Genomic DNA, 205,803 nt, shown 5'->3' with positions numbered 1-205,803 from the left:
GACAGGGAACTGCCAGAAATTCAGGCTGATTTCAGAAGAGGACGTGGAACCAGGGATGTCATTGCTGATGTCAGATGGATCCTGGCTGAAAGCAGAGACTATCAGAAGGATGTTTACCTGTGTTTTACTGACTATGCAAAGGAACCACAACAAACTGTGGATAACATTGCGAAGTATGGGAATTCCAGAACACTTAATTGTGCTCGTGAGGAACCTGTACACAGATCAAGAGGCAGTTGTTCAGACAGAACAAGGGGATACTGATTGGTTTAAAGTCAGGAAAGGTGTGTGTCAGGGTTGTATTCTTTCACCATACCTATTCAATCTGTATGCTGAGCAAATAATACGAGAAGCTGGACTATATGAAGAAGAAAGGGGCATCAGGATTGGAGGAAGATTCATTAACAACCTGCATTATGCAGATGACACAACCTTGCTTGCTGAAAGTGAAGAGGACTTGAAACACTTACTAATGAAGATCAAAGACCACAGCCTTCAGTATGGATTACACCTCAACATAAAGAAAACAAAAATCGTCACAACTGGACCAATGAGCAACATCATGATAGATGGAGAAAAGATTGAAGTTGTCAAGGATTTCATTTGACTTGGATCCACAATCAACAGCCATAGAAGCAGCAATCAAGAAATCAAAAGACGCGTTGCATTGGGTAAATCTGCTGCAAAGGACCTCTTCAAAGTGTTGAAGAACAAATATGTCACCTTGAAGACTAAGGTGCGCCTGACCCAAGCCATGGTATCTTCAATCGCATCATATGCATGTGAAAGCTGGACAATGAATAAGGAAGACTGAAGAAGAATTGATGCCTTTGAATTATGGTGTTGGTGAAGAATATCGAATATACCATGGACTGCTGGCGTAGTGGTTAAGTGCTACGGCTGCAAACCAAAGGGTCGGCAGTTCAAATCTGCCAAGTGCTCCTTGGAAACTCTGTGGGGCAGTTCTACTCTGTCCTATAGGGTCGCTATGAGTCAGAATCGACTCGATGGCACTGAGTTTTTTGGGGAGCCAAAAGAACGAACAGATCTGTCTTGGAAGAAGTACAACCAGAATGCTCCTTAGAAGCAAGGATGGTGAGACTGCGTCTTATATACTTTGGACATGTTGTCAGGAGGGATCAGTCCCTGGAGAAGGACATCATGCTTAGCAGAGTACAGGGTCAGCAGGAAAGAGGAAGGACGTCAAACAAGGTGGACTGACAGTGGCTGCAACAATGATCTCAAGCATAACAACGATTGTAAGGATAGCTCAGGACCAGGCAGTGTTTAGTTCTGTTGTGCATAAGGTCGCTATTAATCAGAACTGACTTGACAGCACCTAACAACAACAACAACAATAAAGATGTATGTAGACATCTCTTACAATCTAGCAATTTCAATTTCAGCTACACACAAAATTTCCCACACATATACACAAGAGAGTGTGTACAAAAATGTTTACTGCAACATTGTTTATAATAACTAAAAACTATCAATAAGTTCACTGTCCCTCAAGAGGGAAATTTTTTGATAGATGGTAGATAGATAAATACAAATAGATTGGAATGTCCCACAAAAGAATAAAGATGGCCAATAGGACATATGCATCTATTTATGCATTCATTCAGGAGACAACAGTAGCTCCAGAAGTCAGAAAACTCAAGTAGTAGCTCTGGGGACCAGACAGCACCTCTGGTTAGTTTACCAAACCGCTGACCTCTCTGTCTCTTTTCTCTCCACCTCTTTTTATTTCTATTTTGTTTTTGTCTGTTTCTGCTTCCTCGTGATTTCTGCCTACTGGCTTCTCTCAGTGTGCCTGTCATTCAGATCTTATTCAAAAGTTATTTCCCCAGTGAAGTCTTCCCATTCCATTCCTTATCATGACAACCTGTTTTATTTTTTAGACATCACTTGTCACTGAAATCAATTTTTTTTTTTTTTTAGGACCCATCTTTTTTTTTGTACTAGAATATTAGCCCCAGGAGAGCAAGGTTACAGTTTATCTTATCTATTGGCACATTTCCACTGTCCTGAATAAGTGCTTAGAACATAAAACGTACTCAATAAATAAATGCTTGACCCCATTCAGTTATCTTTTGAATCTCTGCCAATCTCATATGAGTAAAGCCCTTAGTCAGGGATTATATTTCCTAACCACCACACAGTGTTGAACTTTCCTGCCTGGCCAGTTCCTAGGCCACCAGCCAGTCCATTAATTGCATTTGGGTTTAGAACAAATCCTTAGCCACAGGAGGCCAGTAAAACTGCCCAGCACCTTGTACCATCTGTCTACCGGGTATAAGATAGTTATGATATATTATCATCATGAAGTATCCAACACATTTTAGGCCCCTTCCTGTATTTAGCATGACATTGAGGCCCTCCAGCACCTGGTATGACCTACCTTCCTATTTCTGCTTCTTGAAATCCCACTTATTCTTCAGAGTGTAGCACTCCAGCAATTCCCTTAATGGGGCCTTTCTGATTTTCCTAGTCCAAATTTAACTCTCCCTTTTATACATTTGTTGGAAAACCTAACAAATTCTGCCTAATGACACTTGTGGGTTTAAGTCATAAAGATTGTGTTGGAAAAATTATATTTAAGGTAAGGCTGATTTCAAACAATGCACCTATAATGTGTCACATATAAAAGGCTAATAAAACTGGTTATAACCTGTTACATAATGAGTATTTTGTATAAGGGAATGAAAGGGCCCTGGTCATAAATGTTTTAATTACAATGGAGTTAGCTTTAGTTACCAGATTAGCAACCTAAAGAATTCCCACAAGGAAACATTCTGTGAAACAAGACCTCATGGGCCTGTCTAGCAGCTAGATCATCCACCAAATTTAAACCATGTTTAAAATGAAATGACATTTGCATGTCTAAGAATCAGAGTTAATGTCATTGTAGAATGAGCTAAAAAATTCAAGAATCCAAAATATCTGGGACACCTGACACTCAAGGACAGGCATTCACCCTCTCCCCCGTCTCTACCCCCCCACCAAAAAAACAAAGAAAAGACCTCTATGTGCTTAGATTTTCAGAGATGCTACATTAAAATGAGCCTGCACCTGTTCTGCACTTCATAACTTTAAGATAGCCTAAGGGAGTTTGTCATACCCTAGTCTATAAAACTACTGCAATGACCACATCAAATATCAAATAAAGACTGTGCTAGTTATATGTGCGCTCAATTATAAGAGGTAATAAATACTTAATTCTATAAAACGTGTTTATTGGTGCTTGTTCTAGCATGCTCTTTTTCACCTTCCTGGATCAGATTATAATCCTATTTTATATATAAGGTTACTTCTCTGAGGGCAGGAATTCTATCCTTTTTTGCTTTTATACCCTCAACAGTTTCAGGGCAGTGTCTTGCATATAGTAAATTACAATTATCGATTTAATGAGGTGAAGAAAGGTATCAAATGGTCTCTAATTTTAATCATCTAAATTTTTTAAAAATCCTGTTATGAGTAATGAAAGAGAATGTACCTTACCAAATGTTAAATCATAATATAAAGCCAGGAAGGTCTATGTATATGAGTATAATTAGTGTGTAATAAGGTAATCATATAAATCAATGGGAAAGTAGGTTATTCAAAAACAATGTTGAAATAATATTTTCAATATAACTTGATAAAGTTGCTTTAACAATCATTAGTATTTAAGTAATATAAGTAAAAAAACTCACAGTTACCAACCAGTATTTCCCCTTAGTTCTATACAAATAGTGGCAGCAAATATAACACTTTAAAGACAAAAAAACAGATTCTTAGCCTACTTAAATCCTGTTTTAGTTGATTTTTCCCAAGCCTTAACCAATGGTTAACATTTAGTAGGTACTTAAGAATTATTTGCTCAATGATAAAAAGGATGACAGTCTCAATATGTTCCACATTATAGTTTTTTTCACACTCCTAGAGTATACTGAATTGAGTAATCATTTTATATTGTTTTGCTGCTTTTCCAACTTTTTTCTTAATGCTCCTAATTATTGTAACAGTAATTTTTGTTAATTCCTAAGTTAAACTTAAATATCTCTATTTTTATACCTATTTGGTGATTCATAAGGAGTATTTGTAATAATATTTTGATATTTCCAAGGAAGGATTTCAGAGCCGTTATATGCATACCCAAACTACAAAAGACTAAAGCCTGATACCTGTGTGCTTCCAAAAAACCAGACCCGTTGCCGTTAAGTTGATTCCAACTCATAGCGACCCTATAAGAGAGAGTAGAACTGCCCCATACGGTTTCCAAGGAGCACCTGGTGGATTCAAACTGCTGCTGACCTTTTGGTTAGCAGACATAGCTATTTACAACTACACCACCAGGGTTTCCCTTGTGTGCTTACCAAACCAAAAAACCAAACCCAATGCCGACGAGTCAATTCTGACTCATAGCGAACCTATAGGACAGAGTAGAACTGCCCCCATAGAGTTTCCAAGGAGCGCCTGGTGGATTTGAACTGCCGACCCTTTGGTTAGCAGCCATAGCGCTTAACCATTAGGCAACCAGGGTTTCCCTACAACAGCACATGAAAAACAAACATCAAGCAAGGGCCACTTTCTCCAGGTTCAGATTCTGTTCTACCTTGCTCCAAAGGATCCAGTGTCGCTTCCTTGCTCTTAATAGCATACTATTCAGAGCCCAGAGAGGTAACAAAGGGGATTAAAAGAATTTGAGCTTTGTAGTTAGAGTCCTGTTACAAAATTTGAGCAATTTATTTAACCTCTCTAAACCTCAGTTTCCTCATCTGTAAGACAATGATAACGGAGATGTCGAGAAGGTTTAAATAGATGATTCTCAAGTGTTTATGATAATGCCTAGTCCTGGTACTTGCTCAGATATTAAAAAAAAGTAGATATTAGGTATTATTAAATTGTTATCTGGATCAAATGAGATGATACATCATAACTAGCTTTTATTAAAAGAGATGGCACTATTATTACTTGGGGCAGTTGTAGTCTGTCATATAGGGTTGCTGTGAGTCAGAATCTACAGCACACAACAAAAACAACAGGAGAAGGTAAAAAGTCTTTCTTAACAACTGTTCCAATGTTTAAACCTTAGCTCAGTAAAGTGACTTCATAATCCAAAATTGGGTTGTTGTTTTGGCTTTTGCCTAACCTAAGAATGCTTCTCTCTTCTTTCCTTGGGGAAATTTAGCAGAGGACAAAGGGGGAATATCCTTGGGAGAAGGGAGAGGAAAGTAGTAAGGACCTACTTTCTGCCCTCCTTTGTAATCCACTAGGTCTGCTCATGTTACCCAACTTTTCTTCCCTTTGTATATTTTAAAGCTGCTCTGAGTAACATGATCTGTAAGCAAGCACAATAGCAGAAGATAAAATGACTGGTGGCTCAGTGATAATGTCTGCAAGTTATGTAAAACCAGAGGAGATACAGGGGAGTTGACCATTATTTTGGAAAACTTTTGGGTATGAAAACTCTGAAGATTGCTAAAAAGTTAAATAAAATGTTAGTTTTTTAATAACAATGAACAGAAAGTAGTCCTATTAATTCTAGACAGCCAGACAAACCAGGACACCTAGGTAACCGCTAGGTAACAGACTGTGAAGCAATCCAGTAATAACCATGCAGAAGAGCTGGAAGTACAGTAAAGGAAAATTCTCATGGCATTAAGAGAGCAAAGCGTACTGTACTAAAAAACTTTTATGATGGTGTCAGGTTATTACTGATAATGAGCAAGCATGAGATTTCATCTATTTGGACTTTGGTAAAACGTGATTCTCTCTTCTCATCAGCACATTAGGACCACCTGGTCTAGAATCCGGTATTATAACTTAGAAAACTGGCTAGATATCTCATCCAGATGGTTAAAAGTATCAGTACTGCTGAAATATACCAAATGTGCATATTTAAGTTTCAGTTCAAGAGATTTTTAATGTAAGTATGTATGACAAGGATGAAACGTTTTACAAAAACCAGCTGAAGTTTCTACCCACTCCCACACCTCTGAGTCAGCACTGAGAAATAGTAATAGGCAAACTGAAGTGTACCTTCTTGACCTAAAACCATATGTCTGAAACAAATACCATAAGAGCTAGCCAAATACACATACTTCCAAAAGGAGCAAATAAAAAGTGCAGTTGGAGAGCAAAGGGGAAGAGGCAGACTGGTAGAAAAATCCAAACAATATAAAGTATCCTGATTAACGATAGGAGCGCTGATGGCACAGTGGTTAAGAGCTCAGCTGCTAACCAAAAGGCTGGCAGTTTGAATCCACCAGCCGCTCCCTGGAAGCCCTATGGGGCAGTTCTACTCTGTCCTATAGGGTCACTATGAGTCAGACTCAACAACAATGGGTTTGGTTTTTGGTTTTAATCAACCGTAAAAGGGGAGCCCTGGTGGTGCAGTGGTTAAGGACTCGACTACTAACTCAAAGTTCAGCAGTTCAAATCCACCAGCCACTCTGCGGGAGAAAGATGTGGCTGTCTGCTTCCATAAAGATTATGGCCTTGGAAATCCAACGGGCAATTCTACCCTGTCTTATAGGATCATTATGATTTAGAATTGACTCGATGGCAACAGAATCAACCATAAAAGGAATAGAAAACTTGTATGTGTAGGTAGATACAAATCGATTCTTTTAAAGCTTGTTATGTCTTCAGTTGACCACAAAATAATAAATTTCAAAAACAAGACTTATGCTAAGTCATGCAAAACGAGAATTATTAATACGAGGTCAAAAAAAAGAAGGAATCAACATTAAGAAACAAACGAATGTTCTCCTAAACAAAAGCTGAGTCAAAATGAAATTAAACACACATTTACTATATCTAGGAAATAATTGGTATGAAAACACTATACACAAGATGGGCTGCTCCTAAACCAGTACTTACGCTTGTAGGTAAATTCACAACTTCAGGTCCAGGGCAGGAAGGTAGGGGGCCTCATGCCTCATAAAATCAGCATTTTTTTACACCAAAGACAAAAGGTAATCATGAGCCCAAGAGACAGAAAGGGCCACATAAACCAGAGACTACAACAGCCTGAGACCAGAAGGACTAGATGGTGCCTGGCTACAGCCAATGACTGCCCTGACAGGGAACACAACAGAGAACCTCTGAGGGAGCAGGAAAGTAGTGGGATGCAGACCTCTAATTCTCATAAAAAGACCAGACTTAATAGTCTGACTGAGACTAGAAGGACCCCAGAGGTCATGGTCCCCAGGCCTTCTGTTAGCCCAAGACAGGAACCATTCCCAAAGCCAACTCTTCAGACAGGGATTGGACTGGACTATGGAATAGAAAATGATACTGGTGAAGAGTGAGCTTCTTGGATCAAGCAGTCACATGAGATTATGTGGGCAGCTCCTGTCTGGAGGGGAGATGAGAGGGCAGAGGGCATCAGAAGCTGGCCGAATGGACATGAAAATAGAGAGAGGAAGGAAGCAGTGTGCTGTATCATTAGGGGGAAAGCAACTAGGAATATATAGCAAGGCGTATATAAATTTTCTTATGAGAGACTAACTTGATTTGTAAACTTTCACTTAAAGCACAATAAAAATTAAAAAAAAAATCAGTGTCTTTTTTAGCTCAGCTAAGGCTATGATGTTATTATAAAATAGGTAGAATTGCCATCAATTCTTCTTAAACCCTTCCAATAAATAGAAGAGGAGGGAAAACTACTTAAGTCATTCTACAAGGCCAGCATTACCCTGACAACAAAGACAAGAAAACTACAGACCAATATGTGTTACGAATAGAGATGCAAATATCCTTAAATATCAGTGAAAGGAATCAAATAGCATATTAAAAGGACTATACACCATGCTCAATTGAAATTTATCCCAGGAATGCAAGGTTTTAAGGTAAGAAAATCAATGTAATACATCTCATTAACAGAATGAAGGAAAAGAAACACACGATGATCTCAATGCAGAAAAAGCATTTGACAAAATTCAACAAGAAAAAAACACTGAACAGACTAGGAGTAGAAAGGAAAATCCTCAACATGATAAAGAGCATTTATAAAAAACCCACAGCTAACATCATGCTCAATGGTGAAAAACTGAACACTTTCTCCTGTCGATCAGAAACAAGGGTTCCTGTTTTTACACTTTTTTTTTTGTTGTTATTATTCAACATTGTACTGGAAGTTCTAGTCAGAGCAATTGTTGTTGTTGTTAGGTGCCCGTTGAGTCAGTTCAGACTCACAGCAACTGTGCACAACAGAACGAAACACTGCCCCGTCCTGGGCCATCCTTACAATCGTTATGCTTGAGCCCACTGTTGCAGCCACTGCATCGATCCATCCTGTTGAGGGTCTTCCTCTTTTCTGCTGACCCTGGACTCCGATGAGCATGATGTCCTTCTCCAGGGACTGATCCCTCCTGACAACAGGTCCAAAGTATGTAAGACACAGTTTCGCCATCCTCGCTTCTAAGGAGCATTCTGGTTATACTTTTTTCAAGACAGATTCCTTCATTCTTTTGGCAGTCCATGGTATATTCAATATTCTCCACCAACATCACAGTTCAAAGGTGTCAATTCTTCTTTGATCTTCCTTATTGATGGTCCAGTTTTCACATGCATATGATGCAATCGAAAATACCATGGTTTGGGTCAGGCACACCTTAGTCTTCAAAGTGACATTTTTGCTTTTTAACACTTTGAAGAGGTCCTTTGCAGCAGATTTGCCCAATGCAGTGCATCTTTTGATCTCCTGACTGCTGCTTCCATGGGTGTTGATTGTGGATCCAAGTAAAATGAAATCCTTGACAGCTTCCATCTTTTCTCCGTTTATCATAATGTTGCTGATTGGTCCAGTTGTGAGGATTTTTGTTTTCTTTATGTTGAGATGCAATGCATACTGAAGCCTGTGGTCTTTGATCTTCATTAGTAAGTCCTTCAAGTCCTCTTCACTTTCAGCAAGCAAGGTAGTGTCATCTGCATAATGCAGGTGTTAATGAATCTTCTTCCAATTCTGAGGCCCCGTTCTTCTTCATATAGTCCAGCTTCTCGTATTATTTGCTCAGCATGCAGATTGAACCGGTATAGTGAAAGGAAACAACCCTGACGCACACCTTTCCTGACTTTAAACCACTCAGTATCCCCTTCTCCTATCTGAACAACTGCCTCTTGATCTATGTACAGGTTCCTCATGAGCATGATTAAGTGTTCTGAAATTCCCATCGTTCGCAATGTTATCCATATTTTGTTATGATCCACACAGTCGAATGCCTTTGCATAGTCAATAAAACACAGGTAAACATCCTTCTGGTGTAGCGGTTAAGAGCTATGGCTGCTAACCAAAAAGTCAGCAGTTCAAATCCAACAGGGGCTCTTTGGAAACCCCCTGGGGCAGTTCTACTCTGTCCTCTAGGGTCACTAGGAATCAGAATTGACTCAACAGCAATGGAGTTTTTAGCCAGAGCAATTAAGCAAGAAAAAGAAATAAAAGTATCCAAATTATAAAGGAAGAAGTAAAACTACCTCTATTCACAGATGATGTAATCCCATTTATAAAAAATCTCAAGAAAACTACTAAACCTAATACATGAGTTTGGCAAAGTCTCAAGGTACAAGATTAATATGCAAAAATTAGTTGTGTTTCTAAGCACCAACAATGAACAACCTGAAGAGGAAATTAAGAAAACAATTCCATTCACAATAGCATCTAAAAGGATAAAATACCTAGGGATAAATTTAACCTGAAAGGTAAAAGCCTTGTTCACTGAAAACTATAGAACATTATTGAGAAAAAATGCTTGCTGACATTAGCAATTCAAACCAAAATCCATTGCTTTTGGGTAGATAGACAGATAGACAGACAGACAGATATGTCACCCCCTGGCAGATACAGGTTCGGTGGTAGAAATTTCCAAGTACACGACTAGAGGTGCTCCTCATATGTTAATACAGACAAGAGAGCACACAAGTGGCACAGTCAGGGAAAGTTCTTAGATGTAATTAAACACCTCACGGGATGAAGTTCCTAGGCTAAAAGGCAAAGGACCATAGACCCGAAGACATCTATGTCAACTGGCGCAACATAATTCTTAGAGACAATGTTTGTCATGGATTGAATTACATCCCCCCAAAAATGTGCGTATCAATTTGGCTGGGCCATGATTCCTGGTATTGTTGTAAATCCTGCCTCTATGATGTTAATAAGGGAGGATGGGCAGCAGCTGTGTTAGTGAAGCAGGACTCTATCTACAAGACTGGATTGTGTTTTGAGGCAGTCTCTTGAGATATAAAAGAAAGAAGCAAGCAGAGGTACAGGGGGACATCATGCCACCAAGAAAGCAGCACCGGGCAGAGCGTGTCTTTTGGACCTGGGGTCCCTGAACCTGAGAAGTTCCTCGACCAGCGGAACTTTGAGGACAAGAAATCTTCCTCCAGAGCGAACAGAGAGAGAAAGCCATCCCCTGGAGCTGATACCCTGAATTTGGACTTTTAGCCTAATTTACTGTGAGGAAATAAATTTCTCATTGTTAAAGCCATTCACTTGTGGTATTTCTGTTGTAGCAGCCCTAGATAGCTAAGACAATGTTCTACATCCTACATTGGTGAGCAGCATCAGGGGTCTTAAAAGCTTGCAAGCAGCCACCTAAGATACAACTATTGGCCTCTTCTAGTCCGGAGCAAAGGAGAGTGAAAAAAAAATAAGACACAAGGGAGAAATTAGTCCAAAGGACTGATGGATCGCATGAACCACAGCCTACATGACCCCCAAACCAGAAGAACTAGATGGCGCCCAACTACCACTACCAACCACTCTGACTGGGATTACAACAGAGGGTTAGGACAGAGCTGGAGAAAAATGTAGAACAAAAGATCAAATTCACAAAAAGCCCCATTTACTGGTCTGAAAGAGACTGGAGAAACCCCAAAAGTATGGCCACTGGACACCCTTATAGCTCAGTAATGAAGCCACTCCTGAGGTTAACCCTTCAGCCAAAAATTAGACAGGCCCATAAAACACAATGAGACTAAATGGACACACCAGCCCAGGGGCAAGGATAAGAAGGCAGGAGGGGACAGGAAAGCTGATAATAGGGAATCAAAGGTCAAGAAGGGGAGAGTATTGACATGTCATAGGGTTGGCAACCACTGTCCCAAAACAATTTATGTTTAATAGTTTAGTGAGAAGCTAGTTTGCCCTGTAAAACCTTCATCTAAAGTAGAATACTAATTTTTTTTAAAAAAGCATAGTATAAAGCTACAGTAATCAAACCAATCTGGTACTGATACATATATATATGGACATATAGACCAGTGGAATAGAAGTGAGAGTCCAGAAATAAACGATATATATATATGGTCAACTGATTTTCAACAAGGGTGTCAAGTCCATTAAATAGGGAAAAAAATAGTCTCCCCAATAAATGGTGCTGGGACAACTAGGTTTCCACATGGCAAAGAATAAAGCTAGACCCGTCCCTCACACCATATGTGAAAATTTACTCAAAATGAATCAGTGATCTAATTACAACAATTAGCAGAAAACATAGGGGTATAACTTCGAGACCTAGTTTTTGACAATGGGTTCTTAGATATGACACCAAAAACTCAAGCAACAAAAGAAAAAATAGATAAACTGGTCTTAATCGTAATGAAAATTTTTTTGTGCATCAAAAGACTTTATCAACAAAGAGAAACCCCACAGAATGGGAGAAAATATTTAGCAGCCATATACCTGATAAGGGTTTAATAATCCAGATTATATGAAGAACTACAACTGAACAACAAAAAGACAAAGAACCCAATTTAAAAATGGGCAAAGGACTGAGCAGACATTTCTCCAAAGAAGATATACAAATGGCCAATAAGTACATGAAAAGATGGTCAGTGTCATTAATCATTGGGGAAATGCAAATCAAGAGCACAATACCACTTCACCCCCTCTCGGATGACTATCATAAGAAAAACGGAAAACAGCGTGTTGACAAGGATGTGGAGAAATTGGAACCCTCATGCATTGCTGTTGGGAATGTAAAATAGTGCAGCTGTTCTAGGAAAAAGTTTGGCAGTCCCTCAAAAAGTTACACATAGAATTACCATAACCCGTAAAAAAAAAAAAAAACCTATTGCTGTCAAGTCGATTCCAACTCATAGTCATAAAAAAAAAACAGCAATTCTTTCCTTGGTATGGATCAAAAAAAAGAAAACAAACCCATTGCTGTTGAGTTGATTCCAACTCACGGAGACCCTACAGGACAAAGTAGAACAGTGCCACAGGGTTTCCAAGGACCGCCTGGTGGATTAGAACTGCCAACCCTTTGGTTAGCAGCCGTAGCTCTTAACCACTATACCACCAGTGTCTGTATTTATCCAAAGGATTCGAAAATAAGGACTCAAACAGATACGTGTACACCCACGTTAACTGCAGCTTTATTCACAGGAGCCCAGAGATGAAAACAAATCAAGTGTCCATCAACAGATGGATGGATAAACAAAATGTGATATTAATACAATGGAATATTATTCAGCCATGAAAAGAAATGAAGTTCTGTTACATGCTACGACATGAATGAACCTCGAAAACATTATGTTGACATAAAAGAACAAATATTATATGATCTCACTAGGTATATGAAATATCTAGATTAGGCAAATGCATGGAGACCAAAAGTTTTTTAGTGTGTACCAGGCGCTGGAGGGAGGGAAAATGGGTGTTACTACTTAAGGGATACCGAGTTTCTGTTTGTTCTCGTTAGGTGGCATCGAATGGGTTCCAACTCATAGTGACTTCATGTACAACAGAACGAAACACTGCCCGCTCCTGTGCCATCCTCACAATCACTGCTATGTTTGAGCCCGTTGTTGCACCCACTGTGTCAATCCATCTCACTGAAGGGCTTCTTCTTTTTCACTCACCCTCTACTTTACCAAGCATGATGTCCTCTTCCACGGTTTGGTTCCTCCTGATAACATGTCCAAAGTGCATGAGACAAAGTCTCAGAATCCTAACTTCCAAGGAGCACTCTGGCTGTACTTCTTCTGAGACAGACTTGCTCGTTCTTCTGGCAGTCCATGATTCTTCGCCGACACTGTAATTCAAAGACATCAATTTTTCTTTGGTGTTCCTAATTTATTGTCCAGCTTTTGCATGCATCTGAGGCAACTGAAAATATCACAGCTTGGGACAGGCACATCTTAGTCCTCAAAGTGACATCTTTGCTTTTCATCACTTTAAAGAGGTCTTTTGCAGCAGATTTGCCCAGTGCACCATGTCCTTTGATTTCTTGACTGCTGCCTTGACAGGTGCTGATTGTGAATCCGAGTCAAATGAAATCCTTGATGAGGTCAATCTTTTCTCCATTTATGATGATGTTGCTTATTGGCCCAGGTGTGAGGATTTTTGTTTTCTTTAACTTGAGGTGTAATCCATGCTGAAGGCTGTAGTCTCTGATCGTCATCAGTAACTGCTTCAAGCTCTTGTCACTTTCAGCAAGCAGAGTTGTGTCATTTGCATATCACAGGTTGATAATGAGTCTTCCACCAATCCTGGTGCCACATTCTTCTTCATATAGTCCGGCTTCTCGTATTATTTGCTCAGCATACAGACTAAATAAATCTGGTGAAAGGATACAATCCTGACGCACACCTTTCCTGACTTTAAACTATGCAGTACCCCCCTATTCAGAAGGACTTGGTCTGTGTACAGGTTCCACATGAGCATAATCAAGTGTTTGGAATTCCCATTCTTCATAATGTTATCCATAATTTGTGTTGGTCCACACAGTCGAACGCCTTTGCATAGTCAATAAAACACAAGTAAACTTCTTTCTAGCATTCTCTTCTTTTAGCCAAGATCCATCTGACATTAGCAATGCTTGTCTTCATTCCACAGCCTCTTCTGAATCCGGCTTGAATTTCTGGCAGTTCCCTGTCAATGCATGACTGCAAAAATTTACTCGATTATGATATTAATGATCTTGTTCGACAATTTCTGTATTGAAATTATCGAACAAGATCATTTGAAATGCACACAAACATGGGTCTCTTCCAGTCAATTGGCCAGGTAGCTGTCTTCCAAATTTCTTGGCATAGACAAGTGAGCACCTTCAGTGCTGTTTAGTTTCTGTTTAGAGTGATGAAAAACGCTTGAAAATGAATAGTGGTGATGGTGGTACAACATAGTGAATGTAATTAATGTCACTGTCACTGAATTGTACACTTATACATAATGAAAATGGCAAAATTTTTGTTACATATATTTTACCACAATAAAAAAAAAAAATCTTTCCTAAAATTTTCAGGTTCCAAAAGTTTATTTTGTAATTTGCCACAAACTGATTTGTAATAGATCCAAACCCGAACTGAAAGCAACCTACTTATAGTATTTATTTTGTTTCATTTTCTATGCTCTACTTTGTGTGATTATTCTTATGTTTCAATAAGATATATCACTATCTTAGCTTATGGGAAGCTCCCCAGGCCTTGCTGGGAATGTTACATAAAATTTGGTATATGGTCTAATTTACCTTTCTAAAATCAGAGAAATTCTGAATTTCAAAACACATCTGACTTTGTGGCTTTCTGATAAGGGATTATAGACATGTAGTATTTAAGGCTTTGTTGTTGTTGAGTGCCTTCAAGTTGACTCTGACTCATAGTGACCCCATGTGACAGAGCAGAACTGCCCTGTAGGGTTTTCTTGGCTGTAATCTTTATGGAAGCAGATCACCAGATCTATCTCCCACAGAGCCACTGGGTGGATTCCTACTGCCATCTTTTTGGTTTGCCAAGGGCTTAACCATCGCACCACTAGTTATGACTTTAAATAGGGTCTCCATAAGCCGTAATCATCTGGACAGCAACGGGTTTGGTTTTTGGTTTTATCCTGTGCCAGGCTCTTCTAAGCATTTTACTTACTGAATTCACCTCACAAAACCTATGAAGTAGATATAATGGTTACGCCCATTTTACAGACAAGGAAACTGATGCACAGAAAAGTGAAATAACTTGCCTGAGTTCACACAACTAAAGGGTGGAACCTAGATTCACACTGTGTCGCCAATCAGCCAACTCTGCTGGCTCAGCTGGCTTTTGAGTCAAAGCTCCAATGCTTAGTTAAAAAACCAGTGCTGTCGAGTCTTAGCAGATAGGTAAAGTCAAGCTAGTTTAACGGCCTCTGACACTCAGTTTTCTCATTGTAAAATAGGCATAATATTACTAACTACCTTTGTGTATTAGCACAAAGACACATAGTAAGCACAATACATGTTTGCTGTTATTATTAGCATTGGTTAGTTTAACTCAGGCTGAATTATCAATCACAGTGGTAACCTTGAAACACTTAGAAGCGACTTAGATTTTGTATCAATAAAAATAACCTGTTTGGATTACTATTGTTGTTATGTGTCATCCATCCAGTCAATTCCGACTCACAGCAACCCTATAGGACAGAGGAGAACTGCCCCATAATATTTCCAAGGCTGTAATCCTTACAGAAGCTGACTGCCACATCTCCCACAGAGTAGCTGGTAGGTTCACACTGGCTGACCTTTTGGTCAGCAGCCGAGCACTTAACCACTGTGCCACCAGGGCTCCTGTTTGGACTACTAGACTGATGTATTTATCTAGAAAGAAAAGTGTTCTACCCAACTGAAATGCGTTTTTTTCTTATGCTAAGGTTTAATCTATATAACACAGTCTGATCCAGAGCCAGAGGAGGTAAATCATTAAATATTTCTTAAATTAGCAGTGTTGTAAGGTTATAAAGAGGTCACCACCTGCTCCAAGCTATAAATGTTGATTGTGAGTCCACACAAAATAGTTGTCACAGGAAGCCTTGGTTGGTAATGGTAGATAATAAAAATGTTAATGTGTTCATTGATGTCCTGGAAACCTACAGCAGAGTCCACAGTCTATATTTCATTGTAGTTGTACTGAAGAAGATCCTACCATACCTACCTGGCAGGATGTCTAACAAGGAGGGAAGAACAAAGTTTTCTCTTTCATTTCAGATCCGTCAGGCTACGAACTGACTAACATGGTGTGTATGGGGCGGGGGGCAGGGTAAGAAGGTAAAGGGGTAGTTGGGTGGGCAGAAGAGGGTCAAACTAAACTGAATTTTAAATAGCTGAATATGACTAGAAAGCTATGTAATCTGCCTGAGATGTCATTAAGAAATGAGTTGGGGTTGGGGGGTTGATAGAACGTAAAGTCATTTAGAAAAGAAAAGCAAGCTTTAGGTTTACATCCTACGGAGAAGAGGCTTCTTAGTAAACTAGTTATGTATTCTTTTCTGGCAGAAGAACTTTGAAAAGCTTTTCGGGACCTTAAAGATTTTATAAACCTTAGAATCAAGGAGGAATTAATGTTATTTATTTTTTTATGATGTAAGAAATTTCAGAAGGAAATAATTTACAATATATATGAATCACCTGATACAAACCTTAATACCAAATAGTGTAGCAACATTATTGTATTACTTGTTTCACCTAATTTAATGTCATGCTGGAAATAGCACTTGTGAATTGTGCTTAGTGATTCATGATAGCGACAACAGAGTAACTGAAGTGTGCCCCTCCTTTGATTTGGTTCCTGGAAAAACTCCTACTCATATTTCAAGGCCAGTACAAACGTCACCTCTAGGAAAGGTATAAATAATATACCTCCATGTCATATTATATTATAATTATTTGTTTAGGTTTCTATTTCCCTGGCTAGATCTATGTTCTTCAAGGATAGGAACTGTATCTCCTTTTTGTATCCCCTACCTAGCATACTGCCTGACACATAATAAGCATTTAATAAGTGCGTAAGCTAATTAAATAAGTAAATATAATTAAATAAGTAAATTCCTCACCATTGAAAAGTTGAAATCAGTTTTGCTAATTGTAGAAATTAGCACATTTGGGGGAAAGTCACTGATGGCCGTGAATATAAAGTGCTGAATGTTCTAGGTTACCAAGACCTTTTTTCATAAAATTACAGGAGGTTTACCTAAGATAGGTGATAATTGGCTTTATTGCTCACCGAAGTGCTGACACTAATATAGCTGTTAAAAAGTATGAGAAACATCTAGATTGTGCTGGCTTTTTAAAGACCTGTCTACTTACTTCAGGCTGTGACCAATTTATTACGGTGAAGTCAAGGGAACAGTTCTAAGAGATCTTTATTTTTCAGTAAGGTGATAGTGCATTGAATGGTGGAATATGACCCAAGGCTTGTAATTCTACACAAGTGTTTGACTTCTTCAAGTAACTCATTAACTGTTTGTATTACTAATGTAAAGTGTAGGATGATTGGGAAATAGCTAAATAGGTTAATAAATGCTTTGGAAACAGGAAGTCCTTCACGCTTTTATGCTGTTATAAATCTCTACCACTTATGGGTTGTCTTATATCTATTAAGAAGCTACCTCAAATGTTTGCTTGCTGTGTATAATTTCCCAACTTCAAATCTCATAATAATGGACCTTTCAACTTTGTACATACTCAATTATGTATATGGAAATAGTCTTTAAAGAAGTAAACATAGATGTAGAGATGAATTTTAAAAAATGAAAAAATTTTAATAAAAAGTAAATTTAAAATTGTCCACCCAGATTCTTATTTCTGATGGTATGCCTCTTAGGTTCTAAAATAGAGTAGCATTGGTATTAATATGGCTGCTATCTCCACTTTATACATCTGGCTACAGGTACCTTCATTTCTGATGACTTGGGTAAAGTGTCTAATGTAAGATCAAATTTCCACAAATAAGGATGAAATATTTTCAAAACTAGTACTGAGTGAAAAACCGGTTTAGTCACAATCTAGACATTTATATCTGTCTCATTTATCTTTCGTTTTTTAACTCCTAGAGGAATCTGGCAAAAAGTGGCATGTTGAATTAATTATCTTTCAATTTATGAACACTTAAGCTGAACTGCAATTAAAGAATTTTTTTGATACATAATGATGTTCCCCATACAGAGGATAAAATAATGAGAATAAAGAGAAATGTTATGTAAATCATAATTTAAAACAAATTCTATCTTAGGTTGCACCATAAAGGAGTATCCTGAGCAAGGAAAGTAATAGTTTCACCAAACTCAGTTCAAATTAGACATTATTTCTAGAATTGTTATTCATTTATAACGTCATTAAACTAAAGCCAAAAAAAGTAAGACTCTTTTAATGAGGGAGTGGATAAATATAGCCAGAAAACCTAGGCTCATTACATCTGCGCCTTCTGGGAGCTAAAGTAATATGTTAATTACTATCATATAACTTATGCTTGGAAACCCTGGTAGCGTAGTGGTTAAGTGCTACGGCTCCTAACCAAAGGGTCAGCACTTTGAATCCACCAGGCTCTCCTTGGAAACTCTAGGGGCAGTTCCAGTCTGTCCTATAGGGTCGCTTTGAGTCGGAATCGACTCGACGGCACTGGGTCTGGTAACTTATGCTTATTTCACTTTATTCCAGGCAGTGTTCTACACACTTTGTGGATATAATTAAACTTCATAACCACTTTATGAAAGAGAACCATGATGACGTACATCTCTCTTCAAGCAGAAAAAAAAAAAAAAAAAAAAAAAAAAACCCTTGGCTTAAGCTTAACAATATTAGGTAATTGTTGTGTGAATCCCTTCTAAAGGGTATTTCCAACATAATGCATGATTATTTTCCATTGCAGTTTTACAAATGATACATACGCTGTCTCTGAAATTCTGCTGTCAGCTCTGAGCGAAAGAAGAAGAGCATGTCCAAAGAGGGTTGGACACAAGGTAGTGAAGCCTTCCAAAACACTGCTGCTTGTGGAATGTCACTGTGGCTCTTTAGCATAGAGAAAAGAATACTTAGATAACTATCTTCAGATATTTTAAGGGTATTTTGAACAGAATAATTTTATTTTTGTCTTGCTAAAAAACAAAATAGGATAAATTGTAAGCCAATGAGTTTCCTCAGCATTTGTGAGAGTGGTCAAGATTACCATCACCATGATTGTTTGTTTTTGTTCTTTTTTAATGTATTCCAAAATTTTAATGTATTCCAAAATAAATATTAAAAACCTTTACCAAAAAAATGGAAAAGAAAGAAGAGAGGAAGGAAGGGAAAGGGAGAAAGAAAGACACAAGGAAAGAAGGAAGGTGTCATGGGTTGAATTGTGTCCCTCCAAAATAAGAGTTGTAAACCCTACTATACCTGTGGTTATAATCCCATTTGGGAATAGGGTTTTCTTTCTTATGTTAATGAGGCAGTATTAGTGTAGGGTATGAGATACAAAAGAGCTTAATCTGCTCTTCTAAAATATAAAAGAGCAGATTAAGCAAGCAGCAAAAAAGCACAGAGGGGGAAGATAAATGCCACAACACATGAGATCTCCAAGGAACCAAGAAACACCCAGACAAAAAAGAGACAAGGACCTTCTTCACCCAGAGCAGACAGAGAGAAAGCCTTCCCCTAGAGCCAGGGCCCTGAATTCAGACTTCTAGTCTCCTAAACTGTGAGAAAATAAATTTCTGTTTGTTAAAGCCACAAACTTTGTGGTATTCCTGTTATTGCAGCACTAGGTAAGACAGAAAAAAAAAGGGAGGTAGTAAAAGGAGCATGGGAGAAAACACAAAGGATTATCCATCAGAGTTTACCTCTAAGAGGTAAGTGTAAAGTAATCTAAGGTGACATTCACCAGTTTCTCACGACAATAGGAAATTTTGCCCAACCTATAATTTAGCAAGCATTTCAAAAACTAGAAAAACAATGACATGAAAAAAGAAACTAAGAAATAAATACTCAGCACTGATGAATGATGATGGTATCCTCATATATTGCTGGTGGGAGTATATATAAATTGATACATCTAAACAAGAAACTAATTTGGTAATTTAAAATTTATAACTTTTCCCTTATAATTCTACTTTTGCGTATCTGCCTTAGTGAAATAATCTTGAATAAGAAAGAAGCTACGAGCACAAATATATTTATCACAGTGGTTTTAAATAGTAGAAATAATATAAATCCAATGGTACATTAACTACCATACATTCACTGGTTACAACCTTACACTATCATCAAAAAGATATTTTCAAGGAATGTGTAAAAAAAAAAAAAAAAAATTTTTTTTATACAGCATAGGAAACTGTGAGTAAACGGAAACACTTTCAAAGTACAGTTCAACTAGCCAAAATTGTATTTTTAAAGAAATTATAATCACTTATTTAGCTGTCTTCTAAAACAGTTAATAAATTCCAATCCATTAATTGGACTAGCAACACTTCCCGTATCTTTTTTCTCTCCTTCTCAACTCTCTGTAAAGCCAAGTATTTACAAACCACACCCCAATAGTCTCGCTTCCTTTTTTCAACTACTTTCTCTTTCTCTCCACCCTCTCTCTGCCAGTTATTTTGCAAATTACTCTAGATCAATTTAGGTTTTCTCTTTCTCTTCCTTCCCAATCTTAAATTCTGCATCTCAGAAGTCCATTGAAACCATCTGGCAGAGATGACCCTCCTCAGGGGAAAAGGGCGGGAGGCCAGAATGGAAAAAGTGAGGGCAACATTCTGCTTTTGGCAGAGAGAAAGGAATAGTCTTAGTTATTTCCACACTAATAGTTTTTGCTCCTTTCCAACTATGAACAGGCTAACAAAATTTAAGATACCAAACATTGAAACTTCTAAAACCTAGAAAAAGTATTTAAAATACTGATAAGAACACAGTTACAATAATATTAACATAAGTAGCCCACAGCTGTGGAGTTGATTCTGACTCATAGTGGCCCAAGGCTATAAATCACTACGGAAGCAGACTGCCACATCTTTCTCCCTCAGAGCCGCTAGTGGTTTCCAGTTGCTGACCTTATGGTTAGCAGTTGAGGCCTTGAACACTGTGCCACCACCTATTAACTTAAGTAGTAGTGCTAAAGTACTTTTTACAAAGGTCTCCCAGACAGAAAATCCAGGAGTTTGCTGTAAAAACGAAAACTTCTTTTGGAACTATAAACTATAAAAACGAAAACTTCTTTTGGAATTTTTTTTAGGACATAGTTCCAAAAGAAGTTTTCGTTTTTATATGTCCTAGTGCCTTGCTAATCGCTTGCTCAGTTAAACAAGTATGATTTACATATATCCTGGTTGCACAGGGAGTCAAGAAAACCAAGAAGTAGCCAGTCATTAATGGGGAATATGTCAAGAGGAAGGAAAACTGAAGGGTTTAAAAATATTTAAAATTGCTTTTTTGGTTTTGATTTTTTTTTTTTTAATTTCCGTTTCTAAACATAATTGATAGGACTAGAGCCCTGCTGCTGTCTTTGATTAAATGAGAAAAGAATAATTGCTGCACTTTGCACCTCGCTAGATACTTCCTGTAAGATCGTGTTTCCTGTTAACTGCTAACTCAATAATTCCATTAAAAATTAGTAGAATTATAAGTATGTAGGATGAAGTGTCGTGAGGTCTTGAATTTGCTTTAAAACACTTTAGCAACAAAAAGAAAAACAAGGAGGGTAGATGAAGTAAGTATGGCAAAATGCTAATAATTTTTTAATCTGAGCAGTATATGTTTAAGGTTTCATTATACTATTCTCTACATTTGTGAATGTTTGAAAATTTTCATAAGGTTAAAATCAGTAGTTATGTTGAAGGCAATTTCAACCTTTTAGGGTCAAAGTATTAAGTTTTGTTTTCTACTGACAAGGCTTTTTTTTTTTTTTTTTAATTACTTTGGTTTATCCAGAATAGTATTGAAAAAATAGAGGTAAACTCCTGATATCTGAAAATGTTCTATTTAGCCAAAGATGAGAAAAACATATGCTTATGATAAATACCACATTCATAATGTTTTAACAATCGGCATACTTAAAAGTAACACCAACATAATGCTTCTTTTCAATAGCAAAGAATCCAACTGCTCCTTGACTCTTTCCAAGATTCTTCACTAGTTCCCACCTCACTCTCCTTCTTGCTCTTGTACCTCAACCTCGGATTTAGCTTAAATACCCTTTTTGTGTACCCCAGATTCCTTTTCAGGAAACCTTGGTGGTGCAGTGGTTAAATGCTTGGCTGCTAACCTAAGGGTTAGCAGTTCTAATCCACCAGCAGTTCCATGGGAGAAAAGACCTAATGATCTACCTGCTCCCATAAAGATTAAAATAAAATTACAGCTTAGAAAACCCTATGCAGGCAATTCTACTCTGTCACATGGAGTCACTATGAGTAGAAATCAACCTGACAGCCCCCAACAGCAACAGATCCATTTTATTGACTCACCTGAATGAAACATAAGCTATGCAGGATTCAGAGAAAAAGACTCTTGGATCAAAAAGTATCTTAGACAAGTAGCAGGAGGGGGGGTAACTAGGGAAAGAAGAAGAGAGAAGAACTGACATGTTTTGAGCCCCTACTGTGGGCCAGGCAGTATTATGGATATTTTACATGTATCAAGTTAAGACACTTTTTAAATACATTTACAAGTTAGAAGAGATGCTTGTTATTTATTCCTCTTTTGGTCACTTAAAAAAAAAAAAACCATAACAGTTGCTGTCTAGTTGATTCCGACTCATAGCAATCCTACAGGACAGAGCAGAACTGTCCCATAGGATTTCCAAGGAGCGGCTGGTGGATACGAACTGCTGACCTCTTGGTCAGCAGCCAAGCTCTTAATCATTGTGCCACCAGGGCTCTGTTGGGTCACTAGAATGGCCCTATTCTCCATCCAAATGCAAGACAGATAAAGGTCCAAGCTCTGTAATAGGGTGTAGCAAATATCTTTCATCACTCCCTCAAGTATTCACTCACTATGATCCCTAGAATGAAAAAAATGGTTACTGGAGCAGAGATAAATCAATTTGCATAAGGACCCCAGGGCCTTCTGGGAGAGAACAAACCTAATCCCTCCTCTCTGAGATACAAAATAGAAGAATATTGGTGGCACGGACAATGTAGGCTTCATTCTTCCAAGGGCCAGTGGTTGGAATAGGCAGCATATCTCCTAAAATAAAATTAATTTGGAGAAAGAGGCTATCTGCGCTAGTAACTCTACCTCATGACATTTATATTGGTTTCCTGGGAATACCATAGTGAATACCACTAACTGGGTAGATTAACCAGTAACCACGGTATGCACGGGCTTACAGTAAGCACGGTACATACAGGTTCACTTGTGTTTACTTACTAATCTGTAATGAACGATTTCACATGAGTTTCACCACATCAAAGATGTGAAAAACAGGTGAAATTGTGTACTACAGATTAATAACTAAGCACAATTAAGCCCGCGCATACCTTGCTTATTGGGTAATCTGTTCCTGCTTATAAAAACAAACATTTATTGTCTCACAGTTCTGGTGGCTGGGAGTCTGAGATCATGGTGTTGACTGTGTTCATTCCTTCTGTGGCTTTGAGGAAGGATATGTTCCATGCTGCTCTCCCAACGTCTGATAGCTCCAGGCATTCCTTAACTTGTAGCTGCGGCATCCCAGGGTATCCTTCCTCTGTCTCTCCGCCTCTGTGCATCTTCTCTTTTATAAGGACACCAGACATATAGCCCACTCTACTGATGTATGACCTCATGTTAACCTAACTGATAACATTTTCAAAGACCCTACTTCCCGACAGAGTCACATTCACAGGCAGAGGGGTTAGAACTTCAAAGTATCTAATGGGAGAACACAATTCAATTCATAACAACATTTAAATAACAGAGAAGGAAGCAGAAAAATAAACATATGTATATTCTTTTTCAACATAAAGAATGAATTGATATTTATATTCTTCCTTTGTACAAGAGAAGTCTTTTTCTTCAAGTTGGATTTTCCTCTTTTTTTCTCCTTCTGTGCTGCACTGAAATTATCCGGAAATTGAGCTCTAAATTATACTTTCTACACATACATCTACTTTCTTAAGAAAATTAAATACGCACAAATTAGTGTTGCCTATATTTTTATACTTTATAATTGAATGGGTTATACTTTATAATTAAAGGAAAATAATTTGGATTCAGTTGTAGAGGACAAAGTAAGAGATAATCAAATTCCAGTACCATCTGCTTCACAACCCCAGGCTTCCTCATCCTAAATCCTGCCTTTGCTCCCACCTTACTTCCTTATCTAAATAGCTCTCAACCTTAATAGCCCATCTCAAGTTCCTTGATTTCCCCCTGAAATTTCATCAACCACCCCACTCCACAGAGATGTTTTTCTGACTCCGAATTTGTATCATATTTACCACTCATATCACACTCTTCTCTATTCTTATGTTTTAAGTATGCAAACTAAAATGGAACTTATTCAAGAGGAGAGACTATGTCTTGTATCTGTTTGGGCTTTTCAAGGGGCTTACTGATGTGTTTTTTACGAAGGCAGAAAATTAGACTAAAACTCTCTAATTTGGTCATAACACATGAGTTCTTCCCCTACTTTTCTTTCTTTCTTTTTTTTAGCTTAGTAACAGCCCTGGACAACTCAGTGTGAATCTTAGGGCTGTTTTTGGTCTACCTAGCAACCAGGAAGGTTTCCAAGGATACAAACCCTGAAGACATACCCTTTTGATATGGTAATGAATGGAGCTAAAGAGGTAATCCTGAAACAGATTGTTTCCATATAAATTGAAATCATGTGTCAATATTAGAACTACTTATTGTACTTATATAATTAACTGTGGTTTTATTGTCTCTGGAGGAGCATTAATTACCCTCTCTATAATCAAATATTTCACTTAAGTCACATCAAGCAAATTTTGCCTACTTCCTACCCCACTTCTCTTCTGGCTCTTGTACCTTAGTCTTGGATTTAATCTCAAACACCCTTTTCCCTCACCCTACCATCTTCTTTACGTCACTATGAGTCAGAATTGGCTCGATGGCAGTGGGTTTGCTTTTTGGTTTACCATCCTCTTATTGAATCACTTGAATAAAAATAAGCTATGCTGGTTTCAAGAGAAAAAGACTCTTAGATCTAAAAGAATCTTAGAAGAACTGGGAATGTAAGCAAATATTCTAACTCCTTAAAAAATGAAATAATGAAGATATAACAACCAACCATACACATATATGGCAGATTTAACAAATATTAATATTTGGCTTAGATCTTTTTTTTCCTGAACATTATAGAGTTGAAACTTTCCCACCCCATTCTCCTTTCTTCTTTCCCAGAAGTAACCACTATCCTAAAGTTGAAGTGTGTATTTTCCACCCATGTTTTTATATTTTCTACCCTATATTCCTATATATGTATGTATATATATATCCATAAATGTAATAATCCTGGGGTAATAGGGATAGGTTTTCTGACTGGTTCTGCTCTGTACAGTTATTTAATGGCCCAAGTTCATTCTATCCTGTGGCCCCACAATAAAAAATTCTTAACCATTTATGTACCATGGACTTGCTTTGCACTCTGTTCAAGCATATGGACCCACTTTCAGAATAATGTTTTTAAATGCATAAAATGAAATGCATTGGGTTCAAAGGAAACCAATTATGTTACCAAAATAATTTTTAAATTGTCATACAATAATAAATTTACACTTATTTCATTAAAAAACACAATCTAGCAATGGGTCTAATAACTACCATAATTTCTAAGTAGGACTGAGCATAAATGATATTTAAAGAGATCTGAAAAAGAATTATAAGGTAATGTGAAACTATTGAGTAGCAAATTCATACATACTATAACCAAACGAGGGTTCTTGTCCTGTCTTATTAACTGATCAAAATAAGAGGGGCGCCACACCACCAGTTGTTGCAAGGGAACAGGTAGAAATTTATTGTCTGCACAGACAAGGAGCAACACGGGGTCTAGCGACTAAAAGGCCAAGTGCTCCCTGTCGGACGGGGTTGGGGAGCTTTTTATTTCCAGTGGCATCTGGGGGTTGGGTTTGGTGCCCAGAACTCTCCACCCTTAGCCCTCCCATGTCCACATTTGAAGGTCTGGATGTTGAATCATGTCGGTGATGTTCAGGTCCAAGGACAGACTGAAGACACAGTTCTTCAGGTCCTGTGCATGCACCAAAATCTTGGTTTGCACATGCGCAGGATTCTGGTACCAAATTCAAACTGTGGTTAGGGCTGCAGCATGGTCAGGCCAAGCCGCAGTTAGAAGCTGTGGCTTGGTGGGCTGCAAGGGGGCAGGGAACCATGGCAGAGCAGAGGGAAGTGTTGGGCAGAGGCTTCAATCCCCCCTCTAACAGGTTCCTATTAATCTGAAAAGGGGTTTAGGGCCGAAGGTCTCATCTTCTGTAGCTTCTTCTTGCTGGCTAGGGGGGCTAGCATAGAAAAGGACTCTAGCTGGAACCAGCTCGGGGCAGATGGGGTGATATCTCCATCGCAGCATCATATGCAGGTGGAACTTCTGAAGCCTGGAAGACACAAACTTTACTAAAAGTTTAAACAAACAAGGCCCGAATACAAGCAGCAAGACCACCATGGCCAAGGATCTTAGAAGGTGAAGATACCACGTTAAATTCAGGATTGTTGCCTTTACTGTATTCCAGATATCTTGTGAAGTTGGGCCTTGGTTGAATCTGTGTAGCCATTTATTGTGGAGGGACTCGAGTCCTCAACAAGGGGCCAGGAGCCCTATTACTGCACCTGCCCCAGTTAGGATTAAACCCAGTGCCCTCTTTAGTCTACAACCTGAGGCTTGACTGGAGGCCCAGTACATGCAGACACTGGTGCCTGACAGAAACAAAAATTCTAGGGAACATTGACCAGTGGTTGTGACAGGGCCAATGTAAGAAGCTGTCCATCCACAGCCAGGACAACAAGCTGTGCTGCGGTCACCCAGGCAGGAGCCAGACCCACACATTCAGACACATCCACTGGGGACACACAAAGATTCAGAGATGGCATAGCCACTGAGGGTGGCGCCAGCTCGTTCAAGCCAAGTGCTGCTCCACAAGTTCGGGGCCAGGGGCCACAAAGCCCAGGCTGGTGCACTCGACACTCGGGGCTTTGGTTTTTTGTGTGTGTGTGTGTGGCATTGTAAATGTGTTTTGGAGGTACATGAGTGTGCCTAGGGGTGTAGGCTCCATGTTGTTGGGCAAGCAATAGTCAAGGAGCAAATAAAAAGTTCTTGGGAAATTCTTGGGTTTCTTCTCTCAGCAGGTATCCCCATGTAACAGACTTGCTTGCTCAGGTTAGTCTGGAGATAAGTTGTCCCATTCCAATTGTCTGGGGTTTTAGCAGTGGAGTCAGTGAGACCCTGGATAGTCTCTTAGACAAAGTCCCTATTGTAATTAATGAAAGATGGGCCCAGGGGGAGACCCATCACATGGGGAATGTAGTGGTGTTTTTAGTAGGTGGGGGCACCTGGACCGGGACTGCCTCTACTTGTCTTTAGTTCTGGTGGGGGGGCTAGGTGAAGCAGACCCAGTGATCTTTTAAGTGGAGAGCGTTTAAGGTGTTTATGAGATAATTATCCTGCCACTCTGGGGGCCCTGTTTTTCTTCTAGAGAGACATAGGAAATAAACAAGTAGGACAGAAGGCCACATATAGGTGGTAACCATGAACGGAATCACAAATAATAACCTGCACAATTGCCAGGGGATGACAATCAACTGGCACAATTGTTTATCACATTAAAACTTCTGAAGCTTGACTTTTTCAGTTATTACTGTCTTGCCAATTCTTACTGTTCTGTAGGGCTTTTGGTCGGTATTGTGAGTAGGAGCCAGCTCAATGCAAGAATTGCGGATCCACGCTCCCTTTCTGCAGATCTTGATTGCAGGGCCCGGGTTTGTTTTCTTGCCGGGTCCATAGTGCTCCAAGTCTTGACATGGAGAGAGAGACTTCAGGTTGTGGAAGAGTCTGTCACGTCGTTTACCTGTAAAGAGAGTCAAGCACCCCTGTCACAGAATACAAATACTGTTTAATAGCAAGCTAGCTTTGTGCATGTCTCTAGCCTCCAAGGTATGCCCAGGACCCAGAGTAATGAAGCCCTCCCACAAGTTACAGAGGAGGGGATGCCCATACATAAGCTCAAAAATGCTTACCTTAAGTTTGGTTTGAAGTGCAACCCTAGTCCCGAACAGAGCCAAGGGAAGAGTCTTAACCCACGTTAATTAGGTCTTCTTGTAAGGCTTGGCCTAGTGGGCTTCAATAGTCCAGTTTACCTTTCTCTTGTAATCTTTTTCTGGAACATATTCGTGGTGCTTAGTCTCCTCTTACACTGCCAAGAAGAATTTATTGCCTTTTTTTGGTAAATAGTGGTCTTTAATATTGAGAGGGACAATACAGAGCCAGCTGCTGACAAGACTCTAAAACTTGATCCAGTAGCAGAATAAATCAATATATTTACATTTAGGTTTTTCCTGTAAACCCAGGACAGTCCTGTCTGGGGTCATCCCTCCCTTTCTTCTCTACCTTTATACTTCTTTTTCACATTTTTGTTTTCTCTTTATTCTTCTTGCTCTCTACCCTTTTACTCCTCCAAGCCTCATTAGTTGTTTTTTCCCTGTCCTGCCCCTATTTTTGCAACTATAAGGTCTTCTCTAGCCTATGGCAAGCTAGAATCAAACACCGCTGTTGGGGTCACTGTTCTTGCTGCTTGCTTGGCCTGTAAGTTGGCCCTTTGGTGGCCTTGGGCCACTACAGTATCTTCCTGTTGATATCCTTTGCAGTGTACCACACAGCCAGAGTGGCAGGGAATGATACCGCCTCAAGTAGTTGTGAAATCTGTTGGCCATGTTTGATTTCTTTACTGACCCAATTTAAAAGCTCTATTTTTCCACAAAGTCTCATATATATGTAAAACTGACAACACGTACTCTGAATCTATATAAATGGTCACTGTCTTGGACTTGGCCAGCCACAACGCCTGGATCACCACAACCAGCTCAGTTTTCGGGCTGAGGTTCCATTTGGGAGAGCGTTTGCCTCGAGGACTTCGGTGTGGCTGACAACTGCGTAGCCCATTCTCCTTTGGCCACCCTCGACGAAGCTACTCCCACCTCTGAAGATCTCTAACCTGGCATCTCTTAGAGGTTGATTTTGTGGGTCTGAACAGCTGGCATGGGCCAGGCCCACTGTCCGGACACAGTCATGGTGGATGGGGTTTCCTAGGGACAGAGTGGGAAGGGGGGTAGCTGAATCTGGAGTGGCAACAGATTGGACCGATATGCTGGGATTACCGACTAGAGAGGCCTGGTATTGAGTTACTCAGTACTTACTCTCTCTCGGGACACTCTTTTTCAGCGGCCCTCTTGTTCACATTATGCACACTGGTTATCTCCCAGCACGGGTCAGGTCTTTTCCTCCTAGGGGGCCTATACCGTTTCTGTAGTCTTGCTGCTGTTGCCAGTAGGGCAGCCCTATACTTCTTGCCTTTGTCTTCTTCCCGGTTGTTATAGGCTTCGAATGTCAACTCGACTAGGTGTTTGATACTCATAGTTACTCCTCCCTCTATTTTGTGAAGTTGGTTCCCAATATCTGGGGCACACTGTCTTATAAAAACATCATTGACCATGTGAGCATTTGTTGGGTCCTTTGGATCTTGATCAGTATATTGTCTAAAGGCTCTATAACTCTTTCAAGGAAATTTGCAGGGTCCTTTTTTTTGTTTATCTTTATACTGGTTAATTTCATACACTTTGTTCAATCTAAGAGTTTAGGCACTCCACATCTAAGGCCCACTAAAAGACAGTCCCGACACTGGGTGAGCCTACAGTATTCCACTGTGTGATTGTGGTCCCAGTGGGGTCTTGAAGGTGGAGGATGTCATCGACTGCATCTTTGGTCCATCGAGCATCATATCGCCTCTGGGCTTCTTCTCCGGCCTTATCTAGGACCATCTTCTCTTCTGGGGGGAGGAAGGTGCTTAAGAGAGACCGACAGCCTGCCCAGGTGGAATCATAAGAGTTAAAAATTGCAGTAAACAGTTCATACAATTTCTTTGGTTTCTCTCGACATCCTATTAATCAGACCCACTGTACTAAAGGGAACTTGGCCCCTGTGTGCCACTGGAGTTGTTTGGGGAGGGGATACTGGCCAGGGGCTAGCCCTCCCTGTTGGCTCTGTTCTGACTTTGCAGTACCCAGGGTGACATTTATGCCTCGATAGGGTGTCCCCCCTGCCCCTTGTGGGGCGATGGCAAGGGAAACTTCCCAGGACATTTGAACTGCATTCCCTGGTTAATTCTCCACCCTTTCTCCCTACCCAGCACAGGTCCAGGAGGAGAGCTGTGCACGCTGCTGGACTTGTAAGGGCTGTTCATCACTAACCCTGGCAGTGGCACGGTGGACCTTTTCTTTTTCCCACAATTACAACCAAATTTATCTCAGTTCTCTGAAGTACACCTTAAGGGTGAACACTTTGGAATGTTTTTAGGATTATCCCTGTTTCTATACTTGCACATTCACACGCAGACAGACAAAGAACAACAGTTTTAAACACAGACCGAAGGACGCCCCTCCAACCTAGAGGAGCACCCACCAGACAGACAAAAAATAACGATGCAAAAAGGACGTTCTCTAAACCAAAAACCAAAACCAGGACTTAACCAAAATCAATGACCATAAATTAAATTACCCGTTTCCTGCTGTTGGAAAGCAGAGTTAGAGAGAAAGAAACTGAAGGAGGAAAAGAGTGTTCCAAAAGAAGGATTGTTGGGATGGCAGGGCAACCTCTGAGGGACTGACTTACCCTCTATCAACTACCGATTAACCTTGGGTGATCACAGATGGCCAAAGATCTTTGCCGATGGCAGAGTGACCTGATACTCTTGGTTTCAGATGGGGTGAGGGACCCCAGCTAGGCTGAGGATGGGTCCCAGGGGCCATGACCCCCACATCCCTCCTTTTACAATCCTTGGGGTCTGGTCTTAGGACTGTGCTGTCGCTACCCTCTTCTTTGCCTAGCTCCCAGAGAGGACTGTAAATCCCTCAGGGGGAATTTTAACCCCCCTCAGATGACCAGTGGAACAACCTGGTCCCGAGCACTTACCTTAGTTCAGAGGCCTTTCCCATCCAGTTTCCAGTTTCTGTTTCCAAGCTGAGGTGAGGACCCGGCGGACCTCTCCTGGGGTGGGGATCATGGTGGCCACCCTAAACTCCTTACCAACCAAACGGAGTCTGGGTACGCTTAAGGGGTTGCGGGGGTCCAGATGCTCACCATCCAGGTTTCAGAGTCTGCAAGTCCTGGCCAGAGTTGCCAAAATCTGTAACCGAACGAGGGTTCTTATCCTGTCCTATTAGCCAATCATAAGAGTGACACCACACCACCAGCTGCAAGGGAAACAGAAAGTGGGATTTTTTTTTGTCTGTGCAGACGATGAGCAATGCAGGGTCTAGCGACCAAAAGGCCACGTGCTCGCTGTCTGATGGGTTTGGGGAGCTTTTTATTTCCAGTGGCATCTAGGGGTTGGGTTTGGTGCCTGGAACTCTCTGCCTTTAGCCCTCCCATGTCCACATTTGGAGGTCCAGATGTTTAATTCTGCCAGTGATGTTCAGGTCCAAGGACAGATTGAAGACACAGTTTTTCAAGTTCTGCGCATGCACCAAAATCTTGGTTTGCACATGCGCAGGATTCTGGCTCCAAATGCAAACTGTGATTAGGACTGCAGCATGGTCAGGCCAAGCCGCACTTAGAAGCTGTGGCTTGGCGGGCTGCGAGGGGGCAGGGAACCGTGGCAGAGCGGAGGGAAGTCTCGCGGAGGCTTCAATACTACTACTACTGTCATTTGTTATCTACATTCCCAATTGAAGAAAATGTTAATTTCAGCTACAGGCTAGTGAAAATAAAAGGATGTTGTATTTTCCCATCCAAGTTCACGCACCTAAGGTTAAGCACTTCTACCCTATAGTGTCTTCTTGGCTTAAACCTGAGTCACAAGCAGCTCGATGTTCCCACTTACAGAAAGGAGAAGAGCATGAAAAAGTGTAAACTCAGTGTTTTAAGAACCTGCTGTAGAAGTGGCGTATATAAAAAAAAAAAAAAATTACTTTTGATCATACTTAGTCAAAGGCCACATAAGCTACAACATAAGCTGGGAAATGTAGTCTTTGGGCAGCCATGTGCTCAAATGCATTTGTACTACATGAATTTTCGTGAATAACTAACAATCTCCTCCACAAGCTTGTGATAAAGGATAATTTTCACAAATATTAATTTATACAACAAATAAATGAGAGGGTTAGTTTACCTGAGTATTTCATTGATGTGCAAAGTAAGTATTTTAAATATTTTGGTATAATTTCGTAACATGAGATATATTTCTAAATCGCAAGCCTAAAGCAAATTACCTAAACTAGGGTGGAATCAAGAGAATTAGACCAAAAGCAAAATTGTGAATTTGGTGAAATTTATTTTAGTCTTTAGAGCATTCTCATTACTATCCTTTTTTTCCCCCCAGTGTAACTGCCTACTCGTTTTCTTTATTTATGTTTTTGTAAAATAAAATTTAAACTCAAGAAGGCAGCACTGTTTGATCAAGGAATTATCTGGACCGTGTTTTGGCTGGGTGGTGGTAAAAGGGATATAATTCAGAACAAAGTGGGCATTGGATGGCACTTGCGGGGTAGGATAGGCAGGAAGATAGGGCACATTGCTGGCAGGCTGTTTGGTGCAGTGGGATTCACTACGCTTTTTCTGCCTTTGCTCACCTGTTGAGGACCACATTTTAAGGGTTATAGGGGAAATGGGGAAACCCTGGTGGCGAAGTGGTTAAGTGCTACAGCTGCTAACCAAAGGGTCAGCAGTTCAAATCCGCCAGGCACTCCTTGGAAACTCTATGGGGCAGTTCTACCCTGTCCTATACGGTAGCTATGAGTCGGAATCGACTCGACGGCACTGGGTTTGGTTTTTTTGGGTTAGGGGAAATGGCGAAGCCTGCTGGAGTCTTTCAGATGCAGTCCTGGCTGGGCTCTGAATGTCTGGGGATTAGGTGTGGCGTCACTGCCTTCAGAGGGCAGGAGACGGTGTGTCTGTGATTGTCTGTCCAGTGGTAGGATTTGCAGAGCAGGTTTTTTTGTTTAATATTTCACTGTGGTTTAGGTGAAAGTTTACAGAGCAAATTAGTGTCCCATTCAACAATTTACATACAGCTTGTTTTGCGACATGGTTGCAATTCCCTCAATGTGGCGATACTCTACCCACTCCTTCCCTAGTTTCCCTGTTTCCATTCACCAAGTTTTCCTGCCCCTTCCCACTATCTGAACTTTGCTTTGGGGGAAATACTGCCTTTTTGGTCTTGTATGGTTGATTGTTTTGAGGGGCATCTTCCTCACTACTGGTATTGTTCCCTTTATAGGCCTGTCTATTGTTTGGCTGAGAGGTGATCTCAAGTTTGAAGAATGTCTAAGGGTCATAGTCTTGGGGCTCCCACCAGTCTTTTTCAGATCAGTAAATCTGGTCTTTTTTTATGAATTTGAGTTTTGTTCTACATTTTCCTCCCACTCTGTCCGGGACCTTCTATTGTGATCCTGGTCAGGGTGATTCGTAGTAGTGGTTGGGTTCCATCTAATTCTTTTGGTCTCGTGCTAGTGGAGGCTGTGGTTCATGTGGTCCATTAGTTCTTTGGACTAACTGTTTCCTTGCATCTTTGGTTTTCTTTATTGCTCTTTGGTCCAAATGGGAAGAGACCATTAGTTGTACCTTAGACAGCCACTCGCAAGCTTTTAAGACCCCAGTTGCTACTCGCCAAGGTAGGATGTAGAACATTGTCTTTAGGGACTAGATTATACCAATTGGCCTAGATGTCCTCCAAGACTATGGTCCTAAGCCCTCAAGTCCAGTGCTTCAGTCCTGCAAGGTGTTTGGTTACGGCTAAGAAGTTTTCATGACTATGCCCTTTGTGTGCTCTATTATATACATGGATATATTTGCAGAATATAAAAATATATCTGTTGAAATGTCCTTTGCCAAACCTATATATGCTTGTGCTCCTATGTCCTATCCCACACCTATTCAGCTTACATTATCTGCCAATGTATCTACTAGTAAATTATTGTCTGTTATTACCGTTGTCACAGGATTGTATATGTAATAGCGTTTACTGTTGTTGCCTATTACTCTTGCATACCTCTCAGCGTCTTCCTTTGCCTTGGTCATGTTGTGCTGACTTTCCCCATATTATGTATTGTCTTTCCCTTCACCAAAGTTAATACATGTCTACTTTTTAGTGGGTTTTTTTACTATCTACTTAGTGATCTTCCCTCCCTCCCCCTTCCATCTCTGATAACCATCAAGGAATGTTTCTTTCCATATGTAAACCTTGTCTTGACTTTTTATAATAGTGGTCTCATGCAATATTTGTCCTTTTGTGATTGACTTATTTCATTCAGCATAATGTCCTCTAGGTTCATCCATGTCGTGAGATGGTCTGTGGATTCATCATTATTCTTTAACGTTGCATAGTATCCCATTGTGTGTATGTACCACAGTTTGTTTATCCATTTAGCCACCAATGGGCAATGAGGTTGTTTCCACTTTTTGCTATTGTGAGTAATGCTGCCATGAACATGGGTGTGTATATGTATATTCATGTCACAGCTTATATTTCTCTAGGATATATACCTAGGAATGGAATTGCTGAATCATGTAACACCTTTTAGTTTGGTAATAGATACTCTAAAGTTTGAATGATACTCTTTTACATTTAAGCAATAATTTTTTTTCCTAAACTTTCCATCTCTACTTGTATAAAAGGCTTTGTATCTAATTAACACAAGGAAATAAGGAGAGATGACTTTTTTTTTTTAATTAAGTGGGACTTTTGCTTGGACCTAATACTAAATTAGACTGAATATTGATACTAAAAAGAAGTAGGTCTTAGTCAATTCAGGCAGAAAGAACTGAATTACAGGGTATTCTGGGAATACCTGGGCCACACGTGGCCCTTTGCTTTCTTGGTAATCTTTCAAGAAAGAGGAAAGATTCCATCAGTGTTTAATGATTAGGTAATATGTTCCTAATACTGTGCCAGGGACATATAATCAAGAGAGACATAGTCTCTGTCCTCGCGAGAAATAGATCATTTATTTAGTTAGCAGTTTTAGTAAAAAGAAAATAATCATATTTATTGAGAGCTTACCATGTAGCAGGCTCAGGATTGGCATTTCCGTAACCCCTTATCTTTGCATTCATCAGCCGTGAGATTCCTACATGTCAGAGATCCAGGTGACTATATTAGTGTACCATCTTCCCTTTCCAGTGCCTTAGCCAGTTCTCCAATTCTCCTGCATCATTGCCATTATGTAGCCACTGCTGAAAAAGAGCCCTGGTGGTGCAGTGGTTAAGAGATCAGCTGCTAACAGAAATGTCAGCTACTTCAGGGAAGATGTGGCAGTCTCCTTGCACAAAAGATCTATAGCCTTGGAAACCCTATGGGGGCAGTTCTACTCTGCTCTATAGGGTTGCTATGAGTTGGAATTTGACTCCACTGCAAAAGGTTTTCTGGGGGGTTTATTCACTGATGAAGCAGCAATATACAATCTGTAGGCAAAAAGCTTTTGGTGCTTCAAGCCCCTTAGTCCCAAGATCCCTAGGTTGCAGAATAACCCTAGCCAATACCACATTGGTAGAAGAACCATTCTGTTGAACTCATTCAACTCACAGAAATCATGTTTCAAGTCAGTACATTTTGGGATAGATTGATAACTCAGCAATAGAAAGCTCAGACAGAAATTGGTACTGAGGGTGAAGTTCAGTCATAACAAAAACCTTAAATCATGTAGCATTGGCTTTGGGGCTGGGTGGTAGATAGAGGATTGAAGGACAGCAAGGAAACTATGTCCAGCTGCCAGGTGTCAAGGTGGTCAGTTAGGACAATGAGCCAAACTGAAAGTAACAATCAAGCCTTTATTCACTGACTGCAACAGTACAGGCAAGAGACAAATAAGGAAGGTGCTAAGTCCCCAATGTTCCATTTTTCCCCACAGAAAGGCACCAGGCTATGGGCAGATGACATGTAGAGTAAATGTGGAGGGAATCATCTCACTGCCAAGAAGCCCCTAACAAAAGACTCCTGCCTTTTTATGGACCTGAAGAGCCAGAGAGAAGGATAGGGGGAAGGACTAGGAGTGGAAAAGTACTAAGTCAGAGTGTAGAAAACTCTCTCAGCCAAGCCCCACCCCCTCTATAAAGAGGTCTCAGCAGAGGTGCCTTGAAAGTACCTCTAAACGGAGGTGCCTGGGCTAGAAATGCAGATATGCAGATGGCTGTATGTAGAAAACCAACAATGTACTGGCTGTGCACCAAGTCTGGTGTAGGAATGGCAGCTTTCTCCCATGAGCCACCCAGACAAAGCTTTTTAATTGCCTATGGTTGGGCCTGAAAAATTACACATAGATTTTTGGGCTGGAGTCGGACTCCTCAGACTGTTGGGGGAGACTGGAAAAGCAGTGAGGAGGCTGTTGACAAGGACTAGAAAAATAGCAAAAATAATATTTGTTGATGACTGGAAAGACAATGAGAAAATTATTACTGGAGACTAGAAAAGGGGGACCTAATTTTTTTTTTTTTTTTTTTAAAGTATGTCATGGCAGAACTGCCATCTGTAACAAACTGGAAAAGAAAATGTACCCGGTGACCTTATGGGTCTGTTTATGAAGATTTCCAGGCAGAATACTGGAAGTACCAATTTGTTTCTTTTAGCAACATGTAATGTTACAAGGGAAAGGCAGGGAGGGAAAACTTCCATTTTTTAAGTAGAATTTAGAGGATGCACAGTGGAACAGGACAGCCTCTCCAGCTGGAAAAAAACTAGTCTCAAAGCAAGAGATATCCTTGGGGCAAAGTTCAAATCCAATGTTCTGTCAGTAAAATATGGTCAAGATCAAGTCAAGAGTGCAGATATAAGACCCTTTGTTAAAACCTCAGAAAGATTTAAGGAGGTGCCTTATAGATCCTTATAGTACATGAAGAGGCTTTTAAGAATTCTAAGGGCATTGCCCATGGCAGACTAATATACAGTAATTAGAGAGAGAGTTGTCTTTGAAAAAAATAGCTATATGGCTTTTGAGGCATGGTGTGAATCCAAAAAAAATTATATAAAATGCCCCCAAATTTCTAAGAGAATCGTCCTAACAAAAACACCAGTATTTTACACGGAGAGACAGAGATAATTCAGCATATAAATATATATAGAGAGAGAGGTTTATACCAAGGAAATGGCTCAGGTGGTTGTAGAGGCTGGGAAGTCCCAAGTCCGTGGGTCAGACTGGAGGCTTCTCCTGACTCATGTAGCTGCAGGGGCTGGTGAACCCAAGATTGATAGGTCGGACAGCAGGCCTCTTGCTTACACGCTGCAGAAGCTGATGATTCCGTAGATCAGCGGGTAAGCTGCTAGCTCAAGTCCCAAGAACTGGAGATCAGAAGAATAGGAAGGAGCCAACTGCAGGATCCAGAGCAAGCAAGACCCAATGAGTTTTGCCAGAAAGTCCATCTATATTGGATCCAGGCCACACTCCCAAGGAAAATCCCTTTCAACTGGTTGGGTGCTCATAACAGATCTCATCATGGAGGTGATCACATCATTATATGACTGCCAAACTACATCATAACTGCCAAACCACTGAGAATCATGGCCCAGCCAAGTTGACACAGAACCTTAACCATCACAATTCACCCTTTGTAACTTGGCGCCTGTACACATCTCTGAATAAAGGCAATTATAAAGTGAAAAAAAAAAAAAAGAAGTCATCTTTGGACTCCCAACTTATAATGGAAGAAAGCAGGCTATGAGAATTATTTACGGAAAAGGAATGATAACTTAGGTAGAGCCAAAATACCACAGAGAACAAAGCCAAGAATCCTGAGAAGAACGGATGTGGAAAATTCTCAGAACAGAACTGGGACCTGCCTCTGGTGTTTGGGAAATGGGTGACATGCACTGGCCAGATTTTAGAATTTCTGTGGACCTGAATCTATTATGTGTGTTTCATTTTCTTCCTTTATAACAACAAGAAAAGCTATCTTTTCTCTTTCTCACAATTATATGTTGGGCATAGTGACGGTGCAGAGGCATGGCATATTCTTTTAGTTCACAAGTCTCCAGATCAATATGAACTGAACCTGAAGAGCCTCATCCATATCTGGACCTGATACAGAGGACTTTGAGCCACAAAGGTGATACAATAAGATTTTCAGGGGAGGACCATGAGTGTATTTTGCACATGGGAATAAGGCAAATTATTGTTGCCAGACTGTAAACTGTGGCAGATTATGTCTAAAGATAACCAAACACAAAAGCAGACCTGTTGCCGTCAAGTCAATTCCAACTCATAGCAACCCTACAGTGCGGAGTAGAACTACTCCATAGAGTTTCCAAGGAAACTGGTGGATTCAAACAGCCGACATTTTGGTTAGCAGCCAAGCTCCTAACTACTGTACCACCAGGGCTTCACGTCTAAAGATAGATGCTAACAATCCCTCCTATTCTTATATGTGTGCATTTCGGCCTACCTGTCAGAAGACAGAATCTAATAACTCTTCCCCAGAATTCAGGCTGAGTTGTAACTTGCTTTGATCTATAAAATGTGTTAAGAATTAGGGATTCTAACATACTGAATCTGAAATCACAGTGAAATGTTCCATTGTCAAACTTAAAACACCTTCACGAAGAGCAAAACAGGATTGTACGTATAATACTTTAAGCACTGGTTTAGCCAACATATTTATTGAGAATATATTTTATGTGCTAAGCAGTATGCTAGGGGCTGAAAGACGATGTAATTGTTGTAAGATGCCATAAGTTAGTTTTTCCGTTTAGCAATTTTCAGAGTATTTTTGTAAATATTGGTACCTTTTAGCAATTAAAAGTAGGTGGTGGTGAGATCCCCTCTCATTTCTGACAACCTTGAAACTAGTGGTAATAAAAGTAATCCACAGGCCAAAGTAACCATAGGCCAAATTTTGAAAAAAAGTATTAACATTTATTAGAATGTCATTTTAATATATACAGAAATTATGACCCTCCCCAAAATACAGAAATTCATTAAGAAATACGTTTTAAGATGATGAATTAAACCCAAACCATAGTATTAATATTTTGTGGTAAGTCTGGGTGTAAGCTGTTTGTCATTGGTATTTTATGTTACTTTAATGTTTAAGGGAGTTTGGTGTATTTAATACATAACGGATTAGTCTTATGATTCCAATATAAAATGTTTTATTTATTTAGATTTGCAATTTTAAGTTGAAAGGCATAAGACAATGTTACTAGGTTTATAGTGTTTTAAAATAACTTGAGATTCAATACATACAGAAACTGAAATATTTGACTGAAATTGTAAATGGAATCAAATATTAATCAAAGGATGCTTAAAGTAATTGTTAAAATTTGTCAATTTATAAATTAATAATATGATTTATAAGTGATATTAAGAGCTTAAGAGAAAATAAATTTCAATTTTTTGACTTTGATAAACTCAAACATTAATTTTAATAACCTCAATTTTTTCCAAGTCATTTTCAAACACACCAAAATATCCTCATCGACATAAATGGGAGGAGAGTTCATTAATGTTAGGTACTATCTTTCCTTGAATAGACTAGTATGAAATAAATTAATTACAATGATAAATGCTACCGTGTGTATGTGCGTGCTCTTTTGCTTTATTTTCCTATTTGTTTAATTTAATGGCTAGATTGTACGTTTCTAAAGTTCAATTTGAATTCTAAAATATTTTAAGTAATCAAATGCTAAGAAAGATTTTTTTTTCCTTTTTTATATACTGTGCTATAATGAGCAGACTTGTCTGAAGTGGCCCAGGGAACTCACTCTTGGTTTGTTTCCTAGACAAAACGCAATGAAAGGCTGAAGAAAAGAGGAGCAAGAACTGACTAGGAAAATTAGAAAGATTTCCAAGTAATGTTGAGTTTTCAGTTGGGGTTAGAGATCGTGAATGTATTGTGGCAATCTATATGATTGATGGATTTTCTTTCTTTAACAAATATTTAACAACTCAGGTGTTGGTACACATAAGGCAGAAAGACAACAGACCTGCTAGAGCAGCTGTAGACGAATTTTTCTGTAAAAAGCCAGATAGTAAATATTTTAGGATTCGCAGGCCATAAAGTCTCTGTCACAGCTGTTCAATAACAGGCATCAGGTAGATTTGGCCTGTGGGACCCATAGTTTGTGAAGCTCAGCAGTAGACTATGTAGCAGATTAGAAAAATGTGCACCCTTGGGGAAGCACTACCCCAGTACTCTGAGTAGAGCCTGGGATGAGTTCCATTTGCCCCCTTTGAGGGTGCCCTGTGCAATGTACAACATGCATCTATGTATGTGGTGGCCCTGGCAGAGTTGGGGGTTCTGTCAGATAATAGGACATCAGGAAATAAAGCATGGGAATTGAAGATATTGGCACAAGAATGGTTAAGTGATGCCCCACCACAGTGTAAGCTGGATAGGAATGGAAGTGAAGGTAAAAAGGAGCTGATAAACACAGTGGAGTCACTAGGAGGGTTTGGAGGTTCTGTCTGCACCAGGTGACACCATCAGAGGGGGTGATCACTGGGAGCACTGGGCCAGCCTCAGGGCTCATGGCGCTTCCACTATCTTCTAAGCAGCTCCGAGTTTTCAGACCGGAGGGGACCCGAAGTCACTAGGAGGAGGGGAAGGTGGGTTGGCAGGGAGCTGGGAGGCCTCGGAGTGTCGCTGGGCATGTGCTTAGGGATGGGGCGCGGGGAGTGGTGGGTGGCTCCGGCCTGCTTCCCCCTTCCTCTTGGGGTGACACTATGAGTTACCATACTGAGTGACACCAACCCTAGGGACGCCACTGGATAGACGCCCAGTCAAGGGGGCTGAGGGCCATTATGTCTTGATGAACTCAAGGAATTGATATTATAGGAGTGCTTGAGGGAAGAGTTGAAAGGAAGATTAAAGTCCTAGAGTGGCGTGTTTGAATTTAAGTTTCAGAGTAAAAGACTTCCACGTAATAAACTCTGTGGGGCAGTTCTACTCTGTCCTATAGGGTCGCTGTGAGTTGGAATTGACTCGACAGCACTGGGCACTGGGTTAGGTAATAAAAAGATGTAGCCTGTGGTTCATCCAGGGATCAAAGTCTTTGATGAGAAAGGGAGAATGGCCAGATTGTCAGTAAGTGACAGTATAGACAAAGGTTAGAGGTTGATACAGCTGATGAAATGAGCCCTAAAGAAACAGAAAGGGTGAAAGTGTATACCAGTTATACCTGTTGCCATCTAGCAGATTCCAACTCATAGCGACCCTATAGAACAGAGAAGAACTGCACCATAGGTTTCCAAAGAGAGGTTGGCGGATTTGAACTGCTGAACTTTTGGTTAGCAGCTGAGCTCTTAACCACACTGATCAGAAAATGGCTCAGAGAAAAACGGACAATCCATCAGTTCCTCTCCCATACACCTGACACACCATGATCATCTTCATTCCAAAAATTAGCCTCCAACTTTTGTTCCTACATCACAGAGGACTTAGGTCCTTTAAGATGTTTTTCCTTTCTTCCCAAAGAACTGGTCTGGTAGGGAAACAATAATAGTGAAGGAGCAGAAAAGCTGGGGCTGATCCTAAGCTAACAATTTTTGTTTCACTATATTCAGGTATTTCAACTGCCTACTGAAATCTCCAGTTGAATGTATCACCAGGGCTCTACTCCTTTCATAAGTTTTCCTTAATTCATCCAACTGTCTTTATATCAGAGCCCTGGTGGCGCAGTGGTTAAGAGCTTGGCTGCTAACCAAAAGGTCAGCAGTTCAAATCTACCAGCGCTCCTTGGAAACCCTACAGGGCAGTTACACTCCGTGCTACAAGGTCACCGTGAGTAGGAATTGACTGGATGGCAGTGGGTTTATCTTTATATCTGGTATTACTCCTCCAGTTCAGGCTCTCACCTAGATTATTATAACATCCTTTCCCTTAACCCCCTAGTTATTCCCTCTTTATTTTAAAATGTCATAAGTTGTTCATCATGGACTTTTTTGTAATAAATTAAAAAAAATCTTAATATGTATGTATTTTTTATGTCTATATACTATATGGAAACCCTGGTTTTTAAGTGGCATTAATTACATTCACCATGTTGTACTATCATCACCACTATCCATTTCCAAAAGTTTTACATTACCCCAAACAGAAAATTCGTACCACTTCAGCAATAATTCCCAATTCTTCCTCCCCCTGCCCATTGGTAATCACTAATAAACTGTTGTCTCTACTTATTTGCCTATTCTAAATATCTCATATGAGTGAGATCATGTAATATTTGTCCTTTTGCATCTTATTTCACTTAGCATAATGTTTGAAACCCTGCTTTCAATCTTGGGTATACACACAGTAGTAGGGTTGCTAAGCCACATGGTAATTCTAGGCTTAGCTCTTTGAGGAGCCGCTACATTATTTTCCACAGTGGCTGCGCCATTTTACATTCCCACCAGCAATGCTCTAGGGTTCCAATTTTTCCATATTCTTACTAGCACTTGTTAGTTTTCATTTTTTTGATAATAGCCACTTTACCGGGCATGAGGGGTTATCTCACCGGGTTTTGGTTTACATTTCCCCAGTTGAGAATTGTTTCATGAGTTTATTAGTCATTTGTGTATCTTCTTTGAAAAAATGTCTATTCCAGTCCTTTGCCAATTTTTGGATTGGGTTGTTAGTTTTTTTTGTTGTAGAATTATAGGAGTTCTTTATATATTCTGGGTATTAAACCCTTATCTGATATATGTTTACCAAATATTTTCCCCCATTCTGTGGGCTGCCTCTTTATTTTGTTGATAAAGTCCTTTGATGAACAAAACATTTTCATTTTCATGAAGTCCAGTTTATCTATTTTTTTGTTGTTGTTGTTGTTTCTTTTGTGTTGTATCTAAGAATCAGTTGTCAAAATCAAGCTCTTGGAAGTTTTATCCCTATGTTTTCTTTTAAGAGTTTTATGGTTTTAGTTCTTACATTTAGGTTCTTGATGCATTTTAAGTTAATTTTCATATATGGTGTGAGGTACTGGTCCAATTCCATACTTTTGGACATGGACGTCTAGCTGACCAAACATTATTTATTGAAGAAACTGTTGTTTCCCCATTGAGTGGACTTGGCATCCTTATTTAAAATCAATTAGCCATAGTTTCTTTGCATTAATTTTGATTTGTTAAAATTATTGCATTAAAATATTTATCTTGATTCCCAGGACTTTTTTTTTTTTTTTTGTAGCTTTACTATTTATTTATGACAAATACTTCACATTCATGAGTCTCTCCAGTCAGAAGTTCTTTGAGGTGATGCCATCAGCCCTGGCCAGTCAAGAATGAAATTATCTGACTCTCCTATCCTGTGGATGGCCCTGAAGCTAGAGTAAGTCTTAAACTGGCCATTGATTCTGCCAGCGTTAATTTCTGCCACATTTATCTGGATGGACACATGGTTCTTGGCACCGATGATGTGGTTGTTAGAGAACAGGTCCATGAACTCACTGGCGTAGTTCTGCATGTCGTGGCCATGCCTCGGGTTACCACACCTCAGCAGCAGCAGAGAAAGGAAAGCAATTCCTAAGTCTTTTGGTGACTCCATAAATATTGCATCCAAAGCACATACCTTACTCACCTCACCCTTGTTTAATCCTTGTTCCCTACCTCCAGTCTTGTTTCTCCAATCTGTTTTCCATTCAGCAAGGACAGACTGTCAACTAAGATACATATGTAATCATTTCACATCCCTGCTGAAATTCTTCAGTGGTTCCCCTCAGGTTAATTCAACATGACCTCAAAAAGACCAGATATTTTCTGATCCCTGCTTACTACTTCAGCATCATTTCTAGATTTTCTCTTCTTCCTGTACTCGTCATCACCACGGCTAACACTATGTACTATCCTACAATGAAAACACTATGTAAGAACATTGTACATATTATTTTATCCTGTCTGATGAGATAGAGTTGGCCAAGAATATTGAACATACTTTGGACTATCAACAGGATGAACAAATCAATCTTAGAAGAAATACAATGAGAATGTGCTTTAGTAGCTTGGATAGCTAGTCTTTGACTTGCTTACTTTGGACATATTATTGGGAAAAACCAATTACTGGAAAAGGACATCCCATTTGGTCAAGCAGAGGGTCAGTAAAAACGAAGAAAACTCCCAATGAGATAGATTGATACAATAACCACAATAGACTTAAACATACCAACATATGATCATGAAGGTTCTGTGCCAACTTGGCTGGGCCATGATTCTCAGTGGTTTGGCAATTATGATGTAGTTTGGCAGTCATATGATGATGTGATCAGCTCCATGATGAGATCTGATATTATATGATCACCTCTGTGGTGGGATCTACCATAAGTAGCCAATCAGTTGAAAAGGAGTTTCCTTAGGGAGCATGGCTTGCATCCAATATAGGTGGACTCTGTGCCAAGGCTCACAGGCTTTTACACATTCTGGATCCTGCAGCTGGCTCCTGTTTGTAAGATCTCCAGTTCTTGGGACTTGAGATAGCAGTTTACCCACCGTCTTGCCCACCAATCATGGGTTCACCAGGCCCTTTAGCTACATGAATCAGAAGCCTCCAGGCTGATCCACAGACTTGGGATGGTCCAGCCTCTACAACCACATGAGCCGTTTCCTTGATATAAATCTGTCTCTCTCTCTATATATATTTTTGCTTTACTGGTTCCATTTCTCCAGAGAACCTAGCCTAAGACATTACAGGACTGGGCAACATTTTATTCTGCATGCATAGGTTGCCATGAGTTGAAGCCAATTCTACGGCAACTAACAACAATATCTGAATAACTGAAGACGCTGACCTATCAAGTTCTACAACTTCCCTCCTCTAGGTCTCTTTGAGGCTTTTCCACATGTTTCCACTGCCTGCACGACTCTTCAATCTCTCTGTATGGTTACTTCCTGTGGTAGGCTGAACAATGGTCCTCCAATGATATCAAAATCTTAATCCCTGGAACCTGTTACCTTACACAGGTAAATTACATTGGAGATATGATTAGGTTAGGAATCTTGAGATGGGGAGATTATCTTGAATTACCTGGTAGGCCCAATGTAATAGCAAAGGTCCTTAGAAGACGAAGTCAAGAGAGTCAGAGAGTAGATGTGATGATGGAAGCAGAGGTTAGAGTGATGCCATTGCTGGAAAGGGCCATGATCCAAGGAATGCAGTCAGCCTCTAGCAGTTGAAAATGGAAAAAAAAAAAAAAATTCTTGCTTTACATCCAAAAGCAAGGCAGCCCTGCTGATACCTTGATTTTAGCCAGCGAGACTGATTTTGGACTTACTTCCTTCGGAACTGTTAGATAATAAATGTGTGTTGTTTTATGCCAGTAAATTCATGGTAATTTGTCACAGCAGCAACAGGAAACGAACATGCTTCCTCTGGGAAGCCTACTCTTATGCCCCCATGTTGGGTTAGATGCTCTCCCTAAATATTTCCACAACCTGCTGACCTTGTGCCTCTCACAGCACTTCCCTCACTGCATTGCATTTCCTGGATATGGGCCCATCTCTACCCCTAGACTGCAAGTCCCTCAGACAGGGATCATGTCCTTCCTTTGTATCTACCTCCAGAGCCTAACAGAAAGATACACAGCTGGAGCTCAGTAGATATTTGTTGAGTGAATGAATGAAGGTGACTTCTTAATCAAAGAGAGTTGAAAAAAAAACAAAAACCCAATGCCGTCGAGTCAATTCCGAAGATCATGTTTATACTAAAATCATGTGTAAAATGTTGTTCTTGTTAGGTGCAGTTCCGACTCATAGACACCCTATGTAAAACACAACGGGGTACCGCCCAGTCCTGTGCCATTCTCACAATTGTTGCTATGTTTAAACCCATTGTTGCAGCCACTGTGTCAATCCATGTCACTGAAGGTCCTCCTCTCTTTTGCTGACCCCCTACTTTACCAAGCACAATGTCCTTCTCCAGGTACATGTCCCTCCTGATAACATATACAAGGTACTTGAGATGAAGTCTTGCCCTTCTTGCTCCTAAGGAACATTCTGGCTGTACTTCTTCCAAGACAGATTTGTTCATCCTTTGGCAGTCCATGGTATATTCAATATTCTTCGCCAACACCATAATTCAAAGGTGTCAATTCTTCTGTCTTCCTTATTCATTGTCCAGCTTTCGCATGTACATGAGGTGATTGAAAACACCATGGCTTGGGTCAGGCACACTAAGTCCTGACCCAAGTATTGAATTCGGATACTTTAAAGAGGTTTTTTGCAGCAGATTTGCCCAGTGCAATACATTGTTTGATTTCTCGACTGCTGCTTTTTTGGGCGTTGATTGTGGATCCAAGGAGAATGAAATCCTGGACAACTTCAATATTTTCTTTGTTTATCATGATGTTGCTTATTTGTCCAGTTATGAGGATTTTTGTTTTCTTTATGCTGAGGTGTAATCCATACTGAAAAATGTGTCTTTGCTCTTCATCAGTAAGTGCTTCAAGTCCTCTTGGCTTTCAGCAAGCAAGGTTGTGTCATCTGCATATCGCAGGTTGTTAATGAGTCTTTCTCCAATCCTGGTGCCAGGTTCTTCTTCACATAGTCTAGCTTCTCGGATTATTTGCTCAGCATACAGATGGAATAAGTATGATGAAAGGATACAACCCTGGCCACACCTTTCTTGGTTTTAAACAACACAGTGTCCCCTTGTTTTGTTCATGTGACTGCCTCTTGGTCTATGTACAGGTTCCACATGAGCACAATTAAGTGTTCTGGAATTTTGCTGAGTGAAATAAATCAATCACAAAAGGACAAATACTGTATAAGATCGCTATTATAAAAACCTATGAAAATGTTTCCATACAGAAAGAACCAAGCTTTGATGGTTAGGAGGGAGGGGTGAAGAAGAAAAAACACTAACTAGATAGTAGATAAGTGGTAGCCCTGAAGGATAAGACACAATACTGGGAAGTCAGCACAACTTGACAGGGCAAAGTCATAGAAGCTTTACAGACACATCCAAATGCCTTGAAAGACCAAGATACTAGGCTGAGGGTTGGGGATCATGGTCTTGGGGGACATTCAGCTCAACTGGCATAACATTGTCTATAAAGAACATGCTCTATATTTGACTGCAGTGAGTAGCGACTGTGGTCTTATAAAGAACATGTTCTATATTTGACTGCAGTGAGTAGCGACTGTGGTCTTATAAAGAACATGTTCTATATTTGACTGCAGTGAGTAGCAACTGTGGTCTTAAAAGCCTGTAAGCAGCCATCTAAGAAACATCTACTGGTTCCATCCTGGCTGCAGCAAAGGAGAATGAAGAACACCAAAGACACAAGAGAAAGATTAGTCCAAAGGACTAATTGCATCACAACTACCACAACCTCGACCAGACTGAGCCCAGAACAACTAGATGGTACCTGGTTACCACTACCGACTGCTCTGGCAGGGGTCACAATAGAGGGTCCGGTGCAGAAGAGAAAAATATAGAACAAAATTCAAATTAAAAAAAAAAAAAAAGACAAGGATTGCTGGTCTGACAGAGACTGGAGAAATCCTAAGAGTATGGCCCCCGAACACCGTTTTAACTCAGTACTAAAGTCACTCCTGAGGTTTGCCCTTAAGCCAAAGATTTTTTATAGGGCCAATAATAGCATACACGAGGGACATGCTTCATAGTTCAATCTTGTATACAAGACTAATGGGCACACTAGCCAAATGCAAAGACAAGAAGTCAGAGAGGGACAGAAAAATTGGATGAACGGAAAGAGGGAACCTGGGATGTGAAGGGGAGAGTGTTGACAGACTGCAGGCTGGCAACTAATGTCACAAAACCATTTGTGCATTAACTGTTTAATGAGAAACTAATTCGCTCTGTAAACTTTCACCTAAATCACAATTAAAAAAAAAAAAGAAAAGTAAAAATAAAAAGGTATGGATTTGTTTTTTTTCTAAATACTCATGAACATAGTTGGTGGGGGTGGTTACCTTGACAATAACAAGGAATCTATTTTTCTCAAAATACCAATGAAGCAACAAAGCAAAAGAGGTGAAGTAATGATGAAAATTCGAGCTTTAACGGGGGTTTCTAATTTGTTTATATGCTAGGACACATGCTTAGAAATCACATGTGTGCCAGCCATAAGAAGTTTTTACTCATGAAAATGGTGAACTGAGCATGACTGTTATGGGCCTGCTACTATTGAATATGTCTCAAACATGACTCAGAGTCACATGATACTTTATTTCTTAATCCTGTTGTCGTAATTATTTATAATGTCCTAATTTCACAATGTAAATTTAGTACACTGACTCAAAGGGAAAGGTCATCAAAGAATTGCGAGGTGTCATTATAGAATCAGCTGAGTTTCTTGCCCTCACCCCACTCCACTCAATATCCTCTCCACAAGCCCCACTGTACTCATTTTCTATTGCTACATCACAAACTACTACAATTTAGCAGCTTAAAACAACATCCATTTATTAATTTACAGTTCTGTAGATTAGAAGTCCAACATGGTGCTATCAGGTTCTCTGCTTAGGGTATGACCAGGTTGAAATCAAGGTGTTGGCTGGGATGAGCTCTTGTCTAGAGGCTCTGGGGAAAATCCACTTTTAAGTTCATTTGTTTTATTGGCAGAATTCAGTTCCTTGTGGTTATATGACTGAGGTTCCTATTTTCTTGCTGGGTGTCAGCCAGAAGCTGCTCTCAGCTCCTAGAGATTTCTTTCAGGTCCTTTCCCCATGGTCCTCATAGGTAGTTCACAGCACGGATGCTTGCCTTCTTCCAGGCCAGCCATAGCTCTTCTCTCTGACTTCCCTTATATGTTCCACCAGAGAAAATACTCTGGCATATGAAAAGAGCTCATATGGTAAGGTCAGGCTCATCTAGACAACTCCCTATTTTAAGGTCATCTCTTTCATATACCATAACATACTCACAAGATTAAAACTCACCATATTCACAGTCCCAGTGCATGAACAACGTGGGGACGGGAAACCTTGGGAGCCATCTTAGAATTCTGACCAAGATACCACTACCCGTCAAAGTTTATCAGAGTGGGAAAGGGCAGCGTATTTTAAAAAAAAAAAGAAACCCTAAGATTTTTCTTAGCACTTTTCTCCACACCCCTGTAGAGAACTACTCCTTTAATAGAATTAAACTTGAGCTCACCATTATATAATTGATTTCATTCGGTGTGGCTATTATTAACTTCAACATGTTACACAATAATAGTGACAGGTAATTAACCTGTGCAGGCTACCTCTGCTGACCAATGAGTTCAACTGAGCAACTAATTAGCAAAACAACAACGTATTTTTTTGAGGGCTAAAAATATGAAATGGTAGTTCTGTTATTGTACTCTAATTTTCCCACTTGAGGAAAGTGAGTAAAGCATTCACAAGAGCTCTCTGTATTATCTCTTATATGTAGATCTACAATTATCTCAAAGTAAAAAGTTTAATTTAAAAAAAATACTCATTTTCTTGTGGAACATTAGATCCAGGTACCACATGTCAAATATCTGGAACGTAGGCATTAGTTTTGCTCTTTCCAGAAAAGAAGAAGAGTGAATACAGGCGGAATGGAATGGGAAGTGTGAGGAATGGGAAGGGGGTTTGAAATACCTTAAGTTGGAAATCTGATGAGGGCTCAATTAAAAGCAAGAAAAGTCTAGACAGGCTCTTCCTCAACTGGTTTCACAGTTTCTAGATTTACAGGGTAGGTAAATTGGCAATTCATAGTTTAGATTTTGTGCATTGTTTAGAAGATTAGGAATCCAATGTTGTTGGGTTTTTTTTCTAAGTTTCCATCATAACAGAGAACCAGATATTTTAAGCAAAAATATTGTGACTTTTGTAGCCACTTAAAAGACAATGATTGAAAAAAAAAGCCCCCAAGAAGCAAGATATTTATTTACTTCTAGAAACCAGTTCGGAAACCCTGGTGGAGTAGTGGCTAAGTGCTATGGCTGCTAATGAAAGGTCTGCAGTTCAGATCCACCAGGCTCTCCTTGGAAACTTTATGGGGCAGTTCTACTCTGTTCTATAGGGTCACTAGGGTTGGAATTGACACGATGGCAATGGGTTTAGTTTTTGGTTTTGGTGGAAACCAGTTCTGTAATTCTACTCACCATTATTGTGTGCCTAGAAAGGCCCATCAATGTGTTCTTCGCTGCAGATAGGCAAAGGAAGAAGAGAACTGAAATGAGCCTTTGGTTCAGTCAATTTTTATTTCTGCTTTAAAAATTATTTAAAATATTAGGGGGAGAGCAAGTGGGAGTACGGAGTAAGATGTATGTAAACTTACATGTGACAGACTGATTGGATTTGTAAATGTTCACTTGAAGCTCAATAAAAGTTAATAAAAAAAATTAAAAGCAGCAAAAAAAAATTATTTAAAATAACTTAAAGTTTAGTTCGTTATGTAATGGAACATCTAAAGAAAAGTATCATATTCTATGATTTACTTTAATTCCTAATTTTTTATCCTATTTGACCCCCCCAAAAAAACTTTCTGGCAAGTTGCAGATGCTATCATCAGCTATTTTTTTCTTATATCTTAGTTATTAAACACTCATATGTTGTTACTCCAAGCCTGTAGTAGTTAACGTTATTGACTGAAGTGTCTTCACCCTGCTAATCTCTGCTTATTTTTCACAAAATTACTTATCTTCAGGGAACCATCTCAAACCATTCTTTCTGTTCCTGAGTCAGACAAACAAAAGGTGGAAAAGTTGTGGATGATAGGGACCCTGGGAACATTAGACTTCAATATTTGTCACATGATAATCTCTCCTTCATCTAAAAGAGATAGATATGATACACTGTTTTTAAAAGTGTAAGACACTCCAAAGCAAATTTCATTCCCCAAAATGGATGAAAATTATAAAAAGATCTTGGAAAAAAAAAGTATGAGGAACGTTTTTGTCTTTTAATTAAATTTTTGTATTTTTGTCATGAGAATTTTTGAATCAATGTAACACTTCCATTAGGGATCATAGGAAGGCCACCTGTAGGGGTTACATTAACCTTATCTAAAGAATTTGATGTAAGGATGGTGCAGGACTGGGCAGTGTTTCACTCTGTTGTGCGTAGGGTCACTATGAGTTGGAACCAACTTGATGGCACCTAAGAACAACAGCAAAGAATTTGGTCTTTGTTCTGGGTTTCTGAGAGATAATCTCTAACAAAAATGATGGAAGGACTTGAGACCATAACTAAGTAACAGGTTAGATGAGGTGATGAGGTGACACTGGAGTGGGGGCTGGCCAGGACAGAAAGACCTACCCTGTAATATCTTATTATCTCTTGATGGTATCAACTGACCTCAGGGAAAAGGGGTTGTCAGACAAGAAAGACCAAGTCATGACATCAACTGACCTGGGAAGGGGCATGACTCAATCAATAATCCCTAAATAATGACGCCCCCAATAAAGGCTGTGGACTCAAAAGTTCCATGGGCTTCCTAGTTGGTAAAAGATATCCACACATAGGGGAGAGTAGTGTGTCCTTGGGACATGGAAACTTTGTAATAGGAACCCTCTCAGGCCTTACTATGTACATCTCTCCATTTATATCCTTTTCCCCTACACTAAAGCAGTAATCGTTAGTGCTTTCCACGAGTTTTGTGAGTCGTTCCAGTGAATTACTGAACCTGAGAGAGTAGTGAGAGCCAGCAAGTCAGAAGTTAGGGGGCTGAAAACCCCTGAGCTTATGGTTGATATCCTGAGGAGGTAGAGGAAACCCCCAAATTTGTAGCCAGCAGGACCCAAGGGTACGTGTTATGGGGATTCCCAAGCTTGTGGCTGGCACCTTAAGTTTTAGGCCTGCTTGACAGTTTGGAGGACTTTGTCCTTTATTTTGTGAGATCTGACCTAATTTGGGGTGGTTAAGCTCAGAGGAGGAAGTGCTGCATGGGCAGCTGGTATCAGAACTGAACAGAGAAGTAGAAAGTGGGGATTTGTTATATCCTCAAAGAGGCAGAAAAAGGTTCATTTTGATATTTGATTATATTTAATATTTGCCACATACCATCTGTCAATGACCTAACTACAAAAGAAAAAAGTTTTAATTGGATGTCATCTTGGGAACCAAGGGAAGAACCTTGGTGGACTAAGTACTTTGTGGTCAGCTGCAAACCTAAAGGTCGGTTGTTCAAACCCAGCCAGCAGCTCCACAGAAGAAAGTACTGGCAAACTGCTTCTGTAAAGGCAACAGCCAAGAAAACTCTATGGAGCAGCTCTCTTCTGCAAAACACAGGGTTGCCATGAGTCTGGAGTTGACCCAATGGTAGCTAACAACAACAACATCTTACGGAACAAGAAAGAAGGAGGTCACTTTACAAGGAAAGAAGTGACTAGGCCATGATCATGGATGAAATCCTTAAACTTTGGAAATAATTAAGGCAAAAGACTTCAGCAGCAAACAGCTTTCACCCTACTGGAAAACTACATGAGACCATCAAGTAACAGCCGATCTATCCTGCCACAGGAAGACAGGCCATGTGGAGGAATACTGAGACCCCCAGCTGACAGCCAATGCCAAATGGCCAGACTTGTGAGTAAAGCCATATTCCAGCCCAGTCAATCCTTTACTGATATGCAGCTGCATGTGTGGGCCCACAAAAACTGATAGAGGAACCACTCAACCAACCCATAGAACTGTAAGAAATAATAAATTGTTGTTATTTTACGTCATTATGTTTTGGGGGGGGATTTGTTATGAAGCAATGGATAAATAACACACTGAGCTCCTGCTTCTATCTTGGCCTTCTACAGTCTATTTTCAACTTAGAACCCACAGTGATAACTTTAAAAGATAGCTCAGATTGTGTTATTCTTCTGCTCAAAATTCTCCAGTGGCTTTGGATCCTGCTCAACATGAAATAAGATGTCACTATCATGTAAGTACATTCAATGATGTTGTTGTTAGGTGCTGTATTGGCTGGGTTCTCTAGGGAAGCAAAACCAGAAAGTATATAAATATATACATAGAGAGGTTTATATCATGGAAATGGCTCATGTGATTGTAGTGGCTGGAATGTCTAAGTCCATGGATCAGGATAAAGTCTTCTCTTGATTCATGTAGCCGCAGGGGCTGGTAAGCCCAAGATTGGTGGGTCAGAGACCAGGGGTCTTGCTCACAGGCTGTGAAGATCAACGAATCCCAAGACTGGCAGATAAACTGATAGCTCAAGTCCCAAGAACTGAGGTCAGATGAACAGGAGACACCCACAGGATCCAGAATGAGCAAAAAAGCCAGAATGTCCGCTTACATTCATTTGCAGGCCACATCCCCATGGAAACTCCGTTTCACCTAACTGGCTACTCACAGCAGATTTGATCATGGGATTGATCACATATAAACACTGAGAATCATGGCCCAGCCAAGTTGACACACAACCTTAACCATCATAGGTGCCAGTTCTGACTCATAGTGACCCTATTTACAACAGAACAAAACACTGCCTGGTTCTGCACCATCCTCACAATCCTTGCTATGTTTGAGGCCACTGGTGCAGTCACTGTGTCAGTTCATCTCATCAAGGATCTCTCTTGTTTCACTGACCCTCTACCTTATTAAGCATGATGTCCTTCTCCAGGGACTAGTCCGTCCTGATAACATGTCCAAAGGACATGGGACAAAGTCTCAGCAGCCTTGCTTTCAAGGAACACTCTGGCTGTACTTCTTCCAAGATAGAATTGTTCGTTCTTCTGGGAGCCCATGGTATATTCAATATTCTTCACCAACACCATAATTCAAAGGCATCAATTCTTTTTTGGTCTTCCTTATTCATTGCCCAGCTTTCACATGCATATGAAGTGATTGAAAATACCATGGCTTGGGTCAGGTGCGCTTTAGTCCTCAAGGTCACATCTTTGCTTTTCAACACTTTAAAGAGGTCTTTTGCAGCAGATTTGCCCAATACTATATGTTGTTTGATTTCTTGACTGCTGCTTCCGTAGGTGTTGATTGTGGATCCAAGTAAAATGAATTCCTTGATGACTTCAACCTTTTCTCCATTTATCATGACATTGCTTATTGGTCCAGTTGTGAGGATTTTTGTTTTGTTTATGTTGAGGTGTAATCTCTACTGAAGGCTATATAGTCTTTGATTTTCATCAGGAAGTGTTTCAAGTCCTCTTTGCTTTCACCAAACAAGGTTGTGTCATCTGCATATCGCAGGTTGTTAATGAGTCTTCCTCCAATCCTGATGCCACGTTCTTCTTCGTATAGCCCAGCTTTGTATGCTCAACATACAAATTGAATAAGTACGGTGAAAGGATACAACCCTGATGCATACCTTTCCTGATTTTAATCTAGGCAGTATCCCCTTGTTCTGTTTGAACAACTGCCTGTTGGTCTATAGTAAATATATAATGGAAAAAACACCCTACACCTTGACCCAGCGATCAAAATCAACATCACCAATAAGAGGCAGTGTATATTTTGTGCCTTTAGATGTGATGGTCTAAGAAAAACACAACCTCTCTTTTGTGGTACTCTAGCCAGAAATGCATAAACTGGATCTTATCATAAGGAAATATCAAACAAGCCCAAAATGAAAATCTATTTAAAGAAGGGGAGAATGAGGTGGAGCCAACATGGTGCCCTAGACAGACGCACCATGCTGTCCACATGCAGCAAAGACCTGAAAAAACAAAGTAAAACAGATACAATCATCAATCCTGGAAACCTGAGCACGAAATGAAGGGATAAAGAACTAGATCAAACACCGAATGGAAGAAGAAACTGACAGAAAACAGAGCAAGGAGCGATATGGAGTGGAGGTCCCCTGCCAACTAAAATGGCACAGCATCTTTATCTGGAACCACAGCTAGCAATGACTCTAGACAGGAAGTATGGGAAGGCAACATTTCGGAACTCCCACAGGAGACAGAGCACCTGGTAAGCAGAGAAACATGCTTTCTTACACCTCATCCTTCTGGTGAGTAGAAGCAAGAACCCACGCATTGCAGCAGCCCCCACAGCTGGGGTCCACGATACGAGTCCCCTCTTGGGCCCATCCTGTCCCCTCCCACCATGCAGTTTTTTTTTTTTCCTTTCTCTCTCTTTTCTTTCTCCCTCCCACCTAGCCCTGTATGCCACCTCCCCTGCTTCCCACTGGCTTCCGCAGACCCACTGCAGCTAGAGTGCCCCCAGAGCTCAGGCCTCTCGCCACCCTGCACTCGCACTGCCCCTCACCACCTGCCACTGGACCAGCTCCTGAATGGTGGGAAGCAAAACCATACCACTCCCTGTTCAACACCCCTGCCCATCTGGTGAGGGACTGTGAATTCTCCCGCAAAGCTGAACAAACATTAGGAGTCAGAGAGCACCCGCCCAGTCTGCCTTCAGCCACGTTGCCAAACCAGTATACAGTGAAGCAGGCTTGCCCTGCCTGCTGTGGCCTTGCCCTCCCTGATAAGGTGCTTAGAGCTATCGTGCCCAAAGACAAGTAAGCAGCAAACCACAACCAGCCCTCCCACCCTGACATATTAAAACAAAACAAAAAAGCAGGATGAAACAAATGAACATACAATCAATAAACAAAGAAAATAATACTTTAATGTCTCAGAGACAGCAGACAATATCAAAACATATAAAAAAGCAGGACAAGATGTATTCAGCAAGTTACCAAAATAAAGAATCAGATAACCTTCCAGTAGAAGAAAAGACATTAGAACTACCTGATACGAAGATCAAAAGACTAATATTTAGGGCTCTCCAAGAGATTAGGAAAGACATGAAGGAAAACAGACAAAACCAAGGAAAAAATAGACAAATTCAAGGAAAACACTAGCAAAGCAATAGAAGAATTCATGAAAATAATTCAAGAACAAAACACCAAAATAAATAAACAATTGGAAAACATACAAAAACAGCAACTAGAAATCCAAAAGATAAACAGCAAAATTTCAGAAATGGACAACTCAACAGAAGGTGTTAGGAGCAAATATGAAGCAACAGAAGACAGAATCAGCAAGACTGAACACAAATCCATGGATGCCAATTTATTTGAGGAAAAATTAGAGAAAAGAATGAAGGAAACCTAAGAATTACGTGGGACACAATCAACAGCAAAAATGTGCACATGATCAGAGTTCTAGAAAAGAGGGAGAAAATGGAAAACACAGAGAATACTGCTGAAGATTTACTGCATCATGGATTAAATGGTGTCTCCCAAAAATATCTGTCAACTTGCTGAAGCTGTGATTCCCAGAATTGTGTGGTTGTTCTCCATTTTGTGATTGTAATTTTATGTTAAAGAGGATTAGGGCAGGATTGTTAACATCCTCACCCAGGTCGCACCCCTGATCCAATGTAAACGGAGTTTCCATGGGGTGTGGCCTGCACCACCTTTTACATCTCAAGAGATAAAAAGGAAAGGGAAGTGAGCAGAGATGGGGGAGGGGTGGACTCATACCACCACCAAGAAAGCAATGCCGGGAGCAGAGTGCGTCCTTCGGGCACAAGGTTCCTATGCAGAGGAGCTCCTAGTCCGGGGGAAGATTGATGAGAAGGCTGACAGAAAGAGAAAGACTTCCCCTGGAGCTGAGGCCCTGAATTTTGAATTTTAGCCTACTTTACTGTCAAGAAATAAATTTCTGTTTGTAAAAGCCATCCACGTGTGGTATTTCTGTTATAGTAGCACTAGATAAAAGTGGGAGCACTAGATAACTAAGACATACTAGCAGAAAACTTCCCCAAATCATGAAAGATGAAAAGCTGATACTCCAAGAAGCTCAATAAACCCTGTATAGCATAGTCTCCAAAAAGAAAGTCACCAGGATATATCATAATCACACTTGCCAAAACCAAAGACAAAGTAAGGATCTTGAGAGCAGCTCAAGAAAAACAAAAAGTCACTTTCAAAGGGGAAAAAATTAGACTAAACTCTGATTACTCAGCAGAAACTATGCAGGTTAAAGCATTTGATTTCAAAAAGACACCTAAGGGCAAATGGGCTGTGTGGGTCACCCCAACTTCATGGACTTAGAAATATGGATTCCAGGAGAATTAAAACAGTTTCTTGGTAGATAGAGAGAAAATGGTAAAGTAAATTATTCACAAAATATTAACAAGAAGTGAGCTAGGTAAAAAGTATTTAGATGTACCATGTGTTAGTTTTATTCCCACAATTTTTCTGTAAGTTTGACATTATTTCCAAATAAAGGCATTTCTTACTATTCCTACAAGGGTCAATGTGATCCAGAACTTGCTAAATCTCTGATCTCATGTTATCCACTGATTTATGAGATAATATTGGAACCATTATTCTATGTCTTAGAATGTGACCTAGCTGGAGTTGGACTCACAAGGAATCACAAGGACACATCAACTGGGCCCTGAAGTATAAAGACAATAGCTAGTATAATCTTGGAAAACATCTTTTAGGGAAACTTCCACATAAACAAGTCGTAAACACAGCACAAAAGCCCCACCTACTTTCCACTCCTATCTTTTTTTATTAGCATTTAGTAAATAGTAAGATTTGTTGGGCCAATGAAGATCCTCCTGACCGTTGTTACTTAAACCTGTACAAATGATTGTTAAGAAAGACATTTCAAAACGTATGATCACAGTTTCTAGCCAATCTGTGAAAAGATGTAGCTTTCAATGGTTTTGCCCATTTGTAATGTTAATGTATACTGATGAATCTGCAACATTCTTTGGACTCAGACAGACATCGCTCTAGCATCATGCTTGTCAGTTTTTCCACTTTTGCTTATTCTGTAATATTCCTCGGGGTTGAGCAGACTTGCTCTGGCGGCATGCTTGTTCTTTTCCTGCTTTGCCTCTTAGAATGTATGCCAAACAAAACTTTCTTTTTGCTTTACTAAACTTCGTGATGTTTTTACCCTAAATCAGTTAATGGCATAGTCAGCAGGATTTCTGAAGCTATGAATCCCATTGAATTTGAGGAGAACTGGACTGCAGAGCAGAAGTTAATAAAGAAATGTCCTATCTTCGGGACCTAAGAATTCACACTCCACATCCCTTTGACACCAATGTGCTAAGTGCTCTTGGAAAAGGAGCCTTTGCTTACTCTTTTTTGTTCTTTTTTTCAGATTTTCCTAAGTTTTGGTTGGCATATTTGTTTTGAAAATCAGTTGTTTGATTTAGGAGAATCTTGCTTAGATATTTGCTTGATCATTTGGCTAAGAATGATACTTGGTAACTTTTTTGGTGAACTTCAGTTTAGGTCCAGATTTGGGTGTTTGAAACATTAAAGAGGTAATTCTATTTTCAAAGAGCTCTGAGTCACTATAAGCCACAAAATTTGGACATGGGTCAACAAGTAAAAGTCATTAGGGTGGTCACCAGAGCTCATCATGAGCGTTAAAGACTCCTGTGACAGGATAAGGCGATCGTGCAACAGACTAGGCTGCCTGCCACCCACAAGCCAAATCTCATGTGGCACACATACACACTGGTCTAAGCGATACACTGGCCAAACTCCACGGTGTTCTTTGTTAGGTTTCTTTTTGTGACTCAGAGAAATATCTGGAAAATAGCGCTGTGTTTTTCCAAATTGGCAGGAGGAGGTGGCAGTTCCTGGCCTGTTCTGCCAGATTTGCAGGGAGAGATGATAGCTCCGTTCCTATTTTATGATATAGTTTCTCAATAAAGAATCATAAAATTAAAATTAAAATCATCAGTAGCTACCTTAAGTACTTTCCAATTGGAGGAACTAGTAGAATTAAAGTCTGAAATAAGAGACTAGGTCTCTAGCCAGCAGAATGAATTAAATTCAAAAAGAAGGAAAGAAAAAACTTGAGCCTTAGAGCTTAACATATTTGATAAATGAGCCTGGATTTTCCCCCCTGCTAGCGAGACACTGATTTGGGTTCACATTTTAAAATACTGTAAACTGAATATACAAAAAGTAATTTGGAATTTCAGTGACCACTTTGGGAAAATGAGCTTCCTTTTGTGTTGTCCTTCCTTCCCTTTTTTCAGGAACTTTTGCATAATGCTCAGGTTCTGTCAAAAGTTCTAATATTCCCTCCTCTGAGGCTCTGGCAAGTTAATAAGTTTTACCTAGAGCCTGTTTTTTTCTGTTGAGTTGATCTTATGAAAAATTGCTGTATATACTTTATTAAACCAGGCTCCCCGTAACCTTGTTTTGTGTGGTATTGTTCTGTGAGTTTATGTGGTCTTTCCGTCTCCTTTTATTTTGAGAATTTGCTTCTGGTCTAGAGCATCGTGTCTTAGTCTTTGTCTTGTATCAAGTTGGAGGCTATGGTTGACAGTTGTCAGTTTTGTAAGGCTATCTTAGAACCTTAATTTTTCCCTCACCCAGGAAAAACTGTGTCTTGTGATTTAGAATTTTTAGTAGCTACTTGGAGAAACTTTGATATAAATTGGTCTATTGAGAAAGTACACTAAGATTCTTAAAAGCAAAACCTTTCTAATTAACTTAAGCTAGATATTATGGAATGTGTTTAAGGAAAAAGGATAATTTTGTCTTAAAGTAACTGCTAACTTGGTCACAACTTTATTATTTTTTAAATCTACAACCAGCAAAGCCAAAGCTTTGTCTGGGGAATTTGCATCATTTACTTATGAAGCTTCTTTATCACTATTCAGATATTTGATAATCTTGGTATATACTTGGTCTATCCTGACTATATGTCGTCTCAGGATTATTATGTATTATATCTGAGAAAAAAAATTATATCTGAAGCTCTCTGAAAATAAGGTTAATCATTATATTTAGAAATATTTTTTGTCTAAAGTATTTTTTTAACTGATTTTATTTGACCTTTACATTATGCTTGTAATTAATTTCTATCAGGTCCTTCACTATTAAGAGTATTATTTTTATAAATTAATCATGGCCTTATTAGGTTTTGTTGTCTGCAGATAAGTTTTTACTTTGCTGATTTGCTGAAAACGTTTGACCAAAATATCTCAACAAAAAGATGGACTATATCAGACTTACGAAAACGACTGTGACTAGAGTGAGTCAAGATTTCCAGAGCTTTTATGTAAAAGCTGATGGGGTCACAGACTGCAGCTGATCCAGAATTATGTGGAATAGCAATTAACTACGTAAGACTGAGTAAAGGATTATTATGAGTTTTATGTGGGAATATTGCTGATGTTTTAAGGTCCTACTTTCTGGACATCATTTTCCTTTCTCCTAAATTATCTAACTAATTGGTTTAGATATTTTAACTTACAAATTAAAGTTCCTGTTGGTAAACTTAGCAAAGTTGTAACTATCATAACCAGTTAAGTGTCTGAAGTTTGTGGTATGATTTTACAAAATAGAATAGCATTAGATTTCCTGTTAGTCTCTCATGGAACAGTTTATGCCTTAATAAATTTTGCTGTATTTATATTAATATGCAATCTGAGGTTTTGCAGAATGTAGTTGCTGTTGAGACATGTAAAAAGCAGTTATGGATGTTGCTTATGTATAACAAGCACCTCATGAGATTTGTTTCCTTGGTTCAAAGACCTTAGGGTCACGGTTTCATTGGTTATTTCAGACAATTGGTCTAATAGAACTGTCGGTGTTTCTATTGTCTCCTAGTTCGCTGTATAGTGCCTGGGATCTTAAAAACCAGATGGTGCCCAGCTACCAATATTGAATGTTTTTGATCAAAGATTCTGTAGCAAGATCATGATCCAAAGGAGGGAATGATAAAATAGTTGTACTTCTCCTGGAATCCAGATTTCTGGCTTTCATGGAGGTTAGGGTAACCCACACAGGCCATTGCCTTTGGGTGTCCTTTTGAGCCTCAAGCTTTAAAAAAAAAAAAAAAAAAAACTGGTTCCTGAAGCCACTTTTGAGTCAAAGGTCCAGCTAAGCTAGTAAGATCGTTTTGCTGTGGGCTTTGTGCTTTTTTTTGGAGAGTTCAGTCTGTTTTGTGAAACTGACTCCAAAGATCAGACTGGGAGCTATGTTTAAGGTAGATCAGTAATTAGTTTAATCAGTCTTTGCCATGGACTGAATTGTGTCCCCGAAAATATGTGTATCAGTTTGGCTAGGCCATGATTCCAAGTATTGTGTGATTGTCCACCACCATTTTGTCATGGTGTGATTTTACTATGTGTTGTAAATCCTACGTCTATGATGTTAATGAGGGGGGATAGGTGGAAGTTATATTAATGAAGCAGGACTCAAACTACAAGACTGGATTGTGTCTTGATCCAATTTCTTTTGGGATAGAAAAGAGAGAAGCAAGCAGAGAGACAGGGGAAATCTCATACCACCAAGAAAGCAGCACTGGGAGGGGAGCACGTCCTTTGGACCTGGGCTTCCTGCGTGGAGAAGCTTCTAGTCCAGGGGAAGATTGATGAAAAGGTTGTTACTCCAGAGCTGACAGACAGAGAAAGCCTTCCCCTGGAGCTGATGCCCTGAATTTGGACTTCCAGCCTGCCAGACTGTGAGAAAGTAAGTTTCTCTTTGTTAAAGCCACCCAGTTGTGGCATTTCTGTTATAGCAGCACTAGATAACGAAGACAGTCTTCAAGACAATATTGTATGAAATAAAAATGCCTGTCTAATATTTGTAATCAAGCTGTTACCTCCTTGCTATGCAGAAAATGCTATCTTAAAGAAACCAGGTTCTCAGAGATCAGCCTCATAGCTCAGATTCCATTTTGTCTTAGACTCTATTTCTGCCTCTGAGAATGTGACCCATGACTCTTAACATGTAACAAGAATGGCAGCTTGTACTCGGGAAGAACACTTATTATGTTTTAAACAAATTAACTGAATAACTTCAACAGAAGAAGTCCATCCTGTATTATCTTGCTAATCATGGATTCTTTAATGGAAACTTGGTTGTCACATGTAATGTTTTCTATACCTTCTCTCTTCTCTAGGCAAACTTTGTGTGCTCCTTATGTTTCTGTGCGGTGGAAACAACTATAGTAGTTCAGATGATCCCTTTCTAACTGGTAGTGAATTTATGTGGGCAATCTCTTGTTTAGATTCCTGGTGAGTGCATGGGTGAGGCACTTTGGGAACTTTAGGATTACCTTTCAGATATTCATAGTTATAATGCTAGTAAATATTGGAAAAGGTAATGTTAAGTTGTCATGCATTATAAAATGAGAGTCAGAAGAAAACCCATTGGTCCAACACTCAGGGTAGGATGGGTAGCTTTAATTCCTACTTACGGTATAGCTAAATTGGAGAAATCCCTAAGAATTTGTTAGTCACTATGCGACAAACAGCAGATGAAGTTGCTAGTCAGGCGGAAGCACAACAGTGATCTCTGGCCTCATTTAGCCAAGGCGACGTGAGATAACAGAATACCCTTAGATTTTTTATTAGCCCAAGAAGGTGTAGTCTTTGCTGTAGATAAGATACACATAGAATTGGACAGCAAGCTACTTGGTGCTAACTGCTGCATGCTGACTGCATACAAACACCAGATTTATTTGGTTGGTTACAATCAAGAATAAGTACATGGGTTAGATCATTACTGCAAGGAATAGTAATATTCTTAGTCTGCAACCTCACAGTATTAGATATAATAAAATTTATCTTCTATTGTCTTACACACCTAAAACGCAAACGAAGGCCTTGGGCTAAAATGTTGGTGTACATTGAGTCTGCTCACTTCGGCAATGTGACCAATGAGAACAGCACTCTTCCTTAAGATTCTGGTGAAGAACCAGATGGTAACCGGTAGAAACCCAGTACCATGAGCTTAAAAAAGCCTGGCATGATCCCCATCTAGGAGCTCGACTAAGTCTAGATATTGATCATTGATGTAGTATCTCCAATCTCTCATCAAAAGGAAGGAATGATGTAGCAGATAATATTGGAATCATTATTTCCGGTCCTGGAATGTGACCCAGTTGGAGTTGGACTCAGAAGGATACATCAACTGGGCCCTGAGGTATAAAGACAATAGCTAGTATAATCTTGGAAAACATCTTTTAGGGAAACTTTCACATAAACAAGTCATAAACACAACACAAAAGCCCCACCTACTTTCCACTCAACTTTTTTTATTAGCATTTAGTAAATAGTAAGATTTCTTGGACCGATGAAGACCCTCTTGACCAATGTTACTGAAACCTGTATCAATGATTATTAAGAAAGACAATTCAAAATGTAGGATCACAGTTTCTAGTCAATCTGTGAAAAGGTGAAGCTTTCAATGGTTTTGCCCATTTGTAATGTTGATACATGCTGATGATTCTGTAACATTCCTTTGATTAAGGCAGACAGGGCTCTAGCAGCATGCTTGTCTGTTTTCCCACTCTCAACTATTCTGTACTATTCTTTGGATTCAGGCAGACATGGCTGTGGCGGCATGCTGGTCTGTTTTTCCACTTTTGCTTATTCTGTAATATTTCTTGGACTTAGGCGGACTGGGTCTGGCAGCAGGCTTGTTCTTTTCCTGCTTTGCCTTTTTGAATATATGATGAATAAAACTTTCTTTTTGCTTGACTAAACTTTGTGATGTTTTTACCCTAGAACAGCACTCTGCCCCATGCTCAAGTCACCATATACATGCTGGTCTCAGCTTTCCTGCCTTGGGGCCGTTGTATTCGCTCTTCCTTTTGCCTGCAACACTCTTGCAGATACCTGCATGGCTCACTTCCCTACATAAAATAGACAAGGCACTCCACTGCCCTCCTCTCACCCCATACTTGATTCCCCTAACCCTGCATAATATTTTTCCATAACACTTATCTGACATACTACGTTTTATTTTCAGACTCCCCTCATTAGACTTTAAGCTCCATGGGGGCTGGGACTTTGCTTTATCTAGTGCTGTACTGGCAGCACTTAAAAGAGCACGAAGAATTTGGTAGGTGCTTAATATATTGTCAAAGAGCAAACTGGAGCTTCAGTTAAAATTAAAGCAAAGAGCTTTATTGAAGGAACAGAGTGATCCAGACAGGGCAGCACTTCGTGAGTATTCACAAAAGGACTCCTGCAAAAGAAATTTTCCACAGAGCTTAAGTACAGAAAATACAGGAACTTACAAGAAAAAAATTCTGATTGGTTGCTATTTATAAAATCATGCTTTAACAGGCACCAGATAATTCCAAGATCCCATAAGCATTGCTTTGTTAATTATAAACTCTGAGTCAGTTAAGATTTTGTTAATCTAGGGATATTTCTGGGGCCAGCCTGAATGAATACGCTTCCTGGGAGCATGCTATGAGATGAAGGGAGAGGAGGGAATCCTGCAGGCTTCCTGAGGTATTCTGGCTAGCTGACCTTTGAGAGTCAACTCAGAATGAGCAGTAAACAACAACGAAAAAAAATGGAGTCCAGCCTACATGTCCGGCAGAAGCCTCTCCTTACGCCAAGTACCTAGTTCTTTTGAGATCTTTCACAATGTATTGAATGACTGAATAAATGAATGTGGAAGCTGAGACCAAGAAAAGTTAACTAAATTGAATATCTAGTTTGGTTATGTACTGCGAAATGCACAATACCTGCCTTAAAGAATATTTAATCTAACTGGGGTGACAAGACTAACACACTTGTGAGACAACTATCAAATAATTCATATTAGTATGTTAGCTATTACTGTAAGCATAGTAATTTAGGAAGGAAAATATCAAAATACTTGGGAATAGTTGGCGAAGAGTTCATAGAACTCAATATGTACAAAACTGGACTCATTTTTCCTGACTCTCAGACTTTATTTTTTCTAGTGATAGTGTCACAATTTCTCCTTTATTGTTTTGAAAGAGAAGCATGTTTTCTTCACTTCTCTTCCCTATATCCAATGTTCATCAGTTCTTATCAATTCTTCCATCATGATTTCCTTTTCAGCTCTCTCTTAACACTGTTACCATACGCATGTTAATACAACTCATAACTGAAGTATGGCAATGATTTTTTTTTAATAATTTTTATTGTGCTTTAAGTGAAAGTTTACAAATCAAGTCAGTCTGTCGCATATAAGCTTATATACACCTTACTCCATACTCCCACTTACTCTCCCCCTAATGAATCAGCCTGCTCCCTCCTTCCAGTCTCTCCTTTCATGACAATTTTGCCAGTTTCTAACCCCCTCTACCCTCCTATCAATCCCCTCCAGACAGGAGATGCCAACACAGTCTCAAGTGTCCACCTCATACAAGTAGCTCACTCTTCGTCAGCATCTCTCTCCAACCCATTGCCCAGTCCCTTCCATGTCTGATGAGTTGTCTTTGGGAATGGTTCCTGTCCTGGGCCAACAGAAGGTTTGGGGACCATGACCGCCGGGATTCCTCTAGTCTCAGTCAGACCATTAAGTATGGTCTTTTTATGAGAATTTGGGGTCTGCATCCCACTGATCTCCTGCTCCCTCAGAGGTTCTCTGTTGTGCTCCCTGTCAGGGCAGTCACTGGTTGTGACTGGGCACCATCTAGTTCTTCTGGTCTCAGGATGATGTAAGGCTCTGGTTTATGTGGCCCTTTCTGTCTCTTGGGCTCATAGTTATCGTGTGACCTTGGTGTTCTTCATTCTCCTTTGATCCAGGTGGGCTGAGACTCATTAATGCATCTTAGATGGCTGCTTGTTAGCATTTAAGACCCCAGACACCACATTTCAAAGTGGGATGCAGAATGTTTTCATAGTAGAATTATTTTGCCAATTGAGTTAGAAGTCCTCTTAAGCCATAGTCCCCAAACCCCTGCCCTTGCTCCACTGACCTTTGAAGCATTCAGTTTATCCCGGAAACTTCTTTGCTTTTGGTCCAGTCCAGTTGAGCTGACCTTCCATGTATTGAGTATTGTCCTTCCCTTCACCTAAAGTAGTTCTTATCTACTATCTAATCAGTAGATAACCCTCTGCCACCCTCCCTCCCCCCCCCAACCACAAAAGTATGTGTTCTTCTCAGTTTATACTATTTCTCAAGATCTTATAATAGTGGTCTTATACAATATTTGTCCTTTTGCAAGTGACTAATTTCACTCAGCATAATGCCTTCCAGGTTCCTCCATGTTATGAAAGTTTCACAGATTCATCACTGTTCTTTATCTATGCATAGTATACCATTGTGTGAATATACCACAATTTATTTACCCATTCATCCATTGATGGACACCTTGGTTGCTTCCAGCTTTTTGCTATTGTAAACAGTGCTGCAGTAAACATGGGTGTGCATATATCTGTTCGTGTGAAGGCTCTTATTTCTCTAGGGTATATTCCGAGGAGTGGGATTTCTGGGTTGTATGGTAGTTCTATTTCTAACTGTTTAAGAAAACGCCAGATAGATTTCCAAAGTGGTTGTACCATTTTACATTCCCACCAGCAGTGTATAAGAGTTCCAATCTCTCTGCAGCCGCTCCAACTTTTATTATTTTGTGTTTTTTGGATTAATGCCAGCCTTGCTGGTGTGAGATGGAATCTCATCGTAGTTTTAATTTGCATTTCTCTAATGGCTAATGATCGAGAGCATTTTCTCACTTATCTATTAGCTGCCCGAATATCTTCTTTAGTGAAGTGCATGTTCATATCCTTTGGCAATGATTTTTTGGTTTTGGTTTTTAGCAGATTAATTTATCCTAAATCCTCATAAAACAGTTATTGTAGTAAAATATTACTCTAATTATGTTTCTTTCTGCTGTAAAATCCTTAAATGGCTGCCTTTGCCATACAATAATGTTTGTACTCCTTAGCCTTATCTACTGCATTCTTCCCTCTCACATTACTGCTGTCATAAATACTTCAGGCATGTCATAAACACTTCAGGCATAACCTTCCTTTCAAATTACCATTTTCCTCCACAAACCTGAACTCCAGCCAAGTTAGCCTGGTCCTTGTTTCTAGACTATGCCATGAGCATTCTTTGTTTAACATTTTTGCTCTTGGTTTTTTTCTCAAATGAATTCCCACTATCTATATCTTGCTAACCCAAATACGTGTAACGCAAATTCTACCATCTATGTGAGGCTCCTTCCCAGATTATTTTTAAACTCCTTTAGTACTTATTGTTCAAACCATTCAGTGAACATCTACTATACGGTCATTTACTATAGTTATATTTTCATGTGTATATGTTTTATCCATCCACCAAAATTGCAACATTCTGGAGGTCAACGTCCACATCCTACACCTTGTATAATGTACAAAGAATTGTCAGTAAATACTGATGTTGAAGGAGGCACTAAGATTTGGGTAGAATTTGGGTAGGTTGGGAGAGAAGGGACACTTTATCCTAGCGGAACAAGGGCAACAAGTGAGACGTTGCATGGTTTGTTCTGGGAATAAGATAACAGCAAATAAAGCCTGGATAATTTCCTAGCAACAAGAACAAGGACAACAAAAGCAGCATTGTGCTATCTATCACACTTTCCTTTTCTTACTTTTCTCCAGACACAATCGAGTTTTTTTTTTTTTTTTTGTCTCATGACTTTTGCACTTGTTATGGAAAATATGATCACTGAAACAGAATTGTAAAATGAGATTTTGTTGTTTACAACAGGAAGGAAAGAAGGGAAGTGTTCACCAACTGTAGGCCAATTACTACCATATCCCAGTTTCCTAATATATAAAAATTACAGGGTCTATTCTATACCTAAGACCCCTGTAAGAGTTGCATTGTGGTTAGCAGCGAGGAAATGCCTCATAACATTTCTTAACATGGGGGAAGGTGGAGCCTGGAGCCAAAAGTTAGCAAGAACTCTTCCAAAGGCGTGCTGACTGCATACATTTGAAAGGGGTTACAAAGTTTGTTGAGTAAGACATTAAGGAACCACCAGTTAAATTAGATTTTAACGTTCTCTAACAACTAACACATAATGCTGTCATCATGCAAAAAATCCATTTATTCAACAAATATTTTCTGAGTGTCCACTATGAGATAGGCACTGTTCTAGGGGAAACATGAGTGACCAAAACCAGCAAAACTCCCAGCCTTCATGGGGGTGTGGAGGTAGATATAAACAAAATTTATATAAATAAAAGTTGAGAAAAAGGATAGAAAAAAATATAGACCAAGAGAATGCTGACCTAGTTATATTAATGTAAATGAAACATTGTTTAAGGCAAAAAATATTACTAGCAGGTCATTTCATAATGCTAAAATGGTCAATTTATCAGGAAGGTATCACATATTTATTTCTGTATGCTTATAATAACAGCTTCAATATCTACAAAGCAAAAAAGTGAAAGAACTACTATGAAAAATAGACCAATTCACAATCAGAGTGGGTTACTTTGGGGAAGCCGATTTCTTTACATCCATCTTCTCCCAGCCTCTCTGCATTGCTCACTACTCCCCCTTTTCAAATAGCACCTCCTCAGAGAGTTATTTTCAGTTTACCCTATTTAAAATAACATCCCTATTCTGTCACATAGGGTCATTATGAGTCAGAAGCGACTTTACGACACTCAGCAATAATCACTCTCTATACATGTTTTTTTTATACATGTACTTGTCTGCAGTTATAGTATTCATTTACTCATTTAGTGAAATTTCTCTTCTACTAAAATATATTCCCTGAAGGCAGGTTTATCATCTGTCTAATTCACCACGAAATCCCTGGTTCTTTGAACAATTACTGCCACATAAAAATGTTTGTTGAATAAATGAATAAATAATAGCTAACAGTTGATGTTTCTATGTGCTAGAAACCTTAAATGCATTACCTCAATTCTTCCAACAATCCTTTATTTTACAGTTGAGGAAGAAACTGAGGTGAAGAAGAGATAAGTAACTTTCTCAATCTCACACAGATAGTAAATGACAGAGGCAAGATTTGAATCAAGGAATATTGTCTTCTCGCCAGTCTTGGCATTCCCTTGGGCATGGGAATGTACTATAGACTCTCGTACAGGGATATGGCACTTTATTCATTCAATAAAAATATACTGAGATGTCTGTTTGCATGATGTGCTGTGTTAGGGGCCACACAGGGATACAATGGTAAGGCAGAAATAGATAGTGCCCGCTTATGTATTACCAGAATAGATAGACATTAAACAACTAATTATGCAGTTAATTATTTAGTTACAATTATTTTAGCATTATAAGGGATAACTTTAGGGTACTTATAAGAATATACAACAGAAGAACCTGAACTAACTTAGGGATTCAGGGAAGATTTACCTAGAGGAGTCCCTCCCTGGGTAGTACAAAGGTTTACAAACTCTGCCCCTAACCTAAAGGATGGAGTTTCAAGTCCACCCAGAGGTACCTTGGAAGAAAGGCCTGGTAATCTACTTCTGAAAAATCAGTTATTGAAAACTCTACAGAGCACAGCTCTACTCTGATATGCATGGGGTTGCTATAAGTTGGAATCAACTCAATGGTAACCGGATTTTTTCTTTTTTTTTACTTGAGGAAATGATATCTGACTTGAAATGTGAAAGACGAGTGAAAATAAATTAGGTGAATATACAAGGACTGGGAAGACACAGGGCAAATAAAATGCCTGTCAGAAGAAAGTTCCTAAAAAAATTTAATATTGTATGTATCTCTGGAAGACATGTGATTAAAACATCTGTAATAGCATTATTAAGCCTAAGAAACTTAACAGTAAATTTTATTGTGATCATCAATATTATGTGTCAATTTGGCTAGGCTAAGAACGCAAAAAAAAAAAAAAAAATTTTTTTTTTCTTTTTAAGAAGGCCTGGTGGTGCAAATGGTTATATGCTTGGCTGCTAACCGAGAGGTTTGTTTGAACCAACCCAGCAGCTCTGTGGGATAAAGATCTGGCAATCTCTTCTGGTAAAGATTACAGCCAAGAAAATAGTTCTACTCTCACACATAGGAGGATCTCTATGAGTCAGAATCAACTCAATGGCACCTAACAACAACAACAACAACAACATGGGCCTAGTAGTTTGGTCAAACATTAGTCTGTATGCTGCTATGAAGGTATTTACATGTGATTAACACTTAAATCAGTTGACCTTAAGCAAAGCAGATTACCCTCCATAATTTAGGAGGGCTTTACCCAATGAGTTGAAGGCTTTAAGAATAAAAATTGAGGTTTTCTGAGGGAGAGTTTATCTCAAGACAGTAAGTAGACATCCTTCTGGAATTGCCTGGCTTACTGATTTTGGACACAAGACTGCTGGAGTTTCTAGCCTGTTGCCAGACCTACAGATTTTGGACTGGCCAGCTCCCACAATCATGTGAGCCAATTCCTTAAAATAAATCTCTCTCTCTATATATACATACATTTATATATATAACTTCAGCATATCTTTTTGAAGGATACAATTCAATCCATAACACTAATTAATAGAGAATTAAGCTCCCAAGCTCATTAAAAACCCTGCTCATTAAAAATTTGGTAAGTAATCTAGCTTTGCATTCCAAGGTATGTACGATACATTATTAGAACACTCTTCTAACAACAGGAAAAGACTGGAAATTAATAATTCAGTTGGGAGCTTATGTGTGAATTTAATGAATCCAACTAATCTTAACATTAATGCCTCTGTGAAGATAATAGTTTATAAGACTCTAAAAATTCTAATTATTAGTGCCACCTAGTTGGCACTGGTGAAGGTCAAATAATACGGCCTTCAGTATGGATAACACCTGAACGTGAAGAAAACAAAAATTCTCACAACTGGACCAATAAACAACATCATAATAAACGGAAAAGAAATTTAAGTTGTGAACTCCTTCATTCTATTTGGATCAATAATCAATATCAACGGAAGCAGCAGTCAAGAAATCAAACGATGTATTTCATTGTGCAAATCTGCCACAGAAGACCTCTTTAAAGTTTTAAAAAGCAAAGATGTCACTTTGATGACTAAGGTGCATCTGACCCAAGCCATGGCCAACTGCCTCATATGCAATTGAAAGTTGGATAATGAAAAAGGAAGACAGAAGAACTGATGCGTTTGAACTGTGGTATTGGTGAAGAAAACTGAATATACTGTGGATTGTCAAAGAAACAAATCATTCTTGGAGAAAATACAACCGGAATATTTCTTAAAAGCAAGGATGGCAAGGCTCTAACTCGCTTCATTTGGACATGTCATCAGAAAAGACCAATCACTAGAAAAGGACATCATGTGTGATAAAGAAGACAGCTATCGAAAACAAGGGAAACCCTTAATGAGGCGGATTGACATAACAGCTGCAACAATGGACTCAAACATATCGACAATCACAAACATGGCACAGGTCAGGGCAATGTTTTGTTTGTTCAGAGCCAACTCGACAGCAACTAAAACAACAAAAAAAGTGGCCAAGGAAAAAAGGTGTGCTTAAGAAGAAATAGCGTGTTGGGTTAAAACTTTTAAGGGTCAAGCGTATAACTTGGATCCCATGAACTGAGGTGAATTGGGCCCTAGTATTTCAGTTTACAGATCACCTTACAATAAAGTGGAACAATCTGGGACTAGGTGCTAAGTTAACACAAGGCAGAGAAGTCATATAGTTTGATTTTAAACAAACCCTACAAGGCAAAAATAAAATAAGATGAAAACCAAAATTTTGGTTGATGTCTGTCTCCTGTATTTTTAACATTCTTCCAAAAAAAACCCAAACCCACTGCCATTGAGTCGATTCCGACTCATTGCAACCCTATAGGACAGAGCAGAACTGCCCCGTACAGTTTCCAAGGAGTGCCTGGCGGATTTGAACTGCTGACCTGTTGGTTAGCAGCTGTAGCACTTAACCACTTTGCCAACAGGGCATTCTTACACTTCCTTATAAAGAGAAATAATAGAGAGTGTCCTCAGATCTTTGGTTAAAAATTCCCATAAAAGAGTGATACAAACAAATTTGCTATTTAAAAAGACCACTTGGACTGCTTTATGCTGAATAGGCTAGAGGGGAGCAAGAGTAAAAGAGTTAATACCAGTCTTCCAGGCAATAAATAATGGTGACACATCCTTGCAGTGATGGAAAGTAGGTGGATTTGAGAGGCCTTCAGTAGTTATGGAACCCTGTGACCCAGTGGCTAAGCATTTGGTTACTAACCAAAAGGCGGGCAGTTCAAATCTACCAGCCATTCCTTGGAAGCCCTATGGGGAAGTTCTACTCTGTCCTACAGGATCACTGTGAGTTGGAATTGACTCAGCAGCAAGAGGTTTGGGTTTTTTTTGGTTAGTAGTTATAAACAATAGGACCTGGTGATTAATTGGATGTGGGGTGGGGTGTAACGAGGAAGAGGGAAGAGTCAAGGATAATTAACTGTGCCTAGAATTTTTCACAAATGCCCTAAGTAGACACAAACGGAAAACCTGTAAGCTTTGTAGTACAGGCTCAAATAGAATAATGGGAGACTGTCCTTGTGCTGGTACAATAAGAAACTCAATGCCTATAATCTGTACATTGTTGTTGATATTAGGTGGTATTGAGCTGGTTCTGACCCATAGCGACCCTGTGTACAACAGAACAAAACACTGCCCGGTCCTGTGCCATCCTCACGATCATTGCTATGCTTGAGCACATCATTGCAGCCACTATGTCAATCCATCTCATTTAGGGTCTTCCTCTTTTTTGCTCACTCTCCACTTTACCAAGCATGATGTCCTTCTCCAGGCACTGGTCCCTCCTGATAACATGTCCAAAGTACATTAGACGAAGTCTCTGCATTCTTACTTCTAAGGAACATTCTGGCTGTAGTTCTTCAAAGACAGATTTGTTTGTTCTCCTAACAGTCCACAGTATATTCAATATTTTTTACCAACACCATAATTCGAAGGCATCAATTCTTCTTTAGTCTTCCTTATTCACCTTGCAGCTTTTGAATGCCTGCAAGGTGATTGAAAATGCCATGGCTTGGACAGTGGTCGAAACAGCCTGGTGCTGGTACAACAACATATACATGGACCAACAGAACAGAATTGAGAATCCAGACATAAATCCATCCACATATGAGCAGTTGATATTTGACAAAGGCCCCAAAACAGTTAAATGGGGGAAAAGGCAGTCTTTTTAACAAACGGTGCTCGCATAACTGGATATCCATCTGCAAAAAAATGAAACAAGACCCATACCTCACTCCATGCACAAAAACTAACTCGAAATGGATCAAAGACCTAAACAAAAAATCTAAAACAATAAAGATCATGGAAGAAAACATAGGGACAATGTTAGGAGCCCTAATACATGACATAAATAGTATACGAAACATTATAAAGACTGTAGAAGAAAAACTAGATAACTGGGAGCTCCTAAAAATCAAACACTTATGCTCATTCAAAGACTTCACCAAAAGAGTAAAAAGACTATCTACAGACTGGGAAAAAGTTTTTAGCTATAACATTTCTGATCTGCGCCTGATCTCTAAAATCTACATGATACTGTAAAAACTCAACTGCAAAAAGACAAATAACCCAATTAAAAAAATGGGCAAAAGATATGAATAGACACTTCACTAAAGACATTCAGGTAGCTAACAGATATAAGAGGAAATGTTCACGATCATTAGCCATTAGAGAAATGCAGATCAAAACTACAATGAGATTTCATCTCACTCCAACAAGGCTGGCATTAAGCCAAAAAATACAACATAATAAATGTTGGAGAGGCTGTGGAGAGATTGGAACATTTATACATTGCCAGTGGGAATGTCAAATGGTACAACCACTTTGGAAATCGATTTGGTACTTCCTTAAAAAGCTAGAAATAAAACTACCATATGATCCAGCAATCCCACTCCTTGAGATATATGCACACCCATGTCTATTGCAGCACGGTTTACAATAGCAAAAAGATGGAAGCAACCAAGGTGCCCATCAACGGATGAATGGATAAATTATGGTATATTCACACAATGGGATACTACGCATCGGTAAAGAACAGTGAGGAATCTGTGAAACATTTTATAACATAGAGGAACCTGGAAGGCATTATGCTGAGTGAAATTAGTCACTTGCAAAAGGAAAAAATATTGTATAAGATCACTATTATAAGAACTTGAGAAATAGTTTAAACTGAGAAGAAAACATTATTTCGTGCTTACGAGAGAGGGGAGGGAAGGAGGGAGGGTGGGAGAAGGGCATTCACTAATTAGATGAATTAGCGAAGGGAAAGACAGCATACGATACAGGGGAGGGCAGCACAACTGGACTAAACCAAAAGCAAAGAAGTTTCCTGAATAAACTGAAATGCTTTGAAGACCAGTGTAGCAGGGGCAGTGCTCTGGCGACCATGGTTTCAGGGATATCTAGGTCAACTGGCATAATAAAATCTATTAAGAAAACATTCTCCATCCCACTTTGAAGAGTGGCATCTGGGGACTTAAATGCTATCAAGCAGCCATCTAAGATGCATCAATTGGTCTCAACCTACCTGGATCAAAGGAGAATGAAGAACACCAAGGACACAAGGCAATTATGAGCCCAAGAGACAGAAAGGGCCACATGAACCAGAGACTACATCATCCTGAGACCAGAAGAACTAGATGGTGCCTGGCTACAACCAATGACTGCCCTGACAGGGAACACAACAGAGAACCTCTGAGGGAGCAGGAGAGCAGTGGGATGCAGACCCAAATTCTCATAAGGCCAGACCTGGTGGTCTGATGGAGACTGGAAGGACCCCGGTGGTCATGGCCCCCAGACCTTTTCTTGGTCCTGGACAGGAACCATTCCTGAAGCCAACTCTTCAGACATGAATTGGACTGGACAATGGGTTGGAGAGGGATGCTGGTGAGGAGTGAGCTTCTTGGATCAGGTGGACGCTTGAGACTATGTTGGCATCTCCTGCCTGGAGGGGAGATGAGAGGGTGGAGGGGGTTAGAAGCTGGTGAAATGGACACGAAAGGAGAGTGGAGGGAGACAGCGGGTTGTCTCATTAGGGGGAGAGTAATTGGGAGTGTGTAGCAAGGTGTATATGGGTTTTTGTGTGAGAGACTGACTTGATTTGTAAACTTTCACTTAAAGCACAATAAAAATTATTAAAAAGAAAAAATACCGTGGCTTGGATCAGGTGCAGCTAAGTCCTCAAATTGACATCCTTGCTTTTTAACGCTTAAAAGAGGTCTTTTGCACCAGACTTGCTCATTGCAAAACATCTTTTGATTTCTTGACTGCTGCTTCCATGGGCATTGATTGTGGATCCAGGTAAAACAAAATCCTTGACAACTTCAATCTTTTTTCCATTTATCATGATGTTGTTTACTAGTTGCTTACTTGTTTTCTTTATGTTGAAGCGTAATCCATTCTGAAGGCTATAGTCTTTGATCTTTATCAGCAAGTGCTTCAAGAACTCTTCACCTTCAGCGAGCAAGGTTATCTGCATATCATAGGCTGTTAATGAGTCTTCCTCCAATCCTGATGCTGCATTCTTCATGCAGCCCAGCTTCTCAGATAATCTCCTCAGTATACAGATTGAATAAGTATGGTGAAAGGATACAACCCTGATGCACACCCTTCCTGATTTTAAGATTTTAAGCCACAGAGTATCCCCTCATTTTGTTTGAACGACTGTCTCTTGGTCTATGCACAGGTTCCTCCTGAGCACAACTAAGTGTTCTAGAATTCTGATTTTTTGCAATGTTATTCATAATTTGTTTTGATCCACGCTGTCAAATGCCTGATAGTCAATAAAACACAGGTAAACCTCTTTCTGGTATTCTCTGCTTTCAGCCAAGGTCTATCTGACATTAGCAATGATATCCCTCATTCTACATCCTCTTCTGAATCCATTTTGAATTTCTGGCAGTTCCCTGTTGATGCTACCCCCCTAGGTAATGTGGTTCACTGAGTTCACTGAAGAGTGCTGATAAAAAGCAATGTGTTCCACTTCAATAATCTTCCAGTCTAGAGAACATCCTACTCAATGTAGCCATTAAACTCACTGAACTTTAGGCATGCCTTCATGAAATACAAGAAAACCAAAGGGGAGATGAATCTGCCTAACTGCCTAATTATCTCATTTTTATGCTTTACACAGCTGATTTGCTGCTTTAGGAGTAAATCAAAGTAAAAGTAACCGAACTAAATACAGGTTGTCATTTGTATCCACCCTTAAACCTTAAATGTAAACCAGACTCTGAGGTCTAAACTACTGCACGGATTTTCTGGATTGAGCAATTGATTAAGTAGCCGGCGCTGTTCTTGTTTGAAATGGGAAGAAAGCGAAAGAAGACCAAGATTTTTTTCTCTTTTTTTGTTCCTATTGCTGTGGTTGTACTTGTGGAGAGGTAAAGAAAATAAATTCAGTATTGGATACGTTGACTTTGAGGCCTCTTATTATTGTAGGATCTAAAATGCAGTCACAAGATATGAAGCTAAAGAAGGTAATTATGAGCCAGACCATAATTGTCAGGAAATTCAGCATTGTTCCCTGCATTAATTAAAACTAGTAAAAAAGTGTAACTGAAGTCGGGCTTAATTCTCCCAAAAAAAGTCTTCAGGAAGTATCTTAATTACAATATCCTGTTGATGAAGCCTAAGGTAACAGGTATGTATGCACAAGTTCCTACTACTAATTAAGAGGCTGAGATTGCTAACTTCTAATTAAGCAATTTGCAACTATTTTTTGCATTATAACATCTTGTAATACAATGCATATTTTCCATTAAAATTGTTGCTAAACTTCAGATTTCTAAATATTTTTGTTTCTGTATTTTTTTTAAATGAAGTGATAATACTTTGATTTCAGTAAAAAGAAGAAGAAAAAAAGCTATTTCAACCCTACAGCCAAAACAAAACAACACATAACATACCAGAATTAACAGATCACATAGTTTTTTTTATTGTTACAGAGCTTCAACTACGGCAAGGACATTTTTAGGGCAGAGCCAGACTCCACAAAAAGCTGCAGGTGGATCTAAGAAAATGTGCATGGCAACTGTGGTCACTAACCTTGGTTACAGTTTAAACGGACAAAGGTTTCTTAAGTCCAAAAAGTCAACAATTTATTTTTTAGATTTTTATTTTGAGGAAGTTGTTTCATTTTTTCTATGAAGAGTTCAGCTTTTCACTTATGAGAACAATATTCCTTCTGCAGAAGGAATTTTTGCCTTAAAAAGATAATTCTACATCACCAATGCCTGTAGTGTTTAATCTACCCTGTTGAGTATTTTTGAAGTTAAAAAGATCATCTCGATATTTTCACTTAGGAATTTTCCATTCCTGATGAATCCAGTGATATAAACTCTCCGCGGAATTGTGAACGCTGACTCTGGTATTTGATATGGAGTGCACTGTTAAAGCTGTTTTCGATGTTTGGTATGGATTGGGTAGTTAGGTCCTGTTTGTGGCTACAGGGTCGCTATGAGTCAGAATCACTGCAAGAGTTTTTTTTGGTGTGTGCCTCAGTTTCCCTAATCCTTTTCTGATGGGCCAAGCCTATAGGTTACATCCCATTCTAGTGCTGTTATGTACCTAAGATGTTAATTAGTCCTCACAGGGTTCATTTCTTGCAGTTGACTATAATTTCTACGGTAGGAAGCCCTAAACTCCTGCCAGCACTGTTGGTTTTTTTATACTTGTAGATGCTTAATAAGCACACTGAGAAGATCTAAGAGTACGAGGCAAATTCCTTCGAAGCTCTGCAGTTGGATTTCTAAGTCTGCTTTTTTTTTTCCTCTAGGACCCACAGTTACAACATCTGTGATCAGGACACATGAATATAAGTGAATCAAAAGTTTCATGAAACAATACTTATTCCACTTCTCGAGATGCCCGATATTTCTTAACCTATTTCATATAAAACAAAACTACCACACGCATCCACACTCGCACCCCTTCCAGAGAGAAACCAGCTGAACTGATTTCACGAACCACTAAGTAGTCGTTAGAGGAAGACTGAAGAACGATTCGCTGGCATATCGCAGCTGCTTCCGTCAGAGCTCTCCCGAAGTGCGGCGCATTCAGCTAGGAAGGTAGCGAGAGCTGCAGATATCTCACTGAGCGGCACCACTACTTCGCCCCTGCAGGGAGAAGGGGGCCGGTTTCCCTCCCTGGAAGCAGCTCCAACTCGGTGAATGATTCAGTACTCGACCCGTTTCCCTACCCTCCAGTTTCCTTGATACGTCCCACCCCCTTTATCTTTTCTCGGCTAATTTAACTTCTCCTCTGCGAAGTGGCCAGAGCGCCGAATTATCGATGCTCCCTCCACGCCCCGGGAGCCGCCATTTTTGGGGGATGAAAAACACATGTAGGGGCTGTAGAGGTTCCATGAGATGTTGACTGGACTTTCCTTCGCTTTCCAGCACCGCGGGGCAGGGTCCGGAGAATCCACCAGGGGCGTTCCTCCCGCTGCCTCCCCGGAATGAGGCCTCAGCGCCCACGCGGGACGCCTCTTCTTCTCTTCTGAGAGTGAGTGGCGTTTAACGGCGCGGCGGCCCGGCGCTCTCGCGCGCCCTCCGCTGTCGTTACCCCGCGCGCTTCCGTTTTCGCGTGCCGCTCCCCGCGCGCTCCCGCCTCTCCCCCGCCCGGACCGGCGCTCGGCGCAGACTCGCTTGTTTGTTTCTGCAGGAGCGTAAGAAGAGGCTGAAGCCGAGACGATGCCCGGGAAGCTGAAGGTGAAAATCGTGGCCGGGCGCCATTTGCCGGTGATGGACCGAGCTAGTGACCTGACTGATGCTTTCGTGGAGGTTGGTGCAAGGTCCTGCCCCTCAAAATATAGGGAGCGCCAAGCCCTGTGAAGGATCCTACCCATCTCGCCCCCAGCCCCTCAGTTGAGTCCTCTTTCTTGGGACCTGCTTGTCATGCTGTCTAGCCCTTCTTCCAGAGGTTGCTGCGGAGACTGCAGCCCATCTGATGGGTGCACGGCTCGCAGGTGACCGCGGCGCACTCCGCCGCTCCTGGCGGCTGTTCCTACTCTGCATGCTGGGGTGACCCTGGTGTCAGGACTCAGCAGGCCACCTGCCAGTCAGGAAATCCCAAGGCGTGGCCCGTGGCCACCGAAACACACACTCTGTCTCTCTCTATGGGAGGGTTTGCTCCTCAACTAGAGTGATGGAGATCATATCTTTAAGGTGTAGGTACAGTCCACAGTCCTTTATTGGCACTTGGAGACTTACAAGGCGAGGAAGCCCAGTCTCTAGCGTGACATTTTCTGAATCATCAACGCAAGTTTTAAAGCACAACTGTAACACTCTCCGCTCTTGTATAGACTGGTTGTTGGTCTGAAGAACTGTTGCTGGATAATTTAGTGCCTTGAGGTAGGAAGTCAATTAAGTGCCATGGATTTAAATTGTAAATTGGTTTTTAAATCTAGTGGTTAGTTTAGAAGTCATACGAACTAACACAGGCCTAGGGCCTGGACAGTAAAAACCTAGAGTATGAAAGAAAGGTAGTAAAAATTGATGTGATGAACCAGAGCATTAGAGCAATATTCATTTGGGCTATTAATGCTGAGTGTTGATAGATACATGATAGTATACAGCCTAATTTCATCTCAATGTTAAATATTCTTAATGTTCCCTAAAGGTTCTCTAATAACTGCAGTGTCTTCCCGAACATTGATTTATGTGGTGGTTGTGTTTATATGGTGGTTGTATTTGTATTTGGAAACCCTGGTGGTGTACTGCCTAAGTGCTACGGCTGCTAACCAAGAAGTTGGCAGCTCAAATCCGCCAGGTGCTTCTTGGAAACTCTATGGGGCAGTTCTACTCTGTCCTGTAGGGTCGCTATGAGTCGGAATCGACTCGACGGCAGTGGTAGTGGGTTTTGTATTTCTTAAAATTACATGATTAAAAACCCTTAAAAATACTTTATAAAACAAAGTTAGGTTCTAAGTAGGGTTTTTTTTTTTTTTTTTTTTTTTTACCTGTAAGACTGTCTGGTGGGGCATTTGAAAGTCATAACATGGGACAAGTTTTCATTCTTTGAGGTCATCTCTTGCATTGCAGGCTATCTAGCATCTCTGGCCCTTCTTCACTAAATGTTACTAGTGTTTGTCTCAAAAACATCCCTAGAAATTTCTAAAGCTCCCTTAGGAGTTGGTTCTGTTCCTTTTGCAAACATTCACTTAGAGGAGGGATGGATTTGTTAGGAAACTTGGCGTTAAGAGGTCTGTTAGAGGAAGAGGACTTGGAGAAGGATACTAAAATTGATAGCCCAGTGGGTGGGAGAAAGATTGAGAAAGTAATATCTCAGAAGGCGAGAGAGGAGGGTTTCTATAAAGAGGAAGCCCTCAACTATCAAATGGGACTGAGAAGTAAAGGAACAGAAGAATCATTGGATTGGATAACATGGAGGTTGTTACTGATCTTGGCAGGAATAATGAGGGTGGAAGCCTTATACTGTAGTGTAGAGATTTAAAGTACGTGGAAGTGAGGAAGTAGAAATAACATGAATAGGGAACTGTCTCAAGAAATATGGTTATGAAAGAAGAGAAATAATGTAGTATTTACCTTTTAGTATTTTAATTGTTACTGTTTTTGTATGAAAGATATGAGAACATGTTTGTGTGCTAATAGGAATAATCCAGCAGAAAGGGCCAAATTAATATAGGCAAAAGGGGATAATAAGGGATTACAGTATAATGAAGGGCTAAATTGTGTGGTATGGACTGTAATTACTGTATAAGCTCATAGGAGAGGGAGAAAATCAAGCATGGGATAGATACTAGAAATCTTTGTGCTGAGCTCAAAGGATGGTAAAATTTAGATAGGTGGAGAGGAAAAAGCCATTTTCAGAAGAATAGGACAAATTTGATAAAAGCTAAAGGAGGCATAGAGCATATGTAAACTGAAGGGAGGGTTCTTGTTAAATAGAATTGGGAAATAAATTTGGCTGCATAAGCTGGTCCGTGGGGGAATTGACGGTTCAGTGGTAGAATTTTTGATTTTCATGTGGAAAACCGGGGTTCGATTCCCAGCCAGTGCACCTCAGGTGCAACCACTTCCTGTATGTCAGTGGAAGCTTGAGTGGTGCTGAAACAGGTTTTGGTGCAGCTTCTAGACTAAGACGGACTAGGAGGAAAGGCCTTGTGCTTTACTTATGAAAATCAGGTAGTGAAAACCCTATGAATCACAACGGTTCAATCCACAACTGCTTGTAGGTATGGTGCAGGTCCGGGCAGCATTTTGTCCTGTTGTGCATGGGATCGCCATGAGCTGGAGGCCAACTCTATGGCAGCTCACAACAACAAAGGGGGATCCAAATTATTCAGTGACCTGAAGACTATGGGGAAAAGTCTATACAGTCGAAGCTCTCTTAACCAAGTTCCATTAAGTGATTAGCTGCAGTTACCAGTGCTCTGCATTCTTTCCATCAAGCATATTCTGATGCCCCCTTATCGTTAGACTATTCTCCAGTATGCTTGTGTGCTGCTTCTCCCATCAGTTGGCTGATATGCTTTACCAAGAGTCATATCCTACAGATACCCTGCTGATATTTGAAATATCGGTGGCATATCTTCCAGCATCACAGCAACATACAAGCCACCACAGTAGGACAAACTAACAGGTAAGTGGTGGTACCAAGGGGTAGTTGTGTTTATTCCAACTGTTTTTGCTATGAAATTTATTTAAACATTACATGAATCAGTGAAATGAGTGTGAAAATAATGCTATGTGAATACTTAATACGAAGAGTCTTTGAAAATTTCTCTTGAATTAGAGAAGGATTACAAAAAATGTAATATCTATGTTTACATTTCTTTAGGAGCAATTTTAGGTTCTACCACCACACTGAATAAACCCGAGCTAGAAATTATAGATGATACGTTATAGATGTGTTTTATGCAAAAAGATGATGTTGTTAGTTACTACAGTGTTTCAACTTGGTAACTGTTATGGATTGAATTGTGTCTCCCCAAAATGTGTGTCAACTTGGCTAGGCTACGATTTTCAGTATTGTGTGGTTGTCCACCATTTTGTGATCTGTTGTGATTATCCTATGTGCTATAAATCCTAACCTCTATGATGTTAATGAGGCAGGATTAGAGGCAGTTACGTTGATGAGGTAGTACTCAGTCTACTTAATTAGGTTGTATCTTGAGTCAGTCTCTTTTGAGATATAAAAGAGAGACTCCAGCAGAGAGGAGGGGGACATCATACCACCAAGAAAGAAGTACTGGGAGTGGATCACTTCCTTTGGATCTGGAGCACCTGTGCTGAGAAACTCCTAGAACAGGGAAAGATTGATGACAAGGACCTTCCCCCAGAGCCAACAGAGAGAGAAAGCCTTTCCCTGGAGCTGACACCCTTTTTTTTTTTTTTAGCGTCCAAAACCGTGAGAGAATAAATTTCTCTTTGTTAAAGCCGTCCACTTGTATTTTATATTATAATAGTACTAGGTAACTAAGACAGCGATCTTACGTATAATAGAACTAAACAGTTGCCTTTATATCTAACAGTTGAAAGATGATGGGGAATGCTAAACAGTGGACCCTTACTCAAATAAAGAGGTCTTAACCTTATATTAAAAGACTGAGGAATGAATGTTTGTTTATATATTTTATCTTAAAATGCTTGTGGATTTTATCATTTTTAATGATTCTCTAACTGAGTTGTTTTATCAACTGACCAAGTACTGATCCAGATTGCATTGGTTTAGAGAATTTCTGTGATATATGATATGAGGAGTTTAGGGAGCCAGTGAAGGATTTAAAGTATTTAAAGAGGATTATTTTTTTTGTAGGAATCTCCAGGATGAATGAGATGGGTTCCTAATCAAAGAGAAGCATCACTGGAAATATATCTTATTTTATAAACTGTTTGGCTAAACTGTATTGTCATTTTGTGTATATTCAATAAGTATCTTTGAGGGAACAAGGACAGACAGGGAAATTTAATATTTAATGAATATTTTCTGTATACCAAGCATTAAGCTAAGTATCTACATTATCTCGTAATGCCAATAGCAATCTGCTTTTTCACAGAAAGTTTAAGTAACAGGTTAAGTAGCTTTCTCAAGGTAATTCAACTAGTAAGTGGGTAAAGGTAATCCTTTTACTTTACTAAAGAATATCATCAGTGTTCATTTTGTTCAGACATTTGTTTAGTTGCTGAGTAATAAAATCCCCTTTGAATTAAGTAAGACTTGATGAACGGTGATTCTTTCTTAAACCAAAGCCAAAACCAAACCTGTTGCCATCGAGTCGATTCCGACTCATAACGACCCTATAGGATAGAGTAGAACTGCCCCATATGGTTTCCAAGAAGCACCTGGTAGATTTGAACCGCTGACCTTCTGGTTAGCAGCTATAGCTCTTAACCACTATGCTACCAGGGTTTTCGATTCATTCTTAGTAGAAGTGAAATCAGCACAATTTTGGCAAAATACACACTCTAGCTTTTTTCCTTCTAAAAATTTTGTTTTATGTTTGTTTAACGCAGTTTGGGGACTGTCAGACCCTAATGTATTTAGAATGGGCAGTTGACCTCTTCCCTGCTGAAACCCTCTTCCTCCCTCCCCAGAAAAAGGCATAGTATAGCATACTTGCTATAGTGGGACAAAACTGAGGAAGATCCTGAACTAGTACCTTAAAATATGATATGCTGTTTTTAGTAGTTAAGCCACAGCCCTTAACTATATTTGGCTTTTGAATGACTTTATAAATCCTAGCAATACTTTACTTCAAATAAAGCAATTTTTAGATAAACAACATCTTTGATGCTTTGCATACAGAAATGCAACGTAATCAACCTGTTCTGCTCTTTTTAGTGGCCACTGTTTTAAGTTTCTTGCATATCCTTCTAGAAATAACCTGTGCGTATATAGGCATATAGAAACACTGGTGGCATAGTGGTTAAGTGCTAAGGCTGCTAAGCAAACGGTTGGCAGTTTGAATCCGCCAGGCGCTCCTTGGAAACTCTGTGGGGCAGTTCTACTCGGTCCTATAGGGTCGCTATGAGTTGGAATCAACTCCACGGCACTGGGTTTGGTTTCTTTAATAAATATAAAAATATAGGCATATATTATATGCCTTGTAACATTTTTGTCATTTTTCCCCAAAGAATGCCATACACACTATCCTGTACTACATGACACATCTTGTAGGTTGTTCTGTATCAGTGCTAGAGAGCTGCTGCCTTCTTTAATTTAGCACTGTGTGTTGTGTGGCTTTAAGCAGCCCTGGTGGTGCAGTGGTTAAGAACTTGGCTGCTAACCGATAGGTTGGTGGTCGAAACCCACCAGCTGCTCTACAGGAGAAAGATGGGCAGTCTGCTTCCAGAAAGATTGCAGACTTAGAAACCCTACAGGGCAGTTCTACTCTGTCCTATAGGATTGCTTTGAAATGGAATTGACTCGACAGCACACAACGACAACGTATGGCTTTATCATACTTTATTTAAAACCAGTTTTAAATTGTTGGATATTTATTGTTTCCCATATTTTTCTACTATATATGTCTTTTGCTGCTTATATATACCATTGCACACTTCTGAATGATACATTCCAAGAAACGTTGGCCTAAAGGTAGACATGATGCCACTGAGTTGATTCCGACTGATGGCCATTCCTTGTGCATTAGAGTGGAACTGTGCTCCATAGAGTTTTCAGTGGCTGATTTTTTGGAATTAGATTGCCAGGCCTTTCTTCTGAGGCACATCAGGGTAGACTCAAACCTCCAGCCTTTTGGTGAGTAGCTGAGTACCTTAACTCTTTGCATCCCTCAGGGACTATTTAAAGGTATAGTAATTTAAAAATTTGGTATATATTATCAAACTACTCTCTGTAGAGATTGTTGTAGTTTACACTCTCACCAACAAAGTGTGAGTGCCTTGTCAACAGTGTGTTTTTAAACCTTTTGACCCTTGCCAACATGAGCAAAAATGTAGTTTTAGCTTTCATTTCTTAGTATGAATGGAGTTGACATCTTTTCATATGTTTAAAAGACATCGGTATTTCCATTTCAGTGAATTGTCTGTTCGTGCCCTTTGCCTGTTTTGCTTTTTTAAATTGTGCTTTAGGTGGAAGTTTACAGGGTAAATTAGTTTCTCATTCAAAAACTTATACACAAATTGTTTTGTGGCATTGGTTGCACTCCCCAAAATGTGACAGCACTTTCTCCCTTTCCACCCCAGGTTCTCCGTGTCAATTCCTACAGTTTTTTTCTCCCTTCCTGCCTCTCATCTTGCTTTTGGGCAGGAGTTACCCATTTGACCTCATGTATTTGATTGAACTAAGAAGCATGGTCTTTTTTTCTTTTCTATGGAATCATTTTAATTTTGTCTCTTTGACTAGAATAACTTTTTTAAAAAAAATTTTATTGTACTTTAAGTGAAAGTTTACAAATCAAGTCAGTCTATCATATGGAACCGTATATACAGCTTGCTATATACTCTTAGTTGCTCTCCCCCTAATGAGACAGCACACTCCTTTTCTCCACCCTGTATTCCCGTGTCCATTCAACCAGCTTCTGTACCCCCCCGGCCTTCACATCTCCACTCCAGACAGGAGCTGCACACATAGTCTCATGTGTCTACTTGATCCAAGAAGCTCTCTCCTCATCAGTATCATTTTCTGTCTTACAGTCCAGTCTAATCCCTGTCTGAAGAGTTGGCCTTGGGAATAGTTCCTGTCTTGGGCTAACAGCAGGTCTGGGGACCATGACCTCCGGCATCCTTGTCGTCTCAGTCAGACCATTAAATCTGGTCTTGTTATGAGAATTTGAGGTCTGCATCCCACTGCTTTCCGAGAAGCACGTTCTTCATGTATGTTATTGTTTGTCCTATAGGCCTGTCTAAACTAATCTTTGAATTGTAGGTTTCGGGAGTGGCTTTGGTTCTGAGGTAGCAGGTTGTCCAGGGTCCATGATTTCAGGGGTCCTCCAATCTCTGTCACACCAGTAAGCCTGGGCTTTTTTTGTGAATTTGAATTTTGTTCTACATTTTTTTCCCGCTCTGCCCAGGACTTTCTATTATGATCCCTCTCATATGGTTGTTGGTGGTAGCCGGGTACCAAATAGTTCCTCTGGGCTCAGGCATGTGGTCCTTTACCCCTTTGGGCTAATATTTTCCTTGTGTCTTTGTTCCGGACAGGATGGTACCAATGAATGTATCTTAGATGGCCACTCACAGGCTTTTAAGATGCCAGATGTTACTTATCAAAGTAGGATGCAGAACATTTTCTTTGTGACCCTTTGCCTATTTTTCTGTTGTGTTATTGGAAACTCTAGTGGTGTAGTGGTTAAAAGCCATGGCCGCTAACCAAAAGGTCTGCAGTTCGAACCCACCAGGTGCTCCTTGGAAACCCTATGGGGCAGTTCTACTCCATCCTTTAGGGTCACTGTGAGTCGGAATCGACTCTATGGCAATGGGCTTTTTTTTTTTTCCTTAATAATTTTTATTGTGCTTTGAGTGAAAGTTTACAAATCAAGTCAGTCTTTCACATAAAAACTCACATACAGCTTACTACATATTCCCAGTTACTCTCCCCTCAATGAGGCAGCCCGCTCCCTCCTTCCAGTCTCTCTTTTCGTGACCATTTTGCCAGCTTTCAACCCCCTCTACCCTTTCATCTCCCTTCCAGACAGGAGATGCCAACATAGTCTCAAGGGTCCACCTGATACAAGTAGCTCACTCCTCATCAGCATCTCTCTCCAACCCATTGTCCAGTCCAATCCACGTCTGACAAGTTGGCTTCTGGAATGGTTCCTGTCCTGGGTCTACAGGTTTGGGGACCATGACCACCGGGGTCCTTCTAATCTCAGCCAGACCATTAAGTCTGGTCTTTGTATGAGAATTTGGGGTCTGTGTCCCACTGTTCTTCTGGCTCCTCAGGGGTTCTCTGTTGTGTTCCCTGTCAGGGCAGTCATAGGTTGTAGCCAGGTACCATCTATTTCTTCTGGTCTCAGAATGATGTAGTCACTGGTTCATGTAGTCCTTTCTGTCTCTTGGGCTCATAATTACCTTGTGTCCTTGGTGTTCTTCATTCTCCTTTGATCCAGGTGGGTTGAGACTCACTGATGCATCTTAGATGGCCACTTGCTAGCGGTTAAGACCAGTGGGGTTTTTTTTTGGTTGTTGATTTTTTCTTATTGCTTTGTAAGGCTACCTTTAGAAATTGGGGAAATTAGCTCTTTGTGAAATATTTCGTAAATAGTTTTTATCAGTTTATTTATCTTTTGACTTTATCATTTTTTTTACCATGTAAGAAGTTATTATTTTTATGTAATTTTTAAGCTTTTCTTACCCTCCACTTATATTGCCTACGCAGCAAATGATTAGTACCATGCTTCATAAATCCAAAATTGAATGACAATATAACTAGAAAAAGAGAAAAAATAATTATAGTTTTGGATACTCTACTTTTAGAAAATTTCATGGATCACCTAAGCAACAATATTGTCAAATATTATAATACCAAAAGTAAGATTGTAGGCCAAAAAGGAAACGAGATTCCGTAGGTCACCTAATTCAACCATAGCAAAAGACTGTACTGGGTGTTGTAATAAAGGACAGGTAAGGGAAGCTAGGAAGTAGTTGCCTCACTGTTTTGGTCTTAAGCTTCCTGACCACTTGTCAGTCCAGTCTGAGGTTTCACACTTTCCATTCTGTGTCTAAAGCAAGTCCCAGGAATTTAGCCCTCTTTCTTCTTCATTTCCTTCTTATTTATTTATTTTCAAATCTTTATGGTTTAGTACCTACAAGATTGCCTATGAAATAAGATAGTGTCCCCATCCAGGCCCTTTCATTGTCCCAGAGTTGGAAACATAAAACTCTAAAGGATGATGGTTTATTGCTGATCACCATCTGTGTCCAGGTAAGGAAGAAGACTAATACGGGGAAGTTAGAAAATACAACGAAATATCACTAAGTTGTTATATTAATGGGCTGTATTTCTGGCTTCCCTTGTGGAGATGGTAAGAAGGTAAGCTAGGTTTTTTACCTTCTGATTTTATTTTTGCTCTTCTTCCTCTCTCCTGCCCATGAATTTCCTTTTTCTTATGAACCCATGTTTACTGAAGATAATACTGACTCCTTCCTCCATGCTAACATAACTTTAACTTCTTTGTAGATCTAGTCAAAGCAGAACAGCAAGTGTACCTTGTTCCAGGTGTGTTCTGTGAGCTTACCTGGACCCATCCCTATCTCTTTCCCTTTTGACTCAGGGAATAGATAGCTGTCTTTTTTTCCCTGCATAGTTAATCTTTCTCCCTGTTTTTTTTTTTTTTTTTTTTGCTGATATCAAAATTTAGTTCATGTTTTTGATATTTATGTTTCATTTCTTGTGTTTTAGGTAAAATTCGGTAATACCACCTTTAAAACAGATGTGTATCATAAGTCGCTTAACCCTCAGTGGAACTCGGAATGGTTTAAATTTGAGGTAAGTTTTTAAATGTCTGCATTAAAAAAAAAAATTGTTATTTTGGTGAAAATATACACAACAAACATACATCTATTCAGCAGTTTCCACGTGTACAATTCAGTGCCATTGATGACCTTCTTCAGGTTGTGCATCCGTTCTTGTTATTGTTTTGCAAATTTTTCTACCACCATTAATATAAACTTAAAGCTCTGTAAGATTCTCCTCTAACCTTTCATGTTGAAATTATCAATATGATCACATACAGATAATTTAAAAGAGCTCAGTACTCCAGGCAGACATTCTTTATTAATTAAGCTATTGTTTGGTTTAAAGATGACTTCAGGGGATAGTTTCAATTCAAAGTTTAAAGATTATCTCAGAGAAATAGTTTTAGGGGTCATCCAGCCTCAGTATCTCCAGAAAGTCTAGATTCCCTGAGAATTTCAAAATCTGGTTTACATTTTCACCCCTTTTGATCAGGTTCTTCTATAAATGTCAGCCTTTTTTTTTTAGTGTATATGGATTGACCCTTTTTTCCCCTGGAATGATGTGACTACCTTTTATTTCAAGAACAGTAAACATTTTAAAGTTCTGAGAAGGTCTTAATAATTTATAATATTTTATGATTTGAAATTCGTGATTTAATCTATTAAATATGTTTAATTACTTCATTGCAGTTAATTCCTAAATTTATCCATGCTGATTATTCACATTATTTGCTATCCATATATATCGTGAACTATTTTCAGTCACTTAGTTGGCATAGAGCTCTATAATATTAAAGATACGTAGGCATACCATGAGATAGGTGATAGTACTCATAGATGAAAGTATTTGTAGTTGATATACATGGTATTATTAATGCAGCTAGAAATTGGAGAGAGGTCTTTGGAGGATGATTCATGACTTGGTTTAGAACTCCTCTTATTAAATGTGTAAATAACATACAGTAAAACCTGTGAAAGTCAGAACCTGTGTAAAGCAGGAACTTGTCGGAGAAGAAAAACTCAAATATTTTCCATTAAAACAAGCGATAGAAAAGTGGTGAGATTGCATCTTGTCAAAGGCAGAAAACTTTTGAGACCTAGAAAAACAAGGTAGTCCTGTTGAGTTCCAGCTTTCACAGGTTTCACTGTAGTAGTAGTAGAGAGACGAGCCGTTGGATGTTACATGGATCAAATGGATAGAGATTCAAAGTGATCATTTTAGTTTAATGCTTCATTGTGGAAAATTTCAAGGATGCACAAAGGTAGAGAGATTATATAGTGAATTTCTACCTATCACCTACGTTTAACAGTTGGCTAAATTCTGCTATTCTCTTTGCATCTGTAACACATCTCCCTGATTTTTTTCAGAAATATTTTAATGCAAATTCAAGAAGTTATGTAATTGTAACCATAAATTTTTAATTATATGTTTTTCATAATTAATTTTAATTCGTGTCCCTTTTTTACCAAAACTACAAATCACATTATCACACTGATGATATCAACAATAATTCCTTTATGTACTTTAATACTCAATCTTCATAGGCTGGATAGTTAGATAGAAATTAACAAGAAATTATACAGGGACCAGGGAAAGGCATAATGTTTTATATTTCAGTTTAGAAAATTAGAGTATAAGGATTACAGAGATAACTTTTGACCAAAGCATGTGTCAGGAGGATATGGAGATTTCAGTTAGTCACAGACTCAGTCTGAATTAGTACTGGGGCATGTTTGCTGTGAAATCAATCACAGACTGCATTTAAAAAGCATAATATTTTAATCACAGAAAATAACATATGTATTTACATATTTTTTCTTTTTTTGTATTCTGCTCTAATCTTATTATTATCTAGACTATTGTATTATATTCTATCCACTATATTTTATCATGGGTTCAGGCAAACTAGAGAATGATATGGTATCTAGGGCATGGCAGCCAAAGTAGGGAAAAATCTTTTTCTGCATTATTCTTCATTGTAGTTCCTGTGTTTAACACATTGCCTGCACATGTTAGGTACTTGATAACAAGTGACTAAAGTAGGAAGAGGCTAGACATTTATTTTAATGTAAATTTTTTTTTTCTTACAGGTAATGTTAGTTTTACTTGCAGTTTTATTCTCTGAAATTGCCCTTAGAAATTCTGGCATCATTGGGAGTCATTAACATTCTTATAATCTCTTTAGATAATGTGTGGGCTCTTTTATGACATTCCTTAAACATTTTTCATTGATACCATATATATAAAAAAACAAAAAAACCCACTGCTGTTGAGTTGATTCCGACTCATAGAGACCCTATAGGACAGAGTAGAACTGCCCCACAGGGTTTTCAAGGAGCGCCTCATGGATTCGAACTGGCGACCTTTTGTGTAGCAGCTGAACTCTTAACTACTATGCCACCAGGGTTTCTAATATATATAAAAAAATAGAGAGAGAGAGTAGTAAAATACAGGGTAATGCGTAGAAATAGGAGTTAAAACCTTTTTATGTCTGTTAATCACCCTACCTTTTTGCCTAGAGGTAAACTACTTTTTTTTTTCTTCAGAAATATGGAATCTCTGTAGAAAGAGAAATTACAACCTTTTTGTGTTTTAATCCCTCTACCTATGTGCTTGGAGATCAGCTTATAAGGTTATTTTTCAGAAATAAGTAATTTTCATTTGGTGTACATACACATTAATGGATATGAGAAATTTTAAGTTATAAGATTTAATTTTAAGGTATACTTTTAGGTGGATGATGAAGATTTACAGGATGAACCTCTGCAGATCACAGTCCTTGACCATGACACTTACAGTGCAAATGATGCCATTGGTAAAGTGTACATTGATATTGATCCTTTACTGTATAGCGAAGCAGCCACAGTCATCTCAGGATGGTTTCCAATTTATGACACTATACATGGTAAGGAATGATATTACAAAAAAATAAATCATAATTTTTATAATTTCTCCTTAAAAATTTTTGTGCTACATGTTGGTGGTCTCAATAATTTTTAAGATTGTAAAGGGGTCTTGCAACCAAAAAGTTTGAAAACTGCTAGCCTAAAAGTATAAGGTCTCATGAGATTAGCAGATGGGCTCATTCTTAACTGGTAGATGCTTTTTTCTTCAGTTTTGCACTTTGCTCCTGTTTTACATTTTTGACCTGGCAGTTCCCTGGTTAATAGTTTATAAGAAAGTAAGATATTTGCGGAGGTTTACCTAGAAGTATACTTATTGTTATGTTATTTACATTCTAGTTATTATTTAGTATTTGTAATGGCAGAATAAATTGAAAAACAGATGTACTTAAGTAAATTAGGGACTGTATAGATCATAGTGTTGGGGGAAAAGGCATGTTTTCAGAAAAGTCTGAATGGCATATGGACCTGTGCATAGTATCTTATGAATTGTAAAATTTAAGTAATGAAACATGGTAGGATGATGCTACATTTGTTTAAAAACAAAAAAATTGCATATGTGTGCTGTCATTGGAGAAATTGGCAGGATATCTGATAAAATGTTTATCCTTGGATAGTTTCATTTTTGGACTGTAATTATTTTTCTTGTTTTTTTTTTCATGTTTTCTATAACGTACATGTATAATCTTTATAATCAGGAAGTAAAATACAGTCAAATGTTATATTATCAATAAAAGAAGTCCCTGAAGAATTAATTTGGGTTTGGATTAAAGGCAGTAGCTGCATGAATGAATGAATTTTCCAAACATTTTATATTAAGTATGATGGGGCAATGATTAAGTACTTGACTGCTAACCAAAGAATCGGCTGTTTGAACCCACCATTGGCGCCACAGGAGAAAAGACCTGGTGATCTGCTCCCGTAAAGATTACAGCGTAGGAAACCCCATGGTGCAGTTCCCCTCTGTCCTATAAGGTTACTATGAGTTGGAATCGACTCAAAGGCACACAACAACAACACAGTTCAATGTGTTTATGGGCCCTTTGTTAAGAACATTATTATTAGTTCAGTGAATGAATTAACAGGTCAGCTTTCTTAGAAGGTCTTCCCTTATAAGTGTGAATTTGATGTGAAGTCAGGATAGTCAGGTGAAAATATGTAGTAAATGTTTAGAGATGGGTCAGGGTCATTCTTATGTATGAGTGCACGCTTTGAATATGCATATTCTGGGAATTTTGTAGCTTCATTTATGTTCATTGAAATGAATAAAACTTCTTTTTTTTTAGATCACATTTTTGCATTAGTTGTTAGGAGAGTAGACTCTGGAATCCTAACAATCTGACTTTAAACCCAGACTGTGCCATTTACTGTTTATCATAATAAACAAAGCTACACAATACATGAACTGCACACACTACTTAACTTTTACTTAAACAGATATGATAACTCTACAGAAATCACCTAACTGGGTTGATGTGAGCATTATGAGATACTACACGTAAAGCATTCACAACCTTATCTCTATCTCAACCTATCACTTAAAATGCCCAACAAATATCATCACCATCGATTTAAATGGGACTTCTTTCCCATTAGTCCAGAATCAGATTAAGTTGAGACTTGTGGTAAAATGAAAATTATTCAATCTCTAATATACAGAGGTCTGCTTCATAAAATGTAATGAAGTAACAGACTACTTAGAATGAAACTAGGAAACAAAGTTAGCATTACTAGTGTGCTTGATAGATTATTTTTAAAATCAGTAATTGGTATTTATTTGCTTGATTATTTCGTTGTCTGTTATTTTCCTAAGGTAGAAACTTGTTTTTTCCTTTTGAATCTATAGGTATTCGTGGGGAAATCAATGTAGTTGTCAAAGTAGACCTCTTTAATGATTTAAACCGATTTAGGCAGTCATCATGTGGAGTCAAATTCTTTTGTAGTAAGTAAATATGTTTTATTACTCCATTTAACAGGAAATTAAATAATTGCTAAATGTGGGAATCAAAGACTGATAGAATAGCTGTAATACTTTGGTTTAAATGTCAAAGAGAAAATTGTTAATTTTGCAGAAGCTATTTAGCTATGGGGAATGTTTATCTGATATGAAAATAAATTGTATCTAATTTTTACAAGGTCATAGAAATTTTAATTAGAAAAATCTAGTGATATTTTGCTCTTAATATGGGACACTGAAAGAAGCAGAGCACTATAGCTAAGCACCATGCTGCTTTCCAAAAACCACATAGGCGTCTATAGTTATGGAGCCCTGAGAATGAAATGTGGATGTGAATTGGGCAAATCTATGCAACTCATAGCCAGCGAGATTAGTAGGGTGGAAAACCCCCAAATTGTTGAGTTAGCTTCAAGGCCTCAAGATTGTTTTAAAAAAAAAACAAAAACCTGAGGTTGAACAGGAGTTACTGGAATAGGTGAATAGGTGACTATTCCCTTAATAGCCCAGCAGTATCCTGAGTATCTTTTTTAAGAGGCTAGGTTGGTAAAGGTATTTTCAGATTCTTCACTTTTTGGATCTGATCAGATTTATTTAAATCCAGTGACATTTGCTGCTCTATGTATTAAATGAATCTATTAAGTATTACAGTAAGTACTGAACCAGTTAGCCTAATGAGCAAGAATCATTAGAAACTGCAGAGCTGTATGACAGGACTCCTCAGGTTATGTTGAATGTGAAGGGTGTGATTTGGGCTGCAGTATGTAGTATACAGAAGAACTTCTGCAAAGGGCTTTGAATAATTAAAGATTTTTGTATTTGTTATCTGCCTTCTACGTCTTTATATAATAATCATCTAGCTGACTTTAGTCTTGATTTTTAAAATTTCATATTGAATGCTATCTAATGTAGTCTATAATTTTTTCCTAAATTATAAAAATATAGTTTATATTTACTATGCTTACATGAGAAAGATGAAAGACCTCATGAAAGAAAATGATTATTTCTAAGAATAGAGTGGATCTTAGAAGATTGTTTGAGTGGCAGTATTATGATTATCATTACACTGAGATTATCACAGTAATGGATGTTCTTGTATTACACAGCCAAAAGTAAGACCTTAGATGTACATTTAAATAAAAAATTGAATTTGAACTTGTGATACACAGAAGCATGATAGTTAATTTATTTTAACAGCAACATCTATTCCAAAGTGCTATAAAGCTGTGATAATTCATGGATTTGTAGAAGAACTTGTGGTCAATGAGGACCCGGAATATCAATGGATTGATCGAATTCGCACACCAAGGGCATCAAATGAGGCCAGGCAGAGACTCATTTCTTTAATGTCAGGTATTTTTAAAAAATAACTTCATTACGATTATTTAATACTTTTAAAACATTTGTAAGTATTTACATTGATACAATTTTAATATCTTTTTGTTTAGAGTAATATTTCCCTGTGTTTTGTGGAACTCTTTTCCAATTTGTGTTAATAAGTACACCATGAAATAGGACTTTAATGTATCTGGGAAGTGAATGTCTCTTTTTCTTGGTGATTTTAATGATAAAAGCTCTTGAGTGGTTCTGCAGTTAATCACTTTTTAACTTTGTTTAACTCAGTGCTTCTTAAACTTAACAGAACACAGCACACCTTTTATTTGTGCATATAGAAAGTACCTGGTAAGTATTTTGGAGCCCTGGTGGCACAGTGGTTAAGAGCTACTGCTGCTAACCAAAAGGCTGGCAGTTCAAATTCACCAGCTGCTCTTTGGAAACCCTATGGGGCAGTTCTACTCTGTCCTATAGGGTTGCAATGAGTCGGAATCGACTCGACAGTAACGGGTGTTTTTTTTTCTTTTCTTCATAAGTATTTGCTAAGTGAATGCAGCATCTCCCAGATTACCTTTCTGCCAAATACCAGTTTTGGAAACGTTGATTTTGAAATTACGTGGAGAGATGAGTTTTAGTGCATAATATATATTGTCACAAGAAAATGGCTTGATAGATGCTATGAATGATATTAAGTGGCATTTAAGAACCAAGATTCTCTTTTGTAGTCATTTTTTTTTTAATGGTATTTTTAATTAATATTATATGTTAGTTTCAGAATATTATTACTATTTATTTCACATTAAAGTTGTAGTGATTCCTTTATAAATGGGATTTGTTTACTTTCTATTTTTTTCTTATCCATATTTTTAAAAAATATATTTTGTGATCTTTAGTTATATTGGTCTCTTTATTTTATTTGGTGTCCCTGGATGGGTGCAAATGGTTGAAGTGCTCGACTGCTAACCACAAGGTTGGAGGTTTGAGTCTGCCAGAGGACCTCAGAAGAAAGGCCTGGCAATCCACTTCTGAGAAATCAGGCATTGGAAATCCTTTGGAGCACAGTTCTACTTTGACACACCTGGGGTTGCCATGAGCCAGAATTGACTCAATGAAAACTGGTCGGTTATTTTATTAAAGCTGTGCAAGTTGGTATGAAACTGTGAAAACTCCTTGTAAAGTATATAAAATTCTTGTAGAAATATAATTTTTATGTTTATATATGTTAATGAAATATAAAACCTTCAAAATCCACATTAAATGGACTAGTCATTAATTTTTATGAAATACACTTAACATGAACATAATAAATGATAGCAGGATAAACATTGCTTTCTATATTCTTCAGAATGGAAGGGGTTTAAAAGCTCTTACACCCATTCCTCACTTATCAACATGGTTAGGTTCCAAAGACTAGGTTGTTATACAAAAATCGGCGTTATGAGAAAATGGAGGATGACCATATCAGATCAAAAAATGGAAGGTGACTGCCTCATTACCTAACTGCCAAATTATATCATCATGTAACTGCTAAACTACTGAGAATCATGCTGTAGCCCAGGTGACACATAACCTTAACCATCACAGACAGTTTTATCCTTGCCTTGCACCTCAGCCTTTGTTACTGCCAGTCATATGTCATTAATGCATGAAGTAGTTGGATAGTATATTTTTTACTATTGTTATAAATGCAAAGTGTCAAGTAATGAGATAGTTGATAAGTGAGGAGTAAGTGTAGTTTTTTGTTTCATGTAAAAGAAAAATTAATGAGATAATTTATAATATCGTTTATTTTTTTACCAATTTGTATGTGTTTTGTGTGTGCGTATTTAATATAATAGCTGCTGGTAGGGTTTGCTACTAACTGGAAGCTACTAAAGAACTGTACAAGTTAGAGTTACTTAAAAGACCTTTAAAAATTTAGAGTAAGGAGCTAGGAGATATAGTTTGGATATAGGATTTTTAAATGTATCCAGTATTTCCTTTTTCAGATGTTGTCAGATTACTTCTTTTAGCTTTTAGTAAGGAGAAGCTAGTACTTGTCTGGAAGGAAGAAGGGAGAGTATATTCAGTTTAAGTTTTAGGAATGAAACCCTTGAAATGTGAAAAATGCCGTATTGGCTCAATGCAATAGATTATACATCTTAGACATCTGACTTACACAGGTAACTAAAGAATTTTTTTTGTGTGTGTGTGACAGTGTATGGTTGCCTTCCCTGATATCATGTATATTTTTTTAGGGACACGGTAAATGGGCATAGGATATAAGCAGACATATTACACGATTGGAAATTAAATACTAAGCAAATTTGAGAAAATATTCTTTGCTGAGATTGAAAAAGTATAGATGAAGGAAACATCTGATACTGTTTTATATCTTCTACATTAGTAAAAATCCACCTGATGCTAATAACCTTATGTTGAGATCTGTCATAGATTTGTTGGTGACTTTGTAAAATGATCTAAGCCTCTTGAGAAATGACCTGTCAGAGTATCAAGAGCTATAAAAATGTTATGCCATTTGAACTAATTTTCCCACTTCTAGAATTCATCCTAATGAGATAAATCAGTAACAGAAAAAAAAAGCACAAAGATATTCATTATAGTGTTATCTTACTTATAATAGCAAAAACATAGAAACAATTTAAATGTTTTTCACAGCAGGGAGAGGAATAAAACCCCAAAAAACCAAACCTACTGCCGGCGAGTCGATTCCCACTCAGAGTGACCCTATAGGACAGAGTAGAACTGCCCCATAGAGTTTCCAAGGAGCTCCTGGTGGATTTGAACTGCCAACCTCTTGGTTAGCAGCTGTAGCACTTAACCCCTACGCCACCAAGGTTTCCAAGAATACCTTAGGGTCATTAAAAAGACCCAAGAAAACCTTAGGGTCATTAAAAAGCAGTGAGTGATAAGGAATAAAGCAAAACTTCCTTCAATTCAAGCCATCATACCTCTTAATTCTTCTCACCTGAGACCCTTTGCTTCATTCTAGATGATCTTGTGCAAACATCATGTGCATTGATGCCATTGTATTTACCTCCCTTAATAAGTTATTTGGATAGAATGAAGTGAAAACCAAATAACAAATATGATGTTTAATAGACGTATTAATATCTTAAAAAAATGAATATATGTAAAAAAAAAATTTTTTTTTTTTTTTATGTAAAGGTACTGTTATTGAGTCGGCTCCCGACTCGTGGTGACCCTGTGCACAGTGAAATGAAACGTGGCCTAGTCCTATGCCATCCCCGTGATTGGTTGCGTGTTGGCCTGTTGTGATCCACAAGGTTTTCATTGGCTTGTTGTTGAAAGTAGATCACCGGGGCTTTCTTCCTAGTCTGTCTTAGTCTAGAAGATCCACCGAAACCTGTTAAGCATTATAGGGGGCTGTACGTGAGATACACAGACTGGTATTCAAGCCCAGGTCTCCCGTATGGAAGGGAAGAATTTTACTGAACCACTAATGTCTCATTATAAAGATGTTATATATAAATTAATTCGTATACTATGTAAAGAAGGAAAGAAGAGCAGCTACCCGTCCCCTCCCCACCAGCTACCTTACAAAGAGCAGAATAAATGACTGCCTTTCATTAGTTTAAGTGACTACTGTCACCAGCTCAGTTCCAGAATTTGGCAGTAATATAGAAGTTGTGGACTTGAGAAGTCTACAGGTCTGGTGTGTTGCTGGTGACTTTGCACAGATTCTTTTTATTGTGCAGTGGAGGAAGCAGAAGTGGCATCAATATGTTTAAGCAGTTGCGGGAGTGTTCTGTCTTAGATTCTCCCTTTTGACGTGCTCTCTGAACTTTCACAAATAAGGTTGTGAATTCTGACTCATTCCCCGCCTGTCCTCTTAAACACACATGCATTACTATCTTGTAACAAGAGGAAATCTGTATCAGAAACTTATAGTTCCTTCCTAACCAAATAGTAAAAGGAAATTGTGCTCATGAAGTAGCATAGAGGAAAGAGTTCTGAACCAGCAGGTAGGAAATCTGGGTTGTAGTTTTTCTCCTAACATTTATTTATAGTCAGATCTTAGGCATATCACCTACCTCTCTCTCATGCTTTCTGCACAGATGTTTCCTTTTCTCAGTTCTTCTCTGACAACTTCTTGTACCTCCCTTTAACTTGCTTTTACCTGCCACTCTTCCCCTCATTACTTTATTTTTTATTGAAGAATTTTTTTACCACTTAAATTTTATACTTGTGCACATACACACACACAATCAAGTAAATGAATAGAAATATATTTATACTTAATAAGTATGTTTGTATTATATTCTATATTTGATTATATTTGTTTATTTATAAGTATATATATAAAAGAGCCCTGATGGCACAATGGTTAAGTGCTTGGTTACTAACCAAAAAGTTGGCAGTTTGAACCCACCCAGAGGCTATGTGGGAGGAAGACTTGGCGATCTCCTGTAAAGATTACAGCCTAGAAAACTATGGGACAGTTCTGTTCTGTCACATGGTGTCTCTCTGAGTTGAAAATTGACTCAACAGTACCTGACAACAAATAAATATATGTAATATTTATATGTAATAAGATATACATTGTGTTTCTTTGTTATATACTATATATGTATATTTTTATGTTTGTTTACTTGTTTATTGTCTGTTTCTCTTACCAACATATCAACTCCATTAGGTTTGGGACTTCATCTTTTTATTCACTTCATTTAAAAAAAAAAATAGGCCTTATTTTTAGAGCAATTTTAATTTTACAGAGAAATTGTACAGAAAGTACAGAGTTCCCTCTCCCCCCCAGCACACTGTTTCTGCTATTATTAACATCTTGTGTTTGTATGGTATATTTGTTACAACTAACGAGCCAATATTGATACATTGTTTTAACTGAAGTCCATAGTTTACATTAGGATTCACTGTTTTGTTGTACAGGACTTTATGTTTTTTGTTCATCCTTGTAGCACTTTGTAAACACCAAAAATTATTTGATAAATGAATGTATGAGTAAGTTAACCTTAATTGCCACATGTATAAAATGTAGCTAATAATGTCTTACCTGTCTGAAAGTAGGAGGCCGGACCAGATAATCTTTTAGGGTCCCTTGAAGTTCTATAAAAATCCGTAGTTTTTTTTGTTTTTTGCTATTTTCTATGAGCATCATATCTAACTTTGTAGTATGTAATGTGGAGATACGAAGCGGAATGAGTTTTCTTCCTTTCATTGTAGGTGAACTGCAGAGGAAGATCGGCCTGAAAGTACTTGAAATGAGAGGAAATGCAGTTGTTGGGTACTTACAGTGTTTTGATCTGGAGGGCGAGTCTGGGTTAGTGGTACGAGCCATAGGAACAGCGTGTACTCTGGATAAACTAAGTAGCCCAGCAGCATTCCTTCCTGCATGTAATTCCCCATCCAAAGAAATGAAGGAGTAAGTATGAATCAATGGATTGTCCTTATGGAGGGAGCACTTTATCTTTGACCTAGACATGTTCATTTGATTTGAAACATTTTAGGAGGGTTGTCCAACATACTGCATTGCCCCCCCCCGACATGGTGATTTTTCTTATAGATGATTGCCAAAATGTGAAGCTTAAAAATATTTAGAAATTTCTAATACATTTGCAGTGTCTTAATGTGAAAATCCAAGTTAAGTAATGTAAAATTAAACTTATTTCAGATCTTGAAAGACTGTATATCTAAAGCATAAGGTGAATATTTATGCATTGTGTGGAATTTTAAAATTTCCTGAGGGATGCTTAAAACCCTCCATCTGATAATTTGTAAAGCTTATTATTGGCAACATAGTATAGAAAGTAGGAAAGGTTGACTTGTGTAGAGGTCTTAAAGTCAAATGTCTACAGAGCCCAGACAGTTTATATAAAGACAAAAATTGGGTGTCATTAAGTAGGGACTATTACGAGCTATCTAAAGCGGGAGTTGGCAGATTTTCTGTGAAGGGCCAGACAGTAAATATTTTTGGTATGTGGGCCATATGGTCTCTGTCTCATCTACTAACTCTGGTCCTATAGTGTGAATGCAGCCGTATACAATTTATAAATGAATAGGTGTGGCTGTGTTTGAGCAAAACTTTATTTCTAAAAAGAGGTAATTGCTGGCCCTGGTCCAAAGGAATTTAGACTCATATATTTTAAAAAATTGTATGTGATCCAACAAAACACATCTGTTGACTGGATGTGGCCTATGTGCTAGGGGCAAGATTCTTAATGGTGACAGTACTGTTCACGGGACATAGTTGAAACAGGATTTTTGCTGTCTTATCGATGGGCAGACAGATCCTGTTGGCTTTTAATTTGGGAGGGGGTATAGAGATGCTGACTGTCCTACACAGAAGGGGATAATTCTGTGTAATGAAGATGTGTTCCACACTAAATACAGTGTTCTTCCATTGAGGACCACTGATCTAGAGATTCTTCTAGATAAGGGATTCCCACACTTTTTCTGTAAAGGTAAATAATTTAGCCTTCGGTGAATCAACTCAACTCTGCCGTTGTAGTGTGAAAGCAGCCAGAGACATTATGTAAATGAATGAGTGTGGCTGTGTTCCCATAAAACTTTATAAAAACAGGTGACAGGCTGGATTTAGCCTATGGTCTTTAGTTTGCTGACCCCTTTTATAGATAAACAGGTAGTCATAATTCTATAGTCAGAATATCTAAAATGGGAGCAGGAGAGCAGTGGGATGCAGACCTCAGGTTCTTGTAAAAAGACTAGACAATGGTCTGACTGAGACTAGAAGGACTCTGGAGGTCATGGTCCCCAGACCTTCTCTTAGTCCAAGACAAGAACCATTCCCAAAGCCAACTCTACAGACAGGGGTTGGACTGGACGATGGGATAGAAAATGATACTGGTGAAGACTGAGCTTCTTGGATCAAGAAGACACATGAGACCATCTGGGTAGCTCCTGTCTAGCGAGGAGATGAGAGGGAAGAGGGGGTCAGAAGTTGGCCAAATGGACGTGAAAATAGTGGAGAGAAGGAGTGTGCTGTCTCATTAGAGGGACAGCAACTAGGAGTATATGGCAAGGTGTATATAAATTTTTGTATGAGAGACTGACTTGATTTGTAAACTTTCACTTAAAGCACAATAAAAATTAACAACAAAAAAGAATATCTGAAATGTTTCTAAGTTCAGCAGTAGTTGTAAGAGATTGAGTAGAAAGCAGTCACAATTTTATGAGATTTTCCTCTTTATTTTAAGCTTATTCTGTTTGTCATTTCCTTCCTGCTGGCCTTTAATTATGTGGCTTAAATTTTAGTCACAAGAGGGACCACAGTATTACATATATTGTCTAATTTTATTTGGAAATACATTGACAAGTAAAAAAATTGTTTTAAATCGATTGAAGAGGCAATTTGCTTTATATTCTATTTAACATATGTACTGGAGAGAGATGAACTGCCTGCTGCTACTGGTGAAGTCAGATTGCAGCTGTAACTTTCTGAGGGATTCAAAAATTTTTTTTTTTTTTTTGGCTTAGTGACTTTAGATAAAGACCTGGGTCCATCTCCTTCTACCCTCTAGCTTTATCTGCACTGCCTTAAGAAAAGGCCTGGCTGTTTTGGCAGTGATATCTGAAGGCCTCCTCTTTTTACTTAATTATTTGGTGGAAAGAGAAAGCTAGATTACCTGTTGTTATTTTAGAATGAGATATGGAATAATAGGGGAATATATTTGCATGCTTTCAGAGTTACGTTAATTAAATCTTCTGGGATTATGTAAGTTTTCTAATTTTGTTGTAGCTAGTTAACTTAAATTGTCAAACATTCGCACCATGGAGAATTTAAGTTGCTTTGTTAAGTCATTTTACTACTAAGTCATGTTATGTTAAGAAAAATCTCAGTACTTAGGCTGCTTTATTTCAACTGACTTCTTTGTATTTTTGATAATGAATCAATATGAGCACTGTTTTAAAACTTATTTTATGATTCAGCTGATTATAACTATTCTGGTATTTAAATCATCATGTAACACTGTTGATTCTAGATAGAAATTGGATAAAAGGTAGTTTGGATTATGTTCCTGTCTGAATGGATTTAGTATTAGAAATACTATAGGGGTGTTAGTGTAAGGCGACCTTTCATACGAGGGGAATTGATAGAATCCTAAGATGACATTTTGGTGATGCTCCAGTGTATTTAGATTTTAATTTGATGTCATAATTTGGACATTTTATAATGTTCAGTTTCTTTTGCTCATTTTATTTTACCTTTATTAATGGTGTGTTCTACTTTGTAAGTTTGAATTTTACTTTTAGATGTTTAGTGAAATGTACAATATAAATTCCTTAGTATTATCCAAGCTGAACAATCTTGATGGTATAAAGTACTTTTAAATATGATTTATTGCTTCTCTACTTAAAATAAAAAAGTACTTTCTAAGGGACATCAGTTATAATTTCTCTTCTTTACAGCAATGATTCTTAGATTTTTATAGGCCATTGGCCACTTCAATATGAAACAGTGAAACCTTCCTTAGTTGTTTGCATAAAAATAAGTCACCGATAGGATGTTTGATTTTTATCAGTTATATTGAACACATTTTAAGTTTATGTTAGTAACAAAAGTGGAAACATTTGTCTTCTTGTAAAATCAGTAATATTTTCGGACAGTAGTCTGTAGACCCCAGGAAAGACCATTATAGCCAATTAGTTAGTGATAGCTCGTGTTTGAACCTTGACAAATCGTGATTGGTGGGAATGTTCCTTGGGCAGTTAATAGAATAAGGAAAAAAAAAAAGGGCCGGAAAAAGTGGGGCTTTTGGCTTGCTTTTAATTAGAATTCTGAAAAAATGCAGATAAAGTGTTTTTCAGAGTATATTCACATATGATTCTTTTCCCTTCATTTTGCATATGCAAAGAAGGCATTACTCAGTGATAATAATTGCTGCTATAAAGCCAAGGATTTTTATGTGTGTAATATACTGGTGCTTTTTTTTTTCCCATCCGTTGTAACTATGCCCTTTTAGCCAAATTTCTTCTAGAAAATTTTAAATGTTAGGTAGGACTATATGTCTGTATATCTGGTCTAGATATATCTGTACACAGACAGATGTACTCTGTTGCAGGATATGAGTTGATACCTTACAAAATTTTAATTCAGAATGTAGTTTAATTCTGTATGAGAGATAGACAAAATCCTTTACTTTGCTTATTAATGTGTTTTTAAAAGCAGTGTCCGCTTGCTTTGTTTTGTTCCCAGTGTAACCTGGTTTTAAGCTATATACTTGGAGTGCTGAAATACTGAAATGAATAATATCTGCTTATTTTCACTGAATTTCTCTTTATGCTTTATGCATTTTTCATATTCTTAAATACTCCTATCTTGAGATTACAGACAGAAACAGTTCTGTTAGTTAAAATTTCTTCATAGAAAAGTTTAATTATATTAGGAATTATGTCTCAATTTCAAAGGTAATATGAGAACTTTATATTTGACTTGCCACTTTTATGGGTGTTTTCCCCCCATAAATATTACATAGTAAGCTCTGTGGTGATCAAAATAACAAGATAAAGCAACTTAAAATCCAAATCTTAGGTTTTTTCTTGCCTAATTTCACTGACTGTTCTGCTTGCTATTTTCTTACCCACAGTCGTAATTTATTAATCTGATCCTTTAAAAGTATAATTATCTTTAACAGATTAACATTTAGCTCTTTTTTTAAAAAAAATTTCAACCTGTTTTTTGCATGCTAGGCATTTAAAAATAAGTTCTTTCCCCTAACTAAAGCTCCTTAAAACTATTTTAACATAACTTTGCTATCTGTTGTATGTATTGTTTTCTTTTCTTCCACTTTGACCACAAATTCCCTCAGGTCTCCGCTGGTTCATCCTCCAAGCCACGGATGCCGCTCGACTCACAACAGCCCAATTCACACTGCTACTGGCTCACGACTTACTCAGAACTTCTCTGTGTCTGTTCCCACTCTCATCTATACTGGTACGAGACTGCTCAGACTCCAGAGCTGGGGAGAGGCAGGCCACGGGCAGAGTGGCTGCAGAGGGCAGGCAGGCAGGTAGCGTAGGCAGGTACCACAAGTCTTTGCTTCCTCCTTTTCACACTCGAACTCCAGCTGCAGTGAAGAACTCCTGTACTTAGCCACTACAGAGGCTCTAACTGTATGGCAGTGAAAGTATTCTTCCGACTTCCAAAGTCTCTTCCATAGATCCTCAAAGAACCCTGTCTTATATTGTGTACTGTTATATGTATACTGGAGTTTTTAGGAGAATCCTCCAGTATGTATTTTTGCAATTACTTCTGCATTTGCTTAGAAATAAATTTGGTGATTAGATACTAAATAGCCAAAGCTGTCAATTTGCTTGTTTTCTTTATGTGCAAAACCTGTTACAATAGGGTCTGTTTTATTCTGTGGAAGAGAACTGTTGGAAAACAGGTAAGCAATTATTCTGCATAAAATGCAATGTTTCTGTGTAGCGACATTCATTTTCCTCTCTGCTGTGTTTTTAGCTGTGGCACTCTTGATGCTATAGGATAAGGAAACATTTTGTTTTCTTTCTTTTGGAGATATCCGTGTGTGTGTAAATATGAAAACAGTTGTGAATATTTGCACATACCATTTGGAGTCATCATTTTTTCTTTTGTAACTTAAAAAATTATTTGAAAGTTTTCAGTCATATTCTTTTTATTTCTCTTTTGAATATTTTTTACTCCTTTAGTCTGTCATTTCATGCTTTTTTGGTTTTTACATGGCTTATTAACTGTTTCAATGCAGAAAATATTTATCTGGAGAATGATGAATGGTTAAACAGCAATTGGTTGTCTTTGGCCTCATTCCCAGCTCCACACTTAAGAAATGACTGCTGGCCCTGTCCCAATATTTTCCTGGTGTTTGGATCATGCTGCCATCTGTCAAGCCCTTTGGCACATGATTACTTAATATTTCTCCACCTTCTTCTGGCAGGATTCCCTTCAATGAAGATCCCAATCCCAACACTCACTCATCAGGACCCTCAACCCCTCTGAAAAACCAAACTTATTCCTTTTCACCTTCCAAGTCCTACAGTCGACAGTCCTCTTCTTCTGACACAGATTTGAGTTTGACACCCAAAACTGGTAAGGCGCTTCCACCCACCTTATTTTTGTTTTCTCTGTTTTCAAATTTGTTTCTATTTCTTACTAGCTTTTCATCCTAACCTTTCCTCCTGTTTTTTGGCGTTTGAGTTAAAAGATAATGTAAATACTGATCATTTTCATTTAGTACAACTAAAAAATGAACATTTTGTATAGTTACGAAATTATCTTGTTCAAAGATCTGCATATCAAGACCAAAATTTGTTTTTGTCTGTAGACATTTTTCATTTCATTTCAAATTAAGAGGAATAATGTTATTTTACGGAATTTTAATACAAAGTAACACCAGTAGCTTGCAATCAAATTCTTCGTGTGGTATAAACATTTTCAAATCATTAATTCTGAATTTAAGTCTGAGATTTTATTGTGAAAAAAACTTAAGAACAACTGAAATGGTTATATTGGGAGTACATACAGCTAATACTAACTTTTTGTTATTTAAAATATTTGCTTTTGCTAATCTTATTCTGTAGGTTAGAAAATAGCATTTTTACTTTACTTATTCTTAAATATTTCTCCATTTATAAGGTTTATTGTTTTTCTCTCCTTTTTGTATTTTGACAATTATCACTGGGTTTTTATGAATGTTTTACGATTAAAAAATTGATAAAAAACGAAATTAGTTCCTTCTTAAAACTTAGAATTGACTTACTTAAATTACTAAATTATTATTTTTTAAAAAAATTTTAGAAATTAAAAATTTAAAAGTTAATAGTTTGTAATTTTTGTAAACAGTATTTTTATTTGAACAATTTTGCCACCAGATTGTCATTTTACATAGTTGTTTGTGTTATTTTTAATCATCTTTAACAACCTTATTTTTGTGTTTAGAAATGTGTAAAATGATCCCAGAATTTTTTAAAACAATAAAGAGAAATCTAATTCTGAAACCAATGATGCTTCTAAACTAAAAAAGATCATTTTAAAAAGCCTATAGATTTTTTTTATTCTGCTTTTATTAATATAACCTTAAATATAAAGGAAATAATTTGTGAATACCTATTTCTTTGAAAATAATTGTGTTATTTTTTCATATTACATATAAATAACATCTAAAATAATTTGATATTTATTTGATGATAATAGATGCTTTGGAATATGGCATCTTAAGTATATACCATAAAACTGAGCCATTCAAATTACAGTGAAGCTTTTCCCCCCCTCCGTGTAAAGAATGAAACCCTAGCCTTAAAATTTATGACAGTCAACAAAAAAGACTTAGAATAGCATTTGAAGAATAGATTTTTAAAAAAATATTTTTGAGGCTTTGATCTACTGACTGTGTTCCTGGTTACTTTTCAATATATAATCTATTATTTTGTCATACTGCAGATATATTTAGAATATCTTTTTTCTTTGTTTTAATTCACTCAGAAGTCCAAGCCTAAAGAAGATTGCCAAAGTAATTAAGTGAACTAAATTTCTCTTTCCTTAACTTTCTAGTAGGTAATCAATTGTATTATCAGTGAAAACTTTTTTTCATCTTCTAGTTTCTGAATTTTTAGTTTTTAAAAATTCATTTACAGATAAGATATTATTCTCATATATTTCTACATTTATAAAAAATGTGTTAATTTATTTTGCCTATAGTTATTCACTGCCCGAATAGCATATTTATCGGATATTTGCAATTTGGCCCCTCGGCTGTGTCATCCACCAAACCCACTGCCGTCGAGTCAATTCCAACTCATAGCGACCCTATAGGACAGAGTAGAACTGCCCCATAGAGTTTCCAGGGAGCGCCTGGCGGACTTGAACTGCCAACCTTTTGGTTAGCAGCCGTAGCACTTAACCACTATGCCACCAGGGTGTGTCAAAAGTCTCTAAAATATCTTGGAATAGTTATGAGGAGCACTCCTATTTTTTGTAGAGATTAAAATGTCCAGATTATGATTGTCCTAGATTTCTGAAGTTGTAATTCAGTATGTATTATTCTCTGCCTTCTGATTTACCTGTACGCAAAATCAGTCTCTTGAGAAGTAGTGGGAATAGATAAGCTGATTTTGATTGATTTATTATAAGTAAACTGGCAGCCAAAAATAGAGTAAAGGCAATAAAGCTTAGACTGAGAAAGTTGTTCTTTCTTTTTGTAGTTAAAGTTATCTCCTGTTTTTCTGGTAGGTCTCATTTTTAATTTCATTTATTGATTTACTTCTGTAGATTTTAATTTTTTGATATTCCGTGAGGCTTTATTTTAATATTTTTTTCCAAGTACTCACTCAACTAGTAGGAATGGAATATTAGAATGCTAGTGTTAGGACATCGAAGTGACACCTGACTCAAGACAATTTTTTCTTTTTTAATTAGACATTTAACAATATGTAGTGTTTAAAATCCAGGTGGTATTTGACCCTCCGTATGCTCAAATCTTTGTAAATGCAAACAGTGCTATGATCAGTTCTGATAGTTAAATTTTTTAGAGTAAAGGAAAAGTATTAAAATACATCTCTAAAGCTGGACAGAAAGAAGTTAATTTCATTTATTTAAGATTAATAAAGGCAACTGTCTACCTAGGTGGTAGTGTATGTTTTTATTCAATTAAAATACTCATAAATGAGATCTTTTAATTAACAGGATTTGAAGTACTATACATTACCATTTTAGATAAACGTTTATATTTGAGGCATCCATGTTAAGTTTCTGGCTTTAGAAATTTGTGACTGTGGTACATTTTTACCTCATAAAATGTTAGGCAGCAAAAGTCAGGTAATTTAAATATTTTGAAGAGATCAGCCAAAAGTGATTAGAATGACATAAATTCCTAAGCTAATGATTTAAAGATGTTTAAAGCTTGTAAAGGTTTTGTTAAATTTTAGCCTGTGTCTTTTTTTTACATTACCTTGGCTAGTATGGTTTTACCTAGTGACTTTTCATATGCTAGTGTAATTTGTATATACATGTGCAAATTTATTTTTATTATGTTTTGCTTCATCATTGCTTTCCTTTTTCTGCATTTTCTGATCATCTTCTGAATCTGTATCTTTTCTCTGCTACTTTTGCTTCACAGCACCTTACCCACAGGGGCCTAGGAGTTACCTGTGTCCCACCTCCCCCCCCCTCTCTTGTGGTTCCCTTCATCTTAAAAAGTCCTGTCTTCTCCTCTCGGAATCTAGCCTTACCCCTCATCATTCTAGCCTTGTCAGCCCAGTTCTGAGGAAAAGTGTTTCTTTCAGTGAAGAGCTGTTCCTGGCTGCTTCTGGTAGGACCAAATTATATCAACTTTTTAATTCCTGTATCTTAAATCATCTTTGAAAATCAGTAAATTATTTTGTATTTCAAGGAATTTTTGAGTATTTTACATAGGATGTACTTCTGTGATTTTTCTTACTGGCAGACAGAGTTAACCAATTAGAATTATCAAGAGGACATATTGAGGATTATTTAAGGGATAACTTGTTTAACTATGAATATTCTGCTAAAATTATTTTGTATATTTAAAAAATTATATGTCTAAGGACATAGATCTAGATATTCCCAATAACTCTTGGGTTCTCATTACTAGGGTTTCTGTTTTAGATGCTTTACTTTCTTTCCCTTCACACCAACTCCATTCACATTGGACCTGTACCATCATGTTGCTAAACCATATGGTTACATTAGTAAATTATTCTGTTTGAATCAGTTTAAGTCTCATTTTGATGATATTCTTTCATTATTCATTTTTTTCTGTCCATGGCCTATATTATCAAATTATTCTGCTAAATGTTCTGATATTTAATTTATCTCTACAAATTTACATTTTTTTTTTGTGGCTTTTAAATGCTTCCTATAAAGACCTTAGTTTCATTTCTGTGTTTAGTATTGTATAGTCTCTTAAATACCATGTTTAGGTTACTCTAAGAATAAAATTCTTTCCTTTTTTTTTTCTTTTTAAAGAATAGAACGGGACTATACACATGCTAACCTTTGTTTCCTTATCCGAGAACAGCTAAAAATGTAAAATTAAATTAGTTCCTTTTTAAATTATTGTAGTGAATCTGACACTGTGTATCCTTAGTTTTGAAAAGAGTGAGATTGAACCATTAACTTTAGTCTGTAAAGTCCTGCCTTTCACCTGTCTCCTGCTTTCTATAATCCTTTGACTGTAGTTGGTCTAACAGTACTACCAAAAAAATAAAATAAGGTAGGAAAAGAAACGAAACATTAAGCTCAAAAATTACATCTAAGAGCTTGGGAAATACAATTCTTTCATCTGTAACTGTGTACATTTGTGATGTGTCTATTGCATGTCCTTGATTTTTAGTTTTTGAAAATTTTAGTAGTATTTTTACATTGAAAAGTATGAATATTAATACTGTTTTGTCATGATGTGTTTAGAAATGAGAAGTTATCAGAAAATAGGTGACTGTTTTAATGTTCCACAAAAAGTCATACTCTTTAACGAATTTTGGAATATTTTAAATCAGTACAGTTAATGGTTTTCTGCTCTGTATTTACTTTTAGATAAACATTTAATATTTCTCTTATTTCTTTTAATATTTAAAACAATATTAGTGTATTAAATGTAATTGACTTGATTTTTTTATATTAGTAGACTAACTTTTAAAAATTGAATATATGTAGAGATAATCACCTTAATATAATTTTTCTAAAACTAGCTTTGGTCATAGGACACCCTTTGATATCTTGCTTCTTAAGAAAACTTTTTGAATTAGAGTAAAGTGTGCTTTAGCTGCCAACCCAAATACTTCAGATTTTGGATCATTTTAACATATTTTGAATCATTACATTTATAAAGATGGATACAACTAAACTTTGTTTCTATAGTTGTTGCTTCGTTGGTTGTTATTTATCTCCTAATGTTCTGTAGGAATGGGAAGTGGTAGTGCTGGAAAAGAAGGGGGGCCATTTAAAGCTCTTTTAAGACAACAGACTCAGTCAGCATTGGAACAGAGGGTAAGCTTTACTTGACGTTCTTTATTCATACACTATTAATATGACTTTACTATCTCATGCTTTAGTGTACTTATATAACTTATTTTCATAAACTTTTTGTCATATATTTGTAACGTTGCAGTTTTGAAGTCTATAGTGTATTTATGATGTCAAAATAATTTATGAATAATTACTTTTGATTTGGAATAATTCTGTAACTATTTTTTTGTTTTGTCCTCCAACAATTTCTTACTAGAAATATTTTTCTTGGAAATATACTTGGAATGTTGAAGCCATTTCTGATTTTACATTAAACTTATAATGTAGAAAAAGAATAGACATTTTTATAGGAAAAGTTATTTCAGTTGTATTTTATTATACTAAAAATAACTCCTTAGTATATTAATATATTTACTGAGATTATTTTCATCACTGGCCAATATTTTAGGAGTAAGAAATGCTCAGATTTCATATTTTTGCAGATTAACATGAATAATGTTATTCAGTATGCTAATATATGTATTTTAATTCTAAATTTAATGTGTAGCTAAATTTGTTGAGTAGGAAAATGAATAGTTAAAGTTTTTGGATGATTTTTCTCTTTTCATTTTTTTTTGTATAAACTTCATTGCTAAGGGAGGATCGCCTCATAGGTTCTGTAGAAGGCGGGTATGTTGCTGAACATGTGTGAGAGCCTGTTTCTTGTATTGAAAGCTTTTCTAGTTTTAATCTTCATCATTTAAGTTTAAGCTTTTAACAAATGTTGCCAACTTTTTTTTTCATAATGCAAAGTTTGTTTTTTGTTTTTTTTAATAGCACTTGTGAGGCTCATGTTCTTTTTCCTACTTAACTAATACAGTGCATGATTTTATATGTCATGTCAGTCATTTCAAGATGTAGTTCCATAGCTTTCATCATGTCTGATTTGGAAGCTATAAGCATTTATAGAATTTTATCTTACATGTTCCATTTTACAGTAGCATTTTGAGGAAAAAAAAAATGAAAACCCCATTATAGCAGATACCTATAAAAGGATATATTTTATATAACAAAGGTATTTTTTGTCTAGAGATTAGCTCTTAAGATAGTGTTTTGCAGATCCTATTACTACAGGCAACGCAACAGTTTTTTTTCTAGACTTTCTTTCATTGTGCTGAAAGTATCTGTGCTTGCGTTTGCCCTTTAGACAAGGCTGGAGAGAGCTGAGCTGAAGTAAGCAGAGTGAAGAGACTTTAGCTGTACCTAGATCTTTACCTTACCCTATAAAGCAGCAGTTTAGGATTTAGTTTGGATAAAGTTTGTTTTCAAATTTGCCTTTAAACATTCTTTAAATTTGGGCACATTAACACATTGGAAATAGATTGTTAGATAACCTTCATGGAATTAGCACCAGAGATGTAGAGAACTATAGTTCACATTTACAACTTTGCAAAAACTGAACTGCCAGTGTATCTGTGTCTACTTCATATTAACAGTTACTTGAGATTATGGGACTACTTTTCTTGTGTACATAGAATGTAGAAAATATATTATCTTTTACATGCTTTCTCATTCACATTTGGCTGCCATTAGTATGACTCTTGGGGAAAACTTGAAACACAGAATAATGAAGAATTCTCCCCATATGTATTTAGATACATGCCTTAAGTCTGTCAACCCAAATATTAGATCATGCCATTGCTACAGATCCATGTATACAACTTTTTGTGTATATACATATATATATATTTTTAATTTTTATCCCATTGCTGAACTACTCTGAATAAATTGTAGGGCTTACTTTTTCTTGAGAAGAGAGAAACTTTAGTTTTCTAACATCTTTTATTTAATGAGTTATTCAAGTAGCAGTTATCAGAAATAAAAGTTATTTTCTTTCACAACAGCATTAAAAAATAAGTTGACTAGATCTTGGTAATAGATGAGAAATACAAATAAAGGTTTTATTTGGATTAAGGGTCACCTATGGAAACCTTGGTTGCATAGTGGTTAAGAGCTATGCTGCTAACCAAAGGGTCAGCAGTTCAGATCCACCAGACACTCCTTGGAAACCCTATGGGGCAGTTCTACTCTGTCCTGTAGCATCACTGTGAGTTGGAATCGACTTAACGGCAGTGGGTTTGGTATGAAGTATTTGATGTAAAGCAGACAGGTTTATTTTTCGATAAGACTCTTTTACCCTTAAGAAAAAAGGTTTTTCTTTTTTATACTTCTTTTAAAAATTTTATTTTTTGTGAAAATAAACAACAAAACTCACTCCCATTCCACAGTTTAAGAAGTTATTTTTTTTAGAATTTGGGATGTGTATTTCTTCTCCAGCAAAGAAACCAGATTAACTTAGTTTAAGCCAGTATTTCCCAAATATACTTTACCATGGAACCCTCCTTTAGAATACTTATTAATGAGGAACACACTTTGGAAAACATTGATATAAAGCAAGTCCTTTTGGTAAATTATGATTTTCTTAGAAGTAGAGATTATAGGATTGTAACATGGAGTTTTGTATCTAGAAAATTCACTCTCGTTTAGTCTCTTGGGATAATAAAAAGATTTGATTTCTTAAATAAACTATTTAAATATCTTCTAAGAAAGATTCTGTTTAAATCTTTTTAAAAAGTATACTTCCATTGTATTCCTGTGATTTTTCCCGCAGCCTGTCTTTGAACACATGCTACTAAATACTTGTGTCCTGTATGCACTTGGCTTATGTCAAAGAAGCAACATGTAAAGTCCACCTGGGTAGCACAGGAAAAGATACTTAAATTACGGCTTTCCAGAGATAATGTCTTCTGTAATTACTGAAATTAACATGTAGATATTGAAAGTAGTTTGTGCTTGAGCCAATCTTTAGGAAACAATTTTTCAGTGGAAAAAAAATCTATAAATTTATCAGGTATAATAAATCGGCAGTAGATTAAAATCAACCTTTTAATTCATTGTTTTAACCAGAAATGACAAAACAGATAGTCAGGTTTGTTGCTTAGAAAGAGTCAAAAAATAAAAGTTCCTCCTGACCTCAGTTTTCTTACCTGAAATTTGGAGATAATAGGACCTCCATTTTAGGACTATGGGAAAGATTATAAAACATAGTTTTAAAATACCTAGCACACGTAAGAACTTGGTACAAGGTAGTAGTTGCTGGTGATGGTGGTGGTGATGATAGGTACTTAGATAGATACCAGCAGTAGCATTTCTTTCTAGTAAGAGAATTGTCTGGAGATACAGTTTTGGTTAACTAACAATGACATTTTTATCTACTTTAGGTTAAATTTTGTGTTTTAATGTGAACTGGTGTCCTGGTTAGGTGAACTGGCAAGCTGGGGCATGTAGGATAGAGGTTGTCTGCTGACTGGGCCTTGGCTTCTTTGGGCAGCTCCAGCATCACTCCTCTACTTTTTTGTCTTTTGACCACCTCTAGTAAGATGCTTTCCCTCTCGTTCCTGTATCCTCCACCCCGCCAATTTGAGAAGAAAAAAATAATCCAGAATTGAGAAATCATTTAGGCTTTTTTTTTTTAATACTTATCTAAAAGTGTTAAATGCAGATATTTTCCAATATGTTAATTTAACTAACTTGTTTCCTAGTTTCAGAAGGAAGTAATATACTCCATTTAGCTTACTAAAATTTTACTTTTAGGGTTTGTTTTTTTGCCTAAATATTTTAAAGATTTAAGTGTAATGATTAAATGTGAAAAAAAAAAAAAAAGCTTTTTTCTACCCTGTGGGGCTATCACATGCCTCAGATATTTTAAAAAAATTAAAAAATTACAGTGTACTTGAAAAAAAATCCTAAAGCCCTAATTTACTGGGAAAAATACTCATATATCTAGTAACATAAACTTTCCACACATTTCTCATTTAAGACATATTTTAAAAAGTTCAGGTAGAATTACGGACGATTTTGACTTAACATTTTATAATATATTTAAGTATTATCTTCCCCACCCCTCACCAGCTGGGCCAAACTTAACTACTGGTTCCTCATCGTTTTCTTACATAGCCTAGAAATTTCTTATTCCTATTAATTTAATTTAAATTCTTTGATACATGCACACACGTTTAATACTTTACCTTCATTGGTTACTGAGGTATACAGAAACTGTTTGCTTTTGTGCTAAATTATGCCAAGTTGCTATGCTTTGTGAATTATGCTTTTGTGAGTTTGTATTCTCTATGCTTTTAGGCAGTCAGTAATCTTGCTGCTTTTAATGTGCCTGCTTCTGGTAGTATTCTGTCACTCTCTCTTCCAGATTTTATTTGCTGCATTTAATCCACCATGGTCCAGAAAATGAGATAATGATAGATACTAAAATTGTATGTTTTCACAACTATATGTATGTATGTATATACACATACATATATATATAATCATAGTACAAATATGATATATGGGAATTTCCTGTGAATAAAGCACACAAACTTCAGTACTTGGAATTATAGCAGTTCTTTTGGCCATTGAGAGCCCTGTTTGCTTATTTTCCAGTTCTCAGTCATGTTTTAAATAGCTGAGGCTACTGATAAGTAACTTATTAAATGAGGCATTGCATTAACCTTGTAGCTAAAAAAGTCAGTTATAGGCAGTCTCTGGGTTACGAATGTCTGACATATAACCTGTATTTATGAACCAATAAAAATATGAGGTATGTACAATGGTTCGTAATAACAAACTGGCACTGCATTGCCACTCACAATATGACATTATTGTTATTACTGTATTATGTTAAAGATGTTTTAGTGTGTTTGGAAGTGTTTAATGTTCTTTATGCATAGAAAGGTACACTATATTACTATATACTAAGACAAACATTTGACCGATACAAGCCATACCTGTTTCCACTTAGGTACAAATTTAACTTAAAGACAGATTTAGGAACAGCGCTTATTTATAGCCTGGAGGCTGCCTGTATTAAGCTTCTCTTACTTACACCCAATTTGTATAATGTGAGAACTCCCTCCATTTGGGCAGCCATGGGATCTCCTCTTTTTCTGTATGGTAGTTCAATGAATTTCCTTACTCAGTTTTCCCATTACTCTCTTGCTTGCATGTCCTTGTCTCTAAATTGATAGGTTTGATGTCCTTAAGAGAGCAAAAAAAAAAAAAATCCCCTTGCAGGCGAGTCGATTTCGACTCCCAGCGACCCTATAGGACACAGTAGAGCTGCCCCATAGAGTTTCCAAGGAGTGGCTGGTGGATTCAAACTGCTGAACTTTTGGCTTGCATGTCCTTGTCTCTAAATTGACAGGTTTGATGTCCTTAAGAGAGAAGGGGGGAATAAAACTTGGGAGAGCTTGTAGAATTTTATTGCCTCTAGCTCCCAACTCCATACCTCTCTCCTCTTTCTGTAATACGTGTACATGCTTGCACTTGCATTTGTTCCCTCTACCCTGGTGTTGATAGAGTAAGGAGAGTAAATAATCTTTCACAGCTATTATTCACCCACCTCAACTTGATATTTGCCCTTATCTTCTTTCTTTGTACCTGTTAACATACACTGCTCATCCCATCCTCTCATTTCCCTTCTCTCAGGCCTCCATTCTTTCATATCACTTACCCCAGGCTTAGGAGTTATTACCTGTAGCTTGGAATTGGGTATGTATGTGAGAGGGAGTCTACCCTCCTGTGTAGTGGATATGGGTAGAGAAGTAGGAGAATCCCCTCATCCTATTGTGGAGTTACATCAGAGTAGGAGAGTGAGAGGAAGGGAGAATGTATTCTAAATATCTCGGATTGGAATTCTGAAAACACTTTTCCTCATTGAAAACTGATAGTGTTTGGATTCCTTATCACATTGTGTATGTGACAAAAATGGATTTAGAACTCTAAATATCCAAGGAGACTTTTAATTACAAAGCATGTGTAATGTATAATGGGTAGCCTTTTTGTGTCAGGGGATAGAACACTTACGAAAGGCTTTTAGTCAGCAATTTTTTATACTTTCCACACGATCAGTTGTCTTTTTTCCCATTCTTTCTACTAGGAATTCCCATTTTTTACCTTGACGGCATTTCCTCCTGGATTTCTTGTGCATGTTGGGGGTGTTGTTAGTGCACGCTCTGTGAAGCTTTTAGATCGTATCCACAATCCTGGTAAGTTCCTGAAAAGTTTGTTTTTACTGTTTCCTTTACTTAAATTGTGGTTGTTAAAATTGATTTTTTTAATGTTGTTTATTAAGCCAACCTTGTCTGAAAGAAAAAAAAATATAAACTGGCACATACTTTTAAATATTTTTGATAATCTTAATTAAAAATAAACTAAGTAGAAGTATATTTTAGTTACTTACCTATGAAAAACAAGCAAACAAATCTGGATTCATTTTTGGCCAAGCTGCCACTTGGAGAGAATCTTTAACTTTTCAGTCATCTATTTTCTTTGACCTAGGCAGATAAAAAAATTTTATCATTTGACCATTTTGACGATTAACTTAAGATGTTAGTTCTTTTCTTTAGGAACAGTTCATTATAGATTGTTTTAGCAATTTTTCTTATTCTTAAAAGAGGTATCTTTTCATATGTAATTATAAATGTAGAGAATTTTAAAAAATTAAGAATTTAATAAAAAGAACCTAACGTTTCTGGTTCCTTGGCTTCCTCTATGTAGCTATTCTATATTAGCAAACAAGTATGAATAGTAACTCATTTCTTTAAACATGGGACCATGTTTATAAAAGAACACAGGCCTCAGAGTACTAGTAATTTTAGACCCTTGGATTAGAAATGCTCTGCTGATTTTTATAAATCTAAAAATAGCAGGATAAATGGTAGGAATTGTCTTATGGAATGCATTCTGGCATTTCTCATTGAGTAGATGCTCAAATGTTGCTCAAGTCACTATTTTAATGACATACCTTAAACTGAAGTCATATTAGTATTCCATTTTGGCATGTACACATATATTTTTGAAAAATTTGAATTGTCGCTTCCAGCAAACTCTTCTGGAGGCTTGTATTGACGGCTATAACAAGAAGAGCCAAATGTTTTGAAATTAAAAAAAAATGGAAAATATTGCTGTTAGTGATTTTCAGCATTCAGAGCATTACTGTTCTTTTGACTTTTTAAATATAATCTATGCCCTGTGACTTAATGTTCTTTGAATTAATGATTACAGGGAAGCAGAATGGAGTTCTTCCAAAAACAAACTTTTGCATTGGGCAGTAATACTCTGAGGACAGTTTCGTAGCCAGGATTATTTAACTTTAAACCGTAGCAGATACATCTTTTCAGCAACAGTCTTGTTTTTTGTTCTCTAGTTTATTCCTTTTTTTTTCTGTTCCTATTTTCTGATCATTTTAAGATCTTTTCTTCATTATAATATTTGTATATTCTTCAGTAGTTAAGCGCAAATTCAGACTGATAGCTTAGTACATTGACATCTTGAAGACTATTCCAAGTTCCAAATCTTTGTACTTAAAAAAAAAACCTGTTGCTGTTGAGTCAATTCCAACTCATAGTGACCCTGTAGGACAGAGTAGAACTGCCCTATAAGGCTTCCAAGGAGCGCCTGTGGATTCGAACTGCCAGCCCTTTTAGTTAGCAGCAGTAGCTGTTAACCTCCATGGCACCAGGGTTTCTGAATAATTCAGAGAGGGCAAGGAAATACTAAGATATCTGATACTCTGTGACCCAAGGCTAGTTTTACCTATGTTTCTATAGACCATTGACTCAAATATTTTGATACGTGGTATCTACCGATATGATAGGTCCAAAAGTGGTTTCAGGAATACATTTAATTGTTGCTAATGCCTCCTGTTAAGGAGCCCTGGTGGTACAAAGGTTAAGTGCTCCACTGCTAACCAAAAGGTTAGTGGTTTGAACCTACCAGTGGCTCCTCAGGAGAAAAGACCTTAAGATCTGCTTTTGTAAAGATTACAGACTAGGAAACCCTATGGGGGCAGATCTAATCTGTCCTATAGGGTGGCTGTGAGTCGGAATCTGTTCAACGACAAACAACAACAAATGTCTCCTGCTAACGGAAAACAACTTTATTTTGTTGCTTCCATGTACTCTGAATAAGCTGCAGAGTCTGGGAGAACAAATGAAGATTACTTAAATTTAAGTAGAGATCTGTACTTGATTGTTGTTGCTAGTCACAAAAAACTGTTTTGGGGGGCGGATTATCATACTTGCCAGTTACGTCTGTGTAACAATAATAAGAATTCCAGTTCAGAGAAGAAAATAGGAATCCTTATTTACAGAATGCGTTTTGTGTATTGTAATTGCCAGCTCATCATTCTCTCCCTTTTCTCCCCTTTCATAATATTTTTTCAACTCACATGTAGAAACTATTAGTTAATAATAGATTACTTTTCAAAAGGTTATGGGCATATACATATAAATGCTTTTAATGGTGTATGATTTATATTTTCATTTTGTTTTATTTTCAATTAAATACATATCAATTGTATATTGGTTCCAATATATTATTTTAATTTAAAATAGTATATTCTTTGGGTTGTTATATGTATGTATTATACACTAAAGAAAATTTTCTCAAGAGCACTTTATCTCCAGAACCCTTAAATATTTATGGGAAAAATGTTAATTTCTTGAATAATGCTGTATGTTAAAACAAACTAAAACAAATCAGCATGTACCATAATAATTACGTATTAGCTTAGTGACACTGTGTTACTGTGCTGAGAGAAACTAATGATAGGCTGAAATGCATGTGCTGATGTTGGAAGTGCTTTTGCACTCTCAAATTAATCTTAAATCTATTTTTTGAATATGGGAAATTTTTATTTCATATTCAGCATAGAAGTAAAGATCTTATTTTAAAGTCACTACCATGTGCTAACTCTGAGTTATTTTGGAAGTGTTTTTTAAAGCACTTTTTCCTTTTTAAAATATTAAGTAAACAGGCCCATACATCAAGGGAAAGAATGGGGTAGTTTTTAACATCAAGGTAATCATCTTAAGTAGATTTTAGTTAAGTTAATGTAGATTATTATAGCATGTTCCCTCTTCCCTTTCTATTTCTACTTCTTATTAACTCTGCTGTCTCTGTCTTCCTAGTTCCTGTCAAGTGATGTTGTCAATTGTGTTCTTGTTTGTAGTATTTTTTTTTTGTTTGTTTTATTCCTGTTATTCTGCACCTAAAACTGATCTACTAATTTGCTGTTTTGAACTCAGCCTTTGTCGGAATTATGGGTAACACAAGACCTTACAAACTGCTAGACTGGAATAGTTTCAATTCAGGTATTTTAATGGTCATTCAGTACTACATATGCTGACAAAAATTATGGCAGCTCAGTGAAGTTTTTAGAAATATTTTAGATTAAATAGGTTTAATGTCAATTCAGTTATACAGCTACATACTACAATAATATAACTCGTAATTACTATGAAAATGTAAATGTGAGAATTTGTTAAGTAAAATGAATTAATCAAATCTGCAGAAATATCATAAATTGTGAATGTCTTTTTTTTGATGATTAACTTTCAGAATGATAATTTTAAATTATATTTATTATGTTTTGGACATTTTCCACATCCGATAAATGACACAGGTATTTAACTTTAAGATCAAGCAAATATTTGTTACATATGAATATTGAGTGACTAGTTTGATTTTTTTTTTAGTTCCATAGTCTTGAAATAAAGTATATTTAAACTTTATGTTTAATTTAATACATTTAGTATTCTGTAAAATACCATACGAGTTATAACTGTTAGCATTTTTATTTATAATTTTAGAAGTGTTCCAAGTATGATAACTGAAAGCAGTTTTTTGTTTTTTTTTGGATTAATAGCTGTCATAAGCTTTCCTCTTTCCCCTTTTGCATAAGAATATAATATTTCTTTTTAGGTAATTTTACTTATGATTACAGTCTCTATAGCTTTTAAAGAAACCAAGCCAAGATAGAGAACTTTACAGCTGATGATGTGGTTTAGAGTCATAGCCAATTAACCTTTCTTTATGAAGGAAATGTTTTCTTTATTAATATAAATATCTAAATTTTATAGTATCTGTTTTTTAGATTAAATAACAGAACCATGTTGAATCAGGATCAGAAGTTGGTATTTTGTCTAAAGAACTTTTTTAAGTTCTTCGTGTCAAAGTTTATCTGTCCACAGAAAAATAACAAAACAAGTTGAATTTTTAGATAATATCCCATAATCTTTTCAATATTGTCAACTTTTTTTGTTCTTAGGAGACCAAGATGCAATTCTCATATAAAGTAATATGTATTTGACTATGAAGTGACTCATGTTCATCATGCAGATTTATCTAAATTCGATCTAATAAACAGTCTGACCAGGTCTAGCCTTTGCAGATACAGACTGACATCAGTTGGTAAATCTTTAGGTAAATTAACTCTTTTCCTATCCAAGTTTTTGCCAGTATGCTGTCACATTGATTAGAGTTAAAATTCTCATTTTTTAATGTAATATTTTGTAATTGAATTTTAGTGAGAAATTAAAAATACCCTACTGGATTAATTTAATAAAAATATGTTTTCAAAACCTGGGCAGATTGGCATAGTGGGAAGAGAAAAAGGCTAATTATATAGAAAAAGGATACCAAGAACAGATTGAGCTTTAATAATTTAAGGAACTGAAATCTCGTTAGGCCAGCATGTTTAGGGTCAGATGATAGAACAATCTCGGGAAGTGGAAAAGACAAAAATGACGTATTATAATAGGGACATTGTCACATGTGAACAGAATCACAGAATTTGGCAAGGGCAAACATGATTGAGGAAGCAGTATATCTTGCCATCATTTAAAATAAATTCAGGAAGTAAGTATGTGAAGAAAAAAGATGACTGTAAGTGTTAAGATATTAAAAGAGCGTAAAGGATGATCCTTTGCGTTTAATATTCTCATAGTATTATGCTTTTGTTTGAAGTATTAGAATGTTTCTGGTTACAGTTGGTCCATCTTCAGACATCAGATTGATTTGGATGTTAGTATAGGAAAAATAACTTGATAGCTCTGACAAAACGTAATATATTTGGTAAATATATTTAAATTATTCATATATTCTTTTCTGTAATTTGGGAGTATTTACGCACTGCTTTCCTGTATTACCATAGTAAGTCAAAAATTGACCATGTTAGTAAGAAAACTAATTATGATATACTTTTTATTAATGCTAGGAATTGTTCATCCATGCTGTAGTCCCTGGATTCTCTGATCCTATGTTTTTACGCTGCATCATCAATTTAATAATAGCCTTCCAAAAGAAAAGAAAAAGGAACATTACCATATTAAATATACTTATTAATTACTAGACATTCTTATTTCAGAAACAATGAAATATAGAAAGATGTTTTGGAATAAGAAGGAATGTTATATCACACAGTAATATTTCATAAAATAAGGTATGTCACACAAGCATTTATGAGAACTTATTTTGTGCCACACACTGTGCTAGATACTAATGAGCAAAGTTGACAGTCCCCTGCCTTCATGAAGCTCATATTCTGGGAGGATAGACAAACAGGTAAATGGTTAATTTTGTGGTATTGTGTGGTAGAAAATAACCTGTGGTACAGGATACAGGATTAAAGAAGGCATGATTAACTCTGTGTGGTAGGGAAGATTATACGAGTGTTAATTCTTGAACTTAGCTTGAAAGATATATAGGAAAATAACATAGATTAGTAGGTATATATTTCAGTGTATTTGGAGCCATGTTAATACATACAGTGTGGTTCTGAAACTTCCAGCATTTGCAAAACAACATTGTAGCTGGTACTTTTGGATGATGATTACATAGATTTAAAAAAAAAAAAAATTTTTTTTTTTTTTTTACTTAGTTGTTTGCCACTGAGTACAAAATGTTTTGGTTAGTTCAGCTTTTTTTTTTTCTTTCCTATCTCCTTTTTTCCTGTTTTACTGTCTTAGTTTGTGATAACTAAGTGATAGAAAATATTTTTTTTAGAGCAGGAAGAAGGGAGCTCAATATCTGAGGATTACCTTTTTTTAAATCTTGCTTCTGTATTTCTTGCCTGGTAATACACTCTGAGAAAGACAAGGTGGTTCTAGCTCTAGGGGGGAGGATGCAGCATAACGTATTTTTATGTAAATTATGTGCGCCTTCTACGTTTGTTTGACAGCCAGGCCCTCCCTGTCAGGTATTTTCATAAGTGCCGCTATACCATTTTTTAATATGTTGCTATAAAAAAATTAGCATAGTATGCTTATGAAAATACTTTGCCGGGAGAGGGCATGGTTGGCAAACAACCATAGAAGGGGCATGTTATTTGCATAAAAATATGGTATACAGATACTGTGTGTGATATGCCAGTAACAGGGAGTGCATGGGAATAAGGCCGGGGAGCACATGATCAGATTTACATTGCATCTTTGTCTGCGGGACGGAAAATGGATTTAAAAGCAGCAAGACTAGAAATAGGGCTTCCAGTTAGTAGACTGTGCAGTAGCCTGGGCCAGGCAGAGATGTGTCTGATCTAGGGTTTGGTGGTGATAGGAGAGCTAATGTTTATAAAGTACTTACTGTGTGCCAGGCACTCTTCTAAGTGTGTTGCAGTAGTAAACCATTTAATTCCCAAAACATGTTTCTGAGGTAGGTACTATTCCCATTTTGTAGATAAGCAAAATGATATATAGCAGTTTGCCCAAGACAAAATAGGAAGTGGCTGGGTCACAATTAGAACCTGAGTACTCTGGCTTCGGAACCTATACTCTTGAGCATAAATTCAAGAAATGTTTAGAATGTACAATTAGCAGGACTTTGTAGTTAGTAGAATGGCGGGGGGCGGGGTGGCGAGTAAACAAGGCTGTTTGTAGCTTTCAGCTGAGAGAGAGAGATTGTAATTACCCCCACATATCCGCAAGTCTAAAATCCCAGCAAACGATTAACTCCTGTCCTTTGGAAACTCAAGTTTATTTGAAAGTTGAATTGGAAAAAATATTTTAAAAGTAAATTTTTTAGTTATAGCTCATTATTTCTCAAAGAATATGATCTTTTTTTCTCCTGAATTTACCACTAAAAGTGTTTCTGAATGGCTCATACATAGTTTTTTAATTAGTAAGTTTGTGGTAGTTGAGGAAAATTTGCTGTTCTTTCTGTGTATAGGATGCATGGCAGCTTAGATATTTTTTAAACAAGTTGCAAGAAGATATATAAGATGTTGTATAATGTGGTTTGAAAAGTATTAGTTTGAAATATTTCCAAACTTAGTAAATATTTTTAAAAGTTAGTGTTTTTAGTCCTAAGTAAAATTTGTTGTTTAAAACTAGATACAGTTTTTGTTTTTGAGAATATTTTAAAAAGCTGCTTTTTTAAAAAGTATGTTTTAGACAGATTGTAGAATTTAGGACATATTCTTGTTAGGATTTTTTTAGCCTCACAATAAACTTTAACTAGGGTAAGTTAGCTTTAGATTAGTGATTTAAAATTGGAAAATATTATTCCTTTTTGTTAGCCATCAGAAATATAATTGTTGAGAAGATTTACCTTATTTTTGGAGCAAAAATTAATAGTTAAGATCTAGGGTAATAATAAGTATAATCGTTACGTTGAAATACTTAATTTTAACAACATGTGAGTCAGCTGATGTATAAAGAAATATTTATAGAATATGCATATACAAATTAACTTTTTTTTTTTTACTTTTGGTTTTATTTAATGAATCTTCATGGAGTGCCTGCCATGTGCAGAGCACTGTGTTGGGTACTGGGGACACCAATGACGCGCCCGACAAACATCATGTTCACACACCCAATTTGGGCTATTTCCTACACTGCTTTGGGGGGTGTGTGTGTGTGTGTGTGTGTGTGTGTGTGTGTGTGTGTGTGTGTGTGTGTGTGTGTGTGTGTGTAAATAGGCTCTCTTGGAAATTGGATTCTATGGATGACCTTAGCAATTGTTCTTTTCACTACATCTAAGAGGTGCTCATAAGTAGAAGTGAAACTAAGCCTACAATAGTTAACCAGGATTTGAGTTTTATTATTTTAATAAGGTTTTCCAGGAAGTAGATACAGAGTTCAAGAAAGCGTAAATAAATAGCATGTCTTCTTTGTATAATATATGAGCTATTCTTTATACTAGTAATATTGGAGTAATGAATATTCAGTTAAATTATATATATTTGAAGAATTAATTTCATGCTTTAAGGAGTAGATTACATATCTGATTTTTTTACAACATGGATTATATTCTAGCTAGCATCCTAACATCCCTAATTACTATGTCATGTTTGCTCTGTATTAACTATATTACTTCCTCTTTAATAAGAATCTTCTTCCTTAATCTGGTGTTGAATCCCCACCTACTTTGAGACTGTATACTCCCTTGGACCTGAACTCTCTAATTTGTCCTTCATTAGGGGAAATTTATCTTCTTCAAAGATTGTTATCAGTTGGAATATTACTTTCAGATATTTGAGAATGTAGCTTTTCATGCTGTCTATTTTTTGGTTTTGTTTTTTTGTTATTAACAAGGTAGAGTATCATTGTATTAAAAACCATTATTTGATCCAAACTAACATTTTATCTTCTTGTTCATTTAAAAATTAGGGGAATGATTATCCATTTCCTTTTGTTCAGCCAGATTAAAAGATTCTCAAGGGCAGGGTTATTCTCTCCCAGACCTGTGTAAAAATAGAACTGAATTTAACACCCCAGGTAGTCAGTGTTTCTTAGTTGCAAGTGTATGATTGCTTTAAGTCTCAAAGGGATAGAATTGAATAAACATTATGTTGAGTTGTTCGCTTCTTTGTTTTCTGAGATGTAAACTGTTCCTGTCATTTGAGGAACCTTTACAATTTTCACCTACACTTCAGAAACATAGTGATGATAAGATGCTAAAAAGATGGCAAGATATCAAGCTATGGCTATGCTCTAGAAAGGTTAACAGAGTAAAAATGAATTAATTGTGATGTCAGTACAAGTGGGCTTACATTACTCCTGAAAAGAGGTGTCTGTGATACATTGATCTAGAGCTCAGTTTATGCCTACAGTTAAAAGGATATATTAAAAGATTTGTGATATTATCTATGAAGAGTTTACTCAGAAGGAAAACAGAAAGTAGTACAAAGTATAATTTGTATAAATAAAAAATTTTCTTAAAATGATTTTTTTTTATAATTTAAATGAGTCTGTATAGATTATTGGGTAAAGCATGGTATTTAAAGCGAAGAGTTTTTTTTTTTTTTTACATTTCTGAAATGTTTATTAAATGTGATCCTCACATCTCAGCTGTATACACTTTAAATGGCTAAATTATATCAGTTTCCTATATGGCATGTGTAGTTGCCATACTTTTTTAAGCTAGTCCCTTTATTTTACTTTTTATGTAATTATAAGAGATCCTCAATTTTGTACTTCGGTAGGGTGAATAAAATAATTCAGATTCACTTGAGTGGTCCCTGTAAGCATGTAGTTAGTGGTTTTTAAGTCTTACAGATTCCATTATAGGAATAAAGTACTAATGATATTTCTGAATATGTGTTTGTAGCAAGTTAGGCTGAATGATAATACTGCTTTAATATTATCTGGCTCATCTCTGGCATTAGTATAACATAGGCTTTGAAGACGAGTTTAACTCTGCTTTAATATTAAATGAATTGATTAATCTTAATTCTATTTTAATTAAACAACCCCTAAATTTAATAGCCAACGAATTCATCCTTCAGTTTCTTACTTACAGTTTTAAATAATTATTAATACAATGACTAGTTTGTGATTAAGTGCTCCCTACTGTATGCTTGCCTCGCTTTCACCTAGAATCTAGGGCCATTACTTTCTGTAACCATTTCAGTGAGCTGCCATAGTTTTCAGTCTGTACTGTCACCTGATCCAAGCATGCGCCAAAATATCCACTGTTTCTGGCTCCTGTCTGCTGAATCTGCTTTGCAAACCCTTCGTTCCTTGAGCTTTTGCTTTAACCAGAAACCAAATTTGAAAAATTCTTTGGAGTGTGGACATATGCCATTTGCTTCCTTGCTCCCATGTTATGTAACTCTTTAGTGTTTATTAAACTTGTAAATACTTTACTAAATACAACAATGGCATCCCCATGTGCAAATGTGTGGCTCATGTGTCAAAATAAAGGCTGCTTGTGAATTTGTCAGAAGAATATGAATGCTACTTTTGCTGCATTCAGTTGTTTTGTTTTCTGTTGTTCTTTTTTGTTTCTTTAATTAGCCACTTATTCCATAGTGTTTGGTTTAATTATCTGATTATTTTATGTGTTATCTCAAGGTAAGTTTGATGTAAATAAACTTTGTATTCTATGTGGTTACACATATTTCATAGTAATTATTACATTTCCATTTAGACATGCTGGCCATTTCTAAAATACGTTTGATTTTAAAATAAGTAGCTTCTTCTATTTCTCATTAATTTTTAAAACAATCTTACAAATTTCATTTTTAAAACAGAAAACCTAAGCTACTGTGTATTACTGTGGTACAGAACAGATGTAGGCAAATCTAGTGTGAAGGAAATCCATTGTATAAAAAAAATTGTTTGCTTTTGTGAATAATATTTTAAACTTCCAGAATGGTTTAAGAAGTAAATAATAGCTTCTGCTAGTGAATTTAAGAAAATCTAGGCCTTTTATTTCACACAGTTTTCAGAAAAATAATTATTTTCTAAACTGAGGTATATTTCTGCTATCCTTTATGATACTTATTTTTGCAGAATCGTAAATAATTTGATAGGTTAGACCAGCTACTTCAGCAGAAGTTTGTCTTATCAACATTCCCATTTAGGAAAGAATGATGTTCAGTGGATGCTCAAATTGGTCCACACATTTGTCTTAGAAGGAAAAGGGAATGGATTTGAAAGTGTATCTGTGCTGTTAATGTGTGCATTACCGTTAGGAACGTGAAGGAGTTCCCTAACACAATAGTGTGCGTTCAAAAATGGGCCACCTAATTGTCTTGCACATTTAATTCATAATATTGATTGGTAATGCCATATTGTAGTCTTTTCTGTTTCTCTTCCTCTTATCTTTGTCTCATACTTTGATCTTCTCCTCAGTTTCCTGGAGTCTGCATTTCATTCTTTTCTTCTGAAAGAAAGTTTTAGGGTAGCTCTGTCTTGGTTGGATCCAAAACCTTAATTCAAGAACTGACTGGCATCATTTGTAGTTCTGGCTTTTATCTCCTCATTTCTCCCTTTTGCTGATCTCCTCCCTGTGGAGGAAACAAAGTCACATCATATTAATGTGAGCTATAAAAAGCCTCTTAACCTCTCTTTACTTTGCTGTCTTCAGTATTTTAATAGTGAGTATAATTCTATTTCTTCTACTTATTTGGAAAAACATTTTGAAAACTGGATGGATACTGCAATTCAAAAATAGAAAGTGTTTATTTGATTTTTCAGTTTTAATAGTGTTTGTGGAAAATTACACTAAGACCTTAGCATTCTATTTAGAATTGCTTCTTCTTACTCTTATTTTTATTTTTTTTATCTCAAATTGTTCCCAAACTGAAATGGCCATAAATAGAAACAAATCAGGATATGCTGATTATAGACAGTTTCTGTTTTTAACACCTCTGCACATAAAATGTTACTATAATTTGCAGCTGCTGTTCAATAATAGTTTGCAGCTAAATGCAAGTGATGAGGTATATGTGACACATGCTCCATTTATTATGCTCCATTTGCAAACAATATTGGACTTCTCTACGGTGATAAGATACAGTTCTGTGATTCTAAGCCATTTTCTTAATTATAATCATACAGGAAATTTATAGTATTCTGTCTAAAATTTGCCCTTACATACGTTAGCCAAATTATTTGTATTGATCTTTTAAATGTGTACTTTGTTTTCACTTTTGGATTGGCCCTTTATTTTTTATTACTTTGCTTTAGGAGTCACACCTCTTTAGAACGGCTTCAGATGACTTTCTGTCTTTTAACGTTGACAAATCTTTGCCTTGGAAAGAACCCAGACTATACTGGGTTATAAAAAACAGGTACCAGGAAATAAAATTAAAGTAAAATTAAATTTATGGCTATGACACATAGGGTGTTCCTTCAGTGAGGTGAGGCATAGCATATCCTCTTACTTTAAGATTAGAGTCTGGAGACTCTGAGACCCTGGGTCTGCATTTTAAGTTGTATCTAATAAAATACAGGTGTTCATTAAGTTAATTAAAAAAAATGGGTGATTTCTTTTCCAGTAGTCAAGTTTAAAATGTTAAATCTTAGGCTTTTTAGAAATAACATTTTAAAGATGAGGGGTTTTAAAATCTGTTACAGAACAATACTTCTTTACCTCCCAGAGTGTGCTTATTTTAATCATTTCATGTTCATCTAGATAGTGTCCTGTTGAGTAGTGAACTGATTTAAAATTTATTTTTCAGATGAACCAGAAACTCGAGATGCTTGGTGGGCAGAAATCAGACAAGAAATAAAATCACATGCGAAAGCATTAGGCTGTCATGCTGTAGTGGGCTACAGTGAATCAACTAGCATCTGGTAAATGATAACTTGATTTTCTAGGTGCCATGACTTAGAGGATGTCATCTGGAAGGGGAAAAGCTTTATGCAAATATAGAGAAAATGAAGTGGTAGGAGTAGAGCATTGGAGTACATCAAATAGAATGTAATGCCATCTTTGCTGCTTAATCACTGCAAAACTTTGGGAAAGTTAATTCCTCAGCCTCAGTTTATACATGAAAATGGAGATAATATCACCTATCAAATGAGGATTAAATAAGAATGTAATACAGGCTTATAGCAAGTATTAACATTAGGCCTGCTTTACTCCAGCTTGTGTGGCTTTGCTGGCTTCTTCCACTGAGACCTTGGGAATCCCTGATTGATTGTAAATGTGTCTTTAAAATTTGTGAACTCATTCTGCCCCCCTTTACTAACTGTAACATGACTTTCTCCTTCCAATAAAGTGTCTTTCCTACCTCTGCCCGGTTAAAAAGGCTCTTAATTTCTTTTTCTCCTACCTTCATTTGAACAACCTCTCCTCCTTTAAAGTCCATTCCATTCCATTGTTCAGAGTTATCTACCTCCAACACATTCTTCTGCCTTTTTAAATTACTTTTCTGCCATCTCCTTAATTACATCTCCTCTAGTCATGCGTGATTATCTCCTAACAGTCTGGCATTGTTGTTTCTCATTCTCAAGTCCCTGTCCCCACTTGACCTTCAACCGTATTTCAAACTTCATTGTTTCAGAAACTGTTCCATTTAAAAAATTTGAAACTATAAAATTTCACTCTCTGATCATAACTTAACGTTTTCCCACCCATCCCATTTACTCATTTACATTGCTAGTGTGTTCTTCCCCCTTTTCTTAATCGAGACTTTCCCAGTTAATCACTTAAGTTCTGGTTTTACTTGCTGTTCTGCTATTCTTGAACCTGACTTTGTAGCCCCTTAAAAGTTTACTTGATATCACTCTAGAAATCCTAGGACCTTCTGGCGCCCTCTTTTCCCACCTTCTGTTTTCAGATAATTCTTATTGCCAGATGTCTCTGCTCTTGTGATAATCATTACTGTTAGAGAAAAATCATTAAACTGTACTAAATCTAGGCATTACAGAGCTATGCTATCTTATCTTTTCTAGGCCTTCTCTTTTTCTTGGCAGATCATTTATTATACTCTTGAACTGTTCTATTCCCGTAGTAGTTCTGTTCTTGTTAAACTGCTAACTTAGTCATCCTTACCCTGCCCTTACTCCCCAGTAGACTTGCCACATTCATTGATTTAGATCCTAGAGATACGGTTTTAAAAGATATAGTTCTTGCCATCATATTCACATTCTATTGGGATATTATGGCAATATAGTAAATTTCATGGTAGGGATATTCCAGGATGCTTTGGTATCACAGAGGGTTGGTGGTCAGGAGTAGAATTGGAAGGAAGTGTCACATGAAGTAAATGATACTCTAACTGGGCCTTGGACGATGAGTATGAATTACTTAAATGAGGAAAAACAGGCATAGGGCATAGCATTCCAGGCTAAAGGAATCACATGTGTGAAGAACCAGAGGTGTAGAGTCAGCATGGTTGGAGATAGGTCACACATGGGGGAGTGGACAGAAATGAGTCCGTTTAATTTACTTAGAAGTTTGAGTTGATCTGACACAAGCGCCTTAATTTCTTTCTCTGACCTGAAAAACAACAACAACAAAGAATCTTTATATTTAAATCCCATCTTTACCCTTCTTCATGTTCTAACCCATCCTGCCCACCAATGTTGGATTAACTCCTTGCTATGCAGTTCTGCTCTTTTAACTCCTTGGTTCAAAAACCATCAGCGGCTCCATGTTATTCAGTGAGTTAAGTGTTGACTTTTGGACATTCTTACTGTGAACTTAGCTTTTCAGCCTGGCCTCCCTCTACTCATAGTTCCAGTGACCTGTCTTCTTTGGCTTCTGTTCCATTTATCCCTTGTTTCCAGCATTTCATCCCCAGGCTGCTACTTCCTCATTTTCTTTGGGCAAGCTCATCCAATAATTCTGTTTATTGTCTAACATTTTAGTTTTCAAATTGGGCATGTGTAATACAGAGTTTCCTTTTGCAGAATTATTTTGAAAATCAGTTTTTTTGACATATATATAAATAATGTAGTTTAAGCTCCTTTTAGTATATTTTGGATATTATACTATTTCAGATACTGTTATGTTGTTAAATTTAAATCAAGCTATAACAGTATAGAAAGTAACATAGTTAGGCTATTAGAAAAATTTTAATAAAATTTAACGTGCTTTTGGAGAGTATTTTAGTAAAATTTAATGAATTATTGGTGGTTCAACAATGTAGGTTGCTACTATTTATATTATGAAACATTCCAGTCTCAGTCTTACCATATTTTAAAGGAAATTATTGTTGTTATATTTTATACTTTTTAAGTAATGAATTCTTGCCCTCCGTTTTAGTAAAGTTGTATTACTTATATTTTCTACCCTAGCTTTAGAGATAATCCTGTGATATTATTTAATATTTAGTGGAGTCTAACTTGGATTTACAGAGCCCTGGTAGTACAGTCGTGAAAGCGTTCATCCGCCAACTGTCAGATCAGTGGTTTGAACCCACCAGCTGCTCTGTGGAAGAAAGATGTGGCCGTCTGCTTCTGTAAAGATTATAGCCTTGAAAAACCCTGTGGAGCAGTTTTACTCTGTCATACAGGGTCGCTATGAGTTAGAATTGACTGGACAGCAGCGGATTGGTTTTGGAACTTGGATTTAAATTGTCACCCTTATAACCACTTGGATATATAGCATTTTCTGAAGTTATATACCTGAAATGCTGACCTGTGTTTTTTTTCTTTCATAGTGAAGAGGTCTGTATTTTATCTGCATCCGGGACGGCAGCTGTACTGAACCCTAGATTTCTGCAGGATGGCACCGTGGAGGGCTGTTTGGAACAGAGGTTGTCATGGCAGCCTGGCTTCTTTTTCATAGGGGCAGAGAAGGGAAAGGTTGACTTCTTTTTCTTATAGCCAGAATAGTTCTTCTCTACGAGGGTGGGTTACAGTGGTATAGTGTGGAAGTCAGGATCAAGCACTTCACTGATTTTTAACTAACCATAGCAACAAAGAGACATTGGATTCTGTACTATATTGTAGACGTTGTTTCTAGTAGCTTGAATAATGTGTCACATAATGGCCACCAATTGGGGAATTTAAAGTTTACATTCCTTTGGTTTTGTCACAATTTAGAAATAATTATTTGATTTTTCTCTTCCTTTGTCCCTCCCCAAAATTGAAAAAGGTCATGAAACAGTTTTCATACAAAAGTTCCTTAATTTGCAAATAGTTAAAGCAATATATTATACAAAATTATGTATAAAATTTTCATGGAAAGTGAAGTATAAGTTTAACATATATAAAAATGAACAAGAATGTATTAGGTAAAAGAAGCTTACTTTTTTTGTTTATTTAGGTATTGGTCCCTTTAAACCGTTGGCTTTTATAAATGTCAGAAATGCTTTCCATAAACAGATAAAAAGGATCAAATGTATTTATATAAAACTATTAGTTTACCAAAGTCTACTTGGATATTATAAATCTTTTTTTTTTTTTATTGTACTTTAGGTGAAGGTTTACAAAACAAACTAGTTTCTCTTTAAACAGTACACATACTGTTTTATGCCATTGGTTAACAACCCCACGACATGTCAACACTCTGCTTTCTCAACCTTGGGTTCCCTTTACCAGCTTTCATATTCCTCCTGTCTTCTAGCCCTTGCCCCTGGGTTGGTGTGCCCTTTCAGTCTTGTTTTGTTTAATGGGCCTGTCTGATCTTTGGCTGAAGGGTGAACCTAGGGAGTGACTTCATTACTGAGCTAAAAGGGTGTCTGGAGGCCGTACTCTTGGGGTTTCTCCAGTCTCTGTCAGACCAGTAAGTCTGGTATTTTTTTTGTGAGTTAGAATTTTGTCCTACATTTTCCTCTAACTCTCTCTGGGACCCTCTGTTGTGAACCCTGTCAGAGCAGTTGGTGGTGGTAGCTGGGCAGGATATTATAAATCTTAATGACCCCTTACTCCATCATATATTTATTTGGGTTTTTTTTTTTTTTTGTCTGATTCTGTACTGATATATTGAGAATATATTAAGGAAGAAAGCAAAAAATTATCTTTTTAGGTAGATGTTATTCTGATTTTATAGAGGCAGCTCTGAGAGGATAAATAACTTGCCGAGGGTGGACACAGTTGAATTCAGATCTGTCTGACTTCGCTGTTACTTCTGTTGTATCAGGATGCCATCTCAACAATGAAAGAATAATATCTGGAATAATTTAATGTAATTTAAAGGATTATTGTGACAATTAAGTGAAATAATATATATAAACCACCTACAGAAAGCCTGTATTATAGTAGCTGTAGTATGAATTTTCTTTTTCTTTTCTAATTTGTCAACATGGCCAAGATTCAATTTCTCAAGAGGTACTTTAGGTTAGGGAGGTTTTGAGAACCCACATCTTCCTAGAGCCCTAGAAGATGTGGCTGGAGGAAACTCTGGCATTTTCCCTGTGGCTTCCTTCTGTCTCCATTCCTGTTCTGATTTCCTCAATTTAGTGAATAAAAGAAGGCTAGTGAAATACCTTAATTATTCTGAAATGAATTCATAAGCAGCATATTACAACAAACATTTTACAATGAATGGGGGCTGTGGGTGGTTCATTTGTGGATTGTGTGTCATAGTATATTGTTTATGGAAATGTATTGAAGTGTTTTGGTTTTCAGAAATGTTGACATGATCGCTGAAAATTTGAAAGTTTGTAGTATACCTATTTTTGACTTCCTTTCAGTTTTTTTTTTAAATACTTTTTTTCCCAAAATGTCCAGTTTTTAATAATATTTTTCTTAGGATTTTTTTTGTGCTTATATTTGTCTTGCATTTGTCAACTAGTAGGAAAATGATACCTTTATTGTCTAACTGTTTGTTTTAATGTTGTATGCTTTCACCAGTGTTCCTACAAATATTTAGAACTTTCATGTGGAAAAACTTTGTGACCATTAGTGGTTTTTATCAGGTGGTAAGTCATTAAACAAATGAATTTGTACAAAGTGACTTTCTACTTACATAAACTGTTTCTCTTTTGGGAAAGTATATGATTCTAATCTCATGCTCATCTGTAATTCTTATCAGTCATAGTGGTGCCCTCAGAGGCTACTGTGGTAAACTTTTGTATAGCGCCTACTGTATATGGGATATTTGTTTTTGAAAAAATGAATAGATTTTCTTAAAGATACCTTTTTTTCTTTTGTATTTATAGGCTAGAAGAAAATTTGCCTGCAGGCTGTGGATTTTGCCACATACCATATGATGAACTAAATATGCCATTTCCAGCTCATCTGACGTATTGTTACAACTGCAGGAAACAAAAAGTTCCTGATGTTCTCTTTACCACTATAGATCTCCCAATGGATGCAACAGTTATTGGAAAAGGTTGCCTTATCCAAGCAAGGTAGGTTTGTGAAACCAATATTTATGTCATAGAAAAAGTATGGGGTTTGAGGTCAAATTGACTAATTTTCACATATCTGCTCTGCTGTTTCCTGCCTGTGTGATCCTGGGCAAGTCAAGCTAGTTGAACCTTGCATTGTATGAGATATGAAATTTGGAGGAAAAAATGCCTTCTTTATAAAACTCAAATAAGTTTGTATGCAGAAGCATTTTTTAAAAGTGTTTCAGTTCTGTATAAATGTTAATTATTTTGGGGATTATTAATTAACCTGGTGCAGGGTAGGGATATAAATCAGTACACTCAGCTTTAATGAAATTAAATGTCACACATTTTAAAATTGACTGTCCTTTTTCTTTTAAAGAACAGTGGTATGGGGTCTTTTACTATTTCTTTTAGGTGTTAAAGAGTTTCGTTTAAAATGCACTAGAGTAGGAAATGCTAAATTGTTCCAGGCATATAGGAAATAGTGTAACTTAGTCTAGTTTGCCAACAACTGCCAGGCTGTCAAATCCATTGGACATTTCTGTCCTCATCTTACTTCACGTCTCACCAATAGCCAACATAATGGGTCATTTTGCCCACCTTGAAACTCATTTGACTTCACAGTGTCATATATTTTGTTTTTCCCTACCTTTATGTATAGTCTTAAGCCTCCTTGTTGACTCCTCCTCATTTTGTGATCCTTCAGATCTGTGTCTGAACCCTCTTTGTGAAGCTCTTTCCCTAGTTAAACTCATCAACTCCTGTAGGTCTGTATGCTGTCTATATGTCTATGACTCTCAAATTTAAAACTCCAGTCCAGAACTTTTTCTGAGCCTTAGACTCTTATGCCTGTCTGCTTTGATGTGTCATAGGCATCTCATGCAGTTGCAGTAGTACATCGACACAGAGCTGCCAGAAATTCAATTCAGATTCAGAAGAGGATGTGGAACAAGGGATATCATTGCTGTTGTCAGATGGATCCTGGCTGAAAGCAGAGAATACCAGAAAGATGTTTACCTGTGTTTTAGTGGTCATGCAAAGGCATCCGACTGTGTGGATCATAACAAATTATGGATAACATTGCGAAGAATGAGAATTCCAGAACATTTAATGGTACTCATGGGGAACTTGTATATAGATCAAGAGGCAGTTGTTTGAACAGAACAAGGGAATACTGTGTGGTTTAAAGTCAGGAAAGGTATGTATCAGGGTTGTATCCTTTCACCCTACTTATTCAGTCTGTATGCTGAGCAGATAATCTGAGAAGCTGGACTATATGAAGAAGGATGGGGCGTCAGGATTGGAGGAAGATTCATGAACAACCTGCAGTATGCAGATGACACAGCATTGCTTGCTGAAAATGAAGAGGACTTAGAGACATTTACTGATGAAGATTAAAGACTACAGCCTCAACATATAACAAAAATCCTCACAGCTGGACCAATAAGCAACATCATGATAAATGGAGAAAAGATGGAAGTTGTCAAGGATTTCATTTCACTTGGATCCACAATCAACACCCATGGAAGCGGCAGTCAAGAAATCAAATGATGTATTGCCTTGGGCAAATCTGCTGCAAAAGACCTCTTTAAAGTTAAAAAATCAAAGATGTCACTTTAAGGACTAAGGTGTTCCTGACCCAAGACATGGTGTTTTCAGTCGCCTCATACGCGTGCAAAAGGAGTAAATGAATGAGAAGTCCAAAGAAGAATTGATGCCTTTGAATTATGGTGTTGGCAAAGAGTATTGAATATACCGTGGACTGCCAAAAGAGTGAACAAATCTGTCTTGGAAGAATTACAGCCAGAATGCTCCTTTGAAGCAAGGATGGCAAGACTTCATCTCATATATTTTGGACATGCTATCAAGAGGGACCAGTCCCTGAAGAAAGACATCACGCTTAGTAAAATAGAGAGTCAGTGAAAAGTGGAAGACCATCAGCGAGATGGATTGACACTGTGGCTGCAACAGTGGATTCAAGCATAACAATGATCGTGAGGATGGCACACGACCAGGCAGTGTTTTGTTCTATTGTGCATAGGGTCGCTATGAGTCTGAACTTACTTGATGGCACCTAACAACAATAGCACACATCTCATTCTTGTCCCAAATTGAGCAGCTGATTTTCTTTACGTCTTCTCTATCACTTTCTCTATTTTAATAAATGGTACCTCTGTCTATCCAGTCCTCTCTCTATCATACTGAATCTGGTATTATTTGACATTTTCTTCTTTCACAACCTGTCACATCAAATTTATTACAAAGTCCTGTTGAGTTTTCTTTTAAAATATATTTCTCATTTACTTTGGCTTTTATTCCATCTTGTATCTCAGATCTTCCATCTGGGATGGCTTTTCTTCTGCTTCACATATATCCTTTATTACTTCTTTTGGTCAGTTTGTGGTGAACTCTTTTTGTTTGTCTGAAAAATCTATTTAATTTTATCTTTAAAAGATATCTTTAGTTGGCAGTTTTTTTCTTTGCACATATTGAAGGTACCATTCTACTGCCTTCTGTCTTTCATTGCTACAGTTGAGAAATAATCTACTAGTTTAACTGTTGTCCCTTTGAAGGTAACCTGTTTTTCCTCAAGTTGTGTGTGAGCTAAGGGGCCCTGGTGGCACAGTGGTTAAAGCTCTTGGCTGCTAACTAGAAAGGCTGGCAATTCAAACCCACTTGCTGCTCTGATGGCAGTCTGCTTCCATAAAGATCTACAGCCTTGGAAACCCTATGGGGCGGTTCTGGTTTGTCCTGTAGGGTTGCTATGAATTGGAATTGACTCGATGGCAGTGGGTCTGGTTTTGGTTTTTGGTGTGTAAACTATTCTGTTTGTCTTTGCTCATCTGCATGTTCACTATGAAATGCTCATGTATGAATTTCTTTATCCTACTTGGTAACGTGGAGCTTCTTGAATCTGTAGATTGGTATCTTTCATGTGTTTTAGAAAATATTTAGATATTAGCTATCTCTTCTCTTTTCTTGGGACTCAGATATATTTTAGATTTCCTCTTCTGTTTGTTACTATCTTGTTTGTATTTTCTTTTTGCCTCTTTATACTACATTTTAGGTAATTTATCTCCCAGTTCTTTAACTTGTTGTTTATTGCTTCTGCTGGCTATTATTCATGGTATCTTGTTTCTTTTGACTTTATCCTGGGTAGGATATTTGAAAATTCTTTATAGGAATAACTTGAAGCATAGCATGACAGTATCTTTTTCCTGAGATTTGTCAGATGCCTGGGAACACTACCAGTCCGTGATCACATTAAGCCAAGGTCAAGATTTGAGGTTCCCTAGACTATCTATTCAATTTGAACCCAGGTGGCAGTTCTTGGAAAGAGTTGGTACATTTCTGATTCATCTTCACTCAGAGGGTATAGATTTTTGGAATCCCAACTTATTGTAGGGACCTTTGAGCAGTCCCAGGGCTTTAATTTTTTTCTTGTCTTCTGAAGTTTTTTTTTTTTTTAATTTTTCTTTTAAGTTATTAAAATGGAAATTCAAGTTTGCTAGACTCTTAAATGTTCTCAAGCCATAATGGCTTCTCTGCTTACTAATATTTACTGTTGTGCCAGCTTTATGATGCATTTTTTCCTCACCTTTTTAAATGCTTTATACCCACTCCTCACTTACTGACATGGTTAGGTTCCAAAGACCAGGCCATTATGTGAAATCAGTGTTACCTGAGAGTAGGGGCCATACCTACTTTTTGGCGCCGGTGTCCTGCCCCCTCCTCCCTCGTTGCTCACTGTGGGTCACGGGCTCCGGATGCCTTCCCCACCACTGCGGAGCCAGCGAGGGTTGGGGGTGGTGGTGATGGTGGTAAGGTGTTGCCTGCCTCTTGCCGCCGCTGCCCACCGCATTGTGCTGCCGGTCCTGGGCGGGGACCCTGCTCATCTTCTATCTGCCCCAGCCCCGCAGCCCAGCGCTGCCCTCTTCCCTCTCCCACCTTTCCTGCGTATCCCACTGACCTCCCCAGCACCTTCAAGCCCTCACCTGGCCAACCCCTGCACGCACGCTCGCAACCTCTCATCGTCCTGGTCCTGTCGTCGCCCTGAGCCCTTCATGGCTGGACTGACACGTCGCGGATGAATGGGAGAAAGCGTTCTGCTGCTGATGGGCCGCCGTCCTTTGCATAGCCCACTTGTCGCTGGGGCCTCTGGTATATTGTTTGGGGTGATCCACGAGGGGTACCCTGGCCTGGCTGCTGCTCCGCGTGGGGTCCGGATCATCGGAGGCGCGCCCTGAGAATTTTTTCAAAGTTGTTGTAAATGCGAAACGTCAGATAGTGGATAAGTGAGGAGGAGGTTTATTTTGAAGTAATTATAGACTGAGGAAATCGTAAAAATAGTACAAAGAGTGCTGTGTACCCTTCACCCAGCTTAGCCCAATGGTGACATAAAACAATAGTGGAATATCATAACTAGGAAAGTGACGTTGCTACATTACTTTAACTCGATTTACAGACCTAATTAAGTTTTCACAGTTTTTAAAATTTGCATTTCTGTGTGTGTATTTGTAGTTCTGTGCAGTTGTATCTGAAGTGTAGATTGGTAGCACTACCACCACAGTCAAGATACAGAACACTTCCATCATCACAAAAGAGCTTCCTTGTACTCTCTCTTCCTACTTGCACTCTTCTCTCCCCCTCACCTCAGTCCTATGATGCTTTCAAGAATTTTTTTGTAAGTATATAATTTATCCAGTTTTTTTGTTTTAGGTAGGAGGGTATTAGTCTCTATCAGCACTTCTCAAGAGTGTGGTCCCTGGACCAGCAGCATAACCATGTCTGGGAACTTGTGAAATACATATTCTCAGGCCCCACCCCAGACCTATTCAATCAAAAACTCTGGGGGGTAGAGCCTAATTTTTTTGTTTTTTTTTACCAAGCCCTCCAGGTGACTCTTAATGTATACTAAAGTGTGGGAACCACTGGTCTAAATAGCTTAGCTTGCCAGTTTTGGAGATAGGAAATCTTGTTCTCTTTTCTTCATCTTTAGTGTTACCATTTTTGTCCAACCTTTCATTGGCAGTTACTGCAGTAGCCTCTTGTCTACCATCTCCACATCAAGTCTGCCACCTTCACTCCATTCTCTGTGTAGTAATATTAATGATGTCCTAAAATATGAATTGGATCATGTTGTTACTTAAAACCTGTGTGGGATTTCCTATTGCTGGTCAAATAAAACCAAACTCCCTACCATGACCAATAAGCACTTTACCGTGATGGCACCCCTGCCTAACTCTGTACCCTCATCCATACTACTCTCACCCTTGCTGTCTTCACCTTACCTATGATAGTCTCTTCTTGGTTCTTCTGATATGTCAGCTCTATTTCTTAAATGTTGTTACTCTTTTAGCTCCATTGTGTTCTTTGATCTCAGCTCAGCTACCATCACCTCCATGAGCCCTTCTCTCTAGCTGTTCCCACTGACTTTACCTAATTCATTTTTTTCAGGCACCTGACTCTTGAATAATCTGAGATTGCTTTGTTTCTTGTTTACTCCTACCCCACTCAGTTGGACTACAACCTCAGGGACAGGATTTTGTGTTTCGCGCACTGATGAATGCTCACCACCTAGTACAGTGCCTGGTACATAGTAATTGCTCAAGCAACTTCTGTATTTTTTAAATGAGTGCATTAACTTATGTGCCATTACGAAACCTAAGATTTTAAATTATACTCTTTAGTGATTCTAGTCAGTATGTATTTAATTTTTTGAGATTTTGAGGTTTTTCACTTTTGTTTATTTAAATGACTTCAGTGAAAGGTTATATTCAGTGACAGAAATGCAGAAAAGGTTATTGTTATAACTTTGGCCCATTTGCAACAAGTAAATATTTTAAAATCAAGTATACTTTTAGAAAATTAAAAAAAAATTTTGACATCTCTTAAGATGCTACCAAGACTATAGTCCACTCATTAAATTATTTTTCTTAACAGGTTATGTCGCTTAAAAAAGAAAGCACAGGCAGAAGCAAATGCCACAGCTATCAGTAATCTGTTGCCATTCATGGAATATGAAGTGCATACTCAGCTAATGAATAAGCTAAAACTCAAAGGAATGAATGCTTTGTTTGGACTGAGAATTCAAATCTCAGTGGGTGAAAATATGTTGATGGGCTTAGCAGTAAGTTTACATTTTTTTGTTTGTGATTTCTATAGTTGTAGTAGATTCTGACTGATGTGGCTCCAAGAGTGTTTTAAAAAGACTTGCCTAAAGAAGCTGGCATCAAGACTTTTAAGGGTCAGTGGTATTTTAAGAAGTGAAGAATCTGGCAACAGGCTTTCAAATATTTTAAAGGACTTAATCAGAAATTTTAAAAATTATCATGTGTAACTCCCTTAGTAAGTGGACCACCATTGTTCTAGGCTGTTTGTATATTGATAAAACAAGGTTTCTCTGTCTTGTCAGTATTGACATTTTAGGTCAGAGCTTGCGTGGGGAGCTGTCCTGTTCATTGTAGCATATGTAGCAGCATCTGGGCCTCTACTCACTGCATGCTGCTAGCATCCCCTAGTTGTGACAACCAAAAATGTCTCCAGACATTGCCAAATGCCACTTGGAGGACAATATCACCCCTGCTTGAAAGCCATCGTGCTAAAGCAATCTTTAGTTTTAAAATGGGGACAATAAGGAAAACCCTGTTTGAAAATGTGTTCTGACTTGAGTGAGGAAAGCCAGAGCTGCCTTGTAAGTGGCATGGGACCCAGAGAACTAGGTGTCTGCAAAATACATATCGATTAGATGGAACCTGAGCAGTCTCTTATTCAATAATATTTATGGAAATCTTCTAATATTCTAGGCATTTTGCCAGCCAGGATTTTTAACTGTGTTACTGCCAATTTTCAAATTTGAATTCTCTGCCATATTTCTGGGACATGTGTAGAAATTTAATTTTAAGGAATTTATTAAATGGGAAGCTTGACTTTTTTTTATCAGTTGGTATTTGTAGGTAAATGGCTAAATTGTTTCTTCCTGCATCTGTTCTTTCTCTAAGAGCAAGTATGTAAATTTCTGTAGGGTATAATTGTGTGATGATGATAAAAACTGATTAGGTGTCACAATTTTTTTACAAGAGAAATTTGTAATGGTTAATGGAACTAATTTTATGTTAAAATATCTGATAATTAGATTAACTTGGGGGAAAAGTATTCATTTTAATTTAGCGATCTAAAAACTTGAATCTTAGCAAGGACATTACATAAATGTGGAATTTGGGCTCAATCCAAGACTGTAGTGATTGGTGGGTGCCTCTAGGAACTAAACTCAAATTCAAAGATTTAAAAATGTTGTGCAATTATATAAAACACTTTTGATGGTCGAGCCCTTGGAAACTATTTTGTGTCCCCAGTATAATTTTTCAAGGCATATCTTAAATATTACTTTTTCTGATTCTTACTAATACTTTGCTTTTTGATCACTAGTGGTACTTAACAGCTGTTTGACATTTGGGTCTTTGTGCTGTTTTTTGGCTTCTGCACTTAAATCTCAAGGTCTAAGAGTAGCTTCCACAATAGTGACTCCGATGAGTGCCTTCCAGCTGTGTGGCACTGTGCCACTCCAGAAGGAATGTAGTATTATCTTCACTTCACTTTACAAGAGGAGAAAATGGATGCTCTGATGGGTTGATATTGGTTGATATGGTTACATGTGCTGGAACTTGATTTCAAACCTAGCTGTATCTGGTTCCAGAGTCTATGTTTTCAAGCTTTCTGGGCTGTTGCCTTGCTAATCAATGCAGCTGAGAAAGTGCTACAGATGGTATGGCATAGAGTCTTCATATGGCATAGTACGGGTTCAAGGTTGAACCTCAGATACAGGGTCATGAATGCAGTGATGGAGACTAGTGAACAAACCAGGAGAGTGGGAGCTCCTAAGGATCAATTTCATCTGCTGGGAAGACTTTGCCATAGAGTATTGTAGCCTTTTTAGGATGGACTTTGATAAAATTGGCAATTGATTACTTTAAAATATAATAATAACAATTCAAACAGTTCAAAATACAGAAGTATCCAAAGTTAAAAGAATTTTCTCTCTTCCCCATCCCACCCCTTTGATGTTAGCAATTTGATATTCGTACTTCTATGTATTTTTAACTTTGCTTAATTAAGCATATTTAAATATAAACGCACATACATATGTTTATAAATTCTATCTTGTTTTGTGTTTCCCATAGTAGTTTTCCATTATTAATGGTGTATAGTACTGGTACAGAGTCAGATATTAATAGTCATTCAGTAAAAGATTTAAAAAATAACTCTGTATCAAGTGAAGTTTTCCTTCTTGGAAATTACAGAGGTAATTACTGGTCTTTTAGAGTGAGGAACGCTCAGATTCAAATCTGTTCTCCACATTTATTGACAGTGTGATCTGGAGTATTTACCTATCCTTTTTGAGCCTTAGGTTCTTCACTTAAAGTTTTGCCATTGTTGCATGTTTACAAAAGTTTCTCTTTTACTTTTGCCAGTATTAAAGGTAAGTTACCTACTCATTCATGAAAAATTATTTTTAATAACTTTTAATCTTTTTTTCCTAAGCTATTTTTTAATGCAACTTACTTTTTACAATCATAGGGTAAATATTTAAAAACTGTGATTGGGTGTGTAGTGAAAAGTAAATCCTTCCTCTGACTCTCATTCCTCACCTATTCAGGGTCTTCCCCAGAAACAACCAACTGCTGTTATCACTTTTTTTTGTGTGTGCTCTTCCAGAGATGCCTTATGCATATACTAATGCTATTAACTTTTTCCTACAGTACAAAGACCACATTCTTAAATATGAGAACTTAAGAACTATTATTCTTTAATTTTTTTTTTCTGATCATTTCCCCTTTATTTTTGCAAGTCTGCCACAGGTGTATATTTAGCAGCTTTACCAACACCGGGTGGTATTCAGATTGCTGGAAAGACTCCTAATGATGGCTCGTATGAACAGCATATATCACATATGCAGAAGAAGATAAATGACACCATTGCTAAGAACAAGGAGTTATATGAAATCAATCCTCCAGTAAGTAAAATAAATCTATATTGAAAATACATCATTTATTGTTTAGGTTTAAGTATATTTTTAGATTATCTTATTTTGGACATAAGAAATGCATTTTCATGGTTTAGATTGGGTCAAAGACTTATTCTTTCATCCTCCTTTACATCTTTGCTCAAATGTCTCCTTTTTAGGGAGGTCTCCTTTGCAACCCTGTTTAAAGATTACAGCTTTCCCATGCACTTTGGACACTTCCTATCTCCATTCCCTATTTTATCGTTATCCTTAACTCTTCTTTTTCTCTCTCACACACAGATTTTTGTGTTTTGGTCTATCGTCAGCTTCTCCCAGTAGAACATAAGGTCCATCAGGGCTAGAACAGTTCCTCACAGTACTAGTCTCTCAATAAATACTTGTTAATGGTGGAATGAATGGTTTGAAATGCCTTTTTTTTTTTTTAAACAGAAAAATGGCTTATTTATAGTAAAAACGTGAAGCATACAGAATATTGCATTTCACCTCTTGTCCAGCCAGTCATTTCTGGATATTTTGATATTTGAACATCTACTAATAGTGTTTATGCCCACTGGGAAGAATGATGTGCAAAGTCTTATGTTAGGGCTCTGTTTTATTCTTCATTTATCAATTCTAATGATACGAGCTTAATAGTGTTTATCATCTCTGTAAGTTCATTCTGAATCTGGAAGAACTGACCACTCCTCCATTGTGCTTCCGTTGTACCTGTATGTACTTTTGTCATAGTGCCTGATACATTTTATTGTAATTAGGTTTTACGTGTTTATCTTCCTTTACTATAATGTAAGCCCCTTGAAGGCAGGGACGTAGTTAAATGAGAATGTGAACTAATGAAGTTACTTCATTATCTTATAAATATTTGTTGAACTTCTACTATGTGTCACATTTTACGTATCAGAGAAGGGAGTAAATCCACTAAGAGTTTTTAAATTCCAGCATAAATGAATTTCATGTGTTGAATATGATCATGTATTTCCACAAATAGATACATCAGATACTGACTACATCATAGGCTTTTAGTATAATATCTCAGAATTTGGTTGGGAAATTTCAGTATATAAGGTTAATTACCAGGCTTATTGGTCCACTTGTGAGGATTTTTGTTTTCTTTATGTTGAGGTGTAATCCGTATGAAGGCTGTAGTCTTTAATCTTCATCATTAAGTGCTTCAAGTCTTCCTGGCGTTCTGCGAGTAAGGTTGTGTCATCTGCATTTTGCAAGTTGTTAACGAGTCTTCCTCCAATCCTGGTGCCACGTTCTTTTTCATATAGTCCAGCATAACTTGTCATGATCCATATAGTCAAATGCCTTTGCACCTTGAATAAAACACAGGTAAACGTCCTTCTGGAAGCCCTGGTGGCATAGTGGTTAAGAGCTATTAGATCTACCAGCTGCTCCTTGGAAACCCTATGGCGCAGTTCTGCTCTGTTCTATAAGGTTGCTATGAGTTGGAATCGACTTGATGGCAGTGGGTTTACGGGTAAACGCCCTTCTGGTATTCTCTGCTTTCAGCACGGATCCATCTGACATCAGCAATGATATCCCTGGTTCCACGTCCTTTTCTGAATCCGGCGTGAATTTCTGGCAGTTCCCTGCTGATAGACTGCTGCAGCTGCTTTTGATTTATCTTAAGCAAAATTTTACTTGTGTGAGATATTAATGATACTGTTCGATAATTTCACATTCTGTTGGATCACTTACTTTGGAATGGGCGCAAATATGGACCTCTTCCAGCTGGTTGGCCAGGTAGCTGTCTTCCAAATTTCTTGGCGTAGAAGAGTGAGTGCTTCCACTGTTGCATCTGCCTGTTATAGTCTCAATTGATATTCTGTCAATTCCTGGAGCATTGTTTTTGGCCTTTGCCTTCAGTGCAGCTTGGCTGTCTTCCTTCAGTGCCATTGGTTCTTGATCATATGCTACCTCCTGAAATGGCTGAATATCGACAAATTATTTTTGGTACAGTGACTCTGTGTATACCTTCCATCTTCTTTTGATGCTTACTGTATCGTTCAGCATTTTGCCCATAGAAAACTTCACGGTTGCAACTCGAGGCTTGAATTTTTTCTTCTCTTCTTTCACCTTGAAAAACACTGAATGTGCTTTTCCCTTTTGGTTTTCTAACTCCACTTCTCTGCACATGTCATTATAATACTTTGTCTTTTCGAGCCGCCCTTTGAAATCTTCTGTTTAGCTCTTTTACATCAGCATTTCTTCATTTGCTTTAACTATTCCACGTTCAAGAGCAAGTTTAAGAGTCTCTTCTAATATCCATTTTAGTCTTTTCTTTCTTTCCTGTGTTTTTAATGATGTTTGCATTCTTCATGTCATCCCACAACTCGTCTAATTTTTGATTATTAGTGTTCAGTGCATCAACTCTGTCCTTGAGATTGTCTCCAAATTCAGGTGGGATATACTCAGAGTTGTACTTTGGCTCTTGTGGACTTGTTTTAATTTTTTTCTGCATCAGCTTAAACTTGCATGTGAACAGTTGATGGTCTGTTCCACAGTTGGCCCCTGGCCTTTTCTGACTGCTGATATTAAGTTCTCCATTGTCTCTTTCCACAGATGTAGTCAGTTTGATTCTTTGGTATTCCATCTGGCAAGGTCCATGTGTATAGTCACTGTTTTTGTTGTTGAAAAGAAGTATTTCCAATGAATAGGTCATTGGTCTTACAGAATTCTATTGCATGATCTCCAGTGTCATTTCTGTCACCAAGGCGGTATTTTCCAACTGCCAGCCCTTCTTCGTTTCCGACTTTCACATTCTAATCACCAGTAATTATCAGTACATGTTGAGTGCAAGTTTGATCAATTTCAGACTGCTGACGTTGGTAAAAACCTTCAATTTCTTCATCTTTGGCATTCATGGTTGGTACATAAATCTGAATAATAGTATTAACAGATCTTGCTTGTAGGCATATGAATATTATCCTTTTATTGACAACATTGTACTTCAGGATACATCTTGAAATGTCCTTTTTGACAAGGAATGCGATGCCATTCCTCTTCAATTTGTCATTCCCAGCATAGTAGACCGTATGATTGTCCAATTCAGAATGGCCAATACCAGTGCATTTCAGCTCACTAATGCCTAGGATATCAATATTTTTGTGTTCCATTTCATTTTTGATAACTTCCAGTTTTCCTGGATTCATACTTCATATGTTCCATATTCTGATTATTAGTGAATGTTTTCAGCTGTTTCTTCTCATTTGAGTTGTGCCACATGAACATTTGAAGGTCCCGAAAACTTCACTCCGTCCATGCCATTATGGTCGACTCTACTTTGAGGAGATAGCTCTTCCCCAATTGTCTTTTGAGTGCCATCCAACCTGAGGGGCTCATCTTCGGCACTATATCAGACAGCATTCTGCTGCTATTTATAAGGTTTTCACTGGCCAATTTTTTACAAGTAGACCACCAGTTCCTTCTTCCTAGTCTGTTTTAATCAGGATGCTCTGCTGAAACGTGTCCTCCATGGATGACCCTGCTGGTATTTGAAGTACTGGTGGCATAGCTTCCATACTCATAGCAACATGGAAGCCACTACAGTATGACAAACTGACAGACAAGTAGTGGTTACTATAGAACTTTGAATAAAATTTCCCATCAGTAAGAAAAGACAAAAGATCAGAATCCTATGTAAGAACATAAATTTTTAAATCTTACAGTGTATGAGGACTTTTATATAAAGCCTGGTAGAAAATACGTATAGCCTAGGGTGCTGAACTTATAGGACAGAGTAGAACTGCCCCATAGAGTTTCCAAGGAGCACCTGATGGATTTGAATGAACTGCTGATCTTTTGGTTAACAGCCGTAGCACTTAACCACTGTATCACCAGGGTTTCTCTACTCATTGTAGTATCCTTTGTGTACGCTAGATGTCAGTGTTACCTGCTTATATCTGTGACACATTTATAAATTTCAGGATTGGTGAGTGAATCAGTAAGGCTGTTGTTACAGATTAAAGAAATATCCTTTATAAAAGGTTATTTTATTAGTTGTAAAGGTTGTATTTAAAGATAGACTTTTTTGAAAATATTTTACAGAGCCCCCCCCCCCGTAATTGTCTTAATTCTTTTTATTTTTGGTAGTTGTCTAAAAAAATTAAATTCAAATTGAAAAAGACAATCTTATATAAAGTAATTATTTTTCTTTTAGGAGATATCTGAAGAGATTATAGGATCTCCCATCCCAGAACCTAGACAACGCTCAAGACTTTTAAGATCTCAATCAGAAAGCTCTGATGAAGTTACAGAATTAGACCTTTCACATGGTAAAAAAGATGCTTTTGTTTTAGAGGTAATATTTTTTTATTGCATTAGACTAATTTCTTAAAGTTTTTTCAAGATGACATAGTATTTTTACAATCAGATTCTGAATTGATAGTTTTGTATCATTACAACTGTTATAAATATCAAAAATGCGGTTTTATTTTAGAAATTGCAACGAATTCGAAATTGGCAGAACTTGGTAATATATTTTTTGTTCAACACCAAATGACTGATGTAATAATGCAGATGGTTCTGCAAAAACTAATGCATGGGTTGGAATATAATTAAAGTAATAATAACCCTCTGTAGTATTTTTTTTCCAAATTTGAATGAATTAAAAAACTAAAGTGTTTTTTCACTTACCTGCTTTATGTTGTAATACGTTACTATAATTATAACATTTTGTATATAATATATAGTGTTATGAGCACTGTGAATTCTAAGTATAATGTTTTCTTGCTGTTTTCAGAAGATTTAATTGAATTTCCAGTATATAAAATTCACTCGGAATATTAAGAACTTTCCTAGATAACACACAAGTCACTCACAAATCTGCTCCCTCCAGGGCTCCCCTTAGTAGAATACTTAGCCTTGCAAGAAATAGAAGATCCTTTTTAATAATGAAAGAAGGGAATATAAATGAGGATACTAAGAAATGACGTGGTAGGACGCAAGTTGAGATCATGCCCTGATCTCAGTAAAGCTGTAAACTGGTGGGAGAGTAGTGTTGTGGTGGGATTGGAGGCTTGAGGAGTCTGGAACAGTGAATGCGATCAGTATGTCAGCCACAGGGGAGGAGTGAGGCCCATGTTAATTTGTAGAAAACCTGAAGGTTGTGATTTTATGCCTTTTTCTTGTGTTGCTTACAGCCTTGAGAATGGAATAAATGAGGCTTGATAAAAGAATATGTCAGGTCAAGGGGGTAAAGGGTTCTAGGGTACTATAAGGCCTGGTGATCTACTTCTCAAAAACCAGCCATTGAAAACGCTATGGAGCATAGTTCTACTCTGACACGTGGAGTCGCCATAAGCCAGAACTGACTTGATGGCAACTAGTTATTCAAAGTGTAATCTGACTAGCTGTAGCATCAGCATTTCCTGGGAGCATGCAAATTCTTGGGCCCCACCTCTGAACTAGAAGGTAAGAATTTTAAGGTGTGGCCCAGGAATCTGTTTAACAAACTGTCCAGGTAATTCTAAGTGTTAAGTGAAGTTTGAGAAGCGCTGAGCTAGAGCATCATTGATATGTCTGATTCTGCGATAGTGACTGAGCAGTGCTTCAGTTGAATGTGGGCTGGGGACTGAGAGGAAAGGGCAGACTCAGTAAGAGAAGGAGCCAAGAGACAGGGCGTTGTAACAGAATGCACAAGATCCTTGGTGTGCAGTGTTTTGGGGAATTGTGGGAATATATGTCCAGCTGGATATTTTCGCTGTTTTTTTTTGCAAGGAAATACTGTAGTATAGGAAAAATAGTATTTCAACTAAGTTTCTCTTAAGTCTGCCTTTATATTTATTTGTTGTATAACAGCTCTGTTTAGTAAAAAAAAAATTATTGCACTGTTAACTTAAATTGAGGTATAGTGACTGCAAGTCCTTTGTAACATGTTCTCAAAAGGGAATGAGAAAGCAATCATCTTTTTCTTTCTTGGCTTGGCGTACTTTAGCGTGTAAAATATTCCATTTTGTAGTATTTGTACAAGTATTTGTACAGTTATAAGAAATATTTGTAGTTATCACTGTTGAGAAATTTACAGATACTAGAAAAAAAATTTCAAGATACACGTTTTAACTTAGGGTAGAATGGGCCTACTTTTCCTTGACTCTTTTGTTTTCTACTTAGGAAATTTTTTTAAAAAAGTATTTTTTAAAATCTGAAGTGATTCTACATTTACTACTTACTAGTTTTATTTTATTTTTTGTTTCTGTTATTGAAAATATACACAGCAAAACATACACCAACTCAGCCGTTCCTGCCCATACAGTTCAGTGACATCGATTATGTTCTTGTGAGTTGCTCAACTGTTCTCACCCTCCTTTTGTGAGTTGTTTACCTACATGAACATAAACTCACTGCCCTCTAAGGTTTCTATCTAATCTTTTGAGTTGCTTTTGTCACTTTCATCCCATGTAGGTAGTTCTTAAAAGAACATAATACTCAAGGCAGATATTTTTTACTAGCTTTAATCTTTTTATTTTCAGATTGATGACACAGATGCCATGGAAGATGTACATTCTCTACTTACTGATGTTCCCCCACCTTCAGGTGAATGGAAAACAATTATTTCTTTACCTTTGAGACGAAACTAGTTTTGCATATCAGTAGTTTATAATTCTTATAGTACTAACTTTATTTAAAAGGCTTTACCAGTGTCACGTCCTGTCTTGTACTTTATTGTTCCAAGGCTGAAAAAACATGGTTTTAAAATATTTATATTAGAACTTGGGTGGAACTGTAGCTTAATTCTTTTATTTTTATCAATGAAATTGATAGATTAACTATAGATAGTTTAAAGTCTCCTAAACATGTAGTTTTAGAGAAAAAGACTAAAAGGATCTTACAGTTAGGACTGCATGTAATAACTAAAATGTTATTTTTTGACAAATTAAATGAAATGCTATTCATATATTTTAATTCAAATTTATTTTGACAGGCTTTTATAGTTGCAATACAGAAATTATGCCAGGTATAAATAATTGGACATCTGAAATACAGGTACACTTTTTAGTCTTAATTTTAAGTAAATTCCACACAGTATGTTTCTTTTTGACTTCCTTGTTGCAGTTATATGCTGTCCTTTTTCAGACCACATTGGTTATTAATATTGTTCATTCTTCGGCAGTTTTACCTACTGTTGTGATGTATAGTTAAATTTTTTTTTAAATAATGAAATTACATGATTTTATATTTCTTCATGTTCAGATGTTCACATCGGTAAGAGTAATCAGATTAAGCAGCCTTAACCTGACTAATCAAGCTCTTAATAAGAACTTTAATGACCTCTGTGAAAATTTGCTCAAGGTAGGAACCTTCTCGCTAAAATTTAATTAAGACTTTTTAAGAATCATAAAAAATTTGAAAACAAAGTGTATATATTCCCTGAAATACCTTACACAGTTTTGGGCTGACTTATTTTTATTTACATGTCCTTAAGCAGGCCCGTCATCAGGTGAAATGTTAAAGTCGTCTTCTTTTTTAATATCTCATACTCTAAAATAAGTATATAGTTATTTCATAGCTTTAAAGGTCATAAAATTTATTCTGTATATGTTAAATATAATTGAACCGTACTGTCTGCTTAAATATTAAGAATGTATTTTTAATATACAACTAGACAAAAAACAACTGGATCAGCTTTGTTTTAATGCTATTTGCCATAATATAATGTGAATTAAAAAAAATCAGGTTTTACAAACTTTTAAATTAAAGAAGTGACATTACTAATATTTTCTGTTATACAGAGCCTGTATTTTAAACTACGATCTATGATCCCCTGCTGCCTTTGCCATGTAAATTTTACAGTATCTCTGCCTGAAGATGAATTAATTCAGGTAACTAAGATTCAGTTTATTATTAAAGAAGATTTCTGGCTTTTATCTGATCTGTTTTAATATTATAATTTTACCATTATTAAATCATTTAAGTACAGACTATTTTATCTGAAAACATTTTTAAACATATGTCAGCATGAAGCCAAGTCTGTGTTTCTTTTGTCTGAGCCCTAGTCATCTGCAGGTGGAATCACACGTGTGTTCCAGCGTGTATACAGTAGGATGTGTGTTTCTCTTGAGAAGGGTCTTGGGCACTTTCTGGACTATCTAGGCTTAGGTATACCCATTGGGTTTAGTTGTTATCTGAATGTCTGAGTTTATATATAATTTTCCTTGAGGATCTTAAACAGGAAGGGCAGCTGAGCAAATTGTATAGGCTGTTTCATGATACTGAAAAAGATTTATGAGAAACTTATTTTGGCAGTGATTTTTTTTGCTAATCATATTATTTCTCTGATTCTAGGTTACAGTCACAGCAGTTGCGATAACTTTTGACAAAAATCAGGCCTTACAGACCACAAAAACACATGTTGAAAAGTCATTGCAAAGAGGTAAACCTTTGATGAATGAGAAGTGTGTCCATGTTTGCCTGTGTTACAGTTCAGTGATCAAATATAAAGGACTGATAGATTAAGTAGATGACTTGTTTCTTGAAAAGATATTACCATTTTTTTTTCTGTTCATCTCAACCAAGATAACTGCGTGGATAAGCATGTGGCTGACTTGATATTTTTCATACACGTATAGGTGGTTGACTGTTATTTATGTAGATAATGCTGGAGTTTCCTTAACTTTGATTATATGATATTAATTCTGCATTAATTCAGGGGTTTCTATCCCAGAACCTCTGAGGAAGTCTTCAAGGCATTTGAGAGCTCACTGATATAGTAACCAAAATTGTATGCCTGTGCATTTTTCTCAGGAAAGTTTCCATAGCATTCAGCAGCTTCCCAGAGTTGTCATTAATCCAGTAAAATTTAGAACTAAGGATTGATTTACTGCAAAACGAAAAAAACCAAACCCAGAGCTGTTGAGTTGATTCCGACTCATAGCTACCCTATAGAACAGAGCAGAACTGCCTCATAGAGTTTCCAAGGAGCACCTGGCAGATTCGAACTGCTGACCCTTTGGTCAGCAGCCGTAGCACTTAACTGCTATGCCACCAGGGTTTCCGATACATGCAAAGAAATGCTAATTGTTAGAAACCAGCTATGTGTTCTGAAAAAAATAAAAACAGGCAGGAAAAATATTACACTTTCTAAAGTTTAAATGACTTACTGGCTAAATGAAGTATTTATGATTAGTAGGTTTTGGCCTGAAATTTTTAAAGTTGATTACAGTCTACATGTATGGCATTGGTAAGATTTGAGCATTGAGTTAATGTTGTGTAGATGTATTATGTGTTCAGATACTTACCAAAGAAGATAGCTAGTAACTGGTTTAAGTATTATAGGACTAGTAAGGTACAACATATAGGATTTAAAATAATTAAAAAACACCCAGTTGCCCTCGTGTTGGTTCTAGCCCCAACTCCTGGTGACCCGACATGTGTCAGAGTAGTGGAACTGTGCTGTTAGGGTTTTCAGAGGCTAGTTTTGGAAGTAGAGCACCAGGTCTTTCTTCTGAGGCACTTCTGGGTGGACTTGAAACTCCTTTCTTTTGGTTAGCATCTAAGCTTTAACTGTTTGCACCACCCAGGGACTCCATAATAATTGTTACTGAGCGCTTGTTATTTGCAAGGCACTATTACAGGTATTACACTTTTTAAACCTCATAACAACCCTAGCAGGGAAGGTGGCATCACTCTTAGATGAGGGGTTCCCATGGGAGAAACCAAGGTGAAAATAACCAGAATAAATCGGGGAAAAAATTTTATGAAGTGGGAAGATATATATACGTGTATATATATGTGTGTATCCTTCCAAGTTCTTAATTTGTTTTTAATTAATAAATAGACCATTACTAAATAATTGATGTTTTTCTTGCCTTTTAAGCTTCTACAGACAATGAAGAACTTCTGCAGTTTCCCTTGGAACTCTGTTCAGATTCACTTCCTCCTCATCCTTTCCCACCTGCTAAAGGTTGGTTAAGTAAGGAAAATGAAAACACAAATCCTACTTCCTAGTTCCTTCCATTTGCGTCCTCATTATAGGCAATCTTACTTAATCTTGAGATGAAGATTTAGCCTTTAATTACCTCATTGTATGTTTCTTCATGTTCATAAAGGGGAAAGAGTAGTGCTTCTCCTTCCATTTTAATTTCTCAAGTAAATTTGTCATAAATTATTAAGGTAATTTTCCATATGGTATCCCATTTTCATATCTCAAATGTATTATAGTTTTATTTTCGAAGATTTGGATTTCCCAAACTAACTATTCACACTGTATATTTGGTATTTTTGTTATATTTAGTATATTATTTTCTAGCAATAATTGAACCTTTAAAAAAATTTCTGGATTTTCTTAGACAACAAAATACTTGTTTATTTCAGAAAATGTATATGTATATACAGAGATTTTGGGGGGAGAGTAGCATGCAAGTGAGAAATGAGCTCCCTGGCATTCATGTGCCTCGGCTATTACTGAGGAACATTGTTATATACTTAAAAGCTACTGCCATTTTCCAAATGCAAAATGATTACCCCTTTTGATTTAATAGCAGTAAATCACCTTTGATCCATAAAATCTTTGGGGAAAAATGGAAGGTACTTTTTTCCTTTCCTTCTAATTTCAGTGCAGTTTTTATTATAAAAATTTTCAAAATTACTGTTTTTTTTTTTAGTTTCTTAAAAGTAGTTTGTGTTTTTACCTAAATTTTTTAATCTGAGAAATGGTGTATGTTATTTAAAACCAAATTAGCTTTTCTAATTCTTATATTTCATATTGTAAGTGAAATTACTTTTTCACTTCTTGTTAATTATTTTATCTGATACCAAATTATGTGTAATACACAATGGTTTTATGTTCAAATTGCATATATGTCAAGAGAGTCTTTACTATATCAGTTCAAGGCCTGTCTGTATAGATAGATTTTGTTACATATTTTGAAGATGAAAAGATAAGCTGCTTTCAGATTCTAAACCTTCTAACATGGTAAGATTGGTTCTGTTTTCTTTCTTTTTTCACCTAAAATTCTAATTTGGAATTCCATAGAGAAGTTTAGCACACCTAAACTTTCTTGGAAGACTAGAGAGGGAAAATCAAATTTAAAGATGCTCTGAGTTAGATTATAAATTAAATACAGCTTCTAGAATAGAAAGTAGGACTACGAAGAACCTTCCTTGAACTCCCTAGATGAAAAGCTTTCTTTTTTTAAACACCTACTTTATACAGAAACTTGTGTTTAATGCAGTGTTTGTTCTAAATCACTTTTAAGTATCATTTCATTTATCCTGACCCTACAATAGTAGGGGGTGGGGGGATCCTAATCTAAGGGGAAAAAAATATAATAAACAAAAAAAATGTAATTAAATGCTAATCTAAAGAAATTGGTGTTCGGGACTTGGGATCCTTATTAGCTCTACTTTACTATGCTGGTAACAACATTTTACCATGTTGTTAATTCTGCAGGTTAGATTAGATTTATGTAAACTCTAAGTTTGCCTTATTTGTGTTGATTGCTTACAGTTACTGCAACAGCTTTCAGAATGTTTTCAAAGGTAATTATCACCAGCGCTTATTGTAGTCATTAGTATATTTCATGCAAAATGACACTTTGTGAACTGAAGAACAAGGAAAGAAGAATTTGCGTAGAATAAGTTATATTTGAGTAGTACCTAAAATGTTTGCAAATCACTTTAGGGAGCATAGAGAGGGACCATGTGATAGAGTAAAAAAGCAGCAGACCTAGGTCCTCTTCTCAATTCTGCTGCTGATAAGGTATGAGGACTTGGGCAAATTATTTAACCCCTTTAAGCCTCAATTCCTAATCTGGAATGTAAAACCAAAAAATGTGGAAAGGTTACAATTCTTTCTAGCCTTTAAAGTTATGTGATTCCTTGGGTTTCTATAGTTTATGGTTCTTTAATTATTAACATATTCATTTTTTTAAAAAAGTAAATTTGAGCCAAATTAGTGCCTGCCATCACACTGAGATTCTGTAATTAAATTCGGTTTTCTCAAATAGCTTTTAATCAATTAAACAGATGTTTTAAAAATTCTCCTCCTCAGAGCCATAGGGGTTCTTTAGAGGTGCCTTCTGGACTTCTAGGAGGCAAGGAGGGAGGGGAGATAAGCAGTGAAAGGGTAGGTCTCTAGGTCCTCTACTTCCCTGAACTAGAGCAGCTTCAATTCAGTGTGATTTTATATATTGGTCTTTTGCATGTGATTTTTGAGTGAAGAAAGGACTTTAAAACAGTTTTAAAATCACTGAATCAGATCATGGCACCTTTATGACTATCATCATGCATATCATTATATCTAATATGTGTATAAAACCTTTTACAGTAAGTGTTTACCTGAAAGCCTGTGTACTTTTCCTTCAGTATTTTAAAATCATCATCAGTAAACACTAAAAAATTTATCTGTACCTTTCTGTAAATAGTTTTGTAAATTATGATTTATGTTGCATGTTTATTTGTTGTCTTTGCATCTTCAAGTCCTTTCAGGAGGACATGGGGTCTACTAAACACATTTTTAAAAGTTATCTCAAATTATTTTTGAAGATTTGAGGGTAAGGTAGATTTTAAAAAGATGTGTGAAGAATGTAGTAATTGAGTGCTGAAACATGAAGGAAGGCTTTGAATTGAGTATGGAAATGTCTGGGAAAAGTTAAGCAGCAATTTAGAGAAGACAGGCAGGAGAGAAAGGTAAGAATGTTGGAATAAATGCTCAAAAGTCTTGTCTACTTTATTCTGTGCAACCATAAGAGACTTATAGTCAACAACTAGAATTGATAAGTAAATAAATACAAAATTTTTGTAGTTGTTAAGTCAGTGAGCTGTGCTGATAGAACTTCTTTTAATTAAAAAAAGTCAGTATTCAAGTTTAGTTTTGTATATTCTTACCACAATAGGATGAATGGTTAAAATTCATTTTCTTTCATGTTGTCAGGGAGAGTAGTTTCAAGGGCTAAGCATAGTGTGTTTATTAATACTTCCATCTTTTCACTTGTAGATAAACCTTTCCTTTTTACATGACTGAAAATGGGTGAATGTTATGTGAAGAAAAGATTCTCCAATTAGATGTATCCCAATTCACTGTATAGAGTAAGCCTAGGCCTGAATTGTCCATCCGTGTTCAATTTTTGCCTTCTATCTTTTGTGGTATCCTGTTTATGTTTTTCAGGGTAACAAAATAGTTTGATGTATGTCTCAAATTTATGCTTGATTTGGTATTACCCTGCTAGTTGTCTTGATTTTTTTTCAAATATGAAAAGATGCTGAGCCTAAATAATTTTTAACGGATATTAAAATCCTTTAAAAGTCATCAAAATCCTTTGATGAATACTATGAGAAACACAGATGATGGGGAAGCATCATAAACTGTTTTCATAGGAGGCACCATGTTTCTGAGTGAAAACAGCTATAGCAACTTTTTTATACCACTTCTGTCATATTTTTTTCCTCATCATTAATATCCACACCTCGGTTTTCCTTTGAAACTGTCTCCAAAGACTTAAAAAATGATATGTATAGAAAAAAGTGAGAGCAAATATAGTAAAAATGGATATTCTGGGTGAAGATAATTCAGCAATACTTTGTGCTGTTTCTGCATTTTTTTTGTAAGCCTAAAAGTAAAAGTGTCAAAAAATAGTAAGATTTTTTCCATACGCTGGAGTTGATCCAAGAAGTTATATACATGTACTTTTTATTAAAGATTAACGTATTACTTTAGATAAATGTCCAAAGACCTAAATATTGGATAACCATATTGTAAGACTTAAGAAATTATATTAGGCAAATATGTGTGAATCATATACTACTTTGAATATATCTCAAATTGTTTATAAATCTAATCCATAATAGGAGAATAGTTGTCATTTAAAGTGCTGGTAACTTAACAGTTTAAAATAGTTTACTTAGGTGATTTTTTGTTTTTATATACTCTTGGATGAAACTGTATAGAAGAATGGTTTTTATACCACCTATTACTGTTTTTTTTTTTTTTTTTGCTTTATGCTGGGCAGATTACATTCAGTGACATAAGCTGTAGAATGGCAGGAATGCTCTTTTCATCACAGCAGCTGCTGACTGTCACTGTGTGAAGAGAACTGACCAGTGTGACAAGTATAGGTCAAAATGAGGATTTCAATATAAAAGAAAACAAATTGACTTACACCCTTAATACATTGTCCTCCATAATTAGGTGTCCATATTCAGAAGTTTTTTTTTTTTTTAAATCTTTGTTTTTATTGTAGACTATAAAATTTTTCTTTTGGTTAAACCAAACTTTTATCGTAAAAGATAATTCTTTTAAGTTTAACAACCTGCCTCACATTATTTTAAAGTTGTTGTTGTTGTTAGGTGCCATTGAGTCAGTTCTGACTCGTAGTGACCCTATGTACAGCAGAACGAAACACTGCCTGGATCTGCTGAACTGTCCTCATAATCGTTGCTGTGTTTGAGCCCATTGTTGCAGACATTGTGTCGGTCCATTTCCTTGAGGGTACCGTCTTTTTCACTGACCCTCTACCAAGCATGATGTCCTTCTCCAGGGAGTGGTCCCTCCTGATAATATGTGCAAAGTACGTGAGACAAAGTCACTTCATCCTTGCTTCTAAGGAGCATTCTGGCTGTACTCCTTCCAAGACAGATTTGTTGGTTCTTCTGGCAGTCCGTGGTGTATTCAATATACTTCACCAACACCATAATTCAAAGGCATCAGTTCTTCTTTGATGGTCTTCCTTAGTGTTACTCATTGTCCCAGCAGTCACATACTTATGAGATGATTGAAAATACCATGGTTTGGATCAGGTGCACCTTAGTCCTCGAAGTGATATCTTTGCTTTTTTAACACTTTAAAGAGGTCTTTTACAGCAGATTTGTCCCATGCAATGTTACTTTCTTTATTTACTGCTGCCTGTTTCCCTGGCCATTGATTGTGGATCCAAGTAAAATTAAATTCTTGACAACTTCAATATTTTCTCTTTTTATCACAATGTTGCTTATTGGCCCAGTTGTGAAGATTTTTGTTTTCCTTGTTTTGAGGTGTAATTCATACTGAAGGCCATCATCTTTGATGTTCATCAGTAAGTGTTTCAAGTCCTTTTCACTTCGAGCAAGCAAGGTTGTATTATCTGCGTATCACAGGTTGTTACTGAATCTTCCTCCTATCCTGATGCTGTGCTCTTCATATAGTCCAGCTTCTTGGATTATTTGCTCAGCATACAGATTGAATAAGTACCTTTCCTGATGTGCACCTTTCCTGATCTTAAACCACGCAGTATCCCCTTGTTCTGTTCGAACGATTGCCTCTTGGTCTTTGTACAGGTTCTACATGAATACAATGAAATGTTCTGGAATTCCCATTCTTTGTGGTGTTACCCATAATTTGTTAGGATCTGCATAGTCAGTAAAACACAGGTAAACATCTTTCTGGCATTCTCTGCTTTCAGCCAAGATCCATCTGACATCAGCAGTGATATCCCTCGTTCCATGTCCTCTCCTGAATCAGGCTTGAATTTCTGATAGTTCCCTGTCGATGTACTGCTTGCAATTGCTTTTAAATGATCTTGAGGAAGATTTTATTTGCATGTGATATTAATGATATTTTTTGATAATTTCTGCATTCTATTAGATTGCCTTTCTTTGGAATGGGCACACATATGGATCTCTTCAGTTGGTTGGCCAGGAAGCTCTCTTCCAAATTTCTTGGCATGTATGAGTGAACTCTTCCATTGTTGAATCCGTTTGTTGAAACACTTGAATTGCTGGAGCAGTTGTTTTTTGCCAATGCCTTCAGTGCAGCTTAGACTTCTTCCTTCAATGCTATCAGTTCTTGATCATCTTCTACCCCTTGAAATGGTTGAACGTCGACCAATTCTTTTTCATACAGTGACTCTGTGTATTCCTTCCATCGTCTTTTGATGCTTCCTGCATCATTCAGTCTTTTGCACATAGAATCCTTCAGTATTGCAACTCGAGGTTTGAATTTTTTCTTCAGTTCTTCCAGCTTGAGAAATGCCTAGTGTTCTCTTCCCGTTTGGTTTTCTAACTCCAGGTCTTTGCATGTTTCATTATGTTACTTTACTTTGTGTTCTTCTCTTCTCTTTAGCTCTTTTACTTTATCATTTCTTCCATTAGCTTTAGTTGCTCTGCATTCAAGAGCACATTTCAATCTCTTCTGACATGCATTTTGATCTTTTCTTCCCTGTCTTTTTAAAGACCCTCTGCTTCCTTCATGTATGAAGTTCTTGATATCATCCCACAACTTGTCTGGTCTTCGGTCATTAGTGTTCAGCGCATCAAATCTATTCTCGGAGTGGTCTGCAAGATCAGGTGGAATATAATCGAGGTAGTACTTTGGCTCTCGTGGACTTATTTTTATTTTCTTTATCTTCAACTTGAACTTGCATTTGAGCAATTGATGGTCTGTTCTGCAGCCAGCCCATGGCCTTGTTCTAACTGATGATAGTGCGTTTCTCCATCGTCTCTTCCACAGATGTAATCGATCTGATTCCTGTGTATTCCATCTGGCAATGTACAAGTGTATACCAAAAACAAACAAACAAAAATAAAACCCATTGCCATTGAGTCAATTCAGACTCATAGCGACCCTGTAGGACAGAGTAGAATTGCCCCACAAAGTTTCTAAGGAGCTCCTGATAGATTTGAACTGCTGACTTTTTGTTAGCAGCTGTAACACTTAACCACTACACCACCAGTGTTTCTATACGTGTGTATAGTAGCCATTTATATTGTTGAAAAAGATATTTCCAATGAATAGGTTGTTGGTCTTGCAATCACCAGCATTGTTCCATCACCAAGGCCATATTTTCCAACTACGGATCCTTCTTTGTTTCCAACTTCCGCATTCCAGACACCAGTAGTTATCAATCCATCTTAACTGCAAGTTTAACCAATTTCAGACTGCAGGCATTAATAAAACCCTTCAATTTCTTCATCTTTGGCATTAGTGGTTAGTGAGTAAATTTGAATAACCGTCGTATTAATTGATCTTCTTTGTAGGCGTATGGATCTTATCACTGGCAATATTGTACTTCAGGATAAATCTTGAAATGTTCTTTGTGATGCTGAATGCAACAGCATTCCTCTTCACTTTGTCATTTCTGGTGTAGTAGACCATATGATTGTCCTGTTCAGAATGGCCAATACCAGTCCATTTCAGCACACTAATGCCTAGGATATCTATCTTCAAGTGTTCCGTTTCATTTTTGATAACTTTCAGTTTTCCTAGATTCACACTTTGTACATTCCACATCCCGATTATTAATGAATGTTTGCAACTGTTTCTTCTCATTTTCAGTTATGCCACATCAGCAGATGAAGGTCCCAAAGGCTTTAGTCCAATTAGAAATTTATATTTATAAAAATGAAAAAAGTTAGATTTTTCTTTTCTTAACCAGTTAATGGGTCTGCAGTCTTTACAAGTATTTATAGTTCTTTATACTAACTAAAGGTATCTTTATATAGTAATAATCCTTGCATGCCTGTTTTCTTTGTTTCTTTAAATATGTTTGTTACTACAGCCAAATGCCAGCAACAATCAAAAATGCTAAAGCTTTCCATGTTCTTGGATGCCACATCAGTCAATGGCAGATCTGAAATGAGAGCAATGCTGACTGGAAAGAGAATGTGAGATAGGAAGATAGAGACAAAAGAGGAAAATGTGTAAGAAACTGATCCAAGAAGTGGACAGGAAGGAAGGAGAGAGAGAATTGTTGGAGAAATAGGCTAAAGAATCCTTACCCCTCTAAGCTTCTTCACAGCAGCTTGAGGACAGTGAAATCCAGAGTCAGAGGAGAGTCAAAGGAATAGGGAGTAAAGAGCGGAGAGAAATTGAATTGGGGGTTATTTGGAAGAGGAGATATAAAGGAGAGGAGTGAGGAGGAGTGGTTGCATAGAAATGGGGGTAGAAGGGGATCAAAGAATACAACAAGGTATTGTTGGAAGGTTGAAACGATGCAAATAGAGAAGCTAATTGTTTTTGTTATCTAATATATATATTACCTGTGTATTGCAGTTGAATTTTTTTCATTATGAACTATCGAAATTGAAGCTGTTTCTATCTTTTCTCTATGCCTTAATAATTTATAACTATAATATGGCTATTTCATTAACAATCCGCCAATGTTTGAATAACACTATGGATAAGATTTATACTGAATGTATATATTGTTTGTCTAACTCAAGTCATTAAGCTGGTTTTTAGAGTTATGTAAAAAAAAAGGATATAGCTAATCAATGCATTATAGATTGATGGAAATACCCAAAGGACTATGAAACTAAAATTTGACCATCATAACTTAAAACTGAGATTATTTACATAGGAAAATAAATCAGAAATTATAGAGTCTGGGATACATATATTTTAATCTAAGGATCTTTTGAGAATCTGGAAAGTTTTTCCGTTTTAGTCATTTTCTTAAGTTATCCAGCTACAATTGTGTCAGTCATTTTTAAAATTATTTTATTATTCTAATGATATATAAAATGAATAAGTAGTCAGAAGAGTTAGTCATCAATATAGAGCTTCATTACAGCTAACCAATACCTTTGTCATTGGTTATGACAAACAAGGAGAATGGTAAAATCTGAAACTTAGAAGCACAATATAATATATAATGGAAGGGGAAAGAATTCTTGTAACATTTTGTCCCTTTTGTCATCAGTATGCCCATTTCCTCGAAGCTGGTTTTACCTTGGGTCAGGCCCCCATCCCCACACCCACACCCTTAGGCACAGGGCTTGCTGAAAATGGTTTGAATTCAGTAAGAGAAGAATTAAAACCATATTCTTTACTTGCCTCACTAACTCTCTAGGGTAATTTATTTTAGAGATAACAGGGCTATCACTTAATGGTGGCTTTTTGAAAGAGCAAATTAATCTTTTTCTTATGCTAAAAGGGAAAGGAAATTATAAGAGAAATGGGCTGCTGTGTGGCTTGATTGAGACTCTTTTGCAGCTAGAATGAAGACCTAACGTATGAAGTGTGTGTCTCCACCTCTTCCACATAGATGTACAAATGGCCTGCAATTCAGCATTCACTCCTCAACAAAGCCTGAAAGGTTTTTAAATGAGATCTATGCCCCTGAACAATAAAATCTGCCTTTTTTTTTTCTTTTACAGATTGGCCTAGAGATTCCATATTCTTTTATTTATTTCTTTTTAGACAGAATTACCAGTTTGCCAGTGATTCAGACTGCTTACACGTGTAGTACTTTAGAAAAGCTTATTACACAGGAAGCCAGACTGTGATCAGGAGTCTGAGGCCGTTAGATACTTGAGTCGTTCAACCCAGCGTGTGGTGCCGACGTTCATCTGGATCAGAGCATCTTGGCCCTTTTCTCTAAGAGAAAAATTAAGATCATAGCAAGCATGTTAAAAGATAAACCTGTTCTCCGTACGTGAAATCTCTTTACAGTGCTTTAAAATCACCTTTCCCCTAAGAATGTCTCCAATTTAAAAATTTTGTTTATCCAGATTTTATTTTATATGCATTCATATTTGAGGGGAGGGAACGAACATTTTTCCTTCCTCTCTGCCATCTCTCCCACACTTTGTGAAATTTTAGGGGGAAAGTAATAAAGGCACAAAGGTCGCAAGGTGGCACAAACAGCTTGCACTTGACTGCTAACCTAAAGGTTGGCGATTTGAAACCACTGCCTCTCTGCAGAAGAAAGGCCTGGCAGTCAGCTTCTGTTAAGATTGTAGCCAAGAATACCTTATGGAGCAGTTCTGCTCGGTAACAGATGGGGCTGCCATGAGTCAGAACTGACTCAGGCAGCTAGCAATAAAAATAATGCACATGGTGAAAAATTCAAATACCACCAAAGTCATATAGTCAAAATAAAGCTCCCTTTTCTCTTCATATCCCTTCCCAATAAGCAAGTACTCTTAACAGTTTGTCTTTGCAAAGATGTTCAATTTTTTTTTTCATTTAAGCACAAATATTTTACAAATTGTTTTTCACTTTTGTTTCTTCATTTGATACAGCTTAAAGATGGGAACAAATACTTTCTATATATTTAAGTTCTTTCTGTGATTTTTTGCTTTTACATCATATAAAATTGCTACTAGGGAATTCTACATAAATCATAATATCGAGGCGTAGAAGAGAATTTCATTTTAATGATTATTCTAAAAAAAAATTTAGCCATCCCCCCAACCCACCTGCACATTTTTTCTTAATTTCACAGAATTCCTAATACTTGCTATATTTTCTGTAATTCTATACCCAGTAAGTCTGTACTGTACAGGACACATGAGAACCCCGAGAACTTCATGTGATGTGCAAACCTGGGGTGGGTCAAATGCCATTCCCAGCATCTGCCTTGGGTATGTTTCTGGTCTGAGCTGTCCCTAAGAGATGTGGTAAACCTCTGAAATGTCAGGTCTGACCTGGTCTTCCTGTAGATTCCATATCCTTCTGGGCTTGCATAGCCACTCAAGCTGAATCAGGAGGGCTCTGTCTACAGTCTGTGCATCTGCAGTCCCAGGGCATTTCCACACCATGGTGCCCTCACAGGCATTTTGTAGAGCTCACTGGTGGTTGGTAGGTGCCATCAAGTTGATTTTTGACTCGTAGTGACCCCATATGACAGAGTAGAACTGAGCCATATGGCTCTCTTGGCTGTAACTTTTACGGAAGCAGATTGCCAGGCCTTTTCTCCTGCGGAGCCACTGGTGTGGGTTCAAACCACCAACCTTCCAGAGCACTCAGTGTTTGTGCCCCCAGGGCTCACCTACTGACCCTGGTTTTCGTCAGCTCTGTACTCTAGGAGGAATGTCACCTACTGCGTATTTCCCAGTATTAGCCAGTGGTCACTTGCTTCATAAAAAGAAGAGGAAGGCACTTTGATTATATCCATTTAGCAGAAACGTTCTGTACAAACCATATTTTTGAAAAGTTTTAACTTGTATTAATTCAAGAGTCTTCCCAAAAGATCAGCACATTAAGTAGAGAGAAAAATATGTATGTACATAATTTAAATTTTTTTTTTTAAACCCAGCTCACCCAAATTATTCTCAGTGACTTTCATTAGTTATTTCTAACTTGGCAGCACTATTCTTTTTTTTTTTTAATCAATCTTTATTGTGCTTTAAGTGAAAGTTTACAAATCGGTCAGCCTCTCATGTAAAAATTTACATACACCTTGCTATACACTCCTAACTGCTCTCCCTCTAATGAGAGAGCACAGTACTTCACTTTCTCTCCTCGTGTCCATTCGGCCAGCTTCTGGCCTGCTCTGCCCTCTCATCTCCCCTCCAGACAGGAGATGCCCACATAGTCTCATGTGTCTACTTGATCCAAGAAGCTCGTTCTTCACCAGTATCATTTTCTATCCCATATTCCAGTCCAATCCGGCAATACTATTCTTCAGTTGTAAAATTCTTTGAAACAGAAATTCAAATATGCTAGAGGGAGTAGAGCCTGAACATTAAAAAACAGATTGTAAAGTTTTTTTTGTATAGTGTTGTTTAAATTTGTACAGTTCCTTAAATGTTTGTAATAAGCATATAAAAAACAAGAAAAATTCTAGATGCTGCTTTCATGAGGTTATTGGAAAAAAAAAAAAAAAAGAAAAGGCGTGGTTAATTTGGAGTTCCCTAGTTACTTGTAGTTACTTGTGTAGAGATCAGTTTACAAAGTCTTGATACCACTAGAGGGAGCAGTTGATAGTGAAGTCCTTGAATGGAGCAGTTAGTGGTGGTTGGTGGGAAGGGAAGGTCATGGCTAATGAGCAACTTGTGTTTGTCTGTGAGACATCAGTCATTACTTTCTAATTTCTAATCTTACTGTCTCCCTTTCCCCCCAGACATTTTCCTTTCATGTTTCACTTCAGATTTTCTTCCAAACATACTGACTCTTTATCCAGTTTCCTCTCATCCTACTTTTATCCTACTAACATTTGTTACTGTGTTTATAATTTGTCATGACTATAAAGTTTCTGAAAGTCTTTTTGTGTTATAGTAAGCAAGTCTTTCTTGGCATGATATTTATTAACTGAACTAGTTTTCATATATCAAAAGAAACTGCATTTTAAACCTAATACTTCTATTTGATTCGCTTTCATAACAAAACCATAAAGATTTCCTCCTATTCTTCTTACTCATAGAAGGTATTAACAAACAGCAAAGAAGAGATACTGGCTTGTACTTAGCACCCAAGCTAATGTTGTTCATATTGTCTTATTAGAACACCTGGAGAGTGCAAGTTCTAACTCAGGTATACCAGCTGCACAGAGAGGTGAGTTTGTCTAATTAAGCCAATAGTCACCAAAGGTGTGAAATTCTAGGTCTTTGGTGCATATAAATAACAGACATTGAAGAAATGCACTGGACAATGGAATAGACACCAAAAAGTGACTTTGTTGGAGATAGAGTGCATTAAAAAAAAAAAAATTAATGAAGCTAGTATTTCAGTTTTTTTTTAAGTATTTTAATAGCTTCCCAATTTCTAAAAATAAAATATTAGCTCCTTAATATTTTTCTTAGCTTAGCAAAAGTTAATCTTTTTAAGAGGGGGACTTGTTAGGCTCACACCTATCTCCCTCGCTTATTTTGTTTTTGATGCTGAAATTAGACTTGTAAACAGAATAGTGACAAAAATAACACTTCGACATTCCTGTTAGTAATGGTGGAAAAGTGTTTTAATAAAAATTAAGTCAACTAGTGTTTTTTTTTTTTTCATGTATTCATCATCTGATTCTTATTTTTTAGAGTAAAAATAGGGAAGGGAAATATTCATAAATTTTGGATTGTAGATTAAAGTCCTAAACCATTGTAAAGTAGTGGTAAAAAAATTATCGTAAAGCACAGTGTGTGGTTGTTTGATGATATTTTCATTAGACCCCAGTTATACACTCCCTAAGAGACCCCACACACGTCTCTGACATCGCCACAAAAGCTCAGCCAGCTGAGAACTTGGTTTTGGACAAATCAGTGTCTAAAGCTTGACTCTTTGCTATCTCTCTTATCTGACTTGAAAAGGACCATTCTTTTTTTCTAAGTTATGGTTAAATTACATCATCGAAAGGAGTGTTATGACGAGCAAGAGACGTCATCCATATTTTTTCTTTGTTTTTTCTTTTGTGTTCTGTCTGTGTTTTCAGCAACGTCAGTTGATTACAGTTCCTTTGCAGACAGATGCAGCAGCTGGATAGAGCTCATTAAACTGAAAGCTCAGACCATAAGGCGCGGATCAATTAAGACAAGTAGGCGGATGTTTCTACCACATTGTGATGATGATCTGAGAAGCATATCCCTGATTTCCCCAGTGGTGAAGGCTAGACCTTACTACCCAGTAATAACATTGCCAATCAGTCATATTGGAGTGTGAAAGCTGCAGAGTCTAATGGTTATTTAGCAAAAGTTATTGAAGGGCCTGTAGATTTAGTAATTTTAACTATATTATTCTGTTTTAAAATTTTTACTTTTAGTGAAGGTTTTCTTACAAGTATGCAATAGATATTATGTCCTTCTACATAGAAGGAAATTAACAGTTCTCGTTTTGAAAAGGTGTTCTTCAAGGACCCAAGGTACTATTTAGTACATGGCATATGTCAGTTTACTAAGTGTGATACTCAGAGGGCTAAAAGAATGAGGGATTTCTAGAGAGGAAGTAGTTAATTCTTCTCTTACTGCTAGAATCAGACTCATTAGTTATATGTTCTTTATTTTTACTCCAAGTATTTTGGTAGTCTTTGAGGTAAATGTATTGGAGTGAAAGAGTTTACAGTACATTAAAGGCGGAAGGAAATATGTTTTAGAGGAAAGAATACAGGATATGGAACCAGCCAGATCTAGACGTGAATCCTAGAAGTGGCATTGTAATAGCTGTTGACCTTGGGCAAGCTCCTCATGTGTGAAATGGGGTTGATAATACCTATGTTGCTGGGTTGTTTTAAGGGTAATATATATATATATGTATATAATATAATAATTATTTAATAAATAGCTTATAGTAGTTATTTAATAAAAGGTAGCTTTTTTTTTTATTACTATTTATGTTATTTTATAAACAATCAACTGTCAGCCAAGGTCATTTGTTAAGTTTTTAGAATTGTGAGTTTGTTTAATCGAAAAGTTTGGGGAAAAAAATCTGTTACAACTAGTTAACATAAGGTTTATCTACAAGTTGACAATGACGAAGTCGTCTAAAAAAGATGGAAAAAACTGCACTGGGAAATAAAACAACTTTCACACTCTTTGTAACGTGTTCTTACAGCAGATAATTTTTAATGCTCTGCCGCTTTTTCTTTTTCTTCACTTTATAACCAATCATTGTGTGTAGCTACACTGCATCAACATTTTCTTTTGCAGGAATGCCATTTTTCTTCCAAAAGAATTCCATTCCAGCATTTCCTTTATGTTTTTCTTTCCTTCTCTTTTTAAATTGCATGCAGTGCATGATAATTCCTTTTCTTTCATGACATGGCTTAGCCTCACAGACAGCTGAATGTTGTCACCACTTATTTGGAAACCTTGGGAAATAATCGAATTACCAGCCTCTGACTTGATGCTTTCTCTTCTTTCCCCAATTTTAGCTGTGACAGTTGAAAAAGCAAGTCCAATGGGTGAAGGAAATTTCCGGAATCGTTCTACTCCGTCTTGTGCCAATTCTACAGTTGGGGTCGTTAAGATGACACCTCTTTCTTTCATTCCGGGAGCAAAAATAACTAAATACCTTGGAATAATTAACATGTTTTTTATCCGGGAAACTACTTCTCTTCGTGAGGTAAGTTTATAGAAGTTACTTAAATATTATTGTGAATTTTCTCTGATTAAATATATTAGTACCAAACCAAGCAAGTTTCAATTTGCTTTTTTTCTTTTTGCCAAAAATAACTTGTTGTGTGCTGTTGAGTCAATTCCGACTCAAAGCAACCCTATAGGACAGAATAGAACTACACCGTAGGGTGTCCTAGGCTGTCATCTTTATGGAGCAGATCACCAGGTCTTTTCTTTCCTGGAGCCACTGGTAGGTTCAAACAGCTGACCTTTCACTTAGCAGCTGGGTGCTTAACCATTGCGCCACAAGGGCCTAACGTTGTTCTTAGGCGCTGTTGAGTCTATTCCACCTTATAGTGACTCTGTGTACAACAGAACAAAACACTGCCTGGTCCTGTGCTGTCCTCACAGTCATTGCTACGTTTGAGCCCATCATTGCAGCCGCTGTGTCAGTCCACCTCATTGAAGGTGTTGCTCTTATTCTCTGACCCTCTACCTCACCAAGCATGATGTCCTTTTCTAGGGACTGGTCCTTCCTGATAACATGTCCAAAGTACATGAGACGAAGTCTCACCATCCTAATTTGTTCATTCTTCTCAAAGTCCATGCTATATTCAGTATTATTCTCCAACAACAAAATAAAAGGCATCAATTCTTCTTTGGTCTTCCTTATTCATTGTCCAGCTTTCAAATGCGTATGAGGTGATTGAGGATACCATGGCTTGGGTCAGGCACACCTTAGTCCTCAAGTTGATTTCTTTGCTTCTGAACACTTTAAAGAGGTCTTCTGCAGCAGATTTACCGAATGCAACACATAGCTTGATTTCTTGACTGCTGCTTCCAGGGGCGTTGATTGTGGATCCATGTCCAATGAAATTTTGACACTTTCAATATTTTCTCTGTTTATCATGATGTTGCTTATTGGTCCAGTTGTGAGGATTTTTGTTTTTTGTGTGTGCTAAGATATAATCCATACTGAAGGCTGTAGTCTTTGATCTTCATCAGTAAGTGCTTCAAGTCCTCTTTACTTTTTGCAAGCAAGGTTGTGTCATCTGCATATCACAGGTTGTTAATGAGTCTTCCTCATTCTTCTTCATGCAGTCTAGTTTCTCAGATTATTTACTCAGCATACAGATTGAATATAGTGAAAGGATACAACCCTGATGGATACCTTTCCTGATTTCAAACCACACAGCATCCCCTTATTCTGTTCAAATGACTGCTCCTTGGTCTCTGTATAGGTTCTGCATGAGTGTAAATAATTTACTGTATATGTATTTCAATAACCTATCTGGATTGATTCTAGTATAGACTTCCCAAATTCTATATTTCATGTTAGAGCATCGAGTATTATCGCAAGAGTTGTGTAAGGCCGAAACCCATTTATTGTTAGAAATTCCAGGTCTTTATCATACGGTAAATAAAATAAATTTATCCAAGTTGATTAGTGGTTTAAAATAGCCCAATGACAAAACAGCTTATTTTTCTCACTAGTTATTTGCCTGAGATGTATTTAGATGACAATTTTTAAAGGATCACATTTAGATAGATTTTTGTCTTTGGAAATATTTTATATAATTTTTCTCTGTTGTTTCTTTCCTCTGAAAATGGGTAAGGGTGCCCATTTTCTCCTACTGTCTTAAACATTGAGAATATTGTTTCTTCAAATTCTCATCTAACATTGGATATCCTTAAACTCTGTTTTTTAATAATAGTATTTATAATGTTTGGAAAATAGCTGCCTGGCCAGCCAGCTGGAAGAGACCCATATCTATGTCCATTCCAAAGAAAGGTGATCCAACAGAATGTGGAAATTATTGAACAATATAATTAATATCACATACATGTAAAATTTTACTGAAGATCAGTAAAAAATGATTGCCGCAGTTTATTGACAGGGAAGTGCCAGAATTCAAGCTGGATTCAGAAGAGGTTGTGGAATGAGGGGTATCACTGCTGATGTCAGATGGATCCTGGCTGAAAGCAGAGAATACCAGAAAGATGTTTACCTATGTTTCATTGATTATCCAAAGGCATTCAACTATGTGGATCCTAACAAATTATGGGTAACACTGCGAAGAATGGGAATTCCAGAACAGTTAATTGTGCTCATGCGGAACCTGTACATAGACTAAGAGGCAGCCGTTCAAACAGAACAAGGGAATAATGTGTGGTAAAATCAGGAAAGGTCAGGGTTGTATCCTTTCATCATACTTAGTCTGTATGCTGAGCAAAACTCTGAGAAGGTGGACTATTTGAAGAAGAGTGCAGCATCAGGACTGGAGGAAGGACTCATTAACATCCTGTAATATGCAGATGACGCAGCCTTAGTTGCTGAAAGCAAATAGGACTTGAAGCACTTACTGATGAAGATCAAAGACTGCAGCCTTCATTATGAATTATACCTCAACATAAAGAAAACAAAAGCCCTCACAACTGGACCAGTAATCAACATCAAGATAAACAGAGACAATATTGAAGTTGTCAAGAATTTCGTTTTACTTGGATCCACAATCAGTGCCAGTGGAAGCAGCAGTCAAGAAATCAAAGAACGTATTGCCTTGAGTGAATCTACTGCAAAAGACCTCTTTACAGTGTCAAAAAGCATAGATGTTACTTTGAGGACTAAGGTGTTCTTGACCCAAGCTGTGATATTTTCAATCACCTTATATGCATGTGAAAGCTTGACAATGAGTAAGGAAGACCAAAGCAGCATTGATGCCTTTGAATTATGATGTTAGCCAAGAATATTGACTATATCATGGACTGCCAGAAGAACGAACTAATCTGTCTTGGAAGAAGTACAGCCAGAATGCTCCTTAGAAGCAAGGGTGATGAGATTTTGTCTCGTGTACTTTGGACATGTTATCCAGAGGGATCAGTCCCTGGAGAAGGACTTCATGCTTGGTAGGGCAGCAGGTCAGTGAAAAAGAGGAAGACCCTCAACATGATGGATTGACACAGTGGCTGCAACAATTAGGTCAAACAGGACTGGGCAGTGTTTTGTTTTGTTGTACATAGGGTCGCTGTGAGTTAGAATAGACTTGATGGCACCTAACAACAAGGATACTTATAATGTTTTACTTGATGTGGTCAAAGTTGAGAACCAGGGTCAGCCTATTATATTTTTCACAATGCAGGAATTTAAACTCAAAAAAAAAAAAAATTATAGTTCTCTTTTGTCTTACTTTGTTAAATAGAGCTGCTGAGCAAGTTAATATTACGAATAGGGAAATTAAACCCAATAAACTCTTCAGGTCTTACTTCGGCAGAATATTCATTATAAAGGTGACTTAACTATGTTTTTCCCCCATTGTTTTACCAGCAGGGTTCCTACATTTTCTTGGAATTACAGCCTCTAGGCTGTTTTTAACTATCTTGCTCATCATCCTGCACCTAGCACAGTGCCTGACACAGAATAAATACAATATATTTTGAAAATAAATGAATGACTTCTGATAGATTATTGAATGAATTAGATGGATATTTCCTCTAAGATAAATTAGTTTTTTAATCATACTGTAATTATGTTGAAATGGAAAGTAAGCTATCTTAAGATATTCTCAAAAATCTTTAATGTAGAATTGAAATAGATGATAGTTCTGTGTCCGTTTAAGTTTGGCAAAGAAGGTTGAGTGTGAGAAGCTGGCATAGATTTGTGAATTAGCCTTTTGGCATTTGCTGTTAATAGCCCTTAGATACTGTACTGTTTCGAATCCATACAAACTTATTTTTTAAATGCTTTCTCTACTGTTTAGGTCCCATCCTCCAAAATGTTACTTTATGGAAGATTTCTTTTCACAGAGACCTGTAGTATTAACTATAGTACAATATCTTAAATTCATTTATTGCCTGGGGGAGTTTTTTGCTCACGGTCATGAAATCTCTTTAAAATTTCGCCTCGGTAGTCTGTGCTACTCTACTCTTCTTTTAATAGGCAGGAGGAAAACTGATAAAGGAAAAAAAAATTGTACTGAGCTATGATTGAGTTGGAGACAAACTGAAACAACTCACTGAATCCCTTAATTACATAAAGGGGTACCTTAGCACAGGTGTATCCCCAAAATCCTCTGGGCTTTCAGAAAGATGTGAGCTAGTGAAATGGTTTTCTAACAGTGCATTAAGTTTTACTTTTAATATCCAGTTTGAAGTTGGAAAATCCTCCTTAGACTATAAGTAACCTCCATGAAAATTTGTGAAAAACTTAGGTTCAAAAGCATTTTAAGGTATTAGCTAGCCTTTAGTTTCTGTTTTGTTTATTTTTGAGCATTGGGGAAGTCCCCCCAAGCTAAACACTCCATTAGAGCCAGTGGATTACATTCCCTGACAGATATGTGTGGAATACCTTGTTATGGGCATCTACTGTACTAGGTGTTAGAATGTAGTTGCGAGCAAAACAGATGCAGTCCCTGACCTCATGGAGTTTACACTTTAATGGCAAGGTGGACATTAAACAAATAATCATATAACTAATATTATTGCTAATGATAGTAAGTAATATGAAGAAATAGGAGCTATGAGAGACTGTTACCGGGGAACTTAATTTAGATTTGATGGCCGTGGAAGTTTCATGAGGAACTGAGGAAGTAACATTTAAACTGGGACCTGAAGGAAAAGTAAGAGTTATCTTGGAGGGAAATTGTTCAAGGCAGTGGGAACAGCATGCGCAGTGACTCTGAGACAGGAAAATGCTTGATATATTTGAGAAGCCCCAGAATGGCATTTGTGACTGGACATATTTGAGAACAGGAATATGGATAGCAGAGGTTTTTTAATATCTATTTGAGTGGTGATGGGAACAACTGATAGGGGGAGATAATTGAAGATAGATGAGTAGTTTGACTTCTTGCTCTGCCATTTGCTTATTAGCTGACTGACCATGGGCAAATGACAAATTCTCTGAGCCTCAATTTTATGATCTGTAAAGTGAGGATACTATTCTCTATCACAGACATGTGCTTACTAAAGGTTTGTTGATTCGTTCATTCAATAAGTAAATTCTTTCCATTATGAAGGAAAGTAAAAGTATCATGCATTATATTAAGATAATTTAGGATGTTTTAATATGTATTGTTTAACATGCATATATACACATATATATACAGTGTAATTTTCTTGTGGCTTTTCATTTAGGAAGGAGGTGTCAGTGGTTTTCTCCATGCTTTTATTGCTGAAGTGTTTGCAATGGTGAGAGCTCATGTTGCTGCATTAGGAGGGAATGCTGTTGTCTCCTACATAATGAAGCAGTGTGTTTTCATGGAGAACCCAAATAAAAACCAGGTGAGATACAGTTAAAATCTCTGATGGGAACCTGAGAATTTTCCCCAGGGCCCTCCCCTGCCCAGAAAAGGAGAATTGCTCTTTGGAGCTCCTTGAGTTTTAGATGCTTTAAACATGTTTAATGAATTTATTAATAACCATGGTCATGCATAGCTCAGATGCTGTTTTCACATTCCAAGGGACTAATTGTTATTGTTAACTACTGGAAATTCTAAGTTACTGTTTCCACCAACGTCTTTGTGGGTCTTTGGGATACAGTGATAGCTAACTGAGAAGAAATGAAGATGCTGCACCCCACACTTCATAGTCTGGCAGAGTGTAGACTGTGATGCTGTTCAGTTCTAGCTAGCATGCTGGTGAAGAGTCCCCCACGTTGGGGCCACTGTTTGTTTATTCCTAATAAGTAACATCATTCTGTTAAAGGGGAGGTGTTGCTTAGGTTAAACTTTGGAATAAAATTTTTTTATCAGTTTCGAGTTAAGATAATAACTCACTTAAAATTATTAAAGATTTCCTTAAAAAATTAAATAATAATTGAAGTATCACTAAGGCAGTGCTTTCTACTCTTCTCTTCATGGCACACATCAAAAATGATGTTATTCGTATGGCACACTATGGTAGATGGATGAAGATGCTTGAGGCTAGAGGTAACCAGCCCTGGGTTTCTGGCCTAGGAGGTTGCCATGAGACCTGAGGGTATCAATATCTTGGCAAACCTTGGCAGACACAGAGCTTAGGAAGCTCTGATATAGGCTAATTATTGATCATTTGAGTAGGAATAAGAATGAATAGATGCATGTATGTGTAGATAGATGCATAGGTGTATGTGTGTGTGTGTATGTAGTTTGTTCTCAGCTTTATATCTAGCTAATTGTAACCGAAGACAAATTACTTCCATTTCCAGTATCCCTATTTTTCCAATGATAAAATTATAATGATAATGAGATGCTGTCATTAAATATATTAAAAAAAAAAACAGACAAACCAACCCATTGCTGTCGAGTCAATTTCGACTCATAGCGACCCCATAGAGTTTCCAAGGAGGTGGAAAAGACATTAGGGAGATTCAAAGTACTTTTAGCTTTACTTTGAAATCGTTAGGTTTAATGAAATTGTTATCTTCAGAAGGGTGCTGTTTACTAAAGGTTTTTCAGCTTTCATTGACCCACTTAGTTTATGCATTTTTGTTGTTCAGGGTGTATTATCCTTTATTAGTGATGTTGAATAAAAATAGCGATGCCATGAAACTAGAAGACAACTTACTGGCAAATTTTGACACTCAGCTTAAGAAATAAAATAGTAAAAATATGGTTGAAACTTCTGTGGACCGATCTCCTGCTGCCGAGGGAACCACCCTCTTGATTTTGTTGTTTCTCATTCTTACGCATGCCCTTATATTTTTAAAACTACACGTGCATAAATATAGCATGCCACAACATGGATGAACCTTGGAAACCTCACCCTGAGTGAAGTAAGTCAGTTGCAAAAGGAAAAATACTGTATGATCTCACATATATGAAATAAGCAAATATATAGAAAACAAATATTGCCAGTGGTCACTAGGGGTGGAAGGAAAGGGAAAGAGGGAGTTTTTGCTTAGGGAGCATTGAGTTTATGTTAACGGTGATGGAATGATTTAGAAAAGGATAGCGAGAATGGATGCACAACTTGAAGAAAGTAATCAGTGTCACTGAATTATACATGTAGAAATTGTAGAGATGGCCTATGTTTTGTTATCTGTATTTTCAACACAATAAAAAAAAGCTAGAAAAATGTTTTTAGTGTATTTTTGAGTAGGTAATATATTGTCGTGGCTCAAAATTCAAAAAAGTATAAAGGAGTTTAAACTTGAAAAGCCTCTCCCTATCCTGTGTCCCAGTCAATCAGTTTTCCTCCCTGCATGCAACCAAAGTTATTAGGTATTTATTTGTTTGTTAATTAATTAGTGTAATTTCTAGAGATACAACACTCCAGAATATATAACATGCCAGAGAGGTTTTAGGTACATACAAGCAAATATATATTCTTTTATCCGCTTTTTACACGAATGGTGGAAGCATTACTGGAAGCATGCATTGTTCCACAGCTTGCTCTTTTACTTAAGTTTTCTAAGAGATTGTTCCATTTCAAGGCAGAAAGAGCACTCTCATTTTGTGTTATAATTCTATAGCATTCTGTGCTATGGACAAACAAAATTTCTTTAATTCCCTGCCGAGGAACATTGAGAAATGTTTCCAGTGAATGTTATGCCATTATATACAATGCAGCCAGAACCACCCAGACATAAGCAGTTGGCACAAATGTGGGTATGTCTGTAGGAAAAAGTCTTAGAAATGGAATTGCTAGATCAAAGCATGTATACCTTTGTAATCTTCGTAGATATTGCCAAAGTGCCCCTCCATTGAGGTTATTTTGGACATTTTTAAACTTTATGTAACTATATAAATGGTTTTATATTTTATGTGTCACTTTGCAACTTGCTTTTGTTAATTCATAATGATGTTTAGGAGATTTATCCATATTGTCATTTCTTTTCACGTCTAAAGTGTTTCAGGCATAAATATTCCACAATTTATTTTCATTCCCCTCTGGATGAGCATCCATAATTTTGCTGTTACAAACATGATGCAGCAAAAAGTCATGTACTTATCTTTTTGCGTAAATGCTTAAGATTTTCCTAGGGTTGCATATAAGAATGGAATTGGTGGGTCATAGGGTATGTACTTTTCAGCCTTACTAGATATTGCCAGATGGCTCTCCAGAGTGGTTGCATGGTTACCCCATGTCTTTGCCGACACTTTGTTACATCCAATTTTTACTTTTTTTTTTTTTTGGCCTATATATATGAAATAGTCTCTTGTCATTTTAATTTGTAAATCTCTGATTACTATAATGGTCAGTGGGCTTGACCATTTTCTTACACATTCATTTTTTTTTTTTTTAGTTTCCTTTTCTGTTCGTTGCCTTCTTATCCTTTGCTGATTTTTTTGTTGGGTTTTTTCCTGCTGATTTGTAAGCCTGTGCTTTTTCAGCTTTACAGTACTGCTTCTAGTATAACAAGAGTAAGAGCATATCATTGAGTTTGTGACTGAACATGTCCTATTGTTCTCATAGGCACAGTGTCTTATAAATGTAAGTGGTGACGCAGTGGTTTTTGTGCGTGAATCTGAATTAGAAGTGATATCAACTCAGCAGCCTGCTGCCAACTGCCAGCCTGCATGTACTGGAGGAGAAGTAACAACCTGAAGTAAATTAGAAAAAAAGAGCTCAACTGAGTGAAAATCATCTTTCTCCGCTGTTGGGTCGTTAACTGTCTTCCTAGACTTAAAAAAACTTAAATTAAATTCGGGATAATTAAGAATTGATATATCACGAGGAGATATGATTTGTCTGGTATCTCTTGGGTATAAGATTTTCTAATCTTTACTTTTGTTTGCCTAGTCTAGACAGATAAGCCCTGTAGAATCTTGACCCTTCAATAAGGTAAACTTCTCAGAGAATTTGGTATAGCAAAAATGGAAGCTGTTTGTAATTTATGTTGATTTTAATAAAATCGTAATTTAAAAGATGAAAGGGGAAGATTATAAGGAAACCAATATAGTTTCCCTAGTGTAATTTGGAAAAATTAAGAAATTCACAAATCGTTAGTGAATAAATAGTCTGATTTGAGGAATGTGTGGAGAAAAGTTTTGAGAAAACTACTACATAGGTTTCTTAATGTGTTTTATTTTGAGGAAGAATTTGGTAGCAATTGAAAGAGAAAAGTGCTTCAGCCATCTTTTAAAAAGAACTTAAAATTCCACAACTTGTATGTATAATATGCCGTTACTACTGTAAAAGAAAAATAATTTTATCAAAACTGGTGTCCTTTCATTGTAAGTTTAATCATATCGTTAAGGAGAAAAAAGAGGGGTGCAAAAAATTACTATATAATTTCATAACTGGCCAAATTTCAGTTAGTATCTAGTTTGTCTAGAAGGCATCTGGCTTCAACTGGGATGAAAATGTCAGTGAATATTGTTGAAATACTTAAAATATAAATGATTTAGTAGGAAAGTGAATTTATTTTCTAATAAAACACTACTACACTCCTACCAAATAAACAGAATTATAGTAATAGCTTAAGAGTTTTTGATGGTGACTTAACTGTATTTGACATAGAATTTGGAAGTGTAACTTGAATGTAAATATGCTGTAAAATGTTGAATGTATACCTAGAAATACTTTTTCTGTCAAATCCATTGTAAATGAACCTTAAAAATCACATTCCTCCTTTGCACAATAAAACCCACAATTTTGCTCTTCCGGATAACAAACTGCCCAAAAGATTAGGAATCATTTCCTTGTTATCACAGGTGTCAATAGTTTTCTGTATTTTGTTTATAATTTTATTTTTAAATTAAATATTTATAAAAGCAAATAGTATTCCTAAATCTCTTTTTTGCCTCCTATTATGTAGTACTGTCAGATGTCTGCATGACTTTCCATCTTATTATCTCCATTCATTCCTTCAGTCAACAGACACCTGTTGAGCACCTACTGTATCCAAGTCCTTGGTCCTAATTTTGGGGATGTGTATGTGTAATTTTGGTGCTTTCATTCTCTTTGAGTAGGTATGTATTCATTCAACAACTGTTTATGGAATGCCTGCTGGATCCTTGCAGCACTCTTTTAGGCAGTAAATAACACACAAATTCCTTTTTTTTTTTTTTTAATGGAGCGTACATTTCTGTGGCTAGACAAATAGTTTTTAAAATGTGATGTGTAGTAGTATAATAATAGCTAATATTTATTGAATGCTTACTCTGAGCCAGACCCTCTTCTAAATATATTTTTGTATTAACCCCTTTGATCTTTACAGAAATACTATGACATAGATACTATTGTTAGGCACCATTTTGTAGTTGTGGGAACTGGAGAGTTTATGTGATTTGCCCAAGGACCAGTAATTAGTGGAGCCAAGATTTAAGTCCAGGCAATCTGGCTCTAAAACCTATGTTATTAAGTGAGAAAATGTGAGTGTAGCTTGGGATGTGAGGAAAATTCCCAAAGGAGATGATGATACACTCAGCCCTGAAAAATAGTTTGCAGTAGTTCACTATTTGTTCACAGGCATCCATCCATTGGTTGATCCATCCATTTGTTCATCCAACAGGTATTTTGTGATTGTTCTAGAGACTGTTCTAGGCAGGAGAATAATAATATAATTATCACTAATTGAGTGCCTGTTTTTGGCCATATTCTGTGCATATATATTATTGCTAATACTTAAGACAGCCTTACAGGGTAGATGGGTCATGTTAGTATGAACAGTTGTACACGCAACCGAGGCCCAGGCTGATTTCCAGAAAGCTAGAGTTTCCTTAACCACTCAGGCTTGCTGCTTTTGAAGAGTGTGGTCAGGGTCCTTGACAACCAACCCAACCCCTTCCTGGTCTGCTCACATGGCCTAGCATTCTCTTACAAGTACAGTCAGCCCGGGCAAGATTGGCTCTTTCCAGAAAGGTTAATCTTACCCTAGGCCCCAGGAGTTGCTGCTTTTTCCTATGTATGGATTCCCCCAAATATCATCTTAAAAGTTTGTGCTTAATTCTTTTGGAAATGCTGAGGCCAGTTAGAGTATTTACATTATGCCTCATGTTCTTAATCACTGCTTTTTATCCATAATCCCTGCTCCAACGGTAAACTACATAAGTTAACCAATAATTCTTTGTTAGATTTGCTACATTTCATTGTCCCACTCCTCCACCTGCCATTTTTCCATAATGCATCACCATCTGGCTTACATCTCCTGCTTTGCCCCTGAATTTTAACATGCCAAGGATATAAGTAAACTTAAAGCTAAAATCTATTAGAAATTTTAAATTCTGTTTTTATCAGCATTCTGCAGTATTGGATAGTTGAAAAAAGTTATTCATGTTCATAATTTTTTGTAAGTGCATGAATGGGAAATGTACACAATTTTTAAATTCTTATTGCTAGTTGCTGTCAAGTCAGCTCTGACTCATGGCGATGTTATGTATAACGGAATGAAACATTACCCAGTCCTGTGCTACCTTCACGATGGTAATGTTGGAGTCTAGTAGAGCGGTCTTACACCTTTTTGCCTGGCTTACGCTTCTTCTCCATCACATCCTTTCCAAGCTATGTTAACCTTATGTATTTTTTTAAAAATCTGCTAGTAATTTATATTCTATGAAATGTATTCTAAGTATACAGTTCAAGGAATTTTGACAAATATATACAGTCATGTAACCAATATATAGAACCATTTCCATCACCCCAGGAAAGTTCCCTGGTGCCCCTTTCCAGTCAGTACACTCCCCCTTCCATGGATATGGGATTGTGCACTATAAGTTCTTACGCCTGGCAATTTATACTTAGCACAAGGCTTTAGAGGGGCATCCAGGTATGGATGGTATTTTTTGGCTGTTATGAATAAAGCTATTTTTCATTTGAATCTGCATTTTTCTGTGGAAATTTCTGTTCTAGGATTGATTTTTTTTGTTGTTAATATATAATCTGATGTTTTGGTAATTTTTTGCTTATTTTGTTGTCTATTCACATAGTTTATGGTAACATATCTAAACTTTCAGTTTTATTATGGACAATGTGAGTATCTTTAAGGCTTTCTGAGGTTCTCTTAGTTAAGATGGTCTCCACTCTTTATCTTGAAGATTCAGCCAACTTCACGCATCTTGAGTTGCATTCAGCTTGGTGGCACTCCACCAAACTTGCTGTTGTTCACTATTTCTTATTTCAGTAAATGCCATTCCCACTTACCCAGCTCTGCTTTAGCCAGAAACCTGGAGATCCAAAGCCTGTGTTGTTTCCATTACATCACCCTGCCCCATGGTACAGCATGCATAAACATGTAAGCGTGAAAATGTGTGTTGTATGGGAGCAACAAATTTATTTACGAACATAGTGTCCCTCCCTGCCTCTCATCCCCCATGCCAGGGAGGTGTTTCACAGAGTGTTTTGAGAATCTGGTCTAATCTCTAGACCTTTTCTCCAGAAAAATAAACATACACATTAAAATTTGCACACTATTTTAGGAGGTTTATTGAAACCCTTTTCTTGACCCCAGGTTAAATCTAGCATAAGGTGAATAAAGAATAAGGAACCAGGCTGAAGGAAATATTAGGAAAAATTGAGTAAATGCCACCCTAAAACATGTGGCTTTCCCCCAGTAGGAAAGCCAAGGATTTCTTAAAATTAAAAATTTAAATATAAAAAAAATCAATGGTAGGCAGAATTATGCCACCATCCTAAAGATGTCCACATCCTAATCCTCAGAACCTGTGAATGTGTTACCTTACATGAACAAAGGGATTTTGCAGATGTGATTAAGGTTAGGGACCTTGAGGTGGGGAAATCATCCTGGATTATCTGGGTGGGCCCTAGAATCAAATCACATGAGCCCTTAAAAGTGAAAGAGGGAGGCAGAGAGATGTGATATGATGTGAGATTTGGCCTGCCATTCATTGCTGACTTTGAAGATGAAGGAAGGGAGCCACAAGCCAATGAATGTGGGTGGTCCCTAAAAGCTGGACATTGCTCTCGGCTGATAGCTGGCAAGGAAATTGGGATCTCAGTTCTACAACCTCAAGAACTGAGTTCTGCCATCAACCTATATAAGCAAGGAAATGGCTCCTCCCTTACAGCCTCCAGAAAGGAAAGCAGCCCTACAAAGACTTGATTTTAGCCTGGTGAGACTCATGTTGGACTTCTGACTTATAGAACTAACTGTGAGATAATAAATTTGAGTTGTTTAAGCTGCAAATTTATGTTAATTTGTTATGGCAGAATGAAAAACAGTATCTTACAAAATAGTATAGATACATAAAGTTGCCATAGCGATGTGCTTATTTGTGGTAACATTAATATGAAGTACTTCACAAACTCTGTACAAATACAATCATATCTTTTTAATTTTCCAATTAGTTTTTATATACCCACCTGCCTAATTAGCAGAAAGTCCAGAATCTTCCTCCTTTGAGCTTGTCTCCCCTTTTGGAATTGTCCAAGAACTCCAGAGGCTCAATGTAGTCCAAATGGGGTTCAGTTCAGCTTCCACACCCAGGCTGTTAAGAGTATGGAAACCTCATTGGCACGCTGTTGCATTTGCACCTCACTGCCACACGGCGTTGTTGGAATGGGTTCCACACAATGGAACAGACCATGCTGGTCTGCAGTGGTGAAGCTGCACTGGTCAAGACTTCCACACAGGCTTCCAGGGTTCTTTAGGCAGATAATCTTATTTCCTCCATACCTATTCCACCCAAGGAAGCCTGCCAAGTTTCAGTTGCTAATGCTCAACCCTCTCAGTTCTCTTTCACAGCTGCCTCCCAAAGGGCAAGGAAGCTCCAGAGGCTCCATATTACAGCTGAGTTCCGAGTATGCCACTTCATGATCATATCTTCAAGTACTTCCAGGGAGTCTTAACCTTACTCTCCAAAGGGATAAATCTCAAGGGATTCCAAGGCATTCATACTCACTGTTTTAAAAGGAGCTTGGCAATGTAAAGATGATTTTCTGATACCAGTAACAGGGCTTGCAGGTTCCCCCAATAAAGTTAATGTTTTAGGGCATAATTCCCTTTTAAAACATGTATGATATAGTAATAATATTAAGATTTATTAATCTAAGTAATTAATTTATTCATGTCTTTCAATTTCTGTTTGGTAAATCCATCCCTACCATAAAGTCAACATTTATTGAGGTATATTGAGATGTAATTCATAAACAAGAACCTTATCCTTTTTTGTATGCAATTCTATAATTCTAAAAAATGTCTAGTTGTGTAACCACCACCATGATGAAGCTATATTCCAATGAAGAACATTTCATCACCCCAAAAAGCCTTTCATGCCCCTTTGTAATTAATCCCTGCTCACCAGCCACTAGCCCCTGGCAGCTAGCGGTCTGCTTTTCGTTCCCATAGTTTTACTTTTTCAGAAATATCATATAAAATGGAATCACACAGAACGTAGCCTTTTCAGTCAGTTTCTTTCGCTTAGCGTAATGCATTTGAGATTCATTTATTTCGTTGCATGTATCGCAGTCTACTCCTTATTTTGCTGAGTAGTATTGCATCTTATGGATGTACCGAGATTGCTTATCCCTTCAAAAATTGCTGTACATTGGGTTGTTTACAGTGTTTGGAGATAATTAATAAAACCATGTAGACATTCCTTACATATCTTTGTGTGAGCTTAAATACCTTTCTCATGGATAAAAACTTAAAGAGAGGGATTGCTGTGTCATACAGTAAATGTAAATTTAACTTGATATCGAACTACCAAACTGTTTCCCAAAGTGTCTGCACCATTTTGCATCCCCATAACAATGTGTGAGTGTTTCTGTTGTTTGGCATCTTCTCTAGGACCTGGTATGCTCGGTTCTTGTTTGTTTTGTTAACCCTTCTAGTAAGTGTATCTCATTGTGATTTTAATTTCCATTGTGCTAATGATTAATGATGTTGGTGAGTATATATATTTTTATATATATAGTATTTTAGATGTAAGTTTATAGAGCAAATTAGTTTCTTATTAAAAAATTAATATACATATTATTTTGTGACATTGGTTGCCACCTCAATGACATGTCAACACTTTCCCCCTCTCTACCTTGGGTTTCTCGTTACGTTACTGGCTTTCCTGTCCCCTCCTGCCTTGTCATCCTTGCCCCTGGGCTGGTGTGTCCATTTAGTCCCCTTTTGTTTTATGGGCCTGTCTAATCTTTGGCTGAGGGTGTACCTCAGGAGTGACTTCGGCTCTGAAATAAAAGGGAGTCTGGGGGCCATACTTTCAAGGTTTCTCCAGTCCCAGTCAGACCAGTAAGCCTGGTCTTTTTTTTGTGAGTTAGAATTTAGTTATACGTTTTTCTCCAGCCCTGTCCGGGACCCTCTATTGTGATTCCTGACAGAGCAGACTGTGGTGGTAGCTGGGCACTGTCTAGCTGTGCTGGATTCAGTCTGGTGGAGGCTGTGGTACTTGTGGTGCATTAGTCCTTTGGACTAATCTTTCCCTTGTGTCTTTGGTTTTCTTCATTCTCTCTTGCTCCAGACGGGGTGAGACCAGTGGAGTATCTTAGATGGCCTCTCACAACCTTTGAAGACCCCAGATGATATGGTTAGTGTATTTCCATGTGCTTATTTGATGTCCATATTTTTCTTTGGTGAAATGTCTGTTCAAATCTTTTAGTCCCCACCTCTTTTTTTTAATTGAAGGTTTTTTTTTTTTTTTTTTTTCAATTGAGTTATGAGCATTTCTTATATCTTTTGGATACCAGGGCTTTTATTTTTCTTAATAAAGTATGTATTTTACAAACTTTTCTCTTAGTCCGTGGCTTGTCTTTGCACTTTCTTAACATTGTGATTTGAGGAACAGTTTTTTATTTTAATGAAGTCCAATTCATCAGTTTTTTTCTTTTGTGATTATTGCTTTTTGTGTACTAAGAAACTTTTGCGTAACCCAAGATCACAAAGGTTATCTAGAAGCTTTACATTTTTTGGCTTTATATTTATGTATCTGATCATTTTAAGTTACATTTTGTGTATGGTGTATAGTGTAAGGAATGGATCAAGGTTTTTGGTTTTTTGCATATGGACATTCCGTTATTCCATCAGATCAATTTGTTGAAAAGACTAATTTTTCTACATTGAGTTGACTTGGCATCTTTGTTAAAAATTGATTGGCCACATATATATGATCTGTTTTTGGACTCTCTTGTGTGTTCCGTGATCTACGCACCCCATCCTTTTTCTAATACCACACTGTCACGAATCCTGTAAATTTATGGTAAATCTGAAAACCAAGGAATGCGAGTTTCATGGTTTCTGAAAAAAAATTTATTTGGTTATTCTAGTTCCTTTTCTTTTTCCAGAATTTTTTTTAGAATAAGCTTGTTAATATTTACAAATAAAAATCCAGCTCATATTTTGGATTTAGATTGTGTTGAATCTATATATCAGTTTGGGGAACATTGACAGCTTAACAATGTTGATTCTTCCAGTTCATGAAGGTAGTATTTCTCTCTGTTTATTTACTTTCTGTTTGAGTTTGATTTCTGTCATCAGTGTTTGTACTTATCAGTACACAACTCTTGTGCCTTTTTTTTTTTTTTTTTTTTGCTTTGTTTCTAAGCATTTCATGCTTTTTGGTGCTATTGTAAATGGGACTGTTTTGTCTTAATTTTAATTCCCAGTTGTTCATTTGTAGCATATACAGATATAGTTGATATTTTGTATTGATTTTGTGTCCTGCAATCTTGCTAAACTAATTTAACTCTAGTAGGTTTTTTTGTCAATTATTTTATGGTTTTCTATGTAGACAATCATTGTTATCTGTGAACAGGGACAATTTCTTCCTTTCCAATCTTTAATTTCTTTTTCTTGTTTCTTATTAAATTGATCTTATTAATAATGGTCTTATTATTAAGTGCAATGTGGAGTGGTAAGAGTGAATATCCAAGCCTTCCGGATCTTAGTAAAAAGCCGTTCAGTCTTTTACCATTAAGTATGATGTTAGCCATGGGTTTTTCCAGGATGCTTTTTATCAAATTGAGGAAGTTCTCTTCAATTCCTGGCTTACAGACAGTTTTAATCATGAATATATGTTGAATTTTGTCAAATGCTATTTTGTATCTAATGAGATGATCATATGGATTCATTTCTTTAGTTTGTTGAAATGGTGAATTATTGATTCTCAAATATCGAACTAAATGCTCTCTCCCCTTCTGTCTTCTGGAAGAGAGTAACTATAATTGTTACTATCATAAATGTGTGATAGAATTTGCCAGTAATACCACTGGATCCTTGAGTTTTCTATTTGGGAGGTCTTTAACTATGAACTCATTTCATTAATAGATATAGGGCAATTCAGGTTATTCTTTTCTCCTTAGTTTTAGTAGTTTATATCTTACAAGGAATTTGTCCATATTTTCTAAATTATTTAATTTATTGAAAATAAGTTGTTCACAATATTCCCTTATTATCTTTTTAATACCAGTAGGATTTACAGCGATGTGTTCTCTTTCATTTCTAATACTAGTAATTTTTGGCTTCTCTCTTTTTATCTTGATCAGCCTGGCTAGAAGTTCATCTCATTTATTGATTGTTTTGAACAATCGGCTTTTGATTTCATTGCTATTTTTCTATTGTTTTTCCTCTGTTTTCTGTTTCGTTCCTATTCTTATCTTTACTGTTTTCTTCCTTATTCTTTTGGTATAAATTTCTCTTCTAATTTCTTAAGGTGAATGCTTAGATAATTGATTTGTAGTTTTTCTTCTTTTCTGATACAATAATTTAATGCTATACATTTAACTGTATCCCCCAATTTTATACACTACTTTAACTTAATCCCTAAATTTTGATACATTGTATTTTGATTTTTATTCAGTTCAAAATATTTTATAATTTCCCTTTGACCCTGGATTATTCAAAAGTGTGTTGTTTAATTTCCGAATATTTAAATACTTTTCCAGATATAGTACTGTTGCTGATTTTTAGTTCTGTTTTCTTCTCAGAGAGCATATTTTTCACGACTTAAACTCTCTTAAATTTTTTGAGCTGTATTTTGTTGTCCAGAATATGATCTGTCTTTTTGGACTTTCCATGTGGACTTTAAAAATGTTTACGCTGCTGTTTTGGGATGGAAATTTCTATAGGTGTCAATTAGGTCAAGTGGGTTGATAGTGTTGTGTAATTCCTCTGTATCCTTACTCATTCTCTATTAACTTGTTCTATTGATCACTGAGAGAGGAGTGTTGAAATCTCAAGAATAATTGTGGATTTGTCTGTTTCACCTTTCAATTCTGTCAGGTTTTGCTGTATTTATTTTGAAGCTCTGTTGTTAGGTACATGCACATTTCAGATTATGATTTCTTGATGAACCGATCCCTTTATCGTTCACTGTTCCTCTGGTAATATTTTTTTTTTCCTGTAGGCTACTTTTTCTGAAATTAATATAGATACTCCAGACTTTTTTTTTTTTTTTAGTATTTGAATGGTTGATCTTTTTTCATATTTCATTTTTTAACCTATTTATGTCTTTGTATTTAAATATGGGTCTCTTATACAGGGTTGCTATGAGTCGGAATCGACTTGAAGGCAACAGGTTTGATTTTTTGGTATTTTTATACACATCGTTGGTAGATGCTCTGGTGGCACAGTGATTAAAGAGTTTGGCTGCTAACTGAAAGGTCGGCGGTTCCATTCCAGCAGCTGCTCTGAGGGAGAAAGATGTGGCAATCTACTTCTGTAAAAGATTTACAGCCTTGGAAACCCTATAGGGTCACTATGAGTTGGAATCGACCCAGTGGCAGTGGGTTTGATTTGTTGGTTTATTTATACATATAATTGGGTTTTGTTTGGTTTGTCTTGTCTTTTTATTTTTATTTTTTTGTAATATGACAATCTGTTTGTAATTAGATCTTTAGATCATTGGCTTTTAATGTAATTATTGATAGGCCTATATTTAAATCTACCTTCTTGCTAGTTATTTTCTGTTTATTTCCTATGTTCTTAATTCCTCTTTTTCCGTTCTATTTCTGCCAGCTTTGGGATCAATTGCATATTTTTTCAGCTTTCATTTTATATCCACTATTTTTTTTTATTGGATTATAAGTTATATCTCTTTTTAAAAAATTTTAGTGGTTGTTGTAGGTTTTTCAGTATATACCTTAAATTTATCACAATCTACCTTAAAATAGTATTATAGTACTTCATGCTTCAAATAAAGCTAACACAATCACTTTGTGTTCAGAGAATATTCTCTGAATGATTTCAATCAATTATATTATTCATTTATTTTTCATTCTTCTTCCTTTAGGCTTTACCAGTATTCTTGAGTCTAGCTTCCTGAGATGAATACTTAGCTTATTTATAGTCAGACTTTCTTAGTTTCTAATAAATGCATCTAAAGTTAAACATTTCCCTGTCATTGCCCTTTTATCATCCGACAAGCTTTATGTAGTGCTTTTTTTCCTTTCAATTCCCAATGTTTATAATTACCATTTCTATTTCCTTATTAATCTAGAAATCACTTAGAAGTGTCTTTCTGGTCTCTAAATGTATGTCTTGTGGTTTTTTGTTTTTTTTTTTTGTCACTTGGTTGTTTTCTAATTAAGTTGCAGTGTGATAAAATATTATGGTATGAATGACAAAATATTTGGAAATTGTCGAAATTTTCCTAGTTGATTGTGTATTCAGATTATGTAATTGTTTCATATGTCCTTGACAAGAAAATGCATTATTTGTTATATGCATGGTTTTATGTCTCTGTATCTATTTCTTTCTACCTACCTACCTGCCGTCCTACCTACCTACCTACCTACCTATCTTTCATCTATCATCTACCTCTCATGTATCTATAAACTCAGGCTTGTGAATTATTTTATTAAATCTTCAATATCCTTACCAGGAGCCCTGGTGCTGCTGTGGTTAAGCACTGGGCTCTAATGGAAAGGTCCACGATTCAAACCTGTCAGCCACTCTGCAGGAGAAAGATGCGACAGTCTGCTTCCAGAAATTTTTACAGCCTTAGAAACCCTGTGGAGCACTTCTACTCTGTCCTATTGGGTTTCTATGAATTGGAATCAACTCAACAGCAATGGGTTTGGTTTTGATATCCTTATCAATACTTTTGTCAACTTGATTTATCAATTTCTGAGAGGTGAATGTGGCACATTGATTACACTGATGACCCCCGTTAATGGTCTCTGTGTACCATGCCTGTAGCAATGTGACTTTTCAGCTTCTCCCATCAAGAAGTGGAATCTATTTCTCCGTATCTTGAATTTGGGTGGCCTTCTGTTATGGGTTGAATTGTGCCCTCCAAAAAAAATAATAAATAAACCACCTCCAATACCCGTAAATGTGATCTTATTTGGAAATAGCATTTGCGAATGTAATTAGTTAAATCACCATGAAATCAACTAGAGTAGGGTGGGCCTTAATCCAATATGACTAGTGTTCTTATAAGAAGAGGACAAGAGACACAGATAGAGAGGGAAGATGGCTATGTGAAAATGGAGGCAGAGATTAAAGTTATACTGTCACAAGCCAAGGAATACCTGGGGCTATCAAAGACTGAAAGAGACAACTAATGGTCTTCCCCCAGAGCCTTCAGAGGGAGTATGGCCCTGTCAATACCCTTGAATTTGGACTGCTAACCTTCAGAACCGTGAAAGGATAAATTTCTGTTACTTTAAGCCACCCAGTTTATAGTACTTTGTTATGGCAGCCCGAGGAAACTGACACACCTTCTGACTTGGCATTGGCCAATAGAATACAGTAGAAATGATGATGTGCCAATACTGTGCATAGAGCACAGGTATAAACTGTTCGTTTCTGCTTTCTGTCTCTGGGACCTCTATCATGCCTGTAAACAAGCCCTAGCTAGTCAGCTAAAAGATGAGAAACTATGTGGAGCAGAGAGAAGTCTTATCAGCTGTGCCTGTCCTTCACCTGAATTAGCTGGCTGGTGAGTAGAGCAATGAGCAATCAAATGAATGATTATTATTTTTAAGCAGTGAATTTTGGGGAGATTTGCTATGGAACCATAGCTAACTGATACACTGAATTGAATAATCCCACTATAATGCAGTTGTCAGTTTCTCTTTGTAATTCTGTCAATTTTTTATTTTGAGGCTATGGTTTTAGGTGCATATAATTTCATGATTTTCATATCATGTTGTTTGTTTTGTATCTTTTACCAATGTAAAATATATCTTTTACCAAAGTGGAATGTGTACCCATTAATTTTTTTTTTTAACTCACTTTTTAATTTTGAATGATATAAACATCAACACACCAGTTCTTTGGGTTAATTTTTGTCTGATATGCTTTTTCCTTAACTCTTTGTATTTAAGTTCTCTGTGGGTTTTTTTTAAAAATAATTTTTATTGTGCTTTAAGTGAAAGTTTACAAATCAAGTCAGTCTCTCACGTATAAACTTATATATACCTTACTACATACTCCCACTTACTCTCCCCCTAATGAGTCAGCCCGCTCCCTCCTTCCAGTCTCTCCTTTCGTGACCATTTTGCCAGTGTCTAGCCCCCTCTACCCTCCCATCTCCCCTCTAGACAGGAGATGCCAACATAGTCTCAAGTGTCCACCTGATACAAGTAGCTCACTCCTCATCAGCATCTCTCTCCAACCCATTGTCCAGTCCAATCCATTTCTGATGAGTTGTCTTCTGGAATGGTTCCTGTCCTGGGCCAACAGAACTCTGTGGATTTTTGATGATATCTCTTATCTGTTGTTCACTATTATTATTATTATTGCTTCTTTTTAACTAAGTCTCTGTTTTCTGTTGAATTGATCAAGCCCTTCTACCTTTAAAATTTTTCTTTACCAGTTTGGAAATTGAGGTATCAAGAAACTAATATATAATATCCTTCTTTTTCCCATATAAGTTCTGAAGGAATTAAGAGAGAGACAAGAGAGTAAGACAAATGGAAATTAAACAGCAACTTTATTACTGATAAGAAGTTTTGGGAAATGTGGCTTTAAGCCTATTGTCCCTGAGTTAGGCAGCTTACCTAGTCATGATCACAAGCCGTATTTAGTAACCACACAACTCCCCGTGGGAGGCTGTATCTTCAGAACATGCCAGGGAGGAGGAGAGCAGAATACATGTTCCATACTGACAAGCAGATCCTAAAGACAGGAAGGAGGTTGGAAGGGGCTGAGCTTAGTAGCCATCTACTTCTTCTGAACCACCATTCAGAGTTGTCATTTTGTCTTTACCTGAGAAACATAAGAAATGGGGGGATAATTATTCCCCCAATATATGTCATATATTCTACATCTTTTTTTTTTTTTAGTAATTCCTCTACATTTTAAATTTATATTAATTTCCAGTGACTATTGTGACAAATTACCACAAGGTTGGTGGCTTAAAACAACATATATTTAATCTCTTACAGTTACGTTCTGGAGGTCAAAAGTCTGAAATCGTCTCAATGGGCCGAAATAAAGCTGTTGACACAGTGGCAACCTCTCCAGGGGCTCTAGAGGACAACGATTTTCTTGTCCTTTCCAGATTCTTGAGCTGCATTCCTTGGCTCATGGCCCCTTCCTCTATCTTAAAAGCCAGCAGTGTAGCATCTTAATATCTCTGCTGTTCTCACATCACCCTTTCCTCTTCTGTAGCCAAATGTCCCTTTGTTTCTGTCTTACAAGGACACATGATTACCTTAGGGCCCCCCAGTTAATTGAGGATAATCTCCCTATCTCAAGATTCTTACTTAATCACATATATAAAGCCCCTTTTCCTTATAAGGTAATATTCACAGTTCCCAGAGAGTAGGATGTGGAAATCTTTGGGAGCCATCATTCAGCTTACCATGTATATATGCTTAATATTTATTTCCCTAACAAATTTAGAGCATCTTTATTATCCTCCAAATAATCAAAGACTTAATTTTGTTGTATATGGTTTTGAATTCCAACTTGTTTTCAAACAAATACAGATTATTTTCATTTTGATATTGTGAATACTTATTTACATTTACCAATGTGATCTTCTGACATCTGTTCATTTTTATTTTTTGAATACCATTCCTTTCTTCTGGGTCCATTTTTCTTCTTGCGTCTCAAGTGCATTCAGTGGGATTTAGTTTACCCATGTTCAGTGTGTATCTAAAAATATACTTAACCTTCATCCTTGATGTAGTTTCCTTGATTATAGACGTCTAAACCCATTGCTATGGAGTTGATTCTGACTCATAGTGACAGAGTAGAACTGCCCCATAAGGTTTCCAAGGAGCAGCTGGTGGATTCAAACTGCTGACCTTTTGGTTAGCACCTGAGCTCTTTACTATTGTGCCACCAGGGCTCCTACAGATGTCTAGGTTCACAATACTTTTTTTCCTCAAAACTGTGCTACAGTTCCTGGCACAGCACCAAGACCTAGGAATGAAGGAATGAATAAACTTTACAGATGTTAGAAGAATCAAAGTAAAAAAAACAAAAAACAAATAAAACCTATTGCCGTCAAGTTGATGCTGACTCAGAGCAACCCGGTACACCAATTACAACCTGGCTTTGGGAAAGCCACTTAACATACTAATATTTTCCTTTGAAAATGGAAATAATATCATGTGCCCTAACCCACAAAGTCCTATGAGTTTCAAAATAAAAAGAAAATAATATATATTTGAAAATGCTTGGTTAATCGCAAAACTGTACAATTTCTGGGGCAATCAATTATTTTAACATAATTAACGTTGAGAAACATTTCCAAATTACTGATTTAAATCTACAACCAATGAGTTTGCTAATGTCTTGGAAATTATTCAGAATATTTCATAAGGTTGATGTATTTCTTACTGGTAAATAGTAGATTTAATTTATTATGTTTCACAGACATATCTGTGGGATTTTATCAATGGAATTTAATTATATTGGTTAGTAAAATTATACTATCACCGCAAAAATAGATGTGTGCTAAAAGAATCTCCTCTAGTACATCAATAACTGTTTTCATTCTGATACTTTCCAACGTAGTTTTAAGTGGTTAATTGGAAAATTTGTTCTTAGAAGTATTATTTCCTTGACAGGAAATTATTTATTTGAGATTGTTTAAAGGAATTGGTTAGATCCCTGGATAGGATGATAGATGAAGCTTAGAATGAATAATGACCCAGAACCTACAACTGCTAAAAAATTTTTTCTCCTGCACTTCACTACTGTCAATCACCCAGCATTTTATCACCACAGATAACATTTTCAAAAAAACTACTACAGATCAGGTTGAGGGAACAGAATTGATTATTTTTTTTTTCTTGTTTGAAATTAGTTATTATTAAATTCTTAGAATGTTTTATTATTTTACCATTTCTTTTTTAAAAAAATTTTATTGTGCTTTAAGTCAAAGTTCACAAATCAAGTCAGTCTCTCACACAAAAACTTACATATACCCTGCTATATACTCCCAACTGCTCTCTCCCTAATGAGACAGCCCGCTCCCTCCCTCCACTCTCTCTTTTCGTGTCCATTCCACCAGTTTCTAACCCCCTCCACCCTCTCATCTTCCCTCTAGGGAGGAGTTGCCAACATAGCCTCAAGTGTCCGCCTGATCCAAGAAGCTCACTTCTCACCAGCATCCCTGTCCAACCCATTGTCCAGTCCAACCCCTATCTGAAGAGTTGGCTTTGGGAATGGTTCCTGTCCTGGGCCAACAGAAGGTCTGGGGGCCATGATCACAGGGGTCCTTCTAGTCTCAGTCAGACCATTAAGTCTGGTCTTTTTACGAGAATTTGGGGTCTGCATCCCACTGCTTTCCTGCTCCCTCTGGGGTTCTCTGTTGTGTTCCCTGTCAGGGCAGTCTTAGGTTGTAGCCGGGCACCATCTAGTTCTTCCGGTCTCAGGCTGATGTAGTCTCTGGTTTATGTGGCCCTTTCTGTCTCTTGGGCTCATAATTACCTTGTGTCCTTGGTGTTCTTCATTCTCCTTTGCTCCAGGTGGGTTGAGACCAACTGATGCATCTTAGATGGCTGCTTGCTAGCGTTTAAGACCCCAGGCACCACTCTCCAGAGTGGGATGCAGAATGTTTTCTTAATAGATTTTATTATGACAATTGACTTAGATGTCCCCTGAAACCATAGTCCCCAAACCCCAGCCCCTGCTACGCTGGCCTTCAAAGTATTCAGTTTATTCCGGAAACTTCTTTTTTTAGCTTAGTCCAGTTGTGCTGACCTCGCCTGTACTGTGTGTTGTGTTTCCCGTCACCTAAAGTAGTTCCTATCAAAAATCTAATTAGTGTATGCCCCTCTACCATCCTCCCTCCCTCCCCCCTCTCTTAACCATCAAAGAATATTTTCTTCTCTGTTTAAACTATTTCTTGAGTTCTTATAATAGTGGTCTTATACAATATTTGTCCTTTTGCAACTGACTAATTTCACTCAGCATAATGCCTTCCAGATTCCTCCATGTTATGAAATGTTTCACAGATTCATCACTGTTCTTTATCAATACATAGTATTCTATTGTGTGAATATACCATAATTTATCCATTCATCGGTTGATGGGCACCTTGGTTGCTTCCATCTTTTTGCGATTGTAAACAGTGCTGCAATGAACATGGGTGTGCATATATCTGTTAGTGTAAAGGCTCTTATTTCTCTAGGATATATTTCAAGGAGTGGGATTGCTGGATCATATGGTAGTTCTATCTCTAGCTTTTTAAAGAACCGCCAAATCGATTTCCAAAGTGGTTGTACCATTTTACATTCCCACCAGCAGTGTATAAGTGTTCCAATCTCTCCACAGCCTCTCCAACATTTATTGTGTTTTTTGGATTAATGCCAGTCTTGTTGGAGTGAGATGAAGTCTCATATAATTTTGATTTGCATTTCTCTAATGGCTAATGATGGTGAGCATTTCCTCATGTGTCTGTTAGCTACCTGAATGTCTTCTTTAGTGAAGTGTCTGTACATGTATTTTGCCGATTTTTTAATTGGGTTATTTGTCTTTTTGTAGTTGAGGTTTTGCAGTATCATGTAGACTTTAGAGATCAGGCGCTGTTCAGAAATGTCATAGCTAAAAACTTTTTCCCAGTCTGTAGGTAATCTTTTTACTCTTTAGGTGAAATCTGTGGATGAGCATAGGTGCTTGATTTTTAGGGGCTCCCAGTTATCTAGTTTTTCTTCTGCATTGTTAGTAATGTTTTATATACTGTTTATGCCATATATTAGGGCTCCTAACAATGTCTCTATTTTTTCTTCCATGATCTTTATCGTTTTAGATTTTGTATTTAGGTCTTTGATCCATTTTGAGCTTGTTTTTGTGCATGGAGTGAGGTATGGGTCTTGTTTCATTTTTTTGCAGATGAATATCCAGTTCTGCCAGCACCATTTGTTAAAAAGACTGTCTTTTCCCCATTTAACTGTTTTGGGGCCTTTGTCAAATATCAACTGCTCATATGTGGATGGATTGATCCCTGGATTCTCAATTCTGTTCCATTGGTCTATGTATCTGTTGTTGTACCAGTATCAGGCTGTTTTGACTACCATGGTGGTATAATAGGTTCTAAAATCAGGTAAAGTAAGGCCTCCGACTTTGTTCTTCTTTTTCAGTAATGCCTTATTTATCCGGGGCCTCTTTCCCTTCCATATGAAGTTGGTGATTTGTTTCTCCATCTCATTAAGGAATGTCATCGGGATTTGGATCAGAATTGCATTAAATGTGTAGATTTCTTTTGGTAGAATACACATTTTTATAATGTTAAGTCTTCCTATCCATGAGTAAGATATGTTTTTCCACTTATGTGGGTCTCTTTTGGTTTTTTGCAGAAGTGTATTGTAGTTTTCTTTGTATAAGTCTTATATCTCTGGTAAGATTTATTCCTAAGTATTTGATCTTCTTGGGGGCTACTGTAAATGGTATTGATTTGGTGATTTCCTCTTTGATGTTTTTTATGTTGGTATAGAGGAATCCAACTGATTTTTGTATGTTTACCTTGTATCCCCATACTCTGCTGAACTCTTCTATTAGTTTCAGTAGTTTTCTTGAGGATTCCTTAGGGTTTTCTGTATTAAGAACATGTCACCTGCAAATAGAGATACTTTTACTTCTTCCTTGCCAATCTGGATGCCCTTTATTTTTTTATCTAGCCTACTTGCTCTGGCTAGGACCTCCAGCACAATGTTGAATACAAGCGTTGATAAAAGGCATCCTTGTCTGGTTCCTGATCTGAATGGGAATGCTTTCAGGCTCTCTCCATTTAGGGTGATGTTGGCTGCTGGCTTTGTATAAATGCCCTTTATTATGTTGAGGAATTTTCCTTCAATTCCTATTTTGCTGAGAGTTTTTATCATGAATAGGTATTGGACTTTGTCCAATGCCTTTTCTGCATCAATTGATAAAATCATGTGATCCTTGTGTTTTGTTTTATTTATGTGATGGATTACATTAATTGTTTTTCTAATGTTGAACCATCCCTGCATAGCTGGTATGAATCTCACTTGGTCATGGTGAATTATTTTTTTGATACGTCGTTGAATTCTATTAGCTAGAATTTTGTTGAGGATTTTTGCATCTACATTCATGAGGGATATAGGTCTGTAATTTTCTCTTTTTGTGGTGTCTTTACCTGGTTTTGGTATCAGGATATGGTGGCTTCATAGAATAAGTTTGGTAGTATTCTGTCTTTTTCTATGCTCTGAAATACCTTTAGTAGTAATGGTGTTAGCTCTTCTCTGAAAGTTTGATAGAACTCTGCAGTGAAGCCATCCGGACCAGGGCTTTTTTTTGTTGGGAGTTTTTTGATTACCTTTTCAGTCTCTTCTTTTGTTGTGGGTCTATTTAGTTGTTCTACCTCTGTTTGTGTTAGTTTAGGTAGGTAGTGTGTTTCTAGGAATTCATCCATTTCTTCTAGGTTTTCAAATTCGTTACACTGCGATTTTTCATAGTAGTCTGATATGATTCTTTTAATTTCGGTTGGGTCTATTGTAATATCACCCATCTCATTTCTTATTCGGGTTATTTGCTTCCTCTCCTGTTTTTCTTTTGTCAGTTTGACCAATGGTTTATCAATTTTGTTGATTTTTTCAAAGAACCAGCTTTTGGTCTTGTTAATTCTTTCAACTGATTTTCTGTTTTCTATTTCATTTAGTTCTGCTCTAATTTTTATTGTTTGTTTTCTTCTGGTGCCTGAGGGTTTCTTTTGTTGCTCTCTTTCTATTTGTTCAAGTTGTAGGGATAATTCTTTGATTTTGGCCCTTTCTTTTTGGATATGTGCATTTATTGATATAAGTTGACCTCTGAACACTGCTTTCACTATGTCCCAGAGGTTCTGATAGGAAGTATTTTCATTCTCATTGGATTCTATGAATTTTATTCCATCCTTGATGTCTTCTATAATCCAGTCTTTTTGAGCAGGGTATTGTTCAGTTTCCAAGTGTTTGATTTCTTTTCTCTGCTTTTTCTGTTATCGATTTCCACTTTTATGGCCTTATGGTCAGAGAAGATGCTTTATAATATTTCAGTGTTTTGGATTCTGCTAAGGTTTGCTTTATGACCTAATATGTGGTCTATTCTAGAGAATGTTCCATGTGCACCAGAAAAGAGAGTATACTTGGTTGCTGTTGGGTGGAGTTTTCTGTATATGTCTATCAGGTCAGGTTGGTTGATTGTGGCACTTAGCTCTTCCGTGTGTTTATTGAGCTTCTTTCTGGATGTCCTGTCCTTCACCGAAAGTGGTGTGTTGAAGTCTCCTACTATCATCGTGGAGCTGTCTATCTCACTTTTCAATGCTGATAGAGTTTATGTATTTTGCAGCCCTGTCATTGGGTGCAGAAATATTTCATATGGTTATAACTTCTTGGTATATTTTCCCTTTAGTCATTATATAGTATCCTTCCTTATCCTTTCTGATGGATTTAACTTTAAAGTCTATTTTGTCAGAAATTAATATTGTCACTCCTGCTCTTTTTTGATTGTTGTTTGCTTGATATATTTTTTTCCATCCTTTGAGTTTTAGTTTGTTTGTGTCTCTAAGTCTAAGGTGTGTCTCTTGTAGGCAGCATGTGGCCGGATTGTGTTTTTTAATCCGTTCTGCCACTCTCTATCTCTTTATTGGTGGATTTAGTCCATTTACATTCAGCGTAATTATGGATAGGTATGAATTTAGTGCTATCATTTTGATGTCTTTTTTGTGTGTGTTGTTGAGTTTCTTTTCCCTCCTAATTTTTTGTGCTTAGTAGATTTTCTTTATATATTGTCCTTTCCTCATATTCATTGTTGTTGATTTTGTTTCTGCTGAGTCTTTATTTTTTTCTTGTATTTTATTTTGATGAGTAGGATAGTTTGTCTGCTTTGTGGTTACCTTATTATTTACCCCTATATTTCTAAATTTAAACCTAACTTTTATCTTGATATCACTGTATCTTCCTCTGCATATGAAAGATCTATGATTACATTTCTTAGTCCCTCTTTATTGTTTTAATGTTGTCTTCTTTTATATAATAACATCGCTGTTACCCTGTTTTAAGCTTTTTTTTTTTTTGTAATCTTGCTTTGTTTTTTTGATTTCCCTGTCCGGGTTGACTTCTGATCGCTCTGCCAAGTGTTCTAGTCTTGGATTGATACCGGATATTATGGATTTTCTAACCAATGAACTCCCTTTAGTATTTCTTGTAGTTTTGGTTTAGTTTTTATGAATTCCCTCAAGTTGTGTTTATCTGGAAATGTCTTAATTTCACCTTCATATTTAATTGACAGTTTTCCTGGATTTATGATTCTTGGCTGGCAATTATTTTCCTTCAATTTTTTAAGTAAGTCATCCCATTGCCTTCTTGCCTGCATGGTTTCTGCTGAGTATGCTGAGCTTATTCTTATTGGCTTTCCTTTGTAGGTGACTTTTTGTTTATCCCTAGCTGCTCTTAAAATTCTTTCTTTATCTTTGGTTTTGGCAAGTTTGATTATAATATGTCTTGGTGACTTTCTTTTGACATCTCCCTTATGTGGAGTTCGATGAGCATCTTGGATAGGTATCTTCTCATCTTTCACGATATCAGGGAAGTTTTTTGCTAACAAATCTTCATCAATTCTCTCTGTATTTTCTATTATCCCTCCCTGTTCTGGTACTCCAGTCACTCGTAAGTTGTTTCTCTTGATAGAGTCCCACATGATTCTTAAGTTTTCTTCATGATTTAAAATTCTTTTATGTGATTTTCTTCAAATATATTAGTGCCAAGTGCTTTATCTTCAAGTTCAGAAATTCTAGCTCCTACTTCCTCAATTCTGCTCCTCTGACTTCTGTTCAGTTGTCTATTTTGTAATTTTATTGTTAATCTTCTGAATTTCTGATTACTGTCTCTCTATGGATTTTTCCAGCTTATTGAATTTTTCATTATGTTCCTGAATAATCTTTCTAATTTCTTCAATTGCTTTATCTGCATGCTCCTTGGCTTGTTCTGCATATTGCCTCATTTCCTTCATGATGTCTTGAGGGGTTCTGTATATTAAACTTTTGTACTCTGCCTCTGGTAATTCCAGGAATGCACTTTCATCTAAAAGATCCCTGGATTCTTTGTTTTGAGAGCCTGTTGAGGTGATCATGACCTGTTTCTTTATGTGACTTGATATTGACTATTGTCTCTGAGCCATCTATAAGCTATTGTATTAGTTTATGCTTGTTTACTGTGTCATAACTTCTTGCTTTGTTTTGTTTTGATATGCCCAAACGGGTTACTTGAGTGAGCTAGCTTGATTATTTTCACGTTTGGAGCTCTGATGTCCTGTCCTCACATGGCTAGAGGTGTTATCAGGTATATCAGTCTAGGAGTCCATTCACTTTCCTTGTATGAATTTGGCTCAGGTGTCCAGGTAGCTGATCATCAAGTTTGTGGTACAGGCTCTGTCCTACAGTCTTAGAGGGGCACGGATGATTGGTGTATGTACGGGTATCTGATTGCAGCAGGGAGTCATGCTCTGAACAAAGTGGGGGGCTGAGAACTGACCTCTGAGTGTCTCTGAGGAAAGTGTGTCCTTATTCCCTAGAGAATGCAGGTGGGAAGGTTCTGCAGATGGACCATAGGCACCCAATGTTTTTGGTTGTAAAGACTGGGAAGTACCAGTTATCCTTGGACCCCTGTTGTGGGTGGCTGGGTGACCTGAGTGGAGCTACCAGTCCTTAGGTCCCTGATGTGGGTAGGTGAGGACCCTGTTTAATAGGCAAAGCAATGTCAAACATCAAACACCCACCTCTCCACTGCACAGCTGAAAGGGTTAGAGTCTGCCAACAAGGGTCTATTCTCCTGAAATAGGCCCACACAGGTCCATGCAGAGGGGAAAGGTGCTCAAAGTCCACGGACCGTTTGTGCCTGGACAGGAGCCGCTTCTGTCCTGAGCTCCCGCAGTTAGTGGAGCTGGCAAATTATCTTTTCCTCCAATTGCAAATTTTTTCCTTCTCCAAGGCAAGGAGGATGGCTCTAGGTTCTCAACAGTGCCTATCTCAGGCCCAGGGAATTCAGCCGCTGAAGCTGGCTTGGGGGTGGGGGTGGGGGGCATGGTAAAATATACACAAGTACTTAGCTTTTGCTGACAGCACCACTCTTCTCGGGTTGTGGAGGTGTGAGTAGGCTGTGTGGCTGGCTGCTTCTCCCTGAGGAAACTGTGGCCAAATGCTAGTAGCAGCCCACCGCCGCTGCTCCCGGGAATGGTGCCTGAGCGCTCCCCGCGATTCAGGTCTGGTAACTCCTCTTTGTTTCTGAACCGTCTCTTCCTCTCCCTGGCCCTCTATTCATTTTCTAAGCTCGCCTTTGATGCTCAGGGCTCCTAAAAAAAAAAAAAAAAGTCATAAATGTACTTGTTTCACTTGTTTTTTTAGGTCTTTGTTGTAAAGAGGGCTCACCGGAAGCGTCTGTCTATTCCGCCATCTTGGTTCCCAGAATTGATCCTTTATGACATAAGCACAATACAAACACAAACACATATGTTATAATAGTACAGTAAACCTAGTTAAGTTATTGTTGTCTGCCTTGTGTGATATCTGGGGTTAAGAGCTCCGCTGCTAACGAAAGAGGTCAGCAGTTCAAATCCACCCTGCTCCTTGGAAACCCTGTAGGGCAGTTCTACTCTGTCATATAATATTGCTACGAGTTGAAATCAACTTGATGGCAAATTTTTTTTCTAATAAAATAAGAATTATTTAGATATAATTCTTATCTCTTTCTTGCACTCTGAAATTGAGGAAAGATTATTTCTGTCTTTGCCTGGCCACATTTAGTTATGTTTGAAAGGTCTCCTCAGAATTTAAATTGATCAGTATCTTAATCCTCCACTTTGAAATAAAGTACTAGGCGATTTTTTTACTCCCGGTGTAGAAATTAGAAATACTTATTTGTCTATAATATTTTTCTTTACACATTGGCGCCAACACCTCGTCCACTGAAGTGGTTATAGTGATGGAAACAAAGATGAAACATCAATTCATAATGGGAGAAGGGGGTGGTGAGCAGCTGCATTCAGCAGATTGATTGCCGTTTTTCCCTTCAGACATTTTCCAGAAAGGCCATACATATTTATTCCTATCATGATCCAGAAGCACGAACCTAGGGTATCTACTTATTTGTCCCAACTAGAGACCAGTCTTCTTTGATACTCAATAGAGTGGACATGTTGTTGTTGCATGCTGTTGAGTCAATTGTGACTCATAGCGACCCTACAGGACAGAGTAGGCTGTAATCTTTCGGAAGCAGGCTGCTACATCTTTCTCTCGCAGAGTGGCTGGTGAGTTGGAACTGCTGACCTTTTGGTCAGGACTTAACCACAGCGCCACCAGTTCTCCTTAGAATGGACATCACATAGGCACTCTATCCCTCAGATTTTAGGTCTAAAACTATCAATAACATGTTTACGGTTGCTTTTAAACCGTTTCAGCTGATCTTAGTGTGTTCAGAATTGTTCTACCACCACCGGCACAGTGATTGGCACTTAATAAGGGCACAGTAAATATTTATTACATGTTCAATGAATCAAAGCTTGTATTTCTTCTTTTTTCAAAATGTTATTGTTAAGGGTCCAAGATAGAATTTTAATTTAAGCATAAATATGTTTAAGCTAAAAACCAGTTAATTCACTTCACACTTGTATGTCTCTAACACCTTGTTAACATTTGAGGATCATACTATTTGAGTTTTAATCTATCCTAAGAGTTACCTCATGGTTTTGTTTGTTTGTTTTGTTTTAAATATTAGTCTTTACTCCCAATGATTTGGAATCTTTAACCTTAAAAGTTTAAAATATTTCTTTTGTAGGCTGGTTTTTAGAATTTCAACCTGATATTTTAAAACTAAGGCCAGTAACCAGGAATCTTTTAGTTAATCCTTTCGTAAACATCCTGATTTTAAATCTCTGTTATTTAAACAGCAATGAGCCAGGAAAAGAATAAAAAGCCAATAAAGTCAATCATTTCTTGGCTGAAGCCCCAAATTGTTACAATCTTCAATTCTAATATTGATTTCGTGTACTTACTAGAAGCTTTGCCAAAAGTTTTGATGAGTAAGAAAGTTGACCTTAAGCATTTCTGTTTTTTTTTTTTTTGGCAGTTCATAGGCATTTTCAAGATTCAGTCTATATCATTTATTGCATCAATAGTTGAATATGTTTTATTGCATAAAGTAGCACCTGTTTAAGATAACTAGACGTTTATTTAAAATGACCAGCCAAAGAAGTAGTTGACTCTAAGGCCCACATTCATTTTAAAATGAGAATTAAGCCAGCAGAGGGAAGTAAAAAATTGTAAATAGATCTTGTCACAATAATTATATTATCAGCCTGCCAAGGTGTGGTGGCAACAGGGCTAGTGTTCAGGAGACTCTACACTTCCAGTCCTGGCTTAGTCATTCATCTTACATTATTACTTTTTTCAGCTTAAATATCACCATCTCTAAAAGGTGAGAAATTTGATAATCTAAAGAATCCAGCTAGTAACTGTCTTTCACATCACCTAATTTTAATTCTCTTCATAGAACATCATTCATTACTTGATATTTTTCTTGTTCATGTCTTTATTATCTATTTATCCTCCTAGAATTAAACTTTGAGAGACTTTATGTGTCATTTTTCATTGTTGAATATCCCACACCTAGAATTGAGGCAGGAAGACACCATATTTCATGGAACCTAAGATGACATCAGTTGTAAGATGCACCATCAGTTTATGTATGTAAGAAATAAGAGTGGCACCAATTAAGCTTTCATGGTACAATGTTTTCTTCTCACTTTAGACTTTTTATTTGATTAAAGAGTTCTTTTGGATTTGTTTAGATGGGCCATAGATTAGCACATATCTTACTGTATACTCCAAAAATGAAATTATAAGCAAAATAAATTGGTTAAACTATTCCTGAAGCAACTTCTCATTCAGAGTGCAACTTTTCAGAATCAATTTTCAATGAAAAGTTGTCAATATACGTTATTTTCCACATAGTTTCATGGCCTATGCCATCATGAGCATGGCTTTTCTTAAAAGAATACTCCATTACTGTCTCTGAGATTTTATTCCCAGATAAAAAATTTTATCCCCAGATGGTGACATTTAATCTGCAAGTTTTGATGCTCATGTGCAGACAATACCTGACAGATGGCTATTTTAAGACTCATCCTCATTTCAGAGATGTCAAAATGTGAAAAATTGTACATCTTAAAATTACACAAATAGTGTTGTAGGTACTCAATAATTGTATAATTATTGAACACTTGAATAAATGACTGTTGTCAGCTCTATGTATCCTTGAGCAAACCAGTTCCTTTCTTGAGACTCATTTTTCTCATTTAGAAAATTTAGGTATTGGACTAGATGCTCTCTAAGATCTCTCTTTGCTAGAATACCAAAACAAACAACAACAAACACTTGTGGGTACTTTGTAAATGGTAGGAGTTGTATAATTATAAGGCACTATTTTTTATAATTGTAACAAACTATTTTAAGAAGAATGCTCTGTCCAACCTGGCCTTCAGGTGGGCAAGTCAAACAGTAAAAATCCCACCCAGCTGTTTCTTTGGATATTTGATAAGAGGTTCAAGAGCTCAGCTCAGAAGATACAAGTGGTGTAAAGTGTAAAAATTCTTGCCACACTTAGCTGGTCCCTGCCTCTTTCTGGTTGCAGCTGGTTTGTATACAGCACAGAGCACTGCCATCAGAGAGCACAAAACTAATGAACAAAAGGACTGACTAACAGGAAGAAATGTATGCTTAGCCTCTGTATGGCCCAGTTCCCAGGATATGAGGAAGTGATGACCTCTGGGCTCTTTGCCAAGGTAAGAAAATACCTGGGGGCTCCAAGCAGAGACCAGGCCTCTGGTTGCCACCCTAGGTGGACTCTCTGGCCAACATAGGAATAGCTGGTCTGGCAGCAGGTAACCCAATGGGCAGAAGTTGAAAAATGTTGGTTTCCAACAAAAATCTGTCTGTTCTCAGACTCCAGGGTTCTGTATCTCCAGATATGGCTGAATCATCACTTTGTAAACATGGAATTGCTTCTTTATAAGCCTCAAGACAATGCCTAAAAATTTGGAGCCAATTCATGAGCCAACAGATAATCAATACATATGCACACCATCTAGTTAAAAACATCCATAGGCCCTGCCCAACATGGCTACATATGCCACTTAATCCCTTAAATTTGCTATACATCTCATGTTTCAGGTGGCCCTATCTTGGATACAGTGACCTACTACACATCAGTGTAAGGACTGAAAATTAGAACAAGGAAAATTAGAATCAGTTTCTACTTCCGTTTCCCATACATTCTTCCAGTACTGCAAGTATCTGACTCTATTGTAATTAATTGCTTCCTGCATGTTTCTTTCCCTAGGTTACAAGCTCCTCTACAGAGAACTGAGTAAGAAGAACAATGGAATATATTATCAACTAGAATAATGACTTTCCTATTTTAAAAAACTATCCTGGAAGAGATAATTTTATCATAATTCAATGCCTCAGGAAACATTCCATTTTGATTACATGACACAGAGAGAAACTGTCTCAAACTTCCCTTAGGCTTCTTCGCATACTTGGCACGGTGTTAACAATTCACACTGGTGTGGGAATCTTTTTTTCCCAGCTTAATTTGAATTTCTCTTAGGTCAGACTCAAAGAAAGAGTTGAAAGGAGTTCATTTCAATATTTAAAGACCACGTCAGTAATACTTATCCTATCCTACCAGTTCTGAATATATTTACTAAAAATTGCTAAATACTCTGCTAAATGTTTTGCTAATACTATAATCAAAGCTCCCTTGTTATTGGTATATCTGCAGCCTCTGAAAATACCATGCAGTTATATACAGAATATATTTTCTCCTTCGAAACTGCAAAGCTTGGAGGTCCTGAATAAGGACCACCCTCTTTCAGATACATTATTCATTGTAAACTAGCCTTCCAGAACTCTAGATTATGAAAAACTGTTACCCGGCACATTTTAAGCCAGACGTATGCTAATTTATATAATGAGCATTTTGAATGACCTTTCACTCCTGGGCACATCTTTTTAACAATAATGGCACTGAGCAATTTTTTCTAAAGCTTCTGACGTAGTAGAAATTCAAATTACACTGGGAAGGGAAGATTCCCACGCCAGTGTGAAGTCAGCACCATGCTAAAAAAAATAACAAATTAAGGAAATTTGACTAACAAAGAATTTGACACAATTCAGTACTAGATGAATAGTAAACAAGTAAAATGGAAGATGGGTAAGAGATTTATTTACTGGATCAATTTCTAAAATATTAGCATTTATTGCTTATGATTCTATATAGATTCTAGGCCTGAAATGGAGCTGATAAGAGGTGTGTCTCCAGACTGAGGACATCAAAGACACTACTCATCAATTGCAAGGAACACCTTTAAGAGAATTAGATGAGATGCTTTTGTAAGTGCCCTGCATCCCAGATCTGGAAACTTCCCAATGGACTATATATGAAGGGCTTCAGGATGTCACTTAGACCAGTCTTCTGTTCATTAAACTTGTCCTTTGTTACAGTTTTCTGAGAATGATACTACAAAGCTAGTTTCAAGTTTAAAATGTTCAAAAACCCTGTGATGTCCTGAAATAATATACAGAAAAAATATAGAGAAAACCTAAAAGAACAACCAACCAAGTACCATCATATTAAAAAGAAAAAAAGAAAAAACCCTGTTGTGTTAAGTGGATTCCGACTCACAGAGACCTAATAGGACAGAGTAGAACTGCCCCATAGGGTTTCCAAGGAGCAGATGGTGGATTTGAACTGGTAACCTTTTAGTTAGCAGCCAAATGCTTAAGGACTGCGTGACCATTAGAGACACTCAAATCATAGAGCTCCTCAGGTCAAGCCTTTTTAATTAACCCCACCGCTCCACATTGACTTCTCATTACATTCAGAATGAAATTAAAATCCTATAAAATTCTATATGACCTGTTCCCTGCCTCTCTCTGGAACATCAACTCTTACCACTCTCCCCAGCATCCCCTGCTCCTGCTTCCTCTGCTTCAACACCTGGGAGGTAGGTGTGATATATCTTTTGTTCATCATTGTCTCCTTAACAGAATTTAAGTCTACAAAAGGTAAATATATATATATGTATACCCACACATCATATGTGTTTGCATGTATGTATGTAGTTGTTTTCAAAGTACCATCACATGCATTTTTTTCCTTCAATATCTACCTTGTTTTCCAGTTTTCTGGAAGCTTCCATATTCTTGATATTAGATTAGTATCAGACACTAGTGATAGATATGGAGCCCTGTGGCACAATGGTTAAGTGCTCAACTGTTAACCAAAAGGTTGGCGGTTTGAACCCACCAGCAACTCCATGGGAGAAAAGACCTGGCAATCTGCTCCCTCAAAGACTACAGCCTAAGAAACCCTATGGGGCAGTTCTACTCTGTCCTAGAGGGTCACTATGAATGGGAACCTACTCAATAGGCACACAACAACAGCAACTGATAGAAGTAATTTATACAATAAAATGAGTCACTCAGTGAGCTTGGCGGTGATATTGAAAATATAAATTAGTACAGAAACAGATGGGAAAGTGTGTTTATTGCTCTCAGAAAGCACATGGAAAAGTCAGTAGCTTCAGTTAGAGAAGTCCGACTTAAAGTATTTTAGCACAATCCTTCTGGAAGCAAGGTAAACAAGAATCGTACATAGATCCAAAACGGAGTGACTCAGCTAGTCAAGATTCAATTAGTGTAAGGCAAAGAAGCTGTGTTTGGAGGAAACGTTGTGAATCATAGACAACAGTCCTGCACTAGAACAAAAGGCCACATGTCTTTAGAGTGAAAAGTCTGTTGTCTCTTCACCACATTTGTATGAAGGCGTTGATAGCACTTTCTGTCATAGCACCACCTAATGAGCGTAGAAAACTTGGCCTATTTTGATGATAAGGAGCCCTGATGGCCCAGTGGTTAAGAGCTTGGCTGCTAACTAAATAGTCGACAGATGGAGCCTGCCAGTGTCTCCACAGGAGAAAAGACCTGGCGATCTGTTCCCA

At 37.1% G+C, this 205,803-nt stretch overlaps 1 protein-coding gene and 1 pseudogene across 7 annotated transcripts; one reads left to right on the top strand and one right to left on the bottom strand.

Moving 5' to 3' along the window:
• Positions 1-43,081: 43,081 nt before the first annotated feature.
• On the bottom strand, positions 43,082-43,308 carry LOC126074696 (40S ribosomal protein S21-like; annotated as a pseudogene).
• Positions 43,309-77,769: 34,461 nt separating this feature from the next.
• Positions 77,770-177,213, top strand: C2CD5 (C2 calcium dependent domain containing 5). 7 transcript variants are annotated; one of them, XM_049882625.1, is made up of 28 exons: positions 77,770-77,960; positions 78,120-78,238; positions 87,783-87,869; positions 90,573-90,744; positions 92,589-92,684; positions 93,894-94,049; positions 99,234-99,432; positions 104,945-105,096; positions 108,122-108,313; positions 109,925-110,010; positions 115,964-116,072; positions 128,273-128,387; positions 131,204-131,299; positions 133,649-133,840; positions 139,766-139,952; positions 142,671-142,835; positions 147,010-147,150; positions 149,321-149,384; positions 149,773-149,834; positions 150,042-150,140; positions 150,581-150,670; positions 151,134-151,221; positions 152,665-152,751; positions 164,989-165,039; positions 165,905-166,006; positions 167,339-167,529; positions 172,656-172,802; positions 175,917-177,213. In XM_049882625.1, exons 2-28 carry the CDS (start codon positions 78,149-78,151, stop codon positions 176,046-176,048), a joined length of 3,348 nt encoding a protein of 1,115 aa, XP_049738582.1. In that variant the 5' UTR covers positions 77,770-77,960; positions 78,120-78,148; the 3' UTR covers positions 176,049-177,213. The 7 variants fall into 7 exon arrangements, with proteins under 7 accessions (XP_049738582.1, XP_049738579.1, XP_049738578.1 ...); XM_049882622.1 differs by lacking the exon at positions 108,122-108,313 and having other exon boundaries at positions 165,935-166,006; XM_049882621.1 differs by lacking the exon at positions 108,122-108,313.
• The last annotated feature ends 28,590 nt before the right edge of the window (positions 177,214-205,803 follow it).

This window comes from Elephas maximus, chromosome 4 (assembly GCF_024166365.1).
Source record: "Elephas maximus indicus isolate mEleMax1 chromosome 4, mEleMax1 primary haplotype, whole genome shotgun sequence".
Classification (NCBI taxonomy): domain Eukaryota; kingdom Metazoa; phylum Chordata; class Mammalia; order Proboscidea; family Elephantidae; genus Elephas; species Elephas maximus.
The sequence above is the reverse complement of the archived record's forward strand: the minus strand, read 5'-3'. Positions and strand labels throughout refer to the sequence as shown.

Coding starts and splice junctions, on each gene's coding strand:
- C2CD5 (XM_049882625.1), top strand. CDS start 78,149: ATGCCCGGGAAGCTGAAGGTGAAAATCGTGGCCGGGCGCCATTTGCCG. Junction 99,433..104,944: donor CCATCCAAAGAAATGAAGGA/GTAAGTATGAAT, acceptor TTCTTCTGGCAG/GATTCCCTTCAATGAAGATC. Junction 142,836..147,009: donor TATATGAAATCAATCCTCCA/GTAAGTAAAATA, acceptor TTTTTCTTTTAG/GAGATATCTGAAGAGATTAT.